Here is a 288,358-nt window from a genome sequence, read left to right on the forward strand (position 1 = left end):
AGAATTTGGTATAAAACTTACATAGAAACAGGCAGCTCAAGATAAAGGCCCTTCCTTCACCACTCATTGTGGTCCTAAAGAAATAAGTCTTCCAAGCAACACTACTGCATAGCTTCCTCCAACCTCTGAAGAAAATAGGTAGGTTTTGAATTCTCCAAAATTAATTGATAGGGCTCTGCTACCCCTTGTTCTCACTCCCCAGCTGGCCTATTTAAAAAGAAAAAAAAAAAAGTAGCAGACAGGAATTTTGACAGACTGGTTAGTGAGTTAGGCTAGCAACTGGAACACTACTCAGCTGCCTGCTGGTTTCTACCAGTGAAGTCATCAGCTTGGAAGCCTCCCGCTTACATCCAGTAGCAGGGACAGGGACAAGAGAAAACAGGAAAATCAGTTTAAAACTTACTTTAACCCTCCCCATGTGAGAGACTATTATTGTGACAGATATAACAAATAAGATAAACACTTGAATTAAGTTTGGGGTTTCCTGTATTAAAAATGTAATTGTGTATACGTTATTGTGGAATTGTACGTAACGTCTCTCGGAGACTGACTAATGCAATCTCTGGAAAGGATCAGGAATGTCAAAGGACTTTTTAGGACAATATGTGTTGAAGTGGATTTCCTAGGAAATACTGGGGGACAGGGGAATGCAATGACCTAGCTCTGAGTCCATCCTTTTGAAGCTTGTGCCTTGAGAAAAACCCATTGTCTATTAATTACCTTTTCCTGGAAAACTCCAGATCAAAGACCCCTGAACTGTATAAAGAATGGACTAAACTTTTCTTGACAGAGAAGCCTGCTTAGGCAGCCGATCTTTAGTTGAGAATAACTCAGTGAAGGCAGGGAACAGTTCAGCCTGGGAATACCCTGGTCAGAAGGGAGAGAGAGACAGGTCTCCATCCAAGAGAGGGAGCAGCCAGGGAAACAGGAAGCCTGAGAGTGGATACCCTTGCTGGACCATTAAGGGGAAAATACAGGTGCAATTTGCCCCAAACTGAGACCATGATAAAGGTCTGATTTAAAAAAATAATTGGGGGAGAGGTGTTAAAACAAATTGGTTTTGGATGAAATGTTCTTTTCAAGAAAACTGCTTTGATGGATCTAGTTATATTATTTCTATGGTGATGTATTTGTACCTGAAAATGTGCAGAATAGATGTGTAAGGGAAATTTAATTTACTCTTACCTACAAATTCCAGATTGTGTATGGACATTTTTAAATGCAAATACTGTACCTGTATATATGTATTTTCCTTTTATGAATTTGCTTTTCAAATCTGTATTACAGAAAAAAATTCTCAGTCCAGTTGTGTAATCAAAAAATGTTAATTTGCTGCTTTCTTGAAAGTATAATTTGATAAATGCTTGAATATGAGATAGTAAGTTGTTTCAGCATTAGGCACTGGGTACACAGATACTGTTAAAATAAACTGGGGAAACAAAAAATTCTAATCAAATTTTTTTTTTGAAACCAGGAAAAGAAAAGCACAATGAAAATATTCCAAAGGAAACAAAGCTAGTTAAATTTTATTTTTCAAAACTTAATCTAAACTAATATGCTAAACAAACAGCAAGAAAATGTAGTCAATGTTAACAGTATTAGCTGACACAAATTATTGTACCAAATGTATTACAGTGCAATATTAACAGAACTATTTACATGCATATTTACAACATGTGTTTTCTTTACATAAGCTATTTTACTTACTTCTTGGGAAGTTGGAAACATATGCATTTTGAGTTGGTAATGGGTTCTACTTCATCTATCCAGTACCAAATAGCATGAACCACTACAACTGAATTATAGGCAATAATAAGAATTGTCTTTGGGTATTTCAGAAAAACTACAAAACAAATTATTAGATTGGAGACAAGCAGCAGTTGACTTCAGAATTTGTTAATATATCTGAAATATAAAAATTGATACAAACCAAACTACGGAATCAACACAATAAATTGTATAAATTAATTAGAGGAATAAGAAGTGTCCTGGGGCTCTCTCAGAAGGGTAGACATGTTAATCATGTTAATCACATTCAAGAATACATAGATTCAAAGCTGCACACGTTGTAGAGCATGGGCTAAAACCTAGTTACATTAATGTATTCTTGTAGAAGAATGCAAAAATATTTAGCAGAAGCTTCTGCTTGTAAAAGTTGAAAATAGGCAAGTGTCCTTAAAGCACCTGGCTTCCAAAGCAGTGCTTGCGTATTAATGATGTCACATATTAAAAATGTTTATTCCAGAAACGAACCCCAAATACCGCCACACACGTTGGAAAAAAAAAATCACTAGCTTTTTTCATGATTGTGATACACATTTAAAAAAATCTACCCATCTGCAGTTGAGTTTCCTAACCTAAAAATATGTAACATCAGAAAACTCCTGTATGATAAAAAGGGTGAGGCAATCCTAGTGTATACTAAAATAAGTGAGCAATTTATTTTTAACTCAAGGTTTTCATTTCTTCCAAGGTAAATTTAGCATTTTAAATGGGACATTTCCCAGTTAGTAAAATTTTATTTCCATGTGATACTTCTCAAAACAATTTTATTGCAGCCAAAACATTGTTCATTTAACTGTACATAAAATAAACTATGATATATACACAACATTTTAAGTTACAGGGCATAAGTTTACAATTTTTGGCAGATTCAGTTTAACAAAATGGAAATTGCATAACTTTAATACTCAGAGAAACTCAACATCCTTAATTTGGTATACATGTGACAAGTTCTCTTGGTTTTCCCTGTTTACTAATCATACCTAAACTGCTTTATTATGCTAATATTGTGCATAACATCTCATTGTTTTCTCTTACGTTCCGATTCTAAGCAGAATTTTTCATATGCTTCTTCAATTTCTGGATCCATCTCATCATCAATGTCATCAAAGTACCTACAAAAAAAATTTTTTTAAAAATTTGCTGTTAGGCTATATTTGTACTGTTTTCTTTTACGAAAAAGAAAAAGTGAAGGTCACCAGACAATACACTGCCATGTTGGGACTATGTTTGGTAACAAAGTGGATAGTGAATAAACAAAACTATTTCCTGTAGTGCTTAGGAGATCCTTGGAGGTTTGACATGTCTGTTCAGTTTATAAGATTCAGTACAGGCACTGCCCACCCCCCCAAACTCCCATTGGCTGGGAACCGGGAACTGTGGCCAATGGGAGCTTCGGGGGAGGTACCCAGAGGCGGGGGCAGCATGTGGAGCCCTCTGCCCCCCTCCCCCAGGGGCTGCAGGGACATGGTGCCGGCTGCTTCCGAGAGCAGCACGGGGCCAGGGCAAGCAGGGAGCCTGTCTGAGCCCCACTGCGTGCTGCTGCCACCCTGGAGCCGCTCCAGGTAAGCGGCGCCGGGCCGGAGCCCGCACCTTGAACCCCTCCTGCACTAACTCCCTGCTGCACTCCTCCTGCACCCCAACCCCCTGCCCTGAGCCTCCTGCTGCACCCCGCACCTCTCCTGCACCCCAACCCCTGCCCTGAGCCCCCTCCCGCACTCCTCCTTGCACCCCTGCCATGAGCCCCTCCTGCACCCCAACCCCCTGCCCCGAGCCCCATCCTGCACTCTGCACCCCCTCCTGCACCCAACCCCCTTCCCTAAGCCCCCTCATACACCCCGCACCCCTCCTCTGCCCCAACCCCTTGCTCTGAGCCCCTTCCTGCTCACCACATCCCCTTCCACAGCCCACACTCCCTCCTGCACCCTAACCCCCTGCCCCAGCCCTAGCCCTACATTTATGGCCCTGCATGCATTTCCCCACCCAGACGTGGCCCTTGGGCCAAAAGGTTTACCCACCCTGATCTATATGCATAACTAACAAAATGACAGGTTACAGAGTAGCAGCCGTGTTAGTCTGTATCCATAAAAAGAAAAGGAGGACTTGTGGCACCTTAGAGACTAACACATTTATTAGAGCATAAGCTTTTGTGAGTTGCATCCGATGAAGTAAGCTGTAGCTTACAAAAGCTTATGCTCTAATAAATGTGTTAGTCTCTAAGGTAACAAAATGACATGTCGATTTCCCAGCTCAAATACTGTATCTAACTTTTATTCATATATCATGACAAATTAATTTGTCCCATTAGGAGTCTAGAAAGCCGATTATTAGGTCTTGTGTACTCAGATTCCACAGCTTCAAAATTTGCTACTTAAACCAACTACTGATGCAATATTGTTCAGTATAATCTAAGACCCTGGTCCTGCAACACAGACCATGCAGGTGGAGCTGTGTACCCATTAAGGGTAGGTCGACCCAGCAAAGAAAACCCTGTGCCTGGCCCCTTCCAGCCAACGTGGGCTCACGGGACTCAGACTGCAGGGCTGTTTCATTGCTGTGCAGACTTCGGGGCTCGGGATGGAGACCGAGCTCTAGGATTCTCCCACCCCACAGGTCTGAGAGCCCAAGCTCCAGCCTGAGCCCGGAAGCCTATCCAGCAATGAAGAGCCTGCGGCCCGAGCCCCACGAGCCTGAATCGGGTGGCACAGGCCAGGCACAGGGTTTTCTTTGCTGTGTAGACATACCCTTAGAGCCCCACTGAGGTCAGTGGGCCTCAGGGCAGCCAACAGTTCTCAATGCAGAATCAGCGTTTAAGCTGTCATTTCTAGCCTTTTGGGTTGTGAAAAAACCTTCCAAATGCAAACTGAATTGAAAGGAATTCAGTGTTGTCTCCCCAAGCCTGCAGAGAGTCTGTAACAATGTATTTGAGACACATGAAATTCATTGAAATCAGTGGGTAAAGCCCTGAAACCTGATGACAAAGTCAAGACTTAATTATTTAACTGTTTCTCATTGTAATAAAAACTTCCAGCTAATGGCCATGTCTATCAGTTTCATTCAGTAGTGGTTACTGCTGTGAGGGCAGCGGAGTGGCTGGCTGCTGTTAAGTACTGGATGTATCCCTTTTTTCTAGAAGGAAAGCACGGAGACTAACAACCAAACCCTACTTCCACACATCCCTGTGTTCCGAAAAGCCTCAACTGTTACCTCATAAATGGAAAAAGCCGCCAGCAACAGTGTAGTAATGCACGGTCATTAACGTTTGTAGAAAACTGAAAATGTAGTGATACCATAAAATTCAGGGTTAAACTAAATTCAAGGGATATTGCACTTATTATTCCTTTCCATGTTAAATTCAATAAAAGCTTTTTTTAAAATTTACCTGAAGTTTACCACAGAATGTAGTGTCCAAGTGTTACAGAAATGGAAGCCAGCTGTGCTACAGAGCTGCAGCCCAACTTGTAGCAGAGTACAAGAGGAGTCTGACCATTATCCATTGACATTGTCTTTCTCAAATACACACCATTTCCCCAAACAAATACTAATTAAACAACCTTATTCAGAAAAAAACAGTACCATATCTACTCGATCATAAGCTGGTTCATTTATAAACCGACCCCCCCGCAAGATGGATAAGTAAAAATGGAAAATTTTTTAACCCATTCATAAGCTGACCCTATAATTCAGGGGTCAGCAAACTCTGGCTCCTAGGCCACCAGGATAAGCCACTGGCAGTCCGAGATGGTTTGTTTACCTCAAGTGTCTGCAGGCACGGAGATAAACCTAAGTAAACAAAGTGTCCTGGAACACCAGCTGCTTACCCTGACGGGCCGGGACAGCAACTGGTGGGGAAATATATCTGGGGGGAGAAGCTGGGGGTCAGGGGAGTAACCCCTGTGACCACCCCCCCACATGACCCCACCCCTAGCCTGGGACCCCCACCTCTCCTCATCCCATCCCTTCCCACCTTATTGGGGGAGGGCTACAGGAAGATGTGTCTGGCCTGGCTAGAGCTGCTCTGGCAGGCTGGGCAGTGCAGACACAGCCTGCTCCGGTGGGCCAGACCGGGTGGCGTGGCTGCAGCATGTTCCAGCGGGCTGGGCCGGGCGGCACGGCTGCAGCGTGCTCCAGTGGGCCGGGTGGCGCAGCCACAGCCTGCTCTGGTGGGTGGGGTCGAGCAGCACAGCGGCAGCTGCTTCGGAGGTTGGGGGGAGAACAGCATGGCTAGAAGCAGAGAGACTCTGGCCCCGCCTCGTCCCTTCTGGCTCTGCTGCCTCTCCTGGCCCCCTCTGTTGGGGGGAGGGGCTGTGTCCCACCTCTCCCCCTCTCTATACCCATTCATAAGCCGACCCCCTTCTCTGGTGCTTCCCTTTTATACTAAAAAAATTCAGCTTATGAACGAGTATATAAAGTACATAAGTTTGAGATGGACAAACTGGTCTCCAATTTGCTGACATATGAAAGATTGCAACCTTAATTCAGTTGTCTTGTTCGTTTGCATTATGAGTAGTCTAATAATTACATGAAAACATACTCTTTTTTCCACATGACCCATCTCATTCAGTGCACAAGATAGATTGTGCTCTGGGAATGAATCAAGGTTGTCTGATGGGGGCTACTGACTGTAAGTCTGCCACACCTCATTCATTGCAGAAGCTGAAAGGTGTGTACTGACTGAGGCAATGGCCTGCAGGAAGGCAAAGGATGGTCTGTCTCACTATTAAGGCATTTGAATGCTACCTTGGAGAATTAGATTCTCTCTCTACCTCTACTACAGAGTTCCTATGTGAAGCTGGGCAAGTCCCTTAAACCAGATTTTTCACAGGTGGCCACTAACTGTGTGTTCCTCATTTTCTGGGTGTCTGACTTGAGACTGTGGGGTTTGTTTTGTGGAAGTGCCAAGCACTCAAGCTGAAACGGATGTCAACGGGGGCTGTGCTCTGAACAAGTGAAATACTAGAATGCTAAATACTTGAGAGGGTCAGGGGTGGGGGGGGAGAATCAGGTCTAGGCATCTCATACTAGGCACCCAAAATTGGTTGGTCTTAGTCTTTCCATGCCTCAGTTCCCCATCTCTAAAATGGGGATAATACCCATACAACTCACAGGAGTGTTGTGAAAAGACATATCTTTGTGAAGCGTTCAGATATTATAGTCATAAGCACTATACAAAAGCCAATGAGAAAGTTAGTAATTCTGTATGCAGAGCAGAGTTTGAACAGCATGCAGTTAATAAGGCATGGGGCTATACTGAACAATGAGGATAAAATGAAATACTGAATGGTAGCTCATTCAGTGAATGTCGTTCAGCCTGTGCATTGAATGAGGCAGGGGTTCTGTGGAAAAAAATAGTATGGGATGATGTAATTAAAGACTATCATAATGCAGACATAGAAGGAGACCAAATTAAGGTTGAACAGGCAACTTTAATTCTGGCATTTCCTAACTTTGGAGTACTTGACTTTGGATCATTAGTGTTCTGTAGTTTTTTGTGTTTAATTAATTATATGTAGTTTGTACAATGCAGCCAAGGTAACACTGCTGTAGAAATAAATACTGATTTTCCAACTTAAGATGTTCAGAACTCCCCACCTTTAGTCTACCATAACCCTCAATACGATGCTTTGTATTTTGTGTAGGGCCTGTATTCTCAAAACTGCAGTGCTCTATTCTGGGCATAAGACTATACTCTTCCATTTTTTTGTAAAATTAGTTCTTGGATGGCTCTAAGAATGCCAGACCTCCATTCCACCTACCCCTCCTCACCTCATCCTTCTCTCTTCTCCCTATTCATGCATGTTTTCTCATATTTTATTACTGTTACCCCCACCCAAACATGTTATGTCTATGTAGTATTGTCTGGTCTTGCAGCTTTGACAAATTGTCAAATTACATAAATCTTTTATAGATCCCATGAAGCTTGTTATATTTGGAAATATATCCAAGCTATAAGGCATGTACCTTTTTGAACTTTTCACTGTGCTTCTTTATGAAAAATCAATAAAAACTTAAACAAAAAACTGAAATGCAACTTAGACATTTTTGAGCAAAAGTATCAGACTAAAACAAAACATACGGATCTCCAGCCCCTGATAAGTCTGTTCCATTTTCTTCATAATCTGGAAAGAAATCCTCTCTGTCAAGCAACTCTTGATATTTCTCTTGATAATCTACAAAAGAAAAAAATATTGTAAGTTTATACATAGTCTACTTTTAACATATGAACGTTTCTCAGAGGTCTTGTAAAATTAGAATGTAATTTAAAATAGAGTAAGATTAGTCCAGCACCCAATGATACAGTATGAACATGGCCTTTTTATTAGACTCTATAAACAATGAGATATGTATACTGCAGGAAAGTGATCTTCCTTTCTAATTTCAAATGTTGCATGCAGTGTTATAGCTGTGTAGGTCCCAAGATATTAATGACAAGGTGGATGAGGTAGTATCTTTTACTGGACCAACTTCTGTTGGTGAGACACACAAGCTTCCAAGCTTACACAGAGCTCTTCTTCAGGCCCGGGAAATATACTCAAAATGTCACAGCTAAATACAAAATGGAACACATTGTTTAGCATAGTTGACACATATTTCAAGGGACCATTCAAGACGAAGTGGCCCATTAGCACCCCTCTAGTCACAGGGAGGAAAGGAAGAGGGGGAGGGGGAAGCAGCTGGGGGGTTGTTAGTGGGTTATAGATTGTTGTATTAGGCCATAAATTCAGTCTCTCTATACAGTTCCTGATTTTTAGTGTGCAGTGAAGTTATGAATTTAAGCTCCCAAGCTCGTCTTTTGTAAGTGCTCTGCAAGTTTCCTTTGGGGATGAGGATGGATAGAGTGACCCCTTTGTGAAAAGTGTTCACGCACAGGTGATAGGATGTTTTTGTCTTTTATCATTTTCTTGTGTGAATTTATTCAAGACCATAATGACTGTCTGGTTTCACCCACATAGGGGCTATTGGGGCATTTAGTGCGGTGGATGCAGTAGACCACATGTGAAGGACTCATGGATCAAGAAAAGTATGTTGTGGAGGGTGTTGATCATTGTAGCAGTGGTGATATGTCTGCAGGTTTTGCATCTGTTGTTCTGGCAGGGTCAGGTGCTGCTTTGAGTTGATGTGTCCTGGTCTTAGCACCCAGACTCTAAATAGAGACACTGGATTTATTGCTTATTACTACAATCTATAACCCACTAACAACCACCCCCCCACTGCGGCTTGCCTCATATCTCTTTCAGAGTTGGAGTCATGTATGCCCAAGCCATAATGGGTTCTTTAGACCTAGTTCAGCTCTTTTCAGGATAAAATTCTCCCAGCGATAACAGATCATGTCACAGGAGAAAGTTGCTGCTAAATTTAGGAGAGGACAATAAGGAGTGCACATAAAATACAAGATGGCTTTTTTCCTTCTCCATTAGCTGGAAAACAGGAAAAACAACAAAGCAGGATAAGCCAGCTCTCCCCCTTTACAGAGGGAGTGATATAAGAAGAGCTTTGCTTTTTCTCTGGTCCCCATCTGCAGGCACACTGGAAGGATTCAATCACTTGTTTGCTTTACTGTCTTCACGCTACTTGCCATTGAAACTGCACTAATTCCATTATTTAAAAATTGTTTATACTTTGTGCCTATTTGGACAGGGCCTCCTCAACTTAGGCCTGGTCTACATTGCGGGGGGGATGAAGGGGGAGATCGACCTAAGGTACGCAGCTTCAGCTACGAGAATAGCATAGCTGAAGTCAACGCATCTTAAGTCAACTTACCTCGCATCCTCACAGCGCAGGGTCGACTGCTGCTGCTTCCCCGTCGACTCTGCTTCCGCCTCTCACCGCGGTGGAGTACCGGACTCGACGGCAATGTGATTGGGGATCAATTTATCGTGTCTAAACTACATGCGATAAATCGATCCCTGATAGATCGATCACTACCCGCTGAACCGGCAAGTAGTGTAGACGTACCCTTAGCTATATTTTTCTTAGGAAAATGACTATACTAAGCTGGAGACATACCTGGGTCTGCTGCAGTGAAAGGAACACCATCAGAAGTGTAAAATGTTGGTTCATTCTAAAATTGAAATGACACAGTAAATTATACACGTATTTAATATAAACAGGATAATTGTTCATTGCCTTTACTACTTCCAGAACATCTATCAAGGTTAACAAAATTTCTATGCATTTCTTTACGAAAATACATCAACTTGAACAATTGATGTTTCTGAGTATATTCATACCATAAAATAGTTGGGGTCATTTTCAGGTGTTGCTTCCCTATATGTTGAGGTTACGTGAACTCTACCCCAGTTACTTGAGCGTAGTTCTACTAGTTTCAGAAGCATCTGTTTTACATCTCTGCAAATAGACAAAAAGCACCAAGAACTGCTTAAGTACTTTGTATTAAAATGTAAAAAAACCCGAACAAGATTCTTTACAATCCAACAACATCTCTGTAACACTGCATATGCTACAATTTAAGACAAAGTCCCTTAAAATAATTAAAAGAGAATGTTTCACACACATTTATAGCTAAAGGTAGGGGGAAGAGAAAGGGTTAACAAACCAGTAAGATATCAAAACTCTAGCAGTTACTAAACAAATCTACAGTAAAATGGTTTTAGAAAATCTACCTATTTTGCCACCACAATTGATTTTGAATGAACACATATGCGAGCTAGTTTCTTACCACGGATGTAGTGAAGTAATTCTGATTGTATAACGTAATCAATTACAGAAAACAAGTGTGCAAGAAAATCACATTGACATGTTAAATATCGCCCCCCAGGATATTACATTTTCCACTTATGTAGGACTAAACAGTATACATAATATCAATACATTCAAATGATGTTTTACATCTTTACTCGCTTCTTATGCGTTGCAAAATACAATTACAAATGCCAAGTTCCCTCCCTATTTTAGCTAGCACATCCACTTATACGTGCAATATGAAACAAATAACAAAAAACTATTACATTTATAAGTAAGTAGCTATTTATAAAATTAGAGAATGTACTGTTCTTGGGGAATGAGAAAGTGTGACATGCCCAAACTGTCTTCATTCCATACAACCTGTCTCAGAAAAATACTCCGTATCTTTTGGCCCAGAACAATCTCAAACCAAGATCTATTGACACAGTGCAGCCACGAGGATCTGAGCACCATCATTGCCAGGAGGCATTGGAGATGGATCGGTCGGAAACTTCAGATGGAAACTGATTCCATCACCAGAGTAGCAAGAAGATGGACACCTGAAGGCAAGCGAAACGAGGCTGCCTGAAAACAACATGGCGAAGCGCTGTGGAAGCCGAGCTGAAAAATCTGGGGCACAGCTGGGGAACAACTGAAAGACCTGCCAGAAACAGACAGGAGTGGAGGAGCTTCATCACTGCCCTAAATGCCGTAATAGGAGGCGTAATAGGAACAAGATGATAAGAGAATACGAGAACAGTCATCATCATCATCATCCTGTTCCCATTACGCTTCTTATGAGTAACATGAAATTTTCCCAGATGTTTACTGTATGACTGTCTAGGCTGGAGGAATCTTTCCCAAAATTTTAGTTGTTTAACTTAATCATCATCATTTTGGACTTATACCTGAACATATCGCTTACAGTCCATTTTTCCCCTTACCTATTTTTGTGAAGGAAGATATTGTAGGTCAATCAATGGCAATGAAATATGTGCAATGACAGAAAAAAATTAAATGTCATATTTCAAAGCTCACTTGTTCTAAAAAAAAATTACTGATGAGCATACAGCATGATAAAATCATGAAAAGTAACAACTCATAAATTATTTAAAGTTGAGTGTTAATAGTAAGCAAAATCCAAGATACTACAAAGGCTTTTGATTTGCGTGAAGTGGCTCAACAGCCATAAAGTTCGTGCAACAGAACAAAAAAAATCCAATTATGTTCAGGAGGTCACAGTACTGGGTAATTGGAGGACATGTTTTTTTTAAATATACAGTTGAACCTTGAAGACAATAAATCCTTCAGATTTGTTTTGTTCCGGGATTTATTTCGGATAAATTCTCTTTTCCCGTCAGGATCTGGATGCAGTGAGGTGATTTTATACTTTTCTTTATACTTTCTCTCAACTAGATCTACAGAAGGCACAAGATCAGGGATTTGCTTTTCTCCCTCAGAGTTAAATAGATAATTGAAAAGATGATACACAACAGACAATACTTCCGTTTCCAGTAAAATATCAAACCTGCAGCAAGAGTGAATCAAGCAGAGTCTGTAACATTCTCTTTCATGTCAGCATTGCCGTCAGTGATTTTACATCAACAGGGCAATTTCACTCATTATTACCCCTCCCACCGAAAAGCCTGCATAAGAAAGCTGGGGGGATGAAAACTCAACAACATTCACTTATCTGAATTTACCTTTGACTTTTTCCTCTGGTGAGAGAGGCTTTGGTTACCATGGATTTTGGAGGCTGTAGGTCCTCCCATTCCCAATGATCTTGGGGTATCTACAAAAATGAATCTCCTTCCATGCAAAGCCAGAAGCTCTCAGGTGTAATACCTGCCACAGATGCTACTGAGCAGCAACAAGGTTCCTGCAAGGACAACTGCTGATCCACTGGCCTTCCTCCCTCTGACAGGACACCTGCTGCAATTGTCTGGGTCCCACCATGGCTGTGTAATAGCAGCCTTGGAAGGACTCAGAGGGATGGAATAAACTCCTGTCCAGATTTCTCTGTGGAAGTCTGGAAGCTGAATGTAGTAGAGCAGTGGTTCCCAGACTGGGGTTCGCACACCCCTGGGGGTTCGCACAATATTACAGGGGGGTAGCCAGAAAAATTTCTCTAATGGTGGCCAGAGGACCCCGGGCATGGGAGGCAGCAAACGGGACCCAGTTGCAGGGCAGACAGCCCGAGACCCATGGAGTGCTGAGCAGGTAGCCGAGCCCCCGTCAGTGGAGGGACCAGCAGTCCAAGCCTGCGGAAGTTGGAGCCAGCAGCTTGAGCTCCGTGGAGCACACAGCTGAGCCCTGGTTGGCAGGAGCCTGAGCTCCAGGAGCCTGAGCTCAATGCAGGGCTGGCAGCCCAAACCCCGCCCCAGTCAGTGGGGGGGGGGGGAGTGGGGGAGGGAGGGTGGCAGCCCGAGCCCCAGTGGTCAGCATGGAGTCGGCAGCCCAAGTCCCATGGAGTGAGGGGCTGGGCAGTTGGGGCCAACAGCCCAAGCCCCAGTGATCAGCAGGGACTGGCAGCCCGAGCTCAGTGGAGCGCTGAGCGGGCAGCCTGAGTCCCAGTCAAAGGGGTCCAGCAGCCCAAGCCCCATGGAGGGCAGAGCCGGCAGCCCAGACCCCCGCGGGGGGCCAGCAGCCTGAGCCCCGTGGTGGGCAGGGCAGCAGCTGGGACCCCAGGCAGGTGGCAGCTCGAATCCTTGGCCAACAGGGAAACTTGGGCAGCATAAAGGGCAGAGTGAGCAGGGGCCATGCTGTATGTAGGGGGGTGACCCAGGCTAATCTGTCCCTCATGGGGCACCCCCCTAGGAACGGCCCTAGTGGTGGAAGAAAAGGGGTTTGAGCGCCAAACCAGCTGGAACCACACTGTAGCCAGTGTAGCAGCATTAAGGTGCCTTAGTAATTCGATACTAAGTCATTCTCTCTGGAGAGCTGTTTTGCTTCAGTGAGACATGAATGAATCTTCTCATTTTCTAGTTTGTTGGTTGTTAGCATTCTATCTGTTATTTTTATTACAACACAATAAATATTTTGTACACAAGTTCAATGGATAAGTGGCTGAAAAAGGAAAAAGTGTAAAGACACAAGAATCAGCTAGTGTTTCCTCAAGTCCACACTGTGGAAAATCTAAGTCTAATGATCATGATGGTCCTGGAAAGTCACTTACAAAGAAAAGAAAATATGACAATGATTATATAAAATATGGCTTTACTTGCATTGGTGATCAAGAATGTCCAAAACCACTGTGTGTAATTTGTGGTGATGTTCAACAAACAGCAGCCTCAAACCTTCTTTACTTCGGAGCCATTTAGAAACTAGGCATCCTGCACAACTCGACAAGCCTATTGATTTTTTCAAGCGAAAATTAGCTGAGAGGAAAAGTGACATTACCAGTTTTATAACCAAAGCAAGTACTGATAATGCAAATGCACTTGAAGCATCATACTGCATGAGCTACTGAGTAGCAAAAGCATCAGAAGCCCATACCATAGCAGAGAGCTTGATTGGTCCATGTATAAAAGATGTAGTTCATTGCATGCTCAGAGAAAAGGCTGCAAAAAGGATTGACACCTTTGTCCAATAATACATTATCATGAAGAATTAATGACATCTCAAATAATGTAGAGACTACAATGGTACATAGAGTGAAATATAGTCCATATTATGCCATACAGTTTGATGAATCAACTGATGTAGCTAATCTAGCTATTTTGCTGTGGTTTGTACGTTATGTGAATGAAACTATGGTTGAAGAAAATTTGTTGTTTTGCTGACCATTGGAAGAACGCAAAAAGAAAAGGAGTACTTGTGGCACCTTAGAGACTAACCAATTTATTTGAGCATGAGCTTTCGTGAGCTACAGCTCACTTCATCAGATGTTTACCGTGGAAACTGCAGCAGACTTTATATACACACAGAAATCATGAAACAATACCTCCTCCCACCCCACTGTCCTGCTGGTAATAGCTTATCTAAAGTGATCAACAGGTGGGCCATTTCCAGCACAAATCCAGGTTTTCTCACCCTCCACCCCCCCACACAAATTCACTCTCCTGCTGGTGCTAGCCCATCCAAAGTGACAACTCTTTACATAATCAAGTCGGGCTATTTCCTGCATAGATCAAGGTTTTCTCACATCCCCCCCACCCCCATAAACTCACTCTCCTGAGTTTGTGTGTGTATGGGGGTGGGGGGGATGTGAGAAAACCTTGATCTATGCAGGAAATAGCCCGACTTGATTATGTAAAGAGTTGTCACTTTGGATGGGCTAGCACCAGCAGGAGAGTGAATTTGTGTGGGGGGGTGGAGGGTGAGAAAACCTGGATTTGTGCTGGAAATGGCCCACCTGTTGATCACTTTAGATAAGCTATTACCAGCAGGACAGTGGGGTGGGAGGAGGTATTGTTTCATGATTTCTGTGTGTATATAAAGTCTGCTGCAGTTTCCACGGTAAACATCTGATGAAGTGAGCTGTAGCTCACGAAAGCTCATGCTCAAATAAATTGGTTAGTCTCTAAGGTGCCACAAGTACTCCTTTTCTTTTTGCGAATACAGACTAACACGGCTGTTCCTCTGAAACCTGTCATTGGAAGAACGTACAACTGGAAAAGAGATCTTCAATTTGACGTATGCATATTTTCAAGAAAAGGAAATAGATTGGTTTCATTGCCTAGGCATTTACACTGATGGGGCCACATCAATGATGGGCAAGTATACTAGATTTGTAGATCAAACAAAAAAGGTTGCATCAAAAGTCTCTTGGACTCATTGCAGTAGCCATAGACAAGCCCTTGCAACAAAACACATGCCTGAGGGACTGAAGGAAGTGCTGGATAATGCAGTGAAAATGGTGAATTTCATAAAATGATGGCCAACAGATTCCAGAATATTTCACATACTTTGTGAAGAAATGGGTAATATACACAATTGTCCGTTGACCCCCTCCGAAGTTAGATGGCTCTCATGGGGCAAAATCCTTTTGCGCTTGTTTGAGCTTAGAATGGAAATCCTAGTTTTTTTCAACAGCCACCCTTTCCACCTTGCCAGCTGTATGGAAAATAAATGTCCTGCTCCAGAACCTAGCTTGTTTCGCAGATATTTTCTCAAGAATTAATTACCTAAATTTATCTCTTCAAGGCCTCACTATAACAGTTTTCAATGTGCAAGAGCGAGTTGAATCCATGATAAAAAAAAAGGTTGCAGTTCTGGGAAAGTTGTTTGAAAAACAATCAAACTGAGTGTTTCAGTACTCTTCATGACTTCCTGGCAGAACATAAACTTCAGTTGGATCAGTGCACTAAAACCAATATAACTGCACACCTAAAAGGACTTTGCACAACTTTCCAGCTATGTCAGGCGATAATGACTGGATTCATAACCCTTCTGATGATACCACTTTCTCAACACACATATTGAATACTGAGAAAAAGAGAAATTGATTGAGATCTCCTGTGATTACGAACTGAAAAGGAGTTTCAGAAATCTGTCATTGATCAACTTTTGGCTGAGTTTAAGAAACGAGTACTCTCTTCTGGCAGAAAAAGCTATTACAGTTTTGTTACCATTTTCAACAACATACTTATGTGAGAAAGCATTTTCCTCATATGCACATCTGAAAACCAAATACAGAAACAGACTTGATGCTGAACCAGACCTGAGACTTTATCTTTCTCCAGTGGTTCCAGACTTGCAAGAGCTATGCAGAGCAAAGCAAGCGCATCCATCACACTGAGGAAATTTAAACTTAAATCCCTGGAAATATTAATTTTTAGGAGAGGGTTCACGAGATTTCACAATTTAATGAAAGGGATTTACGGGTTGTTAAAGTTTGGGAACCCCTGTATTAGAGTGACGTTTACCCAGCCACTCCTCCATTGTTTCTCCAACCTCTAATCAGATCCATAAGAGACAGAGGAGGTACTGTGGAGGCAGAATAATTATTGGGGATGATCAGCGACACTGAATAAAGTCAATAAATCCTCATACTAGTGAAGTCAATCTGCCTCACAATGTCTTTAATGAACATGTTCTATGCAAGATACTCTAGCAGGAATAGTTTTGCCACTTATAATTATAGCATCCAAAATGTTCTCTTAGAAAACTAATCTTAACTCTTCTGCACAACAGTACATTTTGGAAGTGCTGTTGGTTCAAATTAATGAATATACTGAAGAGATATATTAGCAGTGAAATATACAATATTCATGATATTCTATAGTAACCAACCATCGCATATGGTATATAAATTACCAAGGTGGTAAACTGTGAACAAAATCAAGAAATATTGTAACTGACAAAGTTACTTCAACAAAAGCAAAAATTATAAAGTCCACTATAGAAGTATAGCACTGAAAAGGTATTTTAATACCCAAGGTTAAAATCTATATTAAATTGCTTAAAATATCTAATTTATACATGTACAAATTTCCCAATCATTCTTTAGAAACAGGTTTTACTATATGGGAATGTTCTAGCATAAAGTATATTACCTCATGGCCTATAAGAACAAAGACCCATTAGGGTTACTATAACTCTGCAAAGAATGCATTCTGTACATTGACATTATTTGAATACAGCAGAAATATTAAGTGACATACAGCTCTGAAGAATAAGTAGAAAAACCCCACACGAGTAAAGAAAAGCAGTGAAGAATTAATGATCAACTAATTTTTCCTCCCACCTGCTGCAATTTGCATCCAGGACAACATTTTCAATTCTCTGGACCATTTCATCCATATCAGTCTTTCCTTTTTCTTTCCATGCATCTTCCAAAACTGATCCGGTCAACTAAAAAAAAAAAAAAAAAAAAAAAAGGCATATTTTATTAATAAAAAAGCATGTAAGTGCACTACATAAAATAAGTTAAGGTTCATGGAATTCTGTGACAAATGTAGACACATTATTTGACTACCCTAAAGGAAAAGCTAACCTTGATTTTCTAGATGTCTTTAATTTCATAACAATACAGACCTCATAAGTCGGGGTGGGCAAACTTTTTGGCCTGAGGGCCACATCGAGGTGCGAAACTGTATGGAGGGCTGGGTAGGAAAGACTGTGCCCCCCAAAGAGCCTGGCCACTGCCCTTGCCCCCCATTCGCCCCCTCCCACTTCCCGCCCTCTGACTGTCCCTCTCAGAACCCCCGACCCATCCAACCCCCCCTGCTCCTTGTCCCCTGACTGCCCCCTCCTGGGGTCCCCTGTCCCAAACTGCCCGCCCCCGCCCCCCTCCCCCTGGATCCCACCCCCTATCCAACCCCCCCACTCCCTGTCCCCTGTCCCTCCCCCGCCCCCACCCCCGACAGGCCCCCTGGTACTCCCACGCCCTGTCCAAACCACCCTGTTCCCTGACCGCCCCATCCAACTGCCCCCTGCTCCCTGACTGCCCCGGGGACCCGCCGTCCCTAACCGTCCCCTGCTCCCTGTCCCGACTACCCCCTGGGACCTTCTACCCAACCCCCCCACCGCCGCGCGCGCCGCCTCCCCCTTACCATGCCGCTCAGAGCGGCAGGATCTCGTAGCCCTGCTGCTCGTGCAGCAGCGTAACTGTGGCGGAGGGGCCGGGGGTAAGCCTCCTGGGCCAGGCAGGACAATCCTGCGGGCTGCAGTTTGCCCACCTCTGATATAAGTTGATGAATTCTCATTAAATTGTGTTGGTAGTTCATCAACAGCTGGTCTTTGGTTTTTGTAAACAAAGTGAGTTTGGTCACTGAACCTTCCACTTTTTAATGCTACTTAGAAATTGAATGAACAGCCCTGTTGCCATTTATGTTATCTTCAGGACTTTACACTAACCACAACTTGAAAACAACTCTTCAGTAACCTCACAAGACTTTAAAGCAGCCACGCAAGGTTCACTCTTTAAACATGTGCATAAAACCTGATGGTGTTTTTCTAAGCAATGAAGACTTTTCTATTTTACAATTTTTATGATAATTATTTCCCCTAAAAAGAGAGATATATCACTAGGTTTGCCCAAAAACCCACACATCACTGGGAGATGAGGAGCTCTTCCTAAATTACTTAGTGTAGACATTACCTCATAGGTCTTGCAACTAGGCAAAAATACCATGAGAAGGATAAACTTCAATGTTATTTCAAAACTAAATTCTGCAATAAATGTAGTATTTATTTAGATTTATGACAGAAAGCTAAAAAAACTGGTACTAAGTTCCCAAATTCCATATTTCAAAAAAATGTATTTTTAGGATATCTGAAATTAAAGAAGAGAAAAAGAACACAGTCTGTATGCAAGTTTAGAACTTCTATGAATCACAAAAGACCAATACGGCTACAAGTATGAGAGAAGAAAGCAGCAAGATTAGACCTTACCTGAAATTTTGACTTTTGACTCATTTGAAATTCTGTCCCTTATTACTAAAATGTAATATATCTATTTTTTCCTAATGAAGTTATGACTGATGCGTATGGCAATTGCGAATGTTGGTCTATTGGGTAATATATCATGTATAAAGCTAGACTTAATAAACAGACTTCAAACCCAACCAAACTGATTTGGCCCTTCTTCACTCTCAGGAATATAAATTAAGTACTATGCACGTTACTGTTGACAGTATAAAAAAAAATAAAAAATCAAGGCCTTCTTGACTGCTGTGTACAGAGATTAACAATATCTTGGCACTCTCAGAAGAGCCAGGATTTGCTTGTGATCTTTGTCAAAATTTTCCCTGCCTCCACTATTGTGTACTGTACACTAGCTGGTTGCTGACCTCCAGCCTCAGAGCTGCTGTATTTCACTGGTGCAATATATATTGTTAAACTGTTTTGGGATCCATTGAAATTATAAAAAGAAAAGGAGTACTTGTGGCACCTTAGAGACTAACAGTTTTCCACTGAATGCATCCGATGAAGTGAGATTTAGCTCACGAAAGCTTATGCTCAAATAAATTTGTTAGTCTCTAAGGTGCCACAAGTACTTCTTTTCTTTTTGCGAATACAGACTAACACGGCTGCTACTCTGAAATTGAAATTATAGTTACTATATACAAAGTCAAATATTTTTAAAGTTATATTGCTATATTTTCTGTAGTTAGAAAATGCCACTTAATTGTTGCCAAGTTAAATCCCATATAATACCCAATTAACAAAAGATAGTAACGTTTCTTTCAAATGATCAGATGAACACAGAACGATTCTACTGGTACCACTGTCTTAGATGAATGATTTTGAAATGCATGTTTGTCCTGATGACTTCAAAAATAAAAGATAACAAAATATAGTAGATCATTTGATAAGCCAACTACAGTCAAATATTTGATTAGCAGTTTTAACTTGTAACTGAGGGCAGGACTTGTAACCATGGTCACCGTAAGCCAGAGAGTTATTTGTATTACCTTAATGGAAAAGGCCAAACATGTATTTCTACACAGACTTCATGAACTACTCAGGATCTTTCATCAGGTGTAGTAAATATTCAACCACAAATCTATGTAAAACAGATTAAATACTGTTTGGAAAACAAAATGAATAAAGAAGTGTGAAATACGAAAAAAGCTACAGAAGGAACAGAAGTCTTTGTGCCTATACTCCCTTACTTATTTTTTTTAAATAAGCTGAACTCCCCCAAATCTTAATGCTGCAGACATAAAACCAACCTTCATAAAGAGCGCCACGTTTTTAATTTATATAGTTCTACTGTAGATATTTTCAAAAACTCCAAGCTTGGACATTTAATGAAGATATAAAAGCCTAGATTTAGTTCCTAAAGAAATGAGTTTTCAAAGCGCTAAGCATCTGCAGCACTCAGTCAGCTCATAACTAAATCATAGGGAGCTCAGCACCTGTGAATATCAGGCTGCTTAATTAAATGCCTAAATATGGTTTCAGAAGCCTAAACTTAAATAAAATTCAAATTTGGATATCTATTTGAAGTAGAGGCTGTTTTTGGCTTATTTTTAGCTGCAAAAACCCTGGATGATATCATAGAAGCAGTTCTCAGAACATCATCATGATCTCCTGTTCTCCAACACCAATTATACTTGTGATGTCAAAACTACTGCTGTAACTAGGTATCATCCCAAGAGAAAAGGTGAATTTTATTTTTCTTAAATTGCAGTACTTAAAGATGAACTACTTAGACTCTCAATGATTTGCTGAAGTTATGTGCAGACTCAAACAATGCAAATAAATTTTACATTTTAAAACAACCAACCAAAAAACACACAACCAAAACCAACCAACCAATTGCTCCTTTACTTATCTGCCAAAACGTCCAACTGTTCTATGCAGCGTTGTTGTAGCCATGTCAGTCTCAGGATGTTAGAGAGATAAGGTGGGTGAAATAATGTATTTTATGAGACCAACTTCTGTTGATGAGAGAGACAAGCTTTTGAGCTTACAAAGAGCTCTTCATGTCTGGGAAACTTATGCAAGGTCTCCACTACACACTTACTTTGGTATAACTATGTTACTCAGGGGTTTGAAAAATCCAGTGCTATGTTGGCAGGAGAGGGCTTCTCTTGGAGGTGGTGTTATTAAGCCGATGGGAGAGCTCTCTTCTGTCTGCTTAGAGAGTGTCTACGCTGACACTACATTGACCTAAGCACTATGCCTCTCATCAAGGTGGAGTTATTAAGTTGGTGTAGTGGGCAAGTTACAGGAGAGGGAGCTACATTTCAGTGTAGGCGCTTAAAGAGTTAGCTGTGTGACATTATTGACTTGAACTGGGACCATATAGAACATTGTTGCAACCAAGGTCCTGCAGTGGCACCAAATCTTGTATAAAGGGGGTCAAATAAGGTGTCTAAGACGAGGTTATGGTTTGCTGGTTATGATTATGCAATCTGTTTGCATGTATCATTTTTGTATTTAAAGATATAAGTATTGGGTCTATACTGTCTGTTTTTCAAACTTATGCTATGCTTCTGGGTGACACCACAGACAAGTTGGTGTCAGCTCTGCCTAGCCTGCTTGATGGCCCATTAAGGACCATCAGCTATACAACTGACCCACTGAGAGAAGGCAGACACGCCTTGCGACTCAGCAAGGTATGCAGGGACCTGCCTATGGACAGAACTCTGAGGTTTTTCTAGGCCATGTGAGGGACAGCTTTTCCTTGGGACAAAGAAAGCAGAGACCACATGGCAAAAGAATATAAAAAGTTGCTGCAGCTCCTCCGTCTTGTCTTCAATTCTGCTTCTTACCTCTGGAGGGACTTTGCTACACTGAAGCTTTGAACAAATGACTGATGACCCATCCCAGCTGTGGATGTACTCCAGAGACTTAATCTGAACCTGCAGTTTATTCTATCACTGCTGCAAGCCTAAACCAAGAACTTTGCCATTATTGTATGTAATTGATTCCATTTAACCAATTCTAACTCTCATCTATATTTCTTTCCTTTTATGAATAAACCTTTAGATTTTAGATTCTAAAGGATTGGCAACAGTGTGATTTGTGGGTAAGATCTGATTTGTATATTGACCTGGGTCTGGGGCTTGGTCCTTTGGGATCGAGAGAACCTTTTGTCTTTTACTGGGGTATTGGTTTTCATAACCATTTGTCCCCATAACGAGTGGCACTGGTGGTGATACTGGGAAACTGGAGTATCTAAGGGAATTGCCTGTGTGACTTGTGGTTAGCCAGTGGATCTTCTCTGTTTGGCTGGTTTGGTTTGCCTTAGTGTGCACAGAAACCCCAACGTTGGGCTGCAACTGCCCTGCTTTAAGCAATTTGTCCTGAATTGGCACTCTCAGCTGGGTCCCGCCAGAAGCAGCCTCGTTACAAGCTGTAATAAGCTAAAGCTGTAAAATAAGCTGCTTTATATCCAATTAACTCTGTAGTATAGATCAGTCGTCATAGGTAAATACAAGATGGAACAGATTATTTAGCATAAGTAGTTAACGCATATTTAAAAAGGACTATTCAAGGCAAAGTGGCCTGTTAACACCCCTCCAGTCATAGGTAGGAAAGGAAACAGGAGGGGGCAGCAGCAACTGGGCGGGATGAGGTGGGAGGGGGTGTTGTTAGTGGGCTATAGATTGTTGTAATAAGCCATAAATCCAGTGTTTCTATTTAGTCCATGATTTTAGTGTATAGCAAAGTTTTGAATGTAAGCTCCGAGTCTCATCTTTTGAAAGTGTTATGTAGGTCTCCTTTGAAGAGGACGATGGGTAGGAGCTTATATTCATAACTTTGCTAAAAGAAAAGGAGTACCTGTGGCACCTTAGAGACTAAAAAATTTATTTGAGCACAAAGCTGTAGCTCAGAAAAGCTCATGCTCAAATAAATTGGTTAGTCTCTAAGGTGCCACAAGTACTCCTTTTCTTTTTGCGAATACAGACTAACATGGCTGCTACTCTGAAACATAACTTTGCTAGACACTGAAAATCATGGACTGAATAGAGACACTGGATTTATGGCTTATTACAACAGTGGTTCTCAACCTTTTTGGGCTCAGGACCCATTTGTAAATGTTTATGTCCTGTCATGACCCACTAAATAGTCTGGCGGTAGAGGCCCTGGGGTGGTTTCAGTTGAATTCTGCCCTGCACTCACCCAACAGTGATGGCTTCTGCAGCTCTTGTGCTGTGGGGCTGGCTGGGTGTGGCGCTCTGCTCCAGGCATTTCAACTTCCGGGGATGCAGCACAGCTCACGTTTGGACCTGCCTCCTTAACTGGACCAAATTTGTGAGAGTGGAGTTGTGACCTGGCTCATGGGGTTGCAGTGCCACTCACTCAAATTTGGCATACCCAGACTCCCGTTGTCATGATGACTGGGCCAAACCTGAGGGGCTCTGGGACTCCAGAGGTTGCAGTGCCTGGAATAGGTAGGCAAGCCCAGCCAGCCCCTTGGGACAGGAGCTGCCATGTGATCTTTTGAAACATTCTGGAGACCCAATTTGGGTCCCGACCCGCGGGTTGAGAAACCTGGTCTACACTACCAACTTATGTCAGTATAGCTACATCGCTCAGGAAAATCCACCCCCCCATGCAATGAAGTTATACCAACCTAACCCTCAGTGTAGACAGCACTATGTTGACAGGAGGGCTTCTCCCTTCGACATAGCTACTGCCGCTGAGGGAGGTGGAGTACCCAGATGGATGGGAGAAAGGCGAAAGCAATGTCTTCACTAAGTGGTGCAGCTGTGCTGCAGCAGCACTGCAAAAGTGAACAAACCCTGAGTAAGTTTTCCAGACCTGAAGAAGAGCTCTGTGTGCAAAGGAGGAAATGCTTTTCAAATGTTTTGAAACATGAACATATTTGCATTTGTTATGGCTACATATAAAATTCTATTAATGATTTCAGCTCTTAATATAATTTTATAGATAGTCTGCAGTTTACCAGCAGAAACTATAGCAACCGCCATATTGTTAATTCCTTCCACTTTGCATCACTAGCAGGCAATGTTTTCTCTCTCCTTATCTCAGAGGCAACTATCCAAAAATATAGCAATCACTTTAAGGAGCTATTTTAACATGAAAATATTAAACTAGCAATTTTCTTTAATATATCTTGGTGTTAACTGATCTCAACACAGAAGTTATATTTTCATATAAAAAGGTAGTGTTGGTCAAGTACTTACTTTCATACAGCAGGGCAATCTGGTTATATTATGACAAAACCTGCAATATTTCATCAACATTTAAGTTTACAAAAAGTAGCAGTTACAATACACTTTTAAAAGAAAGAAAACTCTTCCTACCTTCAGTAACTTTACTGCACAGATTAAATTGTTGTCCACAGGATTAGAAAAAAGCGCGTTCAGTAATTCCCGAAGGCCAGTCTGCAGAATCTCTGCTCGCATTACTTGTCCTTTTGTTCCCTTAATCTACAAATGACCAAAAACCATGTCTGAACACTTAAAATAGATTCAGATTATTTCTAAAGTTTGCTATAAAGGTTTCCCCTCTTCAATTCTGTACAGTTCAATGTGATAATACAGCAGTTGGACTTGACAAGTAGAGGAATATGAAAAAGTTTAATAAAAACTCCCCCCAAAAATTCTAAAGTAGGTTTTCTATAAAATTTGACATACAGCATACTTGCTGGATGGTATTGCATAATGATTGTATTAGCACTTGTTTGGGAAGACCTACATAAATGCTTGTTGTGACTTCCCCATTCATGAGTGACAAAGGTCATCCCAAGCTCTTGAGAATAAAAACCTTTCTACCACACCATTATGTGCCCTGTCTCCCCTCCACCTCACATTTGGAAACTTCTCTTTGTAATTAGATGTTCTAGAAACTGTTTTTTTAAATAAAGGTTAGACTCTGCAAGAGCTGATGGCTGTCATCTGGGAAAACTGTCTGACTGCCATCAGCAAATGAGCAAATGGCTTTTTTGAGGTCTAGTTATAAACAAATTAATGTGCAATACATACATTTATTTTGTGATTAGGTCTCCAAAACAGCAAAGCACATACTTAACTTATTGGAACATTCAAGAAATTTGAAACATGCATCAAATTTAAAAAATCAATGAAAGGCAATATATACTTTCTAAAAATCACACCACATTTAACCTGTGAAACTCACCAGGGTAAGATTTAAAAAAAACCTCATATATATGGAAAATGAACTGGCATGCTTCAAGGCATAAGACAAGTTCTAACTAATAAGAGTTAGGAAGAAACTTCCCCTATCAGCTGGTTCTTGGATTTGGGTACAATAATATATATTGTGGTGGTTTCACCGGGCAAAAATCTCATTTCAAAACAGAGAAAGGAGACACCTCATGCTGATTAGTCTGCCCTAGCTTAAGAAAGAAAGAGAAAGCATCTGTATCAAATACTGACTTTAAGAAAGCTGCTCTTATTATAATTTATTAGAAGCATTTTTATTCTCTAAATGACTTGTTCTTGTGTTGTTTTCTGAGACTCTGATGACAATGAATCAGTTTTGAAGTTCCTAGATGGTTAAAGGTTCAGTAACATAAAAGATTAATAAAATTTGATTTTAATCTGTTTTTTTTTTTAAAGAAATTTTAAATGAGTAACAAAAAAGGGCCATGATACAGAACTTTTTTCTTACCTCGAGGTTAAGATAAAGTTCAGCTAGGAACAGCACAAAAGCATGAAATTGTTTTCGAGTAGCCTCATCACCTTTTGCTGCTTGATCTCTGTTTTCATACTCCGTTTGACACCTACAAAAACATCCTCAGAATCAAACTACAGTTACTGCTAGAAATTCTAGTGTTCATAAGAGTTAACTGTTTAACACGCTATAATGCTGTGAACTACTAAACTGAATAGAAAATATCTCAAGGACATTGAATACAGTACATCAATAAAAAAGGGACTAATTCATGAAGGAATGTATAGGACTTCATACACACAATAGGAATTTTCTTCTTTTACATTAATTAACTTAATTGTATGATTTAAAAAAAAAGGGCAAGTTTTCTAGTGCTGAAAGAATGGAAGCAGACAGCAAAATGGAACAGAACACAATACTTCTTTAAATATATCACTGATATATATTATTTCCCTACATTGTCCCTATACAAGTTAAATATTGGTAAATGGGTCCAAAAAGATGTAACTTCACACAGTAAGTAGAAGTTGAGTAAGGATACTTTAAATGATAGTTTCTCATATCCTCCTGTTAGTGGCTTTGTGTGCAACACCACAGACTATTTTACACCACTTAACATGTATCACCCCTATAACCTTGGCCCATCAGTTATAAATGATTGATATATATGGTTTAATTGTAAATCAAAATGAGATGGTGGACTACAGTTGAATGGAAATACAGAACATAAAAAAGATGAAAGGGAATAAGGGGCAATTTTGTATAGAACTCTAAGTACCCATACCAAACAAGGTCTTTGGAAATGTGCATACCAGTACACAGCAACAGAGAATCTTATGGACCAATCCTTTTCATTATCAAGCATTGTCAGTGATAATTTGATGGAACAGAAAGGGACTTGGTTGTGAAGCTGAGGAGTATGACTGATTTAGGAATATGTTTGGATTGAAGAACATGCAAGTTGAGGTTGGCATAAATATTAATGTTATTTCCTGGATTTTCAGTGTCAACATTGATAAGAAAACCTCATGAGCAACCTTAATTAAGTTTTCTAGATGAACTAACAAGGCAAATCTTCCTGAACACACTCATGTTTCTAAACACAGTTCTAGAGAGCTGACTACGATTGTAGTTTAATGAATTGATTTGGGGACTGGGAACGATAAAATTTTAATCCGAAATACTGAAGTGGACTTGCTATACTGGTCTTGGGCAAATCTTAGGGCATGGCTACACTTGCGAGTTAGAGCGCATTAAAGCAGTCCAGTGCGCTCTAACTCATGATGCGTCCACACTGGCAAGGCACGTAGAGCACTCTGACTCCGCGGCTAGAGCGCTCCTGGTACTCCACCTCAGTGAGTGGAATAACATTTGATGAGCCCCCGCTGGAGCGCCGCAGCACCAGTGTGGATGCCCTGGTCTGTAAATGCGCTCTGATCGGCCTCCAGAAGTGTCCCACATTGCCTGTTTTAGCCACTCTCGTCATCACTTTGAACTCTACTGCCCTGCCCTCAGATGACCAACTGTCAGACCCGCCCTTTAAATTCTCTGGGAATTTTGAAAATCCCCTTCCTGTTTGCTCAGCCAGGCGTGGAGTGCTCTCAGCAAATCTTTCCAGGTGATCATGCCTCCACGCGCCAGGCGATCCCCAGTATGGAGCAATGGCAAGGTGCTGGACCTCATCAGTGTTTGGGGGAAGGAAGCTGTCCAGTCCCAGCTGCGCTCCAGCCATAGGAATTATGATACCTTTGGGCAGATATCAAGGGACACGATGGAAAGGGGTCATGACCAGGATGCACTGCAGTACAGGATTAAAGTGAAATAGGTGGTGAATGCTTACTGCAAAGCCTGCGAGGCAAGCAGCTGCTCCAGTGCTGCTCCCTCTATCTGCCGTTTTTACAACGAGCTGGACGCGATACTTGGGGGCGACCCCACCTCCACTCCCAGTAGCACCATGGACACTTCAGAGTACAGTCCAACAAGGCCGGAGGAGGAGGAAAAGCAAAGCAGGAGCGAGGGTGCTGAGGAGGAAGATACCCTGGCATCCCTAGATGCATGCAGCCAGGAGCTGTTCTCAAGCCAGGAGGAAGGTGGCCAGCTGCAGCGGCCAATGCTTCGGGAAGGACAAACACCATAGGAGATTCCCGGTAATTGGCTTTTATTTTGGGAAGGAAGTTATTCGGTGAGAGCTCTTGGGGCAAGCAGGGTTAGGGCTGCATGCATGCCTAGATGCGGAATAGGGCATTGATGCGCTCTCACACATAGTGGTAATCTGCCTCAGTGATCCCTTCAAAGGTCTCATCCAGAACTTGGGCATTGTGGGAGAGCCACTGTGGTCCTTGTCCCAGTCAAGCTAACATGTATGCGCCACTGTGCCGCGAGGGGTGGGGGGACCATTGCTGTACACAGGCAAGCTGCATCTGGGCCAGGGCAGAAGCTGCATTGTGGAAGAAGACCCTCTCTTGCTTCCCAGGTCACCCTCAGCATCGAGGTATCTTCCAGGATGAACTCCTGCGGAAAATGTGGGGACAGTGTTCAGTATAGGGGCCTCCTGTAGCTGTTGGCTCTCCCCAAGGCACAGAAACCCAGAGGACAATACAGCCATGAAAGAATCAGTCCCCCTTGACCCTGTGCTTACTCACCATTTTGGGGCTCCTGGGGATTATGTTTGCTTACTTTGGGACAGGCAAATTATGCGATTGTGCAGACTGTGCTTGCCCTCCTTAAGTACGGAGGATCATTGCTCTGTCTGGTGTGAACAATGCTGCCTCTGTTAAGTGTTGCATTTTGCCTTTACAGATCCAACTTTGAGATCTCAGCCGTCCATGTTATCACCGGCTGAGAGGCTGCAAAGAATCAGGAAGAGGCCATGTAGAAGCAAAGAGGACATGCTGCATGAAGTCATGCAGCACTCCCTTAATGAAAATCAAAAAGTGCTGGAGTGATGGGAGAGTGAAAGGAGGGTCCGCCAGCAGAATGTGGACTGCCGGCACCAAAGCACAGAGCGGCTGATAAGCATCATGGAGCACCAAGCGGACTCGATCCAGGCGCTCGTGGCGGAGCACTACCATGCCCACCCCACCCCCCGCAGCTCTTGTCCCAATACTCTTTCCCTTGTGCCCCCATGTCACCTCCAACCCACTTTCCCCAACATCTGGGTTCTTATTGCCACCAGCTGTCTCCAACACTTGTAGCTTCACCACCCAGCCCTGAAAACTACAACCCTTACCCACTGCACTCAACCCCCATCACCATGCAGTATAGACATCCTGAAGTGCAGCACTCATTGCACAGCACTCCAAACAGGAAGGCTGAGTATGATAACAGGACATATGCAAACCTGTGATTGTACCGTTCCTCACCCCATCCCTTTGCCCTTTGTGTTTCCCAGGCAGTTGTGTTTCTTTTCAATAAATGCATTTTCTTTTCATTAAATGGATTTTTTGGCTTTGAAAACTTTCTTTATTATTGTATAAAGTAAAAGATACCTTCGGAAAGATACCTTGCCCAGGAAAGCAACAGGCACTGGAAGTCAGTGTATCATATGTAGCAAAAACAGATTCCTGCTAACATTGGAACCACTGCACTTCACTCCCGTGCAGGGCACCAAACATTGCTGGTGGATTTCAGCCTCAAATTGCTCCTTCAAGGCATCCTAATCCTTGTAGCCCCGCACTTGGCCCCTCTAACAGCCCTGCTCTCTGAGTGTTCAAATTCAGCCTCCAGGTGTTGAACCTCCGAGTTTCATGCCTGAGTGAATCATTCACTCTTCCCTTCACAAATGTTATGGAGGGTATAGCAAGCAGCTATAACCGCGGGGATGCTGTTATCAGCCAGGTCCAGCTTCCCATACAGAGAACGCCAGTGGCCCTTTAAACAGCCAAAAGCACACTCCACAGTCGTTCTGCACCAGCTCAGCCTGTTGTTGAACCGCTCCTTGTTGCTGTCAAGGCTCCCTGTGTAGGGTTTCTTGAGCCATGGCATTAAAGGGTAAGTGGGGTCTACAAGGATCACAATGGGCATTTCGACTTCCCCTATGGTGATCTTCTGATCTGGGAAAGAAGTCCCAGCTTGCAGCTTCCTGAACAGGCCAGTGTTCCAATAGATGCATGCGTCATGCACCTTTCCGGGCCAGCCTGTGTTAATGTCAGTGACACACTCACGGTGATCCACAAGCGCCTGGAGAACCATAGAGAAATACCCCTTCCGATTAACGTACTTGGAGGCTAGGTGGGCTGGAGCCAGAATTGGAATGTGTGTGCCATCTATTGCCGCTCCGCAGTTAGGGAAACCCATTTGTGCAAAGCCATCCACAATGTCAAGCACGCTACCCGGAGTCACAGTTCTTCTGAGCAGGATGCGATTAATGGCCCTGCAAACTTGCATCAACACGATTCCAACGGTCGACTTCCCCATTCCAAACTGGTTAGCGACCGATTGGTAGCTGTCTGGAGTTGCCAGCTTCCAGATTGCAAAAGCCACCCACTTCTCCACCATCAGGGCGGCTCTCAATCTCGTGTCCATGCGCTGCAGGGTGGGGACGAGCTCCTCACACTGTCCCATGAAAGTGGCTTTTCTCATCTGAAAGTTCTGCAGCCACTGCTCGTCATCCCAGACTTGCATGACGATGTGATCCCACCACTCAGTGCTCATTTCCCGGAGCACAAAAGTGCCATTCCACGGTGGTGAGCATGTCCATGAATGCCACAAGCAATCTTGTGTCGTATGCGTTACTTGCGTCAATATCATTGTCGGAGTCCTCACTGTCACTTTGGATTTTAAGGAGTAACTCGACTGCCAAATGCGATGTGCTGGTGAGACTCGTCAGCATATTCCTCAGCAGTTTGGGCTCCATTCCCACAGACCAAAAAGGAAGACAGAGCACGCAGTACAAAAAATGTTGAAAGATGGTGCCAATTGTGGATGGAAGCAGAGGGATTGCTTGGATTCAAACTGATGCATCACGGGGCATTGGGACAGCACCCAGAATGCCCCGCACTCCCCGCCCCCTTCCCACAAGCCACAGAGCCAGAATGGGAAGAGGTGCTCTGTGGGATAGCTGCCCACAATGCACTGCTCCCAATGCCACTGCAAGTGCCGCAAATGTGGACATGCCAGTGTGCTTGCAGCTGTCAGCGTGGACAGACTGCAGCGTTTTCGCTACTGCACTCTAAGAAGGCTGGTTTAACTCAAAGTGCTCTACATTTGAAAGTATAGCCATGCCCTTATTCTCCCTGCTTCTGCTTTTTTCAAGCCTAAGCTTCTATAGCTTTTCTTCCAAAGTGCCATCTGTGATGCTGGCAGACGAGGTGCCAGCTCATGCCAAGGTCCCTAAGCCTAACTGAACACGGACACATGCATAGCTGGAAACCAATCCGACTCACCTGTGTGTTACTATTGTTAAAATAGATATTAGAGTTCTAAGAATGTATTTAGTCTTTAGACTTTATGAAATGCTTGTATGATGCTGCATGTATTAATCTTACTAATATTATCCGTATTCCGTATCATCGGGTGATATTTAAGTGTTTGCTCTGTAACTATAAAAAGTTTGCTAAGATTGTATACCCCACAGTCAGGAGAGAAGCATTACCAAGTGCGATGTACTAGTTTACCATATCATTTCCTCCCCAACAAAAAAAGGCCCATAAACACCAGACAAACCATCGTGGAACATCAGTGGACAAAAGACTTTGTTGATTGCTTCCCTCGCACCTATGAAGGCAGCAGGGGACTGGACTAGATGACCTTTTGAGGTCCCTTCCAGTCCTACGATTTTGATTCTAGGTGCACAAGCACTCATCCCATCACAGTTTGAACGCTGGGGGAAGGGAATAGAAATCCACATTAAGGAGAAATCATCATCACTGTGCTGCTTGGAATTGGGAGAGGGCAATATTTCTAAGCATAAGCCAGGGATCCCCAAGTCGCTTAGTTTGGTTAGCCCTAAAAGACATAATGCTCGCATACAGAGCAGCTACTATCACCTTTTTGGAATTTCAGACTAACTCATTTGTGTGTATGGTTATCTGCTTTAACCTTGTAAAATAACTAATTTCTTTTTCCTAATTAATAAATCTTTATTCAGTTTATTACAGAATTGGCTACAAGCACGGCCTTTGGCGAGAGAACTAAAGTGACCTGTGGTAAGTGACTGGCTCGTTGGGATTTGGAGTAACCAGAATATCGTCGTGATTTTTGGTGGAAGGGACCATCTACCACAAAGGCAGGCTTGCATGGGTGGCAAGATAAACTGGAGTGTCCCAGGGGACTGTCTGTTACAGTGCTTGTCAAGTTCACATTTGTTACTTGATTGGTGGAATCTAATACAAAACATTAGGGCTGTTGATTAACTGCAGTTAACTTACATGATTAACTAAAAAAAAATTAATAGCAATTAAAAAAAATTAATCGTGATTAATCGCACTGTTAAACAATAGAATACCAATTGAAATTTATTAAATATTTTTGGAGGTTTCTCTACATTTTCAAATATATTGGATTTAAATTACAACACAGAATACAAAATGTACAGTTCTCACATTATTTTTATTACAAATATTTGCATTGTAAAATGATAAGATAGTATTTTTCAATTCACCTCATACAAGTATTGCAGTGAAATCTCTTTATAGTGAAAGTGTAACTTACAAATGTAGATTTTTTTTAAAACATAACTGCACTCAAAAATAAAGCAGTGTAAAACTTTAGAGCCTACAAGTCCACACAGTCGTTGTACTTCTTGTTCAGCCAATTGCTAAGACAAACAAGTTTGTTTACATTTATGAGAGATACTGCTGCCTGCTTCTTATTTACAATGTCACCAGAAAGTGAGAACAGGCATTTGCATGGCACTTTTGCAGACAGTGTTGCAAGGTATTTACGTGCCAGATATGCTAAACACTCGTATGCCCCTTCATGCATGGGCCACCATTCCAGAGGACATGATTCCATGCTGATTATTCCTGTTAAAAAAATACTGCATAAATTAAATGTGTTACTGAACTCCTTGGGGGAGAATTGTATGTTTCCTGTTCTGTTTTACCTGCATTCTCCCATATATTTCATATTATAGTAGTCTCAGACCCAGCATATGTTCGTTTTAAAAATACTTTCACAGCAGATTTGACAAAATGCAAAGAAGGTACCAATGTGAGATTTCTAAAAACAGCTACTGCACTTGACCCAAGGTTTAAGAATCTGAAGTGCTGTCCAAAATCTGAGAAGGATGAGGTTTGGAGCATGCTTTCAGTTGTCTTTAAAAGAGCAACACTCCGATGCAGAAACCACAGAATCCGAACCTCCAAAAAAGAAAAATCAACTTTCTGCTGGAGGCATCTATCTCAGATGATGAAAATGAACATGTGTCTGTCCACTCTGCTTTGGACTTTTATCAAACAGAACCCATCATCAGCATGGAATGGTGGTTGAAGCATGAAGGGACATATGAATCTTTAGCGCATCTCGCACGTAAATATCTTGCAACGCTGGCTACAACAGTGGCATGTGAACACCTGTTCTCACTTTCAGGTGACATTGTAAACAAAAAGCGGGCAGCATTATCTCCTGCAAATTCTAACCAAACTTGTTTGTCTGAGCGATTGGCTGAACAAGAAGTAGGAATGAGTGGACTTGTAAGATTTATTGTTTTGTTTTTGAGTGATGTAACCAAAAAAATAAATAAAAAAATCTACATTTGTAAGTTACACTTTCACAATAAAGAGATTGCACCCCAGTACTTGTATGAGGTGAACGGAAAAATACTACTTTTAAATAGTTTTTACAGTGCAAGTATTTGTAATAAAAATAACATAAGGTGAGCACTGCACACTTTGTATTGTGCTGTAATTTAAATCAATATATTTGGAAATGTAGAAAAACATCTAAAAATATTTAAATAAATAGTATTCTATTATTGTTTAACAACGCAATTAATCTCTATTAATTTTTTTAATCACTTGACAGCCCTACAAAACATACAACCAGTTTGGGGCTTGTGCCCTGGTTTGTGGCAATCTGCCCTAAGGTTGGCACTCACGTCCATGAGCCTCTTCAGACAGCTTGACACCATCGTTTCAAAAACTGTATTCCACACACAAAGCCATGCAACTTGAGTTCTAACAACAACTGGAAAATGTGGACTAAGAGTGGAAGAATCATGAGATTCCACCCTGAGACAGGAAAGCACAAGAGACCCAACCCCGAAAGGGGACAGAGCTGTAACTAGCCCTGTAATTTTAATAAATATATATTAAATAATGGTTTTCTAAAAGCTATACAAGTTTATTTAACTCACACGGGTGTAACCAAGAGTTTTCCCCAATTTCATTTGTTACAAAATAAAACAGAAACTAACAAATGAATAGAAGAACTAGAAGGGAGGTTGAACAAGTCCTTAATTTGTTTTCTAAGAAAATAATTTGCTTTAAATCGCAACTGAACTTTCCATCTCTATCTCAAATCACTTGTGCACTATACTTAGTTTCACAGAGTTGTGGTCAACCTTGCCTTTCCAGCAGGGAAATAAAATACTGCTTAGAATAAAATTATCTGACAACTAGCAAAACAAAAAGTAGAATGTAAGGTATAAGTTTTTAAACAATGAGGGTAATTAACTATTGGGACAATTTACCAAAGGTCACGGTAGACTTTACAAATTAATATGGTCAGTGATAGAAATATAAGTCCTATATTTATTATCTGAGTGTAATATTTAATATTAATAACCTATAATTATGATGCTCACAAATCACTCAGGGAAAGAAGGAAATAAATATTCAACAACATGGTAATGGAACATGCTCCAATGAAGTATTTTATTAATAATGAAATAGAGGAGTGGATCCTTTGGAGAGTTCCTCGGAATCCACAGAAGTCAAAAGTTATTTAAAAGAAAGAACATCTATTCAATGTCTAGTATCTTTCCTGGGCGGTCAAAGGGTTAGAAATTCAGACTCCTAAGAAGAGAAAGAATTAGTGCCTCTTATTGCCCAGCAGCAGATTTCTCCCGATTCACTGATATGATGATAGCCTCAATGCTGATTAACATGTGTTTAGCTAGAAATCTACTGATTGCAGTATAAGAAAGATTTAAGAGGAAAAGAACAAATCTTTACAGCTCTTACAATGACCCAAAGGACCCTTAGCAAAAGGAAGAATAATTTCTTTTAAAGACTAAATCTTATGAAGAAAAACTGTAAATTTAAGCATATCTTTCAAGTGCACTAATCTGTCAAGCCTGTTGCCATACAGACTAATAAAAAGTGCTCCCCATAATTTATTAGAGGCCAAAAATACCCCTCTTTCAAAAACAGGATTACCTCAACAGAACTCTTGATTCAAAATAAAGTGCTTTGCCAAAAGAACTCTGAAGAGAGAATCCTATTCTTTTATACTGCATTTAATCTCCCTTAGTCTCATAAGTGTATTTCTCTACAGTTTGAATCAGAAGACATAAAAAACTTGAAAACAAAAAAGTGAAATATCAAAATCCTAAAAATCGTTTTAACACAAACAATTCAGGGAATTTAAGAACTGTTGGTTACAGCAGCAGAGCATATTGACATGCAAGAGAAATTCAGAAGCAATATGATACAGATGCTGCAGAGATATGGCACTCTTGAATTTTAAGGGGAAGGTGCAAGTTACTTCACCGAGGAAGCACATTTTCCTTTTCAAACAAGAGACTAATTCAGGACACTTTAGAAGTTATGAAAAATTTGAAAAAGATTGTGGGGGATACTATACTGATTTTTGGAGGAACTAGTTTCCAGTCAGCTTTATTAGTAATTTATTAATTCATAAATTCATCAAAAACGAGTATCTTGGTCTCGAATATGTAGCTTTCATTTAAAATGTCAGTCTGAACCTTGCTTTATATTAAATATGTATTTTGACTCCTTTAACTAAGTTTGGGGGGGAAAATACAAGAGGAGGAAAACAAGTCATTTTTAAGCATACTAGTTTTTCCTGATCATAAAAATACAGGTAGATACTGACCTCTGAAGTAACAACTGCCGGAAGTTTCCACTTTGTGGATTAATGGTTAGATGATGAGATAGATAATTACACAGCCGTGCTCCCATGTAGGAAAAATTGGGGACAGATGTGGCCTTCCAAAATAAATTCAGAAAAATAAATTATTATTCACAATAAACAAAAATTAGCTCATTAGGAAATAAAGATTATCTTTCAGTAAAAGCACTTGATCAACACCAATGGATTTCTTAAAAGCTGGCTATATCATAGAGCAGCAGACTAAGCAAAAAGAGAGAACTTCAATAACTTATTTGTAACATGCTTAATTTCAGCAAAGGATTGCTCAGAGTCTAATGGCAATTCAATATCAAACAAGCTTTCCCACACCTTGAAGTTCTGACTTCATAAAAATGCCAACACCCGCCAGCATAAAGGCACTGTAAGAACAGTAAGACAATGGAACAGAGTGCCTAGGGAGGTTGTGAAAGCCCCTTCACTGAAGGTTTTCAAAAGGACGCTGGACAGCCACGTGACTTGGATGGATTAGATACAACAAATCCTACATCTTGGCTGGGGGTTAGACAAGATGACCCTTGCCGTCCCTTCTAACCCTATGATTCTGTGTCTCCTAATTCCTCCTCCCCTTCACATCCCAATGCCCAGTTTATTTGCCCACTAGTAATTTATTGTTTACCTAAATGTCAATACTTAGATCAAAGTTCAGAAACCTAAGAATGCTGTGAACATAAAAATAGCCAAAACCTCAACTAAAAATGCTTGTGTATCACTCAACAGGCAAAGCACTTAACACGTGAGAAACAGAGTCAAAACCATTATAAACTAGTCAAGGTTGCAAAACCTTTATTTTCTCCCCGTTCTCCTAAAAAAGACAGTACTTAATTTTGGGAGGAAGGGAGGTCTATTTTTTGAACATTTATATCACTCCGAATTAAATGAGCAAAATATTTGAAAAGCTGTGTTTTTTTAACAGTAGAAACATTTTGATCTGTGAATGAAAATCTATTCTAAAAATTGAAAAAGGAAGGACATCAAGATTTTTGTTATTCCTATTAAGAAGCAATATGAAAATTAAAGAGCCCTCTAGAAGCCTGTGAAGAATGGTAACGGGTAAATAACATTGGTGATTAGAAAGAGGGTCATGGCTAGCAGTTACAATCAACAGTCAGATGCTGAAGAGATGGGATTGGGTACAATTGTGAACTGTTAGGAGGGCTTGGTTTGCTGGAGTCTAAAAACTAAACGGAGGTGTGCTGGGTATTTGATAATGTTGCTCTCTATGAAGGCAGCTAGTTCATTTTAAGTCTTCAGTGATGAATTCACATAGATGGTTGTTTCTCTTTCTGAAAGGCAAAGCTAAATGGAAAAGCTATTGTTCAGTAAAACAAACTGACTGTTTAGCGATTAGCAAACATTTGCTTATGAATTCCTGACTCAACGTGCCTAAAACTGAATGAAGGAAGTGGTACAAAACAAATGACTGGACTGAAATAATTAAAACAAATGTTATCAAGAGTTATTCAGGAATGAATAATGGATTCATGCTCTTCTAGGAAGCCATTTTCTTCTGATTCTTCAAAATCAAACATGTCATTGAAATTTTTTCTATTGAAATGAAATAGCAGAAAATTGATTAGTTTGATGCTGCTGCAAGCAATACATTCTCAATACAGGCATCATAGTCAGAACTTCTAGCAACTCTTCAATTTCAGTTTCTTTCAGAAGAAGCTTGCTTGACTGCAACATCCCAAAAATGGTAAATTCTGTGATTATGCCAGACTTGAACTGGATAGGGAAGATACAAAGTTCCTTTATGCTAATATCACCTTCAATGTAGCACAAAATGAATAAGTTAAAAGATGATTGAAACACTTTTCCCTCGATATACTCCACCAGACAAATTTATACTTGTGACTCCACTGCTAAAGACTGCAAATAAAGAAAGATAGGAAAGAATTAAGAATCCATACTGACAAGGTAAATTGGTTTGTCAAACAGGATAATCGAATAATGGCTATACTCCATAGAAGAAAAATGCATTCCTACTTAATTATTAATTCTACATCTGAAATTAAAACCACACAGCTTTATGTCCAAAATGCAAAAGATACCATTCAAGAAGGATGAGAAAAATACTGACATGGAGATCTTTACCATTTTCTTAATGAAAATAAAATGTATGGGCATTCAGCACACTATTTAAAACCCATTTAGAAAGTAGCACAACTGTGGAAATTACAAAAAACCCAAACCACTAACTGGTGTAATGGTTGGTTGAAAAAGGAGAAATCATGCCTCAACTTCCCTAAGACACTCTAGATCTCTTAGGAAGATTGTGTGTCTATCCAACAGTGATAATATGATTAAATTTGCACTATTCAGGCCATCGAAACAGCACCCATTTGATATAAGAGGGTACTAAAATTACAAACATAATTGAAAGAGGTTTCAGAGGGATTTGAAAGATTACAGGCTGAAGAAAGTGTTGCAGTTTCACTGGAATCTCATCTGATCTAAGTGAAGAACTGGAACCACACAAGAACAAAATTGAAAATTGATTCTATGGAACTTTTTCAATACTTTGCCAACATGACTGATCCAATCAAGGTCAGAAATGGAACCCAAAACAAAACCGCCTCTTCCCATCCTCACACCCAAAATGTAGTTAATGCAATGTAATCCTAAATTTTGTCATTCTCTGACATTTAAAAATTGAATATTCAGGTTTCAAGCCCAAATTCTATGTTTCCAAAGGACAGTGTGACAACACCATTGCATCAAAATGGTAGAAAGTTGTAGATGTCAAATCATGGAAGACAGAACTGAATTCAGAACTGACAGGTTTTCTGTTTTTGTTTTTTTTTTAAGAAGATCTGTACTTCTGTCTAGTTAGAACAGCTGCAGTTGAGCAAATGCTCATCATACACCGGAATTTATTTGTCTGAAATTTTTGTAATAGGTCAGATGCTGAAAAAATTAATTAAGTTGGTAAAAGTATAATTTTATCTAGTAGGAGATACAAGAATAATTGTGTGCCTAACTAATTTGTAGATTGGGAAATCAAATATTATATTCTTGTGTTTTACATACAGAACTGCAAGCTTTTCGGTGTGGATACTGTAAGTGCCTTATGTTTAAGATGGAGTCATAACGTATACATTATGCACTGTATCACTTTGGGTGGTCTATCTCCACTGGTTCCTCTACCCCATTTGAGGAAATCACAGCAACTCAAACACACACACTAAAGCAAAACCTGGTTAATTGTTAAAATAAAATTGTCAGACCATTTTACTCTACGTGAAATCTCCTTGCTACTTCCATATTTATACATGGAAAAAAGTTTTACCTATTTCCTCCCTCCCTCCCCCACAATAAATTTGAGTTTCATACACTAGTTCTCTATTCATGGTGCTCCACAGAGAATTAAAATTGGAGAAATAATAGTGATGCTGCCAAATGAAGCACTGATAAAGGAAGGTTGGATGAACTGTTTGCTTAATTGGAATCAGTCTTTTTGGAAAAATATGAGAAATTTTATACAGGCTAGTCTCCCATATGACTGATCAACCATTCATTCAGCTCAATATTCTTCAAATTATCTCACACATCAGATACCAAAACCACTTTATAAACTTACACCGTCCTGAAATATTTTAAGATCGTTCTCAAATTCTATTTTAAATCTGGATACAATTTTTGTTTCAATCAACATTTGTTATTTTTCACTTTCTGTAACAAGTAGCAATTACAAATGTTGCATGAAATTAAGCCAAAAGCCCTGAAAGAACAATTGATATTAGCTCATTAGCACAGAAAAATTGTTCTAAACCTCTGAGGATAGGACAAGAAGCAATGGGCTTAAATTGCAGCAAGGGTGGTTTAGGTTGGACATTAGGAAAAACTTCCTAACCAACGGTCAGGGTGGTTAAGCATTAGAATAAGTTACCTAGAGAGGTTGTGGAATCTCCATCATTGGGGATTTTTAAGAGCAAGTTGGACAAACATCTGTCAGGGATGGTCTAGATAATACTTAGTCCTGCCTTGAGTGCAGGGGACTGGACTAGAGGACCTCTCGAGGTCCCTTCCAGTTCTATGATTAGCTTAGCAACACAGCTCTTTCCAATGCCTCCCCAATTAGTACATAGTTCAACTCAAGATCTTCATCCTCATATTCATGGCCATCCATGGAACTGGACCTACCTACCTCAGAGATTAGCTCTTTCTTCAATCATGATCTTCCAAAATAGATACATTCCAATGGAAGCATAGAACCTTCAGCCAGTAGAGAAGCATTTCCCAGTGTCAGGCACACAAAGGGATATGGGCAGATCCCTCAATTGTTTTCCAGTCTCAGCTTTTGTTTTTTAAAAAGTAAATCTCTAACTGTTATTAAGAGGAAAACCTTCAAAAATTGACTCAGTTTTAACTGATGAAGCAACGTCTGTCTGAGTTCACAGAGAATATGCAACAATAGCTCTGGGAAGTGTTAACTTGCTCATTGATTGTGATGAAAGGAGGATTCAAAGGAACCTGATGTCATCTTTCATTAATCTCTATTATATGAACTCCAACATATGCCCCTGGCAGCCCTCAAACGCCAAGAAACTAAAAGTGAGCCTCAGAAGGAGGACTACAAGTATCTTTTTCAGTCCCACATATCAGTGAATCTCAAACTAAAGATATATGTACATGGGGAGGGGGAGGGGGAGGAGGAAGGAAGGAAGGAAAGGAAGACCCGCAGCAATGAGTCTCAGATCCCGGGTCATTGAGCTTGCACTATGAGACTAGAAACAACAGTGAAGACATTTGGGCTCAGGCCAGAACCTGGAGACCCACCCCTTTTGCAGGTTTCAGAACCCGGACTCCAGCCCCAGCCTGTACACTGCTATTTTTAGCCCTGTAGCAGGAACCCTGCAAGCCTGAGTCCATTGACCCAGGCTCTGAGACTCTCTGTTGTGCCTTTTTTTTAATTTTTTTTTTTTTTGCAGTGTAGAAAAAGTCTATGCCTAAGTTGCAAGACATTATCAGAGAGCAACAGAGAAATGAATACAGTTGGAAATGGCGGTGCAAAACAAACAAGTGATATTTATCCTCCCACTTGCAGCTATGAAAGAGTAACCCACTTCCAGTCACTATTTTCAATTTACAGGGAAAAAGCTTTGCCAGAAACATCAATCTCACGTATGAATGGAAATATACTATAAAAATATTACATGTACACAGAAATGCTAGTTGATATACGGTGACATGCAGCAATCCTAGAAATCCATTTGCTACAGATTAAACAAACAGAATTTGCATTTTAAAGAGACTCTTTAGTTGTTGCATTTAAAAAAAATAAAAACATACACAGCAGAACCGGTACCACCAGCGTGTGCACAAGAATTTGGGAAATTGATACTGTCAGCCCTGGGCAGTGGGGCTCCCGCTGTCCGATTTCATTTTAATTTTGGAGAAACACTGATTATGTTTTTTTTATCTGAGAAAACTAGGATTCCTGGTGATATGTATCTTACACATCTTAATAAATTCATGCTCTGTAGCAAAACCCTACAACAGAACAATACACAGGCTACCTGTCGATAGATGAGTTCAACAAGCTCTTGTAATGCTTCATCTGTAGTGACCCAACCATTCAGTGTCTCTGCAAAATGCTCTATTTCAGTTTCAAAACAGCCTGGTTGCTCAGTGAGGTGATTTAAGAAATCCTGTACGTATTCTGTCAGAGTTGGATAGCCATCACCTCCATCTTCAAAAGAGGAATCCTAGAGCAATGAAGTAATACACCTATGGTTAGAGGCTACTTAAAAAGCAATCTAAAATAATACGTGCCAGTATCCTCTCTAACAGTGGCCAGCACCAGATATTTCCAAGGAAAGTGTAAGAACTCTGCCGTGGGCACCTGTGGGATGATTCTCCTCGCACATTAAATCTCATCCTAATCTCTAATAGTTAGACATTGGTTTAAACCAGGAAGCATGAAGGTTAATATCCCCTCCAAAAATTGTTAGCATTAAGTATTATAAGGCTGGATATTCTTATTATCCATATAAATTTCCAAGCCTTTTCTGAATCTTGCTAAGCTCTTGGCCTCAATGACTTCCTTTAGCAATGAGTCCCACAAACAACATTTTTTAACAGTCTCCCAAAAACATTTTATGTTTTCCCCTTAACTTGTTTTAAAATTAAATAGAAATATTTATCTGGTTCAATTTTACAGGACTATACATTATCTAAATTAAGTTGACAAATAGTTGATAAGTTATAGACCCTACTGAAGGGAACAAACTGAATCAAGAGTACTTTGGGGAACTGTGACTTTGTAAAGACTCCTTCATACCATATAAGATGACAAATCCCTTCTATAGTGAGTTAACAAAAAATTATTGAAACACAATTGTCAATTTTAAATAATATCTGAGCAACACTAAACTTGACAATGATTTTACACAAATTATTATGATATGTAATGCTTAATTAACAAATCCTTACACTGCTTGCTAGGTATTGTATTTCTACATTAAGAAGTATCGCAGTCTTTAATAATCCAGTAAACTATCATGTGATTATGTGAAAAAAAAATTAAGTATTCTAAAATAAAGTAAAATTCTTCTTTCCCATAACTGCTGAGTTACTGCATAGCAACCACCATTCACATTAGGCAGGTACAGAAGAACAGGTGTAGATTCAAACAGCATCCTTGAAATCTGCTTCCACAGTCAGAGGGGAGTGCAGACACAGCAACAAGTAAAAGCAACAGCTGACAATCAGAAGCAGCAGCTATTGGGATGTACTGGACACCCTCATTTGGCAGAAAGATGAAGGACTTGGAGATGGGAGGAAGGTAACAATTCATCTTGGAGAAGTAGGAGGATAAAACTGAATTCATTTTTTGAGGGTGGCCTCAAGCTTCAGTTAGCTTAGACGTGTCCCTGCATTAATACGCTCCCTCTGTAGTTTAAAGGATAACTTCTGTACCACATCCATCATATACAGCTCTAGTGTACTATAGTTTTGAGGGAATTAATGTCTGAGGACACTGGGTACCAAATGGGAGGGAAAAATGCATTATACGTATTACTACTACCAATATAGGACCAGCATGGTGGCACCTGATACACAAAAGGACCAATTGTTTGTTTTAGAGAGAGATAGAGAAACAGATGAAAAGCTGTGTGTCAAATCCTTGGCTGCAAGTCTGTCCCACCCTTTGTAAGCCGGGGGGGGGGGGGGGGGGAGATAAGGGTTGGGAGGGGAGAGAAAAATGCTTTTGTTCCCTCAGATATAGTGAACACTGTCCCCCACATATTTCATAGAATCATAGGGTTGGAAGGGACCTCAGGAGATCATCTAATCCAACCCCCTGCTCAAAGCAGGACCAATCCCCAATTTTTGCCCCAGATCCCTAAATGGCCCCCTCAAGCATTGAACTCAAAACCCTGGGTTTCGCAGGCCAATGCTCAAACCACTGAACTATATTTCTTTGCTTCCCCGCAGAAAAATGACTTTCTGATGGGGAAGCAAAGGGAAGATGCAAGAGTGGTCATGTGCCCTACCCCAGCACTGTGGGTTCCTGCTTTTGGGTTCCCGGAGTAGGCAGTGGAGAGATAAATCACCACTGGGGGCGGGGACCAGGGCTGAGGACGCCCTGGCTGGTGGCTCCTAGCCTGTGTGGGTTGAGCTGGGTTGGGGAAGGACAGAACTTGCTCTTCCCCTGCAAAGAGCAGCTGGGGCTGGGTCAGACCCGCCCCCAGAAACCTCCCCCCGGCTGCAGGAAGCTCTGAACACTCACAAACCTGTTCATCTGGACTCCCCATACAGAAACACCCCACCCACCAAGCTCCCCAAAACCTCCCAACTCCACCGAGCCTCACACCCTCCTGCACCCAGAGCCCCCCTGCACCCAGAAAAAGGCTGTTTCTGATTGTCCCTCTGTAAAACCCATGACCTTTTTTTTTAAAAAAAGAGGAAGATAATACAGAAGTACTAACAAAAAGAACACAGTCCAAAAATTAACTCTGGAACTTAGCACACTGAAATAGATTTGCCATCAGCAGCTTCTTACATTCACATAGCATCTTATCCTGAAGGACTCCAAATGGCTTTATAAATTTAAATATAAGCGATACAAGAATCACTTCAGTTATCTCTGAACTACAGCAGCTATTTAACAGTGCACAGCAACACTATGCTGCAGATAAGACTATGAAGCTAATACTGTAAATGAAAGCACTGGGAGACTTTTAGGCACAAAGTAATTATGCAATTTGAATTTGATCTGAATAAGAGTTCAACTGCTTACTTTTGCAAAAAAGTATAAGGGAATCTTTAATGAACTGAAATCAACAATCCTTTGGTTGTAAGTGTCATCTGATCAAATCATTAAACATCTTAAAATTAATTCTCAGATGAGAAACACTCACATATATTAAACAGGAGATACACAGTTTTCTATCCTACACCAATTATGCAGTCTGCTTTGAAGTACTGCACCTTTTGATTTACGTATTTCAAATTAATATATCTTTAGAAAGCAAAGTATTCTTGCTTCCATTTATACTTCTGTCCTGGTCCTTATGTCATGCAAAATGGGTACCAGCATTTTAAACAGGAGCATCATATCAAAAATACATTAACATTAATCAATATGTAGGACATGACAAATTGGAACAAAGAAGGCAACATTTATGTGCCTTCACCATGCTCTGGAGGGACCACTTTTTTCAGGGAAGGTTTAGCTCAATCTCCATCCCTACTCCTTTGTCTTCAGAAACTGACAAACGATACTACTTGCTACCCCTTGTATTCAGCTTACTGGTTATTAGGCGATGGAACGTCTGACAGCAATAGTTGCTCCAAATACAAGCTTCCGATTTAGAGGTGACGGACCCTATACCCATTACAATCAGTTCTCTTTCCCCATATTTTAATATAGCTCGTGTTAAAATTGGAATATGATTAGAAATTGGAAGCTACCAATCACAGATGTCACATAAATTTAGTTTCATCCATGTACAAAAAGTTTTTACCCTGTTAGCCAGTTAAACACACCAGCATTTATATGTTACAAGTGATGTTAAAGGAACATATTTAAAATCCAGTTTTTATTTCTCCACCTATGTTTCTCAAAACATAGTTTCTCAGTATAATATAAAAATAGTTGTCCCACCATTTACAAAATAACAGCATTGAAGTTTGAGGGTTGGTTGTTCAGACAATGCCATTGGAATGCTAAATGATCTGAGTGATTATCATGGAATAAATGGAAAGAAAGACTCCAAGAATTCTCACATACCTCCCCAGGACTGGAATTATTACAGAGGTAACACTCAAGACAATAGCGTAGATGGTCAGAGAGGTTCACCTTGCATTATACTTATAAGCTGGTCATGAAGAAGCATTGCAGTCTCAGGAAGAGACTGCCTGCTGGGATATTGGTCAAATCAATTTGTAGTGTAATCAAGAAGGAATGCAGTTATCTGGGACAGAAAATCAACCCACAACAAAGACTTTCGTGTATTCTGTAATATTCATTCAGATCACTTAACATTCCAATTTATTGCCGCAGGAAGTGGACCTCCGGCATGGCTGAAGTTGGTGGGGGTAATCTAATGCTTTCAAACCTGTAACATCTCACACCAAAAAATTATGAGAAAAAATAAACAGTTTGAACCCAGTTAGATACCAAAGACAGAATATTAAACACTTACTGTAAAACTAGGATTATATCCCGACGGATAAAACTCAGGTGCATTCACTGACAATTTTGACGTTGCCACTGGTGCCACAACCAACTGAGGTTTAGCCATTGCTGATCCACAATCGTGAGCTGCAATTTTATCTTGTGATACAAGGGGGACTTTTGTCTGTGGCATATGTTCTGTAAAGATTTTAAAAGCCATCATTATACGTTAACACCTCAATCCTAGAATTTATCAAAGTTCTGTAATTTCACACAAGGAAAAACCATACAATGGAATTCATATTCTTGGGGGATGGAAGAGAAAACAAGATGACTTCACGAGTTACACATAAAGTAACCTGCAGAGAACTTTTTAAAATTTGTATTGTGTTCTTAAGGCCTAAAAGGTTTTTAGTTTTAAGAGATTTTTTGTTTACCTGGTATTTCTAAGAAATGTCAAGTCTGGTCTTCACTGGTTTTGCTAGAAAACTTGTAAGGATCTCAGATTTTTGTGATTTCTTGTACCTTAACTAAAACAGGAGAAGGCTCTGAATCTTTAGCAAACATTATTTTCTCCCAAATGTTTTAACAAGACACTTCTATACAATTTGACTAAAAATCTCTTCTCTTTTCAATTGCTCAATTTTCAGTTTCTTATGATGTCATAATGTAGGCTTTGATAAAAACACTTATGCACCGGCTTAAGTTTACTACCATAAGTAGGCTTATTTACTGCAATAGGCCTAGTCATGGTAGTAAAGCATATACATAAGTGTTTGCAGGATCCAAGCCTTAAATAGTTCTCTAATCACCACAAAAATTTCCAGAGTAGACAGGATCTGAATTTCTAACCATAAAAACAAAAACAAAAACAAACACAAAAAAACACTTTGTTTTTAACAAAACACATTTTAGGCCTTTTTTATACTTTGGAAAGAAGCAAAAACCTCTTTTCTTTTTTTGCAGGTCCCCTTTAAGACAATTATACAAAAAATCTGAAACTACAAAAATCATCATTTCTAAATTACAGATGTCTGAAGAAACATTTGGCTAATCTTTTGGATTTCTCAACTTTTTTTAAAGTAATTCTTCTAAGACTGGTTTCAGAGTAACAGCCGTGTTAGTCTGTATTCGCAAAAAGAAAAAAGAAAAAAAAAAAAGTGAAGTGAGCTGTAGCTCACGAAAGCTTATGCTCAAATAAATTGGTTAGTCTCTAAGGTGCCACAAGTACTCCTTTTCTTCTAAGACTGTCATTTATTGACAAATACTATGAAAATTGCTGAATTTATATTTTAACAGACACCCCCCTCCCATTCACCCTGTTGTAAGTCATTGCCTGAACAGATCAAGCGATATTTCTTGTTTTAAAAAGTTATCTGCGTTTTCACATGTATTTTTATATCTTTGTTATCTTTAGCTAGCTGAGCTATGGAAGTAAAAAATTTGATATCTAGTATTGTTTCTTTGTTGTCTGCTTCAGTAAACTATTTTTACAGAAAAAAAATTGCTTTAGAAGAGAGCTGAGGAGGGAACCATTTATGAAAGGTTGAGCTACAGACCTCACAATCTGCTGCCAAATAAAAGAGACGTGTGGATGGATAGAAAACACAGACGAGGATGGTCAGGGGAAGCCTGTGGCGATAATATAATGCAACATCACATCTAACAACCTGGGTACAGGCGCCAGCGAGATGGTTACAGCGCCCTGGGGGGACCTGGCTCTGTTCTGTTGGGGGTGGGGGGGCACTCGGCTGTATCATGGGCTGTTAGGTCGCCGCTCGGTCAGGGCCCCTGGGCGAGGGGCGCAGGGCAGCTCGCCACTGGGACGAGACGTGGGTCTCGGGGCCTCTGCTATGGTGCCCCTAGAAGAGCAGGGCGCGCGGCGGGCAGGACGGCGTCCCAGCAAGCAGGAGAAAGAGCGGGCTCCGGTACGGGAGCGGGTTCCCTGCGGCTCCAGTGCCCACTAGCTGGGGTTTCCCCGGGGCTGCGGCGCCCCAGAGCTGGGGGAGGGGAGTCCCGGTGCCCGGTAACTGAGGAGGAAGGGTTTCCCCGGGGCTCCGTTGCCCGGTGGCGGGCAGTACCTGCGTTTCCGGTGCCCGGCGGCGCTGTCTTAGGCGGCCGAAGCGGCTCCTGCTGCTGCAGGAAGCCCGGCTTGTGCTGCGTTTCGGCGGCCCCCGAGCTGTGGAAGCCGCTGCCTGCGAGACGGGCCCCGCTGCTCCCGCTCTCCGCGGCGCCGGATCCGCTCAGCAGGGCGCCGCCACCTCGGCCCCGGCCCTGGCCCTGGCCTCGGCCGGCACCAGGAGCCCGGTCGAAGCAATCCGACATGCTCGAGCCGGGTCGCTCAAGCGCTGAGGGGAGGGAGCGAGGGGCCGGGCCCGAGGCAGCTCCTGCGGGCCGCTTCCCTCCCTCACGGCGGCTTCGGCAGCCCTGAGCCCTTCACTTTCAGTTTCATCCCACACTCGGCGGCGGCTCACAGCGCCCCCGAGCGGCCGGGAGGCCTCCCACCGCTCCGTCACCATAGTAACCCGGACCCCGCCGAGGGTCGGGGTGCGCGGCTAGGGCGGGTGGGGCAGGGGGAAGCGAGCCCCGACCCGGTGTCCCTAGGAGGAGCGTCTAACGGGCATTAAATAGCTCAGAATTCTCCCCACCTCACGGCACGGGGAATGGGTTGGGGCAGGGTGGTGGCGTGGGAGTGGGGTCCAGCCATGACCCAACTCTCCTGGGGAGCAGGGGGCAGCTTCAAGGAAGGGCCAGCTCTGTGCCAGCTGAACCCATTCATAAGAACAGGGCTGGATTTAGGGGCATGCCATGCACGCGACCGCCTGTGGTGCCGAGCTTGGGGGTGCCGGGCTTCGGGTGCTGTTTTTGTTGTTAGTGACAAAAGGGAAAATAGACTGAGGTAAAATGTTTCAGATCATAGGCGCCAACTTCTGCTGGCGCAGGTGTGTGCTAGACCCCCCACCCCCTTGGGCCCTGCCCGGACTCCAGCCCTGCCCCACCCCCATTCCAACCCCTTCCCCAAAGTCGCCCCCCCCCAACCCCGCCCCTATTAGACTCCTTCCCCAAATCCCAGCCCTGCCCCTTCCCCTCCTCCTCCCCTGAGGGCTGTGTTCTCGTTCCTTCCCCCTCCCTCCCAGAGCTTGTTATGCCCTGAAAATTTCACTGTGGCAAGTGCTGGGAGGTAGGTGAAGGAGCGGGGACGCAGTGCGCTCAGGGGAGGGGGCGGAGGTGAGGTGGTGGGGCAGGGAGTGGAGCTTAGCTGCCTTTATGTGCAGCGCACCCACTAATTTTTCCCCATGGTGCCCCAGCCCTGGAGCACCCACCTGGGCGCCTATGTTCCAGATATTCTGTGTGTGGATTCATTTTCACTACCCTAGACTATTCGGGGCCTTTGTAGAATGTCATGGAACCTTCCAGGCTTTCTGAGAATTACATTTTCCTTGATGTTGTCAGCCATCCCCCTCCTGACCAGTCAGTCAGTGAGAGAGAAGAATGAAGTGATGCGAGAGCCTAGCTATGATATGGTGAACCTTGTTTTATTGGGTAATTGTACTGGTGTTTTAAGACTTGAAGAGTGGAAGTAGTGACTAATAAAGGACATCTTTAATGAGATGCCAGAGGTATCTATTGAACCCTATCTATGCAACAATATAAAAGAAATACTGTTACTTCTTTTGCCATGCTTAACACATGTTTGATGACTTTGTAAGATTACAGAACATAGACATTTGCTCTCCCTAAGGGTAAGTAAACTTATAGCGCCCTGGGGAGAATGGGCAGGTGCCTGCTGTGGCCTATAATTACTGCAGTTGTGCATGTCCACACTACCTTCTTTGTGTTGGTGGTGCACTTCCCCCCCAGGAGCACTTCCACCAACCTAAGGGGCAGTGTGAGAAGCGGAGAGCCAAAGATTTCTCAGCTCCACTAGCAACTCCCTGCTGGAAGCCTGGCTACTGTGCCCCGTCCTCCTCAGCTCCCTCCTGGGAATAGGGGAAGCCACCTGGAGCTTCTCACCTCCCAGTTCTCCGCTGGGAGTGGGGTCTAAGCTTCTTGCCCTGGCTCCCAGGTGGGAACAGGGTCCATTCTTCCAACTCTCATGAGGAGCAGGGGGTAGCTGGGCTCTATCTGCCCAGCTTTGTTGGCTAACAGCCAACGTAAATAACTGTCTATATAGACACCGCATCGCCCTAACTACACCAACATAAGCCGTACATCTCTTGTGGAGGTAGAATTATTATGTCGGTGTAGTAGGGCACTTACGTCAGCGGGACAAGGCTGTAGTGTAGACACTGACATAATTAAGTGAACATACGCTGCCTTACGTGATTTAACTGTGTAGTGTAAACCAAGCCTACTAGTTTCTGTTTTCCCTTGTAGAAAATAAAAGATGTCTCCAAAGAAGCCTTCAGGAGTTCAGTACAGGAAGTGAAAAGCTCAAGTAAAATCTAGTTTACAGCAAAGGGTAAATTTGATGGGAAAAGATCTGAAACAGAACAACCATGGGTGCCGGGTGAACCCTCTGCCTTTGGGGAGGCTAACCCAACGGCCCCACCCCTTCCACCCAAGGTCCCACCTGCCAGAGCGCTGAGCCTCCCCACCATGGCCAGAGGAGCCCCAAGCCCCCTTGATCTGTATCTGATCACCAGTAGCAATCCCCCTCCATTCCCCACCCCTCCACCCCCAGATCTTCCAACCAAAGGAAAAGCACTAGGCAATTAATGGGGTGCAAACAATAAGATTTATTAAAATAACTGAGTACAGTAAAAGCTGTTTTATCTGGCACTTTATCAACTGGAAAGCTCTATTAACTGGCATTTCTGATATCTCCCAATACAAATCTTCAGTCTAATAACCAGGACTAGTATACTGCTCAGGAGGTTATGCTATTGTACATTCTGCACTCTACTTTTATGCAAAAGAGGTAGAAGACAAGTAAGCAAGCTATCAGGGATTTATTCAAAAAAGCAGCTTCCAGGGTGAGTCATAGGGTTATTACAGATTCAGCCCAATCTCCTACACCTTCTACATCTACAATAATAAGAATTGATGTTGAGAATGATGACCCTGAGGCACTAGAAGATCCTGAAGTGCCTTCTGAATCATGAAAGATTAAACTATGTTCAGTATAGTTTGTGTATTTTTAATAATCTGGGTGTATGCCATGCGCTGCCCATAGTGATATGTAGTGTCATAAGAACTTACTGTATTGAAAACTTTACCTGTGTACAACTAAGTGCTTCAGAAAACCAACCACTCTCCAGTGCAGTACTACTACTGGATTGGTGAGTACCTGTATACCATTTTATACTTCATTCTTTTTATTGTATTCTAATTCTTTAGAAATTGATATTCTATTGGTAAGTATAACTCTTAGTTAACTGGAATTTTTGACTAACCGGCACCCCCTGTTCCTCCAACATGTTGGATAACAAAGCTTTTACTGTAGTTAACACACAAATTTGACATGAAGCCAGGACCCCTACACTAGAAATGGGTTAACAAGATAAACAGGTAAAACTGTACATCACTATTTCAGAGGGATACCAAGAGGGGAACAAGGATGGCACAACAGGATCAGGACCACGACTGGAACAGGAACGGAAGAGGACCACAACCAGGAACACCACAGACTGGACGATGAGGATCAGGAACGACGACACCAGATCAGGAACTCTCAAAGAGGTATGTTGATCTTCTTTCTTGATGTTATTCTGCAGACACTGGGCTGCCTCTGGGATGCCCTGTGAAGCATGCTGGCCTTTTATGCTCTCCTGTTACTAGGCAGGCTATTTCCCACTCTTACTAAAAAAGGGTGGCAACTGACGAACAAGAAGGGTGTCAAACATGAAGGGCAAACAAAATGGCGAAAGCCAAAAACAAACCTTATAATCCCTTCCTTGTCAACTGTGATAACTTAGTTATTACAGTGGACACCACTTAGTTTCCTGTTAGACCATTGGCATGACAGTTTACCTGAGCATCCGTAGGTACGGCTGCTCACAGTTCCCAGTGGCCACGGTTTGCCATTCCCAGCCAATGGGAGCTTCGGGAAATGGCACGGGCCAGGCCACCACTTCCCGCAGCTCCCATTGGATGGGAACAGCGAACCACGACCACTGGGAGCTGCGAGCAGCCCTACCTGCGGACGCTCAGGTAAACAAAGCATTTCGCGGCCTGCCAGGGGCTTACCCTGAACAAGCTGCGAACAAAGTTTGGGAACCCCTGGTCTACTCCAAATGGATGGAGGCAGAGTCCAGGCTCAAGCTGACTAAATGCATAGATGCAGAAAACTAGCACATTATTAATGTAGAGAACCAACACTGGAGGAAGTGCTCGATGTCTGATCTCAATTACCCTCTTGCAAAGAATAACATGGCTTTCCAGGGCTTGTCAGATAAGTTATTCACAGAACATAATGGTAATTTCCTTGGTTTGGTAGAGCTCCTTGGAAAATGCTATGTTATGCATGAGCACACACATTGAGTAGTTCATAAAGAAGCTATGAACCATTACTGCAGCAAAACAATTCAAAACAAATTGATTGGTCCCTATGGGAAGGAGGAAGGTGCTTGATAACATATTGATGCGGCTCAGCAAAGCTAATAACTATGCTGTAATAACAGACTGCACTCCCGATATTGGTCACAATGAAAAGATGTCATTTACAGTATGATTTGTTGACGACGAGGATGGCTGTATCCAAGTAAAGGAAAACTTTATCGGTTTCCGGTCTATGGACGACTCTACTGGAAAAGGCCTAACACAACTGTTTCTGAACATTTTGAATGAGAACAAAATAAAGCTTCAGGACTGCTGCAGCCAAGGCTATGACAATGGTGCAAACATGAAGGGAAGAAACAGTGGCTTCCAGGCAACAATCCTTGCACTGAATCCAAGAGCTTTCTTCATGCTTTGTGGCTGCCATTCCCTCAGCCTGTGTCAGATGCAGAGTCATCTTCTTTAGATTCAGTCTCTCTTTGGAATACTGCAAAGGATAAATGTCCTGTTTTCAGCATCAACTATCATGTGGAAGATCCTCACGGACAATGTTACAAATCTGACCATGAAGCCACAAAATGACACTTGCTGGGTGAGCTGCATTGACAGCATAAGCCCAATGAGGTACCAAGTGACTGAGGTTTACAATGCCCTGATGAACCTGGCATTAAAGCTGAAGCTGGAATCCGACATGAGGCATAAAGCCTGGCAAACCAGATCATTGACTTCAAATTTCTGGTCTCAATTGTGGTTTGGCACGATATCCTGTTACAAGTAAACATTGCAAGCAAGGCATTACAAACTCAGTCGATGGACATTGTGACTACTACTACTTTGATGAGAAGCTGCCTTGATTTTGTAGTGGCCTACAGAGACAGATTTGAAGATGCCGTCACTGCTGCCAAAGAAATGGTGGAAAACTTAGGAGTTGAGCCTGTCTTCAAGGATACTCGTATTCCTTGGAAGAAGAGATAGTTTGGTTATGAGGGCAGAGCTAAGGTGATGGGAAGCTTGGAAAAAAAATTCGAGAGGGAGGTTTTTTTGCTTGCTCATTGACGCTGCTTGAGTGTCCATCCAATCCAAGAAAAGTTCAGAGAAATGAAGCACCACGAAAACAGCTGGGTTATTTTTAATGAGCTTAGTAGGATGCCGGTGAATAAGAAAACATTCTTGATCTATTGTACAGACCTTCACCGGATGCTGACACCTGGGGGATGTTCAGAAATTGATGAAAAAGACCTTTATATCGAATTGGACAACATCCATCATGTTTTGCAACATGGGAAGCACTCTCCACTCCAAGTTCTCCAATTCATTCATGATGCAGAGCTGAAGGACACTTTTTCTAATGTGTGGATAGCTTTAAAGATTCTGCTCATGCAAAACATATCTTGGTTTGATGATGGCTGATAAGAGACTGACATCACTTGAAAATGCCATTGGCCAGTCTTTGGATCTCTGACACCGTGCTTCAGTTCATGAGGGCAAAGGTGAGAAAAGCAACTATTTGAACTAAACAACTAGGGTTAACATTCTAAGGCTGTCACCTATGCTAACACTACGTAATACTGATCCACCCAATATTGGTGCACAGTTTAATTTCTTGATGTTAGTACACTTCAGTTATTTTTAAAATTAAAAAGTTTCTATAAGCTTAGAGAAAATGATTTATTTGCTTATGTATGGCATGAATAAATAGAAATTTACAGCTACCAACATGCAAATTTATTGTCTTATATGACAAGGATAAATTATGCACACAAATTGTGCATCAGTCATTGAAAATTTTAACTAATGAAGTGGAAGGGAGAGGTGGGCATCAAAGACACTCCCCGCCTGGGGCACCATTTGGTCTAGGGCCATCCCTGCATAAAATGGGCTCTGCTACCCTGGATTAAATAAACTTTGCCTGGCTAGTGCAGTGTGACTCACCCCACATGTTCAAAAATCATGAGCCAGGCTCCCAGACACATCTGAGATTTAAAAAACTCATCAACAATGTGGACTTATTTTACTTGTCACCCAGCTTTGGAGGCATTCGGGTGTGTATCAGTCACATTTTCAAGCTTTTCTCTGCAACTCTGAGGGCCAGAAACATAGTTCTTTTTTTAATGGACTCAGAGTCTCATATCATCATGTGCCCCCAGGAACAAATGCTGCAAGAGTTGGCAGCACTGTAGCTGCACATCTCAGGAAGCTCCTAGCTGTAGACGCCTCACTCCAAAGGTGTGGCTCTGTGTCATCCTCTAGTAGCTGCACTACATAAGACGTTTATAACTGCTGCTACGGCTTCATCTGCATGGAAAAGTTTTTTCAATATTATCTAAGGTGTGAATTTAACCAGTATAGTTATATTGGTAAAACCAACCCATGGTGAAACTATTACTTTAGTATTAGGCCTGGCCTACAAACAGATTTTCATAGACTCACAAAAGCATAGAAATGTAGGGCTGGAAGGCACCTTTAGAGGTCATTTCATCCAGCCTCTTGCACTGAGGCAGCACCAAGTAATCCTAGATCATTCTTGACAGGTGTTTATCCAACCTGTTCTTAAACTCTTATGACAAGGATTCCACAACCTCCCTTGAAAGCCTGTTCCAGTACTTACCTATCCGTATAGTTAGAAAGTTTTTCCTAATTTCTGACCTAAATCTCCCTTGCTTCAGTGGATATAAAGAACAAGTAATCACAGTCCTCTTTATAACAGTCCTCTTAATGTATCTGAGGACTGTTGTCAGATGCCTCCTCCCCCTCCAGTTTTTATTTCTCAAAATTAAACATGCCCAGTTTTTTAAAAACTTTTCCTCATAGGTCAGGTGTACTAAACCTTTTATCATTTTGATTGCTCTCCTCTGGACTCTCTTCAATTTGTCCACATCCATATTAAAGTGTGGTGCCCAGAACTGGAAGCAGTACTCCTGCTGAGTCCTCCCCAGTACCAAGTATAGCAGGACAATTACTTCTGATGTTTTACATGCAACACTGTTGTTAATACACCAGAGGATTACATTAGCCTTTTTAGAAACTGCATCACATTGTTGGTTCATATTCCATTTTTGATCCACTGTAACCCCGCAGATCCTTTTCAGCAGTACTGCTGCCTACCCAATTATTCCCCATTTTGTATATGGGTATTTGATTTTTTTTCTTCCTAACTGTAGTATGTCGCACTTCTCTTTATTGAATTTAACCTTGTTGATTTCAGACCAATTCTCCTATTTGTCGTGGTTGTTTAGAATTTTAATCCTGTACTCCAAAGTATTTCCGACCCCTTCCAGTTTGGTGTCGTCCACAAATTTGTATACGCCTACTCTTCACTCCATTATCCGCGTCATTAATGAAAATACTGACTAGCACAAGATCCAGGACCTCTGCCAGACCCCACTAGATATATCTTTCCAGTTTTACAGCAAACCTTGGACAACTACTTTGAGTACTGTCTTTCAACCAGTTCTACAGCCACCTTACAGTAAATTGACTATATTTCCTAGTTTGCTTATAAGAACATCATGTGGGGCTGTGTCAAAAGTCTTAGTAAACTAAAGATGTATCACATCTACAGCTTCCCTCCCCCTAACCGCATCCTGTAGGCCAATAATCCTGTCCAAAAAGGAAATTAGAGTGGCTTGGCATAATTTGTTTGTGACAAATCCATGTTGGCTCTTTGTTAGCCTATTATCCTCTAGGTACTTACAAACTGATTGCTTAATAATTTGTTCCAGTGTCTTTCGAGGTATTCAAGTTAGGATGATTGTCTATAATTTCCTGAGTCCTCTTTTTTCCCCTGGGTCCTTTTTTGCCCCCTTTTAACTATAGGTACTATATTTGCCCTTCTCAAGATCCCTGGTAATTCACCTGTCCTCCATGAGTTCTCAAAGATAATAGCAATGGTCATAGGGACCAACTTCTGCTGGTGCCGGTGGGTGCTCGACACCACTCTGCTCCCGCCCCCATTCCAACCGTTTCCCCAAAGTCCCCACCCCAACACCGTCCCCTCCCTGCCCCTATTCCAACCCCTTCCTGAAATCCCCGCCCCGCCTCTTCCCCTGAGCGCACCGCGTCCCTGGTTCTCCTCCCAGCGCTTGCCACTGCAAAGTAGCTGTTTCATGGCATAACAAGCTCTGGGAGGGAGGGGGGAGGAGCGGGAACGCGGTGCGCTCAAGGGAGGAGGTGGAGGTGAGGTGCGGCGGGGATTTGTAGGATTCCTTTTTGATTTTCACTTCATTAAAGAGCTCCTGATGGAGCCATATTGGCTTTTTTAATTCTTCCTATCTTTCTGTCACATTGGGATAGTTATTTCACTTTGAATATTGTCTCTTGGAGATACTGCCTGATCTCCTGAATTCTTCCCCTGAAGATTTTCTTCCCATGTGACCTTTCGTACTATTTCTGAGTTTGTTAATGACTGCTATTTTGAATTCCATTGTCCTTATTCTGCTGCTTTCACTTGTTCCTTTCTTTAGGATCATAAAATCTATCATTTCACGATCTCTTTCATCCAAATTGCTTTCCACTTTCAAACTCGCAACCAATTTCTCCCTGATCAGACTCACGTCCGAAATAGCTGTCCCCCTAATTATTTCTTTCACCTTCTGAAAGAAGAAGTTGTTCCTAATATATTCCAAAAATTTACTGGAAATTTTGTGTTTTGCTGTATTACTTTTCCAACAGATGTCTGGGCAGTTAACAGCCCGGTGGTGAGGTGGGACTCATCACTCTGGTGACTCCTGCTGGCTGCCGTAGGAATTAGCTTTGCTCACCAGGGCACCCTCCTCTGGTGGTGCCTCGCTGCTATCACTTTCGCTCCAGGACCCGCACCAATTCCAGGAATGCAGCATCCTCTTCAGTGACACTGCTATCCAGCTGTGCCACACTGTGTTCTCCCCTTCTGGGGGACTTGCAATCTCCATCCAGCCACTACCTCAGTGGCAATTACAGTCCTTTGTTCTGTGGCCACTTTCTATGTGGGTCCAGCACCCTTTTCTGTCCTTACTTCAGGGCCTCAGCCTGTAGGCCCTAGCAGCCTGCCAGGAGCTCTCTAGATCCCCTGGTACATGCTTGTAGCACTGAAGTGTCCCAGGCACTGGGGGCTGCTTCTTCTGCTAAGAGCCTGGTTTTCTCCCCTCAAGCTCCAGTCAGCGACTGAACTCTGCTCTGCAGCCCTTTTTATCTGAGCCTGCCTAGCCCAGATTGGGTACTCCTCTCAGCCCCTTTCAAATTGGCTGCCTCTGGCACAACCTCCTTAGGGGTGTTTTTAAACCCTTTTCTGCCAGTGAGGGGCATCACAAGCCCCCATTACTACCAGCTTTTGTGTTTCAGATATTGCTGTTAGTTGTTGTACCTCATCCACCTCCTCCTTCTGATTCAGTGGTCTCTAGTAGACCGCTACTATGACCCCTTTGCCCCCCACCCCTCCTCTTTACCTAGAGACTTTCAACTCATTTGCCCCTCAACCCCTTCTGGCCCCATTACTCATCTTCTTGCTCCTAATAGGTTAGCTATCCTGTTGTAAAATGCTAATGGAGAAAAGGCACTGTAGTTTTTTATCATGAGGTCAACTACACAAGGTCAGCTATAGGACAGGGTATAGTGCTGACCTTGTGTAGTTGACCTCATGGTAAAAAAACTACAGTATCTTGTCTCCATAAAAATTTTACAGCAGGATAGCTAATCCACACTCATTGTCCCATTGTAAAAAAAAAAAAAAAAAAAAATTAAAAAAGCCCTTTTTGCAGTGAAGACATAGCTGCTGAGAGCAACATGTGAGAGACTCTGCCTATGTAAGCTCCAAAACTGTCAAAACTTGGTCCCCCCAAAAACAATTAGATGGGCCTAAAAATCATGAGTTTTTTTTAAAAGTTGAAGTTTCTCTTTATTTTCCATCTAGCTTGTGACCTGTTAGGGTACACAGTCAGAAGCCTCATTCTCTAAGGTGTTATGTGGGGATTAGATGACTCAGGGCATTGTTATGGACTTTAGAGCTTTTCACCTCTCAATCACCAGTGTGAATCCTGCCCATCATTGCAGGGATTAAAAATTATCCCCATCAAATGGATGTTTGATAGACCCTACTTGAGCCGAGTTGGATCCCAGTTTCAGCTCTCACATCATAAACTCACTGCTACATTTTGCACTAGATTGCAAGTTCTTCAGGGCAGGGACCTTTTCTTATTGTGTCTGTACAGGTCTAGCACAATGGGCCCCAGTCTTGGTTGGGGCCCTACCAAGATTTCTCACAGCAGGACCCATTACCATAGGTGCTGACTGTGGGTGCTCTGGGGCTGGAAAACCCACTGGGGAAAAACAGCAGCTCCCCCCACCACTCCCAATGTCTCCCGCCTGCTGGCGGACCCTGCAGATCAGCACCTCCCACCTGCTGCAATCAGCTGTTTCATGACAGGCAGGAGCAAGGGCACAGTATGCTCAGGGAAGGGGGTGGAACTGGGTGGAACAAAGGTGGGGCAGGGTCTTGGAGGAAGGGGTGGGGCCTGGGTGGGGCCTTGGGGGAAGAGGTGGACTCGGGGCAGAGCTGGCAGTCAAGCACCCCCCCCCCCCCCCCGGCACTTCAGAAACTTGGTGCCTGTGCCCAATATAACCATACAGGCTATAAATGTGAGAATTAGCAACCCTGTAATTGTCACACACAATTTAGAGACAGGTGGGGGGAGGAGGGGTTTCAAAAATGAGACAGGCCAAAACACAATTTAATCCTTTTAAAATAATCTCATGATTTGGGGGGGGGGGGCGGTCTGAACATTTGAGGTTGCTATTTTCAGTACTGTTACTAGACTTCTGAGTACTACTATTAAGCATGATCCAGTTGTTCTGATTTAGGGTTAGGGCTTCCCTCATTAAAAATCTCCTTACAAATCACATTCACCTTTGCTCACATCCACTTTATATTTAACATTTTAAAATTTGAAATGAATGCTATGAATGCTGTCTTGGGACTTGAAATTAATAGGCAGGGGGTTTAAAACAAACAAAAGTAAGTACTTCTTAACACAGTGCAAGTCAGCCTGTGGAACTCATTGCCATAGCACAAAAGGACGCACCACCTCAGGGGCATCTTGCACTCACAGATAGGTTAAAACTTAAAAAAATGCCTATTCCACTGTAAAATGCCTAAATTGTACCTGTAAATAATACACTAGAGAGGAATTTTGAGACTACAAAAATGAAAGAAAGTGGGCAAACCGATAAATTGTTCCTTGTGAGCAGTCCTCTGAAAAGCACCATGTTACCTATTTTACTGATATCCTAATGATTAGAATTTATAGTCACTCCTTTTTGTGGTATATAGGCCACACTTTAAGATTGTCACACAAAAGAGGATCTTTTGCTACAGCACACACATTTCAAGAACTAATAAAATGTACTATTTATGCAATGCTTTACATGTTCAGACTGCTTCCTGAACAAAACTCAGCTAATTAATTAGTTAAGCAAGATGCCTAAGGCACTTTATACCCCAAACTTTTGCCTTCTTGAATGTGCCTGTCTGCAATCTGCAACACACATATGACAACATATTACACAGAGCAAAGGAGATGTAGATACATCTAGCCACCATTAGCCCTAACAATAAGAACAAAGGACATCTCCCCTAGACTCCAGTGGTTTCCAGCTCTGGTGATTTTTAAGACAAATCTCACAATATTTGGAGTTTCTCTTTATGCCTCAGCTGCTGAAATAGGGACACTGCACGAGGCTCTCAGCTTTCACTAAAGAAGCGTCTATCCTGCAGGGCTGTCCAGAAAAGCTTGGAAACCAGACCTAGAAACACCACAAGGCAAATAAAAAGACCCCGCCATATCTTAGTTTTAAACACTCTTCCCGGCTTTTGACCTCCCCCCACGCGGCTGGCAGCACCAGGACGCGGCCCGCGCCAGCCAGGAGAGCAGCCGGCAGACACTCGCCCCACGGCACAGTGCAGCGTGGGAGCGAGCTTGGCGGAACAGTTACAGACGCACGCGCCAGTCCATACTGCAGACGTTCTATGAGCGTCATGTGATGAAACCCGCTATTTAGGTACTCTCCAGATCACGTGATGCGCTTTGCCTGCAGCGCTTGAACTAGATTTCTTCCCAGTACTTCCGGGTTGGAGGACGTTCGCTCCGCCCCTTTGGCTGGGCCCTGGCGCGCGCCGGCTCATGCCCGAAGGTCGGCGCAGTGGGAGCAGGGGTCGGAGGGAGCGCAACGTGGAGGCCGGTGGGTGCTATTGTTTCCTATAATGGGGTGGGGAGGCGTCTTATTTATTCTTTAGCAAAAGGATGGGTTAATCAGTTAAGATTGCGTGCAGAGCTAGGGGATAATCAGCTGCTTTTTACCCTGCCTTTCCGTTGCAATTGCAGCTGGTTTTATCCTTCTACTATATGTAGCAGATGCTTGGCATGCAATGGATTAAAGGCTGATTTATTCTCTCTGCTCCCCCCTTCTACTGAAATTGCAGCAAGTGCTTGGGGAGCAGGGGAGGGATGAACCAGTAGGTGCTATTCTCTTCTATTTGGAACTGCAACAGGGGGTAAAACAGCTGCTGCCTACTCTATCCCCATTTCACTAAATCACAAGGCCTGGGGTAATACTAAACAAAAACTAAATGAAACTAGATCCTGGGGCTGGAGACTCAGTATAATTTGCTGATTCGAGAGAACTTGGATGCAAGAAGGTTTTCAGGGGGAAAAAAACTTGAACAAAAGGAAGTTTCTATCTTTTACAATAGCAGGACAGTGCTGAGGTATAAACAATGCATGAGAAAATCCCAGCAGTGGTAGTTCAGTTCTCTATCACATTTCAAGATGGGTTTTTACAGTGCAGGCCGGTAGAGTGAGTTAAACGTGGTGTTCAAGAAAAAATTTTGGAAAAATCAAGTCTGAAGAATGAAACTTGCAGGAAGCAAGGATTCAGTTTCTGTTACTTCACTGTCGTAACGAGGGATAATCTATTGAGTTTGAGGTAACAATAGAGGACAGATCTACAGTAGTAATGGGAGAGATGACCTTGTGCTACCTAGACACAATGTGGCTTTCATGGAAACATAGTTTTTGTAAAGGTTTAGGGGCGGGGCTGTAGAACGGAGAAGGAAGCTGTGAGACTAAGTGAAAAGAAGCTTGCTGCGTGGATGTATGCATGTGTTTTATGTGGAGGGAAAGGAAGATGCAGTGAGTCTGCCTGATGTCATGCTTGCACGGCTGTAGCATTTTTAATTCAACGTTGTAGATCACTTCTTTCCTGTAGGTGTTAGCTCTAAGTTATATATAGACAAATGAAGAGCTGATCGAACCAGCAATTCCCAGTGAAGTAATGGAAATTACATGTGCTAAATAGTTCTTCGATTCAAGGCATTTGGCACAGAATGTAAATATAGATGGACAGAATGAGGCTCAAAGAGCTTTAATGACTTGGCCAAGGTCAAAAAGGTCATTTATGGCACGAGAAATAAAACTCTGAACTGCTGACTTCCACTCTTGTGCTCCAGTCATCAGATCATGCTGCTTTCATAATGTGCATGTCTTTTCGATTGGCTGGAAGATAGGCGCAGGCTAGGTAGTTAAACGCGCAGAAGTTCGAGGCGAGGAATTTCAAATTATTTCAGTGCTGTTTCAATGAGTGGACTTGGAGACTCCAAGGAGAGAGTGACTGACGAGGTGACGGGCGGTGGCCAATCAGACAGGCCTTGGGGTAAGGCATGAATAGTATTGCTCAATGCAAGCAGCCAATGAGAACCCGCTAATGAGGGCGGCGTCGGGACGCCGGCTGCTTGTGGAGCTTGCAGACGTGGTAGCGCGTTTTTGTGCATTGGTGGGGTTGGGTGAGGATTGCCCTTTAAAGGGGGACCGTTTCGCAGACGAATGTTGCTTGGTAACCTGAGGTGGCCCAATTCATGTTTATTTATCCCTACTACGAATGAAGGGGATAGATTTCTTATCCTAAGTGCCTGTCTGAATACGTGGCATGAGGACTTGTAACTTACTGTGCTACAATGTTTTCTATTTATGGTAATTCCTTTAGAAACCATAGCTGCCTACTGAACGCTGTGTGGTGACTGGGTACTTCGGGCAGGGGAGAGGGGGAAAGGGGCTGGAGTTTTTTCAGCTAGGAGAGCTGTGTGTCTTGCCAAAACAGCGGAATTGTCCTAGCATATCTCAGCCTATTGTTGTGTTTTTTAAAAATTAAAATATTGCATGTGAATCAGTGTACTCCGGTAGTTCATGGCTATTGTTTTATTTTGCCAGTGTTTGGTGTAGGCATTCAGAACTGTACTTGGCACTAAAGAGGAGACCAACAAATTAGGGTAGTGAACATGACAGATACATCAGAAAGGCACCATTCATGCAAGATGTTGTATGTGACCAGGTTCTCATTGAAGTCATTGGGCCACACAGAGATGCAGAGGTTCATCTGTGTGCAATGCACTGGCCCCAATCCTTCAAAATTAGCAAATGTTTCTGCTAGCTGTGGTTAGAGTCTAACATTGGAACATGTTAGAGATGCCAAAACTTTCAGTAGAAGGAATTGTTATCTTGACTCTCTTAAGACCTACGCCAAAAGTCTACATGCATCTCTATGCAAGTTGGTTTTTCTCTCTATTTTCTCCTTTTTTAATGTTTTTTATAATTGAAGATTTAGACTTCAGTCTTGATTTATCAGATTTCACAATCTATACTTCTATGGAGTGAACTTCATGTACCCCAGATTTCATAAATCCTGACTAATTGTTTAATTTCAGTAAAATTGACTTAATCCTGAAGGACAGCATCCTGATGACAATAGTGACCTACTTGATAGCTATTGTATAGTGGTGTATACCTTCAAGCTGAACCTTAGGTTCACTAACATAGTCTCTACTTTTTGATAAGCAATACAAATGTCTGAATTAAGTAATAATTGCATCTTACATGGCAACAGGAAAAGGTAATGTAAAATATTTTTTACAGTCAATTGACTTTCTTATCAGTCTATAGTTAAAATGGATGTAAAAGCAAGTGTGATTTATTGTTGTTGGATTTCTCTGGAGGTGGGGGTCACTGACATCAGTTCTTGCTAGTTGGATCAACATTTGTTTATAACACTTAAAGGTTTAGTTTTAATGGTCAAATATCAATTTACATTGAGGGCTGTAAATGCCTCTTATAGTTAAGAGGCAGCATGGCAGTTGATGAAGCATGTGACTGAGTAGGGAGATGGATCTTATACCCACAGTGTCATTGATTTAGTGTGGCTTTTGTCAAGTCACGTACACTTTTTCTGTTTCTCTGTAAAAGGGGACCTGTATCTATCCTGCCTATTTGAGTATTATAACTTTGAACTAGTGCTAATAAAATGCTGTGTACATTGACGGTACTGTTATTCCTGCCATCAATCTGTCTATTTTTGATGGTGGTTCAGACTTTTTAGGAAAAAGTGGCCTTTGTTTTCTACTTGGAGGGGACAGATGGGCATTTTGTGTGGTTTTTGTCAATTGAAATAAGCATCTGACTCTACACAGTTCATCTCTCTAGTACCATTAATTGTTAATGCCTCTGTTTGTGATTTCTGTGCACAGCAAGGCTGCAGCAGGGATTCCACACGTGGCAGTCCTTGCTGTTAGATCCCAGGCAACATGGCGAGCCTCCTGCGTACAGCAGTTATCAGCTGCTCAAATCCTCTCTTCAACAATGTGATGTCACGAAAAGTGCAGACTGTGAAGATGCCATGCTTGCGAATGTTCCAAACCCATCAGGTACTCTGGTGTCAAGCACCTGTAAAACCAGGTAAATTAATTTAATAAAACAATTTTGTAGAGCAACTAGGTTTTCCTTTCTAAACGTGGAGATTAAACTTCCTAAGTAGGTATATTTTGAAAAGGTACTGCTTAGATGAAAATGTACAAAACTCGCCCCTGAATCATTTGAGTTAATTCTAGTGCATTAGAAGCTGTACAACTTTACATTTGTTTCATAGACCACTGTGTAACAGAGTTTCTCCTTAACCACCTCCTCTCCCAATTCCCAACACCTTGGGGCCAAATTATGCTCCTGAGTATATGTTCAGAGCTCCTACTGAGTATGGCCTTGATTTAGGAAAGTACTTCTGCATATGCTTAGGTTCCATTGCTATCCAAGGCCTAGTTTACACTTAAATTTTGCTTGCATAGCTGTGGGGAAAAAACCTCACCTCTAACAGATGTATGTATCCTATGCCCTAGGATAGATGTAGTTATTCCAACAAGTGTTCTTTTGAGAGTATATCTTATTTAATTCAGGGAATAGTATAAAATATGACATCAAAATAACTCTTGCTGACATAAATGCAGACACAGTTTAGGGGATTTGCTGGTGTAGCTATATAGGCAAACCCGTTCAACTATAGATGAAGTTTAAGAGACTAAAGCACATATTTAAATGCTTCCCCGAATCTGGATGCGTCCCTGGGCCTAATGGGAATTTAGTGTATTAAAATCTGAAGACAGAATTTAGCCTTTGGCCATAAAAAGACTTTGCTGGTAGTCCACAGACGACACAGACTGCAGTTTGACAGCTTCTTTGATAGTCAGTAGTAATTGTTTCTACAGATTAGGATGGACATCTTCATGTGATACTTGATGTTATGCCTTAAAGTATTTACTAACTACACAGTACTTCTGTCTTCAGAACTATCAATCCACGTGAAATATCATGTGTGTGTGACACTTACTGTTATGCCATCCAGTATTTAACACTGAAAGTAACCAAACTTAATAACCCTGCTAGTTGATGATTCAATTGGACCACTTTTTTGTTTTTGATAATCTGAGCATTGGGATTCAATAAACAAAAAAGGCAAATGAAGGGTAAATTTCTGAACAAAATGTCATGTTCTTCTCTGTTATTGACTAGGTATACTTTTATTTCTGTTGAATACTTTCTTTTGGGTTGGGGATTCTATAAATAAATTCATCAGCATATGAACTAAATTACTAAATTTCACTGTAACCTCAGAATCACAATTTCTAAAAATAAAATTAGTAAATTACTGTGATGTAAATCTGTATTTGATTAAACATTATTTAGCATTCAGAATCAGCTTGTTATAAAGAAGAAGATAATTTGAAAAATGTTAGTACATTTGTTTAGCTATTTAGGCTTGTAGGTGCTACCTCAGATTATATCCCCATATCTCACTTTGTATTGCAGAAGAGGCTTAGCCTTTATTTAAAAAAAAAATAAAAAGGGAAACTTTGTGCTGATTCCCTTTTTCCATTTGAGATTAAATAGTCCGAGCAAAATGGGGAAGAGATTTACCACTGAGAAATCATTCAATGGAAGATATTTATACTTACATCTATTTAAAGATTGTTTCCACATTGTGTGATGTATAGTGTTTGATGTGTGCTCTGTAAGACTGAGGTTAGTGAAAGGATGTCAGTAGAAAAGTTGAAATTAAAGGTAAAATTGAAGGGTGGATTCTTTCATGTCACTGTTTGTTCTGGTTGCCATTTTCTTCGTCTCTTAGGAACATAAGAATTGCCATACTGGAGCAGACCAATGGTCCATCTAGTCCAGTATCCTGTCTCCATCTATGGCCATTACCAGATGCTTCAGAGGAAGGTGCAAAAACCCTGCAGTAGGCAGTTATGGAGTAACTTGCTCACAAAGAACGTTTCTTCCTACACCCTCCCTTAGAGATTGGTTTATGCCCTGAAGTGTGATGGTGCATATCCCTCCCTAAACTCCTTTTTTTTTTCTTTAAGCTTTTTAAAAATCTTTCCTTTGTAATATTTCATATTCTTGTAACTGTCAATTATTTCTAAATCTTGCTAAGCTCTTAGTGCCAATGAGTTCCACAGGCCAACTGTTTATTGTGTCTATTAAAAAAGAAAGCCCTGAACATTTCCTTTCATTAGTTAAATTTGCTACCTTTCAGTTTCATTGTCCCCTTGTTCTTGTAATAAGATGTGGAATTAGAAGCATCTGATCTACCTTCTCTACACCATTCATTTGTCTTCATCACATCACTGTCCTTCAGAATGTCTCCTCGTCTTACTTCAGAACTCTGAGAACAGGTGAGCAGCTTCCTCTGAAGCTGATGTTAAAGTTGGTAACTAGCTGAGTTTTGTGCCTTCCTTCCCATCCTAAAGACATAGCACATAATCTGATAGTCTCTTTTCCCCAGCAAACTATGTCTGATTTTCCTCTCTGATAACATTTATTGGTATCACTCTGTATCATGGCACTCTCTGAAGTTAAAGTACTATGAAAAAAAGGGCTTGTATTTTTCTTTTGATTTCTCTACCCAGTTCTTGTTAACTTTTCCTGTTAGTTTAATATAGTGACTTGTTCAGTATTTAATCTTTTAAGTGGAAGTTAAATGGAGAGTAGACTCCTAATAGGCTCAGTTTCAATTGTTAGATACTTTTAAAAGCTTGGGAATCTAATGTGTCTACCTATTTTGTGTTGGGAGGAGATTTGTTTAAGGCCATGTGCACTTTGAAAGTCTCATCAATGAGCAGCTGAGTTCACTGTTTACTTTTCACAGCATCACAGCAGCAAGTATGTTGCCTTATTAAAAATATTTCTACTTGTTACAGTTTGTGTATACTGTTCTTGAGGTCAATGGGACTATGCAGTTTTGGAATCCCACCTTAGATACCCAGGTGATAAAGTGCCTCTCATTACCTAAGCTAGATAGTTGTGCATCAGCAAGCTTTTATGTATCTATTACTTGAATGGAAAATGAGTGAAAAGTTTAATGGCATCTCAGTGCCTGTGCGAGGTTCCAGGAAATTGAATTCCTTTATCCATGGCATGGGAAGCAGTTCAACCGTCACAACATTTCCCCCCCAAGTTACCTCAATTCTGATATGTAGGGTAAGAGGGCAGGTCAGTCTCCATGCCTATTCAGTCCTTGGCCCCTCTTGAGTACCAACTGGGTTGGTGGGGGGAAGGGAGGGAGAGACTCTGTGCTGTGAGGTTTGCACATGTCTGATGGGAACAGGATCAAAATAAACCTAATTTCACATAAGCCATCAAAACATCTGCTGTTGCCAGAGGCTGCTCTTGAGCTCGTGACTTACAGTTAAAAGGCTAAGTCTCCACTTGTACTTGAGTCCCTGTAGAATCTTGTTAATGTTACAAACTATGTAGGCTATATGGAATGGGTAGGTTCTGCAGGAAGTGCTGTTGGTATTTCAGTAGGAAATGCTTCACACTCCCCCCCCCTGCACAACTTAGGCTACACTTACACTTGGATCTTGGGGTGTGATTTCCAACTTCAGTAAACGTCCTCCAGCTAGTGTGCTAAAATAGAGGAGTAGCTGTGGTAGCATGGGCAGTGGCCAGCGGCAGCATGGGCTAGCAGCCTCAAGTATAAACCTGCCTGGACTCTGTGGGTATGCCCTCAGAGAGGCTAGCCTGTGCTGCTGTCCATACTTCCATGGCTACAGCTGTTTTTAGGGAACTAGTTTGATGAGAGCTACCAAGAGTATGGGAATCACAACCGCAGCTCCAGGTGTAAATGTAGCCTGTTATTTAAACCCATGACTCAGAATGAGAGTGGACAATGCACTCCTGGAGATACTTCTGGGTTTTAAATTTCATTTGAAGAGTGATGATAACCCACAAGTTCCAGCTCAACTATATTTAAATTCTGCTTGTGTAAAATATCACCTGCAGAATATCTCATGTAGTTTCCATTGGATGTAGTGATCGTGGTGTCCTGCCCTAACCCGTTAATATAGTTCTTTGCTCTGCATTGTTAAACAGCTGGTCTTTTTTGTTGGGAAATGAAATGCCTGCAGATTGAGATACAGGGCTTGAAAAGCATACTGGATTACTACCAGCTAGATGCTGATGCTGATGATTGTGAGTGGGCAGCACTGTACTGAAGTGGAGTCTTATGGCTGGTGGAAAGCGTGTAGTGCATTTGTGGATTTGGTGGAGAGCAGGAAAATCACTGGGTATTTCTCAGTGACCTGCTTTCCCTGTTTCTAGGTGAAGGGCAAAACTTTCCATATTGGCGATAGATTGTAGTGTCTGTTAGAAAGGACACTAAATCAGATTAAAACATCCAGAGAAATACATCTTTCATGCAAGTAACATCTAACAGAATGAGTGAAAGAAATGAGAAAACTTTGCAACTGTCACACTGTGGATTTTCCCCTGAGCCTTCCACACAGCATCAGGGGAAAATAAATGGAATAAAAAAGAAAACTAATAAAACGATCAATTAGCAATGCACCTTGAACATGTGGTAGCAGAAAATGCTTTAAAGTCGCTTATTGAAATTTACAGTTGTCTAGATTAAGTTTGTGTTCTTTTGTGTTCTCACTCCCTCCAGTGTCAGAATGATATAAGGGATTGATCACGCTCTTCTCCCTTTTATTGTTTGATTTTTCCCTCAGGCTCCCCAGATGCCACTGCACTGTGGAGCTTCCTCTTCCTTCCTTCCTGGCTTTGTAAAAGTGTGTGTGTATGTGTGTTTTCTCCACTCTCTCCCTTTTGCCATTTTGTGTCCGCTTTCCCCAAATCAGCCTCTGCTGTTCAGAACTTCCCTGAGCCACAGAGTGAAATTGACAATAATCTGCTTAATTTCACTTCTGCTTTCTAAAAAAGCATGTCATTTTCACTGACCTGAATTAGATAGTCAGGACTGGGTCCTCCACTACTTGGGTAGCTGGAAAGGCAGGGGAAGAGGTGCCTCTTCCAAGCAGCAAGAGAATAGAATAGAGTGCTGTTGGCACTCCTATTTGGCTGGCAGAGAAAGCTTCCTACTTGCCTACTGTGGGAGTAGGGGATGTTGTTCCAGTTGTATTGTGATGTCTAGGAGGGCTGTATATTGATGAAGCAGATGTTTGTAAAGTACCTCTCAGGTACTTATGTGACTAATTGTTTTAGATACAAATCATGGCTATTACAGTGATGTAGCGTTCTTTAAACACTGCTTATTTTGATAATTCTGTTTTGTCTGGTAATGGGGGAGGAGTTATGTAAAGAACTGTAGATGTACTCTGAGTATGTAGACGTTACATACTGATGTTTTCAAACTGTTCTTCACCATTGCAGCAATTAAATTTTGGGTGAAGACAGTCAATATCAAAGGAAAAGCTGAAATAATTAAATGAAATACACCTCTGGCTGTTGGGATGTTTCCTCCCCTTTAATTTCTACTACCACTCATGGGTAGGTGTGTTCTGGCGTCAGTTCTAAAGGGTGTGGGCGACTGGCTAATCTAATTAGCTCTTCAAATCCAGACTTTTGTAGCAGCAATGCCAGATAATTATCAAGAATTGAAAAGTTGTGACAGCATGAATATTAACCTAAAAAAAGTGTCTGTTTAGATTAAATATAAACACTTGGTGTTTCAGGTTCATAGCTATAAGATAGTTCTGGGCTCAAGGGTGAGTCAAAACATCCCCTTTAAAAAAAAAAAAAGTTGTATAAATAAAGGATGGGAGTGGGATAGCAGAGCAAACACCTAAATCCCCCAAACATACACTTTTTGTATCAAATGTTTACATTGTATAAAGTCTGTTACAAACTCTGTTTACCACCATCTTGTATCAAAGGATGTAACATTCATGGTCAAATTGAAAACCTTGTAAATTAATTTGCAACAAAAGTTCACTTTTACAAAAACAAAAACAGATTGAGTATGACTGGCACATCTCTCTCATCCATCTTTATGGGTGGAATAGGCTACATAAATTGTAAATCTCCATCTCCTTAATGCAAATGGTATGTAGGACCTTCTGCAAATAGCACGACACATATTCTTATTCCTCTGTGGAAATTCCATAGACTTAAGTGGTAACTGTTTGGAGGACTGGGCTGAGATTCGATAGAGCACACATTTTTTAATGTGCTAGTACCAAAATAGTGAGGGTTGACTGACTGTGTGTGATGTATGTGTTATATAAATAAATCTCTATCAGTCTGGAGGATATTTAGACATTCCCAGTTGGATTAGACGGTTTTAAACTATTTCAGACTTGAGACTCAACAATGGGTCTTTAAATTTACATAAATCAGAGGTTGATAATTTGAGAACCAAAGTTGTCAGTAATCAACACAACTTCTAAGCTTTTTAGAATACTGAGGTTGGCTTTTTCAGTCCCTTATTTCTCTTGAAAATGACTGTAACTTTCAAACTGAGAAAACTAATAGGCTGTCATCCCAATTTAAAAAAACCAAACAAACATTTAGTCTTTAACAGCTTTTACAGCAACCATCATCCAGCATCCCAAAGTGCTTTACAAACCATTATGTTTCACAAGATATCCCTGGAAGGTAAGTAAATATTATGCTCATTTGTAAAAAGAGTAGGCTCAAGCACTGATTAGTATGGGTTCAGATCCAGGCTCTATTGTACTTTCATTAAGCCAGTCAAGCCCATAGTATTTTAGTGTAATTTATACCCATCTGAATCTTTAGAGACTTCTTGCTGCCTGTGAGCTGACTTTCCTACTACATTGGACTACTACTGTCACCTGTTGGTAATTAAGGGAAAGTGATGCTTGGGAGTAGAACTGCAAGATGTTACATTTCTGGGAAAAAATTGCTTAGCCTCTTACATCTGTTTTGAGAGCAGAAAATTGTTAATGTGGGATGTATCTATAAGTGTCAATACAAAGTACAGGAAAATGCTGTAACAGAACATCAGATAGTTCTTATTACCGCTAAACTAAATGCCATCTTTTCCTATGCATTTACAGGAATCCCATATAAGCAGTTGACTGTGGGTGTTCCTAAGGAGATATTCCAGAACGAGAAGAGAGTGGCGTTGTCACCAGCTGGTGTTCAGGCTTTGATTAAACAAGGATTCAATGTTGTAGTCGAATCAGGTGCTGGAGAAGCTTCCAAATTCTCTGATGACCACTACAGGGAGGCAGGAGCAAAGATCCAAGGGACCAAGGAAGTATTGGCTTCTGATTTAGTACTCAAAGTAATTCTTTTTTCCTCAATATACTGTATTTTAAATGTTTTAGGGCTAATATATGACTTTTCCAAACCATTTCATATAGTCTGCTGAACTTCGAGCTCCCTCTTTTTTTTTTTTTTTTTTTTTTAAAAAAAGCTACTGTTTAATTCACATCTTGCACATTTCAGGTTTTACCTGTGTTTTAATTTTCATCACTTGATTATTTGTTGGCTCAAATCTGGGCACTAAAAACTCTACTAAGCTGGAAAATAGAACCAAACCTTTGAACAGAAGTTTTGAAATGGTTTGAGGACAACTTCTTGCTGTTCACACACAGAGTAATGGCATTTCCCAGAGCAAAGTAAGGAGAATGCTGTTCAGAGCACTGAGTAGAAAGGATCCCTGCCCCAAGGAACCTGCACTCTTAAGACTAATAATAGAAAAGAAATCAGTTATTTTTCTCCTGTAATAGCTCTACATGTGGTGCTAGCTTAAGAATAAATGCCACACACCATCCTCCAGTTGTCATTCAAAGACCTTATGGCAGCAGTGTGCTCTGAAGTGGCCATCTTAAAAATATTCTCAAGAGAGGGACTGGCTAGCTAACAGATTTGGACATCTAAGCCCTCTGGGTCTAAGGCAGACAACAGCAGTGCAAGCTTCTTTGTGTTTTTCAGCCTTTAGAGGTGGTGATATCTTTAAGAATAGACTGGTTTCCTGATCTCTTGAGGAGTAGGACTGAGACTGCCAGTGTACATGTTAATTACAGTAATGCAAACATGTCCTTCACAGAAACTATTACCAGCTGAATAACTCATTTCACACAGGACCCTTGAATTCTATTTCTATACTGCAGGGCCGGATTAACGCAGGGGCTTTAGGGGCAGCAGCCCAGGCCCCGGGCTAAAGGAGGCCCCAGTGCAGCAGGGCTGAGACAGTCTGTCTGCATGCTGTGGCCCTATGCCGCTCCCAGAAGTGGCCAGCTGCTGGCACGTCTCTGCAGCCCTGGGCGCGGCAGGGAGGGGGCGGCTCTGCTTTCTGCCTCCGGGCCAGAGCCTACACCTTGCACCCCTCCTACACCTCAACCCCCTGCCTCAGGTCAGAATCCCGTCCTACGCCAAACTTCCTCCGAGAGCCCGCACCCCTCACCCTCTGTTGCACCCTAACACTCTGCTCCAGCCTGGAGCCCCCTCCTGCACCCAAACTCCCTCCCAGAGAGAAACTAATATAACAGCTGTTCTAAGGTCAGAAATAGGCTATTTTGAATTAACTATATTCTACATGTTTTAAGACTGAAATGTAACCACAGAATGGTTTTATGTTAATTAAAAGGCAAGTTTATTAGAGCATTAATATCCTCGATGCCATAATTGTGATCATTTTGTTTTAAATTCTGTAAAAAGACTTGTATACAGGGACCCCACAAAATCTAATAGCCCCAGACCATAGGAGAGTTAATCCGGCCCTGCTGTACTGCCACTAAATTACCTAGGTCTGATTTTAATCAGTGACCTACAAGTGAAAGGCACGTTTCATTAGTTTAGTTGTGTAAACAATCCTTAATAAACCTCTTTGCCTGTTCATATTTTTCCATGGGACATGCAGTAATTTGTTTGTATTGATTAATCTAAACCCTTCTTTTTTCCTTCAGGTGAGGGCTCCTATCGTTAACCCTGCACTAGGAGTACATGAGGCAGATCTTTTAAAGACGGCTGCTACCCTGATTAGTTTTATCTACCCAGCTCAAAACCCAGACCTACTGAATAAACTTGTAGAAAGGAAAACTACTGTCTTGGCTATGGATCAGGTTCCACGGGTCACCATTGCTCAGGGATATGATGCTCTTAGCTCCATGGCCAACATTGCAGGGTATGGAACTAACTTTTTTTCACCTTGACTGTAAATATAGCTAGATAAAGGTAACCTAACATTCTGGTATTAATATGTTGTGTCCAAAACAATTCTGCATTGGTTTTCATGCAGCTGTTTCAAGAAGAATCAGTCTATTAGAGTTGTCTAATCTTGTCAGTCTCTTATGGTCAGCCTTGCAGTGTTCAGATTTTTTTTTTTTTTTTTATTGGAAAGCAATTCTTAATCTGTGAACTTGTTTGTAGTGCCTCACCCAATGAATTAGATCAGAGTGGGCTTAAGCTATAGTTGAGATAGCGAAAGACTAAGATACACAGAGTGACTAATGTCCAACACAGAGGTTGGGGATAAGACAGTATAGAGTGCTCTAAATGAAACCCACAAGCATGGCAGATGGGACTGAAAGCCTAAACTCCCCTAGGATTTGCATTCTCAGTAGCTTCTGTGGTGGCAACTTAGTTGGTAAACTGGCTGTCAGCAAGTATTATGAACATTTGCTTTTTTGTACAGGCGTGAAGGTGTCACTCTTCAAAGTAAGAAAACATTTTGTGCCCTTCAAAATGTATTTAGCCTCTTGCTCTAGGCAAATTACCAGCTTGTTTGTGGATGTATACAGCTGATGTTATTTTTTAAATTATACTAGAGAAAACCAGGTAATGGCTTGAATAATTATTCTGCATGTCTTCTCATTCATCTTATATAGTTTTAATAGAATGTGACAGGATGTCATAATATAAATTTTATAACTTTAAAATATAAGTTTTGACCCAAAGAATAGGCATTCTTTTGTGTACAGAACTAGAGATAGTCATAAGACCTCCTAAAGAATATACACTTAAAATAATGTTTTGGTGAATCCAGAACAATTAGCATGTTTCTTATTGTGTTAAACACCAATATAGCGCAGATACGGAATTGTTGGTATCCCATATCTTACTGTAAAATGTTTGGACTCCTAGTGAGCAGGAAATAAGTCCCAGTTTATTTCTAACAAAACAGAGACCAAAATAAGAGAATTGGGAAATCAGGCATGAAGCATACACCAGAAGAACTTTACTCCCTATATAATGAGGCCCCAAGGCTCCTTTGTTTCCTTCTCCACAAGACTAAGCTGCGTTCTACACTGGAGAAGTTAGTAATAATGTTCCTGCACTTAAAAGGACATTTGCTCCTTTTCTTACAGTTTACGCTTTGCAAAATCACTGGAAAAAAGGGAAGACTGAGCACAGTAGGAAACAAGTACGCTAGTCAACACGTTGCTATTTACGGAAATGCAAGTTGGCCAATGAAAAGACCTAATGGGGCAGCATGAAGTGATAAGCATATTACATTACAATCTGCTGTACTAATATTAACTAAGCCTCCAAACACGCCTTTACGGTCAAGTAGGTTATTATCTGTTTTCAGATGGCGCAACCGAGGCACAAAGGTTAAGCAACTGATCCAAAACCACACAAGGATTCATTGATAAACCTGAGATGAGAAAGTTCTTGACTCCCAGCTGTGTGCTTACTCACCCAGACCGTACTACCTTTACATCACATTTACTGTACTCTGCAGTTTCCCTGTATGCAGATCCTCACATTATGCATACTTAAGAGAGCTGATGCTGCAGAACTTAACTTCCAGGATTGTAAACTGTTAAAGTTAGTTGCTAAGTGTCAATATATTTATCACATTTTAAAACCCCAGGCAAGGGAATGAGTGGTTAGAGACATCAGAAATCTTCCACTGCCCCACGAATACATGCTCTTAAGTAGAAAGTGCATTGTAAGGTTTTAAGAAGATTTAAGTACCAATTGTATAGAAAGAAGTAATAAGCATTTTGAGCTACAGGGATGTATACAGACAAACATTTCATTCAGGCTATTTTTTTTTTTTTTAGAGATCTGGAACTTTAACTTTTGCAAAAAGATTCAAACTTTTTTAAAGAACATTTATGTTCAGAATAAATATGGGCAAGTTTCAATCAAAATTAGAGGCTCAAAAATAAGTGTTTAGAGTGGCTTGTTATAAGTGAGTTGCATCCTTAACTGGCTAGCACTTCTCCATGGCATATGACAAATGCTTGTTTTGACTACATTTTCAAGTGTTTTTTGAGCATAAACGTATAGCTTTTACATCAGTTTGCATGTTTCACTTAAATGCGTGGGTGTTGTTTGGGAGGGGAAAGGAGGGGGGCATTCCCCCCTCCCCCCGCCGACTGCAAGCCGTGGAATTGGTCCCTCCCCACGTGTGGCCCCATTGGCCTTACTGGAGCTGTCATCCCACCCCAAATATAGAAGTCAAACTATGCCTATGCTTAAATGTGTGCCTCTTTGACTGCTGCAATGGCTGGGTGGGAGTTGGACATGGAAAAATAGTGATACTATGTTCTCATCTTTTTCATTTGACAGTTACAAGGCTGTTGTACTAGCAGCAAATCACTTTGGGCGATTTTTCACTGGTCAGATCACAGCTGCTGGTAAAGTTCCTCCTGCCAAGGTATGTGGACTGAGAAAATTTATTCTGTAGCAGAGGCGATTTCATGAGTAGAGCAAACCCCTGTTGATGGGTGTTAAACATTTTTTGATGGGCTTGGCTTTAGTTTCAGATTTTAGAACCTGTTTATTAATTCTGAGTCACTCCTTATTCAGGCAAAGTTTTCATTGTCTGCAACTCTGCATATAAAGAATGTTGAACTTCAATAAATTTCACTTATGCTTAACTTTTTCAGTTTAAGCTTCTGATATAAAATCAGTTCATGCATTAGCAGGGTGGGGAGGGTTTTGGAAACTATTTGGGATTGTCAGGCTGGAACTTTGGTGTCTTAGAATCCTGATAGAAGTGGCCATTGGTTGGGTTTAATGGGGGGAATGAAAGAAAATCAGTTGAGAATGGGAAACCAAAGTTTATGTAAAATGGTGGAAACATATATTCCTTACGTCAGTCTATGTAGACTCCATGCTGTATATGGGCTGACTCCCAAATTATTAGACATTAGAAATGAATTTCATTAAATAATGTGATATTATGAACTATACCCTAGTCAATTTGGACCCTGTACTCTAAGGTAAGGTAATCTGTTAAACAGATCTGGTCAATGAGTCACATTCCCTATGGGGAATTCTGTACTATGTCAAACAGAATTGGTGCCGCTTTTCCAGATCACTTTGTATGTAGCTTGATCTCTAATAACAAATGTTATTCTAGGTCCTTATAATTGGAGGGGGAGTTGCAGGGCTAGCTTCTGCAGGAGCAGCTAAATCAATGGGAGCAGTGGTTCGAGGATTTGATACCAGGTAAGTGTGGGTGTTTAAAATGTTAGTGGCAACTCAAGCTTATCTTTAGCTTTTCATGAAATGGTGGAGTGTAAACAAATCGTCCTGCCAAGGATTTTATTTCAGTTCACCCCAAAATAGAAAAATCATATCCTCAATCATTCACATTGTTCATAAGAAGTGGCTTAGAACCCACTAAAGCCAGAGGATTATACGAGTAAAATGAATGAAAGAGTGTTTACTTGTTCAAACTTTCAGGAGAAACCCCTCAGCACCTTTCAGGTCTCTGCTTATCTGGAAGCTGCAGGGGAGGAAAGAAAGAGAGGAGGCAAGGTTTATATACTCTTATTTCCCAGCATGCCTTGCCTCAGACCAGGACTACTTGGCTACCACAAGGGACTATGTTTCCCTTAAACCCTGCTATCCTGTATCCCGGAGTGAGGCCATCTGGGAATTCCTGAGCAAGGCTTTTTCCTTGCCATTGAATGGGAAGCAGAGATACAACCCACTCTGCTCCTGGAACTCAAGCATTGAGTTAGAGAAGCAGAGTCAGCAGTATGAGACATTTTAAATGCTACCATCCTAAGACTGCTTCCTCTGCCTCAGAGATCATTCTCCTGTTCCAAAGGCATTTTTAAGAGGCAAGCCAGGAATAATGGGGTAATGGTGGCCCAGAAAAATTTCCCTCATGAGCCTTAAATGTTTGTTTCTCTCATTAAAGGATTTGCTTTTATTGAATTATTGTGTGCATATCCTAGAATCATAGGACAGGAAGGGACCTTGAGAGGTCATACAGTCCACTCCCCTATACCATGGCATGACTAAAAATTATCTAGGCCATCCTGGACACGTTTTTGTCTAACCTGCTCTTAAAAATCTCCAATGATGGAGATTCCACAACCTCCCTAGGCAATTTATTCCAGTGCTTAACCACCCTGACAGTTAGGAAGTTTTTCCTAATGTCCAACCTAAACCTCCCTTACTGCAATTTAAGCCCATTGCTTCTTGTCCTATCCTCTGAGGGTAAGAAGAACAATTTTTCTCTCTTTTCCTTGTAACAACCTTTTATGTACTTGAAAACTGTTATCATGTCCTCTCTGTCTGGAAAAGAGAAGACTAAACAAATCCAATTTTTTCAATCTTTTTTCATAGGTCATATTTTCTAGCCCTTATACGTTGTATTGGTAGTAATATTGTGTATCTGGTTATGTTTTCAAGCACCAAAGGCTTGGATATACCTTTTGTCAAATTTGAAGAAATAAAAATGAATACATATCAATTTTTTTATGGAGTGAAATGCTGCAAAAATTCTGGCAGAAGCACTCTGATTATGGAAACAGCTTTCAATCCATTACATTTAAAAATAACAATTGATTATATAAAGTGTGTGTGGGATGGGGGAGGAGGAGAAGCAAGCATTCTTCCCAATGGATTGTTTCTCAGATGCAGAAATTAAATTCCACCTTAGACTTTCCAAGTTTTCAAAATACATGTGCTCAGCAAACTGAATATTTTCATCTTGATGTGCAAGGATTTCTGTGCATAATTCCTTGCATGTTGAGATTATATTGAAATTGGAAAGTAGTCTCTGGAAACTTTATATTTTGCACTGTGCTGCCACCTGACGTTAATAAAATCCTGCAATAATAAGATTATGTGAGTGCAGGAACAACTGCAGTCTATCTGGGGTGATTATGTTCTGTATTATGATAGTATGAGTGCCTCACGATTTTTAATGTGTATATATCCTCAAACATCTTTGTCATGTACTAAAATGCTGTTATGCCCATTTTACAGAGGAGTAACTGGTCATTGGACCATACTTTCTCTCTGTGCTCTTCCTCTCTCATTGATACTATAAGGGTCTCCAATAAAATCCTGGATGGATTGAATTGTCACTACAAAAGCTGACTTGACTTTTCTGTGGTCTGTGTTTTGTCTAAACCTTTAGAGCTGCAGCTTTGGAGCAATTCAAATCTCTTGGTGCTGAGCCTTTAGAAGTAGATTTAAAGGAATCTGGAGAGGGGCAAGGCGGGTACGCAAAAGAAATGTCCAAAGAGTTTATTGAAGCTGAAATGCAACTTTTTGCCAAACAATGCCAAGAAGTTGACATCATCATCAGTACAGCTCTTATTCCTGGTACGTCACCAATGCAGCAGACACGTTTTCCTCTTCTGCTCTGAATACTTTTAATATTCAATCTCCACTAACCTCAGGTAAGTTTGTGCATCTTTGGGGCTATCTTGACTCCAGTGCAAGGGAGCAGAAGGCTGTTGGTAATTCAGATTTACATAAATCTGTCCCTCCTCTTCTGTTGGTGGGTTCTAGTTCTTGAAGAGGTTGCCATATTTGTCTTTCCCACAGCTGATGCCTTATGTAAAACAGGTGTTCAGTCCAGAGGGGAGTAACCAGCGAATCATGCTGCACTATTCCTCCCTTATCAAGGACTTTCTTGTTAGAGGGGCCTCCTTTGCTGTTGGGGTTCCTGGTCCTTAGACCTTTCAGGGATGGCTCTCTGTCTTTCACCTTGGTGATTCTAATGTACTATTTTGCCATGCACTCAGCACTCTTCCGCAGCCTCAGGGCTCTTGATTTTGTGAAGTTCCGTCAGTCTTGCTAGAAAATAATTAGGTATTGGGAAAATGTACAGTTTCTTTTATCAGTCAAAATTTAAAAAACTCTGTGCAGATTAAATTAATTTAAATATTTCTCCTTTTAACACAATCCTCATATTCTTTGTACATATAACATAACTAAAATTATTTTGATTCATTCTATACTATCCAACCTAGATGTTGGTGGCCAAATTATGCTCTGTTACACTGGTGTAAACATGAAGTCTGTTGACTTCTATGTGTACTATCTTTATGCTATTGTAAATATAAAAGGAATTTGCACTAAATGAGGTGAGGCTCTGCAGAACTCCTGCCTAATTGACTCTGGAACATGTGCAGTGAATAAGACAAATCGTTCTGCAATATTAGCTTGTGATCATGTAATTAAAATTTGAATCGAAACAAGGGGGATCAGAGTTTAAGGTTGCATGGACAAGCAATTTCTGAGTGCTTTGTTTTGCAACCTTAATATTCTTTTAACCGTTTGTGTGTGGCATTGGTGATTGTTGGGTGTGACTTCAGCTGTGAGATCTGAAATTTCTCTTCATAGACCTTCCTTACCTTCATTTCTTGTCAATAGATTATTTCAATATTTGCTTACATAAGAAAAATCCAGAAATAAATGCATTCTCTCACTTAAATAAGCTTGAAGTTGCTCTTTTAAGGCCCCTGTTGCATAAAGAGACTCGCTTGCACAGTTTGACTGGATTTATTGGGATTCCACTGGCTGAATCCCTTTGCAAGATCCAGGCCTAACTTCTGCAGAAACCATACACCTGGAATGAATAGGGATGACAATGCTCCTAGATCCTATTGCTGCTTGTATTTGGAGACCCAGAGGCACTTTAGAAATACTTTTAGTTTATTTTTCAAAGGTAAATTTGCAGGTCATATCCCAAAGATAAATAAAATAAAACGAAATGCAGAATAGCATCTTTTAACATTGTTTTTTACATAACTAAAAATGTGCTTTTGGGAGAACAGCATTTTATTATTTCTTGAGGGGTCATGAGGAGGTTTTACACTTATTTGGGGAAAAAATTATACTATCTTTTCTCTCTGCAAATACACACAAATGTAGGTCACATACGAGTTTGAAAACATTCAAACTAGAGACCAAATTCCCTCCTTAATGTTCACATACAATTTCTGTTGAGTTGTGTGGTAACTATATGCAGATAGGTATATTTCTCTGAGGGGAGAATTTGGCCTTTGGATATTAGCCACAGGATGTGACACGTAAGTGTAGCCTGCTATGTTTTCTTGTCTTACCAGGTAAAAAAGCTCCTATCTTGTTTCGTAAAGACATGATTGAATCAATGAAAGAAGGTTCAGTTGTTGTGGATTTAGCTTCAGAAGCAGGAGGAAATTTTGAAACTACTAAACCAGGAGAGCTTTATGTACACAAGGTATGGGCTTTCTTATGCAGCTGTTCTGGATTTATAAGAGTGTGTGTAGTTTGAGGACTCCACAGCTTATAAACTAAACACTAAAAATGTGTAGCTTCCTGGTCTACCATATAGGCTTAAAAAAAAAAAAAAAAAAAAAGATATATGACTAACACTTTGTCACCAGTCATATTTTTAAAAGACAAATGTAATTCAAGGCCTGCTCAAGAAGGATTGCCTTTAAACAGATCATGTTTCTTAGACTTGGTAAAGACTGATCTGCCTCAGCTATGACAAAGGCTATGGCTACACTACAGAGCTTACAGCGGAACTGCTAATGCAGACACTCTATGCCAGTGGGAGAGCGCTCCTGTCAACTTAATTACTTTAGCCCCACAAGTGGCAGTAGCTATGTCGGTAGGAGAAGCCATCCCGCCAACATTACGTTGTCCACACCAGCACTTAAGTTGGTGTAACTTGGGTCGCTCAGGGTGGCTTATTGACATCCCTAAGTGATATAACTTATATCAACATAAGCTGTAAAGTAGCCATAGCCTGATATTTTTTTCTCCTTCTGTATTTAACTCAACTTGTTTTGGGATACCTAATTCAAAAAGACCAAATCTGTCTAATTTGGTAGGTTAAATAATTTGACTATTTCAGTTAAATGTTGTGTTCTGTTGAAAATTGATAGTAACTGTTTTTTCTTTTGCTAATGAATATAATTTACATCTCTTTGGCAGACTTCAGTTTCACAGAACAGAAATACGTCTTCATAGTCTTAGAAGTTAAATTATTTTATTTCTTTAGATTTGAACAATAAAATGATACATATAGAAAGTTTCTAAGCACCCTGAAACTAACTTAAACATTGCAACATTTAGTACCACACTTAGGAAGGAAAAATCAAATACACAAATACAAAATGGGAAATAACTGGCCAGGAAGAAGTACTGCAGAAAAAGATCTGGGAGTTATAGTAGATCACAAATTGAACATGAGCTAACAATGAAATGAAGTTGCAAAAAAAGGCTAATATCATTCGGGAGTGAATTAACAAAGATTGTTGTAGCTAAGACATGGGAGGTAATTGTACTGCTTACTAGACACGGTGAGTCTTCTGCTGGAGTATTTTGTCCAGTTTTAGGTGCCACGCTCTAAGAAAAATGTGGATATACTGAAGGCAGTCCAAAGGAAAGCAAAAAAAATTTATAAAAGGTTTAGAAAACCTGACCTATGAGGAAAGGTTAAAAAAGAAGGGAGGGGGGCATATTTAGTCTTGAGAAAAGAAGTCTGAAGGGCAACCTTATAATAGTCTAATAGTTTAGTATAATCAGGTATGTTAAATGCTGTCATAAAGACAATGATGATCAATTGTGCTCCATATCAACTGAAAGTAGGTCAAGAAGTAATCTGCTTAGTCCGCAGCAAGCGAGATTTAGGTTAGATGTTAGGAAAAACTTCCTAACTATAGAATAGTTAAGTACTGGAATAGGTTACGAAAGGAGATTGTGGAATCCCCATTACTGGAGATTTTTAAGATCATGTTAGACAAACGCTTGTCAGGGATGGTGTAGTTATAGTTGATCCTGCCTCAGCATGGGGGAATGGATTAGATGACCTCTTAAGGTCCTTTCAGCCCCACAATTTTATGATTGTGATTAAAAAAGCAAATATAGCCAAGGACAAATAACTCGACTCAGCCAGACAACCAACTATAAAAAAGCTCCTTTCCATCCCCTCATCAATCTGGGAACACACCCTTAACGCTCTCCCAAAAGACTGAAAAGACTTAATAGGCTATTCTGTCCACCTCTCATCTGGCTGCTTAAAGTACCTGAAGTTATAACAGAGTATTTTTGAAATTAGAGATGAAAAATTGCTCAGGTAGTGCATCCCTCTTAACATTCAGGCTTAATCCCAATGGTGTGCAAAGTGGATGGATTTACTCATGTTGTGATATAAACACTGTTGGTAAAAAACACAAACACTACGTGTAAATCTTAATGCAACAGTTTGTTTTGTAACTCATTAAAATCTATACAAACCTGTACTAAAACTAAACTTGCTACTTGATGTGCATATCCAGAAAGGTTTGGGATGTTTAGAAACCCTGTTTCTTTTGAGAATTATACTGGACTTTTAAATATTTCACTTGGTTTTATTTAGGGAGTTACACATATAGGTTACACAGACCTTCCAAGTAGAATGGCTACCCAGGCCAGTACTCTGTACTCCAACAATGTTACCAAACTTCTAAAGGCTATAAGTCCTGATAAGGAAAACTTCTACTTCGATCTGAAGGACCAATTTGACTATGGCACTCTGGACCATGTTGTTAGAGGCACTGTGGTAATGAAGGTAAGTCAGCATACTATGTCTTAATAACGTATTTTTGTTTACTTCCCAGACTTATCATTGAAATCTCCTTAAATCCATCCTAAGGAGGTAAATATTCTCTGTCTTTTATGTGTAGCTTGTGAAACACAGCCTTGTTCTTGTGTTCATGTTAAACATTCCTCTGGTCTGTGCAATGATTGTGTTATCACTACTTTTTTTTATTAAAGGGCCACCATCAATTTGAAAAGCACATTTATCTGAAAATGCTGTGCCTACTACAGTTAACAGAAAAGCCTAAGATTTCTGTAACTGCAAAAAACAAAAATGTTTTTCTGTATTTTTGTTTGCTTGCTTTGTGAATTTTGACAATACTTTCTGAGTAAACATTTATGCTGTTCGCATTTATAGTCAGTGTTCCCCTTGCTGAAAAGATCCTTATAAGCATCCTAAAGGGAGCAGAAAAATAAAATAAAAATAAAACTTCTAAAATCTATTTTTAAGGAATTTAAACAAATAAAAATTAGGAGATTCTACTTAAAGGGAGCTCTAGCAGAAATAGAATTTTAACATTACATTTAAAAATAGATCAAGTAGACAGTGTCCTTTCAAGTTGTTTTTTAGCGTAGGTCAAAGCCAAAGGAAACTTGAAGGCCTTAATTTATTCATAGAACAGGTCCAGCATCGGCAATGGTAATGCAAATTTCTCCTCTTTCCATATTAATGTGCCTCGTTTGTGATCTTATGGAACGTTTAAATGAGAGGGATTGTTCATTGTGATATTGGTGTCTGTCCACTAGAACCTGGAATAAGACCTTGAATTAGTTTCCTCATATTCCAACTTTAACTGGGAAGGGAATGAGTTATATATAGATACTGTATTGTGCTTTTTTGTCCTAACGTGTGCTTAACAGTACATGTAATCAAGAGAGACTCCTCTGGGCAGGAAATATGTCTGTCTATATGTTTGAGAGGCAACATGGCTTAGATAAGGCACTGGGCCGATAGTCAGGAGACTGTTACCCAGTCTACTACTGACATGCTGTATGACCTTGGGCAGGTTGCTTAACCTTTCTGTACTTCTGTTTGCCCTCCTGGCCCTTGTTTGTCTTGTGTATTTAGATTGTAAGTTCTTTAGCAAAGAGCAAAGCTCTTACTGTATGTTGTACAGTGCCTAGCATAGTGGGGCCCTGATATTGATTGGGAATTCTAGCTGCTAGTATAATATACTCCCTCAGGTGCCTAGCACAATGTTAATTCTGTGAATAAATAATAATGGGGGTGGGGAGATGCTACTGTCAGTGGGGAACGGGAGGGACAAGAGGGGGAGCGAGGGAAGCTACTGAGACTGGATGTGGCGGGGGAACCAGCTCCAGGCTGGTGAGGGATGACCTGGAAGTTCCTACTTCTGTTTGTATGGCAGTTCCTGGTGCCCTGGCTCCCCACCCCCAGTGGCTGGCACACACATTCCTGCCCTCCCCCAAGCTGAGTATCTCTTCCAGGACCTGTAGTGGTTGGAAGATAGGGAGAAGAGAATTGTTCCTACCTGCTTCCTGATGGCCGGCCCAATCTCGCGTACCAGCCCCTCCTCTGGGTCAGAAACCTAGCTGGATCCTGCCCTTGCCTCTGAGATATTTGCAGGGGAGGGGAGGGCAGAAACATACATCAGCCCTTTCAATATTTCCATTGCGGGGGTTCTAGCCCCTGCCCACCTCTGGTTCCATTGTCCCGTACAATAATCTTTAACTTTGTTATGAAGACCATTCTGTTCATAATTATGGCTCTTATTTGACAAGCCGCAAACCAGATTTTCACCCGTCATTCTTTGATTTGGATCTTGACTCTTGTCTAAAGAATTTATTTTTTGAACAAGCAGCAATGACCAGCTGGGCAAGCCATCTGTCATTCTAGCAGTAACTGTAACTTTCTGTATTGTCAGGATGGCAAGGTGATTTTTCCAGCACCTCCACCAAACAACATTCCTCAGGGAGTCCCTGTGAAACAGAAGAGTGTGGCTGAGCTGGAAGCTGAGAAGGCAGCCATGATCACACCTTTTAGAAAAACTATGACTACTGCATCAGCATACACTGCAGGTGAGAGAACTTAGTTACCTAACCCTGGATGTAGTTGCAATGTCAGCGTGTTGTGTGCTAAATTCAGCCTCTTGGAACCTTAGGCTTGTCTACATGGGAAAAGTATTCAGAGTAGCAACTGTGTTAGTCTGTATCCACAAAAAGAAAAGGAGTACTTGTAGCACCTTTAGAGACTAACCAATTTATTTGAGCATAAGCTTTCGTGAGCTACAGCTCACTTCATCGGATTCATTCAGTGGAAAATACAGTGGGGAGAGTTTTATATACATAGAGAACATGAAATAATGGGTGTTACCATACACACTGTAACGAGAGTGATCAGGTAAGGTGAGCTATTACCAGCAGAAGAGCCGGCGGGGGGGGGACTTTTTGTAGTGATCACTACAAAAGGTTTCCCCCCCCCCGCCGGCTCTTCTGCTGGTAATAGCTCACCTTACCTGATCACTCTCGTTACAGTGTGTATGGTAACACCCATTGTTTCATGTACTCTATGTATATCACTCTCCCCGCTGTATTTTCAACTGAATGCATCCGATGAAGTGAGCTGTAGCTCACGAAAGCTTATGCTCAAATAAATTGGTTAGTCTCTAAGGTGCCACAAGTACTCCTTTTCTTTTTATGGAGAAAGTAGTTTATCTTAATTCACTTTGGACGTAAATCAAGCTGAACTGAATTAAGATCACTTTAATTCTGAATAAGAGCATCCACACAGGATGCAGTGTAACTAATCCACTTTAAAAGTTAATTCACATGAATTTTCCTGGGCATAACCATGTAGACAAGTTCTTAATGAAAAATAGTAACTTTAATCATTCCATTAGTAACTAGTTCTAACCTGGTTGACTGCTGACTTAGTGTAAAAACAATGCAATAATTGTTTCTTGGAGAACAAAACGTAAAGAATCTCACCAGAAATGCAGGTATAACAACATCTCAAATAGTCCAGAGTAATTAGGCATGCATGTGTGTATGTTTGGCGTACTTAATTACGAATTTGTGAAATACTTAGTATTCCAGCAAAGTTCTTGGAGTGTATGTGTTTGAGTTCTTTTTTGGAAGTGAATTTTTTCACGCTTTACTGGACAATAAAAGACACTAATTGCCCACCAACTTTGCTAAGTATTGGGAACAAGTTTGTTTTTGAAGAATAAGCAGCAGGCAATGGAAGTTGCCAGTAGGTTTTCAATTAGCATTTTACGTGCACCAATATTGTACATTAGCCTATTAAGGAATTCAGAATATGTAATTGCTATGTTTGTTTTCTTTTCTTCTTTAAAACTCATGGTTAAAGTATTGCAACGGAATTTCAGCATGATTGTGTTACTCTTATTTAGCTTTTGTATTTAATCAAAACAGGAGAGACACCACATTCAGCACTACCTTTCCTAAGGTAGAAAGCTCTTCTACCAGTGTAGCTTTGTCTGGTGCATAAGAAAAATCCAGAGAGCATGTTTATTAATAAAGATCAGCACCTGCAGAGCCTCCCTTCAGGTCCACAGATCTGATTAAATTCACACACAAAACTGTACTTGATATTTAGCTCAATGCTGTCACAGTTCAGGGCAGCTGCATCTGTATTCCCCTTCATGGCCCAGCAAGAGCACTTGCTATTGGGTCCCTGCTCCTCAGCTGGTACCTCTCTTGGGCAGAGACCCACGTCTCTCTCTGTCTTGACTGGGGTATTTCCCAACTGCACAGGTCCCTTCCTGAACTGTGACCTCCCCAAGAAACTCCGGCTCCCTACGCTGGTCTGCTTTATTTTTTGCTTCAGAGACAGTAGACTGTATAATTGCCTACAGTTCAGCTATCACACAGTGCTTTCTAAGCAAGCACATGTATTCTTAAGGTAAAAGCATTACAGAGACAACATTAACAAATAATAAAAGAACATACATGCATGGTAATAAGCTTACCAGAGATCATCTCCCTACTCTAACAAGGGCTCTGTCTGGTGAACAGTCCTTCAGACTCCACCCAGGGATTTTCCTGTGGTCAGAGGTTCATCACAGCTTCACCTCAGAATAAGCCTACTCGTGAGTCAGAGAGTCCCTCCTTTATCCAGTTTGGGTCTCTGAAGACACCATGAATAGGTAGTCAGCCAGACAATGGGTTTCCCCTTCAGGGGGAAACTTCAGAAGGCTGATTTCTTACATAATTGGAGTGAGTGCATTTTCATAACCTCTTAAAAGAAGTTACATACAATCCCTCAATACTACATAAATATTTGCATTTTTAATGTAATGGGCTCCTACAGTACTTAAACCTTATTGAATTAATTTTAATTTAATTCAGTCAGGTTTGTCCAAGATATTGTCATATCTGTCACAAATGCTTTACTCCCATTGTACAGAATTTAAAGCTATAAGTACATTTGCAATCTGGACAGTAGTAGTAACTTGAGATGAACTCCTCCCAACACCTGGGCTGACACAGACAGTTAAAGTCTTATTGGATTTGCCAACTCAAATTTCAAAGTAGCCTTTGAGCTGATAAGCTATAATTAGTCCCCTATAACTATAACTGCTGAGTTAATGATTTACTAATTAAGGAGTCTCCAAGTGGGCATTACTATTTTAGAGAGAGCCGTTACCAGCTATTGGGTAACTTAGTTTAAATAGTGAGCCCAGTGCAGTCTGGTTGAGATAGACTTGTTCCATTGTTTCTGGCTTTCAGTTTGACGAGGATGGCATTTCCCCCTTTCTTTCCTCCTGGGAGTTTGCCATGTCTTTTTTAGCACTGGGAGGGAGCAGATGGGTGAGGGCCCTCTGGACCTTGTTCTCTTGGCTCATGTTTAGGGCTGGATCTGCCAGAAGGAATAATGGGCTTCCATTCACCTTTTACACAGCAAGGCAGCAATCTTCCTTGGTCTTCAGACCTTGGCATTTCCTGTTGTCTTTCATCACAAGAAATAATTTTCAGCAAAACAAGGGGTGCACAGCCAGTGCTATTTCGTGCATGGGTCAGCAGGAGTGCATCAAGGGTGACACAGTTGGTTATTCATGGTCTGGTCAGATTGGGAGAGATGCTCCCTTGTCCCTTCTGATTGCGGGTCTCTCGTACTGTCTAGGTCAACATTCTGTCACAGTTCTCTTTGACAACCATCTGATTTTCACATCCCGTGTGCCATTTGCTTGGAGTGCCCATTACAAAAACCTTTTATTTCTGTAAACTGTGCAGATTTATTCTGGACAACAAACTGGAACCACATGTTTCCATAATTGATCACTTTTCAATGTAGGCCTGCATTTCAAGCCTCTGTTCATTGGCTGAGCCTCAGTCAGGGGGTGGGGCTATGAAGAAGGCCAGAGCTTTATAGAACAGTGAGCAAGCGACCCGGGACCGCTAACGGGGAGTTTCGAGAGGGAGTTTGGAAGGGGAGTGGAAAGGGGGTGAGGTACACTTGCCATTCTTTAAAACCTTTAAACTAGACTATAATCAAAACATCTTGATTTAAACAAAAACCCTATCATTAACCTAGGTAGCTGTAGGAGAGAATGGAGGCAGAAGCCCAGCAGCAGAGTGGGGGCTATCCTGTTTATTGCACTCGGTGTAGCATGTATGAGTACCTGTCCTGTGGGCAGCTGGCATATGTGTGCATGCAGTGCAAGGAGCTCCTGGCCCTCTGAGACCGTGTACGGGCTTTGGAGGCCAGGGTGGCGGAACTGGAGGAGTTAAGGGAGGCAGAGAGGTATGTTGATGAGGCTTTCCAGGAGACTGTAGATTTGTCCCGCCTCTGGTCAGACAGCCTCTGCACTGTTAAGGAGGATGAAAGGCCCAGAGAAGGAGAGCAGTCAACGGGAGCAGAGGGAAACCTTCCCAGAGTTGGGGCCCTCTTTCCAGATGATGATGGGATAAGGCATTGGCACTGAGGTTACCTATCTGGGGGAGGGAACTCCGGTCATTAGGAAAAGGCAGGTGTTCGTAATGGGAGATTTGATAATTAGAAACATAGATAGCTGGGTTTGTGATGACTGGGAGAACCATATGGTGGCTTGCCTGCCTGGTGTGAAGGTTGAGGATCTCTCAAGGCATCTAGATAGACTTATGTGTAGTGCTGGGGAGGAGCCGGTGGTTGTGGTACATGTAGGTACCAATGACGTAGGGAAGGGTAGGAGAGAAGTCCTGGAGGCCAAATTTAGGCTGCTAGGAAAGAGACTGAAATCCAGGACCTCTACGGTGGCATTCTCAGAAATACTTCCAGTTCCACGGGCAGGGCCAGGTAGGCAGGCAGAGCTTCAGAGTCTCAATGCGTGGAGGAGACGATGGTATAGACAGGAGGGGTTTAGATTTACTAGGAACTGGGGACACTTTTTCGTTTAGGTGGAGCCCATCCTTCCTGTATAGGCTCCCCCTATCCCAAAAGTAGATCCAAACTGCTGGCACTTAACATTAAAAAGGTTGCAGAGCAGTTTTTAAACTAAGAGATGGGAGAAAGCCAATTGCTGCAGAGGCACACGTGGATTGGACAGAGACTTCTCTTAGAGGAGAGTCTATTGATAGAGATTCTCTAGGTTTTAGTCAGGAGGAGAGCATGGAAGAGGATAAAGAATCTGACACATCAGAAAAGGGCAGACAAATAAACAGTGACAAGTTTTTAAAGTGCTTGTACACAAATACTAGAAGTCTAAATAATAAGATGGGTGAACTAGAATGTCTCGTGTTAAAGGAGGATATTGATATAGTAGGGATCACAGAAACCTGGTGGAGTGAGGACAATCAATGGGACACAATTGTTAGGGGGCTTATTCCTTCACCCACTTACTTCCCTGGTCCTTCTCACATGAACAGAGAGCAATAATACCCAAAGTCCAAAGGTGCAAACAATTCGGTGTTTATTGGGGGTGAACTTCCAGCAAGCATGATTCCAGTTTCCTTCCTTAGTGTCCCCCTTCCCAGCTCTGACACCACAGGGCCTTACCTGTGTCCCTGTTCCCATTCCTGCCCTTAGCTAAACATGATTCCAGTTTCCCCACCCCATTCCCTGTTCCCATTCCTCCCCCCACACAGTTCCTGACTGACTGCAGACTATACAGTAAAACTTGAGTTTTGCTTACCTATACCTTAACCAATCATTTTACTGAAATTTAACTAACCAATCCTAACATATTGTAACATGATTATTTAATCAATTATATCCCACCACCTTAATTAGTTTACGCCCAGCAAAATTAATTATACAGCAGACAGAAACAATCATAGAACCAGACAGAAATTATACAGACAAACAATAGGGAGATGGGGACTACAGTGATAGAACAACAAAGAAATAAGGATTTCACATCCCAGCTATTGTTAAGTGAGTTCTTGCCAGACAGGATGCTATAAAATGAAGTTTCCTTTTACATCTTCTAGGCACTTCCCTTTCTCTGGAGGCGATAGGCATTATTAGGACAGGATTGTATTCCTAACAGCCCAATAGCATCTTATTTCAATGTGACTAATTTGGAATGTGAGGATCTGACCATTCGCTTCCCAGCTTATGGCTGCCTCTGCTGCTTAGCCAAAGATCTTAGCCTAAGCACAGGGCCTCAGACTGTCACAGTAAGAGAAGGACCTAACACTGGCAGACAGTGATTTTGGTTCTTTCTTTTATTTCTCTATAACTAGCTAAGTGATAAGAATACACCTAAATTCTTAGCGTATAGTCCTTTACAGACAGGCCTGAATATCTATATCCTAACAACAATCATTCCGGGGTACAAAATATATCGGAAGGACAGAACTGGTCATGCTGGGGGGATGAGTGGCACTATATGTGAAAGAAAATGTAGAATCAAATGAAATAAAAATCTTAAATGAATCCACATGTTCCATAGAATCTCTATGGATAGTAGTTCCATGCTGAAATAAGAATATAACAGTAGGGATCTATTATCGACCACCTGACCAGGACAGTGATAGTGACAATGAAATGCTAAGGGAGATTAGAGAGGCTATCAAAATAAAGAACTAAATAATATTGGGGGATTTCAATTATCCCCATATTGACTACGTACATGTCACCTCAGGACGAAATGCAGAGTCAAAATTTCTCGATACTTTAAATGACTGCTTCTTGGAGCAGCTGGTACAGAAACCCACAAGGGGAGAGGCAACTCTCGATCTAGTCCTGAGTGGAGCGCAGGATCTGGTCCAAGAGGTAACTATAATAGGACCATAATATAATAACATTTAACATTCCTGTGGTGGGAAGAACACCTCAACAGCCCAACACTGTGGCATTTAATTTCAGAAAGGGGAACTAGGCAAAAATGAAGAGGTTAGTTAAACAGAAATTAAAAGGTGCAGTGACTAGAGTGAAATCCCTGCAAGCCTCATGGACACTTTTCAAAGACACCATAAAAGAGGCTCAACTTAATTGTATACCCCATATTAAAAAACACAGTAAAAAAACTAAAAAAGAGCCACTGTGGCTTAACAACCATGTAAAAGAAGCAGTGAGAGATAAAAAGGCATCTTTTAAAAAGTGGAAGTCAAATCCTGGTGAGGTAAATAGAAAGGAGCATAAAGACTGCCAAAGTAAATGTAAAACTTTAATAAGAAAAGCCAAAAAGGAATTTGAAGAACAACTAGCCAAAAACTTAAAAGGTAATAACAAAATGTTTTTTAAGTACATCAGAAGCAGGAAGCCTGCTAAACAACCAGTGGGGCCCCTGGACGATCGAGATACAAAAGGAGTACTTAAAGATGATAAACATTGTGGAGAAACTAAATGAATTCTTTGCTTCAGTTTTCGTGGCTGAGGATGTTAGGGAGATTCCCAAACCTGAGCCGTCTTTTGTAGGTGACAAATCTGAGGAGGTTTGAATGAAGTGTCACTAGAGGAGGTTTTGGAATTAATTGAGAAACTTAAGAGTAACAGGTCCCCGGGACCAGATGGCATTCACCCAAGAGTTTTGAAAGAACTCAAATGTGAAATTGTGGAACTATTAATTATGGTTTGTAACCTGTCCTTTAAATCAGCTTCTGTACCCAATGACTGGAAGATAGCTAATGTAACGCCAATATTTAAGAAGGGCTCTAGAGGTGATCCCGGCAATTACAGACAGGTAAGTCTAATGTCCATACCAGGCAAATTAGTTGGAACAATAGTAAAGAATAAAATTGTCAGACACATAGAAGAACATAAATTGTTGCGCAAAAGTCAACATGGTTTCTGTAAAGGGAGATCATGTCTTACTAATCTAGAAGAGGTCTTTGAGGGGGTCAACAAACATGTGGACATAGTGTGCTTAGATTTCCAGAAAGCTTTTGTCAAGGTCCCTTACCAAAGGCTCTTACATAAATTAAGTTGTTATGGGATAAGAGGGAAGATCCTTTCATGGACTGAGAACTGGTTAAAAGACAGGGAACAAAGGGTAAATGGTAAATTTTCAGAACGTAGAGGGGTAACTAGTGGTGGTCCCCAAGGAACTCAATCCTATTCAACTTATTCATAAATGATCTGGAGAAAGGCGTAAACAGTGAGGTGGCAAAGTTTGCAGATGATACTAAACTGCTCAAGATAGTTAAGACCAAAGCAGACTGTGAAGAACTTCAAAAAGATCTCACAAAACTAAGTGATTGGGCAACAAAATGGCAAATGAAATTTCATGTGGATAAATGTAAAGTAATGCACATTGGAAAAAATAACCCCAACTATACATACAATATGGTGGGGGCTAATTTAGCTACAACTAATCAGGCGAAAGATCTTGGAGTCATTGTGGGTAGTTCTCCAAAGATGTCCATGTAGTGTGCAGCGGCAGTCAAAAAAGCAAACGGGATGTTAGGAATCATTAAAAAAAGGGAGAGAGAATAAGATGGAGAATATCTTATTGCCCTTATATAAATCCATGGTACGCCCACATCTTGAATACTGCGTACAGATGTGGTCCCCTCATCTCAAAAAAGATATACTGGCATTAGAAAAGGTTCAGAAAAGGGGCAACTAAAATGATTAGGGGTTTGGAACGGGTCCCATATGAGGAGAGATTAAAGAGGCTAGGACTTTTCAGCTTGGAAAAGAGGAGACTAAGGGGGGATATGATAGAGGTATATAAAATCATGAGTGGTGTGGAGAAAGTAAATATGCAAAAGTTTTTTACTTGTTCCCATAATATAAGAACTAGGGGCCACCAAATGAAATTAATGGGCAGCAGGTTTAAAACAAATAAAAGGAAGTTGGTCTTCACTTAGCGCACAGTCAACCTGTGGAACTCCTTACCTGAGGAGGTTGTGAAGGCTAGGACTATAACAGGGTTTCAAAGAGAACTGGATAAATTCATGGAGGTTAAGTCCATTAATGGCTATTAGCCAGGATAGGTAAGGAATGGTGTCCCTAGCCTCTGTTTGTCAGAGGTTGGAGATGGATGGCAGAAGAGAGATCACTTGATCATTACCTGTTAGGTTCACTCCCTCTGGGGCAACTGGTATTGGCCACTGTTGGCAGACAGGATACTGGGCTGGATGGACCTTTGGTCTGACCAGTGTGGCCATTCTTATGTTCTTATGTGTGTGTTCTCAGAGTAGTGTAATGTTGGCATCAGGTGTGCACTACTCATTTGTCCAAGATGATAATGAATTATTGTACAATGCTGTGATGGAGGAGGAGGGAGGGTTTTTAATCCAAGCTGTATCTTCACCATAGTATCTGAGCACCAAGAAGTCTCAAGAAGTAAGAGGTGTTCAATAGTGTACAGTTGGGTACATTCGGGAAATGGGGTGGACACCGGGAAATGCACAGTCATCAACTGCTTAATCTGATTTACATATTCAATGTGTCTTAGTTTCAGTGGAGCAATGTAAATAAACCATTCAGAGATCACAATTTTGCATTAACCTTGTCCTCCTTAGGTCTGACTAGTTTGCTGGGACTGGGCATTGCAGCTCCTAATTCTGCATTCCCACAGATGGTGACAACGTTTGGTTTAGCTGGAATAGTAGGGTACCACACGGTCTGGGGTGTGACCCCTGCTCTTCACTCTCCACTCATGTCCGTGACTAATGCCATCTCAGGTAGGTGACTGCCCTGCAGCTATGTGTGTTGTCTAGAGGAAATATTGGGTGCAGCTATGATATTTTATGAGCTTTTAGTAGCAGTTTAATCCTCTGTATTTAAGATGCCACGGAGCCAGTTTTGGTGCTATTCCAACTGAACCTTTTGCCATAAATAGCAAAGATAACAGATTTCATGTGTAGTTCTAACTACTGGTAGCATTCTTCAAAGAGAATTAGTTACAAATCTGTATAGGCAAACATACTGCATATTTTTAAAAGCAATTAACCATATAACTGGGTTGTCTTTTGCTTGGGACATGGTAACCTCTTTCCTGCATACCATACCTCTCCCTTCCAGTCTATCCAAAATCCTGCAACTAAAATCATCTTTGTCTCCTTCCCTTCTGGCAGGCTTGCTGCTCTCTGCTTCCCTCCCCTTCCACATCACATTCAAGTCTCTTAGTCCTCACCTTTCAGGTCCTAAACAATCTGTGTTTACATCTCTGGTTTCACTTCTTCCTACTTCCTCTTTTACTCGCTTCACTCCTCTTAAGCCTCTCTCCTTCTCCTGTTCTCATCTTCATGCCTTCTTCCATGTTACTCTTTTATACTTGGAGTGGCCATCTTTCATGTTCCTTCTCAAAACTCACTTCTGGAAAGTCTCCCACTAATGACCTCCATGAGGTTTAAAACCCGCTCCTTGCCCTTAAAAAATTACACCAGCACTTGAGCTAGTCTGAGTCTGAACAGCTTTGTCTGCTTTTCCTGGACTGTAAGATCTTTCAAACGGGCCATCTCCTCTTAATGTTTATACAGCACCATACAGAGTTGCAATTACTGCCATTTTAATAATGAAATTAGGATTGACAGTAAACTGGCCATCACTTTGGAAATAACGGCTGTTCTCAGCCCTCATGAACAACAAAACAGGTCACATTTGTGGCCTAATAACTCAGCCTTTCATTTATAGATGTACAGCCAGTGCTGCTTAAGTTAACATTTAATGTGTTATATTCCAAAAATATATTGGTCTGTTACTTTTTACTAATGTGTTCTGTAGCACACTGGGATAGTTTTTGCAGTGAAATAAAATTATTGGCAATCTTAATTCAGAGGGATTAAACTACAGTAATGTGTACAGTGTTTGGCAAAACTATAATCAAGTGGTGTCTATTGATTCTTGAACAGAGATCGCTGCTTGGTATATAATCACCTGTTTATATTCAATAACTTACTTGTATCTTTTTCTAATAGGACTGACTGCAGTTGGTGGGCTGGCATTGATGGGAGGAAACTATTTCCCTGAAAGTACTCCTCAGGGTCTTGCTGTGCTTGCCGCTTTTGTGTCATCTGTCAACATTGCCGGTATGAGCATGTTAACTTTCTATGAACATGAATCAAAATGCACTGTGACCACAGTCCATTAATGCCTTCCACTTTTGTAGTGGTATAGATTTAAAGGACTTTAATTTAATTTATGGATTGGAATCACTTAAAAAGCAAACAAGCGAGTATGGTTGTTGACAGTTGCATTCTTGTGTGCCCCTTCTGTGATGTGACTTTCTGTTGGAGAAAGTCTTAGGACACCAGTGGTCCTTTATAGTTTAATCACTTTAGTGATTACATGGAATACATGTATTCCTCTGCATCGTGAGATGGTATTGTATTTGTCCATCTCCCTTCTTTCCAGTTCAAAATTGTGGCCAATCTACAAAAAGACTCATAATAAAAATAGGGAAAATAAGTCTTTCCACTATGTAACATGGAAGGTCACCTGACTCCTTTGAAGACTGTTCCTGGCTTGGACTGGGAGGGAAGAGAGCAAGCATAATCTCCCTTCTGATACCTCTGTTGGTAAAAGTTTTGACATGTGGTTAGGGTGTTGGTGGCATAAACAGAGGACAACCACTGCAGAATTTTCATTGGAAACTCCAGTGTGTGTCAGTGCATTTCTGTCCCACAGTAGAGAGGAGAAGTACGATACAGGCATGGATGATGAGTGGTGTGATCATCAATGAGCTATGCTGCTGAACAGGTCGACAATTGAGAGTAATGGCAGATGGGTAGGCCACCTTGCAAATCCGTGTGGTGTCCTACAGATCTTGGTATCTGTCTGTGGTTTCCAGCCCACCAACCCCTCCCTCCAATTGGATGAATTTCCTGTGTAGTCTAAAGAAAGTAGTTATATATGACTTTAATTCTAGATACCTGTATACTGGCTGGTACACCAGATTCCAAGTTTTCCAAAGCCCTTACTCATGTCCCAGTGGTTACTAGGATTAACGACATTTTTTTCTAGTAGGTTGGCCAAGGCCTAGTTTCAGCTTTTTTTTTTTTTTTCTTTTGTACTTTGGCAAGGTGGCTTTCTGGTTACGCAGAGAATGCTGGATATGTTCAAGCGTCCTACTGATCCCCCTGAATACAATTACCTGTACCTGCTCCCTGCTGGTGTCTTTGTAGGGGGATATGCAGCTGCTCTCCAGGGTGGCTATAATATTGAACAGGTAAGAAGATCCTTCATTTGCTGATCCAGCTTTCAGCAGGTCTCTTTCCCATTTGGCAACTGGTCTTAAAGTACACAGTGTTCAAATCACTTTGATCAAACAGGTTTTGAAATAAACCTGCAAAAGGAACTGTATCCCGCTGTCCTTCATCTCCCACCCAACTCTTTCTCAAATTGCCTCTAGTTTTACCTCGTTATTTATACATGTGGTAAGATGACATGGGCAAGGGATCAGAACCAGGCAAGACAAGGTCAAACGACTTTTCTGACATTTTGCAGGTTTGTAAGTAACTTAAATGCCAAAACTATTGTAGCATTAACTTCATTGTGGGAAAGGAAAAAATACACTCTGTCGGTCTTGTTCCCTTTCTCCCCCCACACACTGAATTGCTATTCTTTCAGCATTACTTTCTTCTCTGTGCTTTGCCATGCTTTCCACTTACTGGGAATGCTTCACTCTTCAGTTTACATTATGAATTCCCTCTCCCCTTTACCTGATGGCTGGGATATGGAGCTTGTCTGTACGTCAAGTACAGGCTTTTAGAGCAAGCATCCACTGAGTGCTAGTGACATGTCATACTTTTCTGTTGATAGGCTTTGGAGGGCACAAACTATTAATGGCTTTTCATCCTCTGCTTATTTCCACACAGGCAGCCAAGTGTTAGCTAACTCCATGAGCTAGCTCCAAACCTGCAAATGAACCCTGGACATTGACTTTAGTGTTGCAAAGTTTCTAAATAACAACCTCTTTAAAATATCTTTATATTTCTAAAATAGCAGCAGGGTTTTTTGCATTATGAACAAATCTCTTAAAAACGAATAGCAGAAATAAAGCTTAAATGCTATTGAAATGAGTGCTCTAGCAATACCTAAGAACGAAATAGAGAGCGAAGAGTTTTTTGAAAATTTAAAACAAAGGTAGGAGTTCTTTTACCTATGTCTTAAAACTTTACCCCACAACAAATGTGGTTTACAAGGGACATGTAGAGGGATGGGATTCTGAGCTAAGGCCATGTCTACAAAGATTCAGCCCAGAAGGAATGATAAGAGAGAAGGTCTTAAAAATAATCCCATTTCTCACAAGGTAGAATATCTTATTATAGTGCTGCTTGTTCAGATTCAGATCATACTACTTAAGAAAATGGAAATAAATTACCTTTTATTTTTTGTGGCAGTAACAATCTAAACTAACTTTGTCACGGGGATTTATAACACAGTATTTTACAAACACCAATTTTATGCTATTTAAATTATTATTTAAATGTATCCATGTAAGCTAACTTTTTTTTCTTTTGTAAACAGGAAGCCAAATGTATCATAAGTAAACATCAACAATTGTTTCCATGCCCATTAGGACAGTTGAAGCAAAAATCCTCAAATTTGATTTAAATACAAGATTTTAAAATGACCACAATCACATTACAGCAACAAATTTGCACACCACAGGAAAATCTCTAACTCCTCCTCAGGAGCGTTGGTTAAGATCAAATCCACCTTTGTGAACCATCAGCACTAAAAAATCTGTCTTTCACATAATGATCAGAAAGATTTTAATGTATATATGTGTGTTTCCATTATTTTAAAGATGATCTATCTGGGCTCAGGCTTGTGTTGTGTTGGTGCTCTGGCTGGTCTGTCCACTCAAGGAACTGCTCGCCTGGGTAATGCTTTGGGTATGATAGGTGTTGCCGGAGGTTTGGCGGCTACTCTTGGAGGCCTTAAACCATCACCAGAATTGTTGGCTCAGATGTCAGGTGCAATGACCCTTGGTGGCACCATAGGTGAGTACAGCACCATGTAAAAGTCAGTTTTATAACTTACAAGTGAAATTAATAGCTCATGGTTACATGCCCACTTTTGATATCTTTACTCTAACTTAGCGCCTATAGAGTGCTTTTATCCTTCTATCAAAGCAGTTTACTCTGGTGGGATGAAAATTGTGATCCCCACTTCTCAGATAAGGAGCTGCCTGCTTACAACAAAGTACATTTTACCCACCCACGTCCCCCTGCCATAGTAACAAGTGGGATACCAGTCCTGCTGCAAAGCTCAATACCAAGGTCATTAATGAAAATATTCAATGAGATCAAGTTCAAAGGCTGATCCTTGAGGAACTCCACTAGTAACCTTCCTGCAGCCCGATAATTTACCTTTCAGCACAACCCTTGGTGTCATGTCTTTAGCCACCCACCTCACAATTACTGTACTAATCCCAATTTTCTCCATTTTAACTAATAATTTCCCATTTATTACTGTATCAAATGCCTTGCTAAAGTCCAAATAGATTAAATTTACTACACTCCCCTTGTCTAAAAAAAAACAGTTATCAAAGAAAGATATTGGGGTAGTCTAGTCTGGCACAATCTACCTTTGTTAAACCTTGTTGCATTTTATCCCTTTTTCCGGTTACCACCAGGTCTTTAATTATTATTTCCGTCAAAATTTGTTCTGAAGGCTTGCATACTATTGAGGTCAGACTAATGGATCTGTAGTTGCCCAGCTCGCTCAGTAAGAAAATTAAGGAACAGAGAGACTAAGTGATTTGCCCAAGCTCACACTGCAGGTTAGTTACTGACTGAGAAACTGAAATCTGGTCTCCTGAGTCTAGTCAGATTTCCTCTCTTTTTAGACTATGCTGCCGCATATAAAAGGAATACTGACTCCAGTGGAAGCTTCTCAGGTGGCTGTTGTCTAATACTAATAAATTTCTGACTTTTTGATTTCCTTATTCGTACAATGTCCCCTAGGTACAAAATTACTGACATTACTCTATTGAACAGAATACACAAGCTCATGATCACATAAAACAGTACCTTATAATATTTTAATTCTTTGTCTCCAACTCTTACCAGGTTTGACAATTGCTAAACGCATCCAGATTTCAGATTTACCTCAGCTAGTGGCTGCTTTCCATAGTTTGGTAGGTTTGGCTGCCGTGCTCACCTGTGTAGCAGAGTACATGATTGAGTATCCTCATTTCACTACTGATCCAGCTGCAAACCTCACCAAGATTGTGGCGTATCTTGGCACATACATTGGTGGTGTGACTTTCAGTGGCTCCCTCATAGCTTACGGGAAACTGCAAGGTGAGTGTTGTCCATATTGGCTAAAAGCAAATTTTAAAATTTATTTTGTTTTTGTCATTTTTCTTTGACTCTCACACTCATTCAATAAACTGTGTGTGTGGAGTTAAAAAAAATTCTGTTTTACAGAAAGTGTATCAGGTGAGTTAATATAGGCTTAACTTGAGGGGTTTTTTAAATGCTGCCTTGCACTTTTTAAATGTGTTGTGTAGTGCTTTATTTGTGGATGATCTGCGTTCAGTCTCCTTATGGACAGTATTTCTCATGTTAATTAACAAATAATGTAAACAATCCCTAGCCCACATTATCCAAAACTTAGTACTGCTTTGGATTTCTTTATTTCATGTACTGTACATGCTTGCTGTCTGGACGTAATTTTCTTTTACTGAAATTTATTAAAATTAAAAGTACATTAATCATCTGGCCAAGTAGACAATTTAGGGTGACATCATGGCCCTATTAAAGTCAATAGGGGTTCTGTCACTGACTTCCATGGGATTTCTCACTTAGAGTACAGATTTCTTTTACTAGATCAATTGACTTCGCAAATGTTACATGACCCTATTTTAAACAGTCAAATTCATTAAAGTAATCTTATTTAGATGCATTTCTGCCTACATACCAAATGAAATCTGTCTCTTCTTTTTACATTTATAAACATTCCTGTGATACATAGGATCTTTAAAGATTCACCAACACCTGATGATTGTTCTGTACCTGAAGTACTAATCCTTCATTTGACATAAGTTGATTGCTGTGGAAGTGATTGAGTGAACACTTCAGTACATAGGTACAAGAAATCGAAGACCATGTCCATACTAGGGCACTCTAGCTAAAAATTCTCACCAGTGCTAACCAATGTTCCCTCTAATTTTTGACAGGCCGTGTGCGCAAAAAATTTCTTATGTGCAAATTTTTGTGTGTGCGGTGTTTCGCCCTGTGCACAGGGTTTAGGATCTGTGTGTACACGCACAGCTTAGAGGGAACAGTGGTGCGAACAGTGGTATAGCTTGTAGTAGCACTACTGGGAATCTTTAGCTGAAATTTCTCTGTATAAACAAGGCCTCACACAGAAGGTGGAAATAGAATATACAAACAAGGTGGTTTGCCCAGATAATTTCTCTAGTAGAGTGCTTTAGGAGGAGGCAGCTTTTCCTTGCTACCTCGTGAGCTCAAATCCTGAGTTGCCTGCCCCAATCCACCATCTCCTCTTCCTTTTCACCTTCGTAGTACCATTGATGGGACATCCTTGTTTCCATTACTGAGCCAGAGATACCAGAATACTCTTCTTTGTTCCTAGCACTGGAAGACTGCCCATTTCTTGCCCTCCCCCGAGAATGGTCCTCCTTCTGAATAAACAGGCCTTGACCTGTGATAGGAGATGCTCATCGCCCGAGTTCCTCCTGTTTGCTGGGTGAGGTGCTGTAATTTTTCTTGGTTCTGGCACCCCTTGTGGGTTGTTGCCCTTGCTGGATGGGTCTCCAGTGTCTCAGCCCTCTGATGAAGTCACAGAGTCAAACTTGGGGTAACAGAAGTTCAACACACAGTCTGCCCTTATTAGGGTCTTCAGCACTGTCTTGGGGCCCTTCAAATCTAGCCCCTTTTTTGGGCCTTAGGTAAAGAGTCCAACTGGAACTGTTGGTCTCCCCTCACCACGGTCTTCACTGCTGGGCCCCTTTAAGTCCTGCTCTTCACTTGAGCTTCTCAACTGAGTCTTGTCTCCTTGTCAGGGCTGAGGCCAATTCGCTAATGGCCGGTGCGGGGACCAACCCACTACTCCAGGTCCCAGCCTAGAGACCCCTACACACAGCAGCCACGTACTGCTTCCTTTGGTTTGCTGCTGCTATTTCATAGTCCTTTCCCCCTGTAGCTCCTTTCTCTTCACCCTGACCCCTGGGCTGAAGTGCTTAAATCCTCTTTCTCCTCACTGAATGCAAGTACCACCAGGACCTTTCTTCTGATTCTGTTCTCAAGCTTCATTGATCAGCAACAAACACCCTTCCTTGCTCCTCTGGTCCCAGCCAGGAACTGAACTGCTTAGGCACTGCAGGTCCTTTTAACTGAGCCTCTTGTGTTCTGTCATTAAACATACAGCTAAGGGTAGCATAAAATCCCTCCTTTACCTGTAAGGGGTTAAGAAGCTCAAATAACCTGACTGGCACCTGACCTAAAGGACCAATAAGGGAAGAAGATACTTTCAGATCTGTGGGGGAAGGTTTTGTTTGTGCTCTCCTTGTTCACTCTCTCGGACAGAGAGGGACCAGGGCAGGAAAAAAACATCTCTTAAAACCCTACCTGAAATAAGCATCTAAGATTACAAAAATTGTAAGTAATAGCAAGTAAATGTGTTAGATTATCTTTTGTTTTAGCTTGTGAATTTTCCCTATGCTAAGAGGGACGTTTATTCCTGTTTTTGTAACTTTGAAGTTGAGCCTAGAGGGGAAACCTCTGTGTTTTAAATCTTTTTTATTACCCTGTAAAATTACCTTCCATCCTGATTTTACAGAGGTGCTGCTTTTCATAGAATATCAGGGTTGGAAGGGACCTCAGGAGATCATCTAGTCCAACCCCCTGCTCAGAGCAGGACCCCAATCCCCAATTTTTGCCCCAGATCCCTAAATGGCCCCCTCAAGGATTGAACTCACAACCCTAGGTTTAGCAAGCCAATGCTCAAACCACTGAGCTATCTGTCCCCCACCATTATTATTTTCTTTATAATAAAGTTCTTCTTTTAAAAACCTGATTGATTTTAGTGTCCTAAAGATAAAGGGTCTTTGCTCACTTTGTTAACCTATTGGTTAGTATATATTGTCAAGCCTCCCCAGGAAAGGGGGTGAAGGGGTTTGGGGGAATATTTTTGGGAAACAGGGACTCCAAGTGGCCCTTTTCCCTGAATGTTTGTCTAAATCACTTGGTGGTGGCAGCAATACCATCCAAGGACAAAGAAAGGATTTGTGCCTTGGGGAAGTTTTAACCTAAGCTGGTAGAAATAAGTTTAGGGGGTCTTTTATGCGGGTCCCCACTTCTGTACTCCAGAGTTCAGAGTGGGGAGTGAACGCTGACAGGTTCTGATTGGCTGGCTGCTTCCCTGCAGCCTTTCTAGGTGTGGCGGACCCACCTTCATTGCTCCTTTCCTGGTGTGTGGTAGGACCACAAAGCCTTGAGTAGTCACAGAGCCCTTTTTTGTTACTTTCTGATGAAATATATGTAACCCTTCTGCCCGTCAGAGTTGGTAGCAACAAGGGCCGAGTTCAGTATCTAGGGGTTTCATTCCAATCCAATAACACAATGCAAAACCGGCTCGAGCCCCCACCCAGTGACCTGGGACAAATATATACCTCCCCTGCTGGGCGCCTCCAAGAGGCAATACTTCCCCTCTCGCAAGCACAGAGAAGCCTTTTAATAACCGAGAGAAACAATGTGGTATTATGTTGGGGAAACACCACCAACAGGATTCCTAACACAACCCATGAGCAAAAAACCCACCCCAAGCAAATTGGGGCGTGTCCTTTCCCTTTGGTTCTTGAGTCCAGCAACCCAGAATCACCCAAAGTCCCAAAAATCTCTGTCCCTGGTCAGGGCAGCCCCACAGTTCAAAAGTTTATCTGCAGAGTTTTACCTCCCAACCTCAGTAGAGATGTGTGTGTGTGGGGGGGTGGTGGTGGGGGTGGTGGTGGTTAAGGGGCATCTTAACGTGGTCGAAAGCTGATTGCCCCTCCTCTCCACGGGGCTCCGCTCTGCCAGCTGCCCCCATTAGCTGCTCCAGGCATCCAACAAACTGCTCTGCCAGCTGTCCCGCAAACTGCTCTGCTGTATATCTTCAGGCTCCCGCGCTACTTAACACAACACTCAATGATTTCAGCTCTTAGTAAGTTTAGCTCTTTTGTGATTTCAGCTTGAAGTAGGGGAGCCTCAGTGCTGGTGCATCATTAGCCCAAAGTGAATTCAGCTCAGCAGCCTGTAACTAGATTCCTAATGGAATCAAAATTAGCTCTGATATTCCACAGTGGAGAGAGGAGGAAGTGCAATTAGCATGTAAGGTCCTCACCAGGGGGCCTATACCACCAAGTATTAATACTTGTCCCCAGCCTCTCTCTGTTTACTGGGTTTTGGAACCCATGACCCTTGCCTAGTGAGTGCTGCTTAGTTGATGGTGAGTCCCTCCATCATAACAAAAGGCCAAGTACAGTTCCACTATCCTTGATTCATGTAATCAGGATAATAACAGTTTATTCCTGCCCCAATAACAGAGAAACTGGGGCTCCTACAGCAGCCAAAGTGACCATCTAGGCAGGGGGTGTGTGCCTATGCAAATGAGATCAGCCCCTGAAGTTCTTTTCTACAACCCACCATGACTCACCATCAGAAGTCAGGGTAGAGCTCATCCTGATTCTGCTTACATATATGAATGTAGAATCTGTACCTAATTGGGGATTGGCATTGTGTGGTACTTCTGGTCCTGCTATAGATAGCACAAGTAAGTCTTCACCTCAGAGCTAGAACTGTATATGTAATGCATGTTCCTTTCTGCCTTCACATTCTCTCTCTCTCTCTAATCCAATCCAATCCAATCTGCTTGTTTTTATCATGAGAAATTCAGGTCAGGTTTACCTTGGAATATTCTGTGGTGACTGGAGAACTTTAGAAATTAATAAACATCATAAGGCACTAAAAACTGGGCAACTGAGAGGGAGGGATTTTTATTCTGACAGTTTAAACTTTGTTTTTGTTAATACTTATATAATGCCAATGCTTAATTAACACTTCGGGGAAAGGATATATTTGTTCCTTCCTCCTGTTAAAGTCAAAATACTCATCTCTAAGGGCGCCCCCTCCCCTCCACCGCCCAAAAAAAGAAGTCTCAAGCAAGAATAGATTTGATGTTCCTAGGAGTCCCACTTAACTTTGTCTGTCTAGCACATTGTTTCAATGAGTTCTCTAAAGCTCATAACATTTCCCTGGGTATTCATTAGCTATGTCTCCTCCCTAGAGATGTTACGCACAATCCAACGATACATGCTTGCATTTTTAATACAATGAGCTCCTAAGATACTGAAACTTAGTTCAGTAAAGTTTGTCTAGGAAACTGCCATATCTGCCAGTTTCTGCCTTTAACTTTGAATTTCACTTTGTTTTTGGGAGTTTTACTTTCCTTTAATCTCTTGGGGGGGACGGGGGAGTCAGCTGTCACTCATGCATTTTAGGTTTTTAATGTGATAATGTTTGATTCCAGGTGTCCTGAACTCTGCACCACTCCTTCTGCCAGGCCGGCACTTACTGAATGCAGGTTTGCTGGCCGCTAGCATTGGTGGAATGATTCCATATATGATTGATCCTAGTTATACTACAGGACTTACCTGTTTAGGTTCAGTGTCAGCACTCTCTGCTATTATGGTAAGTCAGTGTGTCGCACAATACACAAAGTGAACAGCAATTACTGATATATAGAATTTATTTTGTTGCAATATCTGTTTTGCTGCAATATATGCTGAATGCCCACATAGCAAGGGAGCCCAGGGGAATCAGCATGTACAGAATTGTCAGGTGTTTTTTTGCCACATACCAAAATTGTCCCATCAATCTGTTGTGATGCAGTGGTTATCATGCCATAAACCAGAGCTACTGTATCATGGACCCATGTGAGCAGATGAAGCTAATCTGTAAGAACTCAGGTAAGGTGTGGTTTAGCATATAGCTTTACAAGATGTGTAACTTTTGTATCCCTTTAAAATGTAAAATATTACCTTTTTGCTGAAGTATGCTATATCATAAGCTACTTCCTACCACATATATTGGACACCTCTGCTGTGATGCCCTGGTAAAAACTGTGGTACTGGAGTGGAATGGGAGCTAGCGTGGGACTTTAAAGGATCTGAAATTAGGCCTCGGTTCAGCAAAGTACTTACACATATGTTTAGTTTTGCTGAATCTGGGTCTTGGTGAGGACAAAACTAGTTTACTGTGCTGAATTATCCTTCTTGCCTTTGCTATTTTGGGCATTCAGCACCTTACAAATACCTTTTAGTTCACTTTAAAAATAAATTACAGTAGAATTTGAATTCACCTTTTTAACTCAAGTACTGTATCACGAATTAATGGAACTATTCACAAATAGGGTAAAATAAAGACGATCAAGAGAGACCTGTTTAATGATGCCACAACATATTTATAGAGCTTCTACAAGTCTCTTTTTTTTTTTTCTTGGTACATCAGCAGCATGGTTTCTCTTTGAATTGTAAACCTGTTGCTTTTAGGGATATAATCACTTATTTTTAATCAAGGTCAGTGTTAACAAAAGACCTTATTTGTGAAGCTGTGTAATGTGTTTTTTCTGTCTAATCTTTGAAGGCAGAAATTATCAGAAATCCTATATGTTAATCTCTTTTACGTAGAACATACTTGAGTGTGTGGATCAAATCATTTTGGGATCTAATTTAAAGCTTTTTAGTAAATATCTGCAGTAAAACTCACATCTCTGTTGCTTACAATTTGTAAGGTTATGCTGAAATGTATATATATTTTTTCATCTTCAGGGTGTCACTTTAACAGCGGCTATAGGAGGTGCTGACATGCCTGTAGTTATTACTGTACTGAACAGTTATTCTGGATGGGCTCTGTGTGCTGAAGGCTTCCTGCTTAACAACAACTTGCTGACCATTGTTGGCGCTCTCATTGGTTCCTCTGGTGCCATCCTCTCTTACATCATGTGTGTGGTAAGAATTAAATAGAAATTGTGTTCATACTTGAAGTTGTATTGCAAAATAACTGGGGAGCCATGCTCAGAATCTGCACTGGGCAGGGAAGGGATGTAGGCAAAACTGCTATGACCTGTTAATGCTGTTTAGAGACTGGTAAATTTCTTTATGGTCTTAATTCAAATTGTTGGATTGGACAAACTGAACCTTTTGTGAAAGTAGAAGAAGCAATTCAAAGATCAAACATGCCTGACTTTTCTGCAGTTCTGAAACACTTCTCCTTTATAAGGCCCCATTTCAACAACCCTTCCCTAAGCAGCAAAGTACTGAAGACTCTGTTTTTAATTCCCATTGACTCAGTGCTCAATTCAAAGTTAAGCATGCTCTTAAATGCTTTGCAGAACTGGAGCCTAGGAATCTGATACAAAATCCATTGAAATCAGGGAGAGTCATTCCATTGACTTCAGTGGGCTAAGGATCACACCATGAATACCTAAGTAGTCTGACTCCTCAGACTTGAACATCTTTGTAATCTTTATCCATTAGCAGTATAAATGAGGCTGAGACTTGTCTGTCAGTGTTCACAGGAAAACCTGTTTTCATGAGTGAACTCAGCTATGAACCTTTACAAAGCCTGTAATGTGTGTGGTTCAATCTGATGATGGCTTTACTTACCATTTGAGTTAGTAATCTACAGTCCTAAGTGATGTTAGATTGGTTTGTTCAGAGTTTGATGAATATGAATCTCCACTGGGTGGCAGCAGATGCACATTAGTCTGTTATTTACAAATCTGGAATAATGTTAAGGGTTTAAGTTTAACCTGTCATGTGTAATCCTATTTTAGTATTAGTAATGGACTGTGCTCCTGGAATGCTTCCACACTAGTCTTTTTTTCTTCTTTTCCTCCAGCCCTTCTCGTTTTCTAAGCGGGATAGATAGCAGAAAACTGTGTCCTTACTGTGCAACAACTGCCATTTTTGTCTGTTTCCACTATATAATTTTCAGACCTTTGGTTTCTCCTCCAACTCTTGCCTTCTTTCATATCAATGTTGCCATCTGTTCCCCTCCTGATATTTCCTTGTTACTAACTATGACTGTCTTCCATTACTCTGTTCCTGTTAAATTAGAGTTGGTATTGTGCAAAGTGTCCTGTATAATTTAATGTGAACTTTTGTTTAAACTGTTGCTCAAGAAAGATAAGTAAAAAGGTATGGTATGCATGGCCTGATCAGGTCTGTACACAGGGAAGTTTGGAGAGATGGGGCAATCATGTTATATTTGCAAACTTTGGAGAGTTTAGCTTTTAAGATGATATTCAGTGACTCTTGTACTGTTTTAACCCAGTATAGATAACAGTCAATCAGTATAACTGCAACTGAGTTACTGAAGTGCAATAAACACAATAATGTGGCGATATTTTTCAGCAGGTGTCAGTTTTCTACCTTCCCCTAAGTAATGGACTTTGTTCCACGTTATGAACTGCCTTCCAAAATGTCGCTTTAAATGCATTACTATAATCCATGGGACTGAACAGCTTTTATTCTTCAGCAGCTCTATAATGAAAAAGAAACTTTACTCCCATGACCTGGTAGGCAAAGTCAGATTTAAGATGATATAAACTCTTATAATGCAAACATGACTCAAACTGTGCCAATGAAACAACATTCTTCTCAATGTGACTTCCATCCAAAACAATATATTTATTGAAATTTATCTGTTGCAGATGAGGAGGTGTTTGTGGAAATTTCTTAATGGTTGAAAGATTCATTCTACTGGATTTTTAATAACTTTTTTATGATTAAAACTAACTTAATCCCAAGAAACATTCCAGATCTCTTAAAGTTTTTATAAGACATTCATAGATGAATCTGCCTGTTGTGCCTTGGACAGGGTGAGTTAAGGACAAAGTTTTAACCTCCAAACCAAAAAAGAAAAACATCTTGCTGTTAGAGCCTTCTTGTTACTTTAATGGTTTCTTTTTCTTTACAACCTTAACACAGGCCTATTTTCTTAGAAAGTTTTTGCTTTGTTAGGAGAACCCCCATCCCCTTTGCTTTTGGTTTATACCTATAGATGGACAGGCTGTTCAACCGTTAACTAATATTTAAGCACTATGCAAATTGCCTGTCTGTGGAATGCACGGTGAAGTTTAGACAATAAGAAGACTTAACTATTCTGGTAATATCTTGGGGCACTGTCTCCTTTTCTGATTTCGTGGTGTTCTTGCACAGTGAGGTATCTCTTTCCTTTTAACTTCACTTGTAAAGACCTTCCAAGTAAAGTACAAGCTTTTGGGGTTGGCCTGTGTATCTTTAGGGAGCTGCTGCTTCCCCCTCTCTCCCCCCTCCCCCCAAGCTTCAACAAGACTGGAGGTTGCTCTATATCCTGCAGGATCAGCCCCTGTGTCTTTAAGGCAATTGGGTTTTGTTGGGATCATTCTCCTCTTTCCAGACCACATTACCTGGCAGTTAGCCACTACCGTGCAATTGCCAATAAATTCTATTTTTCTCTTCTTCCCTTGAAACAGGGGGGTATTAAAGCGTCATAGCATACATCCAAAATTGTGTATTACTTATAGGTCTCAGAATGGGTCTGATCCAATGCACATTTAAGTCAAGGGAGGGATTGCCATTGACTCCAGTGGGCTTTGGATCATGCCCAACATCTGTCCTCATGATATGTGAAGTGCTGTTACCACATCACCTGCGAACAAAGGCCTTCCACTTGTAACATCCTTGTCTCCCTTTCTTTGTTCTTCTGACAGGTGTTTGAATTCTCCAGAGTGGCACATCTTCTAAGGCTGTAGCAGATTTTGTTTAAACACTTAATTTGACACTGTACACTTTCTTGTGGGTTTTCCTCTCATTTGTATGTATGCACATTGACATCCGTTCTTATTAAAAGATTTGGTCTGGGCTATAACCTGGCATGGTGCGCACACTCTTAACCTAAGAGCCAAGTTATTTCCCTTTTATTCCCCTTTAAAGTTTGTCAGACTGTAATTACAATGAATTTTGCCTATTTCCTGGTAGTACCTGAATATTTTGGGACCCTAGCTATTAAAAAAGCATGCATCATAGTAGTTAGTGTCAGCTAGAGTGTTCTTGTTGTCAGTCCATGAAACTAAATTCTCAGGAGGAACAGCTTTTTCAGCTAAGAGCTCATGCTTTTAGAACTCTCTTTTTGGTGGTCCACCAGTGTCTGGTTTCGGTCCTCTTCAGTTCCCTAATGCATTGTTTGAGTTAGTATTTGGTTAGCTTGGCTTGTGTATTTTGCTTTGTTCTATTTTATTTTTCAGCTTGAAGCTGTGGTGGCAGCGTATCAAGCTACCTATATGGGCCATTATCATACTATGGTTTAGAGATTCTATGGTGACAGGAAGAACTGGTCAAAAACGAGGAACATCTTTTGCAGAAATTTCATCATTCCCACCCCCAGAGCCCCTTTATTGTTGAAGTGTCCATTTTTGTTGTTGTTGTCGAAATGTTTTAATTTCGGGTAAAAAAAAATTTTTTTTTTTTAAACCATAAGAGTATTTTCAGAAAAACACGATACAGAAGAAAGTTTGCTTCACAAAACTATGTTTCTGTTATCCTTAGATTTAGTCATCACCTTGTTTTTCAGGCCATGAATCGTTCCCTTGCTAATGTCATACTTGGTGGCTATGGTACCACTTCAACAGCTGGTGGGAAACCTATGGAAATTACTGGTACTCACACAGAGGTCAACTTGGACAATGCAGTTGAAATGATAAGGGAGGCCAATAGCATTATCATTACTCCAGGTAAGAAGCAGTGACAGTGGATATTGTAAGATACTAGAGGGACGTAGTCAGGTTATAAATCTTCATGATTCACAATCGTAAGAGGGGACAATGTGGTTTAGTGGTTAAGGTACTAAACTTGGAGTTGGTAGTCTTTAGTTCTGTTCCCAACTTGGCCACTAGCCAACTGTGCAGTCTCCTTGAGCAAGTCACTTCAGTTTTGTGTGTCTTGGTGTCTCTTCCTACCATTTATCTAGTTTATTTAGTTCGTAAACTCTTCATGTCTGAAGCTGTCTCTTACTCTGTACAGCCAACACCTAGCACAACAGAGTTATAATCTTGGTTGTGGCTTTTAGGCACTATCATAATACAGCTAGTGGTAGTAATTAAATTTTTGTACCGTGGATTATTAGAACTTGAAGATTTTGTGGTTCTTCTCCAGTAACTCAAGGTTCTATTGTTTGGACTGCTGATAAATATCTAAATCCAACCACTGAGATAATAAAAATCCTGAAAACACTTTACATAGGTTTTATAAAACCTTTTTTATGGCCAAAAACATGTAGGTTTTGTATACTTCTGTAACAGAGTATCCTTTTAAAGAGAAGTTGGTCATTAATTATATTTCAAGATTTGTTTTCATTAAACCACATGATGCCAATGGCTGCATTGGACAGTATCTTACTATTAATTTATAAAACTTCACCAGCACTCTTATTATCCTTGTACATATGCCGTTCAGGCAAATACACTGTTTCATAAGAGTTACCTTTGTGTCAAACAGGCACACAGATGTATTTTTTTGGTGTTTGGCATTTGTTGCTATCATTGGTACTTCCAGCACTATATTACTGGAAGAATGCTGCTTACAATTTATGCCCTTGAGCGTTTTAAGGGTGATGCATGTTGCTCCCATGCATTATTTCTGTACAAAGTTAATGAAAGTAAAAGAATTATATATCCCTAAAGGCTGCATCTGGATTTGCATTGTAGATATCCAAAATTTGGTGGAAGGTACAAGTTTGAAGGTATGACAGTAGCTTCTTCACCAGTTTTTGGCTATTTTTGTGTGAAGCCTCCTGTTCCAGTACAACAAAACAGGATGTATGTTTCTGTAAAACTGAAGTTTACCATTTGTAGATTAGTTGTCCAAACAGATGTATTGATATCACAAATGTAGTTCAGTCTAGAGAGCAAAAAGAAGAAGAAAAAATTAGGTTGTGCTGAAACCCTCATGAGTAGTTGTGATGTTTGAGTGCAGCTTTTTTATGGTTAGAGGTTCTGGTGTCCACAAAAAGTAAATGAAACAACTTTTCCTACTTCGAACTCGAGAAACAATTGTTTAAGTAAGGGGAATATTTCTTTCAGGTTATGGTCTGTGTGCAGCGAAAGCTCAGTACCCCATCGCTGACCTGGTGAAGATGCTGAGAGAACAAGGCAAACATGTCAGGCAAGTACCATTGTGATACTTGTGTGTGTGTGTAGAGGGAGACATAACAAAGGATTTTTGATTGTATGAAAACGCCCTAGAAGTCTGTCTTTTTGCTGTCACCAATTATGCTTCTACTGATATCCGAGAACGAGCTAATTAGAGGAACGTTCTAGTCTTATCAACCTACCAAACAGTCTAATAATTTCATGATACTGTTTAATCACACAGGTATTGGTGCCATTTATTGACTTCAGTGGAGTTGCATCCATTTATGCCAGCAGTTAATTTGGAGTTTGGGTACAGCAGTAACCCTTTATCTTTTTAAGCTTAGTACTACTTTGTTTGGTTTCTCATGCTGGGCTCCATCCTTACAAGCAATGGCGACAACACTCTTTAACCATTTACTACTGTTGCTCAATACAAGTGCTCATGACATCTTTGGGAAGTTGAATCTCTTTTTTTATATTCCCCTTCGCTTGGGAGTATATCTCAAAGAACAGTCATTTGGTTTTCTAAAGACACAACACATGAAGGAGACTTCTGTGCAGGAACGTCTACTTCACTGAAATATAGTACAGAGTCCTGTTCCCTAACTTTTGCTTCACTCATGCTTCCCTATTGCACAGTCACTGTCTTCTGGGGAGGTTTAAAGTAGGAGAGGATATGGCTCTCTTGGAACTCAGGAGAGTTCCAAGGAAGGAAGGGAAGGAAGAAAGAAGGGGAAGGGACTGCTAGGAGAAATCAATCCAATACCAGATGGAAGGATGTTAAGGTACCTCCCCCTGAGGCAGCAGTCTTCACACCATGAGTACAGGCTTTATTTTCCTCAGGAAACTTAAGAATGAAATCCAGAGTAACTGATTTATACTAATGGAATCAATGTTTACAGTCTGAGGAGCCAATAAAACACACGGTAGTAGCCAGTAAAAACACAAAAGGTGGGCAGCTCACCCTGAGTAGCTTTATTTACACTTAAAAGGGGGTAAAAAGGCTTGCATTTAAAATATTGGGTAAATCTCTCTCTCTCTCTCTCTTATGAAGGCTAATACATATAAAAAAATTCTACATTTCAACTTTTTCTCACAACCCACTAAATGTCGTCCGTCATGTCTCCCCCTCCCCCCCCCCCCCCCAAAAAAAAAACAAAAAAACCAAAAAACATGTTATGAGTTAGCTAAGAATGCAGAGTACTTGATGGCAAATTCATTTTTAAATGCACAAGCGCTAGCAGGCTTTCAGACACTGGGGTCCTTTGGCAACTCTGGTGATGGGGTAGGAGAGGCATACAGAGCAGCAGGAGTGCTTGGAGATCTCTCAGGAGCCCCTTAGTCTATGTCTAACAGTGAAGTGGTATAGCCTGCTCTAAACTGTGGCAAAAGTTTTCCTTCTCAAGGACGTCTAATTCTGAGGAGGGCAGATCAGGCAGTCCCCTCTGTTAAGATTAGCTCTCTGGTCTAGCGTGTTCCTAAAAGTCCTCGCAGGGTCTTTCTGTTGTCAGTGGCAGAGACTAACTTGCAAAGGATACACTGAGAACTCTGCCTGAGCCTTCTAGTCCCTTTGCAGCTCACCATTGGACTCTCCCAAATGACAATGCTGCATCATTTAGTCTTTTACACCCCATGCCCTTGGGTGTAAAAGCACCTAGCTTCTGATTTATTTAGAACGTTCCTGGTGTCTGCCCAGCCCACAGTGGCTACTTTCTGAAGAGATGGGCTTTTGTTGCCTTTGTAACTCCAGTCATAAGAATTTGGAGGCCAGGTTTTTTTCCTGAAGTTACTGTTGCAAGTTGGACTATAGATTTTCACATCCATATTTACATCAACTCCTCTATCTCCACAGGTAAAGGCTGGAAATCAAAACAAGTGTTACTCTATTGGGGTAAATTCTATGGAGTGTATGTTACAGAAAGGGGAAGTAATTCACAATGAAGCTAACAAACATGAAAACTTTAGTCTTTTCCTCCTTCCTTTCTCATAAGAATTAGCTTTCCCGTGCTTTCAATACCTGCCATGTCTCCATCGCTAATTGTTTTGGAAACTATTTTTTTATTATGGTAATTTAATATCTTAAAAATTAGTCAAGTCTCAGTTGTCATATTGAAAAAAAGATACTCTGACAGATGCTGGTTAACCAAACTCATTCTCTAATTTCTGCATGTTTATTTTAAGTACATGATGACTTTGCTTTGGAGTCAATGTTCTAGCAATTAGTGTGTTTTTTTTCTTCAATATTTTCCACATTCATCAAAATGATATTGATAGTACCTGGCAGTGTTTGTAGTATATAATTTGATGGATAAGAGTACCAGTTAGTAAAATTTGTTCATTAGCAATCACCCAAAATAATGCACTTCTGTGTAGCAGTTTAATCTGCATGTAGGAAAGCTGAATGAGGCCCCTGCTGTCTTTCTTTCCCATGGCAATTCTTTTCATCCCTTATTTTCTCACCACTAGTGGAAGCTGGTTGCATAGCCAAATTGTATTAAAGATACTGAAGGCCCATTAGGCATGTAACAAAAGAACCTCATTTTGGGTAATATGATGACAATATCCTGTTCTTTCTTTGATTTTTCCTTTTATGGCTTCTGTGTGGGCTAGCTTCCTTTTTCATAATGATATAAAGTATTATTGATTTCACCTTGTATGTCAGCTTTGTATGGGAGAAATATGAATGAAGCTTTGTGAAGTAACTGGATTATATTTAAAATGAGTCAATTTCAGGAAGAGATTGCTGCAGTGGTTACCTAGTATTTTAATGAAATAAATCTGTATTTACAGTTTGTGGTAATTTAGGCCTTTCATCACTTTGTGGAGCTCCCACAGTGTTCATTGAGTGCAGCTGCTGTCCCTCTGGTTTCAGTAGGTCAGAAGTGCCTCAGGACCCAAGCACGCCCAGCATCCAGATGCAGTGACACACACACACATCCGCTGTGGCTGAGTGCCAGCCTGGACATACGATTGTCATCAGTTTGTTATGCCCATGCTGTGCCAAGAAAAATTGCATTTGTCATATGGTCTTTTTTTTGCTTCATGGCTCATGATTGATTCAGAGACACTGTTTCCTTAACTTTGCCTGTAGTCATAACACGCTCAGTGAAGAGCATAGATTATGTAACATGATGTATAACATTTTATGACTAAGTCTTAAAGTCAGAAATACAGGAGGGTTTGCAAACTTAAGTCTGCTTTAGTTATTAAAATGCATTGCTAACATCACCACTGACTTGAAATGCTCTTGCAGCATATCGCATATTAAATCTATTAGTAGAATCATGTAAGAAAACTGCATGTTATCCAACCTTCCTGCTGTCTTTTCCTTTCTTGTTATTGACTGGTAGAGCTACAAAAAGTGTCATAGACTGGAAGGTTCCCAGAATCCATTCCCAGAGGGAAGACGCTTGGTCTTCAAGCAGTTTTATTCTCTGTTACTGCCTTTGTAGTACCACAGAGCTGTCATTGAAGGCTCTCCATTTACCATATATCTTGAATGGTTCACTACAATGCATGTAAAGGCGTGATTCTGAATTATCTTAATGCACTTCAGAAATGGATCAAACTAATTCAGAATAAGACATTCTTAATCTACAGCAAAAGCATCCACATAGGGGGTTAATCAGGACTAGCTAGTCCACTTTAAATTCATACCCTACCGTAATCTGAATTAAATTCAGTGTAGGCAAGCCCTATAAACATCCATCCATAGAATTTTAATCTCTTAAATTATATATTTAATGGTGTGTTTAAAATAAAGAAATTCTCAAATACATAGCATATTGAACACCGTCCGCAGACATTCTAGATTCACTATATTTTGGCCATGATATCAGTTGTGTGACTTTATGGCCATTCTTATAGAACGTATGTATTTAAAATTTCTGCTCAAGGTGCAATAGTAACCAATTACAGTAGTTTAAGGAAGTTCCATACAAGTGCTGAAGTAGTCTAAGAAAGTGCACACACTTAATTTTAAATCTGTTGACTAATGCCACAGGCATGTGGGTTCTTTACTTTTTAGCTGCCATAATCAGTGGAATATGCAGTTGTGAGAGAAAATCTAGATTACTTTCTGAATATTTTTCTCAAACTTCAGTCACTAGATGGCTGGTCTTGCCTAATTTTTATAGGTTAATATCTTGGAAGGACTTATGTGCCAGTGTCTCATGACCTCAGGACACAAGGCAAAGCCCCTATCTTCTTTCTTAGGCATTTGAAAATGGGGTAAATTTAAAGGCAAGTGGACTTGAGTTTTTAAATTTACTTTGGTTACAGGTGTTGGGATGTAGTCAAATTGTACTGCTGCATGTAGGATACTAGGTGTTGCATTTTAATTATGCTAAGGGTTTCTGGAGCATATGGAGGGATGCCATCTTTAACTTTTCTTTACATTTAAATAAATAAAACTAATTAGTTTGAATTCTTAAATTATTCTTTCAAATTAAATGAATCTTGCCTTAAAGAGTCATAGATTTTAATACCAGAAGGGACCCCAGATCATGTATTCTGATTTCTTGTATATCACTGGCCACAAACACCAACCAGAGCCCGCACATCAAACCCAACAACAGAAATTAGACCACAGTGTGGTCTCGTGTGGTCTGTAATACTGTTATGTGCCACAGGGAAAGAATAAGAGGGAACAAGTTGCATCAATGCCTGATACCCTTGCAATGCCCAGGAATTGCTTAGGTGAGATATAACCACAAAATCCTGGCAAATGACCCACACCCCATGTTGCAGGGGGAGGTCTTACTTTACTAAAAGAAAAACTGGAAGTGTTTTCTTGACTGAAAGGTCTATTTTGTAAAAATGGACAGTTTAAAATCTTTTCCAATCAGGCCTTATGCTTTGCGTAACTCAGATTTTCATGAGCAATAAACAAGTGCTAGAGTATCTGCATGCCCTTTGTACTTTCAATTGTCATTCATGTTATCTCTCCATGAAACTGGAGTGTGTTTTTTAAGAGACTTGGCAGATGTGTATGTACTGGGAACAGAGAAGCTGCATGTGTGGAACAGAGGGCATAGAAAGTTAAAAGGGGAGAAATTGGGCTCTGTTGAGCAAGCTATCCTGTGTGTGTATAACTTCTACAAATGTTCAGAAATTAAAAAAATTTGTTGAGCAAGCTAAAATAGGCACGAAGCAGATGTAACTTACTTAGAGCACCCTATGTCTCATCAACTTTGGCATAGTTACAGAAATCCTATTTTTACATGGATGAAGTGCTCTGGGAGGAAAATTGCCGAACACTGACTCCTGTGTGTTGTGTTTAACGTTAATTCATAATGCATTCTTTTAGTGCAAACACCAGAGTCACATGACAATGAAATGATCTTGAACCACTTCTGCAATGGGTTAAATATAAATAAGCTTATTCAGGATTGAGGAAAATAGTATTGTTTTCTTTTCATCTGTTTTGAGTAAAAAGATTGACTACATTAACCGCAAATAGTAAATCCTACTCTGAAGTTCTTCAGTCCTCAGTAAGCATTAAAAATAGAATACTACTGCATCTGTAATAACATCCTCGGCAACTGAGTTTAAATTCAACACAGACAAAATTGCACAAATAATTAAAGCTATTTGATCAGTGCAGAAAACTGGTATCCCAGGATTCCTGACATACAGTCCGTTCAGCTGGCGGGGGGTGGGAGGGGTTAATGCATCAGCACTGGTAGTGTCTAGTTTTGTCATTTGGGAAGGCTTTGTTTCTTCACGATAGGGTGTGTACTGTAGGGGAATGCTTAACATGTGACCGTCTAGATTTATTTATAGGGCTCACATGGCATTTTCAGATTTTACAGAATCTAAACTTTCATTTTTAAAAAGGAAACTTTCTAGCCAATAGGGCTGCGAAGAAGACAGTCCAAATGTGAGCTGATTGTAACAGATTCAGTACCGTCTTCCTGTGTTGACAGAGAGTCTGAAACAGTAACCCTTTATTCATGTCACTGAGGTGGTGAGACTGGGTGCGCATTGTACTGTAAATGCTAGGCCATCTTTACAAGTGGGTTTGACTTCTTCAGCCTAGTGTGCCCCCTCATCCCACTGCTTAATTTTACATATATGCAGAGAATATATAGACAAAGAACAGAAGACATCAGCATGTGTAAACAATTCTACCAATCAATTTTCATGAATCCAAATGCTTCTGACTTGCCCACAGAAACTAGCTTTTTCTAAAAGAAACCCATATAAAGGGCTGGATTTCAAACCAGCTCCCCATTTTATTTTATCTTTTGATATAGTTTTGCTAAAATGTATTCATGTTTTTTTTTTTTTTTTTTCCTGGTAACTCGCTACAAAGTTTGGGCACAAGGTTATGCCTCTGAAACTAGAGACTTTGAAAATTGGGCCCAGAATTGTACCATCTGACTTATTTGAGGTCCAAAAAGAGAACCTGTGTTTTAGTACAGCACTGAGCCAACCCCTCCGATAAACTAGAACGTGGTCATGAATTTTAGTTCTTTGGGCTGAACTTGTTGTAGCCTACACATTTTGCCAGACACGTATAAGTTCAGCAGGAGGAGATGCAAACATTTGCATAATAGAAGGTCCTTTAGTGTTCGACTGAAAAATAAGAAATTTTAAAAACATTTTCCTGCAATTTTTTTTTGAGAAAATCTGATGTTCTTGCAGCACTGATATTAAAGACACTTGAAAAAGAGATACTTCTTAAGCAGTTAAAGATTATTAATAATTCTCCATCTTTTCAATTTTCAGCTTCTTCCATAAAGTTTCTCTCCTGTTGTATTTTTAGATATTTCCAGAATGGAATGAATGAGTAGGAAAAAAAATGGGTTTATTTTAAAACTTCTTGTGGGAGAATACGTTTGGCAAATATTTTATGCCCGTAAAAAAGCTTGTTGTTTTCAAGAACTGCTGTTGTAATGTGCAGTGAACAGGACATGTCACACCCATTGCACATGATGGCGGTGAAAACAAGAGGTTGAAATCCCCTCTGTTTATGATAAGTTGAGTGCAAATCTGTAACTATAAAAATAATTCTGCAAGGTTATACAGTGTTCAGATGGGACATTTTTAAAAGTGTCCTCTTTTTCTGGTGTTTCTAGTGTAATCTCGTCCATGTTTGTGAGGAACTTGGTCTGTATTGCTTCTTCTCAGCCTTGCCATGCTCACCTGAATGGCTGGTAGGAGGATCTTCCTTTTTGAGATGCGGGGATAATTTCTCTAACGATCTGTGTAAATGTTGCCTGTATGAAATCTTTATCAACATGATCATGGTGAGTGTCTGTACACACACTCACACACTCTCTCTCTCTCTAAATGTATATATTTTATTTATATATATATATAAAAATTAAAAAAATCTGGTTTGACAATTTTGCATGAATTTTTTCCAAGGGGTACTGGCAAGCCACTGTCATATTTGGTCATCAAGACTTTCAGAAACAAACTCCCTTTGGGAGTCATTTAAATGTCTCCTGTCAAATAGATTTTATATAAACAGTTCATAAACCTCCCAAATGTGTAGTGTATGGTTTCTGGCAGTATTTGTCAAAACCTGTGACAGATGATGATCCATACCATAACTCCTCCCATCAAGCAAAAATATTTCTTGCCCCTTCTTTTTCTTCTTCCTCTTGCCTCTGCTGAGGGAAAGTCGAAGGTGAAACTTCATTCACTTGGCAACTTATGTGTTGGTTTGGGGATCAGCCCTGGAAACAAGGTTGTGTTGGAGTATTTAATAAAAACCTCAAGCATATTTTGTTTTTTTTATTTATAAGCCAGCTTTAATCAAAAAGAAGCTCAAATAATTTTATTAGAAACTAAAGAGAATTTTGTTGGGAAATCTTTGTTCCTTGCCAAAATTTTCTAATATGATTTTCTAATATGTTTCAAAATAAGAGTTCTTCTAATGTACTAAAAATCATTGCATTTGGGAGCAGTTTGGAAGCAACTGTGCTGCTGCACATGGTTTACATTACTGAGTGGTTGATGAGAAACTTTAAGCTGTTAATATTTTGTCCTATTTGTTTTGCTGTCCTGTATCTGATTCTAGGTATTTTCCTCTGCACCAGGATCCCAAACATTTGCCAGCTAAATAAAATGTGTTCTTTTTCCTTCCTGTGCAGCTCTTGTATAAAACTGGCTTCCATTCCACTCTTGAACCAAAGTTTAATGATACTTGCATCTTGTCACAGCATCTAATAGTGCTTAGTGGTGTGATCATTCAATATGTCTGGTTTTGAACTTGGAGTTCAAATTACCTGATATTCAAGTTGCCTTAACTCGACCTTACTACTGGTAGTTGACCAGATTATTCTCATTCCAAATTTATATTTGTACAGCATTAAAATTACTAATCACTATACATCAGTGATTGTAATAACTGGCATGGTATCACACTTTTATCTGTGCCAAGCAAAATATTGTGTAAGATCATAGTCCAGCTTATATCAGAGGCAGTTGATAGTGTTCTCAGAAAAGAGCAAGCTGGTTTTCGGAAGGGGCATGGATGCACAGACCAGATCTTCACTCTAAGAAACATAATAGTACAGTGCTTAGAATGGCAACAGCAACTCTACATAAATTTTATAGACTTTGAAAAGGCTTTTGATAGCATTCACAGGACTAGTTTATGGCGCATTCTGCGGGTATATGGAATTCATTTCCGTATAATCAACATCATCAAAAGCTTCTATTTCAACTTTACATGCAGTGTTGATTTCAGCGAGCTCAGTTCTGAATCAAAACAGGAGTACGTCAGGGGTGTGTTATGTCTGCAATCCTCTTCAGCAGTGCCATTGACTGGGTAATGTGGCATACAACAGAAGACATGCCAAGAGGCATTAAATGGACACTCTTCTCATCCCTTGAAGACCTGGACTTCGCAGATGATGTCGCTCTCCTATCGCATACCCAACACCATATACAAGAAAAAACAACTTGACTCACTACATTCAGCCAGCAAATTGGACTGAAAATCATCCTCAGTAAGACAGATATCATGACCCTTAATATTGTCTCTTCATCACCAGTACGGATAGAGGATTATGTTCTCACCAATGTAGAAACATTCACATACTTGGGCAGCACCATCAACCAGGACGGTGGAACAAGCTGGGACATCCAGAACAAAATCAGTAAAGCCAGGAACATCTTCAGGAGCTTAAATACAGTCTGGAATCATCAACATACAAAACCAAAACCAAACTCAAGATTTATCAGAGCTGCATACTTTCAACACTACTTTATAGTGCAGAATGCTGGGGAATGAGAAAATATGACATGTCCAAATTGTCTTCATTCCACACAACCTGCCTTAGAAAAATACTCCTCATCTTTTTGGCTCAGAACAATCTCAAACCAAGATCTATTGACACAGTGCAGCCAAGGGGATCTGAGCACCATCATTGCCAGGAAGCATTGGAGATGGATCGGTCACGTGCTTTGGATGGAAACTGATTCTATCACCAGAGTAGCAATAAGATGGACACCTGAAGGCAACCGAAAATTAGGCTGCCCGAAAACAACATGGTGAAGAGCTATGGAAGCCGAGCTGAAAAACATGGGGCACAGCTGGGGAAAGACATGCCAGAAACAGACAGGAATGGAGGAGCTTCGTCACTGCCCTAAACATCAGAGGCATAATAGGAACATGATGATGATGATGATACATCAGTGGTTCAAAAACTGTAGTTTGTGGACTTTTGGTGGTGTTTATGTGAACTGATTCCATCGTAATGATGAAACATGCACAATTCTCCTGTCCTAGCAAATTTCTATTGCTCAATCATCAGTCTTCAAGCAGAGCTCCTTTATATTTCTTTAAGAGCTCCTTTATCACACCTCTGATTCTTTGGTTTGATGTACAGGAACTGAAGTCACTTAATTATCTCTTTGGTATTTCTTTGTGTAAATTCAACCATGATCAAAATTGCCGACTCCAAAACTGGAGGATATCAAAGGTATAGGACAACATAACCCACCTGCAAAGTGGCCTGGAGGAGAGACTAGAGAAGTTGGGGCTGCAGACAAGGAGGTGATTTGGGTCTGATAAATGTAAATACCTGTACCTGTTGAGAAGAAATGCATTAAAATAGTGGGAGGAGTTACAGCTAAGTGGTCATACCCATGAGATTAAAGCAAGTTAGCACCTATCTCCTGAATTTTGTCCTAGTACTACTTTCATGTTCTGATCACCGTTGCTTCTTTGGAGAACATGTTGGCTTATGATTAGTAATGTGGGAAGGAAATGACCATGAGAAAATCTTTTGTAGGCTAATGGTCCTCAGTATGGAAATATTTGAGACTCTCTGCTATATCGGGCTCAAACGTAAGGGTGAAAAGCAGCCTTATAATTAAGACAGTTTTTCAGTTTTACAGAAACAAATCTCTCCATAGTATCTTTGGATTCATAAGCTGGGGAATATCAAGTAGGAGTAGGGAGGTGCTATTAACCTCTGTGTAGCCTTAGTGATGCAGGGAGGAACTGTTCTGTGGAGTTGCCGTCATTTAGATGAGATGAAAAAAACAGAGGTCCTGACCATTTGCCTTCACCAAAAATTCTATGGCTAAAACTCCATCTACTATTCATCCAGAGTAGTGGATATTATCTCTGGTGCCCTGGTTAAATTCCATTTTCGGAATAACCTTTTGGCTACCTAAACTTGCTCTGCGATGTCATTAGGATATATGGTAGAGACTTCATATTCTGGCCTGCATTATTTGTAGTTTTGCTGCACTACTAGATGTAAGGTACTGGAAAACTTTATATACCTATAACTGTATCCTCTGGTGTTACCTGAATATTTGTTGGAGGCAAGGGAGGAGGTGAACTCTTAAGTAAGGCTTTCTTAGGTAGAAAAAATTGCAATGCTAACTTCGTACCTTTTGTCAGTGTTTTGATATGGTAGTGTATTGAGTGGAGAAGAAAAGGAGAACTCTCAACATGTGCACTCTAAGAAAAAAATCAAGCAAAAACTAAATAATCATTAAGGAGAGCAGACTTCTGTTCCTACTGTAAAGACCTTAATTACTTGCATTTTTCTTTTAATGACTACCAGATGAAATGGTCATAATTCTGCCTGACAAAGTTCATTTGTAACAAAGTAGATCTAACTTGTCACCAATCTTATGTTTTTATAGTATCCTGTTTTGTCTGAAAGTTACAGCATAATACATCAAGCAAAGTACAGATGACATTTTACTCTTGCCTTCCTCTCATTGGAATAAAGTTGTTAATAATGTCAGAGTCTGGGGATTAGAGGAATACATGCCATGAGACGGAGTGTCCCCTTTCATTCTAAGGAGACTTCATGTTCTTTGAAAAGATGCAAAGAGCTACCTGCCAACTTCTTAAAAACAGATTTCTAATGCCCCATTTGAGTTCATTGCATGAAGTAAATAAAGTAGAGCACACAGCCTTCTCCCCCTCGCCCCAGTTTAATCTTCCATTTCATGAGAGTAATTTTATGGCAATTACTCTTGTTACCCTGATAAATTCAATGGTTCCCATCTTTCAGAAATTAAAATAATTTTATCCAGAAGCGGCTGAAGTCCTAGATAATTGGGACAAACTTTCATTTAAGGAAACTCTTGTGTTCCAGTCTGAATTCTTGAAAGGATATATTTTATTTGTAACCAACAGAGTAAAGTATTCTCTCTAACTTAACCTTGAAGATTTTTCTGGAGAAAGTTGGGAGATACCTTTTGGTTGTGGAACACCCCACATCATGTTCCATTTTTCATGGGAGAGTTGTTGATTCTGGTCACACCCCTAACTATATGTAGCATTTGCAGCTCTTGATAACCTAAGGAGCCTTCCCAACATCTGTTTTGGGAGCCAAAGACAAATATGCCATTCATATGTTTTTAATTCTTCTAGTATTGTTTGGGAGATACACACAAACATTTGGCATATATGTTTCACTTTGGCTGGTGAGAGAAGGATTTGTCAGCCAAAAGGGAGCAGGAAAAAGGCAATTATCTTTAAAATAGTTTTTAAAACCCCACCCTATTGAAGTAGAATATTACCTTGTGGAAACTTTACTTCACTGTTGCTGTGTTGTTCACCAGTGATGTATTTCCTGACACTTCCCATTCACTTATCTTGAAAGCCTCTGCCACTAGTTCCTCTGCTGCTGTAATTGGGAGTGCCTCTGTCATTCTCATTGTTACAGGGTCTCCAGAGGCAGCTTCCGTGTGGATCAGCATACTAAAAGGGCTTGTTCCATTAAATAAATGTTAAAATCTACTCAATTTCCAATTAAAATCTGTCAGAATTGGAAACTTTTTCTCTTGTCCTGGATGCGTCAGTGGTTCTTTAACCTTATAAATGGCCATCTTGTCTCAGGGTAAGAGGCAAATTTAGGGGCTTTTCTTGCCTGTGGTTTCCAACACATGAATTTGGTTTTGGCACAGCTTTATGCTGAAGGATTTAATCTGTGGTCCTTGAGGCTGAAGGGTTGAGATATAAAATCGTAATCTAGTGGCTTTATGTGATTTCAAATATCTTCCTCTTCTATAGCTCCTTCCTTCCCACTCTGTCTCCCCAAACTCCCAGGAAATACTGAAAAATACATGTGATTTGTCTTTGGAGATTTAATTTTTTTGTTAGTAATTCTGTATTTGGTATTAGCACATTTAGGAACTAGCATTCCAGCCCACACTTGGCCACATCCTTAAAGTATTAAATGAAACAAGATATATCTGCTAATGGGTATGTTCTTTTTTTTGTTTGTTTGTTTTGTTGCTAGGTTTGGTATTCACCCTGTGGCTGGTCGGATGCCTGGTCAGCTGAATGTGCTCCTAGCAGAAGCAGGTGTGCCATATGATATTGTGCTGGAAATGGATGAGATCAATGAAGATTTCCCAGGTTAGAGAGAGTGATAACTTGAAAACTATGTTATTTGCTAGTATATGAAACGTGCAGTGGTTATGTTTTGTTTATTTTTCAAATGAAAATAGAGGCAGATATAATATACTGTGTGTGTTCGTTTGTCCACACACGTCTATAACAATAGGCAACTTCAACGGTAAGCTTTGTTTCCAGCTCTGCTTAATGCTTTCTATTAGAAGACTCTCTTATTATATGCTTTATAAATTTACCAACTTTTAACCATTCAGGCTGAATCTTTTGGAAAGTTTCAGCAAAACCAGTTCAGCTGTTTGTGAACATTGTTAGACAAAAGTGTTTGTTTTGCCAAGGATTAAAACATTCTTACAGATGCTTCATTAACAAGTTTTAACCTTTCATATTCTGGAGCAGAGACTTGAAATGGGGCAGAGGGGTTACCTTGGAGTCAGAAAGGTGCCTCTTACTGTCCTCATGAATGTTTACACAAATTTGGCCAAGGAATAAGCCTCTGAAAATTGCCATGGCACATGTTCAGTAGAGGTTTGCTAGAGGCTGGCAACTAAATTCTGCAAAGTTCCATCTGCACTGAGCATGCTCCAACTCAAGGCTGCAGGGGTTGAGCAGGACTTTCCCTTGGCTATGGCACCAAGTACGAGACCTGAGGGCAGTGTTCCCCCCCTCCCCCCGGCCCCTTTCTGTATTCTCACTGCTTCCCCTGTTGATGCTGAGGGAGCATGGACGAGAGGGAAGACTCATGCTGACTCAAAGGTAGAGGATTAAGGAGTAGAGAGGAGATGTAGACAGGCTAAGGATGGGAAGGAACAGGAACAAGAATAGAAGGGAACAGAAACAGATTGGGATGGGTAGGAATATAGGTGGGTGGGTGGGGAACAGAAATAGTGTGGGGAACATAAGAGCAGAGGGAACAGGCTGGAAGGGATATGCATGCTAAGGGATCGGCTGGGAATGGGCTAAAAGATCTCTAACCACTAGAGAACACTCCTCTCCAGAACCTGAAATTCAGCATAGGATTTCTGATCTATACATTACTTTGCTGTGAAGGCCTAATAGCTGTGAAACCAATGGTATGTGGTGTGTCTCATCTCCCTGTAGTGGCTGGTCAACAGGAGATAATGGTACTAGATACTGTCCAGTTTAGCCAATGTATCTATTCAGGAGACACCATCATAGGGCCTAATCACATCAGCCACACTATCAGAGGCTCGTTCACCTGAGCATCTACCAATGTGATATATGCCGTCATGTGCCAGCAATGCCCCTCTGCCATGTACATTGGCCAAACCGGACAGTCTCTACGTAAAAGAATAAATGGACACAAATCAGACGTCATGAATTATAACCTTCAAAAACCAGTCGGAGAACACTTCAATCTCTTTGGTCACTCGATTACAGACCCAAAAGTGGCAATTCTTCAACAAAAAAACTTCAAAAACAGACTCCAATGAGAGACTGCTGAAGTGGAATTAATTTGCAAACTGGATACAGTTAACTTAGGCTTGAATAAAGACTGGGAGTGGATGTGTCATTACACAAAGTAAAACTATTTCCCCTTGTTTATTTCCCCTGCTACTGTCCTTGTAAACTGCTGGAAATCAAGGCCCACCTTGATTATCACTACAAAAGGTTCCCCCTCCACCCCCCGCTCTCCTGCTGGTAATAGCTCACCTTTCCTGATCACTCTTGTTACAGTTTGTATGGTAACACCCATTGTTTCATGTTCTCTGTGTATATAAAATCTTCCCACTATATTTTCCACTGTATGCATCTGATGAAGTGAGCTGTAGCTCACGAAAGCTTACGCTCTAATAAATTTGTTAGTACCTAAGAGTATGTCTACACTACGAAATTAGGTTGAATTTATAGAAGTCGGTTTTGTAGAAAGCAGTTTTATACAGTCGATTGTGTGTGTCCCCACACAAATGCTCTAAGTGTATGTAGTCGGCGGAGTGTGTCCACAGTACCGAGGCAACTGTCGACTTCTGGAGCATTGCACTGTGGGTAGCTATCCTGCAGTCTCCACCACCCATTTGAATATTGGGTAGAAATCCCAGTGCCTGATGGGGCTAAAACATTGTCGCTGGTGGTTCTGGGTACATATCGTCAGGCCCCCCTCCCTCCCTCCTCCGTGAAAGCAAGGGCAGACAATCATTTTGAGCCTTTTTTTTCTTGAGTTACCTATGCAGACGCCATACCACGGCAAGCATGGAGCCCGCTCAGCTAACTGTCACCGTATGTCTCCTGGGTGCTGGCAGACGTGGTACTGCATTGCTACACAGCAGCAGTTTATTGCCTTTTGGCAGCAGACAGTGCAGTATGACTGGTAGCCGTCGTCGAAGTCCTGGGTGCTCTTTTAACCGTCCTCGATGAGGTCAGGGGTGCCTGGGCAAACACAGGAGTGACTCAGCCAGATCACTTCCCTTTTAAGTTTCGTCTCATGGCGATTGAATTCTACCGGCAGTGCACTGTCTTTTAATCAGCAGCCAGCAAAAGATGATGGCCAGCAGTCATACTGCACCGTGTTCTGCTGAGCACCCAGGAGATGACAATGGCCAGCGATCGTACTGCACAGTCTGCTGCCAGCAAGATGTATAAAGATAGATGAAGTGGCTCAAAACAAGAAATAGACCAGATTTGTTTTGTATTCATTTTCTCCTCCCTTCGTCCATGAAATCAACGGCCTGCTAACCTCAGTTTTGAGTTCTATCCTGGAGGGGGCCATTCAGTTTCTCGCAAAGCCACCCCCTTTGTTGATTTTAATTCCCTGTAAGCCAACCCTGTAAGCCATGTTGTCAGTCGCCCCTCCTTCCATCAGAGCAACAGCAGACAATCGTTCTGTGCCTTTTTTCTGTACAGACGCCATACCATGGCAAGCATGGAGCCCGCTCAGATCACTTTGGCAATTAGGAGCACATTAAACACCACACGCATTATCCAGCAGTATATGCAGCACCGGAACCTGACAAAGCAAAAACCAGGCAAGTAGGTGACGTCAGCATGGTGACGAGAGTGATGAGGACATGGACACAGACTTCTCTCAAAGAAGGGCCCTGGCAATGTGGGCATCATGGTGCTAATGGGGCAGGTTCATGCAGTGGAACGCCGATTTTGGGCTCAGGAAACAAGCACAGACTGGTGGGACCACATAGTGTTGCAGGTCTGGGACGATTCCCAGTGGCTGCGAAACTTTCCATGCATAAGGGCACTTTCATGGAACTTTGTGACTTGCTTTCCCCTGCCCTGAAGCGCATGAATACCAAGATGAGAGAAGCCCTCACAGTTGAGAAGCGAATGGCAATAGCCCTGTGGAAGCTTGCAACGCCAGACAGCTACCAGCCAGTCGCGAATCAATTTGGACTGGTCAAATCTAGTGTGGGGGCTGCTGTGATGCAAGTAGCCAACGCTGTCAAAGATCTGTTGATATCAAGGGTAGTGATCCTGGGAAATGTGCAGGTCATAGTGGATGGCTTTGCTGCAATGGGATTCCCTAACTGTGGTGGGGCCATAGATGGAACCCATATCCCTATCTTGGTACCGGAGCACCAAGCCAGCAAGTACATAAACCACAAGGGGTACTTTTCAGTAGTGCTGCAAGCACTGGTGGATCACAAGGGACGTTTCACCAACATCAGCGTGGGATGGCCGGGAAAGGTACATGACTCTCACATCTTCAGGAACTCTGGTCTGCTTCAAAAGCTTCTGGAAGGGACTTTATTCCCAGACCAGAAAATAACAGTTAGGGATGTGGAAATGCCTTTAGTTATCCTTGGGGACCCAGCCTACCCCTTAATGCCCTGGCTCATGAAGCTGTACACAGGCAGCCTGGACAGTAGTCAGGAGCTGTTCAACTACAGGCTGAGCAAGTGCAGAATGGTGGTAGAATGTGTGTTTGCATGTTTAAAAGCGCGCTGGCGCAGTTTACTGACTCAGTTAGACCTCAGCGAAACCAATATTCGCACTGTTATTACTGCTTGCTGTGCGCTCCACAATATCTGTGAGAGTAAGGGGGAGACGTTTATTGCGGGGTGGGAGGTGAGGCAAATCGCCTGGCTGCTGGTTACGCATAGCCAGACACCAGGGCAGTTACAAGAGCACAGGAGGGCGCGGTGCGCATCAGAGAAGCTTTGAAAACCAGTTTCATGACTGGCCAGGCTACGGTGTGAAAGTTCTGTTTGTTTCTCCTTGATGAAAATCCCCGCCCCTTGGTTCACTCTAGTTCCCTGTAAGCTAACCACCCTCCCGTCCTCCCTTCGATCACCGCTTGCAGAGGCAATAAAGTCATTGTTGCTTCACATTCATGCATTCTTTATTCATTCATCACACAAATAGGGGGATAACTACCAAGGTAGCCCAGGAGGGGTGGTGGAGGAGGGAAGGACAAGGCCACACAGGCACTATAAAAGTTTAAAACTTATTGAATGCCAGCCTTCTGTTGCTTGGGCTATCCTGTGGGGTGGAGTGGCTGGAGGCCCCACCACTGTGTTCTTGGGCGTCTGGGTGAGGAGGCTATGGAACTTGGGGAGGAGGGCGGTTGGTTCCATAGGGGCTATAGTGGCAGTCTGTGCTCCTGCTGCCTTTCCTGCAGCTCAACCATACGCTGGAGCATATTAGTTTGATCCTCCAGCAGCCTCAGCATTGAATCCTGCCTCCTCTCATCATGCTGCCACCACCTTTCAGCTTCAGCCCTCTCTTCAGCCCACCACCTACTCTCTTCAGCCCGCCACCTCTCCTCGTGGTCATTTTGTGCTTTCCTGCACTCTGACATTGTCTGCCTCCACGCATTCGTCTGTTGTCTGTCAGTGTGGGAGGACAGCATGAGCTCAGAGAACATTTTATCGCGAGTGTGGTTTTTTTCCGCCTTCTAATCTTCACTAGCCTCTGGGAATGAGAAGATCCTGTGATCCTTGAAACACATGCAGCTGGTGGAGGAAAAAAAAGGGATAGTGGTATTTAAAAAAAGACACATTTTATAAAACAATGGGTACACTCTTTCACGGTAAACCTTGCTGTTAACATTACATACACAGCACATGTGCTTTTGTTCCAAGGTCGCATTTTGCCTCCCCCCACCACTTGGCTAGCCCCTCCCCCCTCCCCGTGGCTAACAGCGGGGAACATTTCTGTTCAGCCACAGGCAAACAGCCCAGCAGGAACGGGCACCTCTGAGTGTCCCCTGAAGAAAAGCACCCTATTTCAACCAGGTGACCATGAATGATATCACTCTCCTGAAGATAACACAAAAGAGATAAAGAACAGATGTTGTTTGAATGCCAGCAAACATACACTGCAATGCTTTGTTCTACAATGATTCCCGAATACGTGCTACTGCCCTGGAGTGGTAAAGTGTCCTACCATGGTGGACAGAATAAGGCTGCCCTCCCCAGAAACCTTTTGCAAAGGCTTTGGGAGTACATCCAGGAGAGCTGCGCATACCAGGGCAAATTAATCATTAAACATGCTTGCTTTTAAACCATGTATAGTATTTTAAAAGGTACACTCACCAGAGGTTCCTTCTCCGCCTGGCAGATCCGGGAGGCAGCCTTGGGTGGGTTCGGGGGTACTGGTTTCATTGGTCCAGGATGAGAAACAGTTCCTGGCTGTCGGGAAAACTGGTTTCTCCGCTTGCTTGCTGTGAGCTATCTACAACCTCATCATCATCATCTTCCTCGTCCCCAAAACCTGCTTCCGTGTTGCCTCCATCTCCATTGAAGGAGTCAAACAACACAGCTGGGGTAATGGTGGCTGAACCCCCTAAAATGGCATGCAGCTCATCATAGAAGTGGCATGTTTGGGGCTCTGACCCGGAGCGGCCGTTCGCCTCTCTGGTTTTCTGGTAGGCTTGCATCAGCTCCTTAAGTTTCATGCGGCACTGCTTCGGGTCCCTGTTATGGCCTCTGTCCTTCATGCCCTGGGAAATTTTTGACAAATGTTTTGGCCTTTCGAAAACTGGAACGGAGTTCTGATAGCACGGATTCCTCTCCCCATACAGCGATCAGATCCCGTACCTCCCGTTCGGTCCATGCTGGAGCTCTTTTGCGATTCTGGGACTCCATCGTGGTCACCTCTGCTGATGAGCTCTGCACTCACCTGCAGCTTGCCATGCTGGCCAAACAGGAAATTGAAATTCAAAAGTTTGCGGGCCTTTACCTGGCCAGTGCATCTGAACTGAAAGTGCTGTCCATAATGGTAACAGTGGAGCACTCTGGGAGGCCAATACCATCTAATTGTGTCCACAGTACCCCAAATTCGACCCAGGAAGGCCGATTTCAGCGCTAATCCCCTTGTCGGGGGTGGAGTAAGGAAATCAATTTTAAGAGCCCTTTAAGTTGAAAAAAAGTGCTTCGTCGTGTGGACGGGTGCAGGGTTAAATCGATTTAACGCTGCTAAATTCGACCTCAACTCCTAGTGTAGACCAGGGCTAAGGTGCCACAAGTCCTCCTTTTCTTTTTATGGATACAGACTAACACTGCTGCTACTCTGAAACCTGTATTTAAGTTGTAAGCTGTTCAGGGTAGGGACTCTTCCAATGAGTTTGGGGCTCCATTGTGTGAGGCACTGTACACTCTCTGTTGGCACTGTAGGTGCTATCGTAATGCAAATCAATATTCATAGTAACTTCTGTATTGTGGTTCCTGATTTTTCAAGTTCTGTTTTTTCCTTTTTATTTTTTTAATGCAGAAACTGACCTGGTCCTTGTTATTGGTGCTAATGATACAGTTAATTCAGCAGCTCAAGAGGATCCTAACTCGATCATTGCTGGAATGCCAGTTCTAGAAGTTTGGAAGTCAAAACAGGTAAGGCGAACAAATAGAACATAGTAGCAACCTCGTTTATCCACCTTTTTTTAAAACCGCTTTTGGTTGGAGATGCTAATAGGATTATCCTCCTTTTTCTGTTTGCATACGAAGTTTCCCCACCATGTTCTGCACTGTGCACAACAGAATATTCTGTGCTCCAGAAGTGCACTGCAGAGCGTTAGTAATGTTGCAATACAATCATACTGCTGTGCTCTGATCCAGTGAAGCTAATGGTGGCTACAACTGATGAGGCTAAAGAGTAGAATTAGGTTGGCAAGTATATTTGGCACTGTTGGCCTGGGGGAGGGTGGAGTGGACAGACAGCCATGTCGTTTCCTTATTAGCTGTCATTCCCCAGATAGTGAAACTAATAAAGCAGCCAAAGGAGTTAGTCTGATTTGAAAAATGATCTAGCATGTAGAAAATTCTTAAATGTAACTCTACCTCTTATCCACACCTCACCCCAACAGTATCTGTATCAGTGCAGCAGTACAAATGTTCTCAATTATTCCTTGTCACTAGTGTGAATTCTCAGTATTCAGATTTGCCATCCTGAAACACTCAAGTGCTCAGAGTGATGGGGTTATTATTAGTGTTCTCTCAGTAGCCCTTTATCATGATTGGAGGAATACATATAAGCATGTTTTATCCATGCAGAATGCTTTGTTATGGCCTCATTTCACATTATGCTCCAGTAACTTCCCTACCTCCAAGTCCACTGATTAATCTCCTTAATTGGCTCTAGCATTAATTATCCCAAACGTATTTGTTTCTTCTAAACAGTTTCTTCAGAACCGACAACCCATTATTTCACAACTGGTTATCTTGGAAAATAGTTACCAGGAATGTGATCTTATCAACTATTGGTGCAGGACCTTCCCGCAAATATTTCTTTTGGTTGTTGTTACCGAGAGGCTGGGTTCTAATAGAAAGCAGTTGCTTTATTTGTATAATATTCTTGAGTGCCAAAGTCTTGCTTCGGTTCCTTTGTGATATATAAGGTGTAAAAATAATGTAGAGCTATCCTACATCAGATGAAAAGATTGTGGCGAACAAGAGACTTCACTGAAGGTTGGAAAAACCTGTGCTCCTGAAGCTGGCATAGTCTTAAATTGCTCAACTTCTAGAGGATGAAAATCTGTTAAGCTGTAGTGACTAAGAAGGCACCATTTTGCCAAGCTATGCCTGCTTCTTGGAGCTCCACAGCCTGAAACAGTTAACTGTGGATTAGAACTAAGCACCTTTGAGAGCACAGAAGACTCTTGAGGAGAATTGAATCAACTCAATATTGCAGCCAACAATGGACTTTAGGTAACTCACGTTTAAAAGATGATCATTCACTTTATCCACTTCCCAGTCATTGCAATCAAACATTAGGGAGTGATGTCAGGGGATTCTTTAATCATGCTTTAAGGGCCTTCCTGACATCTTTCTGCAGTCAGCTTTTTCTGCCCAGTTAATTAAATGTGTTCTTTCCCGCGCAGTAAACTTTAAATGCAGTGGTCAAGAGTAGAGTTTCCATAGGTAACTTGTGTGTGCAATAAGACTTTTTAACCGGATCATTATTACCCAGTCTCAAGTGCTGTGGATCTGAGATGCTACATGCGCTTGCAATTAAGGTGTCACATCCTGCATTTTGTTACATCCATTTTCATTGTATTTTTAACTTCTTTAGTATTTTGTACAGCGTCCAGTGCACCCTTGGGAGTGTTTTAGTATAATAATTCTTCACGCTCCTAGCCGTCGTCAGGGTAAGTCTAGACTGCAGCTCGGCGTGAGACTCTCAGCCTGGGTAGACTGACTTGTGCTAGCTTCATGTGAGCTAACATCCTAAAACTAGTAGTGTGGACCCAGCAGAGGCTTGGGCTAGCTAGTCATGCTTGGACCCAGAGCCTGAGCTGCCACCCAAGTCACAACATTCATATTGCTATTCTTAGCATGCTAGCTCGAGCCGAGCTGGGGTAAGTCTGTCTACCCAGGCTGGGAGGCGCTCTCTCCCAGCTGTAGTGTAGTCATACCCTCAGTGGCTGGAGAGCATTGGGTTAGGGCTTGTGTGTGCCAGTACAGTCCCTAGTCAGCCATTGGTCTTGCTTTTGATTAAAGCAAGCCATTCCTTCCCTGGGTCTAGGAACACACCTTACCTATGCCGGGGGTGAGGTGGAGACTGAGAATCAAACCTATGTTTCCTGCATGGAAATGTGGAACATTACTTGGAAGCCACCTGTCTACCCTGTTCATGTGACAGAGTGACATTGACTTGCAAGTAGTATATTCTGTATATTGGCACCCATAAAGTCATCTATTGCAGGACATAATATCAAATCACTTGTTTTTTTATTTTGTGTATTGAGATTATTTTCAAATCTCCTGCACTGAGGGAGAAGGTTGATATGTGCTATGTCAAATATAAACTCTTCCCTTTGCAGATCATTGTTATGAAGAGATCTCTGGGTGTCGGTTACGCAGCTGTGGACAATCCTATCTTTTACAAACCCAACACCGCTATGCTTTTAGGAGATGCCAAGAAGACCTGTGATGCCCTGCAGGCCAAAGTCAGAGAATCCTACCAGATGTAAATACTGATAATCACTTATCAAAGTTAATATTTGGCCAGTATGAAAAACAAAAAGACCATTATTTTGTACATCAGAATGTAAGGCAAAGTTATGAGAAAAAAACACGAGTGCATAAATTGGCTTATATAATTTTGACATCTGAAAAAAATCAATACTACGTTAAGTGTCTAGAAAAACCTGAATTGTGTTTTTGTTGTGGGTTTTATGGATGCAATGAATCAGCAACACTTCAGCAGAATGAGTTCATCTTTAGATGAATCCAGTTGGACTGAATTTTTTTCCTCTCCCTGGTAGTCACCTAGGTAATATAAATTGAAATGTAGGATTTCATGGACCTGTTTCATTAGTTTCCAAGTATGACATGATATAAACATATGCACCTAAAGTGCTGAAATATTTTTCAGCAAATGCAACTAATTCAAATCTTTATCCCTTCCTACAGTTGTTGCCATTTCAACTGTTCTGAGAAAACAATGGCCCCAATCCCGCAATCAATTCTGTTTGGGCACCAGCAGTTGCTACACTAACCTGATTGCAAAATCTTGTCCACTGCAGGATATTTCAGTTTTGGTTCACTTTTGACTTTTAATTATATTTTGCTACTTTCAAATGTATTTTGATGCATTCTTAATCAACATTTTTGTAATGCTGGAAAAAGGCACTTTCTAACATATTTAAGATGCTGGAGAAAATGCAAATCAAGAGTTTCTTTATTACCATTTTTTAAAATTAATCAGCTGTCGTTTGGGGACTGTAAAAGCATACCAATCTTACAATCAATGTTTTCAATATTTGACTTTCCCTTAATCTAATTAAGTGCACTATTTAAATTTTCATAATAAGTACGGCTAAGCGGTAAATCAGTTTATGGCATATAGTGCTAATTTATTTTTATTATGTTAAGAGTACTTGAATGGAACTCAAATATTTGCCTAATAAAATGAATTCATCATGTTTGCACAATGATGTAGCAGTTGTCCTCAGTGACAAAAGCTAAATACAAATAGTTATATTTGTGTTAGAAAGCATTAACATCTGGGGAAAACAAACTACTATGAAGCAAGTTTAAAATTGATCCATCCTAACTGTTTATAAAACTGATTTTTTTAATCACATCATGTATTGGGACCTTGCATAACTCAATAGCATTTGAGAAATATTACCACTTAGCTACCTCTGTTTTTATGTAAGGATAACTTAAAACCCATTTTTTGAACAGGTAGTATATCAAGAAATGTAATAATGTATGAAAGTAACAGCCTTTTTAAAAATCTGTCTTTTCTATAAGCTCAAAAATAAAATTAGCATATAAGCATGAATATGTTGTTACACTGCATAGGAATACTTGAGTCATTAAATTCTAACTTAACACACTGGGGCAGCTATGTTTGAATGCAGTATGTATGGCCTCGTAATATAATTGTATTAATAGCTATATTTCTGTTGGGTCTGTGCAAAAAGAAAAAGAGAGAGAGGGGAGAAAAGGGACTTAAATAGAGGGCAATTTTGTAATCATGGAATATTAATTTTTTTGCTTGACCAAGTCTGATTTGAGTATTATTGGCTGCAGTGTCCAACTTATTTCTGCTTGCATGTAGCTAACTAAAAGTTAGTCTTTTCTTAAAATGCCTTTTCCTTTGTATTTGAAATGAAAAATGTAATTTGTTATGGATCAGAGGTGCCAGGATTAACTTTAGAACTGTGTTTTATCATGAAACATCAGAGAATTATTAAAAAAGTTTAAAGAATGTGGTTTTTGTTCATAATCATTGGTCATCTCCTCTTCAGTATAGCATAGCCTAAAAAGGTAACTAGCCTGACACTCCACTTTGGGAGTCATAGCATCAACATTATACTGAAGGCAGGGCAGGTTTGTTTTATGCCCTTTGTAGCAAAATCTCTTTGGATGCTTCTATTTTTCACCAATAGTTACCAGTCCTGAGCTGACAAGCTCTTGATTAAAATTTGAATAAAAGTTTGTTTGTTTTTTTAAATCATCTTGATCTTAAGAGGTAAAATTCTTATATTTTTAGTATGTAGTTCACTATTAGTCCTTTCAGCTGGGGGTCGTAGATTGTTGTAATGGTACCAATAATCTAAGTTAGACATTTCTACACTCGATGACATTTAAAATACAAGTGGATGATGATCTCCCTATATTTGCTTACTTAAGTACACAATCTAACTTCAGGCAATCTTGCAGACAGGTTTCCCAGGGTAAAAAGGAAGCTGTTCTCTTCAAGTTTGGATCTGGTCAGAACTTAGCTCTTTCTTGTAGGTATCCTATCCAGGAGCAGCAGTCAGAGGCCTTGATTCAATAGGTAGCTTTCTCTTCCTCTTGATTGATTACAACTTGGAGCCAGGACCCTTTGCGGTACCAAAATTTGGTTAAATTGTAAGAGTTCCTGCACCTGGATAGTGAATAAAATGTCCATGATTTATTTTTTTAAACTACGTTAATACCATGTCCCAAGCCACATTCCAAGTTCAGTAACTAAATTCTGCCTTCCTACATTTCTCCTGCACTTTCTACTATCGAGTATCCCATTCACTTTCTGCCCTAAACTGTGTGTCGTTTTGCATTCTACTGTTACTATCTGTTTTGACTTCAGATGTGGCTTGCATTTCAGTGAGGGGTGAAGTGATCCCAGTATATAACTTGAATGAATAAATCGGTAAAGTAATCTGCAATCCTCTGGAATGAAAGCACTTTGCAACACAATAACTTGCATTTCATATTCAACCTTACAAAGTGATGGCATAGTGTAAATTGTATTAACATGGCTCTTAAAAAGGAGTACTTAATGAAACGTTAGCCTGTGACTCCAGGGGTCAAACTTGTGTTTTGTTCTGGTATTTTTAAAATGAGATGATGATGCAATGAATAACTCATTTCCTGCTGTATCAACTGTTAGTTTTTTTTTACCTGGAAAGTATAGTGGGACTCCAATTTCTTCAGAGATGGAAAGTGATGGAAACTCAAGCATCAGAAGAGGCACCATAGGCTGCAATTCCTTTCTTCCAATCCTGCAGATTTACTTTGTAATGACTTAATCATAAACTTTATGCTCCACTGCTGTGTGTATACTTTGAGCAAACTTTCCAATCCCACAGGAGAACTTTTTACATTCAAGAGTTTGAATATTGGGAAAGTTGGGCCGCCTTGTTCGTATATCTAGGCAGAGTGGTTCAAATATTAAATTTATGGAATTTGCCAGTTTACTGGGTATTGTTCCAGCAACTGTGATTGGTGTAGGATGGTGAAAAAATTCCTCTGCTAAAATGGCAGTGACTTGCATAATCCAGTTGCTCTGTAGTCACTCATAGAAAATAAATATTACATTAATTAGGTTACAGACTATTCTCATGTGATCCTTAGTGTTGTATAAAAGAAACAGAACATGCTATTGTAGCTGGTTTAAAACTTTCAAAGATGCAAGTTCCTAAAAATGTCTAATTAGATATTTTGCTGCAGCCACCTATCCTAAAATCTTGTTGTGAAAAACTCTGCTTGGAATTAAATGGTTTTAAAATGGAAGAATGGTTGCTCCCAGGACATTGATCTCAGTGGCCTTTTTGGATGTGGGACCTTTATCTCCATAAGCATGGATATGAAACATTTGGATAACAAGAAGTCCGTAAGAAAAATGTTAAAATGAAACTTTAAATCATTTGGTCTATTAATCTGTCTTTACCTCCCTCTGAACTTTGGAACCTCCAGTCCAGTTTTGCACACAACCTTGATTTAGGACACTGACATTTTTGGGTCCAACTTATTACCTAATTTAAAGAAACTGTTATGTAAAATCCCCTATCTAATTTTTAAATCCACCCCTCTTGAAATTTTCAAATGGTCCTTTTTATATAGGTTGTATTTTAATCCTTGCATGGCAACTGTAGAAAGAGCAAAGGAAGCAGAATCACTAATAAACCATATTTAACTGCTGTGCTCGTATCAATATTCTTAGTATGCGAACAAGGAGAAAATTAGAACCATGTTGGCTTTGGCTGTATGATTACGTGATGGCTCACATAATAAAGCCAATGTTCTCTCATGAAGAGAACAAGTTGTGTACAAACAAGGTTATTAAAGTAATAAACATTGAAGAATGAATGACAGTGGGGCACTGAGATAGCTTTGTGCCTTATACATCTCAGTTTTGTTTATGAAGAGCAGAGGTGTTACATATAGGACAAAAGTCTGTTCTTTGCAGCATATGTACTTTTATTGAATACGCTGATGTGTGAATTAGCTAGCACTGTGGATATTTTGCAATCAGGCTTTAGATCTGTGCTCGTAAAGGTCCTACAAGGTCTCTCTGCTTCTTGACCCTCTTCTCCATCTCCCCAGTTCTATGCTGATTAGACCCGGAGAGCTGGTTTTTGTCCAACCCCATCTCTCTTGTGGGAAGGAAGTCACAGAAGGACAAAAGGTCTGAGAGGGCTTCACAGTCAAAAAGAGATGACTACAAAAAAGATTGTGGTTGTTCTCTAGTTCAGTATAAAATTGTTATTCTGTTAAATAGTGTAACTGATAGTTTCTATGCTCCTAGGAATTTTTTTTAATTAACAGCTAGCACACATTTTGAAAAGCTCTAGCAGATGTTAAAGTTGTCCCATGCAATAATAGCAGTTTCCTGTTTTCTTTATTAAAATATTACAGATGTGGATAGGAAGAACTGTTTGAGAAATGTTAAATCAGAAAATCACAGTTTTATCGTCATTATAGCCTATGAGACAATTAACGTAAATGTTTGGGTTTTTTCTTTTAGGAGGGATTTACTAACATGCAGACACCACAGGAAGATGACTTTTGCCTTTGATTTATAGGCACACCAACTCTTTATTTTAACATCACCGTTCTCTTTTTGAAGTGTCAGTTTAGAACTGGTTTGGTACTACATGCAATTTTAAAAGCTATAATTAATGTATTTACAGTACATGTAAGTGCTAAGTATTGCTAAAATCACCCTTGTATTGCACAGCATGGCCCACAGTGGTCATCAGCAGGAATCTCTCTCTACCCCCTGCTCCCATTTCTTGGCCTTGGGATTTTATGAGGGTTCCAGGGCCATCTCATCCTAGTGGACAGGTAGTATGACATGCTGACAACAGTATTAGGTCCATGGTTGAGATTCTGCTAGTCTCCCTGGCTCAGAGGGGCCTCCTAGAAGTACAGGAAGAGCCGTAGGCCACAACTACAAGACAGACTTGTGCCTTTTGTGGTTAGTGCAAGCAAACAGCAAGAAAGGGAGCATTGTGACCATTACGGGCATACTTTAGGGGAGTGCCAGCTTCCCTCAATAAGCACACTCTGTCTCTGGATAGTGACAGCTTTACCACGCACCAGTTATGCCGTGTCTCTAGCATTTCCTAATCCTGAGAAATTGCTGGTTTTGTAGTCATTTGAGTTCCTAGACCTCTTTCAATCTGGTTTTTGGCCTGACTGTGGTATTGACACTTCACTGATTCATTGGTCAATGAATTTCTTGCCAGTAAATGAAGGTTAAGCATCTGTGTTTAGATCTGTGAACAATCATCCATGTGGGTGACCCCGAAGCGGTTGAACTTGCCTGCAGACCATGAGAGTGGATGGAGTTCTGTTTCCCTAGACGATGCTATTGCACAGTTGCCCATCTGCCTGTTGAACCCAGCCTGTTCAATGGGTATTGGAGACCACTATGGAAGATCACATTGCTATCATCTCAATCTCACTATCAATCTCACTATCTCACTATCTCACTATCATCCGAGACTGAGGGAAAAGAGACCGCTGTGTCTGTGTTCCTAGTGCTTGCCCACAGAGGCATAGATGAGAGTGGGGGTTTGAACCACAAAACAGACAATGACAGTATTGTTGGTACATATAGAGCAGGGGTCAGCACCCTTTCAGAAGTGCCGAGTCTTCATTTATTCACTTTAATTCAAGGTTTTGCGTGCCAGTAATACATTTTAACGTTTTTTAGAAGGTCTCTATAAGTCTATATATTATATAACTAAACCATTGTCATTTGTAAAGTAAACAAGGTTTTCAAAATATTTAAGAAGCTTCATTTAAAATTAAATTAAAATGCTGATCTTACGCCGCTAGCCCGCTGCCAGCCTAGGGTTCCGTTCACCTAGGCCAGCAGCAGGCTGAGCGGGTCCTGTGGCCGGGACCCTGGCTGGCACGGGGCCGGCAGCCAGAACTCCAGACTGGCAGTGGGCTGAGCGGCTCAGCCCGCTGCCACTCAGCCCACTGCCAGTCTGGATCCTGGCGCTGCCCACATAGAGTGGGTACCTACCTTCTCCCTGGTTCTAGCCCATTCTCTTCCTCTCTCTCTGCACTGAGCTGAGGGTGGGAGTGCACTGAGCACAGGGCTGGGAGTGAAGGAGCAGGTTGGGGTATAGGGTCTGGCCAAGAGCTAGAATGAGGGAGGGGGCTTAGGGTTGGGGCAGGAGGTTTGGGTGTGGAGTGCTTACCTGGGCAGCTTCCATTTGGTGCGAGTGTGCAGGTGCTCCCGTTTGGTGCTCAGGGTGGGGGGTGCAAGAGTCAGGACACAGGGTGTGGGGGGCTGGGTATGTGTGGGGGTGCAGGAGTCAGGGCTGGGGTCATGGGGGGATACGGTGATCAGGGCAAAGGGCTGAGGGTGTGTGAGGGGGTGCAGGGGTCAGGGCATGGGGTGTGTGAGGAGGGTGCAGGGGTGAGAGCTGGGGTTGTGAGGAGGGTGCAGAAGTCAGAGCAGAGGGCTGAGGGGGGTGCAGGGGTCAGGGCAGAGGGCTTAGGGTGTGGGCTGGGGTCGTGGGGGTGCGCCCAGCCCCTTGCCCTGAGCGGCTCACGGCAGGGGGCTGGAGGGGATATGCCCTGATTCCACCCCCACTTCCCCAAGGCCCCGTCCCCACCTCTTCTCCGCCTCCTCCCCGGAGCAGCGAGCGCGTGGCTCCGCTTCTCCCCCTCCCTAGCAAGGGCCATCAGCTGACCGGTGACAGAGAGGGAGAGGAGAGGAGGGGGGGCAGGAACCCAGCACGCTGGTGGAAGAGGCGGGGGAGCTTGCCTGCCCTGAGCAGTAGCCGGCAGGAACAAGCTTCTTCACCCTGCCCCCACTGGGTGGGGGGTGGGGGGCAGAGAAGAGCAGGCCGGGGCAGGCAGGACTTTTAATGGCACGCTGCTGCCTGGGCGGCTGGGACCCTGGCAGGCAGCAGCGTGCCATCTTTGGTATGCATGCCATTGGTTGCCGACCCCTGATATAGGGGAAGCACTTAGAGTGTAGTGGGGTAGTATCTGTCCCCTCTGAGTGTGTATCCCATGGGTAGCTCGAGAAGAGTGGAAGGATTTAGTCTCTTGCAGACTGGTGGACCTGTGTTATTGTTGAACACTCTTCTCTCGAATTAGCTTCTACGGTCAGTCTGGGTGAGACAATCTGTTGCCTTTCATGACATGTTGTGTCACTGTATCACCATAGTACATAAGCCAGTTTGAGGTGATGCTATAAACTTTTCTGTTTACTTTCAGGTCTTTGGCTGAAGAGTGAGCATGGGCTGAATGGAGATCATGAGCAAGGGAACTCTGGCTTCTAGGTGTGTTGGGTTGAAGTAGCTGTATGTGCATTTTATAATGGCTACATCTTTTTAATTAAAAAGTAAATGAGCATCTTGATAAGGAGTCTGAAACTAAACACCCCTTCACCCAATGTGGAAAGCAAAGAGGTTTTTCCCATGGCAATGTGTTCAACAAATTCATTGTTAAGCTGCAAAAGATGGCATTTAAAACATGGGGCTAGATTCACAAAGGGGACTTAGACATTGCAATGTCTAACTTTTAGGTGATCTCCTGCCTTGTGGAATTCACAACCCTGAATTAGGCTCCCAGGCTTCCCATACAATGCACGGGGAGACTTAGGAGTCTAAAAAGGGGATTCACAGAAGCCAGCAAGCAGAGTGGGGTGCTGCCTAGAATAGCCAGTAGGAAATGCGAAGGAAGAGAGTGGCGCTTGGGCTACACCACTCATAATGAGCACCTGTTTCCACTCAGGATTCACAGCCAGGAATTCTCTCCTGAGTTAGGTGTCTAAGTCAGTCCTTTCTCAAGAAAAACTGAAAGATGGTGATACCCCTCCCTTTATATTCTATATCCCAATGTTTGGAGCCCTCAGGATGAGGGACACTCGGGTTGACATTGCTGCTGTGCCTTATTAGAAGCAGAGACTTGAACTCACACACACCCTCAGATCTCCTGCCCCCCAAATGCGTGCTCTAACCCCTGGGCTATAGCGTATTATGGGGTGGGGTATTCTCTCTCTCCTATTTGAAGCTGTTACACTTTGTATAAATTCTTAAACATTGGAGCAGGGACTGGAACCGGGCTCTCCTAGGTGAGTGTGCTAAACACTAGGCTAGAGTCTCACTCACAATGGCCCATTGAAGCATTTATACGAAATGGAACAGCTTCCACCGGGGAGCTCGAGAGAGTCCTACCTCAGCATAGTCATAGCCCAGTGGTAAGGATATTTACTTGGGATGTGGGAGACTAGGAGTCAAGTCCCTGCTCTGAATCAGGCAGAGGAGGGATTTGAATCTGGTTCTTCCACATCTTGGATGAGGGTGCTAACTATTGGGCATAAGGGGGGCATGGGTACCATGACAACAATGTACAAGATCTGGTAAGTGTGCTCTTAGGAAGCCTCTGAGTGTGCCTACTGCATTGGGCCCTGCAGTGAGATAGTTGGGAGAATGCCTGGCTTGTGAATCTTGCTGGGGCTTAGGCGTGAGGTTGGCACCAAACTGCTCAGTGGTGTCAATTAGGTGGTTGTGCACACGCTCACTGGCAGAAATGTAGGTGCTCTGGGGACTTTCAGTGCCTACAGGGTTAGGCAGCAGCTGAGCAGTGGCTTTGTGAATGCCACTGGCATCTAAATGTTGGACTTAGGTACTTAACTGCCTCTTTAGGTGTTTAAGTCCCCCTTGTGCATCTGGCCTTTGTTGTTTTTTAGGCCTATGATTTTCTAGTCTTCCAAAACTTGTTTGTTTGGGTCACAGCCAAAACTTACGTAATACTTGGGGAGCAATTTGGGTTTTGATCAGTGTGGCTTGAAGTTAAACAACTCCGGAGCATTATGCTCTTTGCAATGAATATTTGCCAGTGTTTTAAAGTTAATTAGTATTTTTCATTTCCAGACAGAAGTCATCCTATCCCTCTTTGGTCCACTTATTTTCAGGATTTGCTTCCCATGTGGCATGTATTTTTAAGAAAAACTTTAGTATTTGGCTTGGAAAAAATTGGTACAGTTTACTTGGTGGGTGAAAATGGCTTTCAAATGTTTCCTTAATCATCTATACTTTGCTTTGGAAAAAGTGGACATAGATGATGGAATTGATATGATAATGGAGCCACAAAAAATCCTGGAGCCACAAAAAAAATAAGCTTTTTTCACTATAACATTTTATGGACATTAAACTGTGAAGAAAACTAAATTAGTATAGTACAGGGGAGACTTTCAAAGGCACAAATAAGAGTCAACTTTTATTAGAACTGGACACTTAAGTGCACCTTTTTGTCTTTGAAAATCTTTCACTCTGTACCTTAACATTGCATAGGCATTAAGATGACAGACACTGCAAGATACTTAGTCCAATCTGTATTCTATATGTTCATAATTTACATTGCTACTAATGGGAATTGTGTGTCTGTTTTGATGGGAGAACAGAACCTTTAAATGTACCTCACTAGCTGCTGAAGTTGAAATGAGGAACACAGGATGCAAAGTAAGAAAAGGCAGGATTCTCTGTCAGAATTAATCAACTTTAAACATTTTACTTTGAACTTGAAATTTAAGCTCTATAATTTAAAATAAATCAATCTTCCCCTTTCTTGATAGTATTCTTGTGGGTGATAGATACATTTGGACTAAAAGAAGGGACAGGTGATATATATATATCTGGAGATTGTTTTCACCGAAAGGTGTAACCCAAGATAATGTGACACAGGAGGTAGAGCATTTTGAAGAGGAGACTCCTAGCTTGGATCTTGGCTGCCCTGAAGGAACTGCCTATGCTCACAGAAGGGACACACTCTAAAAGATTGTCACCCCAAATAGTATACACACCTAGACTCTCACAATAGAGGGTGCACGATGTGAGTTATCACAAGATAATTGCCCAGCTTGGCAATGTTAACACTTTACCTTCAGTCATCAGAAAGCATAGTAACAAATGCCACCAAGGCCCAAATGATGCTGTATAGCTTGCATAAGAGCAGTTACAAACATGTATTTTTTTTATGCCATTTCCTCTTTGCATCTTCACATTTTGCAGTTAATCACGTAGGTGCCATTCTTTGAAAATTTGGTCCAAAATGTCCTCCCGCAATTAAAGTATATCCTTGTTTTAGCCATAAAAAAGTGTACATCAAATAGTTTGTTATAAAAATAACATTTAATGGGAGGATACATTATCTTCAGAATGTGAAATGGGATTGTTACAGCATAGTTCTTTTGTAAAGGATCTTTCCTTCTCAGGAAAGATTGGCCTGCTCTCCCCAGGTACTGAGGGCTTTCAGTAACATGTCAGCCAAGCCCATGATGGCTTTTAACTTTTTTTCTATTGAGAAACCTTACTCATTGGTAGTGGTGGGGGTCCTAAAATTCTTCTGTTACTGAATCTCATAGCTGGCATTAGGCTTGCTTATGGTTTTTCCTGGAATTGGCACGTTTCTGGCTTCCATAGCTATTTCCCTCTATGGCAACAATGCTTTTAACTTTATTTTAAACCCTAAAGTGTTGAAAACCATCATTTGAAAATGTATAATAAAGCGTGAATGTTAACAGTAATATAGTCAAGAGTAAAGCACAATGTTGAAAGCAAGAGGTATAGCAAGAATAAGGAGACTGTATGTGGTGTAAGGTGGAAAAAAGCTATTTAAAAAAAGAATAAAGCAGAAATTAATTTTACAAAAAGGTCTTTAAAATACTTTCACTTAGTTAGGATTTGATGTCTCAGAATTAGAGAGCACTTGTTAGCTCTAGCTCATTGGACTGAATCCACCCCATGTCTGTAGTAGGTAAAAGTCTACCACATAATGAATGCCTATGTCAAATGATTTGTAGTTCTCAGTTAATATGTGCCATCAAACTGGAGACGTTTGCTGGCAGTCATAGTGAAGATGGCTAAGTCTGCTTGTTTGCAGCATTTTGGCAGGTCAGGACAGGCAACCACGTTCTTTACCTGTCTATACTTGAACATAATGATTCAGCTTGCAGAGTTTTGACTCCAGGATTTTTCACAAGCACTAAATTCACAACATGTACATTAGAAGATGTACCTTAAAAAACAGTTTGAGTTAGAACAATGCTTTTATAAACTGATTTAGACAAGGTACTCCATAAACCGCAGTGATAGGCAGGGTATAAGAACCTGAACAGAATAGAAACTAAAGAAACTGATGAAGTTTATTCAATGACGTGAAACGTGAACACGTATACTGTTCTCAACCAGGGAGATCACAGGATTCATTGACAAAGCAGATTGCTCCCGTTTATCCAAGACATTTTATAAGTAAGTAGAAGCATATAAAAGAGTGTGTCATGTGCCCATATGTTCATATTAGACACCCAAGAAATTACTGAAAGTGTTTTGAGACATTTGTTTTAAATATTATTGGTTTATGAGTTTTAATCTGTAACATAATTACACAGCGTGGAATGCTCATCCATTACCTAATTGGATTGTTTATTAAAAATCTAAGCCATTTAATAAATTTCCTTACCAACATTTGTTGATAAGGAACATCCTGTTTTCAGAGATGTTCCTGTTGTGTCTCTACCACATAGGCCACGTTAATCTATTTTTCCAGGTACTCACTCTTTACCTCACTCTTTCAGCCACAGAATTTGTCTTGGATTTCTGGAGTGGTTTGGTAATTGTATGTTTGCATATTTGTTCTGTCAGTGTTTAAATGGCATAGGATTTGCTAGAGTTGCTATGAAGAGTCTCAACTACCTGTGTTCTTTCTAAGAAATCTGAGTATCAGACATATCTCAAAAGGAACAACATAAAGATGATAAATTCAGCTCATGCTGTATGAAAATGTTGTCCTATTCCTGAGTCTGCCCTAGGAGATCTACCTTTTGGAATCATTCCAGAATGGCCATGTAGGGAGCCAGGGTGGCTTCCTGCTGAACCAGAGGGTAAAGAGCCACTCGCTCAGCCTGCGTGGGCGGGGCCAGACCAAGCTTACTCCAACCCCCGGAAGGGAAGGGGTGGAACAGGAAGTACAAAGGGTGGCGCCCTTAGCCCAGTCAGGGCAGCACCAGAGAGGGAGATAGACACAGATTGCTGGCTTTTCCCTTCAGACCCTTCTGCCGAGCCAGGGGAGGCCCTGGACCAGGAGAAACCTGACCTGGAGGAAGGACTGGGGCTACCAGGACTGCCAGCTGCCGAGTACTCGGAGGAACTAGAGGAGCCAGGCAATAACCTGGACCAGCGTGAGCCTGACGCAGAGGAGGAGCTGGAGCTGCCAGCAGCTGAATACCCTGACGAGCTGGAGGGACCAGAGGGACCCGCTTGAGAGACCAGGTAGGAAGTAGCCCAGGGGAAGAACTGCACAGCGTGGTGGGTCTATTTGGTCAGCATGTTGCGGATGGCTCCCTGCTGACCCAGTGGCGGGACTGTCAGGGCTCTGGGCTGGAACGCAGTGGAGTTGGGTGGGCCTGCGTTCCCCTATCCCGGCCAACCCGCCTTGGGGAGCAGAATCCTGACAATGCCGCAGACTCTGGCCGGCGCTCCCCCTGCCTGAGGGGCGCGCCGCAGACTCTGGCTGGCGCTCCCCCTGCCTGAGGGGCGCGCCGCAGACTCTGGCCGGCGCTCCCCCTGCCTGAGGGACGTGCCGCAGACTCTGGCCGGTGCACCTCCCGCCGCTAATTCCCCAGTGACAAAAAGGAGTGACCCAGGCCTGCTCAGTGGACCAATTGAAACCTGTCACAGGCCAAATTAGAGATCTGCCAAACACTGTTCAAACAACTCCTTCCAAATCATGTGATTCTCAGAGGTACCCTGTTAAATTTTTTCTCTCCAACTGAGAAAACAGAGATGGTTTCCCTACCTCTGTAGGCGGCATCCTCGACAGAACTGTCTATTACAGAAATGACTGAGCTCTGGAACCCACAAAAATGTCCTTGAATTTGGTTGCACTTAATTTCAAGTGTTTACAAATATTCCTTGGTGAGGATGCTTACAGCCCCCTCCACAAGGTCTCACCCCTTAACCCCACTTGAGATTACGTAGGCTGTTGCTATGCTATGCTATCAATATACTTGTATATTTTTCAGGAGCAAAATATAAATGCTCACAGTCAAGTGCAGCTTTAGATTTTTGCCAAGTGCAGTTATCTCCTTCCTTTCCTTATGACCCAAAGTGCCACGCAGCTCCCTTGGATTTGTGGTTTCATATGGATACAATGAAACCCCTTTTAAAAAACACTGTTAGTGTTGCTTTAAGATTCAAACAGCGTTTGTCGTGACTGACCTGGTGGTCTAATGGTGGTACAAAATTTGGGATTCCAGTTTGTGATAAAGTGAGGTTGTTGCTCCTTTATCTGCCCCCTTAATCCTGGGGTATGTCTTCACTACCCGTCGGATTGGCAGGCAGTGATCGATCCAGTGGGGATCGATTTATCACGTCTAGTCTAGACACGATAAATTGACCCCCAAGCGCTCTCCTGTCTACTCCTGTACTCCAGCACTATGAGAGGCGCAGGCAGAGTGGATGGGGGAGCGGCAGCAGTCGACTCACCGCGGTGAAGACACCATGGTATGTCGATTTAAGTACGTCAACTTCAGCTACATTATTCACATAGCTGAAGTTGCTTAACTTAGATCAATTTACCTCCCTCCACCCCACAGTGTAGACCAGGGCCTGGAGTCCCTCTTCAGCATGCCCTCATGGAGCAGTTCTTGAAGGAGCTGTCTAGCTATCTTCAGCCAGAAGGATAGGTTAATATGCTACAGGCCCTTAGCCTAGGCGGGAAGCAGATAAAAGAAGAGAGCAAGGGAAGGATCATCAGAGTACCTGGCTCAAAAAGTGAAGGCTTAAATACAAATAGTAATTAACTGAACCAGCCACTGGGTGTCACTTGTTTCACACAAATATACCTGAGAAGTTAATAGTCTGGCAGCAGAGAATTTGTGAGTCTATTCAAGATAGTACGATACAGATAGCTTCAGAGTGAATATCCTCTTTCTTTCCCTCCTGTAGCTGTCAAAGTGGGATACCTTGTATCTAAGTGTCAGCTCAAAGTGTGAGATATCTACAGCAAATAGTCACCTGTGTAACCCAATTATGAACCCACCCTGCCACACCACTTCTTGAACGGCATGCCAGACTAGCAGCTGCAGGAGGACTCTAAACCTGCCACGCAACTAAGCTAGCTTTTGCCTTGCTGCATGAATATGACTCAGTACATAGACATGGTCACACCAAAGCGTCTGAGTTTTTTGCAGCTGCAGACCTGGCTGAAACAGAAGGCAGAGACTGAAAGATGTGCAAATAGAGAGAGAGAGAGAAAGAGAGAGAATTGACCCCAAAAGCAAAAACAGGCAGAAAGCCATGAAGAAAAATTAAGACTAAGAGGAGAGATGCAACAAAGAGGATAAAGAAGGGAGAAAAAAAGGAAGGAGAAATGAGTGTCTTCAACCGGCCAGTAACTACATCAGACTTAATTAACTAAACTCCCCATCTTGGAGGGCTGCATGGATGCATTAGATTGAACTGTAATCTCACAGTGGTTTTAAGTGCATTGACATCCATAAAGTTACTCTTGATCTACACCATGGGAAGAGAGAGTGGAATCAAAGCCACTGTTTGTAGCCTGCTTGTTACCACGGTTAAGATGGAACTTTATGCCAGCAGCTCTACCAGATGATCTAAAAGGGGAGAGTCTCGGTTAAGCACTCAGGAGCTGGGTTGAGTTTCTCTTGGGCGGAAGTCAGTATGTGCATATGTAACTCAATTTGTGGTGTGTTTCATTCCCTCTTCTACAGTTTCAAGCTATAGATGTTCATCTTTATCTCAAATTGTATAGGCCCATGCTTTTAGCTCTGGAGATTCCCAGTTCAATCTCCCAGTCATGACCAAGGTGATGATTATCTCACACATTTTACGAGAGGACAAAACAGTTCATAACCAAATAGCTTGACTAATGGTGGAAAATGACTTTCAATTATAACGTTACAGAAGAGAATTAATGTATTCCTGAATTTTCTCTCCATGAATTCCAGGAGCTATAGTTGCTCTGGCTCCCTTACAAGCACTAGAGTAAATGGAACTGGAAGTCCTATGTCACGAGCTGATAAGTGAAAATATCTTCTTCTTGAGCAATATTACTGACCATTTTATTTTGATAGAATAGCAAGATTATAAATAGCAGGGAAACCTATTTAAGGGGTTTCTAGGGGTTAGCCAGCTTTTTAAAATGGCCGTTGGCACTTAGGTACATAAGCTCTGGGGTGAAATCCTGGCATTGATAAAGTCAATGGCCGTATTTCCATTGACTCCAATAACAGCAGGATTTCACCCTTTTCAGTTGTTCTTGAATTTTACAACATTTGATTCATACAAAAATCTAGAAACATTTAGGAAACGAAATCAAAATTCACTTTTTTCATGCATCTAAAACATTAGCCCTCATTTTATTCTGAATCAAACTGTACATGCAAAAATTAATTATTGCTATATATAGAAGCATGAATCAAATGCATTGGAATTAATTATTATTAAACAGACCCATATTCTGAAAAAAATCTTTCCTGAACCCCCTCTTCTGGCCTTCAGACAATTCACTACCTTGCCAAGCTCATCATCAGAAGGAAGCTCCCTGCTGACCAGGATACACCAACTCAAAGCGGCACCAGCCCTTGCAGAACAACAAATGCAAAACCTGCAGACATATCTTGACTGCTATGATGATCAATACCCGTCACAACACACTGTCAAGATCCATTGGTCCTATGCATGCCTGTCACAACATGTGGGGAACCTCATCCGATGTATCAAATGCCCCAGCAACAATGGAGTGGGAGAAACCCGACAATCACTATTCTCTTGAATGAACTCTCACAGAAAAATAGTAAAAGACAAAAATGCCATATCACTCATGGACAAACACTTTTTACGAAATGATCACTGCATATCTGACCTGTCAGTCCACATCCTCAAAGGAAACCTACACAACACTTTTAAAAGATGAGCCTGGGAACTAAAATTCATAACTCCACAAGACACCAAATAATATGGACTTAATAAAGACACTGGATTTAGAGTTCCTTTATCTCCTGACTGTAGAGGTATAAACTGCTGGATTTAATATATGTTGCAAAAGATAATTTAAGATGAATGCTGTATCTATTCCACCCTTGTATTCAGCTGTGATACTCTGAGTACCTTTTCCAGATCTGAAAAACAGTTGTGTTTAAGCTTGAAAGCTTGTGGAGTCTTTGACCAATAGAAGTTGGTCTAATAAAAGATATTACCTCACCCACCTTTTTCTCTCTAATATCCTGGGACCAACACAGCTATAATAACACTGCAAACAACTATTAAATGAGTCATTCTTAATTTAAAGCTATTATTAGTAATTTTTCCCTCTGTTTGCCTTTCATCATCTTGACCCTTTCATAGTATACTAAGGGTATGTCTACACTACAAAATTAGGTTGATTTTATAGAAGTTGATTTTTAGAAATTGATTTTATAGAGTCGTTTGTGTATGTCCCCACTAAGCACATTAAGTCGGTGGAGTGTGTCCTCAATATCTTGGCTAGCGTTGACTTATGGAACGGTGCACTGTGGGTAGCTATCCCACACTTCCCACAGTCTCTGTTGCCTATTGGAATTCTGGGCTAAGCTCCCAATGCCTGATGGGGCAAAAACATTGTTGAGGGTGGTTTTGGGTACATGTCGTCAGTCGCCCCTCTCTCCCTCTCTCTGTGAAAGCAACTGCAGACAATCATTTTGCACCTTTTTTCCTGGGTTACCCATGCAGACACCATACCATGGCAAGCATGGAGCCCGCTCAACTCACCGCTGCTGTTGTGAGCATCGTAAACACCTTGCACATTATCCTGGAGTATGTGCGGAACTGGGCTAAGAGACTCCAGCATGAGGATGATTGTGATGAAGACATGGACACAGATGTTCCTGAAAGCATGGGCTGTGGCAATTGGGACATCATGGCGGCAGTGGGGATGGTTGATACAGTGGAATGCCGATTCTAGGCCCGGCAAACAAGCACAGACTGGTGGGACTGCATAGTGTTGCAGGTATGGGATGATTCACAGTGGCTGTGAAACTTTCGCATGTGTAAGGCCACTTTCCTTGAACTTTGTGAGTTGCTTTCCCCTGCCCTGAAGCTCAGGAATACCAAGATGAGAGCTGCCCTGACGGTTGAGAAGCGAGTGGCGATAGCCCCGTAGAAGCTTGCAATGCCTGACTGCTACCGGTCAGTTGGGAATCAATTTGGAGTGGGCAAGTCTACTGTGGGGACTGCTGTGATCCAAATAGCCACTGCAATCATGGACATTCTGCTATCAAGGGTAGTGACTCTGGGAAATGTGCAGGTCATACTGGATGGCTTTGCTGCAATGGGTTTCCCTAACTGTGGTGGGGTGATAGATGGAACACGTATCCCTATTTTGGCACCGGACCACCTTGCTAACCAGTACGTGAACCACAAGGGGTACTTCTCAATGGTGCTGCATCACACCATTGGTGGTGGATCACAAGGGACGTTTCACCGACATCAACGTGGGATGGCCAGGAAAAGTGCACGACGCTTGTATCTTTAGGAACTCAGGGCTGTTTGAGCAGTTGCAAGAAGGGACTTACTTCCTAGACCAGAAAATTACCGTTGGGGATGTTGAAATGCCAATAGTTATCCTTGGGGACCCAGCCTACCCTTGCTACCATGGCTCATGAAACTGTGCACAGGCAGCCTGGACAGTAGAAAGGAGCAGTTCAACTATAGGCTGAGCAAGTGCAGAATGGTGGTAGAATGTGCCTTTGGACATTTAAAAGCGCACTGGCGCTGTTTGCTGACTAAGTTAGACCTCTGCGCAACCAACATTCCCATTGTTATTGCTGCTTGCTGTGTGCTTCATAATATCTGTGAGAGTAAGGGGGAGATGTTTATGGTGGGGTGGGAGGTTGAGGCAAAACGCCTGGTGGCCAATTTTGAGCAGCCAGACACCAGGGCGATTAGAAGAGCACAGCTAGGTGTGCTGTGCATCTGAGAGGCTTTGAAAACAAGTTTCATGACTGGCCAGGCTACAGTGTGACAGCTGTGTGTGTTTCTCCTTGCTGCAAACCTGCTCTCTTTGTTGATTTTAATTCCCTGTAAGCCAACCACCCTCCCCACTTCGATCACAGATGGCAAAGGAAATAAAGTAACTATTGTTTTGAAACCATGCATTCTTTCTTTATTAATTAAAAAAAAAGTGAGATAACTGACAAGGTAGCCCGGGTGGGGTGGGGTGGGGTGTGGAAGGAGGGAAGGACAAGGACACATTGCTTATGTCGCCACACTACAAATCAAAACTGTTTGAATGACAGCCTTCTGTTGCTTGGGCCATCCTCTGGAGTGGACTGGCTGGGTGCCCAGAGCCTCCCCCACCACATTCTTGGGTGTCTGAGGGAGGAGGATATGGAACTTGGGGAGGAGGGCAGGCGGTTATACAATGGATGCAGTGGGGGTCTGTGCTCTTGTTGGCTTTCCTGCAGCTCCACCAGACGCCTGAGCATGTCCGTTTGCTCCTCCATTAGTCTCAACATTGCCTCCTGCCTCTGCTCTTCGTGCTCACTTAATGCTTTCCTGGTATCTGCCACTGAATGCCTCCATGCATTAAGCTGTGCCCTATCAGTGTGGGAGGACTGCATGAGATCGGAAAACATGTCATCGTGAGTGCGGTTTTTTTCGCCTTCTAATCTGCGATAACCTCACGGATGGAGATGATAGGGGGAGCATATAAACATTTGCATCTGGGCGAGATAAAAAGGGAGAGTAAAATTTAAGAGGATACGTTTCTGAGAACAAAAGGGAGACTCTTTCACAGTGAATCAAGCAATTCACAGCACACAGAACATGTTGCTTTAGGTACAAGGTCTCATTTTGCCTTTTATATTGAGTGCCTGCTGTATGGTGAGACATCACACACGGTTGGGCAACAGAATTCGGTTTCCAGGCAGCCATAGTAAGCCTTTTGATATGCAGGGTTGGCTTCTTCTGCCTTCATAACATGTGGGAATGGTTTCAAACTGCAGCACCATCCTTTCCCATAGCAAGCAATGCCAGTTGGGTTTCACATTTAAAAGGAGGGGGTGCGGTTTTTGGGTGGATATGTAGCATACACCTCCCCTCACCCACCACATGGCTATTCTCCGGGATGATCCCTTTTAGTCAAGCACAAACAACCCAGCATGGATGGGGTCCTTTTACTGTTTCCTTACAAAAATTCCCCTATTTCCACCAGGTGACCATGAATGATATCATTTTCCTGAGGCTAACACAGAAAGATAAAGACCGAATGTTGCTTGAATGCGACCAAAACCCAGGACCTTTCGCTGCCATGCTTTGTGCTGCAATGATTCCAGACTACTTGCTACTGGCTTGGCATGGTAAAGTGTCCTACCGTGGAGGATGAAATAAGGCAGCCCTCCCCAGAAACCTTCTGCAAAGGCTTTCAGAGTACCTCCAGAAGAGCGTCATGGAGATGTCCCTGGAGGATTCCTGCTCCATCCCCAGACACGTTAACAGACTTTTCCAGTAGCTGTACTGGCCACGAATGCATCCCAATTCTTCAGGGCAAATCAAACATTAAACATTATTGCTTTTAAACCCTGTACTGTAGTTACAAATGTGCACTCACCAGAGGTGCCTTCTCTGGCTTCAGGGTCGGGGATCCCATCTTGGGAGGGTATTGGCTCCAGGGTGATGAAAAGGTCCTGGCTGCTGGGGAGAACGGATTCACTGCTTGTCTACTGCGCATTCTCCTTCTCTTCCTCATCCACAAAATCCTCCTCACTGTTGTGTGAGACTCCCCCCTTACAGGTGTCCATGGACAGTGGTGGGGTAGTGGTAGGGTCCCCCCCTAGAATGGCATGCAGCTGATCATAGAAGCAGCATGTATGGGGCTCTGACCCAGAGCGACTGTTTGCCTCCTTTGTCTTTTGGTAGGCTTGCATGAGCTCCTTCACTTTCATGTGGCACTGCAGTGTGTCCCTGTTGTAGCCTCTCTCCACCATGCCCTGTGCAATTTTGGCATATATATTAGCATTTCTTCTTTTTGATCAGAGTTTGGCCTGCACAGATTCTTCTCCCCATACAGCAATCAGATCCAGTGTCTCCCTTTCGGTCCATGCTGGAGCTCTTTTGATTCTAGGGGGACTGCATGGTCACCTGTGCTGCTGAGCTCGCCATGCTGACCAAACAGAAAATGAAATTCAAAATTTTCTGGGGCTTTTACTGTGTAGCTGGCTAGTGGAGTTCAAAGTGCTGTCCAGAATGGTCACATTGGAGCACTCTGGGATAGCTCCCGGAGGCCAATACCGTCAAATCGCGTCTGCACTACCCCAAATTCGACCCAGCAAGGTTGATTTTAGCGCTACTCCCCTTGCTGAGGAAGAGCACAGAAGTCGATTTTAAGAGCCCTTTAGGTTGACGGAATGGGGTTGGTTGTGTAGACACATTCATTTTAAAATCGACCTAATGCGGCTAAATTCAACCTAACCCTGTAGTGTAGACCAGGGTTAGTATGCTCAGAAGACTAAGTAAGAAATACTTTACATGGTCAGGTGGTTATCCACTTCTCTAGCTTTAGCCAAATACTACTCTCTTTCCGAAGACCCTGTAATCATTCCAAGCATTTCAGATCTGCTGCTTTATCACACGCTGTTCACAAAAGATGTGAACCTCTTTTGACTCTCCAGTTTTGTTGTATCTTATAACCCAGAGGTGGGCAAACTACAGCCCGCGGGACCGTCCTACCTGGTCCCTGAGCTCCCGGCCAGGGAGGCTAGCCCCCGGCCCCTCCCCTACATCCCCCCTCCCCCGCAGCCTCAGTTCACCACGCTGCCAGCGCTCTGGCCTGCCGCTCCTGCTGGGCAGGGCAGTGGCGTGGCTGGCTTTGGCTGGGCGGGCGGGCTGCGAGCTCCTGCTGCTCTGAGCGGCAGCTGACATGGTAAGAGAGCAGGGCATTGAATAAGGGACAGGGGGCGGTTGGATGGGGCAGAGGTTCCAGAAGGGGGGGCAGTCAGGGGAGAAGGAACAGCGGGGATTGGATGGGTTGGGGGGGCGGTCAGGTGACAGGGAACAGGGGGGTTGGATTGGCGTGGGAGTTCCGGGGGCCTGTCAAGGGGTGTGGGTGTGGATAGGAGTCGGGGCAGCCAGGGGACAAAGAACAGCGGGGGTTGGATAGGGGGTGGAGTCCCAGGGGGGCAGTTAAGGTTGGGGGCGGTCAGGGGACAAGGAGTAGGGGGGGTTGGATGGGTCGGGGGTTCTGAGGGGTGCAGTCAGGGGCCGGAAGTGGGAGGGAGTGGATGGGGTTGGGGGCCAGGCTGTTTGGGGAGGCACAGACTTCCCTACCCAGCCCTCCATACAGTTTTGCAACCCCAATGTGGCCCTCGGGCCAAAAAGTTTGCCCACCCGTTATAACCCCACAGCCAGACTCTTGCCCCTGCTCCTCATTACTTTATACAATATTAATTACCCCAGGATGATGTTTGCCTCTCCATGTTAACTATAAAACCAAACTAAATGCTAAGGGGAAAACTGAGCTCATGCACTCTTAATTACGTGCAATCCAAGTACTGTACAACACAAACCTATGCTAATTTTGTTTTAACAGTTAAGCATATTGGTCAAATTTGGGTAAATGATGCCCTAAAGGAATTAGCAACAGATTACAAGGATTATAAACAGTTTTTCTTGTGAAATGTAGTCACTTTATTCACTGAATGTTTTAATTAGCAAATGTAAATGGAAATATGTTAGCGTTTTCACTGACCACAAGTGTGTGCCTAAGCAATTAAGGATTCATATTTTACTTTTTTTCCACTACCACTGTGCACTTTTCTTCCTCAGCACCATTTTTGTCTTCTAACAAAAGGCCACTGTGAAATTTCAGATTGAACTCTCTCTTCCCCAGGTACGTTCCTGGAAACAGGGGAGGGGAGGGGAAGGTCATTCCCACCATGACTGTTCATGGAGGGGGCCTTCTATGTGCCAGCCTCTGTCCTTCTTTGCAGAGGAAGCCACCCTTAAAAGTCCTGTCCTACTTTGGATGCTGGATCTGGACATGGAGCTCCATCGATCCTGGGCTCCACATGTGAGGGGAAGTGTGTGGGGGCATGTATCATTCCTTTATCTCCAACCCACGTCCAGCAGGTAGAGTAAATTCTACCATAAAGAAAGCCCCAAGTAATATTCCCTTTTCTGCAGTGCCCTTTGTGTGGAATCCCTTTCCATGCTTCATGGACAGGGATTGTGAGGGCAGCAGTAGAGGGAAGGAGCTGGGAATCCTAGAGTCAGTGTGGAGCAAACCTCACCCTCCACAGATCCCTGCCTGAAAGAATTATGATAATGTTGTATGAGAGAACCTCACTGAATATTCCTCCCTCTAGGCTCCCAGCATGTTGGTGAGGGGGTTAATCTGTCTAATCCTTAGGAAATACATGGAAATATAGACATGTAGGATTGGAAGGGACCCTGAGAAATCATCAAATCCAGCCCCCTGCAATGTAGCTGGACCAAATAATCCTAGACAATCCCCGATATGTGTTTGTCCACCCTGTTCTTAAAGTCTGCCAATGATAGGGATTCCACAACCTCCCTTGGAAGCCTATTCCAGTGCTTAACTACCCTTATGGTCAAAGTTTTGCTTAATATCTACCCTAATTCTCCCTTGCTGCAGAATAAGCCCATTACTTCTGGTCTTACCTTAGTGGACATGGAGAACAATTGATCACTATCCTGTTTATAACAGCCCTTAACATATTTGAAGACTTATCAGGTCCCCCACCCCTGTTTTTTTTCTCAAGACTAAACGTCTTGAGAAAAACGTGCCCAGTTTTTGTAACCTTTCCTCACAGGACAGGTTTTCTAAACCTTTTATGGTTTTTGTTGCTCTTGTCTGGACTCTTTCCAGTTTGCCCACATCTTTCCTAAAGTTTGGCACCCAGATTGGACATGGTATCCTGTTGAGTCCTCACCAGTGTTGAGTAGAGCAGGACTTTTACTCCCATGTCTTACATATGACACTCCTATTAATACACCCCTATTTGCCCTTTTTGCAGCTGCATCACATTTTTGATTCATATTCAATTTGTGATCTACTGTAACACCCAGACCCTTTTCAGCTGTACTAGCATCTAGCCACTCATTCCCCATTTTGTACTTGTGCATTTGATTTTTTCCTTCCTAAGTGAAGTACTTTTAAATTTATCGTTATTGCATTTCATCCTGTTGATTTCAGACCAATTCTCCAATTTGTCAAGGTCATTTTGAATCCTCTCATTCAAAGTGATAGCAACCCCTCACAGGTTGTATCATCCACAAATTTTATAAGTATACTCTCCACTCCATTGTCCAAGTCATTAATGAAAATACTGAATAGTACTGAACCGAAGACTGACCCCACTAGATAATGTCCTCCCAATTAGACAGCAAGCCATTGATAACTGCTCTTTGAATACAGTATTTCAACCAGTTATGCACCCACCTTATAGTAATAGATTCATAGAGTTTAAGGCCAGAAAAAACCATTAGATTATCAAGCCTGACCTGTATAGCACATGCCACTAAATTTCATCTGGTGATTCCTGTATTGAGCCCAACGACTTGTGTCTGGTTAAAGCAGAATCTTCCAGAAAATTGTTGTTACAAGGAGGAGGGAGAAAAATTGTTCTGTAACTTCATCTAGACCATTTTCCCCTAGTTTACTTATATGAATATCATGTGGGACTGTATCAAATGCCTTACTAAAAGATCTATCTCAACTACCCTCCATCCCCCACTAGGCCAGTAATTCAGTCAAAGAAGGAAATGAGGGTGTTTTGGCATGATTTGTTCTTGACCAATCTATTCTGGACTATTCCTTATAATCCTTTGTGACCATGGCTCAGTGGGAGCCAGCTGTGGTCACTCACTTAGGCTGTGGTCACTCACTGCAAAGAACGGGGCAGACAATCACCAAAAAGCTAATGGATATTCCAATTTTTATATTTACCAAGCCAGCATAAAAAAAAAACTTCTTTATTACCTTACTGGTTACTCAGAAGTCCAAAACCATAGTTCCCTTAAAGTGATCCAGCCTCAGGCCTCCATCCGGTACCTAAGTCAAATATGATGACTTCTGAAAATCTTATTTCATCATATAAAATAAAAGGTTCTACCAATCCCAAAGGATCGGACTCATTACCTCCAAGGTTAATGAATGTTTCATATCTTACCCAAATACACGCTACAGCCAATTCTTATTAACTAAACTAAATTTTATTAAAAAACAAGAGAGAAAGTATGTTAAAAGATCAATATCTATATAGACATGAGTTCAGTTCTAAAGATTCAGATTCATAGCAGAGATGGTGAGCTTTGTAGATGCAAGGAGTTCTTTCAGAAATAGTCCAATGTTTATATGTCAGGGTGGTTCAGTTAGAACTGGGATCTCAGTCTTTATGGTGCAGGCCTCCCCTGCATGAAACCTTAAGCAGATCAAGACCCAACTATCTTTTATACAATTTCATGTCCTTTTTGACAAGTTGGAGTTCCTTGGGGGAAAAAACGGTAATTAGGATGACTTTGAAGGAGGTCCATCACCTGGTACTTAGCTATAAAATTAACATAAGGCAATTTGCTTGTTCCTCCACCATTCACACATTATTTGCTATACATGTCAAAGAGAGATGATTACAGAGATATCCCGTGTTTACAATTCATTTAAATGCTAGGATGTTCTTTTGATCTCTGAATTATCAGAATACAGCATAGACAGGGACTGTTGATTACATTGTTGACCCTATTCATACATATGTAAATACACAAAAACACAACCATTACCTTACCACAAGTCTTTAAGGGTTGAATTTGAGTCATTTATTTTGCAGGATGTTTAACCCTTTCTAGACATGCGTCACACTCTTTTATCCTCCAAATTGGTTAGCAATTTGTTCCAGTATTTTTCCAGGTATTAAAGTTCAGCAGTGACTGGTCTATAATTCTCTTGATCCTCTTTGTTCCCCTTTTTAAAGACAGATACTATGTTTGCCATTCTCAAATCTTTTGAAACCTCACCTGTCCTCCAGGAGTTCTGAAACATAATTGCGAAGGGTTCCAAGATTGCTTTAGCTAGTTCTTTTAGTACCCTAGGATGAACTTCATCAGGCCTTGCCAACTTGAATACTTCCATCTTATCTAAATAGTCTTTAAAAACCAGAGGAAAGGAATGCAATCCAAAATAGTGAAAGAACAAGTTAATGTTAATTGTGTTGAGTAGCTGGTCAGCAATAACCTTTAAGCCCTGGTCTACACTAGAACTTTAGGTCGAATTTAGCTGCGTTAAATCGATGTAAACCTGCACCCGTCCACATGATGAAGCCCTTTATTTCAACTTAAAGGGCTCTTAAAATCGATTTCCTTACTTCACCCCTGACAAGTGGATTAGCGCTTAAATTGGCCTTGCCGGGTCAAATTTGGGGTACTGTGGACACAATTCAACGGTATTGGCCTCCTGGAGCTATCCCAGAGTGCTCCATTGTAACCGCTCTGGACAGCACTCTCAACTCAGATGCACTGGCCAGGAAGATAGGAAAAGAACCGCGAACTTTTGAATCTCATTTCCTGTTTGGCCAGCGTGGCAAGCTGCAGGTGACCATGCACAGCTCATCAGCAGAGGTGACCATGATGGAGTCCCAGAATCACAAAAGAGCTCCAGCATGGACCGAACAGGAGGTATGGGATCTGATCGCTGTATGGGGAGAGGAATCCGTGCTATCAGAACTCCGTTCCAGTTTTCGAAATGCCAAAACCTTTGTCAAAATCTCCCAGGGCATGAAGGACAGAGGCCATAACAGGGACCTGAAGCAGTGCCGTGTGAAACTTAAGGAGCTGAGGCAAGCCTACCAGAAAACCAGAGAGGTGAACGGCTGCTCCGGGTCAGAGCCCCAAACATGCCGCTTCTATGATGAGCTGCATGCCATTTTAGGGGGTTCAGCCACCACTACCCCAGCCGTGTTGTTTGACTCCTTCAATGGAGATGGAGGCAACACGGTAGCAGGTTTTGGGGACGATGATGATGATGAGGTTGTAGATAGCTCACAGCAAGCAAGCGGAGAAACCAGTTTTCCCGACAGCCAGGAACTGTTTCTCACCCTGGACCTGGAGCCAGTACCCCCCGAACACACCCAAGGCTGCCTCCTAGTCCCGGCAGGTGGAGAAGGGACCTCCGATGAGTGTACCTTTTAAAATACTATACATGGTTTAAAAGCAAGCATCTGAAAGGATTAATTAGCCCTGGCATTTGCGGCTCTCCTGGATGTACTCCCAAAGCCTTTGCAAAAGGTTTCTGGGGAGGGCAGCCTTATTGCGTCCTCCATGGTAGGACACTTTACCATTCCAGGCCAGTAATACATACTCGGGAATCATTGTACAACAGAGCATTGCAGTGTATGTTTGCTGGCGTTCAAAAAAATCCGTTCTTTATCTCTCTCTGTTATCCTCAGGAGAGTGAGATATCATTCATCGTCACCTGGTTGAAATAGGGTGCTTTTCTTCAGGGGACACTCAGAGGTGCCCGTTCCTGCTGGGCTGTTTGCCTGTGGCTGAACAGAAATGTTCCCTGCTGTTAGCCACGGGGAGGGTTGAGCGGGTAGCCACATGGTGAGGGGAGGCAAATGCGACCTTGTAATGAAAGCACATGTGCTATGTATGTAATGTTAGCAGCAAGGTTTACCCTGAAAGAGTGTAGCCACTGTTTTATAAAATGTGTCTTTTTAAATACCGCTGTCCCTTTTTTTTTCTCCACCAGCTGCATGTGTTTCAATGATCACAGGATCTTCTCCTTCCCAGAGGCTAGTGAAGCTTAGAAAGAAAAAAAAAACGCACTCGTGATGAAATGTTCTCTGAGCTCATGCTGTCCTCCCACACTGACAAAGCACAGACAAATGTGTGGAGGCAAATAATGTCAGAGTGCAGGAAAGCACAAAATGACTCGGAGGAGAGGTGGCGGGGTGAAGAGAGGAGGTGGCAGGCTGAAGACAGGGCTGAAGCTCAAATGTGGCGGCAGCGTGATGAGAGGAAGCAGGATTCAATGCTGAGGCTGCTGGAGGATCAAACCAGTATGCTCCAGTGTATGGTTGAGCTGCAGCAAAGGCAGCTGGAGCACAGACTGCCACTACATCCCCTGTGTAACCAACCGCCCTCCTCCCCAAGTTCCATAGCCTCCACACCCAGATGCCCAAGAACACGGTGCGGGGGCCTCCGGCCAACCAGCCACTCCACCACAGAGGATTGCCCAAAAAACAGAAGGCTGGCATTCAATAAATTTTAAAGTTGTAAACTTTTAAAGTGCTGTGTGGCATTTTCCTTCCCTCCTCCACCACCCCTCCTGGGCTACTTTGGTAGTCATCCCCCTATTTGTGTGATGAATGAATAAAGAATGCATGAATGTGAAGCAACAATGACTTTATTGCCTCTGCAAGTGGTGACCGAAGGGAGGAGGGGAGGGTGGTTAGCTTACAGGGAAGTAGAGTGAACCAAGGGGCGGGGAGGGTTTCATCATGGAGAAACAAACAGAACTTTCACACCGTAGCCTGGCCAGTCATGAAACTGGTTTTCAAAGCTTCTCTGATGCGTACTGCGCTCTCCTGTGCTCTTCTAACTGCCCTGATGTCTGGCTGCGTGTAACCAGCAGCCAGACGATTTGCCTCAACCTCCCACCCCACCATAAACATCTCCCCCTTACTCTCACATATATTGTGGAGCGCACAGCAAGCAGTAATAACAGTGGGAATATTGGTTTCGCTGAGGTCTAAGTGAGTCAGTAAACTGCGCCAGCGCGCCTTTAAACATCCAAATGCACATTGTACCACCATTCTGCACTTGCTCAGCCTGTAGTTGAACAACTCCTGACTACTGTCCAGGCTGCCTGTGTACGGCTTCATGAGCCATGGCATTAAGGGGTAGGCTGGGTCCCCAAGGATAACTATAGGCATTTCAACATCCCCAACAGTTATTTTCTGGTCTGGGAATAAAGTCCCTTCCTGCAGCTTTTGAAACAGACCAGAGTTCCTGAAGATGCGAGCGTCATGTACCTTTCCCGGCCATCCCACGTTGATGTTGGTGAAACGTCCCTTGTGATCCACCAGAGCTTGAAGCACTATTGAAAAGTACCCCTTGCGGTTTATGTACTTGCTGGCTTGGTGATCCAGTACCAAGATAGGGATATGGGTTCCGTCTATGGCCCCACCACAGTTAGGGAATTCCATTGCAGCAAAGCCATCCACTATGAGCTGCACATTTCCCAGGGTCACTACCCTTGATATCAGCAGATCTTTGATTGTGTGGGCTGCTTGCATCACAGCAGCCCCCACAGTAGATTTGCCCACTCCAAATTGATTCCCAACTGACCGGTAGCTGACTGGCGTTGCAAGCTTCCACAGGGCTATCGCCACTCGCTTCTCAACTGTGAGGGCTGCTCTCATCTTGGTATTCATGTGTTTCAGGGCAGGGGAAAGCAAATCACAAAGTTCCATGAAAGTGCCCTTACGCATGCGAAAGTTTTGCAGCCACTGGGAATTGTCCCAGACCTGCAACACTATGTGGTCCCACCAATCTGTGCTCGTTTCCTGAGCCCAGAATCGGCGTTCCACCGCATGAACCTGCCCCATTAGCACCATGATGCATGCATTGGCAGGGCCCATGCTTTGAGAGAAATCTGTGTCCATGTCCTGATCACTCACGTGACCGTGCTGACGTTGTCTCCTCGCCCGGTATCGCTCTGCCAGGTTCTGGTGCTGCATATACTGCTGGATAATGCGTGTGGTGTTTAATGTGCTCCTAATTGCCAAAGTGAGCTGAGCAGCCTCCATCCTTGCCTTGGTATGGTGTCCGCACAGAATAAAGGGGCAGAACGATTGTCTGCTGTTGCTCTGACGGAGGGAGGGGCGACTGACAACATGGCTTACAGGGAATTAAAATCAACAAAGGGGGTGACTTTACATCAAGGAGTATTTCAGGCAGGACTTCACGGAGGGTTCCAATAAGAAATGGTACACCTAAGTAATTGTTCTTATTGGAACAAGCAGGTTGGTCTGGCCTCTGATTGATACATGGCTAGATTTACCTCGCTGTACCTTCTCTGTGAGTGACTGCAGTGTGACCTAGAGGAAAGAGTCCCCTAGACGGGGGAGGGCGGGGAAAGCAAATGAGTACAAAACAAAGCTGGTCTATTTCTTGTTTTGATCCACTCCATCTATCTTTTACATCTTTGGCTGGCAGCAGATGGTGCAGAAGGACTGCAAGCCATCCACATCTCATGGCTGCTTGGCAGAAGATGGTATAATAGGACTGCTAGCCATCCTCATCTCTTGCCTGCCAGGCAGAAGATGGTACACTAGGACTGCTAGCAATCCGTATCACCTGCCTGCTCACCATAAGATGGTTCAATAAGACTGACTGCAGGACTAAAGAGAATGACCTGGTCAAGTCACTTCTAATGTAGTCCCTGAACCCATGTCTGCCCAGGCGCTCCTGGCCGACGTGGCCAGGAGCACCTCGGACATGACGATGACGGCTACCAGTCCTATTGTACCATCTGCTGCCACAAGGCAATGGGTTGCTGCTGCTGTGTAGCAATGCAGTACCACATCTGCCAGCACCCAGGAGACATACGGTGATGGTTACCTGAGCAGGCTCTATGCTTGCCATGGTATGGCGTCTGCACAGGTAACTCAAGAAAAAAGGCGCAAAACGATTGTCTGCTGCTGCTTTCATGGAGGGAGGGAGGGAGGGAATGGGGGCCTGACAATATGTTCCCAGAACCACCCGCGACAATGTTTTAGCCCCATCAGCATTGGGATCTCAACCCAGAATTCCAATGGGCAGCGGAGACTGCGGGAACTGTGGGATAGCTACCCACAGTGCAACACTCCGGAAGTCGACGCTTGCCTCGGTACTGTGGAAGCACTCCGCCGAGTTAATGCACTTAATGCACTTAGAGCATTTTCTGTGGGGACACACACACTCGAATATATGAAACCGATTTCTGAAAAAAGGACTTCTATAAATTTGACCTAATTTTGTAGTGTAGACTTACCCTAAGTGAAGACTTAAGCAAAATAGGCAGTAAACACCTCAGCTTTTTTAATGCCATCAGTTATTAGCTCTCCTTCCCTGCTAAGTAGAGGTCCTACACTTTCCTTCATCTTTCTCTTGCTCTTAATACATTTATAGAACCTCCTTTTATTGCTTTTTATGGCCCGTGATAGGTGTAACTTATTTTATGCCTTAGCTTTTCTGATTTTGTTCCTACATGTCCTTTTGTGCTCCTCCTTAGATATTTGTCCATGATTCCATTTTTTGTTGGATTCCTTTTTGATCTTCAGATCATTAAAGAATGCTTAATGGCGCTACATTGGCCTTTTGCTGTTCTTCCTCTCTTTCCTTCACATCACAATAATTTTCAGTTTTGCCTTTGTTGTCTCCTTGAGAAACTGCCATCTTTCCTGAACTCATTTTTCCCCTTAGATTTTTTCTATTGGGACTTTACCTACCAGTTTTCTGAGTTTGTTAAAGTCTTCTTTTTTGAAGTCCATTGTCCTTATTCTGCTGCTCTCACTCCTTCCTTTGAATCATGAAATCTCTCATTTCATGCTCACTCTCACCCAAATTGCCTTCCACCTTCATATTTGCTACCAATTCATTCCTATTGGTCAGAATCAAGTCTAAAATGGCCTGATTACTTCCTCCGCTTCCTGGAACAAAAAGTTGTCCCCAATACATTCAAGAACTTATTGGACATATTGTTTTGTCCTATTACTTTTCCAACCGATGTCTGGGCCATTAAAATCCCTCATTACTAGTAGGTATCTACTTTCATAGATAAAGCAAGCAAAGATGAATCAGCTCTACCTATACCAGTATCTTCTAATGAGCTCCTCTGCTAATTCTATAAGATGTCCAACTTTCCCACTCCTTGAACATAATAATGCCTTACTAAATGTTACTCTAATTCAAGTTTATTATTCATGAAGCCACAAAGGGTGGTGTCCAACAGAAAATCATGTTACTGTAAAAAAATCCTCTTAGATCCTTAGGGCAGTTATACGATAATCATGGGATAGCCAGCTGTCATAGTAAAATTTCATGTTTAATCCCCATTGAGCTTACACACAGGATTTATGAACAGTAAGTGCTAACAAAAAACACTAGGCATGCCAGGGTTTTCTTTTTCTCAGCATTGCAAACAAATCAGAATAGGGTGAATGGAGAGCTATTTAGTATTATACAACATGATATACATAGATGTTTTTAAATGCTATACATAAGGGACCTACTGGCAAGACCTGAGAAAAGAACAGTGTGTCACAACCTAGTCAATATCACTAACTATGCATACTGTGACACCCATAAAATACTTGACAATGGTTAGGCTGCAGATTTGTGGACACCACTACTTATCATGGTGATCAATATCATCTCATTGTTTACTTGTACTCCACTGTCTATATCCATCTCTTGTCTCTTGGCTTATAGTTAGATTCCAGGTTCTCTGGGGCAAAGGGCTGTCTCTTTGTTCTGTATTTGTATAGGGCCTAGCATAATGGGGTCCTAGATCGGGGTGGGCAAACTTTTTGGCCCAAGGGCCACACTGGGGTTGCGAAACTGTATGGAGGGCTGGGTAGGGAAGGCTGTGTTTTCCCAAACAGCCTGGTCCCCGCCCCTATCTGCCCCCAACTGCCCCCCTCAGAACCTCCGACCCATCCAACCCCCCCTGCTCCTTGTCCCCTGACTGCCCCCTCCTGGCACTCCCTGCCCCTAACCACCACCCTGGGACCCCACCCCCTATCCAACCCCTGCTGCTTCCTGTCCCTGGACTGCCCTGCCCCCTTACAGGCCTCCCGGGACTCCCCCACCTATCAAACCACCCCCGTGTTCCCCGTCTCCTGACTGCCCCTCCAGAACCTCCACCCCATCCAACTGCTCCCTGTCCCCCGGACATCCTGCCCCTTATCCACCCCTCCCCCCCCCGCTCCCTGCCCCCTTACCATGCCACTCAGAGCGGCAGGACTAGTTTATCGGAAAGCCTGAGAGGTGGGCAGGCACAAGCCATGCTGCCCGCATGGTGGCATAGCTGAGGGGGAGGGAGGACAGCAGAGGAAGGGCAGGGGGCGAGCCACCCTGGCCGGGAGCTCAAGGGCCAGGCAGGACGGTCCCGTGAGCTGGATGTGGCCCGGGGTCCATAGTTTGCCCACCTCTGTCCTAGATGCTATGGTAAGACAAATAGTAAATAATAATGCAATTGATAATGGCAGGGTCTTATTCATTTGTTTTTAGTTCTTGTTTTAGAATTCTGTACCCTTTGTTCATAGCAACTCTTTGGAAGCTAGACATTCAAATGTTTTCTCTTACTGAAGATATTTCCTTTGTTATGTAAGCAGAGTCAGGATGAGCTCCACCCTGACATCTGGTGGTGAGGTGTGGCAAGTTGTGGAAAAGAACTTCAGGGCCTGATCTCATTTGCATAGGCACACCTACCCCGCCTAGAATGAGGCCATAGCTGCCCAAATGGTCACTTTGGCTGCTGTGGGGTCCCCAGTGTCTCTGTTATTGGGTCAGGAAGAATAAATTGTTATTACCCTGATTATGGGAATCAAGGACAGTGGAACTGTACTTGGCCTTTTGTTATGATGGAGGGACTCGCCAGGCAAGGGACATGGGTTCCAAAACTCTGTGAATTGAGAGAGGCTGGGGACAGGTATTAATACTTGGTGGCATGCGACTCCTGGTGAGGGCCTTACATGCTAATTACATTTCCTCCTCTCTCCACTGTGGAATATCAGAGCTAATTTTGATTCCATTAGGAGTCTAGTTACAGGCTGCTGAGCTGAATTCACTTTGGGCTAATGGTGCACCAGCACTGAGGCTCCCGTACTACAAGCTGAAATCACAAAAGATCTAAACTTACTAAGAGCTGCAATCACTGAGTGTTGTGTTAAGTAGTGGGGGAGTTTGCGGGATGGCGAGCAGAGCAGTTTGAGGGACGGTGAGCAGAGCAGAGTGGCTGGTGGAGCAGAGCAGTTTGTTGGATGCCTAGAGCAGCTCATGGGGCGGCTGGCAGAGCGGAGCCCCATGGAGAGGTGGGGCCATCAGCTTTGGACCACGTAAGGTGCCCCTTACTCCCCCTCTCCCCCCCCCCAATCTCCACCCAGGTTGGGAGGTAAAACTCTGCAGATAAACTTTTGAACTCTGGGGCTGCCCTGACCAGGAACAGAGACTTTTGGGTTGTTGGACTTTTGGGACTTTGGGTGATTTGGGTTGCTGGACTCAAGAACCAAAGGGAAAGGACATGCCCCAATTTGTTTGGGGTGGGTTTTTTGCTCATGGGTTGTGTTAGGAATCCTGTTGGTGGTGTTTCCCCAACATAATGCCACATTGTTTCTCTCTGTTATTAAAAGGCTTTTTGCTACACTCAGACTCTGTGCTTGCGAGAGGGGAAGTATTGCCTCTTGGAGGCGCCCAGTGGGGGTGGTATATGTTTGTCCCAGGTCACTGGGTGGGGGCTCGAGCCGGTTTTGCATTGTGTTATTGGATTGGAATGGAACCCCTAGATACTGAACCTGGCCCTTGTTGCTGCCAACTCTGACAGGCAGAAGGGTTACAGTTAGATTCATTCATTTTGTTATCAAAGGGTTGCTCATGAATATTTTTTGCAAACTTCCATTAAAAAAAACACACCCATGCACCCGACAATTTACAAATAAATATTTGGAAGAAAGGGGTAAAATATTGGGCACCCTAGTGTTGATAGACTTACTGTAGATAATTATTAGAGCTGGTCAAAAAACTGAATTATTTTGTCAACATTTCAAATTTTAGCCAAAAATGGAGGACAAAACTTGGACAATAAATTTGCATTTTTTTGCCAGTTCTAATAACCAGGGTATATGTGACACTATAATAAATGTGTTGCTGATAATAGATATGGTCAACAGCTAAACTGCGCTTGTGCGGACATGGGGCCAGATCCTCAAAGGTGTTTAGGTGCTGAACTGCAGTGTGATTTAGCTACCTAAATACTTTTGAAGATTTGGGCCTAAACGTGCCACTGTCTGCTCAAAAAGTACAGGCCTTCTATGACTTGAGCTTAAGAAGAATTTCTGAAACTAGTCTTAAGATGCAGTAATTTTAAACAATTTACACTCCTCTGTGTGTCAATCAATAGAGATGAACTTAGTTGCCTACAATTTAAAAAGGGCAGGCATTCCATCGAGTAGATGAAACCAATACATTACAATAGGGAAAGTCATGAGTTCAGTGCTTTTTGTAATTAAAAAAATGTTCATATGAATAATCTCTTAGGAAATGGGGGAAGACAAGCAATTTTCCCACACTATGAATCCTAGAATGTGGTTTTCGTAGGGAGAGTTATCTGTGCCAATATGTTTTTGCATGAATGATTTTCTTCAGCTTGACATTTGACACCTTTTCTACCCATCAGTAAATCAAACCAAACAACTGAGGTCTAAAGTGTCAACAAAAGTCAACTGATTTTAAAGGGAAGGTGTGTGGCTGTGAGTGTGTGTAAGGTAATGAGAGGGTGCATTTTTTTCCTTTTAAAAGAGGCTGCTCATTTGCTTAAAGTTTTACAGAATAAAACATTGTTTACACATTTTCCTGTGTTCTGTTTATCTGCCAAGATAATTCTTGCACCATACTAATTCCTGTTTGAGAAACAAATGGCCCCTTTCACATTACAGCTATGCACAGTTTACATGAAATTTTCCAGGACTCCACTTCAGAAGAACTGCAGGAACACATATGCTTCACTCTTCCCTTGGGTTCAAACGATGACCTCTTTATCGAGGACCCCATTATTGTACAAGCCAAATAACTAGTGTGATAACCTATAGGTGTTACGCAAAGTACTCTGGTAAACAGGGGCACTGCAAGCTTCTTTAGAGAAAATGCCATCGGTTCTACTATCTCAAAATTTGAGATAGGCAGGCCAGAAATGGGAATGAGGAAAAAGTTTGATGTGAGAGTAGGATTAACTGCTTTATGGAACAGATACATCCAGGGCACTTTCTACTTTTGTTCTGAGTGCAGATATTTCATTAATATTGAGGGGCACACTATGCTTGAAACCAATCACATAAAGTTTGCTAAATTGATAATTCCACTGTGGCAAATGTGATTACAGTAACAACATGTAGCTCAAATAAAACTCTGCTTTCCTTTAACAAAGGAAGCAAAATGACCAAAATGGCAGAAACTTTTTCTGGGTAGGGTCTTTTATAACATTGGCTTAGTTTGGTAACAGAGTCTCCAAAGCTTATCAGGGCTATTGGGAGCTATGGCCAAACAGATCCATTCCAGTGTGATGCAAGAAGCTTCCTCTCTCTCTTAGGGGCTGAGGTTAGTGCTGCCTTTTTATCCCAGCAAAGTCATTTCAATTATGTTTAAAAAATATACACATTAATGACAGGCAAAGGTGGACTCTACTGTACAAATATGTTAATACATATCTTAATCCCTCTTAGTGGTGGTGCTATAATTTGTAAATATTACCATCTCTTCTTTCTTTGGAGTCAAACCCAGGGGCGTTCACTCAGTGCTCTATTCCTCCAGATAAAAGGACAAGAACAAATCTTGTAAGCTCAACTTTTTCCCAGAGTCTCCTCACACATCCCCAGAAACACTATTACTTGATTTGATGCCAGTTCTAGACATATAAAAATATATTTATATGCTACACATAAAGGACCCAAGAGATCCCAGGATCATGGAAATGCTGTAGATGAGGGTGCTGCCATCTAGCCCATGAGATGGAGGAGGAGAAAGAGGGTACAGACAGAGTGGTCACGAGTGGGAACACCAGGTGGTCCTTGCCCCATAGTAGCTGAGTAGGAGGAATGTGCAGTACCCCATGTTCCAGTTCATATGACTCTAACTACAAAGTACTTGTGTCATTCAAAGGAGGAGAAGGGATAATGTGACTGAACAGGCAGCAGAAAGGACACAGGACATGGTAAGGAGGGTGGTGATGAGCCTGATGCTCCATACAAGAAATGAGAATCAGCAGCACTGAATATGTTTGAGTTTCTTACATATGATGAATCAAAATGAGGCATGTTCCCCTTCCCCCAAAACACAGTGTCCCCTTTGTTCGCTGTAATGGTGGAAGGTTTACCAGCATATCAATAGAAAATGGCTCTCATAAGCCATCTGCAGAGATGTGGTGTTATGTTCAGGTGCCCACCTAGAGAGGTTAGATAAAAACTTGACACCCCGGGTCCATATTTGGGTGGCTAGCTTGTGTTGCCACTCATACTGCAACGTCCACACTGATATTTTTAGCGTGCTACCTTGAGTAGAGCTAGGGAGTTATTGCTATGGGAGTTTAGTAAGCTTTTTCCCATCTCACATGTAGCGAGAGAGGGCTTCTACAGAGCAATGGGTAAACCAATTATTATATTACCAAAGAGCCAAATGGGTCCATGCTATAACAGTTCATAGAATCATAGAATATCAGGGTTGGAAGGAACCTCAGGAGGTCATCTAGTCCAACTCCCTGCTCAAAAGCAGGACCCATCCCCAATTAAATCATCCCAGCCAGGGCTTTGTCAAGCCTGACCTTAAAAACTTCTAAGGAAGGAGATTCCACCACCTCCCTAGGCAACGCATTCCAGTGTTTCACCACCCTCCTAGTGAAAAAGTTTTTCCTAATATCCAACCTAAACCTCCCCCACTGCAACTTGAGACCATTACTCCTTGTCCTGTCCTCTTCCACCACTGAGAATAGTCTAGAACCATCCTCTCTGGAACTACCTCTCAGGTAGTTGAAAGCAGCTTTCAAATCCCCCCTCATTCTTCTCTTCCGCAGACTAAACAATCCCAGTTCCCACAGCCTCTCCTCATAACTCATGTGTTCCAGACCCCCAATCATTTTTGTTGCCCTTCGTTGGACTCTCTCCAATTTATCCACATCCTTCTTATAGTGTGGGGCCCAAAACTGGACACAGTACTCCAGATGAGGCCTCACCAATGTCGAATAGAGGGGGACGATCACGTCCCTCAATCTGCTCGCTATGCCCCTACTTATACATCCCAAAATGCCATTGGCCTTCTTGGCAACAAGGGCACACTGCTGACTCATATCCAGCTTCTCGTCCACTGTCACCCCTAGGTCCTTTTCCGCAGAACTGCTGCCTAGCCATTCGGTCCCTAGTCTGTAGCTGTGCATTGGGTTCTTCCGTCCTAAGTGCAGGACCCTGCACTTATCCTTATTGAACCTCATCAGATTTCTTTTGGCCCAATCCTCCAATTTGTCTAGGTCCTTCTGTATCCTATCCCTGCCCTCCAGCGTATCTACCACTCCTCCCAGTTTAGTATCATCCGCAAATTTGCTGAGAGTGCAATCCACACCATCCTCCAGATCATTTATGAAGATGTTGAACAAAACCGGCCCCAGGACCGACCCCTGGGGCACTCCACTTGACACCGGCTGCCAACTAGACATGGAGCCATTGATCACTACCCGTTGAGCCCGACAATCTAGCCAACTTTCTACCCACCTTATAGTGCATTCATCCAGCCCATACTTCTTTAACTTGCTGACAAGAATACTGTGGGAGACCGTGTCAAAAGCTTTGCTAAAGTCAAGATACAATACATCCACTGCTTTCCCTTCATCCACAGAACCAGTAATCTCATCATAGAAGGCGACTAGATTAGTCAGGCATGACCTTCCCTTGGTGAATCTATGCTGACTGTTCCTGATCACTTTCCTCTCATGTAAGTGCTTCAGGATTGATTCTTTGAGGACCTGCTCCATGATTTTTCCGGGGACTGAAGTGAGGCTCACTGGCCTGTAGTTCCCAGGATCCTCCTTCTTCCCTTTTTTAAAGATTGGCACTACTTTAGCCTTTTTCCAGTCATCCGGGACTTCCCCCGTTCGCCACGAGTTTTCAAAGATAATGGCCAATGGCTCTGCAATCACAGCCGCCAGTTCCTTTAGCACTCTCGGATGCAACTCGTCCGGCCCCATGGACTTGTGCACGTCCAGCTTGTCTAAATAGTCCCTAACCACCTCTTTCTCCACAGAGGGCTGGCCATCTATTCCTCCTGTTGTGATGCCCAGCACAGCAGTCTGGGAGCTGACCTTGTTCGTGAAGACAGAGGCAAAAAAAGCATTGAGTACATTAGCTTTTTCCACATCCTCTGTCACTAGGTTGCCTCCCTCATTCATTAAGGGGCTCACACTTTCCTTAGTTTTCTTCTTGTTGCCAACATACCTGAAGAAACCCTTCTTGTTACTCTTAACATCTCTCACTAGCTGCAGCTCCAGGTGCGATTTGGCCCTCCTAATTTCATTCCTACATGCCCGAGCAATATTTTTATACTCTTCCCTGGTCATATGTCCAACCTTCCACTTCTTGTAAGCTTCTTTTTTATGCTTAAGATCCGCTAGGATTTCACCGTTAAGCCAAGCTGGTCGCCTGCCATATTTACTATTCTTTCGACACATCTGGATGGTTTGTCCCTGTAACCTCAACAGGGATTCCTTGAAATACAGCCAGCTCTCCTGGACTCCTTTCCCCTTCATGTTAGTCCCCCAGGGGATCCTACCCATCCGTTCCCTGAGGGAGTCGAAGTCTGCTTTCCTGAAGTCCAGGGTCCGTATCCTGCTGCTTACCTTTCTTCCCTGTGTCATGCCATGGATATGACTGCTGTGCAAAATAGAATTCTCTTAGCAGGACACTCCATTGGATAGTATCAGACCTTCCTGACAGAGAAAAAGACCATTAAAAGCAAAATAGAAAAAGGTTTGTCAAGAAATACTGCAGCACCAAACTGAATGAAAGTAGGGTGAGAGGGCATCCTATGGAGCTTGTACCCAAAAGTGAAGGTACCTGTGAGTGGTTTACCTTTTTTCACTTTCTGCTGCCAATGTTGATCCCTACCACCATGGATCTGATTTATCATGTCATTAGGGTTTTTTTTCCTTTATGGAGAATCAAAGGCAGCAGTACAGAAACTGTGCAGGTTATTCCATTACCTGGTTCTCACTCTGGTCTGAAAAATCAGTGTGTCTACTCTTCCCAGCTTGGGCTGATAGCCCCAGCCTTGGCTATAAATACAAGCAGCTGACCATACATGATGAGTACATTTTAACCCAAAGATGATACCCTGTATCTGTGAGCCATCACTTGGGTAGAAGTGATGAAGTGAATGCAACACCTGGAAGCATATTTATCTATGAGAATGGATTCAATGTAGGTGTCTCTGAGCAAAATGGAATTGTACATTTCAAATGCAGGGAGGACCATCCTGGACATCTTGGTAAGACTGCTGAATCACAGAAGAGTGATTATTTACAAACACATGCTCAGACCCTAGTAAATAATTTATCACCTTTTACCAAGGAAATGGGAACCTTCAGAACTTGGCCAAGGATGACAACAGGAATATACCACCATTCCTCACTCACATGAGCATCAATCTCCAAATAACGTTTAAAAGATACCTGATAAGTGTGGCCAGCTGCCATAAAGGGAAACTTGCTACTTTTGGCTAAGACTTATTTTGTGTGTGCATCTTTGGGAGCAATTTTGTGTATGGATGCCAGCTGTGTCACAGACATTGCTAGCAGTGGCTGGTTTACATAGAAGTAAAGTGGGTGGACATAAGCAGGCGAAAGGAAGTCTAAAGCTAAGGGGCTCTCACCATAGCCACCCTACCCTGAATTTGGCACGAAGCTATTATTTAAATGAAACAATCGTCATTCTGATGTGTTTTAAAACTGAGTGAAACATTTTAAAGCATTCAGTGTTAACTTAGCCTCAACCAACATGCTTTTATCATGGAAAACCAAGTGCACAGCCTTCATATTAACCCATCATCTGAGGGTGTAGTACAAGTGATGCTTCTATCTCAGGCAAAAGCAAGAATCTGGGTGGTCCACTTTGCCCCAGTATCTGAGCACTTCATAACCTTTAATGCTTTTATCCTCACAGCACACCTGTGAGATAGGAAATTGCTGTTATTCCCATTTAGCAGATGGGGAACTGAGAACAAGCAGCTTTTCCAACATCATAGAGGAAGCTTGTGCAGAACAGGGATTTGAACCTAGATCTTCTAAATCCCAGGCTAATACTTTAGCCACTAGGCTATCCTTTCTCAGTACAGGTTTCAGAGGAACAGCCGTGTTAGTCTGTATTCGCAAAAAGAAAAGGAGTACTTGTGGCACCTTAGAGACTAACCAATTTATTTGAGCATGAGCTTTCGTGAGCTACAGCTCAGCTGTAGCTCACGAAAGCTCATGCTCAAATAAATTGGTTAGTCTCTAAGGTGCCACAAGTACTCCTTTTCTTTTTTCTCAGTACAGTTTCAGATGGGCTGTTTCTGCATAAAGGGCTTATGTTCATTTCCTGTTAAAGGAACTGAGAACATCCATGCAAATTTGAATAGACAATCTCTAGATATCTGGTAGTTTTCTGAGGATTTAGTGTATGCCTAAGAAATAGTCTTCCAGAATCAGGAAGCAGCAGGGAGGGGGACACCCCTCCACAGTAACTGATCATAATTAGTGTTTATAGCTGACCAACATCAGTTGGGTGTGCTTCCTCCATCAAGAATGCTCAAGAAACATATTTTGTAAAATTCATAACTGCTCAGATATTCCCAATCAAAGAAAAACAATCTTTAAAATACCTCTCATATCACTGGGATTAAGCATTATTTGCTTTCAGTGTTCCATGCTTTTGAAGTTATCAGTTGCAGATTTGCTTTTAACCCTAAGCACTACCACTATTTTATTGAATATTATTTGGCAACCATGTTTCCCTGCCAGCAGGTTTCTCATCAGTTGAAACTATTTGCTGCAAGATCTGATGATATTTACCAGCAGAGCAATATTTTCTTAACACGGCTGCATTTTCTGTCCCGTTGTGATAACATTTTGTTCTTTTTCACTTTACTGCTTTTTTCTCATACATGAGCTCACACAGGCACAATAAAGCAACATATATAGAACCTATGTTCCATAAAACAAATTTCAAATTGAGATATTTATTGTAACAAATATAGATTTCCTCATTAACATATATCCTTATACTGACTTGAGAAAAATTTGGTTATTGCTTCTTGTGTTTTAATGATCATGAGTATGCCAACAACAGCAACCAGATAAATGGTAGGCCATACATTTGAAAAACAGGTCCTATATTACTACCTTCATTAATAGTTGAAACTCAAGCACTAGGAAAAATGCGCTTTCTTTGAAAGGGATACTATCAGGTTATAAATGTCATATTTAAAATTAAGTTTTTGTATGTGTCATTAATAGAACCTTAAATTATTAAAAATTAAAATTCTAAAAATATAATGTACTGTTCACCATTACGTTACTTCGTAGGAAAAATAGGAAGAATAGCAAAAGACCATCTTGGCTTAACGAGGAGATCTTCAATGATCTGAAACTCAAGAAAGAGTCCTACAAAAAGTAGAAACTAGGTCAAATTACAAAGGATCAATATAAACAAATAACATAAGTGTGCAGGGACAAAATTAGAAAGGCCAAGGCAGAAAACAAAATTAAACTATCTAGAGACATAAAGGGTAACAAAAAAACATTCTACAAATGCATTAGAAGCAACAGGAAGACCAAGTACAGGGTAGGCTTATTACTCAATGAGGGAGGAAAAACAACAGAAAATGTGGAAATGGCAGAAGTGCTAAATGACTCTTTTGTTTTAGTTTTCACCAAAAAGTTCAGTAGCGATTGGACGTTTAACATAGTGAATGTCAGTGAAAATGAGGTAGGATCAGAGGCCAAAATAGGGAATGAACAAGTTAAAAATTATTTAGACAAGTTAGATGTATTCAAGTCACCAGAGCCTGATGAAATACATTCTAGAATACTCAAGGAGTTGACTGAGGAGATAGCTGAATCATTAGTGATTATTTTCGAAACATCATGGAAGGTCGGAGAGATTTCAGAGGACTGGAAAAGGGCAAATATAGTGCCCATCTATAAAAACGGGAAATAAGAACAACCTGGGGTTTTATAGACCAGTCAGCTTAACTTCAGTACCTGGAAAGATAATGGAGCAAATAATGATGCAATCAATTTGCAAACACTTAGAAGACAATAAGGTGATAAGTAACAGTCAGTATGGATTTGTCAAGACAAAATCATGTCAAACCAACCTAATAGCTTTCTTTGACAGAGTAACAAGCATTGTGGAGGGTTGGGTGGAAAGCGATAGATGTGGTATATCTTGACTTTAGTAAGGCTTTTGATACCGTCTCCCATGACCTTCTCATACACAAACTAGGGAAATCCAATCTAGATGGAGGTACTCTAAGGTGGGTGCATAACAGGTTGGAAAGCCATTCCCCGAGAGTAGTTATCAGTGGTTCACAGTCAAGCTGGAAGGGTATATCAAGTGGGGTCCTGCAGGGATCAATTCTGGTTCTGGTTCTGTTCAATATCTTTATCAGTGATTTTGATAATGGCATAGAGAGTACACTTATAAAGTTTGCGGACAATACTAAGCTGGGAGGGGTTGCAAATGCTTTGGAGGATAGGATTAAAATTCAAACCGGTCTGGACAAACTGTCTGAAGTAAACAGATGAAATTCAATAAAGACAAATGCAAAGTACTCCACTTAGGAAGGAACAATCAGTTGCACACATACAAAATAGGAAATGACTGCTTAGGAAGGAGTACTAAAGAAAGGGATCAGGGGTCATAGTGGATCACAAGTTAAATATGAGTCAACAGTGTAACACTGTTGCAAAAAAAGCAAACATCATTCTGGGATATATTAGCAGGAGTGTTTCAAGCAAGACACAAGAAGTAATTCTTCCACTCTACTCTGTGCTGATTAGGCCTCAACTGGAATATTGTGTCCAGTTCTGGGAGCCACATTTCAGGAAAGATGTGGACAAATTGGAGAAAGTCTAGAGAAGAGCAACAAAAGTGATTAAGGGTCTAGAAAACATGACCTATAAGGGAAGATTGAAAAAATTGGGTTTGTTTAGTCTGGAGATGAAAAGTCTGAAAGGGGACACGATAACACTTTTCAAGTACATAAAAGGTTGTTACAAGGAGGAGGGAGAAAAATTGTTCTCTTTAACATCTGAGGATAGGACAAGAAACAGTGGTCTTAAATTGCAGCAAGGGTGGTTTAGGTTGGACATTAGGAAAAACTTTCTTACCGTCAGAGTGGTTAAGCACTGGAATATATTGCCTAGGGAGGTTATGGAATCTCCATCATTGGAGATTTTTAAGAGCAGGTTAGGCAAACACCTGTCAGGGATGATCTAGATAATACTTAGTCCTGCCATGAGTGCAATGGACAGGACTAGATAACCTCTTGAGGTCCCATCCAGTCCTATGATTCTATGATTAAAGCTGTTTATTAGTTGCATTTCTCCCTGCTTGGACAATGAAAGTAGACTAATCTGTTTCAGTTTTGTTTCTAGTCAGTTTCATTTCCTGGTTCTTATGTAGTAGTAAAATGAGACATCACATGGAGTTATGAATACTGCAGGGGCCCCTTTAAATACAAACAGCTATTTTCAGCGGAATATTTTTAAAAAATCATGATATATTTTCTATTCATTTTATACTTTGTAAAAGCCTAGCTTTACAAAACCTAAATTTTAGGCATAAATTGATCTGAGACTGTCCATTTAAAGAAATGATTATGTAAAGAAAGCTCTTTGGGTATGCTTTACATTTTATTACTTTAGAGTTGGGGACGAGGGCATTGGACAACTCACACGAGAGGAAAAAAACCTGACAAATTCTTGGGTTGTATCCAATTCCTTAGCTAAGCCACCAACTCCATATTTGGCTTGAAATGAGGAATTTTCTCCCCAACAGCTGCCTCTGGAGTCAATATAAACTGTTCTAGAATATTTAGTAACCAACAGAATGATACTATAGAAAAGCTTTAAAAAGGTTGTGTAGCATTGAACTTCATAGGGAAGTCAAGATTCATGTGCTGTATGTTAGAGAACATTACATAATATTATGGAAATCCATATTCATATTTTCATGTTGTAGTACATTACCTAACAAGAGTATCCTCAGAGTGCTGCAACCCAAAGACATGTGAATAGTTTTTTTATGAGTAAATCGCACTGAGATCAATAAAACTACTTCTGTGAGTAAACACCAGGCATTTTGTTATATAATAAAATCTCTTTCATTTATTCCTTGTGAGATTTTTAAAATATCCTTGCACACCCTTTTTCTCTAACTATGTTTTTTTAAGATCCATTTCCTGAAGGAAGGATGCTTTCTGGAACAGTATTTGATGATGGCAGCATTCACCACCTTACACCCCAAACAAAGCCCCCTTCTTCCCCACAACTCTGCAAGGAAAGATTTTCCTTGAGTAGAGTTTTACTATTTTAAATCAACTGAACATTCAATCACATTCCCCAGCCATAATTTAGAGAACACCTTCTGAAGTGGATGCTTCTTTTTGTTCTTTCATTTTATGCACCATTATAAAAAAATGAGGCAAATAATTTTTTTTAAAACTTTGATCACATCCCCAGTTGAGCTGAAATTCTGAACTGGTCCAGAGTAGGAAACCTGGTAATGGAACAGAGCTGTGGTCACCTACTCTAGGTGTCTGATATTTGTACCACTGCACAAGCAGCAGCATTACTGTATATTTAAACAGTGTATTAAAAAGAGTGCACACAAATAAAGAATGACAGCTAGATATAAACCAGAACCAGCTGGAGTAAGGGGGCTGTGGTACTGTATCTTCTCTCATGGAACATTTTGCCATCTGCTAAAATCACTGTATATTTTATAATTATCATAGAAGATGAGCACTGTTGAACTCTGAAGTATTGACTTAGAAGATTTGGATGATCTCTAGAAAGAAAATATTACAAAAATGTGTCACAGAAAAAAAGGGGAGATCAAAAGAATACAATAAAAATCAGTTTACTTTGTACAGAAATGCAATAGGATTTTAGCACCATTTTACAAATAAAAAGAAAGAATGGACCCACTTTGGGGACTGATGTGGTGCAATGTTAGGACATTTAATTTGAAGTTTTAAACTCACGTGGTATTATGTTTATGTTTGAAGAAAGATCTGTTCTAAAGGTAACACGCATTTGGACCCAAGCTGTTCTAAATCTGTTTAACCAAATCCAATTAATGAAACTGTAGGAGTCTAAAAAGTACAAAAAAGCTTAAAGCTTATGTTTATTATATTGATAGTATAAAATTTATGACATCCTTAACAGTTCACCTCCTTGCCTTTTAATAAATCAGGATGAGTAAATGACTTGTTAGAAAAATACATTGTTTTAATTTAACTACTTTAAATGCTTTCAGAAAAAAAGTGTGTGTGTGTGTGTGTGTGTGTGTGTGTGTGTGTGTGTGTGTGTGTGTGTGTGTGGAGTTTGGATTGTATTACCACCTTGGTAAAGGCTTTTAGAGTAAGGGGATCCAATTCTGCAATCCTAAATCACATGAGTAACCCTGTTAAAGTCAATGGGACTGCTTGTATGAGTATAAGGATTACAGTTTTGGGTCCATAATTTTAGTGGCCTAAATAAGTCTGGGTCAGATTCTCTGGTCTGCTTAGCCCAGCTAGCACTGAATGGTCATCAGGTGGTGACTGAAGAACCACCACTCTGCAGGGGAATGCCATTGACAGAGGCAGAAACTCTTCTTGCTTCCACCCCACCCTTGGCAAAAGGGGAGGGAGGGAGATGTGTCTAGAGAGTGCTAAGGACATACCATTTCCTTTTTATCAGGAACCTCACGTTAATGGAGAGATGAGCTTAGTGGAATTCTGCTCTTCCACACCCCATTGTCTTCCCTGTCAGGCTCATTTCCCTCTCCCAGAATGCCCATCATGGAAGTCCCATTTTCCCCTTGTGGACATTAGTACATCAGAGGTGTAAATCAGAGCTGCTCCTGTGTATCTCTAACTTGCACTGTGGCTAGGTGACTGAAAATCCAGGAGCCACAATAAGCTCCCTTCAGTGTTCCCTCTTCACTGTGAGGGGGACAATCTGCCTCATCTGTTTCCAGCAGCTGTATCCATCCTTGAATGTCCCATCTGATCAAAATTTTTCATTACTTTTCATCTCTTTTTCTGCAGGTGGAACAATACCTTTCCCAAACCCTACAACAGCAGCAGCATAGCCAGGGTAATATTTTATAACCAAGAATTCATTCTATAACATTATACAAGACAAATCCTTGGATTCCTTTCCCAAGGTTTGATTTGCATATTAACTGATGCCAGATTAAGGCTCAAGAGGACTGCCTATTGACAAATACACAAGGGGTCAGTCCCAGAGCACCCGTTATTAGTGTTAATGCAATTGATATCAACACTTCCCTCTGAAATCCATAACCTCTATGACCAAGCAGTCAAGGAAACTTTTGGAAACAATGGACATGGGCCTATTTTTGTTGTTATTGTTTCCAGGATTAACATGGAGACATTTGTTTTATTGCAGACATTAGTCTGAGTGTTCAGAGATTAACTTCTGAGTCCAAAACTTCTTATGAAGCAACTAATATCACATGATTACAACTTAAAATGGAGGCTACTTTTGGCAATACAACCTTTTCCTGGGATCTCCTCAGATCTCACAGGCTAAATAGGGCCCGGCTTGGACGGGAGTTGGCATTGGTGTCATTAGGTGCCATACTGCCTTTTGATTCAATATTGAACCACTGTCACATAGTAGGGTTAGTATAGTTTACATCTTCCCTGGCCTCATCCTTCAAGGTGACCTTTCATGTCTCAATGTGAAAGAGGGAATGGGATTCAGGTCATGCGGGGAACACAGGCCAAGTTAAGGAGAGAGGTTCTGGCTGAGGAGAGTGATCCTATCATGGCCTCCCATGGTAGAACCTGCAGGACCTGTAGCAGAGCCAGAACTCTCTCCAAGACAGAGTTGCCAGTGGCTGCAGTGCTATGCTAGAACTTAAAAGACCTTGGTTCAATTCCCGGGTCTACTACAGACTTCCTGTGTGAGCTTGTGTAAGACAATTAGCCTCTCTATGCCTCAGATGATCCACATCAGCAAAATGGGGATATAGAGTTGCTCTGCCTCACAGGGGTATTAGAGATGGGCAGGAATTTCTGTTAGGAATGATTCCCCCCTTCCCTCCAAAAACCCCCTTTTTTCAAAACCAAAATTTTCCAGAGGCACGCTAGGCAGGCAGCTGAAACATTCTATCTGGCTCTCCCAAAAGGCAGTTTTTCCTGAGATCCCTTCCTGTGAAAAACTTCATATCTTTGATATTTTCTCACACCTTGGGGGAGAATTTGTTTAAAAAAAGAATTTTTTGAGGGGATTTTGATTCTCTGGCCAGCTTTAATAAATACATTAAAGATTGTAAAGCTCTCAGATACTATGGTAACAGGGGTTATATAAGTACAATAGATAATGTATTTCTCTTTACTATGTGGTCTGCGTAATATTTAAGATGTCCTTAAATATTCATTACCTAGATTTTAAATATTTAGGTTTTCTAAATGATGCAATAAGTAAATACATTGTTGTCATTTAGCTAACTTCACTGGTTTTTCATATAGATCTCATTGGGTTTTCATGTCATACAGATAACAGTTGGAACTCTCAATACAACAAGAGGACACTGCTAATCACTACATGCTTGATGTCCATTAGCAAACAAACAAAAAATAACTGGGAGGGCTTGACTGCTGGAAAGTTATTTTCTCTCTTGAATTAAAAAAACAAACAAACAAATAAATTGCAAAGTACTTCTCCATTTTTTTTAATTTTTGCATTTGTCCATCATCAGTATTTCCCAACTTTTTTTCAGTCAAATGCACTCTTTGTATCTGTATAATTGTGTTTGTATTTACATTTTCCCAGGCTCTTGTAGCGCCTCAAGGAGTAATTTATGGGGCTGTAATAATGTGTTATATTATCATGGCCCCGTAAATGACTTCCCAAGGCACTAAGAGAGCCTGGGAAAATGTAAACACAAATATAAACAAGAAACAAATACCTGTGAAACAAAGAAAGCACAAAGAAGGATAATATATGACCCTATGCTCACCTCCGTTTAAAAGGCTCAACCCAGCTCCTATTGAGGTCAGTAGGAGTTTTACCTTTGATTTCAGTGGAAGCAAAACTGTGTCTTAAAACCTCAACTGTAATATTGCAGTTGCTTAGCTTTTATATTTAATGACACTAATTGTCTCTATTTAGTGATATAGGGCTATAATTAGTCACTACTAAATTAAAAAAATGTAATTTAGTACTGAATATTTGGAAATACTCCTGTATCTTTATTTTTGATTCATTAGTAAGTTATCTAGGGATTTTTATTCCTTCAGGAAGGAATATAGTCCAGTGGACTGGGAATCAGGGGATCTGGATTCTATCCTCAGCATTACAAATTGCTATGTGACCTTAAGGAAGTCATTTAGGGCCAGACCTCTAATTCCAAGTGTCCAACTTTAGTCACGTTGCACTGACTGACTCTTGCTCTGAGGCTGCAAAGCAGCAGAAAGCTGGCTTAAGTTGGGGCCTGAGGATACCCCTGTGAAAGGGCAATTCTTGGGTGGCAAATAGTTGCCATAGCACCATTTTGCCATCCCTCCTTCTTAGGTTCTTGATTCCTGGGATGTTTCCAGGAGGCAAGGAGCATGGCATAGATACGTTGCTTTGCTCTCCCCAGCTGCTGGAACAACTTCTTGATTCTATGGGCAGCTGGGTGTAAGTCAGAGCAGAGATCAGGGTACACTAACACATCCTGGGGTATGGACTGGCGCATGGACAACCCCAGGATCCAGGGCATAAAGCCATTTTGGCCCTAGGCATAGGGGGGATTTGTGCTTTCCTGATCAGATAGGCAGTGCAGAAATTAAGGCATGTGATAACCCTCCTTACTTGTCAGGAATTGAAATATAATGAAAAAAACCCAATTTATCTGATAGACACTTCCTTCAGAACAAGGCATGTGCATATGGTACTGGGTTGCCATTCTCTTGTGTCTGAGGTGCATTTAAATAATTACCTCTTTCTTTAGATTGAAAACACTTTTTCATACATGAAATGAATTGCTACTTAAATGCTCACTAAGGGTCTAAGTTCATGGAAGCAAAAAGTCATGGGAGTTGGAGAACAATGAAGAGTTGATTAAAATACTCAGACCTGAAAAACAAAATCAAATTGTTATTTTCCAAATGATAAGCAGCATACGTATAAGATATTGGGGGACAATGCACAACTTGAAGTCCACTTTGCTTAGGTGTGCATAGGGATATCTGTAATGATCATGAAGGACTAAGTTAAGGAGCTGAATATATTTCAGCCATGCAGAAGAGGGGTGAAGTCAAGTGGTGAAATCATGTAAGCATCACACAGCTGCAGTCCTGTCAGAGTTTAAGAGGAAGGTTGTACGATAAATCTCTTCAGGAATCTTCAGGCCTTGATAGTGTATTCGTATCTTACTGACTTCTATTAGATCTTGGTCCAAGTTGCTGAGGAAGACCCTTTTCAGCCAATGTAATCAGAGGCCAGGTTGGAGATCCCTTACTCACCCTGGTGAGCATTTACTCACTAGCTTGAATGGCTCTGCTTGTGGGGAGTAAATGCTCCACCATATGAGCAAGGGGTGCACAAGCTAGTCCTATATGGTTTGATGATTTAGGCCCAATCTTGTTCCCCTTAGATTCAATAGGAGTTTTGCCAATAATTCCATGGGAATAGGATCAGATCCTGTGTGAGAATATTTAATGCAGTTGAGGCAACCTCCACCTACCTTTTGTCATCATGAGGAAGTATATACCAAATGAAAAATAAATGAAGTAGGGTGAGGTAATGAGGTGGACTTTGTCTACAACACTGATGGTTTGTAGAAGTGGGGGTGTTATCCAATGAATGTCCAATCAACACGGTATGAGCCTCTAATCCCCCCCTCCCCCGGCAGTGAAGTCAGTTCTGAATGACAGATCTTGGCCAAATGCAGCCTGTTATGTTTTCCATCAGTAGAGCTGGATATCTGTGTATCATTCCTGTGGGATTTGAGGATGGTAATGTATACACATAGAAAAAGTTCAATTTCAAGTAGCTGCTAACATCCAATAAACAATGTGTTCCAAAATTCCTTTCAAGGCTCATAGCACACAATGAGTTTTGTTCTAAACACTGCCGTTCTTTGCAATGTCCAAGACTTCTGGTGAGAAGACTTCATACTCTGAAAAGAAAAGAATGAGAGAAAATATGTGACACTGAAACTACTATCAGCAGAAGGCCCTTTTCCTAGCCATAATCCAGGTATTCCTAGTGTGCCCATCATTTAGGCATTTAAGCATTTCAGTTCAGCATGTAGAGTCATTTTTAAAGCTGTCTCTGTGTGTGGAGATTATTAAGGGCAATATAAGTTAGGCACGTTTTGTGTAAAAATAATAAAGTTATTTGAATAACTTTAATAAGAAAAATTGGAAGGCGGAAGTGGACACTCACACAGACCCTCATAGTATCATGACCACCCCCAGGGTCCTTCCCCAGCAGTATGTTTCCTTCTTCCCTCCTACCTCAATAAGATCATAAACTCCTCACTCTCCCAACCACCCTTCCCTCACTCCTCCTCCTTGCCTGTGTACGCAAGCCCAATTTCTGCACAAGGCTCTGCCTTGATCCTCTGTTGCCTCCAGCAAATATCTCCTCCATGATGAGTCTGTCACACCCAGATCCCCTCCCGAGCCTGTATCCTCTCCCCCCAAGATCCAACAGCTGCCTTCCTCACGGGTTCTCTCCATGAAGTTATGTGCCCCCAGCTACTATGCGTGGTGACCATTGTAACTGGACAGGCAGTGTGCATGTCAAAGCTGTCTTATTTACAATTTATTTTTTGAAGTTACTGTACATTCAATTCAGTTGAGAAGAAGATCTCAGAATAGTCTGTGCTGCCCGTGTGAGCTCAATGGTCACTGAAATTCTACAGAATTTCTAAAGAAAATGTCTTTTCAATATATTTTCCAAAAAAGCGTATGTGTTTGTGTATACACACCCACACCCACGCATAACCAGAACAGAACCTTTGCTCAGCCACATGGCAACTTGACAACAGCCTATATAAACAACGTTGATGCTACAGCAGAAAATTCCTTCGTGTTTAACCCACAGTTTGCTTTTTCACACAGCACAAACCACTGACGTCAACCACTGCAGTTTATCCAAGCGCCACTGAGTTCCACCCCAGCTTCTAGGCCAGAAGTGCACGTGCACACGGACACAGCTGCATACATGTACACACAAACGCCTCCCTCTTCCCCCAAATCACCTCACCACAGAAGGTGTGAGTACGGAAGTCAAGCTACTTGAGAGGAAGTCACTTACCTCAGCTTCCCTTAAAGCTACAGGGTCTGTTTTTCTTCGAGGACATGACATCTCATGATTTCAAGAATTGAGTGAGCCCTAAAAATAATCTGTGAGCTTGGCTTTGAAATCATGAAGTTAAAAAAAAATAAATGTTGGGTTCTTTACCTCCTGGTTTTGGGCCTTCACAGGGCTCCGAGGTCACATTTTCAAGCTTTACTTTGCTTGAATCTTACATTGAAAAAAAACCCGGAAAGCTGAGGTTCTCATTTAATCACTTGACTCCAAAAGCTGGGGCTTTCTGGAACTTGCCAAATATTGCCAGACTCATGATAAAATCTCAAGAGTTGACAACGCTACTCATGAACACATAACCGTAACACAGAGTGATGGGGCGTCTGCCCATACTGGCAGAAAAGGGGTAAAAGCAGCCCTCGGGAGGCTGCTCAGGAGGCAGCCAATCACAGAAGGGCTTATAGGAGCAGCCAGTCAGGGCCTGGCTAACCAATATAAGAAGGGCTGCAGAACAGAGCAGAGTCAGTCACTCCCTAGAGCTTGAGAAGGGAGTAGGACTGGCTGCCTTGCACGACGACGGCGGTGGTAGCAGCAGCAGCAGCAAGCACCCTGGGCAGAGCAGTTCTGCAAGCAGAGACCATAGGGAGCTAAAGACAGATCCTGGAAGGTTGCAGGGGTCTGCAGACTGAGACCCTGACACAAGGGCAAGGAGGGTGCTGGAGCCACTAAAGGGAGTGGCTGGACCATGGACTGCAGTTTGCCACTGAAGGGAGTGGACAGTAGATTGCAGGTCCCGCTGGAATGGGGGGACAGAGTTTGGCACAGCTGGAGGGCAGTGTCACTGAAGAGGATGCTGCAGTTCTGGGAGTGACATGGACATCACCAGAAAAGGGTCCAGTGTTAATTCCCTGGACAGCCAGCAGGAGGCGCTGCAGTGGTGAGGCACGCCCCGTCTCACACAGACCAAGTGATTTTGGTTGGGGTCACGTTAGGGCCATGAATTCCACACAACTGCCATTTTAAGGCCCTCTGCCCCTCAGCCTGCCCTCAGTGCAGTGCCTCTGGTGCGTGCAATGGGTACAGAGAATGCCCTGTGTGGCTGATCCTTTGTCTCCACTGCTCATGCAACACTGCCATAGGTCCTGAATAATGCAGAGGGCCCTTCTCACCAGGGTGATTTTGAATCATGTGGCATTAGAGGATCAAACCGATCACCTTAATTTCACTATGGCAGGACACCGCTTGCATTGTCCATACCCCAAAGAAAAATGACTACCTATTCTAATTCTGTAATATAAAGCTGGTTTCACATTCATGCGTTGCTCACTAACATTCGGAAAGTACCTATAAAAATACTGAAGCCGATTCTGTACTGAATTTCCAGGGATAGTCCGATCAAAAAGGCATAGCTCAGAGGCAGGGTGGGAGTGCGGCAAATGTATTTTTATACCACCTAGATTCTGCCTGAACTGGGTGGGGATCATTGTGGCTCCTGATGCACATTGTGGCCCCAGGGCTGGTCTAATTTATGGCATCATTATCATGGTTGCCTGTGGGCTGCTTTAAAGCCGAGAACCCCTTGTGATGCAGATCACTGTATACGTGCCCCCTCCTAAAACCAGGGCACACCCAATACTTAGGGCTGTAAACGAGGCAATGTCAGACTACTCCTGTAAATCCTACATTGCTCCTGCACCAGAGGAATTATCCCCAAGTGGTAGTGTCTCCTTTACACCACTGGAACAGCATGTAGGAGCCTGAGTGGAGGCCATACTAGTCCCCCTTTTTTTTTTATTGGATTGGAAACTACTAATTTTATGAATTGTTATCTGGTAATGTAATTGTATAATTCATGTATTACTTCCACAAGGAAATTTCTGTGGAAAATCAACACATTGGAAAAAAGTCAAAAGTTTCACAAAATCCATCTTAGCATTCTTGCAAATTTGATGGGTTGGACGTGAAGTTATAATTTCTGCATTGTGATGTTGATGAAAAGGCTGATGATTTTGTTGTACAGGAGCCAACAGTGTTCTGAGTTCCCATTTTATTTGCAAAAGGGTATGCTTTTGTGATATTGAAACAACTGGATTATAAATTCCCAGATCAGCCAAGATTTCCAAATGCTTCACAAAAGCGTGACTCTCCCCGCAGAGAGATTTGTATGGGCACAGGCCCATCTATATGCAATTAACCCATCACACCTTTCTAGCTAAACAGTGACAAGTTCTACATCAGTAACTCTGTGCTTATCAGTTTGTGCTTTGAGATCTTATTAGCGAATGGGATTATAAACACAGCAGAATGTGGGGTGAGGTATGTTCCTTTCTCACTGAAATGTCTCTATGACTGCACAAAGTCAAACTGAGATGCCTTCAGTTGGAGGAAGACTCCACATAGGAAAGGGTTTAGCGATGATGAAACTCTCTCTCTCATGTAATGTAATGCTAGGGAAAGATCGCATAAGTGACAGCACCATCTAGGGTGACCAGATGTCCCAATTTTATAATACAGTTTTATTGTACAGTTCTGATATTTGAGGCTTTTTCCTTATATAAAAGCTTATTACCCCTTCACCCCCATCCCAATTTTTCACACTTGCTGTCTGGTCACCCTAGCACCATCTAGCCATAGAACAGTTACAGCACAGATAGTAGTGGAAGCTTCCCCACATTGCCATATCAATATCTGAATCCTAACTAGAGGTTGGAGCATAGATCATTCTCCATACCCATTAATTCTTTTGCACACTCTTGGCAATCCTAGCAAAGAAGCAAATTGGTCATTTCCATTGTGATGTGGACATCTGAGACCACTACCAAACAACCATCAGACAGGAGCAGCTTTCAGTCTCCGTCTACCTTATTTAGCCAAGGGCCTAGGTTCTGTTAAATAGTAGTTCTCAGACTTTAGAATAGGAAATGATACTACAACACAGTGCCTGAGATAGTGGAAACTGCCAGAAAGTGGTAAGTTACTTTTAAAATGGTAACCGCTGTATTATTACCAACTTCCTGAGCCATCCAGTCCTGTATTTTGCCCTCTTCTGATGAGCACAAAATTCATAATTCTGTCTAACTGGGAGTGTTGAGTGAGTTACTATACTCAAGAGAGAGCCAACTTACGCTGATCAATAGCTGAAATTTGAGTATCAAGCAGCCAAAAGCTTCATCTCTGGAACTTGCCCAGGACTTCAATATAGTAGCACACAGCAGTTCCACTGGGCAGCAAGACAGGTTCTATACCCTTATTTCTGAAAAAGAATGTGTTGATCCACTTTACAATTTTAGGTTGAATTTTTAGAAGACACTCCCAATGTTGAAGGGAATTTCCATGCCATTTGCTTAGCCATGAACTGGAAGACAAATAAAGGAGACAAGTTTTCACCCTTTCAAAAACTGTGGATACAACCATTCTGATCGTTGAGCCTAAGCCCTCTCCACACTGACACGGTTTTATTTGATGTGCTTTATGTTAGCCTTATTGACAAGTTTAAAAAAATGTGCCTAAAGTGTTCTCAGTTCAGCTAGTGTCATTTGGAATTTTCTTTAAATGATGACTTTGAAGAGAAGCTCAGAAAACACTGCATAAGACAGATGGAAGCAACATTAACACATCTGATAACACTTCGCACTTCAACAGAGCCTGTCATCTGAACACCCCAAAAGACTTTACCAACAATAATTAAGCCTGCCCAAATCCCTGTAAGGTAGGTATATCAACTACAAATATACCAATGTTAAAAGAGAGATCACCGAACTACTAAGTGACTTGTCAAAAGTCATATAGTAAGTCATTGCCTGAGCTGAGAATAAAACCTAGTAGGCCCATCTGTCAGGCCACTGCTTTAAATCATTAGACTGCCCATCACTAGAACTCTAAATAAACTCTCAGCAGTCCTAACACAAATTCCAATGGTGCCTTACTACCTTTGTCAGTATGTTAAGAGCAGGCAATGTTAACCGTGTTGAAACTTACTAGAGAATCTGATGTTGGAGCAGTTAGACTTATCACAAAGGCAACTCATTACACCTGATGAGGCTTTATAGGAGAGGGCTCTCCAGTTGGTTGATTCCCACAGAGACATAAATGACACAAATGTTTTGAGAGTGGGGAAATCCCTTTTTGGGAAAGTCAGGTGAGTATTCAGGCTTTATTTACTTATTATTTATATTCAGACTTTATTTACTTATTTATATTTCATGCCTCTGATGAAAGCTGCATGTCTGGTCTAATCTCAGTGTGACAGGGTTCATAAATGTACACACTACAGTTGATACATTAATGGCCATATTTATGCTCTGCTGTTTGACCTGTTAATTTCTTCAGACACCCAGAGATGAGAGAGAAATGTGCACACTGTACATTGCATATACCAAAAATGTTACCATTTGCAGGCCACTGAATCATAGTTACTGAGGATGCACAGCAGCATATGCAACATAAAAGAAGTCAGGTAGCATGAAAGACCAGCCATTTAGATGAAAATCAGCAAACTTCTGGGAGAAGTAAATGCAGAATAGCAAAAATACCCTACACCGTCCTTACTCACACTGTTGATGCTTTCCATTGAAATCAGTGGACCCAGTTCTGGACCCCATTCCCGTTTGATGCCATCCACATATGGTGCAAATAGGAGAAAAATTGGCAAAACTGCCTCATTGGGAATTCCTCTAGAGCTGGAGGAATCTCTGGGTAGCATAGGGGCAGCACATCAGCATAGTGGGGTGGTTGCCAATACTTCATGATTCTGATGGAAGTGCCACCATGCTTTCATTGTTCTTGCCTGCCACATCAGGACCCTGGGGCCATGGGCAGCTTGGACAAAGTCAGAGCAGTTCATGGGCTGCTCAAGTTTGCACAAGGGAGTGCATTGTGTCCTGTTGGCTCCATTGAATGCAATTGTATTTATCTATCTATATAGCACCAAGAGTATGGAAACACTTTACAGACATATCCTCTAGCAATATTGTGAATTATAGAACACTACAACATTCAGTATTTTAACGGGTGTAATTTGTTTATTGCTCCTCAAGATGAGAATTTCATATGGAAGGGCCAGCATTAACACTTGGTATCTGTGAAATTCATCTCTCTTAGCTTCAGAGTTAAAAAGTTTAATTCCTATTTCATTATTCTTTTATTTAAAAAAATAAAACATTGTTCAAAATTTTACTCTACATTTGTAGACAAAATGGTCACATCAGTATTAAAACATATGGCATTCCATTCACCTTTAATGGATCTGCCTCAACCATACCATAGTATAGGAAAATTATGCAGCCTTTTTTAGATTTAATGAGCTCTCTTCTGTCAAAGGTTTAACACCATGAGTCTTAAAAGGCACAGTGTGGTCTGGAACTCAGAAGAGCTGGGTTCTATTCTTGGTTGTGCTGCTGGCCTGCTCTGTGACTTTGCCATTTTGTGCCTCTATTTCCCCGGGCCAGAGATTGTCCATTCCTGTATGTACATATAGTGACCTGAACAATCGAGCTCGGACCTTGACAGGGGCCTCTACGCACTACTGTAATACAAATAATATGAGTGATTACTATGTCTTGATATATTAAATAGAAATCAATGGGCTGGGTTCTGCTGCACACTGCAGCTTGCTTACACTGTTCTGGTGGTATAAAGGTTGGCGAGGGGGTGTAAAATGGCTTTCTATAAAATTCCACTCTCTCCATTGTCCTCAACAGGCGTAGCTGGGTGCCCAGAATGTTTGAAAACCAGGCAGTCAACTGAGTGTGGATTTGTGAACCTATCTTTGGACTCCTATCATTGAAAATATTGGGTTTTTTCCTAGCTTTGACTTCCCAAGGGAGCAGAATTCTCTTTGATTTAAACGTATGGCAAGTCTTCACCTTTTTTATGTTGTTGTTAGATGCCAAGGTTTGTATCCTGTTCTTTTTATATGTTGTGATGTACCTATTGCTCATACAATATTTGTATGTTGTTGTCCCTTGTGGCTGCCCCGCAATAGTTCAGGCTGGTACAATAGCCAGGGTTATGAATTTAAACAAAGCTCACCTATGTTTAACAGTGAAGGGATTACAATGGCACCATAAGATTACCTTCAGCTGAATAGGTTACAGCAGTAGATAAGTCATGATGATCTTTACATACACTTCCTACTAGACAAAAATACTCTTTGCATTCTTGTAGCATGCAACAGAGTCCAGGAACCAGCTGGAAAAAATGCTGTCTTCATATGGATTAGTTAATATTCCTGTGATCCCTTTGTGTTGTTTCATCCACCTATTTAGGCACTTACACGCATGGTCTGGTCCTAATGATGTGTAAGCTACTGCATTCTTTGATACAGATTGTCCTCATGTGCACTCTATACATCTGGATGTTCTGTCTCGAGATCTATCATATTAGCAAGGTATTTGTGCCGCTTCCTCATGTTTTTAGGAAGTCAGCTGGAAAAAAACAGCTTGCAGCACTTGTTTTCCATTGCTCATGCTTCTACCCCACTGGTGACCCTGAGGCCTTAGTCAGGAGTAAGATGTTTAGCTTTTCTTTTCTAGTGTACAGTCAAACATGTACTTCTGGAGACAGCTCAGCACCCCAGGGATAATGTTATTTGTCACATGGCACAGTGCAATTTACTACTTGTCCTTAGACTCTCGTTGCTCCCTAGGGAAGCATTCATTTGGAATGCAGTGAAAGCATCACAGTTAGCTTGTGGTGGAATAGGGTGTCTCATAGCCATTTCCAGCCACCTAAGGAGTGAATGTTACCCAGTGGGCTTTGAAGACCTATCTAGTCATTCTTGAAATGAATGTGATGCATCCTCTTGCAGATGGAATGGGAGAAAATGGAGGAGGATCCTCAGAGATCTCTGTAGCCTGTGCAATTTTTCTTCAAGCTTTTATCAGTGATAATATGGAGCACTTTGGCCACAGCTAATTATAATTTGCATTTGATACTGCCTTGCATGACCTTCTCGTAAACAAACTAGGGAAATACAACCTAGATGGAGCTATTATAAGGTGGGTGCATAACCAGGTTGGAAAACCATTCTGAGAGAGAAGTTATCAGTGGTTCACTGTCAAGATGGAAGCGCATAACAAATGGGGTCCCTCTGGGATCAATTCTTGGTCTGGTTCTCATCAATATCTTCAATGGTTTAGATAATGGCACAGAGTACACTTTTAAAGTTTGCAGATGATAACCAAGAGGGGTTGCAAGTGCTTTGGACAATAGGATTAAAATTCAAAATGATCTGGACTAACTGGAGAAATTCTGTGAAGTAAATAGGATGAAATTCAATAAAGACAAATGCAAAGTACTCCACTGAGGAAGGAACATCAGTTGCGGACATACAAATTGGGAAATGACTGCCTAGGAAAGAGTATGGTGGAAAGGGATCTGGGGATCATCATGGAACACAGGCTAAATAGGAGTGAACAGTGTAACACTGTTGCAAAAAAAAAAAAAAAAAAAGCAAACATTCTGGGATATATTAGCAGGCGTGTTGTAAGCAAGACATGAGAAGTAATTTTCCACACTACTCCCTGCTGATTAGGCCTTAGCTACAGTATTGTATCCAGTTCTGGGTGCCACATTTCAGGAAACATGTGGACAAGCTGGAGAAAATCCAGAGAAGAGCAAGAAAAATGATTAAAAGTCTAGAAAACATGACCTATAAAAGAAGATTGAAAGAATTGGGTTTGTTTAGTCTGGAGAAGAGAAGACAGAGGGGACATGATAACACTTTTCAAGTATAAAAGTTTGTTGTATGGAAGATGGAGAAAATTGTTCTACATATCCTCTGAGGATAGGACAAGAAACAATGGGCTTAAATTGCAGCAAGGGTGGTTTAGATTGGACATTAGGAAAAATTTCCTTACTGTCAGGGTATTTAAGCACTGCAATAAATTGCCTAGGGAGGTGGTGGAATCTCCATCATCGGAGATTTTTAAGAGCAGGTTAAACAAACATCTGTCAGACAGCTGAAGAAGTGGGGTTTTTTACCCACGAAAGTTTATGCCCAAATAAATCTGTTAATCTTTAAGGTGCCACTGGACTCCTTGTTTGTTGTTTTACCTGTCAGGGATGGTCTAGGTAATACTTAGTCCTGCCATGAATGCAGGGGACTGGACTAGATGACCTTTCGAGGTCCCTTCCAGTTCTATGATTCTATAATATCCATAAACTGTAGTTACAAAACAGAATAAGACACCTTCCTCCCTCAAAGGGGTTATATTACATAAGAATGGCCATATTGGACCAAACGTCCATCTTCCCCAGTACCCTGACTTCTGACAGTGGCCAATGCCAGGTGTATCAAAGGGAATGAACAGAACAGGTAATTATCAAGTGATCCGCCCCATTGCCCATTCCCAGCTTCTGGCAAAACCAAGGCTAGGGACACCGCCCCTGCCCATCCTGGCTAGTAGCCATTGATGGACCTATCCTCCATGAACTTATGTAGTTCTTTTTTGAACCCTGTTATAGTCTTGGCCTTCACAACGTCCTCTGGCAAAGAGTTTCACAGGTTGACTGTGCATTGTGGGAAGAAATACTTCCTTTTGTTTGTTTTAAATCTGCTGCCTATTAATTTTGTTTAGCGACCCCTAGTTCTTGTGTTCATGAGAAGGAGTAAATAACACTTCCTTATTTACTTTCTCCACACCAGTTATGATTTTATAGATCTCTATTATATCCCCCCTTAGTTGTCTCTTTTCCAAGTTGAAAAGTCCCAGTCTTATTAATCTTTCCCCATATGGAAGCTGTTCCATACCTCTATTCCAATATCTTTTTTTGAGATGGGGCGATCACATCTGCATGCAGTATTCAAGATGTGGGCGTACCATGGATTTATATAGAATATGATATTCTCTTTCTTATCTATCATCCATTCTTGATGATTCAAGATGAGACAAGACAGGCTTTACTCCTTTGAGCACTTGCCCTTTTGTTTTCAATGGTACAGCTAAAATCACAAATTAAAACTTCTATGTTACAAAATTTACAAAGAAAACATGGAAAAAAATTCACAATGCGAACAACTTTGTGGTTTGGAAGTAACTGAGATAGAGACCTTGAAATTAAAATTAGCAACATATTGGGTAGAATTTGTTACAAACTTCCCAGTGAAGGGAAGCAACATGTACAGTATTTGTGAAAAGGAGAAACTGGCAGCATTAGGCTGGTACTGAGGGCGGTACCAGGTATCAGGTATCAGGGCTGGGGTAGGGGGTTAGGGTGTAGGGGGGTGGCGCTTACCTCAAGTGGCTCCCAGAAGCAGTGGCATGTCCCCCCTCTGGCTCCTATCCGAGGCGCAGCCAGGCAGCTCTGCTGAGTACTGCCCTGTCTGCAGGTGCCGCCCCTGCAGCTCCCATTGGCCATGGTTTCCGGCCAATGGGAGATGAGGGGGCAGGACTTGGGGTGGGGGAAGCATGTGGAGCTGAGCCTCCTGGCTGCCCCTACACATAGGAGCTGGAGGGGGGACATGCTGCTGCTTCCAGGAGCTGTGTGGAGTGGCCCCCGACCCTGCTCCCCAGTTGGAGTGCTGGAGCAGGGCAAGCCTCAGATCTTGCTCCCCAGTGGGAGCTTGAGGGCCAGATTAAAACAATTGGCAGGCCAGATGTGGCCCACAGGCTGTAGTTTCTCTCTATTCCATAGAACAGGGGTGAGCAGAGATATGGTTTTCTACAGGAAACACTTTGGTTAGAGGAGGGTGTAGTAGGCTAGGAGCCAGAAAACCACAGATTCTAACCATTTGGCTTCTCCAATGACTGCTGTGTGTATTTCTATGCGCTTCAAAACCCTTATGAATATTGAACATGGCCTACCTCAGGTGTGAGGCAAATATTTCCCTATTTTACAAGTAAGTTATGGGAGAAGGTGAATAAGGTCACTGCTTTATACTTGATAAGATGAATGTGTTTGTGTATAAGATAGGTGTTGTGAGTTTCATGATGTTTCAGTTGAAAAACAAAGCACATGAAAGCAAGGAAATGATGTGCTTGGTATGTACCTTAGTATCAGTTAGAACGTTTAACTCATTTACGAATTTAGTCTGTTTGTAATTGTCTGAAGTATGACAAAAGAGGGAAACAAGGATATTGCATCTGAGGGAGGTTTGGAAGCATGAAAGATGTGACAGAATGGGATAAAGCATTTTGAAAGAAAAGAGAAGAAATGGAATGAAAGAGTAATCAATATCAAGAGGATATGCAAAATTGTGTAGGAATACTCTACACCAAATCCTTGATGTGCCACTTGATGTGCACCCTCAATCCGCAGTGACATTAATGGGAGCTCAGCATTTCTAGGTATATGGCTGTCTACAAGCTGTGCCCGTGGACGAAGAACCACAAAGAATAATCCAAGGCAAGGAAGTAATATATATGTGGAATCAAACATTAAATGCTGAGGAGAAACAGAAAAATTAAACAGTGAAGCTGAGAGTGCAAAAAAGATAAGAAAAGCAATGTGAGATTACGACAATTCAAAAGTTTTCATGTACAGTGCGTGAGGGACAAGAGGTAAGTGAAGGAAAGAGCAGAACTTCTGACAGTAAATCACCCATGCTGCTCTTAGAAGAGATGGAAGTTGCTAACATCTATATTATTTTCTCGTTATCCTCTGAGACAAAGAGCTATAAAGCTGCACATTTGAATTCAGCATAGGGAGCCTGGAAATACTTAAACAATAGATTTGGCACGACATTAAATGTGGGGGAAAAATTACCTGTATTTTGAACAGGATCTCACAAATTCACCAAGAAAGGGAGTTAACTACCTTAGCAAATAGAGATGCCTGGATATTGAATTTTATAAATGGCTCTGTCTTCCCTCTGGCCAGACACCAGTCTGTTGTAAACTGACCCAGATCCTGGGCCCCACCTGCTTCTAAGCCCCTGGGTCAATATTTCTAGCTCTTGGTCTCTCAGGCTCACTCCTATGTCTGACACCCTTCTTGGTCATTGGGACCCTGCTATCTTGTCACCCGAGACCCCCAAACAAATGCCTCAGTCCTCCTGAGCCACTCAATTGCATAGACATATTTCCCCAGAGCCCCCTTGGCTGTGGAAGTGTTGGTTATTAATCAAATCCTTCAATGTGTCTGGAGAGGAAGAAACACAGGCTTAGCAAAAGAAGTTCTTAACCACCGTCAATTTTACTTTGGAAAGCACCAGAGAAACACAGATCTTTGAAAGACAACAAAATCCTGAATGCAACCCGCCCTCAACCTTTGGTTTGAGCTAACTCTTCCCTGGAGTCCTGGGGTTAGTCAGTCTCTTTAGGCTACGCAGCTGTTCCTGCCTCCTCTCTTCTTATCCTGGCCTTCTTGTATGTGGCAGTAATCTGGCCTCGTTACTCAGAAAAGCACGCACCTTTAAAATGTCTCTGTTCCTCTTCTGCCCATGTCCTTTAGATGGGGGAATTCCAGGCTCCAATCCCTCTCCCTCCCATTGGCTTCTGTGTCAAAGTCCATGGTGATACCCCTACTAGTAAAAAAACAAACAAACAAAAAAAACCCCATTGTTCCAGTAGGGAAGAGTCATGCTTATGACCCTCTCATTGTTAGCCCTCTCTGAGGTGTCCCATGCCCCAGCATGAGCAGGGCAGTCTCTAGAATAGACTGGCCTCATCAAAATTAGACTGTTTTTTTCTAAACAACCCGAAAGTCTTAGGCCATATCTACACTATAGAGCCTATGTCAGCATAGCCCCTAATGTAGATACAGTGTATGTCAACAGAAGGAGGAGTTCTGTCAGTATAGAAACATCACCTCCTTGATGATGTTAGCTGTGCCAACAGAAGCACTCTTCTGTTGGCATTGCTGCATCTATGCTGGTAGTTGTCTGTGTGGGTGTGATTTTTTTCACACTCCTAGCCAACACAGCTATACCAGTGTTCAGTGTAGACTAGGCCTTAGTCCATTATAGAGGTTATAATACAAAGTGAAGGCTACAATGAGTGTTACAATCAAAATGGCATGCACAAAACAAAATGGAGTTCACAGTTTGACACAACCCTCCCACCTGCCTCTCCGCCCAATCTGTCACACTGAAGATAATATTTATCTTCATATTTATCAGAATTACTAGGCTAAATTAATTTCTAGTGTAACAGACTGACTTCAGTGAGTTACTGAATTAGTTCAGTGAGAGATGAATTAGGTCCAGCGAGTGGAACCTACAGACCAAGCAGAAGTCAGTCATCGGACATTGGGGAAGAATACGCTACAGATGTCCACTTTATCTAATCTGCACATTAAATAAAGAGGAATTTAGGTTTTATTGCTGCAAATAATAATTTTTACCAGCACAAACTTTCACCCACACAACCCATCTGCTCCACCTTCTGCAACCCCCAAAAAGGAAGTTCACAAAAATCACAGCTTGCTAATGTATTTGCAAGTTGTTTTGTGTTAGTCAGCTATGAACCTCTTCCCCAGGACACTGGCTCTTTCTGAGAAAGCAGAATGCCTGAGAAGTGCTCCCATTCTTCAGAACTTTACCTATCACACCCAGACTGTGCACTGCAGTCCTTACCCCATTTTATTTCTTGCTTCCCACTGTGAGGAGATAAAGTTGCAGAACGGAGATATTAATTCTGTGGCTGATGTGAAATCAGTTTGGTTGTTTCAGTTCAGATGTGTTCACCTCACACGAACCACTGCTACCAGGTTTGGCTTTGGTTTGGACCGTTGTTGGCAGACTGAGGAGAGAGGATTAACTGGGCCTGGAGACTGAACTATCCTCTTACCTCCCCCTAGATTTGGTCTTTATTTAGCAGATAGAGGACTTTATCCAAGGCTATCTATCTGGTACCATTTACAAGCAGCAGATTAACTATATTTTTAAAAAATCAGTTAAAACAGTCTCTCAATTTTCTTATAAAAAAACCACTACAATATTTTACTGGTTGGTCCCAAATGCTACATTTTGCAATAGTGGTTTGGACCAATGGTGTAATTTTCTCCTAGGGGTCATTTCCTAAAATCTCTTTACAGGTAATAATTCATGTTTCTATTTATTATCTATTCTAGTTCCTGATGTTAATCCTGCTAAATTAAAACACAGTCACCAAACTCTGTCACTGTCTGAGATAAAGGAAGAGTGTGATCAAATGTCACTGTTGACCATGGTCCATATGAAATGAAGGAAGTCTGATGTGTGAACATGTGGCTTTGCATGAAAAATGCTGGATTTATTGTGAGAGTTTATGTGTGGGCTATTTTATGCTTTACTGCTGCAGTTTTATAAAGAAAATCTGGGAAAGAAACTTGAGACTGATTGCATCCCATTTAAAAAAAAACAAAACCCAAAACATTTTGCCAGATTTAGTTATCAATTTTGGTGAGTGGCGCCTGTTGGAATGAATGTAGGAATCATCTGAATGTTACATTGTTTCAACACTCAAAAAACACTGCTGTTTCATATGGAGTTGATGAAAATGCCCCAGTATTCTGTCATGCCTGGTAGAAAAATTAGTTACTGCATTTTGGGGAAGTTTCCATATTTTTCAAACAATTGAGTTTTTTCCTGTTTCCATACATGCTGCGGAGTTTAATTTTAGCAGCATGTCCCATCATAAAATATTTTAGATCAAAATGTCTGGTGAATGCAGGAGATGTGTCTATGAGTGGGGTGAGGGGGACAGCATATTTTGGAAAACAGCATATATTGTAAATTCTTTTTCAAAGTTATTTCATGTACCTATTAAAATGATTCTCATTCATGACTAGCCCCTGAACTTGTTAATTTTCTGTGATGACATCTAAAATGGATAACTTTTTAATAGCAGCAGTATCAACAAAGATGATCACATTACTCACATCAGAATTATCTGAAATTCAGATTTCCACACTATCCATTCTGTCTATTATTATTTTGAGAATAGCCACCCTGTCTTATTAAGAATTACTTTAAATACTTTGGGTGTTTTTTACAGGAAATATTCTGTCCTGATTTACGTCTCCTGCAACCCTTGACTTATGTGGAGGGTAAGACAGTGTCAAACTTGTACCATGGTATATGATGGTCTAGATAATACTTAGTCCTGCCATGAGTGCAGGGGACTGGACTAGATGGCCTCTTGAGGTCTGTTCCAGTCCTATGATTCTATGATATGCAAAGGGCAACTTTCAGCTAAGATAGGCCTAGCATACCCCTTTACTGGATTAGTTGAGGTGAATGATTCCTTTGGTAGCTGTGTTGTCTGTAGCTCAACAAGGCCCCAGTGCTGCTATCTGTAGTAGCATAAACTCTGCCAGTTCACCTATTGGCTAGAAGACTCCACTAAGTACCTGAGATGATGTTTCTAAAGATCTAATCAAAAGCCCATAAATGCTGACAAACAGAGTAGTCTCTGTTGAAGCATGGCAGGGCTGCAAAGGTGATTGATCCTGGATTATATTTTACTAGTCTTTTGAGTACTACCTAACCCCAGGAGTAATCTAATTTAAATTAATGGAAATACTCTGTGAAATAAGGTAGTACTCAGCATGGGTAAAGTGACAAAATCTGGGCTTTAATAATGTGTGCATTATAAAATGAGGAGAGTTGATAAGAAAGTTCAGGGTGTTGGTAACCAGAGGACAGCTGGCCGTAGTGGGGCTTTATTGTATTAATGTAATGGATTCAAGCTTTGGGTAGCAGATTTAACTGGATTATTTGATTAAAAATTGTTGAGAAGTTTCAGCGCAGTGACCTCCAGTCCCTCTTGTAGATCAGAGTTTCAAAGCTGACCCGAGTCCTTTATTTCTCCTAGTCTGACAGGAGCTGGGAGCATGGTATAAGCGAGGTGCTTAAAACTGTGTACAAGCCCTTCTTAGTTGATATGGGTGGGCAGTGATATTCCATAAAGAGAGGTGGCTATGAAGCGACTCCAATTGAGGGACAAAGGAAGGAGGCTGCTTCTCAGGTGTGTGTGTGTGGGAGTTAGGGTTTGTTTGTAACTGCATCTTATTAGGCAGAAGTATTCCTGTCAGGCACAGCACAAAGTTGTAAGGGTTAAAAAGCAGTGGCAACCCACTGAAAAGAGGTATGCTAGAAATTGTCTAAGTGAATCTTCAGAGAAGACTGACAAACACGGGGGGAAGAATAAAAGCTAACAAGCTTCCTTCTCTGAAAAAGAAAAAAAACCCCACAATTAATAAAGCTGAGGCCTTGCATTATCCACTGTGTCCCAGAGATCTCTTGGTGCCAACTGGCAGAGGACACCAGGACTCATAAGGATTAAAGCAATTCCCTGGGTCTGGAGTGATGGCAGGAGACTCATCTTTATTTCCTGTTCCCAGCCACATGATCTGGATCAGGTTACAAAAGGTTGTAACCTTCATCTCCACTCTCAAAAGGCAGGAGTAAGTATCGAAGAGAGAGTGACAACCTCTCCAGAATTCATTCCAAATCTGTGTGTGATATCAAAGGTACAGTGCTTCTAGTCTCTTAATTTCCTCTTTATACTGCCAGGATTTTTGTCTCTGTTCCAATGCTGTCCTCTTGGCTCAGTCTTCTGTTGTTATTTGGGTATGGCACTTCCTTCTGATTGCTGCCACCAGCACTTGCTGGTGCTACTTACTTAGGCTTGTTGCAATTTCTAGCTCTGTTGTCCACTAGCTACTGTTAGATTAACTCAGTGGCAAAGGGATAAGAGAAAAAGAAAATCTCCCTTTAAGAAAAGGCATTTGTAGCAGAAACCAGAAGAAAAAAAACCAGTTCAAACCTGATACACTCTGAACTGGACAAAGATTCCCCAGAGTAGTCTGTCTTTGCTATTGCTAGCTCTAAAAGATGCTGTGCAACATTTTAAAGTCAACAAGGTGTCAACTAAAAATATGAAGCGGAAAAAAAGGGATTTTGCTGAATTCTTCCATTTTTGGAATCTCTCTAAAAACAAATTTGTTCCAAGTCTCTCATTTATTTTATGCCATTTACAAATCCCAATCCTTCTCATCACTGATTTATTTGTTAAGGGAATGAAGCCAGTGAACTCTCTCCTTACTTCTATTCTCTGGCTCTAAACACTCAATAATTTCCAAGCCAGGGAATGTATTTTCCATTCCACTGTATATTTTTCTCTGTTTTCAGTATCATTTACTCAACACATTACAACGTTATACATATGGGAACCCTAAACGAGTCCTGGCCCAAGTCTTGTGAATCTGTCTCATGCCCTTCCTGGCTTGTGAAGGAAGGTCATGAACAACTGGTGGTACTCCTGACTGAAATAGCCAATGCCTCATTCAGAGAAGGAATCTTCCCTTCCTCTTTCAAACATGGAATAGTCTGAGGAAACCCACCTTAGGTACTTCATTCCTAGCCAACTCACCTGTTATATCAAACCTGTTATTTCTGAGCAAGCTTATTCAGAAGCTAGCAAAAGGCTAACTAAAAGCTCATCTAACTGTAGCCAACATTCTAGACCCAGCACACTCTGGATTCAGGCCAGGACATTGGAACTAAAACTGCTTTAGTGGGACTGATGGATGATCTCCTTCTGTCAATGGGCAGAGGACAAACATCCCTTCTCAAACCTCCTGACCTCTCCGTAACTTTCAACGCTGTTAACCATGAGAGTCTGCTGTCTCACCTGAGACAGGTCGCAGGAGCCCAAGGTAAAGCTCTAAAATGGTTTGAGTCCATCCTGGAGGGATGCACCAAACAAGCAGTGATGGGAAAACTACACCTGTACCACTAGACCCTACACTTGTGGGTTCCACAAGAATCAATTCTCTCCCCAGTGCTTTTCAACATCTACATGCTACCATTAGATGAACTAGTCAGATGAGATGGACTCATGTGCCAGTAATGTGTCGATGACACACAGTTCTACCTGTCCTTTACCACACACAAGTACACCACTACCACCAAGATGGCTTAGATGAGATCAGTTCATGGGGTGAGGAACAGCTAGCTAAAGCTGAGCCTGAGCAAAACAAAGCTGATGCTGGTGGACAGAGGAAAGTATTCTGAGGAATTTGCAGCCATGGTGCAATCCCTTGTGACTGAAGGCACATACCCACAACTGTTTAGTTCAGAGGCCTCTTGGCTTCCTTGCTGATTCTGAGCTCTCACATCACAATGAGCATGAGCAATGCTTTCTGTCATCACTGGCTGGCTAAGAGACTCCATCCCATCCTGGCAGACAAAGACCCAGCCTCAGTTATTCATGCCTTCATCACCTCTCAGCTGGACTACAGCCATATGATATACCTGGGCAGAAACCTTCAGCACTTAGGAAACTCCAAGTAGTACAAAACACTGCAGCTCTTTTCCTTGGCAACACAGGCTACTGTGAGTACACAACCCCGGTCCTCCATTCTTTACCCTGGTTTCCCACAAAATATCTAATGAAATTTAAGGTCTGGGTCCTTAGCTTTCAAGTACTTTATGGCATGGGCCCAGGACACCTAAAAGCCCTTCTACTGTTCTAGGATGAAGACCATGGTTAACAATTACACTCTGCCACAACGAAACCCTTAACAATAAGTGTAGCTCATCTATGCAGGAGACAGAACTCTCTCTTGGGATGGTCTGAGACTATGGAATGAACTCCCACAGGAAGTAATGACCATCACAAACCTTTACCACTTTCTGCTCCACATGCATGGCACATTTCTTTGACCTTACCTTCTCCAACACACACATAACAGGTATATTTAACAACAAAACAAAACAAGACACTCCTCTGCACATGTTTCTCCCTCTGGGGAGAGAAAGAAAGAATAAGTGATAGCTGTGTAGTCATGTCACTTAATGCACTGCTGGAAGGCACTCAGACACTACAGCGATGAGGGCAGTATAAAAACCTATAGAATATAGACTAGAATGCCAGTAACAATTTCTATTGATTTCAATCGGAGTAGAATTGGACCCTAGTAGGGAAAAAAAATAGCAGTGGGGAAGGGAGACAGACTCATAACAGCCACCATGCTGGGTTAGACCAATGGTCCATCTCGCCCAGTAGCACAGCTTCTGACAGCAGCCAGTGCCAGATGCTTCAGAGGGAATGAACAGCACATGGCAATTATTGAGTGATCCATCCTGTCATCCAGTCCCAGCTTCTGGCTCATGTCTTCATAGGTAGTTTCCTAACCAGCCTTGCCTGGTTTTAGGTCATTGAGAGAGTGATGTGAATAATGCATATTTTGGTTTGTGGGCAATTCCACAAAATTAAAAAAAATTTTTGGGTCAACCCCAAAATGTTTCATAGATTCATAGATATTTAGGCCAGAAGGGACCATTATGATCATCTAGTCTGACCTCCTGCACAATGCAGGCCACAGAATTTCACCCACCACTCCTAAAAAAGACCTCACACCTATATCTGTGCTATTGAAGTCCTCAAATTGTAGTTTGAAGACCTCAAGGAGCAGAGAATCCTCCAGCAAGTGACCCGTGCCCCATGCTACAGAGGAAGGCGAAAAACCTCCAGGGCCTTCCAATCTACCCTGGAGGAAAATTCCTTCCCGACCCCAAATATGGCGATCAGCTAAACCCTGAGCATATGGGCAAGATTCATCAGCCAGATACTACAGAAAATTCTTTCCCGGGTAACTTGGATCTTACCCCATCTAAAAACCCATCACAGGCCATTGGGCCTATTTACCATGAACATTTAATTACCAAAACCATGTTATCCCATCATACCATCTCCTCCATAAACTTATCGAGTTTAATCTTAAAGCAAGATAGATCTTTTGCCCCCACTACTTCCCTCGGAAGGCTATTCCAAAACTTCACTCCTCTGATGGTTAGAAACCTTCGTCTAATTTCTAATCTAAATTTCCTAGTGGCCAGTTTATATCCATTTGTTCTTGTGTCCACATTGGTACTGAGTTTAAATAATTCCTCTCCCTCTCTGATATTTACCCCTCTGATATATTTATAGAGAGCAATCATATCTCCCCTCAACCTTCTTTTAGTTAGGCTAAACAAGCCAAGCTCCCTGAGTCTCCTTTCATAAGACAAGTTTTCCATTCCTCGGATCATCCCAGTAGCCCTTCTCTGTACCTGTTCCAGTTTGAATTCATCCTTCTTAAACATGGGAGACCAGAACTGCACACAGTATTCCAGGTGAGGTCTCACCAGTGCCTTATATAACGGTACTAAAACCTCCTTATCCCTACTGGAAATACCTCTCCTGATGCATCCCAAGATGACATTAGCTTTTTTCACAGCCATATCACATTGGCAGCTCATAGTCATCCTATGATCAACTAATACTCCAAGGTCCTTTTCCTCCTCCGTTACTTCTAGTTGATGTGTCCCTAGCTTATAACTAAATTTCTTGTTATTAATCCCTAAATGCATGACCTTACACTTCTCACTATTAAATTTCATCCTATTCCTATTACTCCAGTTTACAAGGTCATCCAGATCCTCCTGTAGGGTATCCCTGTCCTTCTCTAAATTAGCAATACCTCCCAGCTTTGTATCATCTGCAAACTTTATTAGCACACTCCCACTTTTTGTGCCCAGGTCAGTAATAAAAAGATTAAATAAGATTGGTCCCAAAACTGATCCTTGAGGAACTCCACTGGTAACCTCCCTCCAACTTGACAGTTCACCTTTCAGTAGGACCCGTTGTAGTCTCCCCTTTAACCAATTCCCTATCCACCTTTCAATTTTCCTATTGATGCTCATCTTATCCAATTTAACTAATAATTCCCCATGTGGCACAGTGTTGTTTTTTATTGGCAATTTTTGGGCAATAAAATTTTGGCCAAATTTTGTTGAAGTTGTATAAGTTGAAATGTTTCATTTACAAAATATTGAAATAAAGCATTTTGACTTCCAGAATTTTAATTTCTTTCGGAATGGAACCATTTGGAGACATGGATGTGAATTCACAAAATGTTTTGGTGTTGCTGAATCAGCTTTTCTTTTTGGCCATAAAGTTTCATCTGAAAAATTTTACCCAGTTTTACCCATGATTCCATGGCAGGCTATTGTCTGGCATTTTTTCAGCTATAGGACTGCTGGAACAAACTTGTAGTTCATGGATAACACAGTAATAATCCAGTTTATGCTCATTAGCCTTTTAGCGCTTCTCTTAAGAACCTTCTTATCCAATTATCAACGTGAAGCTCCATAAACAATTTACCTCTAACTGTCTAATGCAATTATATTCTTAGCAATTTAACAGAACAAAAAACACATGGGGTGATGGTAATTAAACCCTAATCACTGCATCTCAGTCATGCTGTGAACCAGATTGCACATGATCATGCATAACTGAAGGACAAGAAGGAAAGGAAGTTTACGATTTTAGGTCCTGATCCTGAGAGATGTTGAACTCCAACAGGTGCCATAGACTTTAGTGAAAACTATAGATTAGCAAACAAGTTTACATGTATCTCAGCCAAAGGTAGGTTTGCCTCTCAAGTTGGGTCACAGCTGAGGAAGTAGGCAAGACAGTGAAAGGGAACTCGCCTTGAGGCTGCCTGTGCTGTACCTATTCTCGTGTAGATTAACAAGAGATTCCCACCCGCATAACTGTCAAGACAGCGCCCTTCACACACACTAGTTATAAATGTTTTAAAATATTTTTTAAAAATGAATAGTATCTTACTCTTTACTGCACAATACTGCCCTTTGTCCTTTACAAACTTAACTCATCTTCCTCTCTGGTGGGATCATTTCATTCACCACTGAAATGGTGCCTCTACCAGTCAGGATGAGACCAGACTAGTTCCACATTTTGATCTCTCTGCCAAGACTACCAACCAGCGTGCAAATTCGTGCCAGCTGTAATAGTGGTTTCTGGACTTAGTCCACCAAACTCATTAGGCCAGGAAGTGACTTATTGCAGAATGTAATTAATTGAGCTGGAATTTGATCAGAATACCAGAATTAGCAACCCAACTTCTAGGAGAAGTACCATGAGATATAGTCCTTGTCTGCACTACACAGTTTTATTAACAAAAGTCAGGTTTCGTCGACAAAAGAGTGGAGGTGTACATACAACAATGCTCCTCCTGCTGATCTAACTCTCCTGATGTGCTGATATAATAAAACCACTTCGACAAGCAGCACAGAGCTTCTTGAGACAAACTTAGAGTGATGCAGTGTCAGTGTAGACACTGCGCTTGCTTATGTCACCCTAAGTGGCCTCCAAGAGGTGTCCCACAATGCCCATCATGACTGCTCTGGTAAGCAGTTTCTACTCAGCTGCCCTGCAGCCAGGTACACAGGCATACACACTTCCCCTTTTAAAGCCCCAGAAATTTTTGAAATTTCACTTCCTGTTTTCTGGGCATGGACAGCTCATATCAAATCCCAGCTGACCACGCTGACTTTCCGCAGCAAACACACTGCCTCCTGGAGTACACTGGAGTGGCTGGATCTGTTGGGACTGTGGGGAAAGCAGGCTGTGCAGTCGCAGCTCTGATCCAGCCATAGGAACCTTGACACCTAAGAGCAGATTGCTCGTGGCATGGATGAGAAGGGGCACAAAAGGGACATACAGCAGTGCCGTGCTAAGATCAGGGAGCTGAGGCAGGTGCACCAGAAGGCAAGGGAGGCCAAATATTGCTCTGCTGTGGTGCTGATACAAGGATCTACACGCCTTCTGGTACACCTGCCTCAGCTCCTTGAGTAGAGCTGCCCCTTATTTTGTTACATGGTGCACATGGGAGAAGGGATTGAAATTAACAACACTAGGTACTGTTTGTATCTGCTTTGCATTCCCCTGTGCAGCTACACAGTGAGAGCCTTGCAGAGAAGTTTCTTATTGCCCAGTGAGATCTCCTGGGAATCCTCCATAGAGCTCTCTAGGAAACTTTCCTGCAGATACTCTGCAATCCTCTGCCAAAGTTTCCTTGGCAGAGTTGCTTTGTTTCTTCCCCCATTGTAGGAAACTTTTCCATGCCAATCGTCAATTACTTCTGCAGGAACCAAAGCAACACACAGGCGAGCAGCATGTGGACCGGATCTGAAGCTGCACACATGCAGGAGATGTACTCTTGCGTCTTCGGTTACCCTTGGTAGTGTGATTTCAGCTTCAATCGCCCCCACTTCTGGAAAACGGGGCCAGTATTCAGAATAGTGTCCCTCGGTGTATGTATTGATCCCCTTCTGAACCCACCCAGACCCTTTGTCCCATCTCACACCACCCACTCCTGGGACAAACTCACTATGTTTAGTGCTCTGGCCATGTTGTGTGCTTGTCAAGGGACAGTGAGAAGGAGATGTATGTAACTTTTATGATTCAAGACTGCGAGTACACACACAATACTCACTCTGTATACGGTTTCTTTTGTTTCTGCAGATGTGTCTTTCTAGGGCCAGTTCCTACACACCGGTGAAGCACCTCTGTCAGATAAGGAGGCAAATGAGGAGGAGTAAGGAGGACATGTTTCATGAAGTGCTACAATAATCAAATCAGGCTGATAGTGAGCACAGAACGTGAAGAGAGATAAACGAAAAATTAGAAATGGATAGCGAGGAGAGGAGCCAGAGCCAGAAATGGATAATACAGGGTCAGGAGTGGATAATAAAACTCATGGGAGGATCAAATAGAGGTGTTGAAGTCCCTGATTGCACTGCAGGGGGAAGACATGTGTACTTAATTCCCCATGCAGCCCATACAGAACTGCCTTCTTTGCCCTCCCCAAACTCCCCACACACATTCCTCTCACATTCCTGGCCTGTCACAATACCCCTTGTGATCCACCCCTAAGGACATTTTCCATAACGACAGCTGGACTTACACACAGCTGTGAGAACCTCACTTTAGAGGGTGCTACTCACCGTCATCCCTTGTAAGAAATGTTAATCTGTGTATTGCTGTTTAATAAAAATTTAGTCTTACAAAGATAGTGATTCTTTAGAACATAAGAATGGCCATACTGGATCAGACCAAAGGTCCATCTAGCCCAGTATCCTGTCTTCCGACAGTGGCCAATGCAAGGTGCCCCAGGGGGAATGAACAGAACAGGTAATCATCAAGTGATCCATCCATGTGCCCCATTCCCAGCTTCTGGGAAACAGAGGCTAGGGACACCATCCCTGCCCATCCTGGCTAATAGCCATTGATGGACCTATCCTCCATGAATTTATCTAGTTCTTTTTTGAACCCTGTTATAGTCTTGGCCTTCACAACATCCTCTGGCAAAAAGTTCCACAGGTTCACTGTGCGTCATGTGAAGAAATATTTTCTTTTGTTTGTTTTAAACCTGCTGCCTATTAATTTCATTTGGTAACCCCTTGTTCTTGTGTTATGAGAAGGAGTAAACAATACTTCCTTATTTACTTTCTCCACATCAGTCATGATTTTATAGACCTCTATCATATCCCCCCTTAGTCGTCTCTTTTCCAAGCTGAAAAGTCCCAATCTTATTAATCTTTCCTCATATGGAAGCTGTTCCATACCGTTAATAGTTTTTGTTGCCCTTTTCTGAACCTTTTCCAATTCCAAAATATCTTTTTTGAGATGGGTTGACCAGAACTGCACACAGTATTCAAGATGTGGGCATACCATGGATTTTTATAGGGGCAATATGATATTATCTAACCCTTTAATTATTCCCAATATTCTTTTCGCTTTCTTGACTGTCACTGCACATTGAGTATATGTTTTTAGAGAGCTAAGACTGGAAGACTAAGAAGAACTAAGATTCCAAGATCTCTTTCTTGAGGGGTAACAACTAATTTAGATCCCATCATTTTATATGTATAGTTGGGATTATGTTTTCCAGTGTGGATTTCTTTGCATTTGTCAACATTGAGTTTCATCTGCCATTTTGTTGCCCAGTCACCCAGTTTTGTGAGATCCCTTTGTAGATCTTTGCAGTCTGCTTTGGATTTAACTATCTTGAGTAATTTTGTATCATCTGCAAATTTTGCTACCTCACTGTTTACCCCTTTTCCCAGATCATTTATGAATATGTTGAGTAGTACTGTGACCTACGCAGGGTGGTTGCAACAGAAATTCATACATAGTGGCAACTGGCAAATTTGCAGACTACAATTAATGCTCAGGCAGTAATCATTGCAGGGGTCATTCAAGGTGGCAACAATGCCTGGCTCAATTAATTACAGAGAGACACATTACTGGGGCGCATTGGCAAAATGCTGCTTCAAAGCCACCCTGATTCAAATAGCTCCCCTGTTGAGTCCCTCTAATAGCCCTGGTGTCTGGCTGCTCAAAGTCAGCTGCCAGGTGCTCTAGCTCAATGCTCCACCCCTGGGGAAACTTTTCCTCCTTGGCTTCACAAATGTTATGCAGAGCACAGCAGGCTACTATGACCATGGGAATATTGTCCTTATTGAGATCTAACCTGCCAAATAGGCAGCACCAGCAAACCTTTAATCTACCAAACACACATTCTATAGTCATTCAGCACCTAGTGAGCTTGTTGTTGAAGTGATCCTTGTTGCTGTCAAGGTTTCTGGTTTAAGGCTTCATGTGCCACAGGAATAAGGGATTGGCTGGGTCTCCCAGGATCACTATGAGCATTCCCACATCCCCTGTTGGAATCTTCTGGTCTGGAAAAAAAGTCCCTGCATGCAGCTTTCTATATAGGCCAGTGTTCCTGAAGATGCGTGTATCATGCACCTTTCCTGACCACCCAGTATTGATGTCAGTGAAATGTCCCCGATAATCCACCAGTGCCTACAATACCATAGAGAAGTAGCCCTTACTGCTGATGTACTCTGTCACAATATGCTCGGGGGCCAAAACTGGGGTGTGTGTGACATCTATCACCCCACTGCAGTTAGGGCATCCCGTTGCTGCAAAGCCATCCAATATTTCATGCACATTGCCCAGAGTCACAGTCCTTCATAGCAGGAGACTATTAATGGCCCTGCTCACTTGTATCATCATAACCCCCATGGTGGACTTCCCAACTCCAAACTGATTCACGACTGACCGGTAACAGTCTGGAGTTGCTGGCTTCTACACAGCAGCTGCTACTTGCTTTCCCATCATTAGAGCTCTCATTTTGGTGTCCTTGCACTACAGGTGGGGGGCTAGCTCTGCAGAGTTCAAGGAAGGTGGCTTTGCGATATGAAAGTTCTGCAGCCATTGCTCTTCATTCCCTACCTGCATCACAATCCGATCCCACCATTTGGTGCTTATTTCCTGAGCCTAATAGCTATGGTCCACCATGTGCAGCTGCTTTGTGAATGCCAACATCAATCTTGAATTATTTTCTTTCCACAGATTCCTGTTCAGATTCATAGCTCATGAAATACTGCAGGATCAGCCGTGTTGTGTTCATAATGCTTATCACAAGACTAGGAGTAATGCAGGATCCATGCTTTCAGGTAGAGATGGCGGGCACAAAGTTTACAAGGGCAGTTGAAAAATGGTGTGAAATGCAGTCTGAAGTCTTTGGAATTATGGGATGAAGAGAACTGCATCATGGGGCAGTGATCCCACCCCAACGATGAACTGCGATCCATTCCCAGAATTCCTAGTGGGAGAAGGTGGTGATTTGCACAGGGGGCTAGCTACCCATGCACTGCTCTCTCTGTTGGTGCTAGAGCAAGGAGGGTTGTGTGAACATGCAGAAGTGATTTAATTACAGCCATCTATGATTGTTGACTTAAGTCTACTTAAAATCTCTAGTGTAGACATGGCCTCAAAGACCAAATGTCAAGACTTTGATTTTACATCTCTTTTGAGTGATGGTGCCTCCAGAAGCACAGTGCCACTGAACTCAAGATGGGTTTGAAACAAAAACTTGGATCCAAACTAGAGCTGTGTGAAATCTTTTTGGCTGAAACTTGTCCCTGTTACCCACCCCCATACATATTTGGGTCAACAAACATTTCACAGATTTGTTTAGAATTTACCAAATTGCTTCATCTGGATTTAAAAAGAACAACCACCAAATGTTTTGTTTTGACATTTTCAACCTTAAGTATTTTTACATTTTCTTAAATTTTCTTTAAAAAAAGGTTTTTTAAAAAAAGTCAATACAATTTTTGTTTCTCAGGAAACAAAACATTTTATTCAACCCAAAATGAACTTTTTTTTTCTACTTTTTCAGTTTGCAGAAAAAGTAGAAAAGATTGTTTTGGGTTGACTGAAATGAACATTTTTTCAGTTCATCTAGCTATTCTCACAGATCTATTTCAAACACATTTTGAATTTAGCAGGGGGTGGATTTGCAGTCTACACCTGATCCTTTTAATTAGGCTTGGAAGGATTAGATTTTTATTGGTAAATGTTGATTTCACCATGAATACACAAACTGATGAAAAACTATTTCCACTGAGAATAATCAACATTTACAGATAGGCATAATAAGAAAAATGCAGCTTGAGAACTTAGAGTTTAAGGGTATTGATTTGTATATTTTGACATATGATGTTGACAATTTGTATTTTAACAGACATAAAGCTTATCTCAATGTCAATTGTCATTCAATAATCCATCTGACTTCCCTTTGTCTGACTCCCCACCACACTGTGGAAGTTTAAATTGATTATTTTTAAGCATTTTAATTTTTTTTTTAACATCTGTATTATCTGTGGAAATTATGAAAAAAAAAATCAAATTCTACCAAGCCTTCTTATAAAGAACCAAAATAAAAATTCTGATCTGGACAGCTTTTAAGATTGGGAGTGCAGGGGTGGGTGAGGTGGAGATCTGGAACCGGATTTTGCTCTCTCCACCTGTACTAGTTTATTGACTTGGTATAGATTCAAAAGGAATGCTACTTTTTGCAGGATCTAATCATTCCTGGGAGGTCTTCCACCTAAATACTGACCTGGCTTGACCCAATTTAGCTTATTTTGAGATCTGAGCAGATCACAGCACAAGGCGATATGGCTGCAGGCATAAGTGGAATCCTTCAGTGCTAACCCTTTTCCACTTAGCTATCAACTTCCCAGTGTTAATTCACTACAAATGGAAGCAAGACCCAAAAGTGCAATGTAGCATTGTTACCTCAACACCAGTAAAAGGTATAATGTGCTGCAAACACAACCCGTAAATATCACTGAACTAAGCATTCACCATCTGTTCTATTAGCTTTACAATAAATAATCAGTGTCACAGCATTTAAATCGAACATGGGCTGGGAATCTTTCATGCTCTTTAGAAGACAGCATTCAATTTAGTGCGTCACACTGTTTCCTCAGCTGTGTTCTCCTAGGAGCATTGGCGTGAAGTGTTCAGAAATAGGTCTTTTCCTCTGCTCCTCATCTATCATATGGCAATATTATAAACAGGCAACTATGCAAATAAACAGGTGTGCAAATCAAGTTTGGGGGCATTACAGAACATTTGTAACACTAACAATGTTTCTGATGAAGCCGGTTGGACCTCCAGTAATATTTGCCACAACAGAGAATGGTTCTGATGAGAGGCTGCCTCATTCTCTCTTGCTGCAGCTGTTCCATTCTCAATAAATTGTCAGTCATTTGGGTGAGAGTGAGAACAAGCACAAGAATGACTCTAAAGCCTGGTGTTTAGAGCATTCACCCAGGATCCAATCCCTCTGTTCCAATGACTAATTATTTATCCAGGGTGCAACAGCTTCAATAGGAGAGACTGACGAAACTCCACATCAGAATATTCCATAGCTCAATGGTTACAGCTCTCTTCTGAGAGGTGGTAGATTCCTGTTCCCTTACTGAGGTGGAGGGGTCTTGAACTGGAAGTCTCCCACATCCCAGGTGAGTTATTCTAACCACTGGGCAAAGAGTTATGAAGGATGTCCTTCCCCTCGGCTGCTTTGTGTGAACCCGCCTGAGGGGTTCGAACCAGTAGATGCCTCAGGAACATGTCTGCCAGGTCAGGCCCTACATACAACTTAGGCAGCCAAACATTTATCTTCTTTTGGTTTGTGCGTCACTCTGGGGCTTTGGCATCCAGACGTTTCGAGGGAGGCAGCCGTGTGCATGCTCAGAAGCAGAAATGTAGGTGCTTATGGAACTTTTTACTGCAAAAACTTAGGCTCTGAGTGAGTTTAGGCACTTAAAGGTTCGGCAGGAGCTTTGTGAATTGCAGTGGAGTACAAAACTGGGGGTTAGGTGCCTAAATCAGGGGTTTAAGTGCTGAAGTACTTTTGGAATCTAGGCCATAGTCACTGCCATATTAATACCCTATTATCTCTTTTGTATAGTAAGACTAGTAACGTTATATCTAGAAAAAAGAAAAGGAGTACTTGTAGCACCTTAGAGACTAACACATTTATTTGAGCATAAGCTTTCGTGAGCTACACGTAAGCTCATGCTCAAATAAATTGGTTAGTCTCTAAGGTGCTACAAGTACTCCTCTTCTTTTTGCAGATACAGACTAACACGGCTCCTACTCTGAAACCTGTCATTATATCTAGACTTATGCTGGGCAAGATAAAGAAATAAATTTCTATCCACCCCACCCCCTTCCAATTTTATAGCAATTTTGATTTTAGGCCAGTTTGAAACGTTAGGAGTCAGTCATCAGATCGAGTGGTTCGGATCAGAGGATGACTGTGCTTTCAGCACTGCAGCTATTCAGTGAATTAGCCTCAATGTTTACTTACCAGACAAACAAGAGGCTTGCAAAGTTAAACCTACAAAGCTTTAAAGTGAATTGTACCATTTGTATAATTCTCCAAGGGGGAAAATGTTTTTGCAAGCTTCTTGGCATGACTTTCTTTGAAATTGTTAGAGCCTTTTATTTACCAAACAGAGTTCATTGTTAAAAGCAAAACTTCCTCTGTGTTCTAAATTTTGGACCAGTTAATCTTTCAGGAGTGTTGAAAACAGGGCTTTAATTAGCAATTTTATCAGTTAACCCAGTCACTCATCCCTCTGCTTATCTGATACCATGTCAGTGCAGGCACTTAGGGACATCAGAAAAAGGCCGACTTGTCAGTGGGACAGCTGAGAAGACTTCTGTGGGAGGGGAAAAAGAGACCTCAGAAATGGATGGCATTAAATGGAATTTGATACAAATCCAGAAGGAATTATCTCACCAAAGTAACCTAGGATAGGAATGGCTCTCTCTTATACTTCTCACTGATCTTCTATGGTATGGCACGCATGGTAATAAAGACGAAGTTAATGGTCCTTTACAGTGTGAAAGTAGGGCTTGTTTCAGAGTAGCAGCCGTGTTAGTCTGTATCCACAAAAAGAAAAGGAGTACTTGTGGCACCTTAGAGACTAACCAATTTATATGCTCAAATAAATTTGTCAGTCTCTAAGGTGCCACAAGTCCTCCTTTTCTTTTTAAAGTAGGGCTTGAAATTAGTGAAGTCCTTAGCTAGTTAGGTGCTGACTGACTTGAAAATAAAACTGTGCTCAGATGTCGTGCTCCCCAAATAGAGGCAGGTCAAGCCAACGTGGGGTCCCCAGCCAAAGCATTATTAGCCCCCTCCTGCCTGCTGCAATGCCCAAGATTTAATGTGTAATTTTCTTCTCTCACCTGTCCCAAATTCCTTTGCCCTCCAGCTAAGGGAAGAAAGGGAAGAGTGTGTGTGTGTATGGGGGTGGGGGTTAGGTGAAGTACACAGAACTCAGTACACAGAATCAGAGCTGTGCTGGTATAGGGAGTTATGGGAATAGTAAATTTTTAATGGTGGGAATAGGGGAAACCTATGATGATAGGTCTCAACCAGGACTGGGATTAAGGGGGAAATCAGTGATTTCATGGAGTGCTCCAGGCTCTATCGCCATGAGGACTGTCAGCAGGAAGTAGCTTGTGCTCTCTGCCATGTGGCACTTAATTATTAGCAGTGAACAACATGCTAGACTCTCAACTGGTGAGGTTTCCAGTGGTCATCCAGGGTCTCACCCTATGGCTGCAGTTCTGGAAGCATTGTCTGACCCAGCCCAGTACACAACTATGTATCAAAACCCAATGGATCGTATGAAAAGACAAAAATGTAGACATAGGATAGCTGCTCCAGTTTACACTGCCAAGGGAAAAGAAGAGTACAAATACTGACAATACAGGAGAGAATAAAGGATATTTAATAATCAGTTGGGTAAGGACTGGGTTTTTGTTATATTACGCACCCTGCTTCACTTGCATTCGCTACACTGAAGTGAGCTAACTCTTTCTGGGTTCAGTTAATTCATCCATGTAGTGTCATTCGTGGTTCAGAATTCTTATTCACTTCATGTTTTTTAAACAAATATGTACAACATAGACATATAGTCCTAAAATTGTATTGTCAGCTAAAAATCTGCAGCTCTCACCAGCGCAAGGAAAGCCGTTAGTGGTATTAAAAACATGCATCACTTTAGTATCTTAAGAGGGATCCATTATCATGCAGCTGAAGGCTAAGTTAGAGAGAGAAATCTAGTTGGGGGGGGTTGATTACCTGTGCCAAGATGATATTTTATGCTTGCTCAAGCTGTTCTGATGAGTTGATAGCTGAAATGTTTATGCTTTTATGCACATAGATAACATACTTAAGACATCTCATTTAAACAATAGATAATCCGAGTGGTGCATTTAGTTTGTGATGTAATGGTGGCTGGTTTTCTAAGGCTTCCAGGGCCTAATCCTGCCCCTGTTCACTTTGGCCTACCAGTCTTAGGCGATCACCTCCTGTTGAATTTAAATAGGAGTCGGGCACATAACACCCTTAAAGTCCTTTACAAATCCTAGCTTTCAGTACCAGTGAACTGAGCCCTTAAAACAAATTCAGAGGATTGAATAGAAGAATCTTATGTTGGCAGAATATTTCATGTTGCTATCCATAATGCAAGGTGCAAATGCAAAGCATCACCACCATTTTTGATTGACTAAGATTTAAAAAATGCTAAAATGGACAATTGGGAATGATTTCTTTAAACTAATCTCCAATTTGTAGCTTGTTTTGACACAAGCATTTGAAGATAATCAAGCACAAGCCTTGTTTCACCTTTGAGTACCATGTAGCCCCACATCAGCTCTAATTTCTTACTGCAAAGGCAATCACTGCTTCTCCCTCAAGCACTTTCATGGTTTCTCCTATATTGCACCCTGTATTTGAGGAAAGGGCAGAAAGCCACAATCTCATCCTCTTTTAAATCCTTTCTTAAACACACCTCTGTCAGGATGTCTACAAATCACTAACATCAGGCCTTGGCAGACTGATGGCCACTTGTGGCAGCTGAGATGACTGAGTTTAGTCAAGTGTACCCTTGTGCCCCATCTTACCTGAGTGTCTTTTTCTCCACCTGTTGCATCTTGCCATAATCCTAGACTGTGGCTGGGATTGACTTTGCTTTAGTTGTTTGAATAGTATTTAGGTACAAAGGAGCCCTGACTGGGGCTTCTAGCTATTATCACACAAATATCAAAGCTTGTTTATATTGATAAAGCTCCTCTCACAGATTCAAAATCTGTTTATCCCACACTTAACCATTTCCTTCCTCTCCTGAAGATTCACTCCCACTGGAAGTGCTAGGCCGTGTAAAAAGCGTTAAAAGGGTACCATTGTAATGGTTATCATTCCAAAAACACAATATGGCTTAAATTTCCTGGAGTTGGACTGCCCTTCATCTGGGAGACGTGCCCCTTTGCTGGGTGGGCTTTCACACACAGACTAAGTGTCTTTGCAGCAGAGCTGGTTGAAAAGTAAAAAACTTTGTAATGTTTTAACCCCTCCCCCCCAAAAAAGGGACAACTTTCTTGACCACCTCTACTTGGCAGTCTCTGCAACAAATGACATGACTAGGGCAACTGCAATGTCTCCACTTGCAGCAGGTTTGAATGCGGCTGGCTACGTGTCAGTTACTTATCAAGGTACAGTATAATTTAGGGCAAACCTAAAATACAGCACTGTTGCAATTTGGTGAAATTTGAAGACGAAAGCTGTACAAGTTTTGACCCATTTTGCACTGCTTGTCTATCACCAGCAGTGGGAGTCTTGCTAGGAAATTCTAATGCCAGGTATCAAGGTTTAAAGACTACCATCACCCTATAGTCACTCTCTGTTTTTCTAAGGTCCAAGAGACTGAAGCACTCTGTATACCCACAGACCAAGTACAAGATAGGCTGCAACAGTGCAAATATCCCTCCATTGATACACTTCAAATATGCTTCCTCTCTGTCTGGAAAGGAAAAATGTAGGAATGAGAACTAGTTTAGTTTCCATTTCCATTTGGTTCTTGGTCTTGCGCAGGCGGCCAATAAACTGCACCAATTAGGGAAAACTCTTATGGCTTTTGTGTGTGTGTGTGTGCTGAGACACTTATTTGGTGTCAATCAAGTTTTTAGCAAACTCTTTTCACATATATCATCATATGAAAACAATTTCAGTCACACTAGTGATCTGGGCCTTTTCAAGAACCTGTTACCTCATGGTGAAAGGCTATCTGCCATTATTAATCTTCTGATTCAACCTGATGCCAGGCACCTAACTGCACTGAATTGTACTGTACTTTACTTCATGAGCAATCCAATTAAGAGCAAGGGGACTACTCAAGGAGTAAAATACTCATGAGTACAAGTGGCAGAATCTGGCCTAATATTAGGAGTGTTTGGATATTGGCTGATATCTCTTTCTCCAGATTGAAAGAAAAAGAAAAAACAGTAGCTGGAGTTTGGTGAATTAGTTTACTCTACATTCGCACACTTGTTGATTGTTTGTTTAGTGACAACAGTGCTTGGTGCTACAGAATGTAGCAAAATATAGCCAGTTCCTGCCCTAAGAAGTTTACAGTCTGAAATACAGCCACATAGAAGACAGAACACACTGTGAAAATCACAGAACAGTTTATCCCCTTATGCAAATATTGCCCCAGTACAGCTGCTAAGAGCAGTGTCTGCATGGGTTATCTGCTGTCACATACATTCTAGTTGTCTGGGAGCAATTTGACCCCGTTCTATGTAGCTGTTTATTTGTTGTTGCCATTGTGCTTGGTGGATTTTTGGTTTTTGGGCCAGTGGGAGAGAAATGTTCTAGGTTTTGCATCATACATTGGGCTAAATGACTCTGTTGTGCTGAATTTATTTTCATTGCAATCAGTCAAGGATAAGAGCCCTATTTTTAAGCACTGATCTCTTATAATTAAAAAGAGAGCATAACATGATGGTTGTGTTGTCAATGTGCACAATGAAAAATTATTACAACATCCATACTGTATTCTTGAGCACTAGCTGCTTGGAGTCCCGACATCCTCTCTTGCTCTGAAATGCCAGTGACTGGTCCCATTGAAGCCAAAGGGAATTCTGATATTGAGTCCAGCAGGATCAAGTTTTGGCCCCGGGTGCCATCCACAATATCTTTCCATGTTGTATTTAATAACTGAGAATGTTCCCTGCTGTCACTACAAAGACTACTGTATTTTCATCTCACCAAAGAGCTCCTCACTTTAGCTTTCCACTGATATGTTGCTAAGTAACTCTTGTTGCCCAACAATGAAGGTAAATTTTTATGAAAGCCACAAAAATAAAATATCTACACTAATTTGCTGTTAACCTCACATGGCCATTCCATTTCTGCTGCAACATAGTTTTTATGTAAAGCACCACTGATCTGTACGAGGTGTGGAGTGCTAAATGGAAGGGTGAGAGGAACCGATGAGCAAATACAAGAGGAGGAAAAAGAAAGGAACTCCACAAACATTAGACAAAGGACAAGATTATGATGCCAGTGACAATCACAGACAATACTTATTTTCCTCCAGAAACATTCTTAAGGGCTGCTGCAGGAAAGGGTAGTTTCCCCTTCAGAAATGGAAGCCATGCCAATGGGTAGCCTCCAAGGAGACCCGTAAGCCAACAACAGTAAAGGATCAATTATGGCATACTCAAGCTCTTAAAACAAAACTTTGGGTGACTGGGGAATGTTGTGGTTGTTTTTTTCATCAGCTTCTGATGTAACATTTTCTTGTGCAATGTTCACAGATGCGAAACACTGCAAGTGGAATTATTTAGGATATCAGCAGGGAATAACTCTAGGCTTTCCAGTCTAGCCACAGGCAAGCTGTTACCGATGGACCCTCCCTCACAAAATGTGTTCCTATTCAGTTCTCATGCGATGAAATCCATTTTATAACAAGGTGACCTCACAAGAGTTTCCCCCCCAGAAATATATGATATGATATTTTATTTCTAACTACTTTATTCCCATGTGCCCTGTAGAACTGAATCCACGGTAGTGCCCAGTCTAAGTAGAGGACTGTATTTCAATAGCATATAGGGGCAAGGAAACAATCACTTGGTGGAGGCTACTTCACGCCACTGCTTGACATAAACCTCTGTGGGGCTACTCCACCCCTACTGAAAAGGATGGAAAGATGTCTCTGTTAAAACTCAACAGCCCAGAACCTTCAATTACAGAAGGAGCACTCAATAGGTAGACTTGAAACCCTCCCTCTTGCAAGAGGTCTTCCATGAAGACTGTAGAAGAACAGACTTTACACATTCCAGATATTTCTAATGAAACAAATTACAAAGAGGGTTAAAGAGAACCCATAAGTGGGTTACCAGGAGTGACTTGGATACTCTTGGATATACAAAAGGGAAGGCACACAGTGTGTGTGCGCAAATGGTGCTGGGAGTTCTTGGACATGATTCAGCAACATGATATTAGTCATGTCACTTCACACACTGCTGTAAGGTGCTCAGATACTATGGTGATGAGGGCAATGTAAGAACCTCCATAGTACAGAACTTAAATTTTATATTCAAGCCATCTGAAGGGGTTAGTTTATGGCCACCGACTTGCAAATCAAACTGCAAGGTTCAGTGTGTGAACATCTGTGTGAACCAAATGCTTGACAGTTCAGCCCATTTTATACATAATACCTGAAGACTACTAGGCCTCCTTGGACTTCTAAAGGTAGAAGGGAGAGCACTCTGTCAGGTTGGCATCTGAGAAGTGGGTGGGTCCCTTATCTTCACAGATCCCTTTTCATGCAGCCATTGTCTATTCCCCTTCTGGAGGAAGATGTCACTTGAACTCTGAATTTGAACTTGTGGAGTTTGCTTTTCTGTGCTTTGCTTGTTTGTGGTGGGTGACATGAGTTCCAGAATTATCCTTGATCTTCCTTGTGCAATGGTAACCTTTAACATTAATCCTGGTCCCTTCATAAATTCCGGCCTTTACAAATGCATACTCTTTTATTCTCTCCCATCCCAAGAGAGCGCCCTTTTCTTCATAGTGTTTCTCTTAAGTGCACTGTGGGAAAGAGGAGGTGTACATAAGGTTACTATGCAGTACTTTATATTATACCATATTCACAACACTTTTCTGAACATTGCTTTTATCATCAACTATGCAAGAAAAATAAACCCAAGCAATTTTGCATTTAGCTGATATCATAAGGAATTAAAAATTTCTTCATTTCTTACAAGTCATCTCATATCCTAGGAGTGAAACTCCTTGTGTCTCTTCCTTTATCTTCTGTATTCAGTGCAAAATATAGCAAATAAATTACCTGCAGTAGGGATTTTAAAATATCCAGAGATATATGAATACCCTCTCAGCAGCCTATTTATGTTAAATGAACACAAAATTCCCAATCTGCTGTTTTCCCCTTCATATCCTGATAGGAGACTAGAAGCTCCCTCTTTCTCTGCATTGGACTACCTAGTATTTTTTTTGCTATTAAAAGCAGATTTTACTTTCACCATTATTGTGGTTAGAGCTGAGTTAATAATGCAAAGTTGTTCTGTACATGTTGGTTTGAAATTGTACATAATTTCACTTCAGCCATACTTGTATGCCCGTTATTGCATGGGTCTCTTGTGAACATTTCAAAGATTTTGAATTTTGCTGGGAAAAAACATTTAAATTTACACACAGAAATATTTGTGCTGAAAGTTTGTGAGTGCTCTGTCAGAGAATAGAAACAATACCTTCTGACTCATCCGACCAATCACAACTAAGCATATAGCTCAAATATTTGCAGTCAACCCAGAGTCTAAAAATGTATTTAAATGGGTTTAATTAATGACAAATCAGTTCAAGGAAACTGATCTGTTCATGGATACACTATAAAGCAGAAAAATTACCATATTATTTATTCCTAGCAAATAAATCACTTACTTTTATTTGTGATCCAATTCCAGGCTGAACAAGCCCTTTGATATACGTATGCCTTTGGTGTAGATCAGTGGTTCCCAAACTTTAACAACCCGTGAACCCCTTTCACAAAAATGTCAAATCTCTTGAACCCCCTCCTAAAAATGAATATTTTCAGGGATTTTCTCTTACTTGAGCATAAATTATAAAAGCAATGATCTTGGAAATATAAAATTTTGTTTTTTTTAATAACACTTATTACACACTATTTATTATTACATTATTTAATATTATTAATTTTATTACATTATGAAAATGGCAACCTCTTCCAAGATTTCACTTTCATAGCTTGTATCGCTTTGATTAAGCCTGTTATAGGACAAGGCTCCTACATGTTTCATCAAGGAGTATCAGACGTGAAATAGCATGAAGGTATTTAAGAAGTCAACTCAAATAAAGAGTTCCTCCTACCACAAGCATTTGGGTCTTGAGCAGTCCAGGCAAACAACGAACGACTATAACAAAGCTTAAACTTGTTCTTCAAAATAATTTTAAACACTAGCAGACTATTTAAATTTTAAAAGCAGCAAAAAAGATCCACCTCCCTTTCCATTTCTCATAAGGGGTCTTGAAGTTTAAATTTCCTCAGTGTGATGGATGCGCTTGCTTTGCTCTGTATAGCTCTTGCAAGTCTGGAACCACTGGAGAAAGATAAAGTCTCAGGTCTGATTCAGCATCAAGTCTGTTTCTGTATTTGGTTTTCAGATGTGCACACGAGGAAAATGCTTTCTCGCATAAGTATGTTGTTGAAAATGGTGACAAAACTGTAGTAGCTTTTTCTGCCAACAGGGGGTACTCGTTTCTTAAACTCAGCCAAAAGTTGATCAATGAGAGACTTCTGAAACTCCTTTTCAGTTCGCAATCACAGAAGATCTTAATCAATTTCTCTTTTTCCTCAGTGCTCAGTGTCTGCATTGAGAATGTGGTATCATCAAAGGGGTTGCGAATCCAGTCATTATCGCCTGACATACTGGAGAGTATTCCCTGAACGTTGTGCAAAGTCCTTTTAGGTGTGCAGTTATATTGGTTTTAGTGCACGGATCCAACCAAAGTTTATGTTCTGCCAGGAAGTCATGAAGAGTACTGAAACACTCAGTTTGATGGTTTTCCAAACACCTTTCCCAGAACTGCAACTTCTTTATCATGGTTATTATTCAACTCGGTCTTGCAGTTGAAAACTGTTATACTGAGGCCTTGAAGAGATCAATTTAGATCATTAATCCTTGAAAAAATGTCTGCTAAATAAGCTAGGCTCTGGAGACAGACATGATTGTCCATACAGCTGGCAAGGTGAAAAGGGCAGCTGTTGAAAAAAAACTAGGATTTCCGTTCTAAGCTCAAACAAGCACACAAGGATTTTGCCCCATGAGAGCCATCTAACTTCGGTATGGGTCAACAGACAATTGTTTACAGTACCCATTTCTTCACAAAATACATGAAATATTCTGGGATTTGTTGGCCGTGATTTTATGAAATTCACCATTTTCACTGCATTGTTCAGCACTTCCTTCAGTCCCTCAGGCATGCATTTTGCCATGAGGGCTTGTCTGTGGATACTGCAATGAGTCCAAGAGACCTTTTATGCAGCCTTTTTTGTTTGAGCTACAAATCCCGTATACTTCCCCGTCATTGATGTGGCCCCATCAGTGCAAATGCGTAAGCAACAAGACCAATCTATTTCCTTTTCTTGAAAGTATGCATTAGTCATATTGAAGATATCTTCTCCAGTTGCGTGTTCTTTCAATGGTTGGCAAAACAACAAGTGTTCAGCAATACCTTCACTCACATATCATACAAACAGTAGCAAAATAGATAGATTAGCAACATCAGTTGATTCATCCAACTGTATAGCATAATATGGACTATTTTTAACTCTATGTACAATTGTGGTCTCTGCATAACTTGACATGTCATTAATTCTTCACGACAATGTATTATTGGACAAAGGTACTATGTCAATCCTTTTTGCAGCCTTTTCTCAGAGCATTCAATGAACTACATCTTTTATTGGACCAGTCAAGCTCTCTGCTCTGGTATGGGCTTCTGAGGCTTTTGCTACTTGGTAGCTCAGTTGGTACAACACTTTAAGTGCATTTTCTTTATTAGTACTTGCTTTGGATACAAAACTGGTAATGTCACTTGTCCACTTGGCTAACTTTCGCTTGAAAAAAATCAACAGGCTTGTCGAGTTGTGCGGGGTGCCTAGTTTCTAAGTGGGGCTGAACTAGAGAAGGTTTGAGGCTGCTGTTTGCTAGAACATCACCACAAATTACGCACTGTGGTTCTGGACACACTTGATCATCAGTGCATGTAAAGCCATATTTTATATAATCATCATATTTTCTTTTCTTCATAAGCGACTTTCCAGGACCACCATGATCATTTGACTTAGATTTTCAACACTTTGGACTTGACAAAACACTAGATGATATCAAACATTCATTTTCGTGTGTCTTTATACTTTCCATTTTCAGCCACTTGTCCATTATTAGGTGTACAACAGTTCAAATAAAAACACTGAATGCTAACAACCAACAAACTAGTAAATGAGAAGTTTCACTCACGTCTCACTGGAGCAAAACAGCATGCCACAGAGAATGATGGAGTATCGACTGACTGAGGGACGTTACTGCTGCTACACTGGCTACAATGACCTTGGTTCTGGTTTGGTGCACAAACACTTTTTCTTCCGCCATTATGGAATTTTTTCCAAGAACCCCCCGTTACATTTCACAATCCCCCAAGGGTTCACAAACCACAATTTGGGAACCACTGGTGTTGGTGAATCACATATTTGTTTCATTATTAATTTTTCTTTATGATTTACATTTTTTTACATTATTTAGTATACATTTCATTTTCAATGTTTTGTGCAAAATATAGTTAATTGATCATTTCGGGCTTGATTCAAGTCTACTGAAATCTAATGGATTGTTTGACTTCAAGATGCTTTACAGGTCTATAATCAAGGTGGTCAGCTAGTTGATTTGTGTGTATGTGTAATTTGGGTTCAAAGGAACTATTAGCTGTCATTTTATCCACAAGACAAGCATAATTTGAAACTCATGTCCTACCATAGTTTGTGTTTCCTTTCATAGATCATGTCCTAAAAAAAGCACACCCTGCATCAGAGGCCAGTTTTTTCACTCTGTAATAGCATTGCGTGGACATTTAAAGTAGCAAAAAGGTTCTCACAAATGCAAACTGGTGAGAACTTTCACTTGCCTACTGCCCAAAGAAAGCCAAGTACTTAAGCAATTTGATTATCCTGCCCCAAGTGCCATCTTTAATTTAGAAATATTTGATTAATCATTATCTTCACTCAAAGCTAAACTCTTGGAATTTCCTTGTACATATTTCATTTTCTGATCAATTGATAATTTAGTGTCTAATTGACTGAGATCCATTAAACCAGTGTCAAAATGACAGAATGCCTGAGTTGGTGTTACAACAATGGCATCATTTTACGTACTAAAAATAATATGCATATATTTGTTCAGTATGTCTGGTTGTCTGCTTTTACAACCTCATGGTATGAAGAAAAGCTGTTAAAAATTTACCAGGATGTAAAGATATTTTATCAGTAATGACATTTATCTATTTTCTCTATTTTTCATTTCACAGAGATTGATGAAAAGTACAGCAGTAGTGGTTTTGCAGGTTAACACTATAAAAAAAAAACAAGAGCTAACTGAAAATTTGAATTTTCAATGAAAAATGTCAAAAATTAAATATGAAAAATTTCAATTTAAAAAAAAACCCTAAAAAGTTTTGATTAACATTCTCAGGACCCCGCCCCACTAAAGTTTTCAGTAAAAACAGGCAAAGTTTTAAATGTTAAAAACCCTACAAAATTTCAAAAACCAAGTACAAAAATCACATTTTAAAAGATTTCTTCGATCAGTTGTAATTAAAAATACTTAATGGGCCCAGACCTGAACTCTGTTGTATACAGTGAACTTCTATTACTTATTATAGAAGATTTGCTTGAGTAAAGATTTCAGGGTTAGGTCCCATTTACAGAGTGCTTTTACTTCAAAGCACTTGTAAAAGTAAATGAACTCTCACAACACCCATCTGAGATTGGCAAGTAAGTATCCTCATTTTACAGGTAGAAAAAGAGAGGCAGTGAGATATGGTAAAGATTTCCAAATGTGGGTGCCTAGAACTGGGCACAGCAGTCCATATTGGCCCATCTAAATTAGTGTCTTGATTTTCAAAGATGCAGTGCATTTGCAGATCCCAATAAATCCTGTGTTAAGCACCTGTATAAGACAGCTAATGTCTTTCAGCATCTGTGGAGGAGCATCATATGGATACAGCTGTTGCATTAATTTCCCCAGCTGAAACAAAAACTTCAGGGTAACGAAGTCCACATTAAAAAACTACAAACCAAACACTTTCTACACCCAATCTCTATCTTTCTCTCAGCCATAGGCTGAGCACTAAAGATCTGAATGAATACCTCTCTTGGACCGTAAAAAAGGAAATGATCCCAAACACTATATTTTCACACTCACGGCCACTTCTTTCACTAAGCTCAGAGTTCTTCACGCTGGCTCACATCACTTAACTGCTACCTTACAGGCTTCTTCCATAGTCCTCCGTGGAGATACTGTCCACAGTTCTGCTCCATCCTTGGGTCTCCTTTTGAGGAAAGGGAGCAGCTTCTATACAGTTTGAACCCTTCTCATCATGCTTTGTCTGCAGCTCCCATCAACACTGGGAAATACAAATCCCACCATTTTCCTGTTCTGAGCTGAAACCAGTAACTGGGCAGTGCTGGACCAGAAATTGGTCTTAAAAGGCCAGATCTGCCATGCTATAATCTCCTAATACAGATTTAGAGGCTTTTAGGCACCCAAGTTTGAAAATGTTGGCCTTAAGTGAATTCCTCATAGCCACAGAGAGTCATTATTAGAGCTTAACTAAAACTCACGAGTCCCTGTTTCACAGCCCTATGCTCAGACCACTAGACCATGACTTTCTTTGTGAAAAAAGAATTTTAATTTCTTCTCACATGGCATTTATTACAAATTGTTCATGTAGTTTTTGCTTATTGATGCTCCATGAGTGGCAGAGACTGAGTGGATCTGGATGAAGCGCACAGATAGAGAGACTTTTGACCCTGTGGAAACCATTTTATTGGAGCCCTGTTTTTTGGGGTGGGAGGAAGAAAAAGGGCTGAAGGTGACAGGAGGAGAAATCCCTGCATCGTCATCTGCAGCAGAAGCATGTGGGTTTCTGCACCTAAGTCAATGCTGATCAAAGCAATATAAATTCAGCCTCCACATCTGCACCTCTTCAGAGTTTTTTTTATTTGCATAGGTTCATGGTAACTGGCCAGTGTTAACACAGATCCCGCAGGAACCATGCTGCCTGGCAGAAAGGAGCCAAAATAGCAATGTCAAGGGGGATTGGAGCGGGCCCTGGATATCTTTGGGATGGCCACATACCCTTTCTTCCCTGGGGACCCTCAAACCTCTATCCCATAAGATGACAATTTGGTTTTTAACAACTTTAAGCATTGGCATGCATATTTGCATATGGAATTGTCATAATAGACAAAGCTCAAAATGGCATCACATTCAGAATAAAAGTTGAAAAGCTACCCAACTTTACTGTGCCCAAAAGTCACCACTAAAATTTAGCTCTTCATTTGTCCTGCACTGCCTATATCAAGTAGAGTAGTGAAGGAGGACTTTCATTCCTGCCTTTGAATATATGATTATACTGGAGATCAAGTTGTTAAAGACTGGAGCCAAAGTTGAACCCACAAAAATCTGTGTGTGCACAAATTCTTCTTTTGCATATGCAGATGGGTGTGCTTGTGGAAACCTGATCACTGAGTCAGCTATTTGGTATGAAAAACAAAAGTTGTATAAAAACGTTGTGGGTGCAGCTCAGGAGCCAGCATTTTAAAATGTGACTCTCTATTGCCCTTACTTTTATGGGTTTAAATGAGACCCCCTAGTCTCGTATTAAATTAAAACAAAAAAATTTGATAAAGCTAGAGATTCAGGAGAACCTTTGAAGTGCTGGGGCTTCATCATCATGGCAAATCCTAAAGGGACATGGTCTCCCTGCTTATCAAGTGCCATCTGGATTTATCTTTGGCGAGGTCCTTAAGGTGGTAGCAGCAGCAACAGATTCACATGGCGAAAATATAGCTATGGGGGGGCATAGAATGGACTTCCGTCTTAAATAGTTCCTTGTAAATCATCTTCCTTTGGCAAGAGTGAGTATGGGAAGATTTAGATTTCTTAATTACATCTTCCCCATTCACTGTCAGACTCATGCTCTACTTCTTTCATCCGCAGCCCTATAAACCTTTTGTAAAAGGGTGACTTCTTCTGCATACTGGACATGACCCCACCATTGCAGTCATCTTGTTCTCAATTGGTGCAAGACTGCAACTTGACGAGATTGTCTAAGTATCTCCTTGTTTGTGACAAAATCAAACCAATGGATGCTAAGAATATGCCATAACTTTTGACACTGAAAACTGTTTAGTTTCCTCTCTTCAGCTGTTTTTAATGGCCATGTTTCTGCTCCATATAACAGAGTTGTTATCACTGCCACATTGAATACTCCTATTTTAGTTTTTGAAAATGCTGAAATGCCACTGGAAATACCTCAACGTGATCCGGCTGGTTATTTAGTTTATGACCATCGCTGGCAATTTTATCACAGCACCTAAACTTTTGGTGCCACGTGATCTCTGGCTGTGTAGCCGCATTCCTTGGTAATCACACTTTAGAATTCATTGATCTTCCATCCTAATATGTCCATACCAAGAAAGCTGCCAAAACCAAACCAGTGCTGACAGAAGTGGTTGCTGGTTTTGGCTTTGAATATCCTTTTCTAATCTTGTCATGCCATTTAATATGGAGCAGTGGAAAAAGATGATGAAAATTGAAAATTTCAATCTGGTGTTCTTCAGCCTTCCTCAGTGCCCACATTTCACTTCTGCATAATAGTTGGTCTAACCATGGTTCTATAGATCCTCAGCTTTGTGGCAAACTTGATGTCACATCATCCACACAGAGACTGCTGACGGACCCAAAACATGGCAGCAGCCACTGCCATAGAAATGCTGAAACTTAGTAATCATAAATACATCAGTCCTTTTCTATATGAAAAACTTCACACACGAGTTACTAGTAAAGGCATGATTTGAAAGAGAAAGCAAGAGATTGCACTTGCACATATGATCTCATATCTCAAAGTTTCTAGATCACTGAAAACACAGCGTCTTCATACACAGACGAGCAACATACTGTATTGGGACATTCAATGCAGGAGGACCAGTCTTTATATTTCCAAGCAGAACATATGTGGGTGTGAAGAAAGCACACTTTCCCACTTCCGTAATCATAAAATAGCCTGTACCATGACTTCATGAGGGAGTTATATGGGACCTAATTCACGAAGGTTAAAAATGTGTAGAAGCTCAGAGATTGGAGAAAGCTTTTAGGAGAGCAAAGCAGCAAAGACAGATCATATAGCCTAAATGTGACACATCCTTAGATAAAGCTAAAGCTACAGACAACAACTGCCAAAAGAGTTTGCCAGGGCGTAGGTGCCATGACTAGCAAATATAAGTCATCTGTTTTGTATCTTGGTAGTTCTGGCTGCTGAGATCAGTAATACTGAAGAGGGCCAAGATGAATGGCTCAAGGAAGCTGAAGGACATAATTCCTCACTGTTCCATTGTGTACTCATTTGTGTTAATTGTTGGCAAAAAATAGGTTTAGAGCCAAAATTTTCAACCCAGACTTAACTAAGCTTCCATACTTGGTAGCACAAATGATCATGCCCCCAGTTTGACAAAGCACTTAAGCACATATTTAATGTTAATTAATTCTCATTGATTGAATTCAGAGGAATTTAAGTACACGTATAAATGCTTTGCTGAATGGGGGCCTACATGTGTAATTTTGCACCCATAATTATTCATGTGTGGAATTTAGGTAGTTTTGTTTGAAGTCTCTGATTCCATACACATATAGGGACTTAGCTGTCTACAGTAAGTAGCCTAAACTGTGAGAATTAACTTTTGCCAGTAATTACCTGTGCCTGGGATTCTGAAGAAGCCAATGTCTGAAAAATATCGTCCTAAATATTTTTTCTGAAAGAACTTTTGGTGCTTCAGGACATTTAATAAAAAACTTACTCATAGAAACAGGTATTACCTTCCTTATTTTATTTCTTTGTAAATGAAAAATATGAACCCTCCCCCACAATTGACTTTTTAAAGAAAGGTTGTGATGAGGAGAGAGTGCCCTGGAGGCACGTTTTACAAATATAATTTAAAATTTGCACCATTTTGTTTATATGAATTCTTCATGCAGCTACGGTTGGAAATCATTATTTTTTCACTTCTTGTCCTAAACCCTTGTGTAAGTGCTAAACAGTTGCTGAGTGGCTGTATTTATGGCTATTAGAAATATTTTGTTAAACTGGGAATTGTCTGAAATTACATGGTATAGCTATTAATAATATTATTTTCAAGTCGCTAATGCCATTGGTTTTGTGCTGCTGTAAATTTTATCAAATTAAGCATTTCAAACCTCATGTGCATCATAATTTCATTATTGTTCAGTTGCATAACATATTTACATCTCAAGTATAGGTATACAACACTTTTCAACGAAGAATTTCAAAATGCTTTACAATCATGAAGTAAGTCTCAGAACATGCATCTGAGGCAGGCAGACAGCTGTATCCTCATTTTACAGAGGCGAAAAAATGATGCAGATTAAGTAACCTGCTCAAAAGTTACACAGCAAGTGAGTAGCAAAGCCTTGCGTCTTAACTCATGCTGTACCTTGCTGCATCTATTTCTATCAAAGCACTCCAGAGTACTAATGTTGTTATATTGCCCAGTGGAAATTATTCAGAACTCCCATGTGATTTATTATTTGTCTAGAGACCTCAGTGCCATTCAGGTAGGCACTGTACAAACATAACGAAAAGACAGTGCCTGCTCTGAGGAGGTTAATAAAGATATGCTGTGGAAGCATATCTTTTTTGCCATGCAGTTCAAGGTCATTACTCCGATATTTTTACTTTATAAACCTTTAAAGCATACCATTTTGAACTGAATGAGGGTTATACAGGCAATGTGTCACAACATGCATGTGTTATATTTGCAAGGTGCCTTATCTAAGTATAATCCTCTTACATTTTTCCTACAGTGCCAGGGCACCACAACCCACAAGATACGTACTATAAATATATCTTTTGCTGCGCTCCCTTCATTCCTTTTGTTTAACCAAGAGTGGTTTCCATCATTTTCAAGGTAAACTATAAAAACTCCCTGCTAATGCTCTCTGAGGAAACTCTGAAAAGTGAGCTAAAGTATTTCAGCAAAGGGCCCTGCACTTTGTACATTTCTATCAGAGTCCTGAAGCACTAATGGTACCTTTACAAGGAAAAAAAAAAAAGAAGAAGAAGAAGTAGCTGACAACTCAAAGACATACCTTATCTGAATGGTGTTATTGTAAAGAGAAAAGACTTGTGAACAAAAGATGGAAATTACAGAAACGGGAATCAGATATCACAGGTCCAGAATAAGAATGGCTAATAGAATATGGGGCAAAAGACTCAAAGCCTGAGTGACAGCTCAAAGACAAGATGGGATTTCATACATTTTCTAAACATTTCTTGTGCTTCCTTCAAAGAAATTTTCAAATCCCAGCTGGTTTCCCCTAATTAAAGAACAGCGAACATTCTACATATGACGTGTGTGTGTGTGTGGGGAGAGGTGCAGCAAAGTGGTGGATCGTATTTAACTTTTTCATGTTGTGATCAGATCTATTGAAAAGTATGTGAATCTTTAGGGATGTAAACATATATTACATTGAAACCTAATAGTTTGTTTCCCTGATTTTTGCAGAAATTATTCTGGGGTGTGTGTGAAAACAGCAATTTGCGGTCTTGAAAGCTGATAATATAAATACTCCTGCGTGGTAGTTTAGTCGAATAAAAATCTTACAGTGTTTTCTTCTGTGGTTTCCCCTTGGTCTCTTGAACTCTATTCTAGCATAGGGCGGGTCTCAGGGAGTATAAAACCTGACTCTTCTCAGCATATGTAAATATAGATAGGGCTCTACCAAATTCATGGTCCACTTTGGTCAGTTTCATGGTTATTGGATTTTAAAAATTGTAAATGTCATGATTTCCAATATTTAAATCTGAAATTTCATGGTGTTGTAATTGTAGGGGTCCTGACCTCAAAAGGAGTTATGTGGGGGAGGGTCTCAAGGTTATTGTAAGGGAATAGTGGTACTGCTACCCTTACTCCTGCCCTGGTGCTGGCAGCGGCGCTGCTTTCAGAGCTGGGTGACCAGAGAGCGGGGACTGGTAGCTGGGACCTCAGCTCTGAAGGCAGCGCCGCTGCCAGCAGCAGCGCAGAAGTAAAGGTGGCATGGTGAGGTATTGCCATCATTACTTCTGTGATGCTGCTGGCAGGGCGCTGAGCTGTAGCTCACGAAAGCTTATGCTCTAATAAATTGGTTAGTCTCTAAGGTGCCACAAGTACGCCTTCAGAGCTGGGAGCCCGGCCAACAGCCACTGCTCTCCGACCACCCAACTCTGAAGGCAGTGCCAAAATAAGGGCGGCAATACCCCCACCCCTAAAATAACCTTGCAACTCCCCCTCCCCTGCAACTCATTTTTGGATCAGCACCCCCAGTTTGAGAAACACTGGTCTCCCCCGTGAAATCTGTATAGTACAGGGTAAAAAGCACATAAGATCAGATTTCACAGTTGGAGACCAGATTTCATGGTCCATGTCGCGTTTTTCATGGCAGTGAATTTGGTAGGGCCCTACATACAGATGTTCAGTATGAAGTGGTTATTCATTTGGGGCTCAATCCTGTGAATTTCTAGGTGCCCACACAACTCCCATCAATTTCACTGGGAGTTCAGGATGCTCAGTATATAATCGGGAGTGCTCAGCAACTTGCAGGATAGGGCTCTGGGTATGTACTTGTGGTCCTCCCCCTGTTTAAGTTTAACAAACTTGGAGCACTGACTAGTGGGGAACTCCTGTTCTGAGCATCTGTGTTCCTGCTTTATTCCTTTCTGATGAACAATAATAGGGGTGGGGGTAAGAGTAGTTATACTGTTCTAAATAGTGGCTTGTTTGGGAGGCTGTATTTTACACATATGTTGCTCACAATTTTTAATTTTTGTCTATTACAAGTTTGTATTTTTATTAAAATAAAAGTGGCTTAAATCTTCCTTGATGAAGAGGTGCATTTTTCACTGGCCATTTTGTGTTTTGAAGTTGAAGTGAGTTTTTTGTCTTCTAGGGCCTGCTTTCTGAACTATTGTTCAATTTCCCAGGCAATGCTCACATCAGTGACAGTGGCAGCCAATCAGAACAGAAGAAAATGTGGAATGGAGACAACCATATTTATAAGAAACATGATACTTATGCTCACTATGCTGGTACAGAATGGTATCATCTGTGTATCAAGACTGACCTTCTGGTTATGATTGGTTATGATTTAGTTTGTGTGGTGCAGTGTTTTGTGATACCTAGTCACATATCCCCTGATCCCATAAAACTTTATGAATACAACTTTATTATATATAGCATCCTTCATGCCACCAAAACTAAATTAAAAAAAACTTTAGAGTTCAAAGTAATAGTAAATAATGAGACAGGGAGAGAAATTAAGGAATACAAACAATAAAGAAGTGAGATGTTTTCATGTGTGAGTTGAAAAAAAGGAGTCAGTGAGGTAGAGAGATATAGATAGGCTGTTCAAGCTGGTAGGAGCTGCACAGAATAAGATTTTTGCATGAGCAGTGGCAAGATTGCATGGGATGACTGATAAAAAGCCAGTAGTAGAAAGTGATGGGACCAGGGGGTTGGGAGAAATTAAGATAGAATGTTGTCATGATGTAGGGCAGAGCAAGCGAATAGAGCAGTCTGAAAACGAAGAGTCCAATACTGAAAAGTTCATTGTAGCACATGGGGAGTTATTGGAGGAGTTTGACGATGGGACAGACATGGTTATGCTTCTTTGTCAGTATGTCACAGTCAGGCAGTGGCATTCTGAACATGTTGAAATCTGGAGATCAAGGACTTGGGGAGAACATTGGGAAGCTCTTTGCAACAGTGAAGATGGGAGGAGATAAACACCTTGATGGGGATTTGAGCAGAGGTGGAGTAGAGGCAGTAAGCACCTGGGGTGGTGAAAGGCAGATCTACAATCAGAGGAGATATGAGAGGAGAAGTAAAGTTCAAGGTAAAGAAGGATGCAAAGATTATGGATGGTGGAGGCAAACACAAGGTGCTCAGATTCCACAGTGATGGGTGCATTATAAGAAGCTGTGCAGACAGCACTGAAAAGGGAGAATGAGGTGGAAAAGTGCTTGGGGAAGACTTTATAATTTAACTCATTGACTTTCATCTAAAAACATCTCCCTTGCCTATACCGCTTTATTTCTCTCTCTCTCGGCTTGTCTTGAAATTTGCAATTATTTAACTCAGCAAAGACTTTTGGGGAATAATCTGTATATAAGAGGTTATAAAAAGAACGGTGTATCACATTTTTTATAACCCCTTGAAAGTCAGAAGGCCAAATTTAGTCTGAGAGTAAGCAGGTGTAGTTTCCACTGAGGTCAATAGTATTTGCACCCACTTATGCCAGGACTGAATTTGACCCAGAGCATCTATGTAATGGTCTCTGCCTCTCTTGTGAATACAGTCCTTATGTTTTCATTGTTCCAATAATTATATGAAACTCTGCTTTATTTTAGCAAAACCTTTGGGCAGTAAACAAAACAAAACCTAATAAAATCCAACTTTCAGGCAAACCCTCTTGTATATAAAATTGAAAAGTACAAAGTGCCAAAGGCTTGTATTCGTACCATCCATTTTGTTAGCATTTTTCCAATTTATCTTGCGTTACTAACCCTCAGAGTACTATGCCTATTGTAAATATTTAAGCATTACTGTTGACATAAAGATAATACTGACAAATTGAGTTAACATTTCTGCTGAGGATTACTGACCATGTGTAGTGCAGAACAACTTTAACACCCACACCAAGCCTCATACTCATGCCAAACTGTGTTTAGTCTACAATACAGCAGTGTCCCTTAAATGAATTTTTAGCTTTGATTTACACAACGCATGAAACAACCTTTCTTGGATCAATTAATTGTTTGACTTTCTTAATACATTTCCATTTTAACTAGATTATGGCTGTATCAAAGGAATAGTAATGGGTGCAAGATGTCCGCATCCCTGGGTGTGTGTTTGCACATGTACACTGTGATATTGCTCCTGTTTCATGCTAGTGTCCTGTTAATTCTGATTTTCAGCACCCCATGAGGGTGGTTGTTCATCTCTGCTGCACACAGGGCACATCTTTAAACACTGAGAGGCTTTAACAAAATGTTTCTTTGTACAAAACTCTTACAGCATTTTGTCTTGGAAAAAAATATGTACCACCATAAAGAAACAATTGAGGCTGGAGAAGTCTGGAGTCACTTACTCTACAAGGGTGATATTTATAGACTGTATTAGCAATCTGCTTTTGGTAGGTGCAGCCAAGGTCTCCCAAAAATCACAGAGAAAGTGATTTTAATTATCCTTGCCTTAGCTTATCTCATGTGCCTTGGCTTTCTATTTACAATATGTGCATATTTACATTTCTATTTACAGTATATACAATATACGCATCATTGGCATATCTTTAAACTGAATGGGTTCTGAAGACATACTTATGCCTTCGATTTATCAAAATTCAAAGCCCAAAAGATTTTCAATTTTGTTAAAGTTATGAAACTGCACCAGAAATTTTCCTAGTTGTCTGGACTGCGGCCACAGAAAGATTTGTTACTGCTAAAAGATAGCTGGATTTTCAAACAAGTTAATTCCTGTTTCCTTTTCCCCAATTCACTGACTAAAAAACTGGCTTGCAAAATATTGTAATTTGGTTAAAGGGCATCATTTTCAGTTACTTCGCTCTCAAATTCCCCACATTGCTTCAATGTGTTGGTGATGCATTTCCGAAGTATGTCTTACTATAATGCAATTAAAACAACCCATAACCATACTCTTTTCATAATAGCTTCCACACCTACGTGCTATAGTTATTTTACTAATAATAAATAATAAATACCTAGCTCTTCACTAGTAGATCTCAAAGCAATTTACAAAGAAGTTCAGTATCATTATTTGCATTTTACAGATGGGGAAACTGAGGCACAGAATAGTGAAGTGACTTGCCCCAGGTCACCGAGCAGGCCAGTGGCAGACCCAGCAATAGAATACAGGTCACTTGAGTCAGTCCAGTGCTGTATCCACTAGGCCAGAACAGCATTCTGAGTAAAGTAAATCCTGAGATGTAAAGTCAGTGAGGAGTCCACAGGAGAGTTCAGGCTGCAGTGCCATCAACATACCAAGGTTACACAGTCTTTGTGTAGAAACTGTGTTCTGTGGAAACGAGACAGTCTCATTTCTTTCCGAGTGTTTGATTGAGATCAGGACCTGGATGAAAGTAAACCAAATGATGTAAAATGGATGGATGCTGGCAGACAAATGGGCAGAGTGTTTTTCTAATGTTTGCTAAAATGAATTTTAAAGTAGCAGCAGTGGTCTCTACTGGCTCTCTATCTATGGTGGAACAAAAATTTGCAACCTTACTAGAGAACTGAAATACTCAGCCAAACCTTTTTCGCCTCTGAGCTAGATCACTGTACTGTACTCTATTTAGGATAACCATTGGAGACTACCTAGAAGCCTGACCCAGAATGCAGCTGGACACCTTTTAAACTAGGTGAGTAGTTATTAGGCACATAACACCAGTGCTCAAAGCTCACATGATGCTAATAATCTACAAAACCATGAATGGTCTGGGACCCAGCCAACTGAGAGATCTCCTGTCACCTGATATCCCAGTTACATTACGTTGGGTGCTTGTCTGTTTTGGACTTGAACTCTCCAGGATCAGCAGTAGCGCTTTCTCACTAGAGTGTCTGGCCTCTGGAATGTGTTGAGCTTGGTGGGATGCTGGCATCTGAATTTGGCAGCCTTCAGAACACTGTAAATCATATAAGTCTACAGCAGGCCTCTACCTAAAGCAAGGTCAAAGGCTGGAGTAAATATTTCACAGCTGGCACAGGCCTCAGCCTAAACTGAGCTCCCAGGCTAAAGTGAGTCTTGAAGGGCTGGAATAAGTCTCTATCTAAGCTTAACTCAATCAACTTTCAAGGGTGGAGCAAGCTGTATATCCCTTTATTATAGCAATTGACAGTCCTTGCCTTGAAGAGTTTATAATCTAAATAGACAAAGGGTTTGAGGCAGAAAAGAGAGCTGAAGTAACTTCTCCAGAGTCACACAGAAGTTAGAGAATCCAGGTATCTTGAATCTCCCTCCAGGGCTTTACCCACTAGACCATTCCCCTCTTATGTATATACAATATTCTTATATTTTTAATATTTCCAAATTCTTACTAAAAAGATGCTTTAAAAGTTAAAATAATCTGTCCTTTTATACCTATTTATGGATATTCCAGATATTGTCATATCTACTGTTTTTTATAGTCCTCAGTTAACATTTTTCACTTCCAGCCAGTGAATTGCCAGTGATTCCACGTGTCTGTACTTTCAGGGGGAAGGAACGTTCCTTTTTGATCTCCGGCTTCATAGTGTTTTATAAATATTCTGCATCAGAATCACCTGTGCTGGTGCAGCGAAGTGTAAATGATACCTCTGAGTACCATCCAGTCCCCTTGTGCCCTATGAGAGGATTCACACTGACAGTGAGAAAGCGGTGTACTATCTCAGGCTTACTTTAAGGAAAGAGGTACCACTAACATTCTTGGTTCGTTCTGATAAAACGAAATCAGATCAGGCTAGTGGCTCATGAATATCAGCTGGTTTCTTATGTGCTGAATCATAGAAAAATAGTGTAACATTTAAGAGGCATTGCTATTAGAATACCAGGCACTTCCAGCAGACTATCAAAGCTGGTAACTCCAGGGTTAAAATTACAGTAAGTTGTATGTGCACATATGTCATTACAGCTGTAGCCTAGAATTATGGGTTGTAGACTTGTTTAAAATCAGTGAGAGAAGAAAAGTAGAAGAAATTCCTTATATGCCTCAAAATAGGATATTTTAATTCAAGCCTGCATAAAGATAGATTAGTTTTTACTTATCAAGTGCAGGCTTGTAGAGGGTCAGCCCTTCTAAAGAAGCATGTCTTTATTTATGTTGCTTGTATGGTCCCTTTTTCCAATAGTAACTGAGCACCCCAGTAGCCCTATATGTATTTAGCCTCAAAACCCCTGTAAAACAGGGAGAATGCTCTCATTTTACAGAAAGACTAAGTGACTTGCCCAAGGTCACCCAGAAAGCCTGTAGCAAAGCAGGAACTCATACACAGGTGTCCCACATCTAAGGCTAGCACCCTAACCACTGAACCAGTCACCCTTTCAACTAACAGCAACCTCCTGCTCTGAACTCTAGTGTAACCTGAGCTAACAGGCCCAAGAGATCAACTTTATAGTTCCTTGGCTCCACCTCCCTTTTGTTTCATCCAATCAGCCCCTACCACCTTACGATATGTTTTCTTCCCCCTCACCAACATATTCAGTCCTACCCATTTTGTCTGTAAGTGCTTTTCTTTTTTGTTTTATCTATTAGGAACAATGTTTCACCCTAGCTTTCCCTGATCAGGTAGAAATAAACAGTCCCCCAGCCCCAAATGGAGAATCCAGTTCACAGACAATCAGGTTAAGCAAATCAACAACAGACTAATATCTGGCAGTTTCTCATTCCCCAATGGGAAGTTGCAGTGCTGCATTCCTACCATCATGTGGTGCCATACAAAGGTATAAATATCAGCACTCACAAGCCCTCTCCTAGGCTCTAAAATGGCCTCAGCTTGCAAGTGCTAATGGTTTCACCTGGCTCTAGGGAAACTTCAGAATAGGGAAAATGCTTCCTAGAGGCAATAGCGGCCAGGTCTCTCTATTTTATAACATAAGGATTGGTGGAAGGAAGAAACCAGCATTGTAGTGTGCGCTCTGCTGTTGGTTCCTCTGTTTAAATTTACTTTAGAGCTAGGTATTAGTTTCAGTGAAGGATTTTAATGAAATGAGAATTCTTTTTCTATTAGCTCTTGTGTAGCCCACTCTTTAGGCTCTTCTTCCCTGGTGCTGGATTGCTCCATCACAATGTATTCTCCTGCCTCTAGTGCAGTTCATTCTTTTCTCTGATACTGCTAAAAGTAAAATACATCTCTGCTAGGGATAACTTTTGTCTCTAGCCAGTGAACAGACTTCTGGAGAGCAAACTTTTGTCTTTGAAATACACAAGACTGCACCAAATGGCACATACTTTTCTTTTCAAGTTCTGTATTCTTTGTCCCTTCCCCCGCAGTCAGCATTCTTCCTTCAGCAAATTAGTCCATTCTGGTACTGGATAGTTGTCATCTCTGCTGACATTTCTACTGTCTTCTTATGCCTCATGGCAAAGTACAAAGCTGGGAGGACATATCTTAATGGGGTATTCAGAGACATGTATTAGGCCTGGATTTGCTTAATATCCTCATTAATGATCTAGGAGATTGAGTAAACAGTATGGTATCCACATTTGTAAATGGTGCTAAATTACTTGAGAGGAGTTATGAACAGAGGTGAGGCTACAGAAATACTACAAAAAGGCCTAGACAGTTTAGAATCACTGGCAGAAAAATAAGCTTTTGATTTGAAAAAATGTAAGCTAATATAATCTGGGGGAAAGTTAAATGAAAAGGAGAATTCTGGGAGACTAATTCTGAAAAGAGGGTGAGAGTGGGCAGAAAATTAGATAGGCGTTTCCAGTGGAATATTGTGCCTTTTGTTCTTTACACAACAATAACCGAATGAAGAAACTACACAGTTGGGTCCCAAATAATCATGTTTACAAACATGGAAGGCCTTGCTACCTATTGCTGCTCTGTTTTCTGCTGGCTTCTCAAACATAGAACACAGTGAGTACCACTGCAGCAGTCACAAACTATTTACTCTTGTACACTACAGAGTATGGCATCAAAACAAGCTAATGCAAATTTGGGCTGTGTACAGAGACATCCTGTCACAAAGTAGGGAGCTAACAGTCCCTCTCCATACAGCTTGGTGGGACTGCACCTGAAACAGGATTTGTTCTGAGCACCCTCCAATACCTAAAAGATATATGACCCAGAGGGAATTTAGCAAACAGCAATTCAGGAATTTAGCAAACTGTATAAGGGGAATGAAGGGATTTAATTCAGAGAAAAAAGTTTTAAAATGACATGGGAGTAGTTTGATGAAGGGACAGCCTTACATGGATTTAAAACATACAAACACCAAGGAGGTAGAGGAATTATTTAGAATAGCATAGTGCCGGGAGACATAGCTAAGAGCAGTGGGAGGAAATTAAGAAATGGAAGTTTCCTGACTGTGAGAGCTATTAGCCAGTGGAGTAATCCCCCCCAGGGGAGGGGCAGAAGCTCCAGCATCTGGGATGTTGAAACCAGACTGGATAACATGCTAGTAAAAGTGCAATAGGAAACAATCCTACGCTGAAAGAGAGCTAGAGCAAATGAATTAATAGGTCAGTGTGTGCAGATGCTATGGTTACCAAAAATCAAGGGTGGACAGCTGCCCTGGGCCCTCCTGCCACTGCCAAACGGCACCCCTTCGGTTGCTCCTTTTGTAGAGTGGGATAAAAATGATACTCTCCCTGAAAGTGGGAGGATTTCTCCTGGCTTGACCCCAGTACACGGCCAATCTTGCCCATTCTCCTCTCTTTATACAAATAACATCTGTATGTGTCTGTCATTCACTTGTGATAGTGCTACTGAATTTGCTTTTGCTCTTACAGATGCATTTGGTTACTAGTACAAGATCATCCATTAGTCACTCATGTCTGGATGATGCCTCTGTCTCTTTTGAAACTCAAGGGCAGACTCCCCTACCCCTCTTCAATTAACCAGTTGAATTATAAATTTCAGAGGTTTGATAGTCTGCCACTGCTAGTCAGCTGAAATTCAGAATCCTGAACTGCGTGCCTAAATATTTCATGCTTTTCAAAGAACATTAGCACTTTGACAGTTTCCTAAAATGATTCATGAAACTCTGGATCACATTCTTCCATGGTCTGAATTCAATGGGTTACAACTGAGGGTAGAATTTGTCCCAGAATGTTTTGAGACTCAGAGGAAAAAACAAAGTAACAATAAACAGAACTGCTTTGATTTGAAACACTGGCAATTAAAGGTCCCCTATTTTGTAATAAAACACTCAGCAGCTATATGGATCACACTAGATTTTTCTGGCATAGAGGAAAAAAATCTGTACAGAGTTATGTTTTTCCACATCACTTCATTCCTGATGCCTACCCATTCCGCCTCTCCATTTTCTTTAGAAAGGCCAAAAAGTGCAGTCTCTTCCCATTTAATTCATGAAGGTATAAACCACCTCTTTAGTGTATTCATGTTAAAATGTGCTAATCTGGAGTTCTAGAAGTATAGTCAGCACCTACAATTAGCATTTCTCTCTCCCTCATACATGCACAGTGGGGTTTTGTTTTTTTTTGCATTGTCCCAGTTTTTACATCAACTGTTGTAAATTTTCAAGGTAGGGCATGGGAAGGAATGAACTGTTCAGTGTCATTTTCAATTTATGGAGAACTGAGGAAAGGTGAATGTTATTGGGGAAGGAAGTAATTTATCATTTCAGAGAATCTAAAGAGTAGCACCCTGGCACATCTCTACCTTAAAAAAACCCCATAAACCGTCCATTTTTTGCTAGTCCAAGCATAAATTGGGAATTCTTTCTTTAAATCAGATTGCAAATTTTAAGTCAATGCCAGAAGTATAGTGACATTAGATCTCATTATGAATCACACATGAAGGCCAGTTTAAGATAATTGAGCACACTAAGTACAGAATCAATTTTTTTTTTACCATCTTGGCACAACCTGTATAAGTGACCACTATGTATTAGCCTTGCTTTGTCGTCTTACATTTTCTTCTATGTCCTTCTGAGAATGAGTAAACAGATTTCTGGAAGACACAGACCAACCGCTACTTTTTGGATGATGAGAGTACAATTCCAGCAGGAGTACTGCATGCCAAGGATCATGATCTGGAGCAATATGGGCAGCTGTGTGTGCATAATGCAAAGGTCTCACATTTTCTTTTCAATTGAATAAGAGGAGCTTGGTTAATTGTGTATTTAACAGAACCCTCTTGTAAATCTGGCTAAGAGTAGAACAATAAGGGAAATAGTTTTGATGGAAAGAATGTACAGTATGCATCGAAAATGAAAATGTATAAGTAGGGGCATAGCAAGCAGATCGAGGGACGTGATCGTTCCCCTCTATTCGACATTGGTGAGGCCTCATCTGGAGTACTGTGTCCAGTTTTGGGCCCCACACTTCAAGAAGGATGTGGATAAATTGGAGAGAGTCCAGCGAAGGGCAACAAAAATGATTAGGGGTCTGGAACACATGAGTTATGAGGAGAGGCTGAGGGAGCTGGGATTGTTTAGCCTGCAGAAGAGAAGAATGAGGGGGGATTTGATAGCTGCTTTCAACTACCTGAAAGGGGGTTCCAGAGAGAATGGCTCTAGACTGTTCTCAATGGTAGCAGATGACAGAACGAGGAGTAATGGTCTCAAGCTGCAGTGGGGGAGGTTTAGATTGGATATTAGGAAAAACTTTTTCACTAAGAGGGTGGTGAAACACTGGAATGCGTTACCTAGGGAGGTGGTAGAATCTCCTTCCTTAGAGGTTTTTAAGGTCAGGCTTGACAAAGCCCTGGCTGGGATGATTTAACTGGGAATTGGTCCTGCTTCGAGCAGGGGGTTGGACTAGATGACCTTCTGGGGTCCCTTCCAACCCTGATATTCTATGATTCTATGATTCTATGATTACCAAACAAGCAATTTGTTGCAACTGCTTTAGGGTAGAGGGGGTGTTGGAGACTTTGAACTCTGATTTCTGGTCTGGAAGCATGGACACAATTCTAGATTCTTGTCTGTTTTATTTTTAATGCCTATGACACTGTTGAACATAATACAGATAGTAAAAAACAAAAAAGTAGATCGCTCATGAGCCATACATGCTCCATCTAGGAGTTACTGAAACCAAATGTCCTGAATACAGGAACCTTACACATTTCAAAACAAAAGAAGCTCCCATGGCTAGACAGTTATCTGGGATTTTACCCCTGGGGATGTGGTTTCAATAAATCCTAGCTAAAGTATATTATGCACATAAGTGATATTCTCTTGCGTGCTTTCTCCCTTGGATTTTATTTTCTGTTGTGGTTCCTGTATGGATCAAGCAGCACTTACAGCCTCCTTTTCTATTTTTCAGAGGAGTATTTTTTCTAGCAGCTGCATATTACATGGGAACTTTTTTTTGTATCTTATTTTCTTTATCATTTTCAGTAGGACCCCTGTTTCCTGACCCTTACAAAAGAGCATGGTTTCTTCACCTTGGCTTTTGCATCCTTGATGGAGCTGAACATCTTGCTAATGGGATTAGAGGTTCTCATACCATTTTTCAAGAACTTCAACATTTGAAATGACAGCTGGCTAACAGAAGAGAACAAAAGCAAAGATCTACTAGGATCAGGGATAGGGAACTGCAGTGAAAAAGTTATGGGACCAGATTTTCAAAACAGCTTGGCCCACAGCAGCTCCCATTGTGATGCTTCAAAGAAATTCCGTGCTGAGTTGCAGAAAATTTCCACTGCTAATCTTGGTGTCTAATTAGGATCTGAGCTCTTTTGAGAAAATGGCCGAGATTGTGGGTTCAGACCTCTTTTTTGAAATGTGGGCCATACTACCTTGTAATGGACCTTGCACTGCAGAGCTTTCACCATAGCCATTTTGTCACAAGGACAATCTGTAGACAGTAGCCTATATATACAGATTCATGATTTCCAACTGTAGGCTTCAAATACACTGCTGAGGACCACACTCAGCTTGAAGATCCACAATGAAAAATCTCATAAAAAAGGTCTTGAAACATTGATTCCATCCTATGAAATGCTATTGCATCAGAAGTCATTACTAGATCTTCCTGATGAGAGGTTTAAAGGTGATAAGTCATTTGTGAGCTAATATGATCCTTACATGAACTGGGATATGGGATGGGAGCGGGGCAGAAATTGGGAGAGCAGAAAAGAAGTAGAGATAAAATGGATGAATCAATGAAGCAGGAAAGAAGGGAAGAAAGAAGAGTGAAAAATGCACCAAAGGCAAGAGAGGAAACCTGGAAGTAAAACAAAATATAGAAATAGATAAAGTAAAATAGAAATTACACCAAAATAATGGAAAACTGAGGCTAATAATTTATATATAAAGCATTTGCCTGCCAAAGAAACTTAAGAAACAGTGTACTAATTTAATAATAAAATAAATGTTGTATAAAGCTCTATAAAAACAATACCCCTCATAAAATACCCTCATAAAATTAAGCTATGCACAGAGAAGAATCTTAGAGGGAAAAGATTTGAAGACTAAGGGGAGCTGTGATTACAATGGAAAGCAACTATGGATAAAAAGAGGCTTAGATGTGAGGTCTACACTACGAAATTAGGTCAAATTTATAGAAGTCGTTTTTTTAGAAATCGTTTTTATATAGTCAATTGTGTATGTCCCCTCACAAAATGCTCTAAGTGCATTAACTCAGCCGAGTACTTCCACAGTACTGAGGCTAGTATCGACTTCCGGAGTGTTGCACTGTGGGTAGCTATCCCACAGTTCCCGCAGTCTCCGCTGCCCATTGGAATTCTGGGTTGAGATCCCAATGCCTGATGGGGCAAAAAACATTGTCGCGGGTGGTTCTGGGTACATGTCATCTGGCCCTCCCTCCCTCTGTGAAATCAATGGCTGACAATCATTTTGGTGAGATCTGTCGGGGCACCTTGAAAACTTTAATGGAGATTGTCCTCTCTGAAATACCAGAGAGAGGGATAGCTTAGTGAGTTGAGCATTGGCCTGCTAAACCCAGGGTTTTGAGTTCAATCCTTGAGGGGTCCATTCTGTATGACAGTTGTTTTTGTTTCTCCTTGATATAAAGCCACCCCCTTTGTTGATTTTAATTCCCTGTAAGCCATGTTGTCAGTTGCCCCTCCCTCTGTCAGAGCAACAGCAGACAATCGTTCCGCGCCTTTTTTCTGTACAGACGCCATCCCACGGCAAGCATGGAGCCTGCTCAGATCACTTTGACAATTAGGAGCACATTAAACACCAATTGCATTATCCAGCAGTATATGCAACACCAGAACCTGGCAAAGCGAAACCAGGCAAGTAGGCGACGTCAGCGTGGGGATGAGAGCGATGAGGACATGGACACAGACTTCTCTCAAAGCACGGGCCCTGGCAATGTGGCTATCATGGTGCTAATGGGGCAGGTTCATGCTGTGGAACACCAATTCTGGGCTCGGGAAACAAGCACAGACTAGTGGAACCACACAGTGTTGCAGGTCTGGGATGGTTTCCAGTGGCTGCGAAACTTTGGCATGCGTAAGGGCACTTTCATGGAACTTTGTGACTTGCTTTCCCCTGCCCTGAAGCGCATGAATACCAAAATGAGAGCAGCGCTCACAGTTGAGAAGCGAATGGCAATAGCCCTGTGGAAGCTTGCAACGCCAGACAGCTACCGGTCAGTCCGGAATCAATTTGGACTGGGCAAATCTAGTGTGGGGGCTGCTGTGATGCAAGTAGCCCACGCAATCAAAGATCTGCTGATATCAAGGGTAGTGACCCTGGGAAATTTGCAGCTCATATTGGATGGCTTTGCTGCAATGGGATTCCCTAACTGTGGTGGGGCCATAGATGGAATCCATATCCCTATCATGGCACCAGAGCACCAAGCTGGCGAGTACATAAACCGCAAGGGGTACTTTTCAATAGTGCTGCAAGCACTGGTGGATCACAAGGGACGTTTCACCAACATCAGTGTGGGATGGCTGGGAAAGGTACATGACGCTCACATCTTCAGGAACTCTGGTCTGTTTCAAAAGCTGCAGGAAGGGACTTTATTCCCAGACCAGAAAATAACCATTGGGGATGTTGAAATGCCTATAGTTATCCTTGGGGACCCAGCCTACCCCTTAATGCCCTGGCTCATGAAGCTGTACACAGGCAGCCTAGACAGTAGTCAGGAGCTGTTCAACTACAGGCTGAGCAAGTGCAGAATGGTGGTAGAATGTGTTTTTGGACGTTTAGAAGTGCGCTGGCGCAGTTTACTGACTTGGTTAGACCTCAGCGAAACCAATATTCCGATTTTTATTACTGCTTGTGCGCTCCACAATATCTGTGAGTGTCGGGGAGACGTTTATGGCGGGGTGGGAGCTTGAGGCAAATTGCCTGGCTGCTGGTTATGCACAGCCAGACACCAGGGTGGTTAGAAGAGCACAGGAGGGTGCAGTGCACATCAGAGAAGCTTTGAAAACCAGTTTCATGACTGGCCAGGCTATGGTGTGAAAGTTCTGTTTCTTTCTCCTTGATGAAACCCCCCCCACCCCTTGGTTCACTCTATTTCCCTGTAAGCTAACCACCCTCCCCTCCTCCCTTCGATCACCGCTTGCAGAGGCAATAAAGTCATTGTTGCTTCACATTCATGCATTTATTAATTCATCACACAAATAGGGGGATAACTGCCAAGGTAGCCTGGGAGGGGTGGTGGAGGAGGGAAGGACAAGGCCACACAGCCCACTTTAAAAGTTTAAAACTTTAAAACTTACTGAATGCCAGCCTTCTGTTGCTTGGGCAATCCTCTGGGGTGGAGTGGCTGGGTGCCCGGAGGCCCCCCACTGTGTTCTTGGGCGTCTGGGTGAGGAGGCTATGGGAACTTGGGGGGAGGGTGGTTGGTTCCACAGGGGCTGTAGCAGCAGTCTGTGCTCCAGCTGCCTTTCCTGCAGCTCAACCATATGCTGGAGCATATTAGTTTGATCCTCCAGCAGCCTCGGCATTGAATCATGCCTCCTCTCATCATGCTGCCACCACCTTTCAGCTTCAGCCCGCCACCTCTCCCCCCCGGTCATTTTGTACTTTCCTGCACTCTGACATTATCTGCCTCCATGCATTCATCTGTGCTCTGTCAGTGTGGGAGGACAGCATGAGCTCAGAGAGCATTTAATTGTGAGTGTGTTTTTTTCACCTAATCTTCACTAGCCTCTGGGAACGAGAAGATCCTGTGATCCTTGAAACACATGCAGCTGGCGGAGAAAAAAAGGGACAGTGGTATTTAAAAAAAGACACGTTTTATAAAACAATGGGTACACTCTTTCACAGTAAAACTTGCTGTTAACATTACATACACAGCACATGTGCTCTTGTTCCAAGGTCGCATTTTGCCTCCCCCCCCCAACACGTGGCTAGCCCCTACCCCCTCCCCATGGCTAACAGTGAGGAACATTTCTGTTCAGCCACAGGCAAACAGCTCAGCAGGAATGGGCACCTCTGAATGTCCCCTTAAGAAAAGCACCCTATTTCAACCAGGTGACCATGAATGATATCCCTCTGAGGATAACACAGAGATAAAGAACGGATGTTGTCTGAATGCCAGCAAACACACGGCAATGCTTTGTTCTACAATGATTCCCGAGTACGTGCTTCTGGCCTGGAGTGGTAAAGTGTCCTACCATGGTGGACGGAGTAAGGCTGCCCTCCACAGAAACCTTTTGCAAAGGCTTTGGGCGTACATCCAGGAGAGCCACGAATGCCAGGGCAAATTAATCATTAAACATGCTTGCTTTTAAACCATGTATACTATTTTAAAAAGGTACACTCACCAGAGGTCCCTTCTCCCCCTGGCAGGTCCAGGAGGCAGCCTTGGGTGGGTTCGAGGGGTACTGGCTCCAGGTCCAGGGTGAGAAAGAGTTCCTGGCTGTCGGGAAAACAGGTTTCTCCACTTGCTTGCTGTGAGCTATCTTCCTCGTCCCCAAAACCTGCTTCCATGTTGCCTCCATCTCCATTGAAGGAGTCAAACACGGCGGGGGGTAGTGGTGGCTGAACCCCCTAAAATGGCATACAGCTCATCATAGAAGTGGCATGTTTGGGGCTCTGACCCAGAGCAGCCATTTGCCTCTCTGGTTTTCTGGTGGGCTTGCCTCAGCTCCTTAAGTTTCAGCAGCACTGCTTCAGGTCCCTGTTATGGCCTTGGTCCTTCATACCCTGGGAGATTGACAAATGTTCTGGCATTTCAAAAACTGGAATGTAGTTCTGATAGCACGGATTCCTCTCCCCAAACAGCGATCAGATCCCATACCTCCTATTCGGTCCATGCTGGAGCTCTTTTGCGATTCTGGGACTCCATCATGGTCACCTCTGCTGATGAGCTCTGCATGGTCATCTGCAGCTTACCACGTTGGCCAAACAGGAAATTGAAATTCAAAAGTTCGCGGGCCTTTTCCTGTTTACCTGGCCAGTGCATCTGAGTTGAGAGTGCTGTCCAGGGCGGTCACAATGGAGCACTCTGGGATAGTGCCCGGAGGCCAATGCCGTCTAATTGCATCCACAGTACCTCAAATTTGACCTGGCAAGGCAAATTTCAGCGCTAATCCCCTTGTCGGGGGTGGAGTAAGGAAATCTATTTAAGCCTGCACCCGTCCACACGACTAAGCCTTTTTTTTTTCAATTTAAAGGGCTCTTAAAATCAGTTTAACATGCTAAATTCGACCTCAACTCCTAGTGTAGACCAGGGCTTAGATATGATGATTGTATGGGTTATCTGCACTTAGCATGGCAGCATGGGGAATAAGGCACCCTCCATGGAGTTGTTCACATGCACAGGACATGGGTGATGGGAAGTAGGTGGGCAGGAGCCACAATTAAACAGAGATTTTACCAGAGGTGGTGTTTAAAAGCAGTAAAACTGTGTGGGCTGGGATTAGGGTTGTCAATTGTGGTAGGATTTATTCCTGGAGGTTTCATCTCATGACAATCTTTAATTAAAGATTAATCTTTAATTCCTGAAGACTTCAGGACAATCCTGGAGGGTTGGCAACCCTAGCTGACATAGATGTCAAGTGGGAGTGAACTCAACACTTCAGTGGCTACCAAATCTAAGGGCATTCTCATTTGTCAGCCTCACTGATGGTGGGTCGTGTCAAAATATAAAGTAAACTAAAAAATAAAAGGAGAGATTGGAAAAAAGTGAATGGAAGAAAGGAAGAGGGAATTATAGTGATTGAGGGAGGAAAAGGGATAAAGTCTGAAGAAAAAGCAACAAAACAAGAAAAAGTGGGAAGAGAGACAGGGAATAATACTGGTGCTGATTGACTGACGCCAGTAAAAAAATAAAGATTCAAACAAATTTTATTTAGCCTTAACAGGAAAGAATTCCAATTAATGTAATCATTTACAAACAAACATTTTTCCTTCTCTGTTACCCTTCTGCAACCTCTAATGAATACTCTATGAATACTGAACCTGCCAGTATGGGTCAAGTACCTTTTGGTTCTGCCTGCCTATATAACCTCCTCCTAGCTTTTATGAGGTTAGGTAGATTCTGATGTTGTTCTTTATGTAATTGTGGCCTGTATATTTTACACAGGATCCCAGAAAAAGGCTCATATTTTACAGGTGGAGATGAGAAAATTGGGATGCAAAAAATGGCTGGCTAATGGAGTCTTTCAGTACTGGATATCCACAAGTTGTGTTCATCTTTTAAATACTCTACCACATAAAGGCCCATTCCTGCAAAATCTTTATGGCTAATTGGGGACTACTCCCATTAGAAAGGATTACACATGCAAGTAAGGGCATTTAGGATTATGCTCTATATACTATCAGTTAAACATGCACATCCATTAAAATACTATTAAGACTCTAAATGAAAGTATAGGCAAAAGCAATACAATATAGATTTAAGGCAGGTACTTTATACTGAACTCATGCGTTGTACTTTTGTAATGATAAGGATCTTACTTTTACATAGGGCCATTTATCCCAAAGAATCCCCAAATGCCATACAAACAATACTCAGCTGTCACTTCCCACCAGCAAATGCAGCCACATTTGGGTTAGATGGGGAAAGAAACAGAAGCCAACATGATAACTTTGTAAGTGCAGCTGTGTGAGTAATCCAGAAACATGTCCACTGCTACTTATTTGAATTTTTAAATGATTTCACTTTAGCAGTGCTCCTGTAACCCATGGGTTAGTGTATATTATGTACCCTCCTCTGTGCTCAATTCAGAGATGATATAGATCTCTTCTTGAGAGCTTAACTCTTTAGTTTAAACTTTAGCGATTCATGCTGTTAGCTCTGGAGGTCATAGATTCATGAATTTTATGGCCAGAAGGAACCATTATGATCATCTAGTCTTACCTCCTGCATAATGCTGGCCAAAGAAACTCATCTAATATTTTATGCATCAATCCTATAATTCTTGTTTGAGCTTTTGCATTTCTTTTAGAAAGACATCTAGTCTTGACTTATATGCTTCAAGTGGTAAAGAATCTACTACAACCCTTGGTAAGTTGTTCCAATGGTTAATCACCCTCACTTTTTAAAAATATTTATACATTAGTTCTAGTCTGAATTTGTCTAGGGTCAGTTTTCAACCATTGATCTCATTATGACTTTCTGCATCAGCTACTCAGAAATCTCTTCCCCATATAGGTACTTGTAGAACATGATCAATTTACCTCATTACCTTCTCTTGGACAAACTAATCAGGAAATAGAAATAATACCATGTGACTTAGCTCCACCTGTGTGACTACTCACAACGAAATAGGACAACTCACATTCCAGTTATAAATACCCAATCCATAAATAAAAAATACAGAAAATAAATAATAGTATCTATGCTGAAATCACAACTTGCTTGTGAATATTTGGAGTCAACGAAAGGGCTAAATTCACTGAACAAATTTGCTATAAATAATTTGCACCCTTCTGTACAAATGCATGTTGAGGGGAGATTAAAAAGATTGGGATTATTCAGACTGGAAAAAAGACAACTAAAGCGGGATATGATAAAAGGCAATAAACTCATGAATGGTGTAGAGAAAGTGAATTCGGAAGTGTTATTTACCCCCTTCATATAACACAAGAACCAGGGGTCACTCAATGAAATTAATAGGCAGCAGGTTTACAACAAACAAAAGGAAGTACTTCTTCACACAGCACATAATCAACCTGTGAGCTCATTGCCGGGGATGTTGTGAAGGCCTAAACTATAACTGGGTTCAAAAAAGTATTAGATACATTTATGAAGGATAGGTCCATCAGGAACTATTAGCCAAGATGGTTAGGTATGCAATCCATGTTCTGGGTGTCCCTAAACCTCTGACTGCCAGATGCTAGGACCAATCTACAGGGGAATGGGAATTGCCCTGGTCTGTTCATTCCCTCTGACGCATCTGGCATAGGCCACTGGTCAGAAGACAGGATACTGGACTTGATGGACTATTGGTCTGACCCAGTATAGCCATTTTTATGTTCTTACTGACAATAACTTGCCTCTGAAAAAGTTGAAATTAAAAGAAATTAAAAATGGAGTCTCGTGATTTTTTTTACCTGTTTCTCAACTATCCCACATCTAGAGGCAAGATACAAGTGTTTAAACCCACACATCTGTGATTGAACTATCCCCAAACAGAGAGAAAGAGCTGAAAGAAAATGCAGTTCTACTGGCTGAACAACAGAAGTAAGCAGTGCACATTTATTTCAAGAAAAGAGAGGATTTCAGCCCTGAATTCACAAGGAGAAGCGTGTCCAATTATGTTAACAGTATAGTTGGTGAACCATTGGATCATGTGGTATATTTACATGGTAAGAACACAGTGATGAACTTCAGTTGGAAGATCCCTTTGATACCCACCTCTGCGGGGAACACAAGGTGTACCCTTGTCTTCAGAAACCTGGTTTTGTGCATGGTAGATGGTCCTGTTTTATCTATCTAATCTAATCACCTTACCAACTAATTTTGCTCTTGAGTAATAATGAAAAGATTTGCATCCAAAGTGCTGGCACATACAACAAACAGAAGTTGTTTTCCTAGATGTAGAGTTAATAAAATGTGGGTACTTTTCCTTTCCCCAAATAAGTAACCGCTGTCTGTCTATTTTGATCACCATTTTGCTACCTGTATACCGCCTATCTTCTACTGAATGAGTGGGTTGTTTATACTACAGGCCCTGCAGAAGTTTTCCCTATGCGTCCAAGAAACCCTGCCCCCTCCAAAGTGTGATTTCTCTTTATGACTTCTCAGCACTGTTCTCAGCTATTATTATTATTATTAATAATCATGTTTAGTAGGGAGTGCTTAAGGCCTACCCAAGAATGGGACCCCATTGTGATAGACACTGTACAAGCACAGAGTAGTCGATAGTCCCTGCCTGGAAGATCTTATAGTCTGACAAGACAAGCCAGACACAGGGATGTAACACAAGCAGAGTGAAAAATGTGATGGCAGCAAACTTCTTGCTAGTCCCATGATTTATTTACTTTTACTTATATATTTATTTTGTGGTTAGGAGGCGATAAACTGAATGGAAAGAACAGTAAAAGGAGAGGAGACACTGAAGGGAAGGAGTGAGTGGGACATGGCAGGGGAGAAGAGGGTAAGAAAGGCAGATATGGAGTGATGCTGAGGTGAAGAGACTGAGGGAATGGGAGGAAGAGGATTGGCAAGTGACAAAGGCAGAGAAAGTCTAATCAAAAGTTCTGAATGTCCGAAGGTCCCTGCTTTGGCTCTTTCTGAAGCGGCTTTTTCTGGCTGGTTCCTTCCTGCAATTTCTCCCCAAGGCCACATGCCAGGAGGGGAAGCTGTTTCCATTTCTTTCTGCTCAGGAGACAGGGTAACATTTATTGTTGGTGTTTATTGCAATCCCACAGAGGGAAATCTTAAAAATATGCAGCAGAGTATATAAAAGCTTCAACAGAATGATATGGAGACATTTTTCACAAATATCTTCTAGAGTTTGTGGGGAGAGGATATCTGTGTGGTGGAAAAATACTTCCTCCTCAAAATAAGCTAAGTGAAGCCTTTGGGATACAATCCTTCAAGGTGCTGAGCACCTCAACTTGGCTAGAGTACCTTACAGGTTTGGACCCTGTATGAGAAGGGGCTAGAAAAAAGATAAAACCTCCTCTTCTCCAGCGAATACCATTAAAAATCAAATCTAAAACTTGTTTCTAATTTTGATCTTCACATTCCTGGTTTCTCAGGTCTTCCTTTCCTCGCTATATTTGAGCCAATGTTATGCCTACACAGTTTTGTGCTACTTTGCCAATTCTCAGATGGCATATGGTCCCTCAGGAACCACATCCAGCTGTTGTAAATTAGGTCTAACTTACATTAAATTGCGGCCAGGATATCTTGAGAATCAGAGAGCTGCTTACAGTTCCCTGACGCACCCCTGCTTGCTATCCTATTCCCCTTTCTCTGCTGAGCACATCTTTAGTGCTTGAGAGAATCTGGCCCCAAAAGTAAAGCATTTCTTGGTTGACTGTGAGCCCAAAGGTGAGGGTCTATGCACATCTGCACTAATCACAGAGCAAAACAAGAGCACACAGACTGAACTGCATTCTCTGTGTAAACACCAGGGAGACACTCTCCTGACAAATCTAACAGTCTGAAAACTACTTATTTACATGTTTAAAGAGAAAAAAGAAAAGTAACAGGAAAATGGCATTTAGTGGTGCAGTGGTCTAAATCCAGAAGTCTCTTAAATGTCCATTATTTAACATTTTACACAAGCACAGCATTAAGGGAAAATAAGCATGGACATACTGATCAATGTTTAGCATTTTCATATGGATGTTCATATTTCAAGTAGGTAAGAACAATAGTTTTCAATGAACACTACCTACATTTACACATTTTCTTTGACTTTCCCCCTTTGTCATAATTCCCTCTTCCCAACATGTCTTTCTCCCTTTATTTCTTCTAATGCCGAATCCACTTTCTGTTTATAAACAGAGCTGTGCACAAGAGTTTTGGGAACATGTAGTATTGAAAGGGTAACAATCGTTAATTTTTAATTAATCAAAGCTGGAGAGACTCCTCAAACCAAATACATAGTATGATACTTTTGGAGTTGCCAAGAGATACAGGGTGAGTCACTCCTGCCTGCTTACACCAGGAGGGAACCTTGTCTGGGCCTACTGGGGGAAACTTACCCAGAACTACTGGTTGCTAGCAACACAAGTGCCCCACTTTGGGCTCCACTAGCCCCACTTTTTCCCTCTGCAGGCTAGCAATTTGCACACCCCAGACCTTAAGCTCCCTACGTGAGTTCTTGGGGCAGAGCACAGGCTGACTCTATGGAGAAACTAGATACCATTAACTTGGGCTTGAATAGAGACTGGGAGTGGTTGGGTCATTACACAAATTGAATCTATTTTCCCATGTTAAGTAGCCTCACACCTTCTTGTCAACTGTCTGAAATGGGCCATCTTGATTATCACTACAAAAGTTTTTCTTCTCCTGCTGATAATAGCTCATCTTAATTAATTAGCCTCTTAGAGTTGGTCTGGCAACTTCCACCTTTTCATGTTCTCTGTATATCTATATCTTACTATATGTTCCATTCTATGCATCTGATGAAGTGGGCTGTAGCCCACAAAAGCTTATGCTCAAATAAATGTGTTAGTTTAAGGTGCCACAAGTACTCCTGTTCTTTCTATGGGGATGATTAGCCCTCTGAGTTTGCTCTGACCCCCAGTGCACAGGTCCCTCCAATCGGTCAAATAGAACACCCCACTTTGTTACACTCAAGTGTCCAGCCTCTCAATTTCTGGACATCTGCAATGCACTCAGATGGGCTGTCTCCAGGGGAGCAGTGCTCCCCAGTTCATTAGCTTCACCTAACGGTCTACATAGCAAAGAAAAACCTGTGGCTGGCTCATGCCAACTGTCTCAGAGGTGCAGGGCTGTTTAATTGGTGTGTTAGACCTCCAGGCTCAGACTCTAGGACCCTGCGAGGTGGGTTATTAACAGGTCCCTTTCCTATCTAATGAGATATTTCTCACCCAGTGGTCAGTACGTACCGTGCTTGTTTAGTCGGAGATCTGGGATCCACTTTCATGAGACACTCATGCTGGCTGTGTAGCCTCAGTATTAAAAAGAGCGCAAGATGGTATTCTGTTCCTATTATACTGTTCCAGACCCTTTGTCTCTTTTCATAACCAGAGCAATTGGTTAACTTCATTTTGTCCTTCATGGTTCCACTATTCAGTCTTGTTGGCCAGGTCTACACTACTTTGGTATAACTACATTGTTGAGGGTGAAAAAATCCACACTCCTGAGTGACGTAGTTATACTGTAACCCCCCGCCCACGCGTAGATAGCACTATGTTGTCAGGAGCTGCGGACATAGCGACCGCCTCTTGTGGAGGTGGAGTTATTAAACCTATAGATGAGCTCTGTCGGCTTAGAGCGTCTTCACCAGAAGCGCTACAGTGGCACAGCTGCATTGGTGCAAGTTGGTAGTGCAGATGTGCCCTTTATTGGGCCCCCACAATAAGCATGACAACCAGTGAGTTCTTAGCTTTCCAAAGAGACTGTACATGGCCCCCTTTTGTAACAGATGGTGATCTCTGGGAAAAATGCCCTTCTGGACATGTCTAGGCAAGTCCCTGGGTACAGACTTGTAACTGCATGACCCAGCACAGGTTGCTCATTTTAAGAACACTTTGCATATTTGACAAAACGCAAAGAAGGTACTAATGTGAGATTTCCAAAGATAGCTATAGCACTTGACCCAAGGTTTAAGAATCTGAAGTGCCTTCCAAAATCTGAGAGGGACGAGGAGTGGAGCATGCTTTCAGAAGTCTTAAAACAGCAACTCTCCAATGCGGAAACTACAAAATCCAAACTACCAAAAAAAAAAGAAAAGAAAATCAACCTTCTGCTGGTGACATCTGACTAAGATGATCAAAATGAACATGGGTTGGTCCACATTGCTTTGTATCATTATTGAGCAGAACCTGTCAGCATGGACACATGTCCTCTGGAATGGTGGTTGAAGCATGAAGAGACATATGAATCTTTAGTGCATATGGCACATAAATATCTTGCGATGCCGGCTACAACAGTGTACCATGCAAACGCCTGTTCTCACTTTCAGGTGACATTGTAAACAAGAAACGGGCAGCATTACCTCCTGCAAATGTAAACAAACTAGTTTGTCTGAGTGATTGGCTGAACATGAAGTAGGATTGAGTGGACTTGTAGGCTCTAAAGTTTTACATTGTTGTATTTTTGAATGCAGTTTTTTTGTACATAATTCTACATTTGTAAGTTCAACTTTCATGATGAATAGATTGCACTACAGTACTTGTAATGGGGGAATTGAAAAATACTATTTCTTTTGTTTTTTACAGTGCAAATATTTGTAATAAAAACAAATTAAGTGAAAATTTTACACTTTGAATTCTGTTACAATTGAAATCAATATATTTGAAAATGTAGAAGACATCTGGGTCACCCATGGGTAAAAGAAAATGCAACATTCTAAGTGTGTAATATATTATTGCTACAAAAATAGATATAGATGGGGCTTCTCTGTCAACCACATTCAGTGCAAATTTGCTCATTTTTTGAAGTCATTTTTCCTAATTGCCAGCCCTGCACATTCAAACTGGGATCTGAAAATCAGACTGCCTCTTACATCCTCACCAGTAATAAATGGTCTGTGTTTGCAAAGTAGGTGACAATGTTGTTAATGCACAAGACAGACTAGCAACCAGCTTCCTTTTCCATAGCTATTTTGTCTCTGCAGTGTTAACAGAAGTGAAACATTCCTTTTGTCAGGAAAGGCAGAAGCTACTTCTCAAAGACACGTAGGGAGCAGGCACATTGAGTTAGAATGTGCCATTCTGCAGACTTGCTTTTCAGATCACAACTTCATTTTAACACAAAACAAGGAAGAAATTCAGGGCAACTGAGCTGTGCTCACTTATACCTGGACTGAATTTGGTCCATAAATCTTTTGCTTAAGCGTTGAAGGGACCATCTAGTCTGACCTCCCATATGTGACAGGCCATTAAATTTCACCCAGTTACCCCTGTATTGAGGCCACTAAGTTGTGTTTGATGAAAGCGTAACTTCCAGCTCTCTTCTGTGCCCTCTCCAATTTTTCAACGTACTTCTAAAAATGTAGACAACCAGAACTGTACATAGTATTCCAGATTGGTCTCACCAGTGCATAAAATCACTTCTCCCTTCTCTTATTCATTGCTCCCTTGTTTATATATCCAAAGATCACATTAGCCATTTTTGCCACAGCATCTAACTAGGAGCTCATATTCAGTTGCTTATCCACTGACCCTTAAATCCTTTTCAGAGTCATTGCTTTCCAGGATACAATCCCACACTCTGTAGGTAGGGCTTGCATTCATTGTTCCAAAATGTATAACTTTGCATTTGGTTTGTATTAAAATTTATTTTGTTTGAATGGGCCCAGCTTACCAAATGATCCAGATCGATCTGTATCACTGCCCTGTCCTCATCATTATTCACTACTCGCTCAATCTTTGTGTCATTCACAAATTTTGTCAGAAGCAATTTCATATTTTCTTCCAGATCATTGATGAAAATGTTGAAAGTGTCAGGCCTACTACTGATCCCTGTGAACCCATTAGGTACACCCTGATTTGATGGTGATTCCCCACTGATTTTTTGAGATCTGTTACCCAGTTTTTCCTCCATTTCCCATATGCTTTATGGATGTTGTCTGCTGTTAGTACCACATGACATACTGATACAAAAATTAAGTCAAATGACTTACAAAACTTCATTACATTTACGCAGTTATCTTTATTAACCAAACTGGTAATTTCATCAAAGAATGAAATAGGGTGTGTCTTGTCACACACAAATTATATTCCTATTAGGGCTGTCGAGTAATCACAGTTAAATAGTGTGATTAACTCAAATTAATCATGATTAAAAAAACTGCGATAAATCACACTTAATAGAATACCAATTGAAATTTAATATTTTTGGATTTTTTTCTTCATTTTCAAATATATTGATTTCATTTACAACACAATACAAAGTGTACTGTGCTCACTATATTTTTTACAAATATTTGCACTCTAAAAATAACAAAATAGTATTTTTCAACTCGCCTCATAAAAGTACTGTAGTGCGTTCTCTTTATCATACTAAAAGCGCACTGAAAGTGTAATTTACAAATGTAGATTTTTTGGTTACATAACTGCACAAAAAACAAACAATGTAAAACTTTAGAGCTGAAAAGTCCACTCAGTCCTACTTCTTGTTCAGCTAATTGCTAAGACAAACAAGTTTGTTTATATTTACAGGAGACAGTGCTGCCTGCTTCTTATTTACAATGTCACCTGAAAGTGCTTCAGCCACCATTTCAGAGGACATGCTTCCATGCTGATGACGCTCGTTTAAAAAAAAAAAAACCTTGAAATTTGTGACAACTCCTTGGGGGAGAATTCTGTGTCTCCTGCTCTGTTTTGCTCACATTTTGACATATATTTCATATTATAGCATGACATACATAACATGTTATAGATGATAACATATATCTAATACGTTAATATGGATAACCCAGCACAAGTTTTACATTGTTTTATTTTTGAATGCTGTTTTTTTATACATAATTCTACATTTGAATGTTCAACTTTCACGATAAGTAGATTGCAGTATTTGTAATGGGGGAATTGACAAATACAATTTCTTTTGTTTTTTTACAGTACAAATATTTGTAAAAATATAAATATAAATTGACTTGATAGTCCTTTATCATCCTCATGATTTGAATACATCAGCCTGCTTCATTCCAAATACAGAACAGAAATATTTATTGAATACTTTTGCCTCTTCTGCATCATTATTAATAATTGTATCATCTCCATCTAGTAGTGGGGTTAGACCATTGCTAGGATTTATTTTATTCCTGATATGCTTAAACACCTTCTTATTGTCCTTAGCCCTGCTAGCAATTGATTTTTCCCCTGATGTCTTTAGCTTCTCTTATTTATTTTTTATACTTCACAACTTCTAATTTATATTTGATATCTTTTTCCATTACTCATATATTGCTTCTTTATGTCTAATGGCTGCTTTCATTTCACCACTGAACCAGGGTGGGCTTTTAGACAAAGTTGTCCTCTTTGTGAAATTGTGACTTTTTCAGTATCGAATAAATTTTTCTTAAAGAACTCTCAATTATTATTCACATTTTTCTATCAAATTTTTTCCTCCTGGTCAATTTCACACATTTTTCCTCAGCTTTGAGAAATTAGCCCTTTTAAAGCACCAGATATATCTATTACTAGATGTAACTGTCCTCTGTTTGCCCCTATTGAATTAACCAGGTCACTACCACTGGTTTCTACCCAACCATCAGCTGCTAGTAATTAATCTTTATACATCAGAATGAGGTTCAAAATAGTCACCTTATGTTGGGTGAAACATCTTTTGTGTTAGAAAATTATCATCCATAATTTTTAGAAACTGTAATGATGTTTTACTGCTGATAGATCGAGAGCATTTCTCTCCCGAACGGAAGTTCCCCATTACAATACATTTTCCCCCTCTCCCCCCCCCATTAGACAGGTGCTTAAGGAGTAACTCATCTGATTCTCTAGTTTGATTCCATCATCTGTAGGATACCTTGCAAGTACCCCCATCCTGGGCTTTGTTAGCACATTGATCCATATAGAATCATAGACTTTAAGGTCAGAATGGACCATTATGATAGTCTAGTCTGACCACCTGCAGGATGCAGGCCACAGAATCTCACCCACCCACTCCTGTAACAAACCCCTAACCTACGTCTAAGCTATTGAAGTCCTCAAATCATGGTTTAAAGACTTCAAGGTGCAGAGGAAGGCGAAAACCCATCAGGCCCTCTGCCAATCTGCCCTGGAGGAAAATTCCTTCCAAATATGGTGATCAGATAAACCCTAAGCATGTGGGCAAGGCTCACCAGCCAGACACCCAGGAAAGAATTCTCTGTAGTAACTCAGATCCCACCCAATCTAACATCCCATCACAGGCCATTGGACATATTTACCGCTAATAGTCAAAGATCAATTAATTGCCAAAATTAGGCTATCCCATCATATCATCCCCTCCATAAACTTATCAAGCTTAGTCTTGAAGCCAGATTTGTCTTTTGCCCCCACTGCTCCCCTTGGAAGGCTGTTGCAGAACTTCACTCCTCTGATGGTTAGAAACCTTCGTCTAATTTCAAGTCTAAACTTCCTAATGGCCAGTCTATATCCATTTGTTCTTGTGTGCACATTGGTACTGAGCTTAAATAATTCCTCTCTTTCTCTGGTATTTATTTATAGAGAGCAACCATATCTCCCCTCAGCCTTCTTTTGGTTAGGCTAAACAAGCCAAGCTCTGAGTCTCCTTTCATAAGACAGGTTTTCCATGCCTTGGATTATCTTAGTAGCCCTTCCCTGTACCTGTTCCAGTTTGAATTCATCCTTCTTATACATGGGAGATCAGAACTGCACACAATATTCTAGATGAGGTCTCACCAGTGCCTTGTATAATGGTACTAACACCTCCTTATCTCTACTGGAAATACCTCACCTGATGCATCCCAAGACCGCATTAGCTTTTTTCATGGCCATATCGCATTGGTGGCTCATAGTCATCCTGTGATCAACCAATACTCTGAGGTCCTTCTCCTCCTCTGTTACTTCCAAGTGATGCATCCCCAGCTTATAACAAAATTCTTATTAATTCCTAAATTAATGACCTTGCACTTTTCACTATTAAATTTCATCCTATTACTATTACTGTAGTTATAAGGTCATCCAGATCTTCCTGTAGGATATCATGGTCCTTCTCTGTATTGGCAGTACTTCCCAGTTTTGTGTCATCTGCAAACTTTATTAGAACAGTCTAACTTTTTGTGCCAAGGTCAGTAATAAGATAGCTTCAAAATCTGCAAAATTACAGGGGCTATGTTTGTTGATCTGTTAGCTGCTTATGACACTGAACCACTGCATTTCTACTGAAATTACCTGGACCTGCTCGTTATTTCTCAATTTTCTTGATAATCTCCTTCCTGCTCGAGAATCAACATTTTTGTTGAGATGGATGGTCAAAAAAGTCAACAGCTTTACCAACAGAATGAATTGCCCCAAGGTTCAATGCTGTCACCCATACTGTTTAATGTCTACACAAATGATCAACCAGATGATCTTTGCATTGCTACTCAACTGGAAACATCTGAGGACTTTGAGTGCATTTTAACTGGCTCCCTGAGTGTACTTGGAAATTATCACATGGCTCCTGAATGCCAACCCTATTAAGACACAAGTGTGTGTCTTCCATCTGAAAAACCATCAGGCCAAGCAAAAACTCCAGACATTGTGGGACGGTACAATCCTTGAGCACTATGAATATCCAATGGACCTTGGAGACATTAGACTGGGCACTAACATTTAAAGAACACATCAAGAAGATGAAAAAGAAAGTGAACTCCAGGAATTCTGTACTCCAGGAACTGGCCAATACAAAATGGGCAGCTGATCTGAAAATACTCCGAAAACAAAAGGAAGTAGTCTTACCCGGGTACTCAATTATACTTTGTCACTGTATGGTCACACTTGAGCCATGCATGCAAAATTTATATTGAACTCAATCCTATAGGATCATCACAAGGATATTGAAACCGACTCCTACACCATCACTGTACTGCCTTGTGGGGTCTGCAACAACATCAGTGAGGTGGGATGCAGTAAAAAGGAGAGAAAAACCAGGTGCATGATCCAAGACATCCACTGCCCAAACACATCCCACCACCAGTCCTAAGAGGTGGACTGCCAGAAAGAGCTTTGCCTCTGAAAATCCACTACCTTAAAATACCACGGTAGATGGCTACAGAACAACAAAATGGTGAGAAATGCTGATGATCTTGGAGAACCTAGCTACTTTAGTCAACTTCTTCCTAGATCAAACACACGAGTGTACTCTGAAACAAGCAAGAGCCAAGGTGGCAAAAACCAGTGATATGACCTAGTAGAAGCTGAGGAATCATAAAATCATAATCTTTTGCGGGTCCTTCCAGTCTTATCTAGGAATAACCCCAAATGTGACTGTTGAGAGCTAAGACAAACCCTTGAACATTGCCTGATACAGTGCCCCTTGTCAACACTGTACTCCTGAGGAACTATTCAAGTGATAACACCTGGTGTGATAAACTATGGTGATGATCCCTGATAGTTAAAAAGATCCAGGTAAACAACCTGAAGAAATCGAGGAAGTGACAAGATCTGAAAGACCCTACACTAAACGGCTGAAAAAAATTTCCTCATTCAAGGCTGAGATAAGGTGAAATAAAAATGATGTTACCACAGGATGCTACATGATATTTCTCAGTGACTCCAATACATATCCAAGATGCTGCCAGACCTCAAGCAAGCATACCCCATATGTTGTCAATATGGCCCAGGAATAGTTGGGTAACAATGAACAAGCCTCTATCTTATATTGACCCAGACTTTGTCTGGCTTCCTGTATCAATATGGGAAGGTGGACTTCTGTTCTCCAAGGTTCAGGAGCAAGGCTGATGAGGACACATCCAGCAAAAGCATCTTACATGCTCGGATGTAGTTTCTCCTCCAGGGTGATTACTCAGGTCATTTGAGCACTAATAATTAATAAGCTCATTCCTGTTTCGCCCTTTTATCTCAACTGTTTTTCTAATGAGAAGAGCAAATCTCCAAAACACATCTTGACCCAAAACCAAAGTTTACCATAGTAAACTCCAACTATGAAATTAAGATATTTACTTTCTAATGTTTCACCAGTTTTAGAACTAAGTCCAGTGAGTAGAACAAACCTGCCCTGATTGGTTACTTCCCCACTAGTAGCCTGCTTTCTCTTGCTGTCTGTTAGTCCTGTCTCCACTCTTTCTTTTCCAGTGTATTCATTCTCCCTGCATGCATAGGCTGACAAACAGAAATCCAGGCAAGGAAAGTATGTACTATGTTTGCTAATGTTTCCTCAGCCATTAGTAAAGGAAAAACTGGTTGACATTAAGAGCAGTGTAGATCTGCTATTTATGTAGTAAAAAGCAGTGGGATGGTAAAAGCTAATTAGCACAGAGGAAAAGTTCCCATATGGAACGAAGGAGAATTGCTGTTGGAGCTGCGCTCTTACATTTTCAAAAATTCTCTTTTTTTGCCCATGGTTTATTATTTCTGTGCTTTTTGGGAAAGCTCTTTAGAATCTAATGGCAAATGATAACCTTTCTGTAGAGTTTTTGAACTGTCCCATAGGATGTAATAGTTTGGGACCTTGGTACTTCAGAGATTGTGTTTGTACCTGTGACAGCATGTCATGGGGACAATCAGCGGAGGTGGTCATGCTGGAGTCTCTTTAGTATAAAGGGAAAGAGATGTTGGTAGGCTGTTATCTTTGTATTGCTCCTCAGTGAGGGCTCCTCAGTTTTGGGACTTGTGTTCCTGTCTCACTTTGCGGTGCAGTTCAGACCAGGAAGGGGTTGTGTCACCAATTGCTCTGCAATCCTGGGGGCCTTACAATGTTTTGCTGCTGTAGCTCCCAGTCTAGGAAGCTCCCAGCCAGCCTCAAAGCATGCAAGTCACACTCTGTCAGTGTACTAGTCAGCCTTGGTTCAGCAACTCTGACCCTACCAGCCTGTCTACAACCCCACTCTGGCTTATGAAAGGAAATTGTGTGGAAGATGAGCAGTGCAAATTTATTAATTGGTTCACCACTTCATCAATGGATATACACCAGCCTTTGTAAACCTGAACAAACATCCTTACCAAACACTTCAGACAAACTCACTGGTAAAGATAAACAGTTACTCAAACGTATTGATTACAAAAGATAGATTTTAAGAAATTATAAGTGATAGGAAAAAAGTCAGAGTTAGTTAGTAAAAGAAAATAAAAAGTTAGCACGCAGTCTAAAAGTCAGAGTTAGTTAGTAAAAGAAAATAAAGTTAGCACGCAGTCTAAACTGTCAACCCTATTAGACTGGGTAACATCTAGATTAAACAGTTTTTCTCACCCCACTGGATATTGCTTTTTTCATAGTACACAGGTTTTACCCTTGAAACCTGGGCCAGTCTCCTCTGTTGGAGCCTTCAGTCTTCTGAGTGTCCTTGTTGCTTGCAGCATAGGTGGGAGTAGGAGAAAAGGCCAAGCATGAGGCCCCGTGTTCTGTTTTATACCCTCAGTCCCATGTGCTTGTGTAACCCACATACCTTGGTGTGGTGCTTGGTCCCATCTAGAGGCACCGAGACTACTTAAAGAAAGATTAATGAGTCTGCTCTACAGCCTTAGCTAACAGCCATGTGGCCTTTAGCTCATACAGTAGAGGCTCACGCCTTTAGCTCCAGAGATCCCAGGTTCAATCCTGCTGACTGGGGTCTGTCAGTGTTACACCTGGAGAACACAAGTCCAGGCTGTCTGGTGAGCATTGCTGAGTCACAAGGTAAAGCAATACCCCGGTGTGTCTCCTGTAAGTGAGTCATTGAATTGTAACTCCTCTGCTGGACAATGGCTGGTGATGTCTGTTCAGCACCCACCTGAACGTTGGTTACCTCTTCCCTTGTCATTGTCTCTGGAGAGCTAGTATCTGGTGTTTTCCAAACCTACAGCATATTTTAGTGAAAACCACACAACACAATTCTTATAATTTCATATGCATATTTAGATAGAACAATGTATTTCAGCAGATCATAACCTTTCCCCTGATACCTTACATGGCATACTTTATGTGCAAGATCACAATTATATATAAATGAGGAATATGGAGGTTACAGGGCGCTCTGCCAAAGTATAGAATGTCACAACAGAACCAAATGACTTGATATCAATGAGCAATAGATTTGATGCATAAACACTCTCAAAGTCCTATTATAACAGTAAACCTCCTTCAAGACAATGTTTACCTAAAGAATTTTATCAAGGTTTTCACAGAAGAAATGGGACTCTGACCAAGAAATGGGACTCTGACCGTGGCACATAGTCTGGTAATGGGCAGTTCTGAGAGAGAGAAAATAGAAAAGATCAGAATGCTGTAGTCAGGAATCAGAGTTCATTTGGCTGAAGTATATACAGGTCAATGAATCAATAACTTTGTATTTGAAATGTTGGTTTCGTTCAACATGGAGTCAGTATTAAGAAAGTAGAGCACATTATTATCTTTTCAATTACTCCAGGCCTCATCCTGCTCTCAATTAAGTTAATGTCAAAATGTAGAATATCAGTGGGATTCAGTTCATGCACAGAGAAATCAGTGTTGGCAAGTGGTAAAAATCAGTTGTGATTCTCAGAAACCAATCAGTCTGTTTTAAAATTCAGCTGTTTATTACCAACCATTGGAAGAATATGGAATTTGCTCAGCTTCTTGCAGTTTGTGAATATTCCCTTTGAAAAACATTTGAGACATTACATTGTTTCTACATTATCTTTTGTTTCCTCACATTACTCTCCTAATTTCAGATGTATACCATAAATGAATGTTCTTCTGAGACCATATTTTACCCTTCACCTTCTGGTAAAGTTTAGAATTTATTTAATCTTCATTTGTTATCCAAAATCACTGTGTTCCAAACTAAACTCCATTACCAGTCATTTAATCTTCTCTTCTGCCACTATTTGCCAATTGACAGAGCAAAAGTCTGATGTAATCCAGTATATGCTGCTAGATTCTACCTTGTCATTTTTGGAATTTGCTAATATTCTATCTGAGGAGACATGAACAAGGAATTCATGTTTTTATAACAAAATGCTATTTCTGCTTGTTAGTCACAAGATCACACTGCCTACAGTCTTTGAAACAACACATTATCTAATTCCTAAGCAATAAAACGTTGTCATTTATATCGAGGTTTGTCTGGCAGCTGATGGATTGGTCAAGTTTTCTGTAACAGTGGAAATGTCTTAACTGTTCATAACATAATCATTTGTATCTTTTCATTGTGATATGCGAAATGATACAATGTAGAATAACTCCAACTCCAACTGATTGTAGCCCTGATTTATATCTAACTTGCTGAGAACCTTCACTGGAGTTAAGTATGTTTGTTTGCATAATGTTTGTAATCAAATGAGTTGTGTATTGTTCCCCTATGACAGATGTAGCTCAACTGTATTCCCCCTTAGTACACTCTGATTTTACTGGGTGCTATTTGAACTAACTTGTGAATTTTGTATTAGGCTTGTCCTAATAGATAGAGAAACTGATCTCAGAACTAAAAGTTAGCTTAGGTACAAGTGATCATGACTTGCTCACATTTAGAATGTTTCCAGTTTATCTACCCATCTATCGTCTTCCACTTGGTGCTTTAATAGGACCAATTTCACAAAGCTGAAAATAATTATGAGCCAAATCAGCTGGGAGGAAGAATTTAATCAGAAAAATATGAATGGTAATTGGGAATAATTTGAGAACACCTTACTAGGTGCACAAAAAGGGACAATCCCACAACTGAGGAAAAAGGCTCTGCAGGTTAAAATGTGTCATAAATATAAAGGGAAGGGTAAACGCCTTTAAAATCCCTCCTGGCCAGAGGAAAAACCCTTTCACCTGTAAAGGGTTAAGAAGCTAGGATAACCTCGCTGGCACCTGACCACAATGACCAATGAGGAGACAAGATACTTTCAAAACTGGAGGAGGGGAGAAACGAAGGGTCTGGGTCTGTCTGTGTGATGCTTTTGCTGGGGACAGAACAGGAATGGAGTCTTAGAACTTAGTAAGTAACCTAGCTAAAGATGTGTTAGATTCTGTTTGTTTAAATGGCCGAGAAAATAAGCTGTGCTGAATCGAATGGATATTCCTGTCTTTGTGTCTTTTTGTAACTTAAGGTTTTGCCTAGAGGGATTCTCTATGTTTTGAATCTAATAACCCTGTAAGGTATTTACCATCCTGATTTTACAGAGGTGATTCTTTTTGCTTTTTCTTCTATTAAAATTCTTCTTTTAAGAGACTGAATGCTTTTTCATTGTTCTTAAGATCCAAGGGTTTGGGTCTGTGGTCACCTATGCAAATTGGTGAGGATTTTTATCAAACCTTCCCCAGGAAGGGGTGTGCAAGGTTTGGTGAGGATTTTGGGGGGAAAGATGTTTCCAAACGGGCTCTTTCCTAATAAAAAAATACCAGTTAGACGTTTTGGTGGTGGCAGCGAAAGTCCAAGGGCAAAAGGTAAAATAGTTTGTACCTTGGAGAAGTTTTAACCTAAGCTGGTAAAAGTAAACTTAGAAGGTTTTCATGCAGGTCCCCACATCTGTACCCTAGAGTTCAGAGTGGGGAAAGAACCTTGACAGAGGAAGAAGGCTCTGCTGGTAAAAATCCAATTTGGCTTACAAGGGAAATGAAGGCACTTGTAAATAATCGTAATAATAATAGTAAAATAGAATCCAATGGAAAAAAGGGAAGCTGATGATAATGAATATAAATCAGAAGTTAGGAATTGTAGAAAATTGATACGGGAAGCCAAGGGACACAAGAAGTAGTCAGTGGTCAGCAAAGTTATTGTCCTGAACGAGTTTTCTAAATATATTAGGAACAAAAAGAATCCTGACAATGGCATTGGCCCATTACTAGATGGAAATAGTAGTATTATCAATAATAATTGCAGAAAAGGCTGAGGTGTTCAATATATATTTCTGTTCTGTATTTGGGGGAAAAACAGATGATGCATTCTCATCATCTGTTTTTCCCCCAAATACAGAACAGAAATATATATTATGGTGATCATCATCATCATCATCATATGGTGATAACACTCTTTCCATTCAACTAGCAACTCTGGAAGATATTAAATAGAAGTTACTAAAGTCAGGCATTTTTAAATCACCAGGTCCATACAACAAGAATTTTAAAAGAGCTGGCTGTGGAGCTTGCTGGATCATTAATGTTGATTTTCAATAAGTCTTGGAGCATAGAGGAAGTTCCAGAAGACTGGAAGAAAGTTAGTGTTGTGCAGTTTTTAAAAAGACCAAATGGGGTGACCTGGGTAATTGTACACCTGTCAGCCTGACATTGATCCTGGTCAAGAAAAGGGAGAAACAGATATGGGACTCGATTAATAATAACCTAAACAATGTAATTAATTAATGAAAATCAACAGGGGTTTATGGATAATAGATCTTGTCAAACTAACTTGATATCTTTTTTGACGAGATTACAAATTTGGTTAATAAAGGTAATAGTGATCACATAATCTATTTAGACTTCTGTAAAGGAATTGACTTAGTGCTGCATGATATTTTGATTAAAATATTAGAATCATATAAAATTAACATGGGACACATTAAATGGATTAAAACTGGGTAACTGATAGCTCTCAAAATGTAACTGTAAATGGGGAATCATCAAGTAGATCTGCTTCCATGGATTGGTTCTTGGCCTTACACTATTTACCATCTTTATCAATGACTTGCAGATGACCCAAACATTGGGGGAGTGGTAAATAATGAAGAAGATGCATGACTGATTCAGAGTGATCAAGATCATTTGGTAAAATGGTCACAAGCAAACAATATGCATTTTAATATGGCTAAATGTATACATCTGGAAACAAAGAATATAGGCCATACTTACAGGATGGAGGACTCTATCCTGGGAAGCAGTGACTCTGAAAAAGATTTGGGGGTGCTGGTGGATAATCATAGAATCATAATATCAGGGTTGCAAGGGAGCTCAGGAGGTCATCTAGTCCAACCCCCTGCTCAGAGCAGGACCTAATCCCCAACTAAATCATCCCAGCCAGGGCTTTGTCAAGCCTGATCTTAAAAACATCTAAGGAAGGAGATGCCACCACCTCCCTAGGTAACCCATTCCAGTGCTTCACCACCCTCCTGGTGAAAAAGTTTTTCCTAATATCCAATCTAAACCTCCCGCACTGCAACTTGAGACCATTACTCCTTGTTCTGTCATCTGCTACCACTAAGAACAGTCTAGATCCATTCTCTTTGGAACCCTCTTTCAGGTAGTTGAAAGCAACTATCAAATCCCCCCCCATTTTTCTCTTCCGCAGACTAAATAATCCCAGTTCCCTCAGCCTCTCCTCATAAATCATATGCTCCAGCCCCCTAATCATTTTTGTTGCCCTCCGCTGGATGTTTTCCAATTTTTCCACATCCTTCTTGTAGTGTGGGGCCCAAAACTGGACACAGTACTCCAGACTAGGGTTCACCAATGCTGAATAGAGGGGTATGATCACGTCCCTTGATCTGCTGGCAATGCTCCTACTTATACATCCCAAAATGCCATTGGCCTTCTTGGCAACAAGGGCACACTGTTGACTCATATCCAGCTTCTCGTCCACTGTAACCCCTAGGTCCTTTTCTGCAGAACTGCTGCCTAGTCACTCAGTCCCTAGTCTGTAGCGGTGCATGGGATTCTTCCGTCCTTAGTGCAGGACTCTGCACTTGTCCTTGTTGAACTTCATCAGATTTCTTTTGGCCCAATCCTCCAATATGTCTAGGTCCCTCTGTATCCTATCCCTACCCTCCAGCATATCTACCTCTCTTCCCAGTTTAGTGTCATCTGCAAACTTGCTGAGGGTGCAATCCACGCCATCCTCCAGATCATTTATGAAGATATTGAACAAAACCAGCCCCAAGACCGACACTTGGGGCACTCCACTTAATACTGGCTGCCAACTAGACATGGAGCCATTGATCACTACTCGTTGAGCCCGACAATCTACCCAGCTTTCTATCCACCTTATAGTCCATTCATCCAGCCCATACTTCTTTAACTTGCTGGCAAGAGTACTGTGGGAGACCGTATCAAAAGCTTTGCTAAAGTCAAGGAATAACACGTCCACTGCTTTCCCCTCATTCACAGAGCCAGTTATCTCATCATAGAAGGCAATTAGATTAGTCAGGCATGACTTGCCCTTGGTGAATCCATGCTGACTGTTCCTGATCACTTTCCTCTCCTCTAAGTGCTTCAAAATTGATTCCTTGAGGACCTGCCCCATGATTTTTCCAGGGACTGAGGTGAGGCTGACTGGCCTGTAGTTCCCCGGATCCCCCTCCTTCCCTTTTTTAAAGATGGGCACTACATTAGCCTTTTTCTGTTCATCTGGGACCTCCTCTGATCACCATGAATTTTCAAAGATAATGGCCAATGGCTCTGCAATCACATTCGCCAACTCCTTTAGAACTCTCAGATGCAGCACATCCGGCCCCATGGACTTGTGCACGTCCAGCTTTTCTAAATAGTCCTGAACCACTTTTCTCCACAGAGGGCTGGTCACCTCCTCCCCATACTGTGTTGCCCAGGGCAGTAGTCTGGGAGCTGACCTTGTTCGTGAAGACAGAGGCGAAAAAAGCATTGAGTACATTAGCTTTTTCTACCTCCTCTGTCACTAGGTTGCCTCCCCCATTCAGTAAGGGGCCCACACTTTCCCTGACCACCTTCTTGTTGCTAACGTACCTGTAGAAACCCTTCTTGTTACTCATAACATCGCTTGCTAGCTGCAACTCCAAGTGTGATTTGGCCTTCCTGATTTCACTCCTGCATGCCTGAGCAATATTTTTATACTCCTCCCTGGTCATTTGTCTTCAACTCCTTGTAAGCTTCTTTTTTGTGTTTAAGATCAGCAAGGATTTCACTGTTTAGCCAAGCTGGTCACTTGCCATATTTACTATTCTTTCTACACATTGGGATGGTTTGTTCCTGCAACCTCAATATGGATTCTTTAAAATAAAGCCATCTTTCCTGGACTCCTTTCCGCCTCATGCTATTCTCCCAGGGGATCCTGCCCATCAGTTCCCTGAGGGAGTCAGTCTGCTTTTTCTGAAGTCAGCTGAACATGAGCTTCCAATGTGATGCTGTGGCCAAAAGAGCTAATGTGATCCTTGGATACATAAACAGGGGAATCTTGAGTAGGAGTAGAGGTTTTTTTACCTCTGTATTTAGCACTGATGTGATCACTGCTGAAATATTGGGTCTAGTTCTGGTACCCACAATTCAAGAAAGATGTTGATAAACTGGAGACGGTTCAGAGAAGAGCCATGAGAATGATTAAAAGACTGGGAAACATGCCTTATAGTGATAGACTCAAGGAGTTCTAACTATGTAGCTCAACACAGGCTATGTCTGCATGGCAACTGAACAACAAAACTTCTGTTCTTTCAGAGGTGTTAATAAAACACCCCCCTGCCCCAAAAGACAAAAGTTTTGCGGACAACGAGTGCCATTGTGAATAACTCTTTGTTGACAGGAGCGCTCTCCTGCTGCTCATTGCTGGTGGAAGTTTTTTGTCTTCAGGGGAGTGGACAAACAGCAGCTACACTGCATGCCTTTTAGCAGCACAGCTGTAGCAACATACCATGTCACTAAAAACTGCGTACCTACATGAGGAACACATATTTAATCATGAGCTCTTCAACCTAACAGAGAAAGGTATAACAAGATCCAATGGCTGGAAGTTGAACCTAGCCAAAGGCGTTAATTTTTGAAGTGAGGGTAATTAACCATTTGGAACAATTTAGCAAGGGTTGTGGTGAATTCTCCATCACTGATAATTTTTACTTCAAGATTGGATGTTTTTCTAAAAGATCTGCTCTAGGAATTATTTTGGGGAAGTTCTATGGCCTGTGCTATACAGGAGATCAGACTATATGATCACAATGTCCTTTCTGACCTTGTAATCTATGAAACTATTACTACTGATATTTCATTGTATAAATCAAGCACAATTCCACTTAAATCAATTAATTAGACTGGTATAAAATTGGTAAGAATCAAGTGCAACATCTGTCCCTTAATATTTTATTTTACACACTCTCTTTCGTGTGTGCACATTGCACCTTCAAGTACTTGATAAAATGTAAATAATTTTTTTTCTTTAACTCTAGAACAGAGAAAACAATATTCTTCCAATAGTCTAAAAATGGCTAAAAACATCCACCACATATTAGGTAGGGCCAAAAGCTTGGAAATCAATCCACCCTGGAAGAATTACTAAGTCATTGAACTACATGAAATAATATGCATCAATATATGTGTATTGTCTATAGCAGTCAATTTTGCAGCTGTCTTTTGCCTTTCAGGGAAATGTGCTAACTTGTGGTTTTATCATTTTTGGTTAAGGCTTAATGCTAGTATAGTCATGCTGACTTATTTTGCTCCAGAATCAACTCAGATGACGAGTTGATGTTGATTAGAGATTTTATTTAGTGAATTGTAATATATAATTATATATAAATATTAGGGCTGTCAAGCGATTAAAAATTAATTGAGATTAATCGCGTGATTAATCGCACTGTTAATAATAGAATACCATTTATTTAAACATTTGTGGATGTTTCTACATTTTCAAATATATTGATTTCAATTACAACACAGAATACAAAGTATAGCGTGCTCACTTTATATTTACTTTTGATTACAAGTATTTGCACTGTAAAAAACAAAAAATATTTTTCAATTCACCTAATACAAGTACTGTAGTGCAATCCCTTTATCATGAAAGTTGAACGTACAAATGTAGAATTATGTACAAAAACCCCCTGCATTCAAAAATAAAACAATGTCAAATTTGAGAGCCTGCAAGTCCACTCAGTCCTACTTCTTATTCAGCCAATTGCTAAGACAAATGAGTGTGTTTACATTTGCAGGAGGTAATGCTGCCTGCTTCTTGTTTACAATGTCACTTGAAAGTGACAACAGGTGTTCTCATGGCATTGTTGTAGCTGGCATCGCAAGATATTTATGTGCCAGATCCACCAAAGATTCATGTCCCTTCATACTTCAACAACCATTCCAGTGGACATGCATCCGTGCTGATGATGGGTTCTGCTCAATAATAATCCAAAGCAGAGCTGACCGACGCATGTTCATTTTCATCATCTGAGTCAGATCCCACCAGCAGATGGTTGCTTTTCTTTTTTGGTGGTTTGGGTTCTGTAGTTTCTGCATTGGAGTGTTGCTCTTTTAAGACTTTTGAAAGCATGCTCCATGCCCTGTCCCTCCCAGATTTTGGAAGGCACTTCAGATTCTTAAACCTTGGGTCGGTTAGAAATCTCGCATTGATTCCTTCTTTGCGTTTTGTGAAATATACAAGCGAAAGTATTATTAAAATGAACAACATGTGCTGGGTCATCATCCGAGACTGCTATAACATGAAATAATATGGCAGAATGTGGGTAAAACAGAGCAGGAGACATACAATTCTCCCCCAAGGAGTTTAGTCACAAATTTAGTTAACACATTATTTTTTTAATGAGTGACATCAGCATGGAAGCATGTCCTCTGGAATGATGGCTTAAGAATGAAGGGCAATACGATTGTTTAGCATATCTGGTACATAACTACATTGCAATGTCAGCTACAAATGTGCCATGCAAATGCCTGTTCTCACTTTCTGCTGACATTGTAAATAAGAAGATGGCAGCATTATCTTCTGTAAATGTAAACAAACTTGTTTGTCTTAGCGATTGGCTGAACAAGAAGTAGAACTGAGTGGACTTGTAGGCACTGAAGTTTTACACTGTCTTGAAAGTACAACTTACAAATCTAGATTTTTTTTTTGTTACATAACTGCACTCAAAAACAAAACAAAGAGCTTGCACTACAGTACTTGTATGTGATGAATTGAAAAATACTATTTCTTTTATAATTTTTACAGCGCAAGTATTTGTAATAAAAAATAATATACACTTTGATTTCAATTACAACGCAAAATACAATATATATGAAACTGTAGAAAAACATCCAAAATATTAAATACATTTCAATTGGTATTCTATTGTTTAACAGTGTGATTAAAACTGCGATAAATCTTTTAAATTGTGATTAATTTATTTTGAGTTAATCGAGTGAGTTAACTGTGATTAATCGACAGCCCTAATAAATATATAACATATAAAAAGCCACCAGTCCCTCGGCAAAGCGCCCAAGGGGAATCTTTTCTGAGGAGTATATATTCATCACATTCTCAAGTCTGGCTTCCATTCCTTGTAATACTGTAGAGCAAATTAAAATTATGTTCCGTGATTACAACCTTGGGCTCCCCTTCCAATCCTATATCAAGCACATGAGTCAAAGTCCAGTTGCTTTACTTGATTAATAAGCAATTTATGTGTCTTAAGCTCTCTCTCTGTCTCTGCCTCTCTCTCACTCTCTGAACCAGCAAGATCACATGTTAAAGCTAATTGACAAGGTCAAGCGTGATAAGCACTTATCCTTTTTGCTGTGTTGCTTAGCCTGTTAGAACATGCAAACTTTGCACTCTAAGGTATTCTTTGGAGTGAAATGTGGTCAAAGGCAAAAGTAGTCAGTTATTTATAGCACCTGTATAGCATGTCATTGCTTTTACCTCGACTATATCCAGTGTAAATATTTTTCTTCTTTAAAGCCATCGCCTTTTTTGTAATAATTTATGAATAAAATAGCAGTTCTGCTTCAACTAATGCTAATAAAATATTCTGGTGGCTTGAATGAGCCTCTGTGCATATGCCCCTAACCTCACCACCACAAAGAGCATTGATTGTCCACTTTATAGCATCTGCTTCATTACCTAGCTCACTAAGTAGCTCCTTAAAATAGCAAATGTTTATAACTGCTGTTGCCAATCTCTTACCTGCAGATTATGACAGAGGATCATAGTGATCAATGGCTCCATGTCTAGTTGGCAGCCGGTATCAAGTGGAATGCCCCAAGGGTCGGTCCTGGGGCCGGTTTTGTTCAATATCTTCATAAATGATCTGGAGGATGGTGTGGATTGCACTCTCAGCAAATTTGCGGATGATACTAAACTGGGAGGAGTGGTAGATACGCTGGAGGGGAGGGATAGGATACAGAAGGACCTAGACAAATTGGAGGATTGGGCCAAAAGAAATCTGATGAGGTTCAATAAGGATAAGTGCAGGGTCCTGCACTTAGGATGGAAGAATCCAATGCACCGCTACAGACTAGGGACCGAATGGCTAGGCAGCAGTTCTGCGGAAAAGGACCTAGGGGTGACAGTGGACGAGAAGCTGGATATGAGTCAGCAGTGTGCCCTTGTTGCCAAGAAGGCCAATGGCATTTTGGGATGTATAAGTAGGGGCATAGCGAGCAGATCGAGGGACATGATCGTTCCCCTCTATTCGACATTGGTGAGGCCTCATCTGGAGTACTGTGTCCAGTTTTGGGCCCCACACTACAAGAAGGATGTGGATAAATTGGAGAGAGTCCAGCGAAGGGCAACAAAAATGATTAGGGGTCTAGAACACATGACTTATGAGGAGAGGCTGAGGGAGCTGGGATTGTTTAGCCTGCAGAAGAGAAGAATGAGGGGGGATTTGATAGCTGCTTTCAACTACCTGAAAGGGGGTTCCAAAGAGGATGGCTCTAGACTGTTCTCAGTGGTAGCTGATGACAGAACGAGGAGTAATGGTCTCAAGTTGCAGTGGGGGAGGTTTAGATTGGATATTAGGAAAAACTTTTTCACTAAGAGGGTGGTGAAACACTGGAATGCGTTAACTAGGGAGGTGGTAGAATCTCCTTCCTTAGAGGTTTTTAAGGTCAGGCTTGACAAAGCCCTGGCTGGGATGATTTAACTGGGAATTGGTCCTGCTTCGAGCGGGGGGTTGGACTAGATGACCTTCAGGGGTCCCTTCCAACCCTGATATTCTATGATTCTATGATTCTATGATCAACAGAAGTATCAGTCGAAAGGACTGGTGGAAGAAACAATCCTTTCTGGTCCTTTTTTGCATGACACCATCAGTTTAACAACCCAGCCTCCCTTCATAGTGACCATGGATGGTGGCAAATAATTTCATGATTCATTTAATTGGTACAGAATAATTAAAAATGATGGATTTGTTTATACATAGAGTTCCAGATCCTGTCCTTCTTCTTTCTCCGTTTTGTGTTGCTTCACTATTCAAAAGGGATAGAGAATTGCACTAAGAGAACAGCTGGGGATTCCCCAGTGCTCTGGTGATCCCTAGCTGGTGAAACAGTTAATGTAGGACCACTCTAGCTGGCATATCATGGATGCTCTAAGTGGTTTGGCCCTCCGATGAGTTGAAGACATGGGTTATGGAAAAGCAGCTTAGACACACCCCTTTCCCTCCACAATCCAGGTCCTGTGCCAAGTGCAGCTAAATTGGACTTGAGGAGCTCTAGAAAGTTTATGGTTGGTAAAAAGATTCTTGTGTTTAGTGCAGGCAAAAATTGCTGGCATATTTAAAGAAACTGGTGTCCAGTCTGTTTTATTTCTCCTTTCCTGCCCTCTCCCCTTTCACCTCTTTTTCCACCGTGAGCAGTTACAAACTTCCTTTCCCTGAGGCCACATTCAACTAGCAATAATAGTTATATTCAAAATGTGGATGATCATTGTTCCATTCCTAACGGAAGAGATGCTTATCACTGTCTTATTGTCTTCAAAAATTGAGTTTCTTCCCCCCACTGCCCCTTACAAAGAATTTTTGTTTCTTACTAAGTATCTGACAGATCTTACTACCAATAAGTTCCAGTATCAAGAACATGAGACCATATTGTCTCAAGTGTCTATGATTTCATTGTGATGACTTGGGGCAAATATTTATGTACAACTTATGAATTTGGTTGATTTTATGAAGTTTCTGTATCAATGAATGCCTCAGCCTACGTGCAATCAGCTATCAGGGGGCTGGTGTCACATCTCCCCCAGACCAGGGACAATGGAGAGTCATTAACCTGAATAGCTCCCATTCAAACTGGAGCACCTTAGGATAGTAGGATGGACGAAGCCTAAGATATCCCTTTTAACCCCACTTGTCTGCAGGGATAGGAGAAAGAGTGAAAAATTGCCAAAGAGAGGAACAAACAGTCTGAGGTATTGGTACAGCTTATTAAAAACATCGAGGGACTCAGAGAAGAACAAAAGGGACAGGTTTCCTGAGTGAGAGGGAGCCTGTTGACTACAGGACCAGTCAAAGCGGAAGGAAGCTGGTTGCACAGGTAAGAGAGGGAGTCCATGATATGGAGGAGAAGCCTACAGCTGGTGTAGGGTGACCAGACAGCAAATGTGAAAAAATGGGAACAGGGGACGGGGCGTGAGGTAATAGGAACCTATATAAGAAAAAGACCCAAAAATCGGGACTGAGCCTATAAAATCAGTACATCTAGTCACCCTAAGCTGGAGAAGTGGCCAAGCTGAAGAAACCTGGAACACTGAAAGGACACTGTGATGATTTAGGGAATCTACCTTTTACAACTTACAATGGCTAGTTATGCTATTAAGTTGTTCTTATGAAATTGCTGCATATTTGAGTGCCTCCATGCAAATGTGGGATAGGAAGGGCTGTGTCATATCGCTTCCAGGCTATGTACAATGGAGGGGCATTAGAACTCAGTGGTCTTGTATTCAGGCAGAAGCATTTTGGGACAATGGGTTAATTGAGGCCCAGGAGAGCTGGTTCCCTCCTCCTTCTCTGTACATGGTTGGCATCTGGAAAGTGGAAAACTACCAGCAGCAGGATGAAGGAACCAAGTATTAGTGGTGGAACAAATAAACTTGCAAGACCAGAAGAAAGAGACAGGAAGCTTTGGGCAGGAAGAGAGAAGAGTTGGGTATGCTTTTGTAGCAGGTAGGGTTCAGTTTAGTTGTGCGACTGTCAGAGAAAGCAAGCTGACTTAGAGGGATAGATGGAGGCTCCATTACTGAGAAGATAAGACGTGCTGCAGCAGATGGACCCTGAATGGCTCCAGAGGACTCTGACTTCAGCCCAAAGAGTGCTCTGGAGTGGTGAGAAAACTGAGGCAAGGAAATGCATGTAGGGGGTTATAATTTTTATATATATCTGTGTATTTCTGATGTAATTAAGTAAAGAACAATGGTGTTAGAATCATGTGCAAAGACTGTCTGTGTGTTATGTGTAACACCTACCATGTGCCCCTGAAGAGTTCATCTGTGGATGCAGAACACCCCCAAGGTTGGAGTCCTGGAAGAGGATGTGTGTGTGGGCTATGGTAATCTGAGTGGTCAGCACTGGTAACAAAGGCTAGGCAATTGGACCACAATGTCTAGGTTCTCAGGAGGGGGTATGTGATAAGGGAGCTGCACCTTGAGAGTGTGCCTGGGGAACCCAAACCAGGAGTAATGCCTGGACTCTGTTCAAGCTCCTGAGGCTTAAAGCACATGGATCCAGAGGCTGGATCCCCTCACAGAAGTCTGGTGAGTGCCACTATCACATGTCCCTGAAGGCTTAAACTGTAAAGCAGAATGCCCACAAGGGTTGGAGCTCTGGAAAAGGGTGTGCTTCAGCTATTGGGATGTCTTGGGCTGGGGGAGGGCTCAACACTGGTCCTGAGGGCCCAGTCTGTGCCCAGGAAGTGTTTTAGAGAGACTGAAGCCAAATATGGTGGCTGGAACTACCCAGTGACCAAGGGAAGCTTCATAGAATCATAGAATATCAGGGTTGGAAGGGACCTCAGGAGGTCACCTAGTCCAACCCCCTGCTCAAAGCAGGACCAATCCCCAACTAAATCATCCCAGCCAGGGCTTTGTCAAGCCTGACCTTAAAAATATCTAAGGAAGGAGATTCCAACACTTCCCTAGTGTTTCACCACCCTCCTAGTGAAAAAGTTTTTCCTAATATCCAACCTAAACCTCCCCCACTGCAACTTGAGACCATTACTCCTTGTTCTGTCATCAGCTACCACTGAGAACAGTCTCGATCCATCCTCTTTGGAACCCCCTTTCAGGTAGTTGAAAGGAGCTATGAAATCCCCCCTCATTCTTCTCTTCCGCAGACTAAACAATCCCAGTTCCCTCAGCCTCTCCTCATAGGTCATGTGTTCCAGTCCCCTAATCATTTTTGTTGCCCTTCGCTGGATGTTTTCCAATTTTTCCACATCCTTCTTGTAGTGTGGGGCCCAAAACTGGACACAGTACTCCAGATGTGGCCTCACCAGTGTCGAATAGAGAGGAACGATCATGTCCCTCAATCTGCTGGCAATGCCCCTACTTATACATCCCAAAATGCCATTGGCCTTCTTGGCAACAAGGGCACACTGTTGACTCATATCCAGCTTCTCGTCCACTGTAACCCCTAGGTCCTTTTCTGCAGAACTGCTGCTGAGCCATTCGGTCCCTAGTCTGTAGCAGTACGTGGGATCCTTCGGTCCTAAGAGCAGGACTCTGCACTTGTCCTTGTTGAACCTTATCAGATTTCTTTTGGCCCAATCCTCCAATTTGTCTAGGTCCCTCTGTATCCTATCCCTACCCTCCAGCATATCTACCTCTCCTCCCAGTTTAGTGTCATCTACAAACTTGCTGAGGGTGCAATCCACACCATCCTCCAGATCATTTATGAAGATATTGAACAAAACTGGCCCGAGGACTGACCCTTGGGGCACTCCACTTGATACCGGCTGCCAGCTATATATGGAGCCATTGATCACTATCCGTTGAGCCCGACAATCTAGCCAACTTTCTATCCACCTTATAGTCCATTCATCCAGCCCATACTTCAACTTGCTGGCAAGTTAGCACATGATCCAGACACAGCAGCTTGGTGAGTCTCCAAAAGTGGGTGCTCGACCATGGCTGTGAAATTCCTGTATGACCTCTGATAAGGTATCTTTGCTAACAGGGCTCGTTCAGGCTGATGAAGAAGGCTACTGAAATATCTGGCTGGAGTTGATTTTGTGTCTTTCTTGAAAACACTGAGCTCAAACACAACCTTGTCACAGAACTTGGACCTGAAGTATCACTGGGGTTCAGAAGTCTTTGGCTTAATGACCATATATTCCAAAAGAAAAGAAACAAGTTTTATAGGAAATCATAATTCTATTGCTTGAAACTGAACAAAATTTATTGACACTGAGTCACATTTGTACTGGTATGTGAAAACCCTCATTCCAAATGCAAATAGTACTCAGTCATGTAAATGTTCAATTATCTGTTCTGCATATGTAAATAAGCAAGCACTTGTGCTTTATGGACACATTCTAGCCTCCACTTTTTGAAAGTTGTTTTACACTGACCACTCCTCCAATCATTCATTTTTTCAACACAACCTCCACTCTGTTTTTTTCACACTGGAATCACACACCCTTTTCCAGCTTCCCTAGAAAATCCAAGTATAAAGGAGACAGCGGCACAGCCATTCCAACTCCTCACAAAGGACAAAAATGAACTGGAACAGATGAATCAAAAAACAAAGTGAATCTTGCCCTGTAACAGCAACAACACTATTAGCACTAAAGGACACTTGCCATGAACAAGATTTGCAGTTCAACACGCACCTCAACTTCACTTCCATGTTTAACCAAGCTCTAAAGCCATTTATTGCTATGTACTCTACATCATTGTTATCCCTCATGAATTCTCTTTCATCTCAGTGTTCAGGTTTTGGACACACTTTGTGCTGGAAGTATTTCAAAGTCGGTAAGCCAGGGGTCTAGAGTGCTGAAGAGTTTAGTCATAGCTTGGTCCAACTTCTGAACAATGATTAAGCTTATGATTTCTGAAATGTTTATGTTAGCTGTATCTTGTATTGTTTACTGCTGTTGTTGACACTAACACTGTAGGGTCCAGATGACAGAATGAGATCTGCAGCTGAGATTATGTGGTGTATTGTAAACTCAGTTTGCAGATGTACTCCTGGCTAATCAAAGACAGAGTATCTCCTTTGAATCACATGTTGAAGAGCCAAGGTTAATGGGCATGTTTAATGCAACTCCTACATTTCCAAGTTGAAGAAGTTGTCAGAGACATAATTGGAAACTTAGTGAGACATTTCTGAAGCTACTAATGGGCTCTTTTCTCATGGAAACCTTTGGTGCAGTTGTGTGAGAAGAATTGCTAAAAGTTATCTTCATAATAAAATACAATATATAGCAATGGAAGAAGTACTATTAACTTCAAGGGGAACAGAGCTAGTCTAAAGCTTAACTCTTTTGAAAATCCCAACTTACATTTTTAAAGTGTTGTACAAACTGCACAACATTCAGTACAAACTGAACAACATGAAGTTCGGTAGATACGTAATGTGGTTATTATTATTCACCTTTTGCAAATGGAGAAAATGATACTGAGGCTAATCCTGCCAGGTGCTGAGTACTTCTGTGAGAACATCTTTTTATTTTGGATGCGTTCGCACAAGATGAGTGCTCTCAACTCCCATTGACTTCTGAGAGGTCAGGGGCCTGAGTGATTTCTCTCAAAGTCAATAGAAAGGTATGAGTGATTAGCACTCTTGAAAATCAGATTACCCATTTAAGGTGCCTAAATGTTTGTTTGGGAGCCTAACTTTATACAACAAAGTTTGACAATTTTAGTCTAAACTATTTGCCCACAGCCATAAAAAAGTCAATGGTAGAGATAGAAAGTAGGAAGTCCCAAAATCTTAGCACTGTGTTCCACCCATTAGACAATATTGCTGATTAGTAGTATTTTATGTCCATGATGAAAAATTAGAAATTTTTTTTTGTTGTGAATATTTTGCCTACTAGTGAGTATACATTTTTGTTAGGATTGCTTTGGCCTTTAGTATTTCCTTTCAATTTTGATTTAATTTAATAAATTTTGTTACAGTAATTATATGGCCTCCTATTGATTTTAATGGGTGTTGGATCAGGGCCACAGTCTCATTAACATATGGTAAAGAATCCTATTCCATCTGGATCCATAGTTTAACATCATCATGACACCATTCCAGAAATGCCTTTAGCCATGCTCCCTCAGTAATAATCCTTCAGATAAACCTGGGTCTATTTCTGGTTCCACACATGGTTTCACTTGGCTTGAATAGCTCAGCTAGTAGCATATAGAAGGACTGAAAAATCAAATTTCTAGAATGGAAGAGATTTTGATGCAATTGGGATTGTTTATCCGTGAGAAAAGACAATGAAGTAACTAGATTAAAGTATTTAAATTAATTAATTTTACTATAAAATATAGCATATTAAACATGGAAGTCTCACAAATAGATTTTCATGCTTAGTCTCCTGCCTTTTCTTTGCTTCCATCTACCCTGCAACAGTAGGATGATGCAACACAGTCTATGTCCTCAGAGTTTTCTGTGTAAATTCCCCTTTCTCCATAGAAAGAGAAGATGATAGCTGTTTTTACTTGCCATGCTGAGCTGGGCGCTCTACCCATTAAGATTTCATTAGCATTCTGTGTACGTTTATTGTCCTCTGAAAAACAGTTTATAATTTGTGAACGTCTTCTCTGCTTATTAATTAAGGAACACTGCATTTTAAGTGTATCCAATATTGATATTGCATTAAGTATATTACGGAGGATAAATGTTCCCTGTTTTCTAATTATCTTTTAACTTCTATTTAATGCAGATACACTTTCAACTTTAATATTTTTTAATGAGCAAACACTCTTCCAATACTAGTCTTTATGCCTGTGTTCTGGTGTTAGTATAGACAGTCTTTTCACAATGTCATGTAATGTGAGTAATTTTAGTTTATAAACCACATTGTTTTTCAATACATTACAAATGTGATTTATCCAGAAATAAAAAACAGTCTAATTATCTTCAAATGCGGTGCAACTTTTTCTTATGGTTTTCATTATTATCACAGTACTGATAAACCATTAAGAAACAACAAAAGGAGTATTTTTTTTTAATAGTTAATATACGTTTTACATGTATTTGTGTGTGTGGAAGTATGCATTACAAATAGTCAAACAGTGATGCTCAGCAGTAAAAGCCCAAAGGGGCCAAAAGCAAAATTTTGTCCTGAAAATTTTTTTTTATTTATGAAACTTTGAACATTGTTATGAGGAAATTACTAAGCATCTTTCGATGCAAGTGTATTTATGAAATTTAACTTCACCAAAATATAGTATTGTGAAGTGAGAGGCTGTATTTGGACTTTGTAGAACTGGATCACATTTCACCATTTATATATCTTCCCTCAAATCTAAAATTGAATTATATAATCAGGGTATGTGAAATAAGTTGTATTGGTACCAAAACACTTCTTTTATCTCTTCTGGTGTTTAGTATGATCCCACTTGTAAATACTTATGAGTTTATCCTTAATACCCAGAATCTTTAAGGAGATGAGGAAGAAAAATACACAAAAAGGTAACAAATCAGGCAAGTATTATTTTTTCTTGGCCTCAGAGACAAAGAAATGGTGCAACATAATAATTCTACTGAGGTAGGGGCTTCCCTTTATCTTTCCCTGCACAATAAGTAACACTTTGCTCATGATCTTTGTGCTTTATTTTTATGTGATGACAGCACAACTTTATATTTACCCAGAGTTTGCAACAGCTAGTTGTAGGTAAGTAGGGATAGTTTTCCATTCTGTCAGTTCAGCTATAACACATTCATTCTTTGTGAAACAGTCTTATAGGAGGAATTTTATGAATTAGTATATGAACTGAAGGATATTCTTTGTGCACATGTTCATTTTCACATTCAGATTTTATCAGTTAGCATTATAGGCACAGTACCATACCCTTGAGTTTCAAGCAAAATTTATGTATACTGTTGAAAATACTAGAAAGGAAAGTCCCACAGATGCAGTTCAGAAGCAGCATAAGAACAATTCTGAATTGCAGCCTTGTTCCTCTCAAATAGCAGTAAGTCAAAGAGCTCTAGGAGAACTTTTAGTGCGTAGCAGCAGGATCCAGATGGACAACTGGTGCACAGATCACTGGATATTTACACTCCAGTTTGCCACACACTAACTTGTCATATAGATAAGCCTTCAGGGTATAAATGATCTCCCATAAAATCAATGGAAAGAATCCCAGTGCTTTTAATGGTAGTTGGATCAGATCCTAAGACAAGGAACTGGATGGAAATGAACTGGCCATGGCACAGCCTGGATAAGATGCAAAGAATATGAGCAGGCAGAATCATTTATATGTATGGAGAAAGGGGAGCACTGGCATCCTCTGTTGAGGGTGCATGCAGGCTTTTTCAGTAAAATGGTGATGCTCTTGGACAAAGTTGGAAAAATACTGGTCTGTGTGGCCATTTTCCAAGATCCTGTGGGGTTGGGATTCATCCAATCAGGGAGCAGAAACACCACCATGATACTCAGGTGACCAATCACACATCAAAACCTGTAAATTAGGCATAGTGAGTTCTCAATGCATAATCATTTTAAATAATTTAATGAAGAACTCCTATGGTTCATAAACCACTCACAGAGTAATATGCAAATGCATACAAATTGAATTTCATTTGTGAATTGATAATTGATAAATTTTTTACTTTAAAAAACTCAGACTTTTACATACTCAGAGAACTGGTAGATTTTCTTCCCATGGAACCTTACCTAAGGGAAAATGGAGTTTAGGAGAGCAGGCAGTTTCTCAGAGAGACAATATTAAGGCACAACTAAAAATTATCCTGATACAAAGGAAAAACAGGAAGAATATTAAGAGGCCAACATGGCTCCATCTGGAGCTCTTTAATGACCTGAAAATCAAAAAGGAATCCTATGAAAAGTGGAAACATGGACAAACTGCTATGGAGCAATACAAAAAAATAGCAGAAGAATGTAGTGACAAAATCAGAAAGATTAAGGCACAAAATAAGTTACCCCTAGCAAAGGACATAAAAGCAAAAATAAGAGGTTCTTTAAATCCATTATGAGCAAGAGAAAGACGAAGGAAAGTGTAGGTTCTCTATTTAGCGGGAAAGGAGAGCTAATAACTGATGGCATTTAGAAAGCTGAGATGTTTAATGCCCATTTTGCATCAGTCTTCACTAAAAAGGTTAACGGTAACCAGATGTTTAACAGAATTAATATGAACAACAAGGGGGAAGGAACACAAACCAAAACAGGGAAAGAACAGGTTCCAGACTAGAAAGTTAAATGTATTCAAGTTGGCAGGGCCTGATGAAATTCATCCTATAGTACTTAAGGAAATAGCTGAAGCAGCCTCAGAACCATTAACAATTATCTTTGAGAACTCATGGAGGATGGGTGAGATCCCAGATGACTGAGGAAGGGCAAACATTGTACTTATCTTTAAAAAGGGGAACAAAGAGGACCCAAGGAATTATAGACCAGTCAGCCTAACTTCAATACCTGGAAAGATACTGGAACAAATTATCAAACTATCATCTTGTAAGCACCTAGAAGTTAATAGGATCATAAGGAATAAATCATGTCAAAACAACCAACTTTCCTTTTTTGACAGGTTTTCTGGCCTAGTGAATGAGGGTGTGGGATAGTAGTAGTTATAAGATATCTTGATTTTAGTAAGGCCTTTGACATAATCCCACATGACATTCTTGTAAGCAAACTAGGGAAATATGGTGTGGATGAAATTCCTGTAAGGAGGGTGCATGACTCATTGAAAGACTGTACTCAAAGAGTAGTTATCAATGGTTCACTGTCAAACAATAAGGGCATATGTAGTGGGATCCTACAGGGGTCACTCCTGAGTCTGGTATTTTCATTAATGAGTTTGATAATGGAGTGGACTATGCAGGGCCGTCCCTAGCTATTTTGGTGCCCTATGCAGCCCCCCCTGGGGGGGGTGCTGTGTGGGGCCCCAGGCTTCCACAGGGAGGGGAGGGGGGCTGGCTGGCCCCAGGCCTCCGTGGTGGGGAGGCGGGGGCTGGCCACTTCCTGTGGGAAGTGGAGTGACCCGGCCCCAGCCTGCTCCGCTCTCCTGGTTCCCAGCCACATGGCCAGCGGTTCCCTCCACCCCCCAAACCAGGGAGCCAGGGGAGCGGAGCAGGCTGTGGCTGGGTCACTCCACTTCCCGTAGGAAGTGGCCAGCCCCCGTCCCCATCCCCCACAGAGGCCCGTGGAGGCCTGGGGCCTGCTCCCGCCCGCGGAGGCCTGGGGCCCCAGGCTGCTCTGCTCCCCTGGTTCCCAGGCTTGGGGGGAAGGGGGAACTGCCCCCAGCACTCGCCGGCGGTGCGGCTGGGAGCCAGGGGAGTGGAGCAGGCTGGGGTTGCTCCACTTACCACGCGGTGAGCGCAGGGTCAGGCCTGGCTGCAATCTTCAGGGGAGTGGGGGCGGGGCTCGGGTGGAGCAGGGGCAAGGCCGGGGCAGAGGCCTGCAGAAGAGCTGGAGCAGGGACTGGAGCAGCACGCAGCTGCGCAGGGCACCAGGAAATTTGATGATCCCTAATTTTTGTGTTATAACACTTCCTTCTTTACATTCTCCACACCAGTCATGATTTTATAGACCTCTATCATATCCCCCCTTAGTCGTCTCTTTTCCAGGATGAAAAGTCCAAGTCTTATTAATCTCTCATGTGGAAGCCGTTTCATATGCCTAATCATTTCTGTTGCCCTTTTCTGAACCCCAACATTCTGTTCACTTTTTTGACTGCTGCTGCACATTGAATGGATATTTTCAGAGAACTATCTGTAGTGACTCCAAGATCTTTCTTGAGCGGTAACAGCTAATTTAGACCCCATCATTTTATATGTATAGTTGGGATTATGTTTTCCAGCGTGCATTACTTTGCATTTATCAACATTGAATTTCATCTGCCATTTTGTTGCCCAGTCACCCAGTTTTGTAGCTCTTCGCAGTCTGCTTGGGACTTGAGTGGTTTTGTATAATTTGCAAATTTTGCCACCTCACTGTTTACCCCTTTTTCCAGATCATTTATGAATATGTTGAATAGGATGGTCCCAGTATGGACCCCTGGGGGACACCACTATTTACCTCGCTCCATTCTGAAAACTGACTAGGTATTCCTTCCCTTTGTTTCTTATCTTTTAACCAGCTACCAATCCATGAGAGGACCTTCCCTCTTATCCCATGACAGCTAATTTTGCTTAAGAGCCTTTTGTGAGTGACCTTGTCAAAGGCTTTCTGAAAATCTAAGTACACTATATATCCACTAGATCGCCCTTGTCCACATGCTTGTTGACCCCCGCAAGGAATTCTAGTAGATTGGTGAGGCATGATTGCCCTTTACAAAAAACATGTTGACTTTTCCCCAACAAATTATATTCATCTATGTGTCTGACAATTTTGTTCTTTACTATAATTTCAACCAGTTTGCCTGGTACTGAAGTCAGGTTTACTAGCCTGTAATTGCCGGGATCACCTCTGGAGCCATTTTAAAAAATTGGCGTCACATAAGCTATCCTCCAGTCATTTGTTACAGAAGCCGATTTAAATGATAGCTTACAGACTACAGTTAGTGGTTCTGCAATTTCACATTTGAGTTCCTTCAGAACTCTTGGGTCAATATCATCTGGTCCTGGTGACTTATTACTGTTTAGTTTATCAATTTGTTCCAAAACACGACCTTTAATGACACCTCAATCTGGAACAGTTCCTCAGATTTGTCACCTAAAAAGAATGGCTCCAATTTGGGAATCTCCCTGACACCCTCAGTCATGAAGACGGATGCAAGGAATTCATTGAGTTTCTCTGCAATGACTTTATCATCCTTGAGCACTCCTTTAACATTTCTATCATCCAGTGGCCCTACTGGTTGTTTAGCGGGCTTGCTGCTTATCATAGAATCATAGAATATCAGGGTTGGAAGGGACCTCAGGAGGTCATCTAGTCCAACCGCCTGCTCAAAGCAGGACCAATCCCCAACTAAATCATCCCAGCCAGGGCTTTATCAAGCCTGACCTTAAAAACCTCAAAGGAAGGAGATTCCACCACCTCCCCAGGTAACACATTCCAGTGCTTCACCACCCTCCTAGTGAAAAAGTTTTTCCTAACATCCAACCTAAACCTCCCGCACTGCAACTTGAGAGCATTGCTCCTTGTTCTGTCATCAGCTACCACTGAGAACAGTCTAGATCCATCCTCTTTGGAATCCCCTTTCAGGTAGTTGAAAGCAGCTATCAAATCCCCCCTCACTCTTCTCTTCTGCAGACTAAACAATCCCAGTTCCCTCAGCCTCTCCTCATAAATCATGTGTTCCAGTCCCCTAATCATTTTTGTTGCCTTCCGTTGGATGCTTTCCAGTTTTTCCACATCCTTCTTGCAGTGTGGGGCCCAAAACTGGACACAGTACTCCAGATGAGGCATACCAATGTCGAATAGAGGGGAACGATCACATCCCTCGATCTGCTGGCAATGCCCCTACTGACTCCAGATCATTAATGCTTCTGATGTACTTAAAACAATTTGCTATTACTTTTTGAGTCTTTGGCTAGCTGTTCTTCAAATTCCTTTTTTGGCCTTCCGAATTATATTTTTATACTTCATTTGCCAGAGTTTATGCTCCTTTCTATTTTCCTCACTAGGATTTAACTTTCCCTTTTTAAAGAATGCCTTTTTGTCTCTCACTGCTTCTTTTACTTTGTTAGTTCACCACGGTGGCACTTTTTTGGTTCTCTTACTATGTTTTTAAATTTGGGGTATACATTTATGTTGAGTTTCAATTATGGTGTCTTAACAAAGTTTCCAGGCAGCTTGCAGAGATTTCACTTTTGGCACTGTACCTTTTTAATTTCTGTTTAACATACTTCCTCATTTTTGTGTAGTCCCCCTTTCTGAAAGTGAATGCTACAGTGTTGGGCTGCTGTTTGTGGTGTTTTCCCCGCCACAGGGATGTTAAATTTAATTATATTATGATCACTATTACCAAGCGGTCCAGCTATACTCACTTCTTGGACCAGATCCTATACTCCATTTAGGACAAAATCAAGAATAACCTCTCCTCTTGTGGTTTTCAGGACTAGCTGCTGCAATAATCAGTCATTTAAGGTGTCAAGAAACTGCATCTCTGCATCCCGTCCTGAGGTGACATAGACCCAGTTAATATGGGGTTATTATTGAGTTTTTTATTTTTATAGCCTCTCTAATTTCACTGAGCTTTTCACAGTCACTATCACCATCCTGATTTGATTCTATGCTTTCTTTCACATATAGTACCAATCCCCCACCAGCATGACCTGTTCTGTCACCACCACCACCACTAAACTGTGTTTCTCAGTTGTTTTTATCCCTGACAAAATGGTTGCTAACATTTCTGGAGATGAGAGTAGTGGGTCCTGGAAGCCATGGATTATATGATGCTTTATGCAATTCATGGTGCTTAATTTTTCAAATGGGATCCCAGATGCTCCAGTGCTGGAAATAAGAAAATATTAAATTGCTTATTTCCTTTTTCTTTAATTTATATAATATGCCAATGCAAAAATTGCTAGGTAAACACACAAGTCAGTATTAAACAAGCAAACAAAATCTAAACTGGCAGAATTGCAACCATAATACAACAATAATTTTCTTCCCATTTCTCCCTAACCGCCAGAAAAAACTAATTCTCTTTAAAATTTCTCCCTTCATAAAAGCCTGCATGAACAGATACACATTCCAACATGTCCAGAAGGTCAAGAATCTCAATGTTGAGCCAACCACACAACTCCCTTCACCAAGAACCTAAACTCACAAATTTAGGGAATGTCAGCTGGAAAGCCAATAGCTAAATACACAGAGAACTGTAACAAGTGTAACCTCCCTTTCCTTCCTGGGTTAGGCAGGAGCAGGCAATGCTTAACAGTGTGCTCAGGGTCCTGATGTTTTTGACAGGAAAGGAGATCCTGCGTATCCTCTATCCACTCCTCTGTACAGTCCTTTTACTTATAAAGGAAATTAATCTTGGTGGTACCTCCACCTGGCTGGGCCTTGTACACACTCACCGGCGTGCCTTGGGAGCCTCCAGGAATAAACCTGAACTAATCTATGCAATGGATCTAACTCAAAAGTACCAGTTATAAACAATAGATAACCAATACACTTTTGGATTAGAGTTAACAGACTGTTAATTAAAAAAAAGTGATATAAGAGAGAATTAAAATGTCAGAACTGTTTTAAATTAATAGGGGGGGACTTCAATAAATCAATTAATAAATGCAGTTTACAGTAGTAAATGGAACTTACCCAACTTACATTGACACTGGCTCCATTTACCTCAGCCCTGAGTATACATGCCTTAATTTCAGAGTTCTAGACACTTGCTTCTGTGGGGCACTCGAAGATCTTGAAGCTCTTTGACACGGTCTCCCACAATATTCTTGCCAGCAAGTTAAAGAAGTATGGGCTGGATGAACGGACTAGAAGGTGGATAGAAAGCTAGCTAGATTGTCGGGCTCAAAGGGTAGTGATCAATGGCTCCATGTCTAGCTGGCAGCCGGTATCAAGTGGAGTGCCCCAAGGGTCGGTCCTCGGGCTG

At 41.5% G+C, this 288,358-nt stretch overlaps 2 protein-coding genes and 1 long non-coding RNA gene across 9 annotated transcripts; 2 read left to right on the plus strand and 1 right to left on the minus strand.

The window, feature by feature from the left end:
* Window positions 1–1,498: 1,498 nt before the first annotated feature.
* Window positions 1,499–47,595, minus strand: PAIP1 (poly(A) binding protein interacting protein 1). Of its 2 annotated transcripts, none has more exons than XM_048851062.2 (11): window positions 47,233–47,595; window positions 45,180–45,349; window positions 41,046–41,234; window positions 35,470–35,582; window positions 25,468–25,579; window positions 24,138–24,263; window positions 17,156–17,262; window positions 10,014–10,131; window positions 9,790–9,844; window positions 7,859–7,952; window positions 1,499–2,897 (listed from the first exon to the last, which is right to left on the minus strand). In XM_048851062.2, the coding sequence occupies exons 1-11, from the start codon at window positions 47,474–47,476 to the stop codon at window positions 2,804–2,806; spliced, it is 1,422 nt and encodes a 473-aa protein (XP_048707019.1). In that variant the 5' UTR covers window positions 47,477–47,595; the 3' UTR covers window positions 1,499–2,803. The 2 variants fall into 2 exon arrangements, with proteins under 2 accessions (XP_048707019.1, XP_048707020.1); XM_048851063.2 differs by lacking the exon at window positions 47,233–47,595 and adding an exon at window positions 45,589–45,680.
* Window positions 47,596–48,225: 630 nt separating this feature from the next.
* Window positions 48,226–134,501, plus strand: NNT (nicotinamide nucleotide transhydrogenase). 6 transcript variants are annotated; one of them, XM_075128462.1, is made up of 24 exons: window positions 48,226–48,332; window positions 50,688–50,833; window positions 63,195–63,402; window positions 65,123–65,217; window positions 70,320–70,549; window positions 72,177–72,394; window positions 74,791–74,878; window positions 75,587–75,675; window positions 77,606–77,793; window positions 79,545–79,678; window positions 81,827–82,018; window positions 83,934–84,087; window positions 92,923–93,084; window positions 94,321–94,431; window positions 95,425–95,570; window positions 97,155–97,350; window positions 98,422–98,655; window positions 103,886–104,046; window positions 105,186–105,365; window positions 108,973–109,132; window positions 110,480–110,561; window positions 123,262–123,380; window positions 130,059–130,174; window positions 132,604–134,501. In XM_075128462.1, the coding sequence occupies exons 3-24, from the start codon at window positions 63,344–63,346 to the stop codon at window positions 132,751–132,753; spliced, it is 3,264 nt and encodes a 1,087-aa protein (XP_074984563.1). In that variant the 5' UTR covers window positions 48,226–48,332; window positions 50,688–50,833; window positions 63,195–63,343; the 3' UTR covers window positions 132,754–134,501. The 6 variants fall into 6 exon arrangements, with proteins under 6 accessions (XP_074984563.1, XP_048707008.2, XP_048707011.1 ...); XM_048851051.2 differs by lacking the exon at window positions 48,226–48,332 and adding an exon at window positions 48,411–48,771; XM_048851052.2 differs by lacking the exons at window positions 48,226–48,332; window positions 50,688–50,833 and adding an exon at window positions 59,752–59,860.
* A 5,273-nt stretch (window positions 134,502–139,774) lies between these two features.
* LOC125637042 (uncharacterized) lies at window positions 139,775–151,180 on the plus strand. The gene is made up of 4 exons (XR_012668396.1): window positions 139,775–140,143; window positions 140,246–140,310; window positions 145,080–145,302; window positions 146,980–151,180. It is a non-coding gene; the product is annotated as an uncharacterized LOC125637042 (long non-coding RNA).
* Window positions 151,181–288,358: the final 137,178 nt, after the last annotated feature.

Source organism: Caretta caretta, chromosome 5 (genome assembly GCF_965140235.1).
Source record: "Caretta caretta isolate rCarCar2 chromosome 5, rCarCar1.hap1, whole genome shotgun sequence".
NCBI classification, from domain to species: Eukaryota; Metazoa; Chordata; order Testudines; family Cheloniidae; genus Caretta; species Caretta caretta.

Bases quoted from the DNA above. Each gene is read 5' to 3' on its own strand.
- PAIP1 (XM_048851062.2), bottom strand. From the start codon at position 47,476: ATGTCGGATTGCTTCGACCGGGCTCCTGGTGCCGGCCGAGGCCAGGGC. The intron at 35,583-41,045 runs GTAGCCTGTGTA...TTATTTTGGAAG, and splicing joins TTGAACTCATCTATCGACAG to GCCACATCTGTCCCCAATTT. The intron at 10,132-17,155 runs GTGGGAGGAAAA...GTCTATTTGCAG, and splicing joins CTGGATGCAAATTGCAGCAG to AGATGTAAAACAGATGCTTC.
- NNT (XM_048851051.2), top strand. The intron at 74,879-75,586 runs GTATGTGGACTG...ATGTTATTCTAG, and splicing joins GTAAAGTTCCTCCTGCCAAG to GTCCTTATAATTGGAGGGGG. The intron at 123,381-130,058 runs GTTAGAGAGAGT...TTTTTAATGCAG, and splicing joins GATCAATGAAGATTTCCCAG to AAACTGACCTGGTCCTTGTT.